Below are 259,649 nucleotides of genomic sequence, written 5' to 3' on the forward strand. Positions count from 1 at the left end.
GCAGAGGAGATGCTGACCCCGCCAGCAGACTCTGAATTTCAGTGTCTTAACCTCTGTGTCTGTCTAATCTCTCCTGGTCTACTAAGTTCCTTGCCCACAGATAAATTTGCAGAGAAAACACAGTTGTTTTCCTCTTTGCTGTGTTTATCATATGCACAGCCCTGTGGTTACTTATCCTCATCGTGTTAGAAATAATGAGGTTCTGGATTTGCATTGTCATTTCCAAGTACTTTCACAAACATCACCACGAAGGGGCATATAATGAAAAATAGAGATATCATGTATTAACTATCCAGATTTACCCCCAGTTACTGTCATTGCATAGACTCAATCTTCTCATTGAGAAATGGGATAGCAATAGAACCTACCTGTTCCAGCTACTGGGAGGATTGAATGAAATTCAGCATGGTGCCTGGCAGGTCATGGTGGGAGGGCAGAAACCTCACTCTCAGGGTGTCTGCAGGCTGGTTGGGGAGACACGTGGGGGAAAAAAATGTCTGCTTTTTTTGGGCTGCCTGGGCTTTTGTTAATAAATTTCCAGCAGGACGTTTCCGCCACTTGCCTTTTTTTAGAGACATGAAGAGAGGAGAATTGAAAACATTTCCTATGTTGAAATGAAAGGCACTATTTAATCTTGTCACCATCTGCCTGCGCTCCAGGCTGGGAGCCCACAGGCCCGGCTCCCTGTTTCCTAGCGACAGGCAGGCACACCTTCCCCATTAGAGAACGCCCACTGCAGGGAATGCTTCCACCCCAGGGAACTGGAAACGAGGTGCCCCAGACCAGAAGGGGGCCCAGCCTCCTGGATGTATGTCTTCGAACAGGCCACCTTGTTCTTCTCTCCCAGGGTCACACAGCAGTAGGGCCAACCCTTAATTTGCAAAGTCCTTGAGGTCGCCCTTGGTGCCCCGAGCCCCCTTCTCATCAGCAAAGCTCTCAGGCTGTTTGCATTTCTGAGGGATGCCATAACAAATTACCACAAGTTGGGGGGCTTATAACAGAAATTTCCTTCCTGGCAGTTCTAGGGGTCAGAAGTCCAGAATCTGGGTCTGCTTAGGGTGAGTCCCTTCCAGGGCCTCTGTGGGAGAACTGGCTCTGTGCCCACCTAGAGGTCCCAGTGGGGTCCCCAAGCCCTGATATTTCCTGGTTTGTAGATGTACCACTCTCTGCCTCCATGCTCACAGCTTTCCCCCTTTGTCTCTGTGTCCTCTGTTCTGTCTCTTACAAGGACACTCATAATTGGATTTAGGGCCCATCCTCATCCAGGATGATCACATCTTTCTATTTTCACCTAAATTACATTGCAAAGACCCTCTTTTAAAAAAAAAAATTTTACTTGGCTCTGCCGGGCCTTAGTCATGGCATATGGGCTCTAGTTCCCCAACCAGGGATCGAACTTGGGCCCCCTGCACTGGGTGTGAATAGTCCTACCCACCAGACCACCAGGGAAGTCCCACCCTCTTTGAAATAAGATCATTTCAGAAGATCTGAGGTCCCAGGTGGACAGATCTTTGAAGGGGCGGGGAGAGATGCAATTCAATCCACTGTAGAAACTAGCAAGTCACCTGGGCTCTTCCTGTCCAGGTGAAAAGTTTAACAAATGACTCTTAGGACAGTGTGTGGGGATGCCCCTGGATCCCACAGTCAAGTGATATGTATTTTGAAAATGGAGCTTGGGACAAGGCAACAGCTTAACCAAAGAAGACGTAGTCCCTGTGGTGATTTCTCTCAGGGAGGTGCTTTCCAACAAGGTGTCTTCCTGGTGATCCTGCTTGGCACAGGGCAGCAGCCATGTCTGTGCAAACAGCAGAGAGGCACCCCAGCCTGTCCTGAGTTTCCTAAACATCTCCCTCTGATAATGAAGCTGGAACCTGATCATCTGACATCCCTACCTTTTAGTTCTTGTCCTTAAAAAAAAAAAAACATAAGCAACAACAACAAAAAACTGTCACACGCACTTATCCTTTTTTGAATAGATAATATAATCTCATAGTTTCAGCTTCCAAAGGAACAAAAGGATAGTCTGTGAAGATTCTCCTTCCCACTACCGTCTCCCCACCACTCACCTTTCCAGAAGTCACTGATGTTTCAGTCTCATGTATTCTCCAGAGACGCATAAATAGTCAGATTTTCTTCTTCCATTTACTGCTTAAGTGATAGCTACTGTACCAGCTTTTGTAACTTGCTGTTACAAAAAACCTTGCAGTACATTCTGGGGATCTCTCAGTAGCAGTCATGAACAGAGCCTGCTCGTAATTCTTTAATTACGAGAAGTATGGCAGAAGTATCCACCATGAAGAGATACTGCAGGGCCCCACCCAGTGCCCAGTCGATGGTCCCAGGGGCTGTTCCCTATGTTTCCTGCTGCTACAAACAGCTGCTTGGAGTAACTCTCCATGGGCATCATGTCCTACATGGGTGGCGATAAGTCTCTAGGTTAAAGTGCTGGGAGTTGCTGGACTCCCCTCCCTCCATCACAAACCTTCTGGACTCGAAGGCCCTGGACTGAATGGCACAGCCTCAGAGAACCTGGCTTGGTTGAGACGGCAAGTGGAAATGCACCATGAACTAAAGCTTTGCCACCAGCTAAAGCTTTGCCACCAGGCACAACCTGTGTCAAGGTCCCTGGACTGAGGGTGGACTGGAGACTGCAGGCTTGGTCCCAACTCCAGTTCTGCTCAGTGTGACCTTGGCAAGTCACTCACCCTCTCGGGGTCAGTGGGTACCTTAATCCCCGTCACTCCCTCTTTCCCAGATTTTAGGATGAGATGGGCAGATGTGCTCCAGAGCTCACTGTAAGCCGGGTCCCAACAGCAATCACATCCTGTTTATTACTAATAATGGTGGCTATGAAATAGTGTGAACTTCATTTCACCCCTCCTGCTCCTGTGTCTTTCCAATCTTATGTCCTTGTTGTTGTTCAGTCACTAAGTCGTGTCTGACTCTTTGTGACCCCAAGGACTGCAGCACACCAGGCTTCCCTGTCCGTCACTATCTCCCAAAGTTTGCTCAAACTCAAGTCCATTGAGTCAATGATGCCATCCAACCATCTCATCCTCTGTCTCCCCCTTCTCCTCCTGTCCTCTGTCTTTTCCAGCATCAGGGTCTTTTACAATGAATAGGTCTTTTCCAAAGTATTAGAGCTTCAGCATCAGTCCTTCCAATGAATATCCAGGGTTGATTTCCTTTAGGATTGACTGGTTTGCTTTCCTTGCATTCCAAGGGACTCTCAAGGGTCTTGTTCAGCACTGACTCTCTGAAAAGAAAGATAAGGTTGAGGGAACATCTTCCTTTTTGGAATTACCTGGTCTGCTGGGGCAATGTGGGCTGCAGGCAAGCAGGTCTGGGAGGTCTGACCCAGCAGACCCCAAGAGGCAGGGAAGGTTGTATGGGAGATCCCAAGACCAAGTGACAGACAGGTGTCTGAGAGGACTTTCTGCCAGAAGGCCTCAAATACAGATAGCTAACATTTTCCTGGTTCTTTACAAAGTGCTTTCTCATACGCTTTCTCAGTTAATGTGTGATTCAGCCAGATTCTTAGTGGATTTAAGCAGAAAAAGAATCTAGTGAATATTCTAGGCAATTCTCAGAGAATTGCCTTCAATTTGAAGTATGCTGCTCAGAAGTCTGGAGAAGGCGATGGCACCCCACTCCAGTACTCTTGCCTGGAAAATCCCATGGACGGAGGAGCCTGGTGGGCTGCAGTCCATGGGGTCGCTGAGTCAGACATGACTGAGCGACTTCACTTTCACTTTTCACTTTCATGCATTGGAGAAGGAAATGGCAACCCACTCCAGTGTTCTTGCCTGGAGAATCCCAGGGACCGAGGAGTCTGGTGGTCTGCCGTCTATGGGGTCGCACAGAGTTAGACACGACTGCAGCGACTTAGCAGCAGCAGCAGCAGCTCAGAAATCAGATGGGAGCCAGGAAAGAGGCTGTGAAACCCCATGGCCTCAAACACTAGATTTCACCCAGGCTGGACACAGGCTACCAGAGGCTGAGGTGACCTCTTAGCACAAATTGTCATCCCCATGGCTGGGACAACCTCTGTGCTGCCCTTTCAAATCACTCCAGGATGAGCGCCCCCTTCTGGCCTGGATGCCTGATGAGTGGAGCTGGGGCAGAGCCTGCATCCGACCACCATGGAGGTAAAAGTGGGTGGACTTTTCACTTTCTCCAGTGAGAAGCCAGCTGCTCCAAAAAGTTACAGAGGGGAATCCTCAGTCCTAAGGAGGGTGGGTCAGATGTCGGGTAGCAGAAGGGCAAGTGTTCATGACTATTTGCACAGCAATCTTGGGGTCTAGTTTACTGTATGCATATCTTACTTCTTGAGGGGTACTGGGGGGTAGGACGTTTACCTGAACCAGGGCTACTGGGATCTTTGCATCAAAACCTCTGCATATCTGGCCTGACATTGCAGCTGATTGTTCACAACCAATATACCATTAGGGATGCGGTCCAGAGAGCCCTTGAAGAACCTTCCTCCCCTAGAGACTTCAGAGGGATCACAGCCCAATCATCACCTTGCTTTTGTACTTGCAACTTTCAGAACTGGGACACACTTTTCTGTTCTTTTAAGCCGTGTTTGTGGCAAATCGTTGACAGTCTTAGGAACTGAATACAGACAATTGTTTGGTTATTCTAAAAAGGATTTTGGGCCCACCATCTATCTGGACTCCAGCCTCATAGACCCCCTATCCCCCACCAACTTGTGATCTCCCCTTGGTTGCCTGGATCTTGCAGCCCCCTCCTGGTTGGAAGGCTCAGGCCCCCCCTCTTCCAGCAGAATCTCCTCACTAAGCTCCGTCCTTGGGTGGGAGCCCGCCTCCCTGGGTGCCCTTCCATTCCCTCTGGGCCCCTGGGTCCCTGGGCCCATGCTGAGGGCAACGTCCATGACTGGTGCCACCGGTGGAAAACACCGATCTCGGGGAAAAAGGCTCTTTGTGACTCTTGGGCATTGTTGTGGCTCCTATCAGCTGTGAAAAAATCAAAGCACCTGCATGCCTAGCCTAGAATTACCCAATTCCCCCTAATTGCCTAAAGAACTCACCTGGGCAGAAAGGGTACTGTCGCCATAGGTGACGAGGGTGTGAACTAGGTGTGAGATGGGGAAGAATGCAGCAAAGTGTGTTTGTTAGAATTCCTCTCTGTGTCCTATTGTCTCTGCAGGCCCAGCAAACATTTATTTACCAATAACTCGCTTTTCCTTGGTTGCCTTCCTCTCCTTGGAGGTTTCAAACCACTACCCCAAACATCCTCTCTTGTCTTTAGGTGAACATGATATTTAAGGTGAGGGTTTCAGCAAGTTACTCAGTTTTCCTTGATCTCTCCCATGAATACACATTATTAAAAATTTGCTTGATTTTCTCCTGTTAATCTAGCTCATATCAAGTTCATTCTTAGACCAGCCAGAACTTACAAGGGTAGAGGAAAATGTCTTCTTCCCCAACATTTACCTTGGGGTAAATGAAACATCAAACCTGCACGGAAGTGATGCAGTCTAGTGAGGAAAGACAGACAGATGCTCAGCAGCAAAAGACGTCCTTACCAGATGACAGTGAGGGGATCCTCTCCAGAATCAGGATCAGCATCCTAATTCCCCAGGCGAATCACCAGGAACCCTTGGAATAGAACGTGGGGTCCCAAAGTGCTACCAGGATGGAGCATCTCCTGGGGAGGGTGCTAGAGGGCAGAGGGCAGACCTCCCAGAGGGTGGGGAAATGGTATCTAAAGGAAGACAGACTTAGTGCCACCTCCCACCTAGGTCTCTGGGCTTTTGTGGTATAAATGGATGCAAAGAAGAAATGGACACTTTAAGAGTGGCTGGATTTGATTTATATTGAAAAGGACAGGAAGTGGGCTGGTTGAGAGTGTGAGGAGGAGGACTGAGCCATGGTGGACACAATCATCAAGCTGTCCTCTATGCTATCATATAATCCTCCTCTGGTATCTTATTGGATGACTATAGTAAAGCTTTCTCCTGTTTTTCAGTTACTTCTGGATGCCAGACTGAGGATTCCTTCAGTGCTGACACTGACGTCAAGGTGGGGACAAACCAGCTGCTCCTGGAGGTTACAGTTGAGTGGGACCTGCTTATATTGGAGATGTGGGGACCTCAGATGGGGAACTGGGGAGCAAAGGCAAAGAGATGGGCAAGCACTTTGTGTTCTGGGCTGAGAAAGAGCCATTTGGGCAAAGGTGCCAGTTTGGGGGGGGGTGAGGCGGGGAGGGCAGGGTGGGGCTGGCTTGCAGGCTACCTTTTGGCACCATTCAGTGCCAGGCTAGGGGTGTCTTCTTGGATTTTAAGCATGAGGAGACAGTGCATGTGGGGGCACATGATGTCATCAGTGTTGCAGAAGATTTTTCAGGTTTGTCTGCTCTTTCAATCCTTCTCCCTCCTTTCTTTTGCTTTTTTCCACTGAGAATGAAACCGCACTTCTCCTTGGCTGGAACTCAAACCCAGACACACCTCTGGCTGGGACTTGAGCCCAAGGGATGAGACTGGAACCCACTGTCTTTTAAATTAAAACTGACCACCTGATCTGAAATTGTAGAACTCATCTCAGGACTTAATGAAGCTCAAGTTCTTTGATTCTGGTGCAGAAAGAATTCAGGGAGAGGCAAAGTGACATATTCATATAGGACACTTGTGAGAGATACAAGAAAGGGAGTACCACCCTGAGAACTTAGTGGGCTCCAGTTTTATAATCAAAGGAAAATGTGAAAGGGGAGAAGATCACTTTCTTCCTCATTCTTTGAGTTTTTCATCGTTAACTCCTACATGTTGGGTGGGGGAGCTTTTGATCCTATATGGCTCTGTCATGATGCTATGGAAATGAATAAAAAGATAGTAATGTATACTAAAATATGATAAATAATCTCAGATTTCAGTATAATTTCATATTTTCCTTATATTTTTATTTTGAGTGCACGCAGAGAAGCATTTCCTAGGAATTGTTAACTTACTGACCTCACTGGGCAGGATGTGGGTCTCATTCCACCGTTGCTTTGAGGCATGTCTCATGCTTCTATTCCATGGTTTTGTTGCTAAGGAAGTCTGCTTTCTTGAGTGATCATTAACTTAAGGGGCGGGGAGGGTCTCCCATGCTTTTTTCTCTACTTATAATCCCTTAGTGGGATTAACTATTTAATCACCTACATTGTCACTTCATTCTGTTACTATCAAGAATACCTACTGGAAATCAGTCTTGTTGGAGGTTGCAGAAATTACAGTGAGATCCAGACCCAGCTTCTAGGAGCTCATCTCTGGCTGGAGAGACCGATAGATTAAGAAACACCATTCAGTGTAGTCTAACGGGCACATATAAGTTGCCTGGGAGCACATAGGAGGACCCCCAAACTCAGCCTGGCTTCTCAGAGCTAGAGTCACTTGAGCTGAGTCTTAAAGAATAAGTTATTATTCCAGGCAAAGAAAGGAATAGAAAATGTGTGTGATGTAGGGAATGGTCATTGTTGCGGTTAGGACTCTGAGGTATGTGTTTGTATGTTGGGAGAAAGGAGGGTAGAGGTAAGCCTAGAAATACAGAGCATGACCAGATGGAAAAGGCCTTGAGTGTCCTACAAAGGACTCTACCCTTATCTTAAAGCCCAGGTAAAGGTCACACATGGCTTCCCTGGTGGCTCAGTGGTAAGAATCCACCTGCCAATGCAGATGTGGGTTCGATCCCTGGGTTGGAAAGATCCCCTGAAGGAGGGCGTTTAAACCCACTCTGGTATTCTTGCCTGGAGAATCCTATGGACAGAGGAGTCTGGTGGGCTACAGTCCAAGGGGTCACAAAGAGTCAGACATGACCGAAGCGACTGAGCAAAGCACACAACCCGAAAGTCACACATAGACCTTTTCTCTTTTGCCTCTCGCCAGCTTCCAAGCTCTGTGTCTCAAAATGATTAGCTAAGAATGCTCAAACTACTGCACAATTGCACTCATCTCACACGCTAGTAAAGTAATGCTCAAAATTCTCCAAGCCAGGCTTCAGCAATATGTGAACTGTGAACTTCCTGATGTTCAAGCTGATTTTAGAAAAGGCAGAGGAACTAGAGATCAAATTGCCAACATCCCCTGGATCATGGAAAAAGCAAGAGAGTTCCAGAAAAACATCTATTTCTGCTTTATTGACTATGCCAAAGCCTTTGACTGTGTGGATCACAATAAACTGTGGAAAATTCTGAAAGAGATGGGAATGCCAGACCACCTGATCTGCCTCTTGAGAAATTTGTATGCAGGTCAGGAAGCAACAGTTAGAACTGGACATGGAACAACAGACGGGTTCCAAATCAGGAAATGAGTACGTCAAGACTGTATATTGTCACCCTGCTTATTTAACTTCTATGCAGAGTACATCATGAGAAACGCTGGACTGGAAGAAACACAAGCTGGAATCAAGATTGCCGGGAGAAATATCAATAACCTCAGATATGCAGATGACACCACCCTTATGGCAGAAAGGGAAGAGGAACTAAAAAGCCTCTTGATGAAAGTGAAAGAGGAGAGTGAAAAAGTTGGCTTAAAGCTCAACATTCAGAAAACGAAGATCATGGCATCCGGTCCCACCACTTCATGGGAAATAGATGGGGAAACAGTGGAAACAGTGTCAGACTTTATTTTTGGGGCTCCAAAATCACTGCAGATGGTGACTGTAGCCATGAAATTTAAAGACGCTTACTCCTTGGAAGGAAAGTTATGACCAACCTAGATAGCATATTCAAAAGCAGAGACATTACTTTGCCAACAAAGGTCCATCTAGTCAAGGCTATGGTGTTTCCTGTGGTCATGTATGCATGTGAGAGTTGGACTGTGAAGAAGGCTGAGCGCCGAAGAATTGATGCTTTTGAACTGTGGTGTTGGAGAAGACTCTTGAGAGTGCCTTGGACTGCAAGGAGATCCAACCAGTCCATTCTGAAGGAGATCAGCCCTGGGATTTCTTTGGAAGGAATGATGCTAAAGCTGAAACTCCAGTACTTTGGCCACCTCATGCGAAGAGTTGACTCATTGGAAAAGACTCTGATGCTGGGAGGGATTGGGGGCAGGAGGAGAAGGGGACAACAGAGGGTGAGATGGCTGGATGGCATCACTGACTCGATGGACGTGAGTCTGAGTGAACTCCGGGAGTTGGTGATGGACAGGGAGGCCTGGCGTGCTGCGATTCATGGGGTCGCAACGAGTCAGACACGACTGAGTGACTGAACTGAACTGAAGATTAGAACTGTTTGTCCCCCTGAAACTAGCTAGACACTGACAAGCATCACCTGTTCAGCTAAATGAATCTTCCCCTGGTTGCAAACACAAGCTAAGTATAAGTCACCTGGGCAATAGCTCACAGTTACAACTTGTAACACCTTACTTGTAACTCCTCCCTGTAAAAGTCTAAGGCAACCATTGAGACATTCTGATCTTTACATCTGGGGGGATTCTTATCTTATTGAAATATACTGGCTAAGTTAATCTCCTCAAATGTCCAGTTTCTGCCTTTGACACTATGATATGCTTGCTTTTTCCAACTTTCTGGAGGGCAGAGTGACAGGATACGGCTTTGCTAAATAATACTGTACCCAACATTTCTAAAGGACTCTACTGTCTCTGTGTACTTTCCCATGTATGATCTAATTTAATTGACACTGTTGTCCTGGAAGACAGGCAGAAATCAATGTCACCATTTAGAGATGGGGAGATTGAGATTCACAGAAACCGCATGGCATACGTGGGTCACACAATCTGTAAGTGTCAAAATTCTGCACTGGAAAATGGGATCTTTTTGTTTTTCTTTCTACCCCACTGTGCTCCTTCATCAAGTTAACAACTTTTAAAAAAACATTTGCTGATTTATTTGGGGGTGTTGGGTCTTAGTTGTGGTACTTGGGATCGTTAATCTTTGTTATGGTGTGTGAGATCCAGTTACCTGAGCAGGGATCAAACCTGGGCCCCTTGCATTGGGAGCTCAGAGTCTTAGCCACTGGACCACCAGGGAAGTTCCTAACAACTTTTAAAGACAGTACCAATACCCCTTCAAAAAAGAGCCTGCTCTCTACTTTTCTTTCCATTTTGAAAGCTCAGGCCTCATTTGCAGACAACCTTGAGCAGGAAATAACACAGTATCAGGATGATGCATCAAGATAATTTCCTTGGGCTTCAGGGCAGGGTTCCTGGGATTCAGGATTCACATTCACCAGTCATCTTGAGCTTGTCCTTCCTGAAAAGGACTCTGGTTCAGATAACTGTTGCACATGCATCCTGAAGGCCACTTTTATATAAACACAGAGCCCGAAGGCCCGGCTCTCATTATTAACACTGCTGCTTTCAAAGAAAGAAAAGCAGCCTTTGATTAGCTTCTGCCCCAACTGAGAGAGAGGCCAGTCGAATCAAAAACCGCTTCAGCTAAGGGAGAAATGGATGTAACAGGACTGCATTCTCTCAATCCTAATTGACTTTTCAATTTCTCTTTTAATAAGCTCTTCTGAAATGACTGATGTCACTGTTCTGTATCCAGAGACTTTCTCAACTAACGTATCCAAGGCTTGGAGTGAAGGGCAGCTGTCCATCTATCACAAGCCGTGCTGCCTCTTCCCACAAGAACTGAATTGAGCACTTCCTGGGTACCCACGGCATGCCTCAAGCCTATCTTGCTGCCAGGGAAAGCCAAGACCAGGTCCCTGCCCTTGAGGAGCTCACAGCCCTGGGGAGGAACGGGGAACTAACACACCGGAAGAAATGCAAGGAAAACCAATGTCTGGGGCTCCAAAGCAATCCAGGGAAATAGCAGTGAATGGACAGATGAAAATTCCTGCCAACCTGGAGGGAAGACAGAAGTAAACCATAGAGTCAACTAGAAAGCTATGAGCATCAGGGAGGAGGACGGGGAACCAAGCGGGGAGCAGGGTAAGGAAAAGACTGTAATTTTAAATGGGATGCTTGAGTCCAGGTCCAAAGGAGGGGAAGAACCAAGCCCTGAAAAACATCTGGAGAAGACAATCTGGGGAAAGGGAAGGGAGCAGTCAAAGGATCTGAACATGGGCAGGCCTGGAATTTCTGAGAAACAGCAAGGTTAGAGAGTAGGTGTTTTCTTGGCCAGGGGTTGTAAGAGGGGAAGGGTCCTTTTTAAAAGGACTTACTCTGGGCAGCAGTACAGGGAAGCATCTCTGAAACTCCATGTCAGTTCTCTGTGCAGTTCCAGTGTGGCTGGAAGCGTGGTATTGAGAAGGAAGTGGAGGTCACAGAGGTGAGGAGGGACAGATCACCTGGGTGTCAGCAGCTTTCTTCAGGGGACACCAGTGAAAGGTTGAGTACAGAGGAGAAATGTGATCAGATGTTGATTCTAAAGGGATTGTTCTGTTTTAAGAACAGTGTGGACAAAGGGGTAGAAGCTGGGGGAGAAGTTAGTGCAACAGAGTTGATAAGTACATGCTTGATGTTTCCAGCTTCCAAAGTATCTGTGCATTTTGAATTCCCACCAGCAATGTATGAGAGTTCACTTGTCAACACTTGGTGTTACCAGTCTTTAACTGTAGCCTTTTGAGTGGGTATATATTAGTATCTCATCGTGATTTTAATTTTTTCCCCTAGATGACTAATGATGTTGAGCTTCTTTCCATGTGTTTGCAGTAGAGAGCTGATGGTGGTTTGGAGCAGGGTGGTGGTAGCACAGATGATGAGAAGGGTCTGAGTCTGGATATTAGAAATCTCTAGAGTGGGCATCCTTCCTGAACCCTGTGGGAGAGGGAACCACAACCAGACAAATTGGATCTCTGTCAGAATTGTTGTTCCCAATGCTCCTCTTCCCCTTCTTCTAAGAGGCTAGAGCCCTGATTTTGGCCAGGCATATGGCTATCCAGATTGTACTTCTCGCTTCCCTTGCAGCTAGTAGAGGTCATGTGATTAAGTTTTGGTCAATACTATATGAGCAGAGGAGTTGAAGATAGGTCCCAACACCTTCTTTAAAGGGCAGCTGGCACATACTCACCTCTTCTTTTTCTGTTTAATACTTATTAATTAACTTACTTAGCCACACCTGGTCTTAGTTGTGGCATGTAGGGTCTAGTTCCCTGACCAGGAATCAAACCCAGTTCCCCAGCATTGAAAACTCAGAGTCTTAGCCACTGGACCACCAGGGAAGTCCCTCTTCACTCCTTAACATAGTCTCCCTCTAGCCCTTTCCTTTGAACATAAAAACCATGGCAGGCTCCACCTTCAAGATGATAGGTTCCAGAGCTAGAAGTCCCTGAGCCCCAGGCACCGTGGAGAACTCTGTCAGCCCTAGACTGCCACTTCCTGATGTCTCGAATGAGAGAAAGAAGATATACTTCTAATCGGTTTCAGCCATCATTATTTTGTTTTCCCTGGTGGCGCAGATGGTAAAGAATCTGACTGCAATGCAGGAGACCCAGGTTCAACCCTGGGGTTGGGAAGATCCTCTGGAGCAAATTGCATACTCCAGTATTCTTGCCTGGAGAATCCCATGCACAGAGGGGCCTGGCAGGCTACAGTCCACGGGGTCACAGAGTCAGACGTGACTGAATGACTAACACCACTACACTATCATTATTTTGTTGGTGGTAATGTTCTCAGTGAACTTAATCTAAACCCATTTGACAGGCAACCAACAGCATCTGCTGTCAAACAGCTTCTTGGAGGAAGGGATACATACAATTATTAACAGCTTCCAGATGAATAGGGCTTAGGGAATCAGAGACGAAAACCGTGAGCACTCTAGTCTGAGGCAGGATAGTGAGCCTGGCTTGAGGGTGAGACTACAGAGGGAGTGAGTGCAGAAGGCTCAGATCACCCCAGGGCTGGTGCTTTTAAGCCCAGAGAATCCACACTGTGTTTAATGGCCCCTGGAGAAAGGTTACCCCTTCTCCCAGGGCCCCCTGCCATGTTTAACTTAAATGTATCACGTTGCGGTTTAAACCCTCTTCCCTGATAGTGAAGCAGTTTGGGATGGACACTTACACAATGCTATATTTAAAATGGATAACCAACAAGGTCCGACTGTATAGCACAGGGAACTCTGCTCAGTGTTATGTGGCAGCCTGGATGAGAAGGGAACTTGGGGGAGAATGGATACATGTGTATGTATGGCTGAGTCCCTTCGCTATGCGCCTGGAACTATCACATTGTTAATCAGGCATACAAAATATAAAGTTTTTAAAATTAATTTTTAAAAAATGAGACAATGCAATGAAATAAAGCCTCTTCCCTTATTCACAGGGAATAATCCTGGTTTCAGCATTGGAAAGCTGAGCCTCTATGTACCCTTAGATGTGATTAAATGCCACTCTGTCTCTCCACACAGCCAGCCAGGCAAGCAGAGCTGAGTCCTAACCTTCCTCAGTCCCAACCATCTGTTTCTCTAAATATGTTACTTTCATCCCCAAAGACCAACTCTCAGACCAGACGGAGTGAGCTGGCCAGGGCAGGAAGCCCATCTCCTCCCTCAGCATCCGCCCAGGCCTGGCCTCCCGGGCTCTCACTCGTAGAATAGCTCCATCCTTCTCTGAGTCACCTCCCAGACACCCTTTTAGTCTGCGCCAAAGGAGCCAAGCCCCAAGCATGAGACCCCTGGCAGCTCAGCTGGGCTGGGTGTGTGGCAGAGCTGCCTGGAGGGGCCCTCTGGCTTCCAGAAGCCATCCTGATGTCAATCATCTGAGACGCAAGATGACACGCCATTGGAACACCCAGGCCCAGAGCCCAGAGAACATCTTTGATTACTGAGACGCCTAGGCTCCCGAGGCCAGCTGCTGAGGATTTTCTACACCCAGACGTTCAAAACAAAAAAGCATTCTTATTTTCACGTGGATTCCATCACGGCACTGTGCAGGTATGGCACTGGGAAAAGAGAGAGCTTTTTGGTCAGGGTCATTTGAGGTGCCTTGGACCCTGGCCAAGGGGCCCGAGTGCTGGTTCTGTTCACTGTGGAGACAGAGGGAGGCAGGCTGAGAGGGAAGGAGGAAGGGGAGACGAGGCACTGCCCTCCGCCCCGGGTCTGCGGGTTGCTGCGATGAACGCAGTGCCTTTCCTCCACCAAGGATGCCTCAAGAAGGCAAATTGGATTTTTTTCTAAAAATCAAATTTTGACTACCCATAAGTCAGCCTAGCCTCCTGTCCAAGCTTCTGGAGAGTATGAGATGAACAAGAGTGTCACACGGATGATGTAACTCCAGCTGAAAGTGAAGAAACCAGGACTTTAGTTAGCCTTACAGCCTCATCTCAGAGACTTTCAAGCTTTGGCTTTGGCTTTTTGTGCTATTGTCAACAGCCCAGTGAGACCCTCGGCCCCCGTTCTCACACTGACTCTTGCCTAGGGCCCAGCTTGAGAACTATCATCAAGTCCAAGAGATGCCTCTTGGACTGCAGCTCCTTGAGCAGGTGTTTCAGGCCCTCAGTCGGGGTGTCCTAAGGTCCCCCAACCATCTGCAGTGCTTCAGGGTGAGTCCTGACCTGGGGCATTGCATTGCTAGAAATTCCAGCCAAGTTCTTCATATGAAGAACATCATGGGAAATGTAGGTGTACATGCAGTGGAGGGTGAGAGGAGGAACCTGGGCTTCTTGAGGAAGCTAATTTTATGACTAATTAAATCTGAGAAGATGTGGAAAATCCTAGCACTAGTTTACAACACTCCTCACAATAGTCTTCACACCTTCAATCTCCCCAAAGGGTTGTTTTCTTAGGAAGAGGAGCAAAGCGGGCATCTCAAGGTTTCCTCCTTTGGTGAGAGGGACTAACGGTGCTTGGGTGTCCAGTCTCTGTCCCTCTCTCTTACTTTGTGACCTTGGGCATAATGCGTTAACCTCTCGGAGCCTCGTTTCCTTACCTGAAAAATAGCACTGTTATGAAAATCACACAGAAAATTCACACCGAGCATTTAATGTCTCTGACATATAGTAAGCACTCAGGCTAGGGTAGTAGCCATTACTGCATTGTTCATTGTATGCGATGTTCTTTGCCTTTTGAACCCCACCCCCACCCCCCACCCCCGCCACCTCCATCTTCTCCTAAAAAGAGGCTGACCTGTGATTCCTGGGTCTGGCCAGGACCTTTATCAGTGTGGAGACAGCATCTTTCCCACTGAAGTGCGGGCTCCTGGATGGCTGCGGGGTACCCTCATCTTCCTCTGGGCCACCCATCCCCATTCCTACCATGCCAGGCGCCATGCCAGTCTCAGCTTGATCATGAAAGATCCTGAAGATGCCACTGTTGGAGAAGAAAGAAAAATGTTCCCTCTACCCATCTGAGTTCTTGGTTGAGACTCTTGAAAGAAAAGACAGATTAACCAGAGAGAAACAAACAGAAGTGTATGAACATGTATACCTCATGAATACATGGAGATACCCAGGCCCCCCAAGGTGGCTTTGAATTCAATATTAAATACCATCTTAATAGGGAAATCAGGGCTTCCCTGATAGCTCAGTCGGTAAAGAATCCATCTGCAATGCAGGAGACCCCGATTTGATTCCTGGGTTGGGAAGATCTGCTGGAGAAGGGATGGGGTACCCACTCCAGTATTCTTGGGCTTCCCTTGTGGCTCAGCTGGTAAAGAACTGCCTGCAATGCAGGAGACCTGGGTTCATTCCCTGGGTTGGGAAGACCCCCTGCAGAAGGGAAATTCTGCCCACTCCAGTATTCTGGCCTAGAGAATTCCATGGACTATATAGTCCATGGGGTTGAAAAGAGTCGGAAATGACTGAGCAACTTTCACTTTCACTTTTTAATAGGGAAAGGGAAGAGGCATTGTACCTCTACTTATTAGGGTAGAATCAATTTTAGAAAAAATGAATGGGCCCTCAGAAGAATAAATGGGAGGTATGATAGTTTGTGGAGAAGGCAATGGCACCCCACTCCAGTATTCTTGCCTGGAAAATCCCATGGACGGAGGAGCCTGGTAGGCTGCGGTCCATGCTAAGGGTCAGACCCGACTGAGCGACTTCACTTTCACTTTTCACTTTCCTGCATTGGAGAAGGAAATGGCAACCCACTCCAGTGTTCTTGCCTGGAGAATCCCAGGGACGGGGGAGCCTGCTGGGCTGCCGTCTATGGGGTCGCACAGAGTCGGACAGGACTGCAGCGACTTAGCAGCAGCAGCATGATAGTTTGCGAGGGCTTCCCAGGTGGCTCAGTAGGTAAAGAATCCACCTGCAATGCAGAAAATTGCCTGCAATGCAGAAGACCTGAGTTTGATCCCTGGGTCAGGAAGATGCCCTGGAGAAGGAAATGGCTGCCTGGGAAATCCCACGGACGGAGAAGCCTGGCAGATACAGTCCATGGGGTCGCAAAAAGACGGGCATGACTGAGTGACTAAATCACTACCGCCACATGATAGTTTGTGATGAAGTTCGTCTGTGTGTGCTGTTAACGTCTAGTTTCCTCTCCTATGATGCTTGATGAAATTCCTTGGGAGGGGATTTGTAACAATTGAGTTCCTTCTGGAGGATCTATATTTATGTAGATAAGGGGAGTTCAGAGAAAGCTTCTCCCTGCCTTTTCTGGTTTTCAAGTGCCTATAGTTCGCAATAATCATTGTAACAACTTCATTGCAGGAGCCTCTTGGGAAGCAAAGAATCAAGAATCTGACCCCTTTCACTTTAAGAATGAATTTCCTTTAACAAGATCTGTGGCCTGGGGCACCCTGCCTGAGATGAGAAGATGACCCAGGAGACCCCAGGGAACTCCCTGGAAGGGAACCGGGAGGCTGGGCCACAAACGCAGGCACAACATCAGCATGGAGGGGACCAGTTCTGGGCATTATGTGACCCAGAGGCTGCAAACGCCTCCCAGCACACCAGCCCCACTGGCTCTGTGTGCTAGTGTGACCACGCTGCACGCTTCCATCCATTCATTCAGGCATGTTTACTGCACTGTTCTGTTACTGCTAGGCTCTCATCTAGCTGTGGGAAACAGCGATGAAAAATAAATAAGTACCCAATCTTATGGGAGCTTGTTCATTAGGGGTCCCTGTGTGATCCTCTGTCTTAGCAATAAGCTGCTCTTTCCTCTGGTACAGGGAGGGCAACTCACATGAGGGTCTTATGAGCTGCTTGGAGAGAAGGGTGGGGGAAGGTCAGAGTGGACGTCCTGCTTCTGCCATTTTTTCAGATTCCTTCAGCTTAACATATTCCATGTACCAACATGCTGTATTTGGGGGTAGCCTGTTCTGAACCCTGCCAGTACTTAGGAGAAATTTGAGTACAACAATCACATAATCTAACTTTCGTTTTATTTAAAATTTTAATTAAAAATTGTATTTAGATTTCAAAGTACTTCAAAAGTAGGGAAAATAGTCAAATGAACTCTCATAGATATTAGTACTTGTTACAGCAGCACCCCACTTCTCTGGACCAAAGCTTGGGCTGCCGTTACAATATACCACAGACTGGGCAGCTCAAATGACAGAAATGCATTTTCTTACAGTTCTGGAGGCTGCAAGTCCCAAATCCAAGTGCCAGCCAATTCTGTTTCTGGCGTGAGCTCTCTTCCTTGCTTACAGACAGCTGCCTTCTTGCTTAGCCTCACATAGCCTTCCCATAGTATGTGTCTGAGGAGAGATCTCTTCTTCCTCTTCTTATAAAACCATCAGTTATATCAGATTAGGGCCCAACCCTCATTTAATTACCTTCTAAAGATCCTTTCTCCAAGTAAAGATCCTAACTCCAAGGGGGTTAGGGCTTCAGGGTATAAATTTTAGGGAGGCTGTAATTCAGTCTATAGCATAGGGAATCTGGAATAAACTTTTCAGGGGCTGTTGGAGGTGACACGGGTACCAGGAACCTAGAAAGGCCCCTTTCTGGTTCTCCTCCCACAACCCTTCATTCCCATTCATTAACTTAGTATTTGTAGAGTAGATTCCAGGCAATTGCCTTGTTTGCATTGCTCTGTTTGGCTCAGGAAATTGCCTAGAAACATACACACAAGGACCTAGAAGTCTTGAGAAATGAGGTGGTCTCATTCTGCAGAATCTGGACTGTGAGGCTCAGGGCTCTGGGAGGTCCCATTCCACCAGCCTTAGCCCTGGGTGGGTCAACCCCAAAAGTACTAGAGGCACTCACAGGCACATCATTTGCTACCAGAGATGCTGCCTGTGTTGGGAGAGAAGAGCAAGTGCTGGAGTAACAGCTTTTATTTCTTGAACAAAGAGTTAAGTGACGGAGTCCAGAGAGTGGGAGGGACTTCCAGCTCAGTGATGAAACACTAGGATTTTGGAGACAGGTTTTTAATTCAAAATGTGTCATGGGATTCAATATCAAAGTAAAACCATAGAACTTGGATCTAGGGCCAAAGAGTTCTTAGACATAATACTAAAAGCATGATCCATAAAGGAAAAATTGATAAATTGGACCTCATTAAAATTTAAAAGTTCTTCTCTGTGAAAAACTTGTTTAGCAGAAAAACCTGTTAAAAAGCCAAGTTACAAAGAGGAAATATGTCGCATGTCCAACAAAGGGCTAGTATCTAGAATATATTAAAATAACTCCTGAAACTCAGTTATAAAAAAAGAAAAACACACAATCCGACTAGAAAATGAGCCATGGGACTTCCCTGGGGGTCCAGCAGCTAAGACTCTGAGCTGCCAGGGCACTGGTTCAATCCCTGGTCAGGGAACTACATCTCACATGCTGCAGTGAAGATTCAGAGCAGCCAAAATAAATAAATAAAAATTTAAATTAAAAAAGAAAATGAGCAAAAATATAGAGACATTTCACCAAATAGAACAGACAGATGGTAAATAAGTACATGAAAAGAAGTTCAACAGGATTAGTTCTTAGGGAAATGCAAACTAAGACCACAATGAAACAGCACTGCTCACCCCGCTGAATGGCTAGAATAAAAAATAGTGATAACACCAAATGCTAGCAAGAAAGAGGCAAAAGCAAAGAACTGATACAACATCGCTGCTGGGAATGCAAGATGGCGCCAGCACTCTGGGAAAACAGTTTGGCAGTTTCTTACAGAATTAAATATGCAACTACCATTCAAGACAGTGTTTGTATTTTTATTTCAAAGAAATGAAAACTTATATTCATGCTGCTGCTGCTGCTGCTGCTAAGTCGCTTCAGTCGTGTCCGACTCTGTGCGACCCCATAGACGGCAGGCCACCAGGCTCGGCCATCCCTGGGATTCTCCAGGCAAGAACACTGGAGTGGGTTGCCATTTCCTCCTCCAATGCATGAAAGTGAAAAGTGAAGTGAAGTCGCTCAGTTGTGTCTGACTCTTCGAGACCCCATGGACTGCAGCCTACCAGGCTCCTCCGTCAGTGGGATTTTCCAGGCAAGAGTACTGGAGTTGAGTGCCATTGCCTTCTCCGATATTCATGCTAAAACATGTACAAACTTTTAGAGCAACTTTATTTGTAGTAGCCAAAAGCAACTCAGATAACCTTTAAGATGTGAATGGTTAAACAAACTGGTATATCCATCAGTTCAATTCAGTTGTCGCTCACTCGTGTCTCTTTGCGACCCCATGAACCGCAGCACGCCAGGCCTCCCTGTCCATCACCAACTCCTGGCTGCTGCTGCTGCTGCTAAGTTGCTTCAGTCGTGTCCAACTCTGTGCGACCCCAGAGACGGCAGCGCAGCAGGCTCCCCCGTTCCTGGGATTATCCAGGCAAGAACACTGGACTGGGTTGCCATTTCCTTCTCCAATGCATGAAAGTAAAAAGTGAAAGTGAAGTTGCTCAGTCATGTCCGACTCCTAGTGACCCCATGGACTGCAGCCTACCAGGCTCCTCGGTCAGTGGGATTTTCCAGGCAAGAGTACTGGAGTTGGGTGCCATTGCCTTCTCCGACCAACTCCTGGAGTTCACCCAAACTCATGTCTAGTGAGTCGTCATGCCATCCAACCATTTCATCCTCTGTCATCCCCTTCTCCTCCCACCCTCAATCTTTCTCAGCATCAGGGTCTTTCCAACAAGTCAGTTCTTCACATCAGGTGGCCAAAGTATTGGAGTTTCAGCTTCAACATCAGTCCTTCCAATGAACACCCAGGACTGATCTCCTTTAGGACCATGGACTAATACTCTGTGATAAAAGGAAGAGGCTATAAAGACACCCAACAACTTGGACAAATCTCCAGGGAATGATGCTCACTGAAAAATGCCTATCCCTAAATGCTATACACTATAATACTTCAGATGACATTCAAAATGACAAAGTAATATAGACAGAGATTATTGGTTACAGGGAGACAAGGGTGTGGATGGGTATGGGTGTGGCTATGGAAGGACCACAAGTAAGATATTTGTAGTGATGGATAGAAATATTCTGCATCTTTTTCAGGCACGTGGGCTCTCTAGTTGTGGCGAGCAGGCTAGGTTGCTCCGTGGCATGTGGAATCTTAATTCCCTGACCAGGAATTGAACCAGCATCCCCTGCATTACAAGGTGGATTTTAAACCACTGGGCCACCAGGGAAGTCCCTATTCTGCTTCTTGACTGTATCAGTATCCTGGTTGTGATATTGTACAATAGCTTGGCAAAATTTTACCACTGGTGGAAACTGGATAAAGTACACATGGATATCCCATGGGATCGCTCTGTATTATTTATGACCAGGCATAAAACTATTTAATAATAAGAAATTTTTTTAATTTTGCAAAAAATTATTTTAGAAAAAAAAAAATTTTTTTTTTTTTTTACTATACCACCTGGCATGCGGGATCTTAGTTCCCTGACTAGAGATCGAACCTGCACCCCCCCGCAGTGGAAATGCAGACTCTTAACCACTGGACTGCCTGGGAAGCCCCTAAAAAATTATTTTTAGAAAATTACAGCCTCTCCTTTGTGTAGGGTCATCAAAGCCACTTAGGAACTGTTCTGGGAAGTTGCTTCACTGACTTCCTTTGTTATGCACATATGAAGCTTCTGGGCCTCTCTGGAACTCTTTTTTTTTTTTTTTTCTGGTGCTCTTGATTGGCTCTTCTCAACTTTTATACGCAGAGAAATGGGAGATTACGTGCATAAGGAGTTCCAAGGCAGTTTTGGTAGGGAAGGTGGTAGTAACCTAAGCCCTACTGTCTGTTGTGACGGTAGACCAAAGTCTACAGACTGCAGAGATCTCCATGGCCTCTGAGGTTCACCAGGACCCAGAGAGACTGAGGCTGGAAGGCCCTCTGGACCCAGTCACGCCAGTGAAGTGATCCATGCTGGGAACCATGAAGAGATTCGTTACAGGCATTCTATAGTGGAGACAGTCTGACCTGGGAGGCCAGACGGGCTGCCCTGAGAAGGCTGGCAGAAGTGTGGGCCTGAGGCGGTGGACAAGCTTAGTTCTCTGTCGGTCTTGGCAGGCCTGCCTTCAACAGCAACACCAACTCACATTTGTAATAACTTGAGATGGAGAAGCCTCTAGAGGAAGATAATGGACTTTCCAGTAATCAAGGCAAATGAAAGCTGGAAAAACTAATTTGAAAAATCAAAGAGATATAATTGTATTTGCACCTCACACTCATAGAAAAGATCCTGTTTGTTTCAAAAGAGGCTGAAATTGGACCTATGAGGGACAGTCTCCATTTAGCACAGTCCTGAGTTCAACATCTCTTGAAATTGCAAGACAATTTTAAACAGTCTCAACACAGAAGCCTCCCTTTTGTCTTCGGGTGTTGCCTCTATCTGTTACTCTTTCTCTCTCTCCGCCTTGTTCAGAATTCCAGGTGGAGTCGATTCAGAAGCAGTCAAGGCTCCAGTCTTGGAGTGATCAAAATCTATTATGGACCAAAATCTGGCATGCCTGCCACCCCAACCAGTTACCTTAGGTCTGTGAGTTTGGAGCAGTTAGAGAAGCTCTCATAGACACCAGGTAGCTGTGTTCTAGACGAACGAAGCATATAAGATGTGTTTGATCTTTAGGAGACAGAAACCCTCTCTGAACGGTAAGAGCATGGTGGTTCCCTGTAAGGTGAAAGCTGTCAATCTCTCAAGTATCGTGAGACTAGAATAAACATACAGCCAGGAACGTCCATGGGGCCCAGATCAGGAAAGTTAGGAACCATCAGAGAGGAGGAGTTCCTTTGGCTGGGCTAATAGTAAAATCAGCACAAGACAGATTAACAGGAGAAAAACATTTTAATTCATCTGCATGCAGGTCTCATGGTCCTGGAACCAGTCTACCACCGATACAGATGGATGACTGTATATACACACACACACACACTTGGATTCCCTGTAATTCCAGCCTCCAGCACTACCTACTTCCTCTCACACTGCCTAGTTATTATAGAGCTACCCCTGGCCCCCAAGATGCCCACCACTCCCCTCCCACCTCCATTCACCCAGCCCCTGGGCTCTCACCCCATTATCTTTACTCACAGGTCACCCTCCTCATTTGGGGTATATCCAGAGTTTAGGCTGGGTACCAGTAGTCCTTCTCACCAAACACACCTTGTGTGCTTGAGAAACTGCAACACTTTCCTCTTCACTTAATCTCTCAAAAGGAAGGTAATGCCAAGCCAGCAAGATATCAGGCATTGCTCAGTTTCCATGGAGAAGATCATCCACCCACGAGTCACTCCTTCATTTTGTCCCCTCCCCCCACCTTCCCTCGCCCATCATTTTCAGGAAAGCCCAGTGGGCTCTCTGTCTTGCCCTGCGAGACCCTGGCATCCTCCTGACTCCTTCCCAGACTTGCCCCCTGAACAGCTGGCTCTACCAAACATTTATGTCCATGCCGGCCCCTTGGCCTCTGGGGCAGAGCAGCCAAGGCTCAGTCTTGAAATCAAAGAGAATCTGTTAGGGATATTAATGTGTGCAATAACCACCGCTTCTATTTTCGTTAGAACACACTCGCTCAAGAGTGAAGAAGCTGTCCCTGTGGATAGCTTTCCCCGACAAGCATACTGTCTCCATCTTGTTTCTGAGATTAAAACGGCCTTTTTATTGGAAAAGGAATGATTCCAGGAGAGGCTTTCTGCCTCCAGCACCACTGATATCCAAAAGGTCCCTGTTACCCCACATCTGACCCTCTTAGACTGGAAGGAGGAGAGAGGTCAAGGGCTGGCCACCTGCTGGTGAAGTCCTGAGCCATAGGGCTGTATTCTGGGCACCCAGGGCCACACAACCTCCCTAGATTTTGCTCAGAGCCTGGTAAACAGTAGACACTCGCTAAAGAATGAGTATTTAGATTTATCTGACTTGTGTCCAGTCCATTCCTGCATCGTCTTCCCCACTCAGGTCCCTCAGCATCTGCCTTCTAAGTGGGTCCCCCCCAAATAAATGACTACTGTCTTGTGGAGGGTCTATTATTGATACCAGGAAAGTTGTTTATTGCCTTGATCATGAGGGTGGCCTGGGGGAGGAAAAAGTTATGCTCAACCCTCTCAGGGTTCCCAGACAGGGTCTAAAAATGTTAACTGACAGAAAAGAAAAGCATACAAATTTATGTAATACACGTTTTAAGTGATATGGAAGCCTTCATAAGGAAATGAAGACCCGAAGAAACAGTTCTAGCTGAGTATTGTTATGCTAGGTTTGTTGAAGAGTGGACACTCATGGAGGCATATGATCGGTCCCGCATAGTATACGGACTAAGTATAACAACTGGGGAAACTCAGCAGGCCCTGCGTGTCAGGATTCTTCTCAGCACCCTGCTGTCCTCGGAGATAAGGATGCTCCTTTCCTGTAGGACAGGGAGCACACCCCTTACCCGAGGGTTTAAGATCTGTTTCAGGGCAGAAAGGTGCCCATGCTGTTTTCCCTAACTCCTTCAGCTTCAAATGTCTAGCATGCCAAGGCGCCACATTTTAACATAGTGCGTCTCCTGTTTTTTTGTCCTCTCGTTAAACTCTGTTTTGATGGGTCACAAAATTGCACGGCAAATGTTTTGTCAAGTTGTTTCCATTAAAAAGTTCCAATATTAAAACTAATAAGTTAAAACTGCCCCCCACACACCCTGAAAAACCGCCCGCAAAGCGTTCTCCTGTCCTTCTGAAGGTCTGACGAAGCACTGTTAGCATTAACCAGTCTTTTACTGTGAAGCTGTAACAGCAATTGAGGCAAACACTTTTGAGACCTTTCCTCCACCACTGATCAAACCTGGGATTGACAGCTTGGGAGATAAGACCCATTTAGCCTTCTGAGCTTTCTGGGAAGGCTTGATGAGAGCTTCAGATGGCGATACATAGGACGTTTATCAATTTGAACACTTTAAATAGATGTAGATTATTGCATATCAGTTTTACCCCAGGAAGGCTGTTAATAAAAAAAAGAAAGTTTTTTTTTTTTTTTAAAGAAGTGTTTTTTAGGGAGAATTTCCTGGCAGTCCAGTGGTTAGGATTCCTCACTTCCAAGGGAACTAAAATCCCACATGCTGTGCAGCATGGTCAAAAAAAGGTGGGGGTGGTTTGCATTCGTTAGCCCCCCTCAAAGGAGCCAAGCACCGTGATTATACCCATTTAAATATTGTTCCTCAACCCCCATTATAGTTTTCCTACCTTTTGGTATTAAATATTTTTACTTTTATGAACGTAGTAAACGGTATACATTTTCTCTTTACATTTTACTTGACTTGATGAAATTTGCCAACTTTACTGAGGAGGTATGATTTTCAAAAAGTAATGAGTCTCGTGCAAACAAAAAAAAATGAGCTTGTGTCAAACTTTAACTCCTTATGAGGTAACCAGCAAGATAGTAATGCTAGTTCCCAGAGTGTTGGGGAGGGTGATGTCTCTGTAGGGGCAAAAAAGAAAGAGTATTTACAGAAGTTTGCTAACTTAGATACAAAACTGACATATCCTACATTAGCCCAACATTACCCTAAAAGGAAGGATAGCAATAATCCCTATTTCCAAGTTTCAGAACATTTTTCCTAACAGAGCTTTGGTCCCCTAAGGGTTATCTATTTCCTTTTTTGTTTATTTTAAAATTGTGTTGGTCCACCTCCAAACTTTGGAACTGCTGGCTCTGGATAATCTTTTTTTTTTTTTTTTAACATAAGTGGTAATTCAAGAAAAATTGTTTACAAGAGGCATTTTCCACTCATTCAATATGAAAATAGCTATAACTATGAAAACAATGTACCTTCTCATAATTTTAATAACCACCTTCTTGGGATAGAGAGTGAGTAATGATAAAATGAGTTCTGCTTTTAACAGCTGAGTCTTTTCAAGAAGCAGCTTTCTAATCTTCATCTTGAATTGAGAGCTCCAAACCCAGCTTATCCTTCTCAGGCAGCTCCTACTGGCTTGGACTGTTGCCCCGGAATTGTGTGGGAAGGGATTTACTGGCAAAATCCTAGAGGAATGGGATCCCAGGGGCCGGAGATGGGGTAAGATTTGGGGTCTTACCCAAAGAGGGGGAAAAGGGTCCAGAAAGGAAGGTGGGATTTGCGGTATTGTAATTCTGCAGAAGTCCAGGCTGAAAGTCCAAGACTGCCTCACTGAGGTCCTTAGGAGGGCAGAAGAAACTTTTTTTACTGAACCTTAGAAGCATGGAGCTTTCAAAGCAGTCAATTAGGCTTATGGAATTTAAAAGTAAAGCGTTTCATGTAAGGCTCTTGTCCTTCTTAGATAACCGAGGCTAGGGAGTAAAAAGTCTTAGCCGCGCTTCCTTTGTCTTCAACACATTATGTGTCCAAGTGGGTGGTGGTAATGATGTAGTCTCCCAGATCAATGTTTTATCCCTCCCGGAGGGCACATGTGCAGGTGTCTGGAGCCTTCTGAAGATAATGCTTCTGTCCGTAAGAGTGGCTCGTGGTAGAATTCCAGACACTACGTCAGGCCAGTCATGCTGATATTACTAAATATGGCAGTGAATAGCCTACCACTATTTCTACACGGTCTAATATGGTAGCCACTCACCACGTACTGAGCACTTGAAATATGGCTAGTCCAAAATCAGTTGTGCTCTACATGTAAAATATACATTAAACTTGAAAGACTTACTGAGGGAAAAAAAAAAAAGCATGTGAAATATCTCCAAAATATTTTTTATATTGATCACACGTTGAAATATTTTAGATACACTGAGTTTAAAATGTTATTAAAAATAAATTCCCATGCTTCCTTTTACTTTTTAAAAAGTGTCCACCAGAAAAATTTAAAATCTACCTGTGGCTTCGATCACATTTCTACTGGACAGAGCTGACCTATGCTCTGCCTTCCCACCCCATTCCAGAGAGACAGCAGCTCCCAGCTGTCGTCCCTCCCACCTCTCTTGACAGGAGTTTGCTTTTAAATTGCAGCTCCTTTCTTCTGGGGCTCATTCATGGGATAGATGGCTCTTGTCCCCAGGTGGTAGTTACTCTATTCATGGTCCCTGGAAGAAACGGTGCAGGAGTACTGTGCAGGAGTACTGTGCAGGAGTACTGTGCAGGACTGGGGAATCGGGAGACTTGTGGTTTAGTCCCAGTGTTGCTGCTGATGGGTAGCAGAGTATGCCACCCCGAAATATGCTACTTTGGCATAAAGATTGTTTGAACTCATGGCATTTAAGAAGAACCAGATACAAGAAAAGCTCTGCCCTCCCCCTATTTGCCTAAAAGCAGGACGTGAAGTTGTAGAGATGTACCCCTCCCATCTCTACTAGGAAGAACAGAAGTTAGCCATGGTTGGTAACTCTAGACCTTTATCATCCCAGAGGTGGCACCGGAGGAACCGACGGAATAAACTTTACTAACAAGCCCTTGTCTTCTATTAGTTGCCTCACATATTTACCTTCCTCAAATTTTACATGCCTAAGGCAATGGCACCCCACTCCAGTACTCTTGCCTGGAAAATCCCATGGACAGAGGAGCCTGGTAGGCTGCAGTCCATGGGGTCTCGAAGAGTCAGACACGACTGAGTGACTTCACTTTCACTTTTCACTTTCATGCATTGGAGAAGGAAATGGCAACCCACTCCAGTGTTCTTGCCTGGAGAATCCCAGGGACGGCGGAGCCTGGTAGGCTGCCGTCTATGGGGTCGCACAGAGTCCGACATGACTGAAGTGACTTAGCAGCAGCAGCAGCAGACACTCAAAATGTCTTTTTTCTCTGTCTGTCACTTCTCTATAAATTTATTATTCCTTGGTTATGATGCATCATAAGCCCGGTTCTAACCACGCTTTGAGTTACTCATCATTGTGGTTTCTCTCAAGTGATGTGTTAATAAACTGCTCATTTCCTCTTGTGAATCTATCTTTTGTCAGTCTAATTTGCAAGACCACAAACAATGAACCCAAGCTGGGTAGAAGAAAAAGAGAATATTTCCTCCCTGACATCACTGACTTCCTGTGGGACCAGGGCAAATCCCTAAACCCCTCAGGGCCTCCCTTCCACACTTCCTGAATGACCCAGCCTGAGTGAGATCAACATGAAGGCCCCTTCCAGCTCTATTTGCTTGAGGATATAAGAAGAGAAAGGGGCTTTTATTACACTGTTACTGTTCGGTGCATTGCGTGCTCTGTCATTCAGTGGGGTCCAACTCTCTGCGGCCCTATGGACTGTAGCCTACCAGGCTCCTTTGTCCATGGGATTGTCCTGGCAAGAATACTGGAGTGGGCAGGCATTTCCTCCTCCAGGGGATCTTCCCAACCCAGGGATCGAACCCTTGTCTCCTGTGTCTCCTGCATCGGCAGGTGGATTCTTTACTACTGAGCCACCGGGTTTGGTGACCTTGTGGCTTTTGTTTAGAAGAGCAACCACAGCAGGTGCACCAGACCTGACCCTCTCACCCTGGTCCAGAGTTGTGACTTCTTCTGACCCTGCTCCATTTCATCTGGGAAAGCAGTTGCTGCCACCGAGTTTTTGTCTGTATCTTTCCTTCTCTGTCCATCAGTGCTAATGCACCCAGCTTATATTTAGTGCCTAATATGTGCCAGGCACTGGGATACAAAGATAAGAACACTTAGGGCTGCTTGAGCACTCATCTATCCATAGGTATGACCACTGACAGACAACTGTAATCCAAGGTGGGCAATTTAGCGAGTGATCTGTGCTTGGGTAATACTGCGGAGAGACAAAAGATGGGCTTGGGACAGGAAGATTTCCTGGAAGAAGGACCACCTGTGCTGTGTCTTGTGGAGTAGGTGGGAGTCAGCTGGCTAAAGAGATGTGGGAAAAGGAAGGCATTCCAGGGGGTGGCAACTGTGTGAGCAAAACAAGGAAACAAGGCTCATCTTGGTGTGGGACAGGATTATAAATCATTTAGTCGTTAGACCTTAAAATTCAGTAGTGAGAGAGGAAGCAGGAAAGGCAGGCAGGCGACTCCACCCCAGGGCAGTATCAAGAACTCCTTAGGGTATTAGGTCTCTTTCCTGGTTCATTTTCCTGCCTTCCTCCCTTCCATTTTCCTGGCTTAGTAAAAATTCTAATTCCTGTTTGCAGCCTCTTTGGGACTCCAGCTTCTGTCCTCTTGCCGAATACCACTCCCACCCCGTCGTGTCATCAGGGGTGATTCACCTGTAGGCTCCTGCATGCTGAAAGCCTCCACAGTGAGCCAGGAAATGAGCTCTGAGTGTCTGGGAACAGTCCCCTAGTTTGAGACTGGGAGCAGGGAACATCCATTCTGTGTCGGTGTCTCCATTTGTTCCTTGCTTCCTCTGGACTTGTAGGTTGTTGCAGCAAATCCCAGCTGCTCTGTAGTGAAATCGAAATAATTAGAATTTTTACAGGAATTACAAAATTCCTGTAAATATATGTGCCTTTAGAAGATTGGTTATCGTGAAGATGTTTTTGACTGCCTTTTGTAGCCCATTTTCTTCCCCAGCAGGGCCCAGGTATAATTTTAGGTAAAAGTAGAAAGGAAATTATGATGCTCTAGTCATCATCTAGTTTTAGTAATATACCTACTTCAGAGAATCTCAGTCTCTCTGAAGCACTCCCTGAGTACAAAGAGCAGTCATTGAATTCTGGAGTGTCTGGGCAGGATCCTAATAGGATCTGGCCCGGGAGTTTCTCAGGCCTGGGACATGTTCCACTGCTTTGAGAAGTGGAGCTGTTGAAAGTGTAAGACATATGGATACAGAAGGCAATGGCACCCCACTCCAGTACTCTTGCCTGGAAAATCCCATGGACAGAGGAGCCTGGTAGGCTGCAATCCATGGCGTCCTGAAGAGTCAGACACGACTGAGCGACTTCACTTTCACTTTTCACTTTCCTGCTTTGGAGAAGGAAATGGCAGCCCACTCCAGTGTTCTTGTCTGGAGAATCCCAGGGACAGAGGAGCCTGGTGGGCTGCTGTCTATGGGGTTGCACAGAGTCAGACACGACTGAAGTGACTTAGCAGCAGCAGCATGATCACTTAGGCATAATCATTCCATTTTCTGTAGCAATTCCCTTCTGTCTCCTCTTACCTGAGAAACTGTTGTGGCCACTGCCTAGGCCTCCGTATGTCCAGAAACCATAAAACCATCAAAATTCCCAGAAACAGACGGGTGTTTTTCCCCTTTGGTGGTTTCCTGTAGCAGCAAAGGAAAGGACGCAACAGCCATTCTCAGTGCCCATTCATGGACCTGCAGTTTTCTTGCTATATTATCATTATTACTTCTTTTGCTCAGGAGAAAAGAAAGGGGCCTATTACATACAGTTGGCCTTCTGTATTTGTGGGTTCCACATCCACGGATTCAACCAACTGGAAGCAAAAATATTCGAGGAAAAATAATTTCAGAAATTTCTAAAAAGCAAAACTCGAATTTGCTGCATGCCAGCAACTATTCACATAACACTTGTATTAGCTATTATAAGTAATCAAGAGATGATTTAAAGGATAAGGGAGGATCTGGGTTAAGTCCTGTAGGAGAGGAAAACAAGTTTTTCTCTACCCGCCTAGGTTCTGTAGCTAGAGCCCTGGAAATCAAACTGACAAAAGAAAATTTAACAAGAGAAAAACAGAGTTGATTAAGACATGCAGTATGCATATACATGGGAGAAACTCAATGATGACTAATTCAAAGGGATGGTTAGAACTTTGAGCTTGGGAATTCCCTGGTGATCCAGTGGTTAGGATTCAGCACATTCACTGCAGGGCCCAGGTTAAGATCCTGTAAGCCAAGAAGGGCAGCCAGAAAAAAGAAAAAAGAACTTGGGGCTTATATAGCATCTTTTTTTTTAAGATTCATTTGTTTATTCTTGTCTGTGCTGGGTCATCGTTGCTGGGCACAGGCTTTCTCTAGTTGCTGCAAGTGGGGGCTACTCTTGATTGCAGTGCACGGGCTTCTCATTTCAGTGGCTTCTCTTGTTGCGGAACATGGGCTCTAGGGCCCTTGGGCTCCATACTTACAATGCACAGGCTTAGTTGCTCCATGACATGTGGGATCTTCCTGGACCAGAGATTGAACCCGGGTCCCCTGCACTGGCTGGCAGATTCTTAACCACTGGACCGCAAGAGAAGGCCCTTATATAGCATCTTAATAAAGAACAATAAATTTGTGGAGAAGGGATTAGACAAAAGAAAAGGAGTTTAGGCTTTTCAGGGTGGCAAACTGTGGGAAGGTAAATATATGGGAGGAAGCTAATAGCAGATGATGGTAAGGTTTAGTGAGGTTTGTTTCAGAGATTCCTCTTAATGCCATCCCTGTCCTGTTAAGAGTCTAGAGTTGTCCTTGGTGATTAAGAGTCCAAAAGTTATCTTTCTCTTTCCTGGCATTGGGGAGGGAGACACCTTTACAAACGAAAATTAATAACTTTTTCTCAGCCAGGTGGGGAAGGGCAAATGGCTTTTTTTTTTTTTGCATTTGCTGTTTTGTAATTGTCTTCAGCACAAAGTGATCCTTATGTGAAAGTGGTGTGTTTTCAACGGCATATTCCAGTCCCCCTCATTACTAACTCCATCAGCTGAGTGAGCTTCATCAGTTTACCCAGCTTCTCAAAGCCTCAGAAAGGTTTACAAAATAGGTTCAATAAGAGTAAGTTCTGTATATTACCATACGTGAAATAGATCCCCAGTCCAGGTCGATGCATGAGACAGGGTACTCAGGGCTGGTGTACTGGGATGACCCTGAGGGATGGGGTGGGGAGGGAGGTGGGAGGGAGGGTCAGGATGGAGAACACATGGACACCCATGGCTGATTCATGTCAATGTATGGCAAAAACCACCAAAATATTGTAACGTAATTAGCCTCCAATTAAAATAAAAATTTAAAAAAAGCATATGTTCTTCATAGAGCTATGATGAGGATTAAATGAAATATTGCACATAAATCTTTTTTTTTAATATGCAAGTATTTGTTTTAATTACTCCTAATTGAAGGTTCCTATTTTTGGAGAATAGCAAGGCATTTTATTATTCACTGTTTCCATTCCTTTTTTTTTTTTTTTAATACTGAAGTATAGTTGATTTACAATGTTGTGTTAGTTACAGCAAAGTATCCAGCTGTATGTATGTATATGTATGTATTTCAGATTCTTTTCAACTATAGGTTATCACAAGAATACTCTTTCCATTCTTTAAACATTTCCGCTGGTTTTGGCAAATTCACCTTCTTTTTTTTTCCCCACACTGTGCCACTTGCAGGATCTTAGTTCCTTGACCAGCGATTGAACTTGGGCCCTCAGCAGTGAAAGCACAGAGTCCTAAGCACTGAACAGTCAGGGAATTCCCAGCGAATTCACATTATCCTCATGACTGTATTTCAGGGTAATTCCAGGTATGTTGGTGGATTCATCATCAGTCCACTGTGTATCTTTCTGTAATATTGAAGAGCAGCACTCTGCAGCTTGCATAAACAGGGCAAAGGTGGAGGGGTCTCTGGTCAGCTTCTTCCAAGTGTCTGGAGCCTTGCATTAGGCAGGTTGAAGTCTAAATATGTGTCCAATCTCATGGGTTAAAGTCTTACAGGATTGTAGCAGGAAAACATCATCCAGGAGGGTAATAGTTATCAAAAACCAAAAAGCCCCTTGGAAAGTATTTTCTGGAGCTTCTTCACTTTGCCTTCACAGAGATATAAAATCACTGTCATACCTGGCAAAGCTTGCCCATCCAGCTGTCAAAGAGGCCTGTCCAAAGACAAAATGCTAAGATCCTCTTGGATAAAGATCGACCATTGTTACTGTCACAACACAGAAGGCATCTTCAGGTTCCTTCTCTTTTAAGAACTTCAGAATGTGTCCTGCATGAATTGTGGGCTTTATGTGTTCTCATTGCACTAAAGGAACACTCTGTTACAGAGATAAGAACTAGTTCTAGGAGTTTTACTATCTAGCCATAGCAAAATGCTTCAAAGTAGCCCTTGAGTCATTTAATATATTTTTCACTGATAACTCTGGTGTTCCCCAAGAGATCCATTGCACTGTGTAACCATGCTGCATTTCTCAGAAGATGTCTTTCTGTAAGGGTTACTGAAAAAGTGTTCAAAGTCTTGGGGAGCCCCGAGATGGGAGGTGACCCAATCTGATGCAAATGCAAAGTAATGGATCCAAAAAGACCATTGTCTGCCTGGAAGTCTTCCATCAAAAGCCATTACGTCTCATACTGTGACACAAGCACTGGGCGCTTTGAGTTGAGAGCTGTTTTTAGTGTCTGTTCAGAGTGCTGTCCTGCGTGCCTCTTTGGGGAGGAAGATTCCCATTGACGTTTTCACCGTTCTAGGACAGGCATGTCTGGGCCTAAGAAAATACTGTCTGGGCTGTCTTCACCCAACAATAGTTTGTTATTCTGAGAGGAAAGGATGATCCAGAAGTTAAAAACATGGCTTTTGGAGCCACATTGCCTGGCTTTGAATCTCATCTCTGTCACTGTGTGACCTTGGACAGATTACTTAACCTCTCTGGTCCTCAGTTTCTTCATCTATAAAATAGAAAATATATTTCATAGGGTGCTTTCAATTTTTTTTTTGTTTTTCAAATTTTTTTTTGATGTTCATTTTATTTTTATTACTTATTTGGCTGCTGTGGGTCTTGTGGCACACAGGATCTTCCATCTTCATTGTGGCATGAAAAAAATCTTTAGTTGTGGCATGTGGGGTCTAGTCCCCCCAACCAGAGATTTAACCCAGGCTCCCTGCATTGGGAATGCAGAGCCTTAGCCACTGGACCACCAAGGAAGTCCCAGTGCTGAGTTAATTTTTTAAAATGAATGTATGCACACCACTTCAAATGAAACCCGGAGTACAGGAAGGTTTATGTGTTAGCCAGTCACATCATCCGGGACCCAGGGAAGGGCCCTCGGCATAAGCCCTCAGCAGTGGCAAGACCATTTCTTTCTGGCTGAGATCAGTGGATGGGACAAAGCCCCCTGTTACGAGTCAGGATTCCTAAGTGTGTTCCCACCAGACCTGCAGGCTGTGACCTTGAGCTGTGATCCTTTTCTCCTTGGTCCTATTTCCCCTTTTGTAAATTGTGGGGGTTGGACATGGCAGGGGGGTGGTCTCAGAGGTGGGGTCCTCATAGTGAATGACTGGGACAGAAGCAGAGACATCAACTAAAATGACAAAGCAGAAATCCAGGATGATCTTTTAGGGCACCCGAAGGTAGACCAGTGAGCAGGAATACTGCTGGCCTGGGGGGGAACGGTGGCATGCTCAGGTGAGAGACCTAATTTCTGCTTGGGTTGGAAGGGATGAGAAACCCCATCCTCTCCCACCACCTCCCACCCTGAACTCCTTGGCAGCATGCAGCAGCGTGGCACTGACAACTCCTTTGCCTTACTCTAGCAGTCTAGTTTACTGCAGAAGTGTAAAGTGTTCATGCTGAGAAAAGCCTGGAAAGTTTCAGTAAATGCTTCCCAGGGGTTTATCTGTGCCAGGGACTGGAATTCAGGGAGAAAATGAACTGCCTTCTCCTGGGAAGTGATGCTGGCGGGAGCAGGACACGATGCTGAGAGGATACGATGCCTGAGAGGACTGTGCATAATTCCTAGGGAGGCTCCTTATGGGAGAGACTTGGGGAAGAGCCAACTGAGGGCCATACATCGCAGCTGTGGCCCCTGGGAGACCTCATTTCCATGCTGACTTGGAGGATGCAGGAGATAAGAGGGAGGTCTTGGCTGCCTCTGGAGAGGTTAACCTGCCAGTTACACCAGGAAGAGGCGAAGATTAAAGGTCAGGGAGAGCCTTCTTTGCTGGTGACCCTCTTGGGGAAGGGTCTTTGGCCTGGTCCTCCTAGGAGTCACCCTATGGAATGAAATCCAGTTCACTACTTTTACAGATGCCAAGGACAGGGCCAGGTGCTGGAAATAAAACCCAAACCAAAATGCAGCTCCTTAGGGACTTCCTTTGCAGTCCAGTGGTTAAGACATACAACAAGAGCAAACGAACAAGAACAGGAGCGCTGGAACCAGGATAGAACTTTCTCCTGCAAAGTACCCCCAGCTTCCTCTACTGGCAAAAATTAACACTGTAATTGCAACAATAGGGATTAAAGGGTCTGATCCATTAGCAAGAGCAGATCATGAAAGGTTGATTTAGCTCTGAGAGGCAATAAATTGATAACTAGCACAACAGTCAAGAACTTTAAAACAGCCATTATGAATATATTCAAGGATGGAATGGAAGAGACAGACACAATAAATTAACAAATGGATAATCTTAGCAGAGAAATGGAAACTATAAAAACGAACCAAGTAGAATTAGACATCAAGATGGAGAGTAGCTAATTAGTTTTTTGACGAAGGATCCAGAGAAATTCAATAGGGAAAGGAAACTTTTTCAACAAACTGTACTGAAAAAACTGGGTAAACATATGAGATTGTTTATGATCCTAAACAGAAAAGGTTAAGAGACAAAGCTTCTAGAAGAAAGCATTGAAGAAAATCTTCATGATCTTGAGCTAAGCAAATATTTTTAGACTGGACTCAGAAAGCAGTAACCATAAAGACTGAGAAATCAAAATGTAAAACTTCTGTTCATCAAAAGACACTTAAGAAAATGAACAGGCAAGTCATGGGCTAGGATATGTCTAGATCCCAGTCTATATTTGTAACTCATATTCTGCAAAGAGTTTGTATATATATTATATAAAAATTCACACATCAATTTCAAAACACAATTAAATTCATACACCAATTAAAAAGCACAATAAAAAAAATAGTGAAAAGACTTGAACAGACACTTCACCAAGAAAGATATACAAATGGCCAATAAGCATATGAAAAGGTAAATTGCATCATTAGTCATTAAAGAAATGCAAATTGAAACCAAATGACATATACCATTCGCTAGAATGACTAAAACTTAAAAGACTGACAGTAATTGTTAGCAAAGACATAAAGCAATTAGAATTCTCATAACTGTTCATGGGAATGTAAAATGATAAAACCACTTTGGTAAACAGTTTGGAGGTTTCTTTTAAAGTTGAACATATACCTACTCTATGATCTAATATTTCTACTCCTAGAGATTTACCCAAGATAAATGAAACTTTTTATCCAGACCTGTGTCCAGTTGTTCATGGCTACCTTGTTCCCACTAGCCAAAATCTGGAAACAACCAGTTAGCCTCCAACAAGTAAATAGATTTAAAAGATTGTAGTATATCCATAAAATGGAATACTACTCAACATTAAAAAGGAACAAAATGTTAATTCAAGGAACAACATGGATAAGTCTAGAAACATTATGCTAAGTAAAAGAAGAGACAAAAGAGTACAGATATCATGATTCCATTTCTATGAAATTCCAGAAGAAGCAAAACTAAGCCAGATGATTGGAATCAAATGGGTGATTACCTAGAAGAGGGGGTCACAGGTTGATCACAAAGGGGCAGGGAATAACTTTCTAGGTTGATGGGAAATGTCTATACCTTGATTAAGGGGTGATGGCATGGGATTATGCATTTGACAAAACTCAAGAACCGTATATCTTATCTTTTACATGTATTTATTTGGCTGCACCAGATCTTAGTTGCAGCACGTGGACTCTTTGATCTTCCTTGTGGCATGCAAGATCTTTAGTTGTGGCATACAGAAACTTTAGTTGCAACATGTGGGATCTAGTTCCCTGGCCAGGGATCAAACCCAGGCCCCCTGCACTGGGAGTCTTAGCCACTGAACCAACCAGGGAGATTCCCTCAATGAGCTATATACTTAAAATGTCCATTTTATTTGTAAATTATACTTGAATAAATTTGGTTTTATAAAGGGATTTATTGAGCATGTACTAGATGCCTGGTTTGTGAACTGTGAAGAAAGAATGAACATAAAATAAGTTTTATAGAAAGAGAGGAACAAAGAGGAAGTAGTCGAAGATATACAAGACAAGGAATAACAAACAAGGTATTTAAGAAGATGAGAAAGGAAGGACACTTAGAGCCTGGTTGGCTGTGGTCAAGGAGAAGGAAATGGCAACCCACTCCAGTATTTTTGCCTAGAGAATCCCATGGATGGAGGAGCTTTGTGGGCTACAGTCCATGGGTCGCAAAGAGTCAGACACAACTGAGCGTTTCACTTTCACTTTCACTTTGGCTGTGGTCAGCGTGGTAGACACTGAGACAAGAAAAGGAGGACAGTGGAAGGAAGAGCTGCTGAGAAACAGGCAGAGGGCTGTCAGACCATGCCGTGGTCCCAGCTGAGCCTGATAGACTTGAATCTCTGATTGCCCCAAGGATAGAATTTCTGCCGGAGTCCAGCTCCAGAAGCCAGGGATTCAACCTGGAGAGATGAATGGTGTCGGCGATGAGGCAGCCTCTCAGTTTTCTATGGACTGCCTGTTTATTTCAAATTTAAGATTCTCTTTAATACTTTTACAAAAACATTAGGCCAGAGGTTTGACATTTTCAGTTCCCCCTCTCCCAGATTTATTATCTCCATAAATCACTGTTGCTCTTCAAACAGAGTTCCTGCTTCAATGATTCTCTCAGAATCAGCCTTATCATCTATTATCTACCTCCTCTAATGTGTCCTATAGTTAACTTGTGATTACATTGTAACTCATGCTACATTCCTCAGTTTACTACTTATCTTCCTAAATCCTGTTTGCCCCTAACATCCTGAGCTCACTATCTCTTAAAAGGGCTTCTAGCTATAGTGTCTCTAAAAATTCCTAACTTCTATGCTGCTGCTAAGTCACTTTAGTCGTGTCCGACTCTGTGCGACCCCACAGACGGCAGCCCACCAGGCTCCCCTGTCCCTGGGATTCTCCAGGCAAGAACACTGGAGTGGGTTGCCATTTCCTTCTCCAATACATGAAAGTGAAAAGTGAAAGTGAACTCGCTCAGTCGTGTCTGACTCTTAGCAACCCCAAGGACTGCAGCCTACCAGGCTCCTCCGTCCATGGGATTTTCCAGGCAAGAGTACTGGAGTGGGGTGCCATTGCCTTCTCCACCTAACTTCTATAAGCTATAGTAAAATATGCTAACTTTACAACATTCCTTAAATCTTTAACTTCTAACTGTTTTAATTATTTCTAAGCCCTAAATTCAGTAAACTCCTTTGCCATAAACATTCTCCTCACAAATAGGCTTCAGATAGCAATCCCTCCCATGGCCTCAAGCTACGGCCTACGTGCTCATCCTTGGAACACTCTTTTGTAAAAGTCCTTGAACAAATGTCAATGATTAACTTTATGAATTATTTTCTGAGCACAGCTGCAGAAGGCTTTGTGCCTTCTCATGCTTCTCTCAAGAACAATAAGCACCTTAATATTCCTTTTCAGTCAACTCAGCCAAGGAGAGGAAAAGACAAGTCAAAATTACAAGGCCTAACTCCTTTATCCCGGGACTGTGCCTGCGGAATGAGGAGAGGGGTCTGGGGCTGTGCCTCCATTTTGTCAGTAACGCCTAGCGCAGCTCCCGACAAATTTCTCCAGCACTGCTTGTTGAACTAGTGGAGAGGCAGGGAGTGGGTACAAATTGTGGGGTGTTTAAAAACATGTGTCACGGATGGGAAAAATAATAAGAGTTGGAGGCACTGACAACTACCGATACACAGGAGTTAGGCTGGGAGGGAAAGGAAGTGAAGCCAGGAGGGGAGCAGAGGGAGGAAGTGGAAGGCCTGTGGGACAGGCGGAACAGGTAAGAGCGCTAGAAGCAGCAGGTCTCGATCCCGCTGGGTCTGGAATTGATGATTTGGGGTCTGGTCTATTCCTCTCTCTCCTGGGCTTCTCCAGCGGCCCGGTGGTAAAGAATCTGCCGGCAGTGCAGGAGACACGGGTTCAATCCCTGGGTCAGGAAGATCTCCTGAAGGAGGAAATGGCAGTATTTTTGCCTGGAAAATCTCATGGACAGTGGAGCCTGGCAGACTATAGTCTATAGGGTCGCACAGAGTCGGACATAACTGAGTGACTAGGCACACCTACACCTCTTTCTCCTACAGACACAAGACCTAGGATTTCTTTGGTGCTCTTTTTTTCAGTGAATTCCTCACATTTATTGAAAGCCTATTGTATAGTAATGCAAATTGGCATGAAGTGAAAGGTTTGTGCAGATTTTCTCCACCTAATAGATACATTCTCCTGAGGCTGTGTTCATACAGAGCTCTGTGTGCCCACCTCAGCAGCATACTTCACACTGCAATTAAAAAAAAAAAAAAGTGTTTTATTTACTTATGTATTTATTTGTCTGCATCGGGCGATAGTTGCAGCCTGTGGGATCTTCAGTTGCAGCATGTGGGATCTAGTTCCCTGACCAGGGATCAAACTTTGGACCCCTGCATTGGGAGAGCAGAGTCTTAGCTACCTGACCACCAGGGAGGTCCACCTCACACTGCCCTTTTAAACCGAGAACACAGCTACCTAATCTTAACATTTTCACACCCTTTAGCCAGCAATTTCACATCTAAGAATTTATTCTTACTGCTGCACCTGGACATGCGCAGGCTATTTGTTTTAATGCCATTTACAATCATAAGAGGAATAACACACCAGGAGGCTCGTTAAATGAACAATAGTACTTCCATGCAAAGAAATACCATTGTATCCATTACAAGAAAAAGAAAGTTCTTTCCGTATCAATATGAACTGGTTTCAAGGTGTTTAAAGTGAAAATGAAAATAAGATACCGAACAGTATTTTGTTTCATTATTTGTGTAAAAACAAAAGCACATGGACACCTAGAAAGTGGACACTAGTCACCCCCGGGGCAGTCTGCAGCTTAGGGACATGAGAAGGACCGATTCTGTACTCCACACCCTTTGCACCTTTATAATTTTGTGTTAGTTTACCTGTAGAATTTTGAGAGGGTAAGAGAGTTTGAGAAATGGAAAGAGAGGCGGGGGAGTGGGGGCAGCAGTGAGAGAGAGTATAAATGAATTACTTATTAGTGTCTGGAGGACAGAGGGAAACCTCAACCTAAGAATGAAGCCCTAAGAAGCACCTTCAGGACTTTACCCCCAGGGTCCCTCAGTTGTCACTGGACATTTCAAGCACCTATCCAGCTCCAAACAGCTGCATCTCAGAGGGCCGCTCTCGCTGTCTGGAATTGGGATCCACCACTTATCTCTGTCCAGACACCTCTCCTTTACTCAGCTTCCTGGCGACCTCACTTGCCCAGAGCTCAGCTAAGAAGCAAAACATGTTTTAAACTGACTCTGAAGTGTCATCATACATGTCACTAAAGCTCATGCATTTGTTTGATCCTAACTCAGAGCCCACTTCCCTTTGTGAGCATCTTTCAGGTCCCTGGAGTTGGTATGAGTATTATTTCTTTATTAATTAATCAGGCTGTGTCAGGTTTTAGTTACGGCATGTGGGATCTAGTTCCCTGATCAGGGAATTGAACCGGGTCCCCTGCATTGGGAGCTCGAAGTCTTAGCCCCTGAACCACCAGGGAAATCCTGAGGGTTATTTTATTTTATTATTTTTTTTTTTTTCTGAGGGTTATTTTAAACTGAAGACATTTTAGGGGCTTCCCTGGTGGTGCAGTGGATGAGCCAATGCAGGGGACACCGGTTCGATCCCTGGCTTGGGAAGATTCCACTTGCCTCAGAGCAACTAAGCCCACATGCCGAAACTACTGAAGCCCCTGCACCTGGAGTCTGCGCTCGGCAACAAGAGAGGCCCTGCAGTGAGAAGCCCATGCACCACAGTGAAGACTAGCCTCCACTAGAGAATGTCTGCACACAGCAATGAAGACCCAGCACAGCTGGGTCTAAATAACTAATAAAAAAAATAAACTGAAGACATTTGAGACACAGCAGGTATAGAGAGAAGCCTTTTGGAGCTTCCCTTATCTGACTACAAGGTAAAACCTTTGAAAGCGAAGGTGCCGTAAATTCCTTCTTCCAGGAATCTTCGCTCCCTAGAGAAAACCAATCACTGGATGAGAAATTATATAAACTAACATTATCACTAAACGTTCATACCTTCCATTTGTTTCCCTGTAAGTCACTTTGTCTTCCCTAAAAAAGGCTCATTTGTCCTTCCCATACAAGCCCTTTCACCCCTTCCCTTTCCCCTGTTAGGCTGGTATGGAAACTCCTATTTCTAGATGTTCAGTGAGCCATTTCATCTGAATGCTCCCACATGCATATGAATCAAATTTGTGCATTTTTCCTCCAGTGATCTGTCTATCATCAGTTAGCCCCTGATCACTGGACCTAAACTAGTAGAGGAAAAGTTTTCTCTCCTTGCTGAGTTGTTTTTTTTTAATACTTATTTTTATTTACTTGGCTGCACCAGATCTTGGCTGTTTCACACAGGATCTTTGGTCCTCACTGCAGGATCTCTTAGTTGCAGCATGTGAACTCTTAGTTGTGACATAAGGGATCTAGCTCCCTGACCAGCAATCGGACCCAGGCTCCCTGCATTGAGAGCACGGAGGCTTAGGCACTGGACCACCAAGGAAGTCCTTACTTTGCTGAGTTTTAACTGAGCTTGGTTAACAGACCCATTGGAAAAAAGAGACAGCAAATTATAAGAAGAGAGGAATGTTATTTCACACAGAAACCTTCCTTCAATTTCACTAAGTGATAGATGACAACCTAACTGTTGCAGGGAAGACAGAAACATCTATTTCAAACAAACAAACAATAATAAACTCAAAGAAGTGCAGGTTATTTGCCACTTTGCATGTCCTGATGTCATGAGGGCATCTGGAATTAGCCCACAGCCCAGCCACTGCTATCTGTAATCATGGCCCATGTTTTAACACAAAGAGCTAAATTCTGTTCGGGGCTTTCTGATGGAGAAAAGAGAGCAGAGAGTGTCAGGGAGATTTCTATGTAAACCTTTTAAAACTGTCTGAGGGTTAAAGGCATAAACCCCATCACTTCGAGATCTTGACTTTTACAGAACAACTCATTCCCCTAAGGTTTCACGTCAGTGCAGCGGGAGGGAGAAGGGGAAGGTTTGTTCAGTGCTTAGACGATTACAAAATCACAGAGTTCAAATAGACAAAGGAAAATCAACAGCAGCTTGCCTCCATGGGCTCTTTTTTTTTTTTTTTTTTTCTCCATGGGCTCTTGAATGAGCCCAGCAAGGGAGGAGTCTGTCTGCCCAAAAGGCAGCAGGGCTCAAAACCAGGGTCCAGATTCTTGCTCTGCAAAAACCTCTAGATGAACACAGTCACTCGATTCTCTAAGCCTGTGCTTTGTCTTCTGTGCAATGGGAATAACAACCTCTAAGCTCTTGGTGTTACCAAATCGTTGTGATTATTTAATTCAGTTCAACTTACTCTAACAAATATTTACTGAGAATCTACTGTGTGCCCTGCCTGGCACCAGGTAATCCCTGTAGGGAGAACGGAAAAATGAATAAAACATAGTTTTTTACTTCAAAGAGCTTGTCATCTGGCAGGACCAAATTAACTACCAGATGGTGTGAGATAATAGAAAATATCTGTTGGTCTCTGTTCCTGGTTCTTGACACAGAGCTCCTGAAACCCTTGTAATTTCCTGGAGGATAGCAGTGAATTGTATTCTAAAGAGGAGACTCTGGGTGGACTCCTACATGTCTCCTGGCTGGAAGGACCAAACCATAATTAGAAACTTGGAATTTTCAGCCCTGCCCCCGCTTCCTCTTGAAAAGGGAAAAAGACTGAAAATGGAGTTATTGATGGATCATTCTGATGTGATGAAACCTCCATAAAAATCCCAACTGTATGGGATTTGGAGGACTTCCAGGCTGGTGAGCAGGTGGAGATTTGGGGAAAGAGGGCACGGAGGCTCTACAACTTCTCCCTGTGTCTTGCCCTGTACATCTTCCATCTGTCTTTTCCTGAGCTATAGTCTTTCATTATATACCAGTAATCTAGGAGGTAAAACGTTTCTCTGAGTTCTGTAAGTCTGAGTTAGCAAATTAATGAAAATCAAGGAGAGGGTCATGGGAACCTCTGATTTATAAGCCAGTCAGAAGTACAGGTAACAACCTGAGCTAGTGACTGACGTTGAAGTCCAAGGAGGGGTCATTGGGCCCTCCAGCCTATAGCCCATCAGTCAGAAGCACAGGTGGTAATCTGGGGGCTGGGGGTGAAGAGTCGAGGGAGCGGTCTTGCGGCACTGAGCCTCAGCCTATGGGATCTGATGCCATCTCCAGGTAGATAATATCAGGATTGAGTTGAATTGTAGGACACACAGCTGGTGCCCCAAGAATTGCTTGTTGGTGTGGGAAGACCCCCCTGTCCCATACACACACATCGAAAATCGGGTCTTGGAACGTACTTTAGATGGGAAAGTGCCTTAGAAAGGAAACCCTCCTCTACAAAAGTTAAGTGTCAGTACTTTTTCTGGAAGTTTGGAGTTTGTGGTGACACTCTTACTAAAGGAGCAGCATAGCTTAAAACCAGGTTTAGCAAATTAAGTCCTGGGAGAAGCACCCTGTCCAAGCCCTACCACCCAAGAATCCATTTTTCTTATAAACCTTTCCAAGAAAAAGATGCAATTCCACCCTCCAAACCAAGAGACCCCTTGATCCTGCTGATCTAGCCTCTTAAGGCCTCCGGAATCAGCCCCCTGGCACAACTGGAGTCCTGCTCACAAGTTGCCCTTATGGATAAGGTGGTAGCAGAACACAGCCGTGCCCATTCATAATATCCATGGTTGATTCATGCTTTAACAGCAGGACCGAGTAGTTGGTAAGAGACTGAATGGCCCACAGAGCCAAAAAATATTTTCTATCTGGCCCTTTATAGTGTGGTGATAAACAGGAATTAGCCACTATTACTAGTGGTTGGCAGAGACACTAAGGCAGGCAGAGGAGTGGGAAAGCTTTAGAAAAGTGCAGGCTTCAAATGTGCCCCAACTGGAGGCTGCCGGCCTGGGGAAGCTGAAGATGAGAGGCCAGATGCCGGGCGACCTGTGTGACTGGTTAGCGGCCCATACTGGCTTCCTCTGGTTGGTCCCAGGTTGGAAGCAGGGACAAAAACTAGGGGCATTGTCAGTTATTAATCAAATCCTAGCTACTTGAGACCAGCTCTTACCAGGGTTATTTTTTGGCTTCCTGAGCTGGTGGCTCTGACAGATGGTGGTCTGACATCCTGCAAGTCTGACTTATAGATAACAAGCTGGCTTCCTGAGCTGGGTACTGTAGAGGATGGATTGGTTTCCTGGACAGAGTGCTGTAGATTATGGGAAAGGGTCCTATTTTTATAGAGGATCTGTCTATTTTCCATTTGCATGTTCAGTCTCTCAACAGAAGTTACCTTATTCCAGTGGTGATCATTTTGTAATGTATCAAGATATCAAATCACTATGTCATGTACCTGAAACTAAATTTGTAAGTCAATTATGCTTCAGTAAAAATATATATACATATAGATGTATGTATGTGAAGTTTGCCTATTCCAGGATTAGGTTAAATGTTTTCAGTGAGTGGGTCCTAGATACCTGGGTAAGTTACTTCAGATCTCTGTGCTTCTGTTTCCTCATTCATAAATTGAGGATTATGATAGTTCTTGCCTTGTAGGGTTTTAGAAAAATTAAGCCCATGTACAATGCACCCAGCAGAGTGCCTGATACATAGTGTGTCTCGGTGAATATTACCCACTGTATTGCAATCTTCCCACAGAGTTCCTTCAAGGCAAGGTCTGTGGCTTTTGTCTCAGTTGTCCCAGCTTCTGTCAGAGGGTTTGACGCATAGCAGCTATTCAATAAATATGTGATGAGTAAGTGAGTGACTTGTAAGAAACCAGAGATAGAGGGAACCTGGGCCGCCCATCTCAGATAGAGGATAATCTCTGTATTGTGTTGCGTGTGTGCTCAGTCGCTCAGTTATTACTATATAGTGGAAAAGGCCTAAACTTGAGGACCCCCATTCCCACCTGGGTATTCCGGCCATAACCCTGTCTTAAAGCTAAGGGAATCCTGTTCCCCACCGACTAGACCCAGGGGAGGCCCAGTGACGGGGGAGTCTCTGACTCTCAATGATACTTTGACTTTACTAAATAATTCCTGTGTTTTCTTTAAATTGCCTCTCTATCTTTTGGGGAGCCTTCCCACTCCTGTAATTGGTGCTGTGGAAGTTGGTGTCAATATTTACAATCTGATTCAGTAGTTTCCAAGGCTGCTCTGATCCTTCAATTTAAGAAGAAACAACAGCCAAGCAAGATATTCCTTCCCCCTGCACCTTTGACCTTGACAGAGCTGGCCTCGCAAGGAAGTGGGGCCTTGGATTCCAGCAGCTGCTGCCGGATCCTCTCCCAACCTCCAGTCCCTCTGCCTGGGTGCAGCACCCAGTCTGAGCCCCACCACCCAGGAATCCATCTTTCCTGTAAACCTTTCCAAGAAAGAGACACAACTTCACACTCCAAAACCAGAGACCACTTGGTCCTGCTGATCTCTACTCTTCAAGCCTCAGGAATCAGCTCCCTCGCCACCAGCCCTTCTGCATTTGTCTTGTCTTGGACCCTCATGACTCCTCCCTTGAGCTCCAGCAGTGCCCTTCTGACTCCAGTCTTCCTCTGCTCCATCCCAGCCCCTGGTCCAAAGAGATGACCTGGTCACTTTTCGGTGTGCAACCCTCCAAAAACTTCCCATCACCTATAAGTTAAAGTCCAGCACCCTTCAAATGGCATCTGTGGCTCTTCCCTGAGCTCTCCCAGCCTGCTCTGTGCCTACCACTTCTGCCCTGCACTTCACCAGAGCTGCCGAGCTGTCCAAGATGGTAGTCAGTGGTTGCCTGCAGCTCTATTAAATTTTGATTAAGATGAAATCAAATTAAAAATTTAGCCTCTTAGTTGCACTATCCTCATTTCAAGTGCTTAATTGCTAAAGGCTACATAATGGACAACATAGAGATAAAACATTTCCATCAACACAAAGTTTTACTGAACTCTTCTAGAAAAAGGTTTTGTGTTTCTCTGCACACATCATGGTACTTCACCCTGCCAGATTTTTACTCATGTCTCTGTCCGAATACTCACCCTCCCCTCTTTCCACTGAGTGATTCTTCAAGACTCAGCTCAGGAGTCACTTCCAAGAAGCCTTGTTTGAAGTCCTAGGCTAGGGTGAGTGCTGGGTTTCTGGGTTCTTAATAGCACCTCACATTAGCTAATGTTTATCTGACCACTTACCATTTGCTGACATATCTGTCTCCTCTGGGAAATTGTGAGTTCCTCCAGGGTAAAAACCGTGTCTTTACAGGCCCAGCGTCCCCAGTACCCAGCATGAAGCAGGTGTCCATTACTGTTGGCTGAACTCATACTAACAGAACACTCAGCAGTGCGTGACCACAGGACAGGATTTAGCTGTGTGTCAGTGAAGACCCTCAAGTAGAGAGAAACCAATCAAGAGGAAAGGGGACTGGATGGTTCAGTAACTGGGAGGTTTAGGGGCAGTTCTTGCTCCATGCATGATGGGATCCAGAGGCTCAGAGCATGTTATCTGGTCCCCTCCCCAGTTCTTGGCTCTACTGATTACTGTAGCTTTTTGCCTTTTCCCACATGTCATACAAATGAAAACATATAGTATGTAGTCTTGAGTCTGGCTTCTTCCACTTAACGTAAAGCAATTGATATTCATACATGCCGTTCTGCACACCAATAGTTCATTCTTTTTTATTGTTAAATTTTGTTGTATGAATGCGCCGTATTTTATTTATCTATTCTCTACTTGAGGGCTTTTTGGGTTGTTTCCAGTTTGGGGAAATTATGAATAAAGCTGCTATAAACCGATTTCAATTGTCTTGAGTAAATACCCACAAGTGGGCTTTCTGGTTGAATGGTAAGTGTTTAACTTTGTACAAAACCGCCAAACTGTTTTCAGACAGACTGTATTTTTTGCATTCCTGCTAGCAGTGTATGAGCACTGCAGTTGCTTCGCATTCTCACCAGAACTTGAGTTTGCTGGGTTTTTTATTTTAACCATTCTAACACATGTGTAGTGGATCTCACTGTGGTTTAAGTTTGCATTTCCCTAATGACTAATTCATTTGAATATTTTTCTATGTGCTTTTTTTTTTGCGATCTATATATCATCTTGGGGGAAGTGTCTGTTCAAATGTTTTACCCGTTTAGTTGACTATTTTTTATTGAGTTTTATGAGTTCTTTATATATTCTGGATTCAAAGCCTTTATCAGACATACATTTTGTAAATATTCTCTCCCAGTCTGTGGCTTGTCTTTTCACTTTTTAATGTGTCTTTTGAATAGAGGAATTTTTAAATTTGAAGAAACTCATTATTTTTTATTTTATAGGTTATGCTTTTAGTGTCATATCTAAGAAATCTCAGCCTAACCCGAAGCCATAATGCTTTCTCCTAAAAGTTTTGCAATTTTAAGTTTTACATTTATGCCTAAGTCCTTTTCGAGTTCATTTTTTTTAAGGTGTGAAGTATGGATTGAAGTTCTTTTTTTTGCATATGGATATTTAATTATGCTAACATCATTTCTTGAAAAACCTTTCTCCATTGAATTCTCTCTTTATCTTTGCCACAGATTGACCGATCAAATATACGTGGATCTGTTTCTGGACTCTGTTCTTTTCCGCTGATTCACCTTCCTCCCCTTACCATGCTGTCTTGACCTCTGTAGCTTATGGTAAATATGGAAATCAGGTAGTGTGAGTTTTCCAACAGTGTTCTTCTCTTCTTTAAAATTGTTTTGGTTATTCTAGTTCTTTTGCCTGTTTATATAAATTTTAGAATCAACTTGCAGACTCCGCGTTTCTCTGGGGAATCCACTGGGGGCAGGGGCTGCCTGGTCAGGATCCACACCTCTGTTGGTGATTTATTATGAGGTGGTTCCAGGACAGAATGGTGACTAGTACAAGACTCTGAGACTGGACTGCGCGGACTCAAATCCTAGCTCCAGTTCATCCCACAACTTGGGAAAGATACTTGACACCTCAGTACTCCATTTCCTCTCCTGTAAAATGAAGGAAGTGGCCGCACCTGTTTTATGGGATTTTTGTAGGATGGCAATAACACGTGGAAAGCAGAACAGTACCTGGCACACAGTAAACCCCTGATAAGTGTTGGCTATTATTTGTATTTGGAGCAGGCAATGGCACCCCACTCCATTACTCTTGCCTGGAAAATCCCATGGATGGAGGAGCCTGGTAGGCTGCAGTCCATGGGGTCACTAAGAGTCGGACATGACTGAGCAACTTCACTTTCACTTTTCACTTTCATTCATTGGAGAAGGAAATGTATTATCTTTACTGATCTCAGTCTTTCCCCTTCTCTCTGCACTCCCACTAACATTCCACAACTGCTAAACTACTGATTTTTCTCTCAAGGACATTTCTCAGGCTTTTAAGTCACTTAATAGTCAGCTTATGACATTGCCATGGCCCTCCTGGAAGTTCAATATGCAGATATTTGCTGTTTCACCTTATCTGTTTCTTCTCATTTTGACATTTATGGAAAATCTGTTCTGTGAGCAGTACGATTTGGCTTGGTAGTGAAAGGCCAGGCTGAGGGTTGCCTCCTGTGTCCCGAGACTGAAGGCCAAGTACAGTGATTGCCGTACACCTGCCGGCAAGCAAGGGCTGAGCCTGTCCTCTGACTGGGTCCATTCTTCCTCCATCAGCCTGGCATATGCCAGGGGCAAGGATTTGATCTGTCTGGATCCAGCAGATTCTCCTCAACAGGGGAATCTACTTCCCCCACAGGGTCAGGAGTTGTGGGAGAGTGAAGTCTCAGGGTCTCTGATTTATCAGCGATCTCAGAGGTGTTCTTACCTTTCCCAGTGGAAAGGGGACTGTGTCTACTCTGATGCTGAGTACTTTTTTCTACATAGTTTAATAATTTTCACAGTCATAGTTTGAAAATGGATTGCTTTTTTGCTGCCTTCTTTCAAGGAAGTCACTGAGTATCATTTAATATTTCCTTGATAATTCAAAGCCATAATCATGTACATCAATGATTACATTAGGATTGTAGCTGAAATTCAGCCCCTGAACACTGGTACCAAATTGAATCTCAGAGACAGAGTTTTGGGTGAAGTAGGCTTCCCTAGTGGCTCAGACAGTAAAGAATCTGCTTGCAATGCAGGCGAACTGAGTTCGATCCCTGGGTCGGGAAGATGCCCTGGAGAAGGGAATGGCTACCCACTCCAATATTCTTGCCTGGAGAATTCCATGGACAGTGGATCCTGGTGGGCTACAGTCCATGGGGTCCCAAAGAGTCGGACACGACTGAGTGACTAACACTTTCACTTTCATAGACGAATAACTTTACTGTTTTGCCAGACAAAGGGGGCCACAGCAGGTTAATGCCCTCAAAGGTGTGTGTCCTGACATGAAGGGGCTAGTGAGGAGTTTTCTGGTAATGGTTCAAAGAGGAGGGCATGATCAGTTCATGGACATTCTTCTGATGGGTTGGTGGTGAGGTAACTGAGTGTCAGCACCATCGAGCTTCTAACTGGTTCTGACTGGTCTGGGGTCTACATCCTTGTTAACTTCTTCCACCTGGTGGTGTGCTCAGTATCTGCTGCAGCTGCTGCTGCTGCTAAGTCGCTTCAGTTGTGTCCGACTCTGTGCATCCCCTAAGATGGCAGCCCACCGGGCTCCTCTGTCCCTGGGATTCTCCAGGCAAGAATACTGGAGTGGGTTGCCATTTCCTTCTCCATCAGTATGTGCAAGGCAGCTCAAAAATATTGTGTATATCCTTTGTGGGGGGGGGGGGGTAATTTTTATTAGTATATATTTGGCTGCACCAGGTCTTAGTTGGGGCATGCGGATCTTTTCGTTGCAACATGCAAGTTGGGGATCGAACCCTGGCTCCCGGCTGAACCTGGGCCCCTGGCACTGGGAGTGTGGAGTCTTGGCCACTGGACTACCAGGGAAGACCCTGCCTTGTATATCCTTTGAGTGGAGAGCCAGGACCCTGCCCTAAGGCTGTACTATTGTTTCTAGGCTGCTCCTCCGTAGTCTCTGCATCCCCTCCCTTCCCCATTAGCAACTGTGTGAACCTGCCCTTTGGAACTCAGGGAAGATCATGGAGGCTGAAAGAAAACTATTTCCTACAAATGAGAAAGCAGGGACACACGAAGGCTTTTGTGTCCAGGAGCCCCACAGGGTCCTGCATGGTTTCAGGATGTCATGACTGGGGCCTTTTGAGGTACACAGGCTATTTCCATCCTGCCCTAGTTCTGTCAGACCTTCCTGTGGATTAAGTGCATGGGCTTCCTCCTCTGTCAGCACTTACCTATTTCAGGGCCCATCCCTTTGGTGTCTAAACTGAGACATGGACCTGAACACTAGCAATGTTCCGTTACTCATGGCAAAAACAGTGAGCAAGAGAAAAGCAGCTCATGGGAGCCAGAAGTTGGCGGGACACCCGGAGCTGGGCTGCCCCCACTGAGCATCAACCTTCAACAAGACCACTATTAGAGCCAAGCCAGAGGATGACAATCCTGGGGCCCAGAGAAGGCCACCCCAACATGTGCCTCAATGGCATACTGATTATGTTACCTAAAGAAAAAAGTGAAAGTATTAGTCATTCTGTTGTGTCCAACACTTTGAGACCCCATGGACTGTACCAAGGCTCTTCTGTCCATGGGATTCTCCAGGCCAGAATACTGGAGTGGGTAGCCATTCCCTTCTGCAGGGGATCTTCCCAACCCAGGGATAGAACCCGGGTCTCCTGCATTGCAGGCAGATTCTTTACTGCTGAGCCAAAAAAAGCCAATGCAAGAGGGACACCCTGACCCTCCTCTCTATCTCTCTGAAAGCAGGAAATAAACCTCTCCTGTGACAGGTACCCTCCTGACGTCTGCAGGTGGAAGGACACACTTATCACCAGAGAGAGAGATTTTGAGATGAAAAGCGTTACCTAAATAAAACTTATTGCTTCTTTAACTCACTACCCCCAGTCCAAACTCTGCTTAGATTTTTCACTAATTAAGCATCCAAAACCCAACTTTCTTTGTCCTGTCAATTCCTCACTATTTTGTCTAAAAAGTGTAAAAATTGCCTGCTTTGATCACTTCTTAGGTCCCATTTCTATGAAACTTCCAGTCCATGAATGTGTCTCTTTTTCTCCTGTTAATCTGCCTTGCGTCAGTTTTATTATTTATCCAGTCACAAGAACTCAAGATGGGGAGAAGGGGGAAACCTTTCCTTCCCTGACAACATCATGGACTACTCCCTCATCATCATGCCTGAACATAGGCCAAACAGAACATTGTCCAAACCACAAAAACGACCAAACATCTCTCCTATTTGTCTAATACGAGTGACGGCTACTTTAAAAAAAAAAAAAAACACAGTTATAACTTTCGCCTCGTTTCATTCCCATGTCTTCTAGATAAGAAATATTAAGATTCCTGGTGATAGAATTACCTCCACTTTCTGATACTGTTCAGTTCAGAACAACATCCTGCTTCTTTGAATACTCCTCAGAATCACCTGCCGAGGGACTTCCCTGGTAGTCCGGTGGTTAAGACTCCGGGTTTCCGCTGCAAGGGGAGTGGGATCAGTCCCTGGTCAGGGAACTCAAGATCCCACATGCTGCATGGTGCGGCCAAAACAAAACAAAACAAAAAATCATCTGCCATGAGCCCCAGTACTTAATAGGTCCTTAAATCAAAGAAGAGGTTCTCAGTGGAATTAAGGAAGGATAGTAGGGCTGTTGAGAAGTTTTCTGTGTCGTTCAGATGCCAAAGCTTTGTAGAAACCAACCTACTATGCTTAAAATGTGAGTGAAGAATCATTTGTATATCTGTTATACATTTCGGATCAGCACAAAATCCAATTAGAAATGTGATACCCGCCTCTGGCACATCCACCTCCACCCCACTCCTGACTATCCTGAGAGGGATGTGCTCAGTTGTATTGCGTTAAAGAGAAGAAAATTTTAACTGCTCAAAAAATTATTGGTAGAACAATGTCTGCCAACAGAGATTGCTTCAATAATGGAGCCCAAAATAGAACAAATAAAGCTGTCGAGACGTCTGTGGGTTTAGTGTCGGTGAGCATCCCCCGCTATTCAGAAAACATAAAAATGATCTTTGCCATGAGCAAGTAGCATTTTATTTCCATAGGGGAAGAATTTCTCATTTAACTCATTTCATTTCCTTTATGAAACAGGAAACATACTGCTCACTCTTTTTGGAAGGCGGTAGCTAGGAGTCGGACACAACTGAGCGACTTCACTTTCACTTTTCGCTCTCGTGCATTGGAGAAGGAAATGGCAACCCACTCCAGTGTTCTTGCCTGGAGAATCCCAGGGACGGGGGAGCCTGGTGGGCTGCAGTCCATGGGGTCGCACAGAGTTGGACACTACTGAAGCGACTTAGCAGCAGCAGCAGCAGCGTGTTAAAAATGCATCTGAGTATTAATGTGAGACTATTCAGTCCATCGCAGTTAAGTTTGAAATCCAGACTAAAGTTTTAAATGTGAGAAAGAGAACGCGTGGTCCAGAGGATGTATTTCATTTCAGTCTTCTCTTCCCAGGGTTGTTCAAGAAAGATTCTAGGGCCCTTTTGGAAAAGACCCTGATGCTGTGAAAGATTGAGGGTAGGAGGAAAAGGGGGCTACAGAGAAAGATGGTTACATGGTATCACCGACTCAATGTACATTAGTTTGAGCAAACTCTGGGAGATAGTGAAGGACAGGAAGTCTGACATGCTGCAGTCCATGGGTCCCAAGGAGTGAGACACGACTTAGCTACTGAACAACAACAAAAATTTAAGCAGAAGGGAAGTTGGCATTTCATCTCAAGTGGGAAACTGGAGCAAGTGAGGACCTCACTGCAGGGGGTGCTGCCCCCTCCTCCTTCTCTTCAGTTCAGTTCAGTCGCTCAGTTGTGTCTGACTCTCTGCGACTCCATGGACTGCAGTGCACCAGGCTTCCCTGTCCATCACCAACTCCCGGAGTTTACTCAAACTCATGTCCATTGAGTAGGTGATGCCATCCAACAATCTCATCCTCTGTTGTCCCCTTCTCCTCCTACCTTCAATCATTCCCAGCATCAGGGTCTTTTCTAGTGAGTCAGTTCTTTGCATCAGGTGGCCATAGTATTGGAGTTTCAGCTTCAGCATCAGTCCTTCCAATGAATATTCAGGACTTATTTCTTTAGGATGAACTGGTTTGATCTCCTTGCAGTCCAAGGGACCCTCAAGAGTCTTCTCCAACACCACAGTTCAAAAGCATCACTTCTTCGGTGCTCAGCTTTCTTTATAGTCCAACTCTTACATCCATACATGACCACTGGAAAAACTGTAGCATTGCCTAGATGGACCTTTGTTGGCAAAGTAATGTCTCTGCGTTTTAATATGCTGTCTAGGTTGGTCATAACTTTTCTTCCAAGGAGTAAGTGTCTTTAATTTCATGGCTGCAGTCACCTTTTGCAGTGATTTTGGAGTTCCCAAAAACAAAGTCTGTCACTGTTTCCACTGTTTCCCCATCTATTTGCCATGAAGTGATGGAACTGGAGGCCATGATCTCAGTTTTTTGAATATTGAGCTTTAAACCAACTTTTTCATTCTCTTCTTTCACTTTCATCAAGAAGCTCTTTAGTTCTTCTTAGCTTTCGGCAATCTTGATTCCAGCTTGTGCTTCATCCGGATCAGCATTTCTAGATTGCCAGGAGAAATATCAATAACCTCAGATATGCAGATGACATCACCCTTATGACAGAAAGCTAAGAAGAACTAAAGAGCCTTTTGATGAAAGTGAAAGAGGAGAGTGAAAAAGCTGGCTTAAAACTCAACATTCAGAAAACTAGGATCATGGCATCTGGGCCCATCACTTCATAGCAAATAGATGGGGAAACAATGAAAATGGTGACAGACTAATTTGGGGGACTCCAAAATCTCTGCAGATGGTGACTGCAGCCATGAAATTAAGAGACACTTGCTCCTTGGAAAAAAAGTTATGATCAACCTAGTTCAGTTCAGTTCAGTTCAGTCACTCAGTCGTGTCTGACTCTTTGCGACCCCATGAATTGCAGCATGCAAGGCCTCCCTGTCCATCACTAACTCCCGGAGTTCACCCAGACTTACATCCATCGAGTCAGTGATGCCATTCAGCCATCTCATCCTCTGTCCTAGATAGCATATTAAAAAGCAGAGACACTACTTTGCCAACAAAGGTCTGTCTAGTCAAAGCTATGGTTTTTCCAGTAGTCATGTATGGATGTGAAAGTTGGACTATAAAGGAAGCTGAGTGCCAAAGAATTGATGGTTTTGAACTGTGGTGTTGGAGAAGACTCTTGAGAGTCCCTTGGACTGCAAGGAGATCCAACCAGTCCATTCTGAAGGAGATCAGCCCTGGGATTTCTTTGGAAGGAATGATGCTAAAGCTGAAACTCCAGTACTTTGGCCACCTCATGAGAAGAGTTGACTCATTGGAAAAAACGCTGATGCTGGGAGGGATTGTGGGCAGGAGGAGAAGGGGACGACAGAGGATGAGATGGCTGGATGGCATCACCGATTCGATGGACGTGGGTTTGGGTGGACTCTGGGAGTTGGTGATGACAGGGAGGCCTGGCATGCTGTGCTGTGTATCAGTTAGATAAGCGGGCAACAGTGTACAGCCTGGACTCCTTCCCTGATTGGAACAAGTCCTTCTCTTATGTTCTCAAGAACTCAGTGGATGAGGAAGAAGCCCCAGCCTTGAAGTCCAGGGTAATTTTCCATTCTCCTGCAGACTGTATTCCTAGCTGCTCTGCCTCTACAGTGCCCTGTATCTGCCTACAAGCAGGAGGAAATAATTATTTTTCCCAACATGGCAGTGTTTTCTCTTTCATTCCTTATTGAGCTGTCATTAAGTCATGGGATTCTCTGGGGAAATCACTTTAATCTCTTTGGGGGTGGCTTACAAGCCCCTGAAGGTGATTCAAGTACATCCAGGCAATATATCACAACTGAATCAGAGAATGAGCAGTTAGAAAAACTCATTTGCTATTATTTCACTGGATTGTCTCTCTGCAGAGGTGCCCCTCCCCGCCACCCATGGCATCCTGCCACTGCCTGCTCCCCTCTGGCGCCTTCTCAGCAGCTGCATCCCCTACTTTTGCTCTCCACTCGCTGACTCCTAGCCCTGGCTACTGTCCCAGCTGACTGCCTAAGGCCCTGAAAGACCCCATTGGGAGCATGAGACCCCTTTCAGGGGGTTCTGCAGTTAAAGACACAAGAAGAACCTTCAAGGATCCAAGTTACTGTGTTGGGACCATAGGGGAGGAAAAATGCCTTTTACCTTCTGCCTTTCTAGGTTCTCTTCTGGAGCTCTGTAATAAGAGACAGAAAGCACGAGAAAGATATACACATTTATTTAATGTAAATTTTACTTGATACAGGGGCCCTGAAGTCCTCATAAGGGAATGAATGATCCAAAGAAGCAGTCAAACCAAAGCACCTTGATGCTAAGTTTCATGAGGCATGGGAGGTGGTGGAAATCTGTGATAGAATATGAGCTAATAGCTGGAGGGAACTTAGCGAAGTGTTCAGATTCCTCTCAGTCATTCCCCACCCCCACCCCCATCTTGGCGATAAGGTTGCTCCTTTCCTCCCAGTATATGGAGCGCACCTCTTCACGTGAGGTTTTGTGACCTGCTTCAGGGACAAAAGGTTCGCAGGTAACACTACTGGTAAAGAATCCGCCTGCCAATGCAGGAGATGCAAGCGACATGGGTTCAGTCCCTGGGTCAGGAAAATCCCCTGAGTAGGGAATGGCAATCCACTCCAGGATTCTTGCCTGGAAAATTCCACGGACAGAGGAGCCTGGCAGGCTACAATCCGTGGAGCCGCAAAGAGTTAGACACAATTGAGCATGCATACATCAGGGGAAGGTCAAAGAATCCTTCCCACAATTGCTGTTTCTCAGATTCCTTCAATTTAATATGCTAAAGTGCCATCTTTTCAAGTAGGTTGTCCTCAACCCTATCAGGATTACCGGCAGTGGGCCTGGTGCTCTGCAGCAGGGAGCACAACTCCAGGCACTGGGGCAGGCTCAGTCACGCTCCCTGTCTCTGTCCCTGTCTCTCTCTCTGTGTTTCTCCCTCTGCTTTCCTTTGTCTGCTTCCAATCCCAATGAGCCCAGCATTAACTTTCTCAATACACAAGCTGCCAAATACTCCTTTTAAACTTGCATATTTCCCAACCATCCCCATCTTCCAGAAATCTCTTCTACACAGAAGACATTTACTGAACAGAATTGTTAAGACACTAGCCTGTCTACTACAGATTCTGCTGATAGTCAGATGCTTAACTGTCTTCAGGATTTTAACTACTCTCATCTGTGAAATGGAAATAAAGCATGGATTAGTCCATAGTCCTTTTCAGTTCAGTTCAGTCGCTCAGTCATGTCCGACTCTTTGCGACCCCATGAATTGCAGCACGCCAGGCCTCCATGTCCATCACCAACTCTCGGAGTTCACTCAAACTCATGTCCATCGAGTCGGTGATGCCATCCAGCCATCTCATCCTCTGTCATCCCCTTTTCCTCCTGCCCCCAATCCCTCCCAGCATCCGAGTCTTTTCCAATGAGTCAACTCTTCGCATGAGGTGGCCAAAGTACTGGAGCTTCAGCTTCAGCATCAGTCCTTCCAATGAACACCCAGGACTAACCTCCTTTAGGATGGACTTGGATCTCCTTGCAGTCCAAGGGAGTCTCAAGAGTCTTCTCCAACACCACAGTTCAAAACCATCAATTCTTTGGCACTCAGCTTTCTTCACAGTCCAACTCTCACATCCATACATGACCACAGGAAAAACCATAGCCTTGACTAGACGGACCTTTGTTGGCAAAGTAATATTTCTGCTTTTCAATATGCTATCTAGGTTGGTCATAACTTTCCTTCCAAGGAGTAAGTGTCTTTTAATTTCATGGCTGCAATCACCATCTGCAGTGATTTTGGAGCCCCCAAAAATAAAGTCTGACACTGTTACCACTGTTTCCCCATCTATTTGCCATAAAGTGATGGGACCAGATGCCATGATCTTAGTTTTCTGAATGTTGAGCTTTAAGCCAACTTTTTCACCCTCCTCTTTACTTTCATCAAAAGGCTTTTGAGTTCCTCTTCACTTTCTGCCATAAGGGTGGTGTCATCTGCATATCTGAGGTTATTGATATTTCTCCCAGCAATCTTGATTCCAGCTTGTGCTTCTTCCAGCCCAGCGTTTCTCATGATGTACTCTACATAAAGTTAAATAAGCAGGGTGACAATATACAGTCTTGACGTACTCCTTTTCCTATTTAGAACCAGTGTGTTGTTCCATGTCCAGTTCTAACTGTTGCTTCCTAACCTGCATATAGGTTTCTCAAGAGGCAGGTCAGGTGGTTTGGTTTTCCCATCTCTTTCAGAATTTTCCACAGTTTATTGTGATCCACACAGTCAAAGACTTTGGCATAGTCAATAAAGCAGAAATAGATGTTTTATTGGAACTCTCTTGCTTTTTCCATGATCCAGCAGATGTTGGCAATTTGATTTCTGGTTCCTCTGCCTTTTCTAAAACCAGCTTGAACATCAGGAAGTTCACGGTTCACATATTGCTGAAGCCTGGCTTGGAGAATTTTGAGCATTACTTTACTAGAGTGTGAGATGAGTTCAATTGTGCAGTAGTTTGAGCATTCTTTGACATTGCCTTTCTTTGGAATTGGAATGAAAACTGACCTTTTCCAGTCCTGTGGCCACTGCTGAGTTTTCCAGATTTGCTGGCATATTGAGTGCAGCACTTTCACAGCATCATCTTTCAGGATTTGAAATAGCTCAACTGGAATTCCATCACCTCCACTAGCTTTGTTCATAGTGATGCTTCCTAAGGCCCACTTGACTTCACATTCCAGGATGTCTGGCTCTAGGTGAGTGATCACACCATTGTGATTATCTTGGTCGTGAAGATCTTCTTTGTACAGTTCTTCTGTGTATTCTTGCCACCTCTTCTTAATATGTTTTGCTTCTGTTAGGTCCATACCATTTCTGTCCTTTATTGTGCCTGTCTTTACATGAAATGTTCCCTTGGTATCTCTAATTTTCTTGAAGAGATCTCTAGTCTTTCCCATTCTATTGTTTTCCTCTATTTCTTTGCATTGATCTCTGAGGAAGGCTTTCTTATCCCTCCTTGCTATTCTTTGGAACTCTGCATTCAGATGCTTATATCTTTCCTTTTCTCCTTTGCTTTTTGCTTCTCTTCTTTTCACAGCTATTTGTAAGGCCTCCCCAGACAGCCATTTTGCTTTTTTGCATTTCTTTTCCATGGGGATGGTCTTGATCCCTGTCTCCTGTACAATGTCACGAACCTCATTCCATAGTTCATCAGGCACTCTATGTATCAGATCTAGTCCCTTAAATCTATTTCTCACTTCCATCGTATAATCATAAGGGATTTGATTTAGGTCATACCTGAATGGTCTAGTGGTTTTCCCTACTGTCTTCAATTTAAGGCTGAATTTGGCAATAAGGAGTTCATGATCTGAGCTACAGTCAGCTCCTGGTCTTGTTTTTGCTGACTGTATAGCGCTTCTCCATCTTTGGCTGCAAAGAATATAATCAATCTGACTTCAGTGTTGACCATCTGGTGACGTCCATGTGTAGAGTCTTCTCTTGTGTTATTGGAAGAGGGTGTTTGCTATGACCAGTGCATTCTCTTGGCAAAACTCTTAGCCTTTGCCCTGCTTTATTTCGTATTCCAAGGCCAAATTTGCCTGTTACCCCAGGTGTTTCTTGACTTTCTACTTTTGCATTCCAGTCCCCTATAATGAAAAGGACATCTTTTTTGGGTGTTAGATCTAAAAGGTCTTGTAGGTCTTCATAGAACCGTTCAACTTCAGCTTCTTCAGCATTACTGGTTGGGACATAGACTTGGATTACTGTGATATTGAATGATTTGCCTTGGAAACGAACAGAGATCATTCTGTTGTTTTTGAGATTGCATCCAAGTACTGCATTTTGGACTTTTTTGTTGACCATGATGGCTACTCCATTTCTTCTAAGGGATTCCTGCCCACAGTAGTAGATACAATGGTCATCTGAGTTAAATTTACCCATTCCAGTCCATTTGAGTTCACTGATTCCTAGAGTGTCCACATTCACTCTTGTCTTCTCCTGTTTGACTACTTTCAATTTGCCTTGATTCATGGACCTAACATTCCAGGTTCCTATGCAGTATTGCTCTTTACAGCATAGGACTTTGCTTCTGTCACTAGTCACATCCACAGCTGGGTGGTGTTTTTGCTTTGGCTCCATCCCTTCATTCTTTCTGGAGTTATTTCTCCACTGATCTCCTCCAGTAGCATATTGGGCACCTACCGACCTGGGGAGTTCCTCTTTCAGTATCCTATCATTTTGCCTTTTCATACTGTTCATGGGGCTCTCAAGGCAAGAATAGTGAAGTGGTTTGCCATTCTTTTCTCCAGTGGACCACATTCTGTCAGACCTCTCCATTGTGACCCACCCGTCTTGGGTGGCTCCGCAGGGCATGACTTAGTTTTATTGAGTTAGACAAGGCTGTGGTCCTAGTGTGATCAAATTAGCTAGTTTTGTGATTATGGTTTCAGTGTGTCTGCCTTCTGATGCCTCTTGCAACACCTACCATCTTACTTGGGTTTCTCTTACCTTGGACATGGGGTATCTCTTCATGGCTGCTCCAGCAAAGCACAGCTGCCTCTCCTTACATTGGATGAGGGGTATCTCCTCACCGCCACCCCTCCTGACCTTGAACGTGGAGTAGCTCCTCTCAGCCCTCCTGCGCCTGTGCAGCCACCGCTCCTTGGACATGGGGTTGCTCCTCTCAGCCGCCGCCCCTGACCTCAGGCATGGGGTAGCTCCACTCGGCCTCTCCTGTGCCGTCACAGCCTTTTAGGACTATTAATTGGAGGGGGTAATGGGAGCCAGGATATTTCCAGAAGGTGGAGAAAGACCCTTTATAATTTTTTTTCCTTTGAGACCCAGGAGTTTAACTGAATACTCCTGGAAATAATTACTATATACTCTGTTTTCCCAGAGCAATATAATAACATCTCTACTTCATTTACTTGACCCAGTCAAAGCTCACAGATCATCAGAATTGGAAGGGACCTGAAGGACTCTTTAATTCAGGGGTTCTCAACTTGTATATGGGGTCGCACAGAGTCGGACACAACTGAAGCGACTTAGCAGCAGCAGCAGCAGCAACTTATATATCACTGAAGTTTTTAAAAAGTACTGAGCCTGGGCCCCACCCTCAGACCAATTAAATCAGATCTCTGAAGGCAGGGCAAGCCTTCTTTTCTTAAAGCTTCCCAGGGGACCTCAGCATCTAGCCAGAATTGAACATCAGCTATTTGGTCCAACAGTCTCTGCCCAAGGAAAAGACAATGAGAGGAGGTGATGTGAGTCAAACCAAAGTCTCACAGGGATGGCATCATATGACTTGTAGGTGCTAAGGAGAATGGAGAATTACAGGAGAGCCTAGACATTATCAGCCAGTCAGTCACTAAGTTAAATAAACACTAGGTTATATTTACCTGGAGCAATAGTTTGATGCCTTTAAGCTCCATTTTCCAAGGAAATTTTAATATCACAAGGAAGTGTCCTCATTATGAGTGGAAAAAATAACCTTATATCTTAACTTCATGCATGGGCTATATACATATGATCATAGATTATATGCATAAGCGAAGCACACCAGAAGTTAACAGGTGCTGAGAACAGGACGCTTCCTCTTTTTTACAGCTTCCTTTGTTTTCTCTGTTTTTCAATTATTTTTAAAGAAGCTGGGCCAGAGAATTGGAACTCACTTGGTGAATGTGTTGCAGAAACCAGTAATCAAGAAATCAAGCACCAGACTCAGAGAGTTGGGGAACTCATGTTTATTAAGCTGGCGGGCCCAGAGGAGTTAACACTTCAAGCTCTGAGCGCCAAACAAAGGGGTTACAGAGTTTTTATAGACAGACTATAGTGAGCAACACTAGCTGCTAATAGGCTGGTTTAAATTAAGCGGTTTTGCACGCATGGGATCAGCAGTCAAGATGGGGAGGGGGATGACTGATCTTTACATGAACAGGCATGATTAAGCAAGTTTACAGGGACTGGGCAATTGCAGAGAGCAGGACAAGGGTGAGTAAGATAAGCTCCAGTTCCTAGTATTGTAAGTTCCCATTTTCTGAGACTATGTGACAAATGTGATCCAGATTTTGCAAGGAGCAAGCTGAGTTACAGAGGCAGCAGGAGCAGGAGGTTATGTAAAATTTTAACTTTTCCTCTTCAAATGGTGGGGGATACTTCTTGCCTCTGTAATCTTCAGAATACCCTGCTGTTTGTATCTCCTCACCCGTGCAGGGGTCCTCCTCTGGGGACATGGGCTCAGAGAGATCTACCAGGGATCTCCCGACAGGCTAGCTGGAAAGTCAGAAATACACCCCAAGTCTCCTGTTTTATAGTCTGAATCTTGATGGGGCTGCAGTCTGAACACGTGGGCAGGCCCAATGGATAGGAAAGAGGCTGTTACAAAGGATGTGCTCATTCTGAGGGGCCAGCCTGTTCCCAGAAACCTGGGGCTAGCTCCCCATCCAGGAATCACTCTCTCACCCAGGAATGAAGAGAAGACCTGTGGACAGCAGATCCTACAGCCAAGAGATGTGGGAAAGACACCTGTGGGACCTTGGAATAATCACCAAAACGATCTTTAAGACTGTTTCCTGTTATCACCATAGTGAGAACTCCAGGTGTTTTAGGGACTTAAGGATCTGCTTTTTGCAGATCTGCCACCTGGGGGCAACAGAGTGGCTGACCCAGCGTAGGAATGAACCTCTGCTGCGGCTGCTGCTAAGTCTCACCAGTTGTGTTCAACTCCGTGCGACACCATAGACGGCAGCCCACCAGGCTCCTCCACCCCTGGGATTCTCCAGGCAAGAACACTGGAGTGGGTTGCCAGTTCCCTCTCCAATGCATGAAAGTGAAAAGTGAAAGTGAAGTCGCTCAGTCATGTCTGACTCTTCTCGACCCCATGGACTGCAGCCTACCAGGCTCCTCCGTCCATGGGATTTTCCAGGCAAGAGTACTGGAGTGGGTCGCCCGTGCCGTCTCCGGAATGAACCTCTAGTCCAGATGAATGGCTTGAAAAAATTCTGGGTGGCTCTGAGCCTGGTCTAATTTGTTTAACACTATTGAAGAGTTGAACAGTTTGATGTTCATTTAAGTCAGAGATTCTCAACTTTGGCACTTTTGACATCTGGGGCTGAATAATTCTTTGTGGTCGTCCAGTTCATTGTAGAATTGCCGCCTCTACCCACTAACTAGATGCTGGTAGCCTTCCCTGCACCATCATGAAAACCAAAACTCTCAGGGCATAACCTAAGGCCTCTCTGGGGCATTTAAATGTAAACAAGTCTTTCAGGAAGTTCCTGGATTGAACAATGAAGTTATTTGTAACTTGTATCTCTTTGGCAAGTTTCCTATGGTGCTGAGTTCTGGTTGATAAAGACAGTGGAAGAGCCAGTGATTGAGTTCCCATTTCAGGGGAACTAAGATCCTGCTTGCCATGGGGTGTGGCCATAAAAAGACTGGAAGAGCATCACCATGTACTGTAGACTCTAAGTGGTGGGTTGGGGACAAGGTGGTGGTAGATGGTTTCTATTCTCTCTCTCAACTTACAGCCTTGCCTCTCCTGCCTCTCGCAGTCTCCTATTTATGGTCAATTTTTAGCTTGAAGATACAATATCTCTGAAGTCAAGGATCAGTAGCTTCTAAGGAATGAAAAGAAGGCAGGCTAAGGTTTACTGAGCTCTTAACCTGAACACGATAGTCTTCATATAACCCCATGAAGTGTCATTAGCCATTTTATAGATAAGGAAATTGAGGCTCAGAAAAATGAAGAGAATTGCTTCTATCACTCAGTGAACAGTGAGGTTGGAATCTGAATGCAAGGGTCTGACTCCATGCTAAGTTACCAGATTTAACAATGCTATCGTATAGAACATATTTATACTCAAAAATTATTTGTTGTTTGAAATTCAAATTCAATTACACATCCTATATTTTATCTGAGTACTCTACTTCAGTACGCCTTCTCTGACCCCACGGGACCATTGCAATGGGTGTGTGGTGCTGGCTGATGAACAGAGGATGGGGGACCTGGGAGCCCTGGGATCTTTGAGGAGAGAGGAGGTGGGGGTGTAAAGCCGGGCCAGCTGTCTCTGCTTTGAGAGCCTGGTGAGGAGTGACCCCTCGTGGCCATGCAGCATCCTGCAGCTGCAGGCAGTCCAGCTCCACTGAGCACAGGGCTTCAAGGGAGGACATCTGTTCTTGGTTCTGACCTCCCTGGAGAGCTGACATCCTCCCAGGGACTATAGGGAAGGAAGCCCGGACCAGAGCCACCCAAGAGTTTTTCAAGCCATTCAGCAGGACCGGAGGTTCATTCTCGCGCTGGGTCAGCTACTCTGTTGCCCCCAGGTGGCTGATCTGCAAAAAGCAAATCCTTCAGGTCAGTTTAGTTCAATCGCTCAGTCTGACTCTTTGCAACCCCACGGACTGCAACATGCCAAGCTTCCCTGTCCATCACCAACTCCCAGAGCTTGCTCAAACTCACGTCCATCAAATCGGTGATGCCATCTAACCATCTCATCCTCTGTCGTCCCCTTCTCCTCCTGCCTTCAATCTTTCCCAGCATCAGAGTCTTTTCCAGTGAGTCATTTCTTCGCATCAGGTGGCCAAAGTATTGGAGTTTCAGCTTCAGTATCAGTCCTTCCAATGAATATTCAGGACTGATTTCCTCTAGGATTGACTGGTTGGATCTCCTTGCAGTCCAAGGGACTCTCAGGTGTCTTCCCCAACACCACAGTTCAGAAGTGTCAATTCTTTGGTGGTCAGCTTTCTTTATAGTCCAGCTCTCACATCTATACATGACTACTGGAAAAACCATAGCTTTGACTAGACGGACCTTTGTCGGAAAATTAATGGCAAAGAATCTATAGTATGAAACAGCAGATCCATAAGTCTCTAAAACTTCAAGGACCAAACGTCTGCTCCCCCATGTGCAGTAAAGTCAATCTACTGTGCAGGGTTGTGGTGAAGGAAAGTGCAGTGCTTACTGCAAAGCTGTACAACTAGTCCAGGACAGCTAGCACTCAGAAAAGCCTGAACTCCAGGACCTCCCTGGTGGGCCAGTGCTTAAGAATCTGTCTGCCAATGTAGAGGACATGGGTTCAATAATTAATTAATTCTTTTTAATCTAAAAAAGAAAGCCTGAACTCTCTGAAGGGTTTCGGGAAAGCATTTTCAAAGGGCCAGGTGAGGGAGGGGGGCTTGCAGGGCACGTGATCAGCTCTGGCACAATTCTCTGATTGGTTGATGATGAGGTGACCGGGTGGTATTGCAGGGTGAACATTAGTAATCCTTAGGCTCTAGTAGTCCTGGAGGCTATGTGCTGGGGACCAGCCTCAGCAGAGTCCAGGGATACCCTCAAGACGAACGGCGTCGGTGAATGAATGACACGGGGAGGCCAAGCTTCGGTGAGCAAGGTCCGTAACTTTATTTTCAAAAGGAGCTTTTATACCCTGACTTGTACATAGAGGGAAATGAAAGATGCAAGGTCATGCAGAGTCAGCCCAAACACTCCAGCAGTTTTGCCCTTATTGAAACCAGGATTTTTTTCTGTATGCCTTTCCATAAACAAGGGTCTTATGCTATATACATTATCTTCTGGCCTGGAGGCCTGTTGACATTTAATGACCCTTTTTTGATAAAGGTTGATCAACCAGAAAATTTGTTTCCCCTTGAAGTGTTTTTTCTTTATATTTCTAATCTGTGTCAGCCTCAGAAAGTACTAAACAGAGTTACATTCTCAAGGAGCAAAGGTGCAGTGGGTCACAACAAAGAAAGAACTTATTAGCTCAAAGGTCTGATGTGGTTAATACCAAGGCTACTACTTGTTTTTCTTACATTCCACCTACATTAACTAATGCACTCCCAGGTGACAATGGATAAGGGATATGGGAACTTGGCAGCAAGCATTGGCCCAATAGTGAAGCCCTTTGCCAGTACTATTCTAGTAATTTTTCACCCCTTAAAGGGCTCTATGCCCATTAGGACTTTTAGAATGCTTAGGCTTCCCGTGCCTTTCATGGTTGGGAAGTTGTGAACAATCATGTGAGTTAGTTGTGAGAGTAAGGAAAAACCTGTCAAGCAAGCTAGAATGCCAACAGAGGGGTTAGAATAGAAATATTCCTTTCATGCCCAGGAGACTTATCAACTTAGAGCCCTAAGTCAATTTTCTCCAGAGAAAGGTGGTCGGGGATAGCCCCCTGCTAATATCAGAAGAGTGGTTGAAAGGCATAGTATAGTAAACAGTAGACAGACAGATTTTGGTTCTGGGGTAGGTGCTCGAGCAGGTCCAGGGAATCCCTGGGGTCCTGATCCGCCTTTGCCCGTCAGGTCTTCTCCACATGACCTTTGTCATGGGTGGGATCTCCCCTAGTGGCTCCTGGCAGCTATGTGTTCAAGATCACCAAATAGTTACTTTCTTCCATTTGATGAGGGTTTTCACATTATAAAACAATGTGCATCAGATACAATTAACTAGGGACTTCTGAGAGGAGCTACAGAAGAGGGTATGGTGGGGGTGGGGGGGGGGGAGGGGGGAGGCTGTGGGATGTGTCCCAGGAAGGTACCTAGGGTCCTGCTCTGTTACAAGTGAAAGTAAAAGTGTTAGTCACTCAGACACATCTGACTCTGCGACCCCATGGACTATAGCCCTCCAGGCTCCTCTGTCCAGGGAATTCTCCAGACAAGAAAATTGCAGTGGATTACCATTTCCTGCATTGCAGGTAGATTCTTTTCCATCTGAGCCACCGGGGAGGACTGCTGAAACCCCGGCCTCCCTACCCCCTGCCACGTCCAAGGCCCCTGTGCCACTCCAGCGTGTGAAGAGTCACATCTATCTGAGGGCAGCACTGAAGGGAGGGCATCATTGAAACTAATGTCCAGAGTCCATGTCTACCCTGGAGGCCATGTCTAGCCTGGAGGCCGCATCTACCCTGGGGTCCCATGAATCACCTTTGTGTAAATCTGCTCTTTAGTGGAAGCCTTTAGTGCTTTTTTAAGTTGGACTTAAATTGAAGAAAGTAGGGAAAACCACTAGACCGTTCAGGTAAAAGTTCAATTCAGTTCAGTCGCTCAGTCGTGTCCGACTCTGCGACCTCATGGACTGCAGCACACTAGGCCTTCCTGTCCATCATCAACTCCCGGAGATTACACAAACTCATGTCCATTGAGTCGGTGATGCCATCCAAACATCTCATCCTCTGTTGTCCCCTTCTCCTCCTGCCTTCAATCATTCCCAGCATCAGGGTCTTTTCCAGTGAGTCAGTTCTTCACATCAGATGGCTAAAGTATTGGAGTTTCAGCTTCAACATCAGTCCTTCCAATGAATATTCAGGACTGATTTCCTTTAGGATGGACTGGTCATTCAGGTAAGGCCTTAATCAAATCCTTATGATTATACAGTGGAAGTGACAAATAGATTCAAGGGATTAGATCTGTTAGATAGAGTGCCGGAAGAACTATGGACGGAAGTTCATGACATTGTACAGGAGACAAGGATCAAGACCATGCCCAAGAAAAAGAAATTCAAAAAGGCAAAACGGTTGTCTGAGGAGGCCTTACAAATAGCTGTGAAAAGAAGAGAAGCTAAAGGCAAAGGAGAAAAGGGAAAATATACCCATTTGAATGCAGAGGTCCAAAGAACAGCAAGGAGAGATAAGAAAGCCTTCTTCAGTGATCAATGCAAAGAAATAGAGGAAAAAAACAGAATGGGAAATACTAGAGATCTCTTCAAGAAAATTAGAGATACCAAGGGAACATTTCATACAAAGATGGGCTCGATAAAGGACAGAAATGGTATGGACCTAACAGAAGCAGAAGATATTAAGAAGAGGTGGCAAGAATACACAGAAGAACTATACAAAAAAGATCTTCATGACCCAGATAATCATGATGATATGATCAGTCACCTAGAGCCAGACATCCTGGATGTGAAGTCAAGTGGGCCTTAGGAAGCATCACTATGAACAAAGCTAGTGGAGGTGATGGAATTCCAGTTGAGCTGTTTCAAATCCTGAAAGATGATGCTGTGAAAGTGCTGCACTCAATATGCCAGCAAATCTGGAAAACTCAGCCATGGCCACAGGACTGGAAAAGGTCAGTTTTCATTCCAATCCCAAAGAAAGGTAATGCCAAAGAATGCTCAAACTACCGCACAATTGTACTCATCTCACATGCTAGCAAAATAATGCTCAAAATTCTCCAAGTCAGGCTTCAACAGTTCATGAACCATGAAGTTCCAGATATTCAAGCTGGTTTTAGAAAAGGCAGAGGAACCAGAGATCATATTGCCAACATCTGTTGGATCATCGAAAAAGCAAGAGAGTTCCAGAAAAACCTCTACTTCTGCTTTATTGAGTATGTCAAAGCCTTTGACTATGTGGATCACAACATACTGTGGAAAATTCTGAAAGAGATGGGAATAGCAGACGACCTGACCTGCCTCCTGAGAAATCTGTATGCAGGTCAGGAAGCAACAGTTAGAACTGGACATGGACCAACAGACTGGTTCCAAATAGGAAAAGGAGTACGTCAAGGCTGTATATCGTCACCCTGCTTATTTAACTTCATGCAGAGTACATCATGAAAAATGATGGACTAAATGAAGCACAAGCTGGAATGAAGATTGCCGGGAGAAATATCAATAATCTCAGATATGCAGATTACACCACCCTTATAGCAGAAAGTGAAGAAAAACTAAAGAGCCTTTTGATGAAGGTGAAAGAGGAGAGTGAAAAAGCTGGCTTAAAGCTCAACATTCAGAAAACTAAGATCATGGCATCCAGTCCCATCACTTCATGGGAAATAGATGGGGAAACAATGGAAACAGTGACAGACTTTATTTTGGGGGGCTCCAAAATCACTGCAGATGGTGACTGCAGCCATGAAATTAAATGATAACTTTCCTTGGAAGAAAAGTTATGACCAACCAAGACAGCATATTAAAACAGAGACATTACTTTGCCAACAAAGGTCCATCTAGTTAAAGCTATGGTTTGTCCAATAGTCATGTATGGATGTGAGAGTAGGACTATGAAGAAAGCTGAGTGCCAAAGAATTAATGGTTTTGAACTGTGGTGTTGGAGAAGACTCTTGAGAGTCCCTTGGACTGCAAGGAGATCCAACCAGTCAATCCTAAAGGAAATCAGTCCTGAATATTCATTGGAAGGACTCATGTTGAAGCTGAAACTCCAATACTTTGGCCACCTGATGTGAAGAACTGACTTGTTGGAAAAGACCCTGATGCTGGGAAAGATTGAAGGCAGGAGGAGAAGGGGGTGACAGAGGATGAGATGGTCAGATGGCATCACCGACTCAATGGACATGAGTTTGAGTAAACTCCGGAAGTTGGTGATGGACAGGGAAGCCTGGCATGCTGCAGTCCATGGGGTCACAAAGAGTCAGACACGACTGAGCAACTGACCTTGAATTTGGTGCTTTGCAGGCTCCACATGGCCCCCTGGGGACTCATTCCTTACCCAGACATTCCCTGTGCCCTAACTTGTACCGTGATATATCAAGTGATGAAGGTCAAAAACATGATCCATGTGGGCCCTGCTTTCTCAGGCCATTGAGGTAACAGGCCTGAACACAGCCACACAGCTCAGACAGTGCCCCCCACCCCAGCCCCTAAGGAAAACCGTCTGTGGCCGTTTCCTCTGAAAACCCTTGAGGAAGTGATGGGGGTGTCTCTCCAGGGCCCCTCCTCCACCTGGACCCAGATGACCTTTCACTGTGTGTTTGACCCCTAATATTATGGAATGAATCTGATGATTCTAATCCCACTGCTCACCGCTGACAAGATCAATTACATATTCACAAACTGAAACAGGAGGGAAGCAGGCAGGGCACAACTTTGAAAGAATAACATAGCCCGAGGGCACAACATAAATTGATTAGAACCAAATGGGTCCAAGATGGCAGACAAGTCAACTTAACTAGACTTCTATCCTCAGTATAAGCTATTGTAACACATCAGCAAGCTAAATGACACTCCCAGAGGTGCCATGACTGTTTCAAGATCAACCATCAAAGACCAAACACAGGGCAATGGCCCAACCCCTGGAATTCCCCGCCCCTTCCCCAAAAGAGTTGGAATAATCCTCCTACTCATTAGCCTATGACATTACCCAGCCCAAAAAGCTAACTACACCACATTTCAAGGCTGCTGCACTTGCCCTCTGTGATGGCCCACACTCATTTCAAGGCTGCTGCACTTGCCCTCTGTGATGGCCCACACTCTATCTGTGGAGTATGCGCCTCTCTGAATAAATCCACTTCTTACCTATCACTTTATCTCTCACTGAATTCTTTCTGTGATGAGGCATCAAGAACCTGAGCTTCACTAGGTCCTGCCACCAGGTCAGTGAGCTCAGCTGGAAGACCGTGCATTTTAGCTGGGTTCCAGTCCTATCCACATAGGTTAGAGGCCCAAGCAGGGTTTGGGCTGGGTTCAAGTCCCAGTCTGAAGTAGATGGTTTCAAAAAGGTAAAAGAAAAAAGTTCCTTTGATCAGAATGCTGGCAATCTGGGAAGACAGTGAACTCGATGTCCCCAGAAAACCATCTCTAAATATTCTGCTCGGCCATGTAAATTCTAAAGGGAAACAGAGAAGCCATCGCATTTAATCACTGAGATGGGGGTCAGAGTCATTGCCATCCCCCACTGTGGCTTGTTGACCCCTCTCAATGTTATCTGGTTCACACAGTTTGTTGGGGAGATCACTAAAGCAGAAGCTAGGGAAGAGATCTGGTCATCTGTCAATTATCCTTCATTTCTACTTCTGTGATTTACAGAAAGAATCGACAAGTTAGGCAAGGAATTGTGTGATAAAGAGATTTGAAAGATGCGCTTGGGTCGGGGTGAGTAGAGCTGGGGACACCTGATTTAAAAGTTAGTTACAATGTATTATTAGCTTTGCTAAAGTGACAGGAAGAAAAGGGGCTTCCTGCTGAGGCCCAGTTTCCTGTAAAGAGTTCCTTGCCCTGAGGCCTCACTGAGGCTTGAAGAGGACTCAAGGTCCCAGGTGAGGTCACAGCCCTAGCAGACACGGTGATTCCAGATGGTGAGATCCTGCCCAAAGGACACAGGTACTCTGTGCCCAGACTCCTCTCAATACATTGGTATTGAGACAATACACCGGTATTGTTTTAAACTGCTCAGTGTATGGTAATTTCTTATGCAGCAACAGAAAACTAATATAAGCCTCACTCTAGCCCTAGGTACCTCCATTCTGGAACATTCCCACCAAACCCTGGCTTCCTACATAACCAGAAAGAGCAGTAGAGCTAACTGAACCCACAGAAAGCTCCCTATAGGGGATGTGCTGTAGGGAGGCCCCTTTGAAACTGTACTTCTCTTTGGATGGGACTTGAACCCATGGGACAGGATTCAAGCCCATTGTCTTTTTAATTAGGTGGTGTTAGTGGTAAAGAACCCACCTGCCAATGGAGGAGACGTAAGAGACGTGGGTTCGATCCCTGAATGGGGAAGATCCCCTGGAGGAAGGCATGGCAACCCACTTTAGTATTCTTGCCTAGAGAATCCCATGGACAGAGGAGCCTGGCGGCTACAGTCCATGGGGCGACAAAGAGTCAGACACCACTGAAGTGACTTAGCAAGCATGCACCTGAGTTCTGAAACAATAGAACTCATCTCAGGACTTAACAATGTTCAGGTTCTTTGTCTCAGTGCAGAAATAATTCAACAACAGCGAGAGGCAAAGTGACAGGCAAGAAGAGATTTATTTGTATAGGATGCTTGTGGGAGACACAAATAGGCAGGCAAGGAAGTGCAGCCCCCAAAGCTGGGTGGGCCTTATTTTTATAATCAAAGGAAAAGTGGGAAGGGGAAGAAAACCACCTTCTTCCTCATTCTCGAATAGATATCAAACTTCCATCATTGGTTCCTCCTCCACATTGAGCAGGAGAGTTTTCCTGTCCCTGTATGGTCAAACTGGACTTTCATAGTCCAGTCTGTCATGTTCAAAATCGGCAAATGGGCATAATGTGGTAACATACACTAAAATATGGTAAATCATCTCAGGTTTCAGCATGATGTCACCTTTTCCTCTATTTTTGTTTTTAGTGTGCACAGAACAGCATGTTCTAGGAATGATTTTGGCCTTACTGGGCAGGATAGAGGTCTCATTCCACCGTTATTCTATTGTTTGGGGGCAGGTCTCATGCCTCTGCTGCATGGTTTTGTTGGAAAACAAGCCTGCTTTCTTGAGTCATTATTATCTTGCAGGTGTCACCCATACCTTTTTTTTCTATTTATGATCCCCTAAAGGGATTAACCACTTAATCGTCTACTTTGTCCCTTCTGTCTATCCCTATCATTTTAAGCCCAAAGAAATCTGCTGTATTTCCTGCCCTGTTCTAGCATCTAAAATTCACTAATAGTCACCTAGCCAACGAATATTTGAATGCTAGATCAGTTATGTTGTCACAATGATGCTGTATTATTCAAAAACATAGTAATTATTCAAAAACAAAGTAATTATTGTTGTTCATGAGTCTATAGGTTGGTTTTTTGGCCTCAGGTGGCTTGCTGCTGCTGCTGCTAAGTCGCTTCAGTCATGTCCGACTCTGTGTGACCCCATGGACTGCAGCCCACCAGGCTCCCCCATCCCTGGGATTCTCCAGGCAAGAACACTGGAGTGGGTTGCCATTTCCTTCTCCAATGCATGAAAGTGAAAAGTGAAAGTGAAGTCGCTCAGTCGTGTCTGACTCTTAGCGACCCCATGGACTGTAGCCCACCAGGCTCCTCCATCCATGGGATTTTCCAGGCAAGAGTACTGGAGTGGGGTGCCATTGCCTTCTCCGTCAGGTGGCTTAAGAGTCTGCAATCAGCTGCGGGTCAGGTGGCTTTGCTGATCTTGACTGGCTCCATGGCACATCTGAGGTTCAGCTAGCTATGAATGGCCTCAGCTAGGCTGGACTCAGATCTCTTCTACTTCTCACATCTCTTCAGCAGTATATCAAGGAATATTCTCATGGCAATGGCAGGACCCAAAGAATCTACCTGCAATGCAAGAGACCTGGGTTTTATCCCTGGGTTGGGAAGATCCCCTAGAGAAGGGAATGGCTACCCACTCCAGTATTCTTGCCTGGAGAAGTCCATGGACAGAGGAGCCTGGTGGGTTACAGTCCCTGGGGTTGCAAAGAGTCAGACATGACAGAGTGACTAACACTTTCACTTGAATAAAATGGCAACTGACTCCAGTATTCTTTCCTGTGTAATCCTATGGACACAGGAGGCTGGTGGGCTATACTGCATGGGGTCATAAGAGTCGGACACGACTTATCAACTAAAAAACCACCAAACCAATTGTGCAGAAAGGCAAGTGGAACTGTGCATATACTTTTCAAGCCTCTACTTACAGTCATGTTTGCTAACATCTCATTGGCCAAAGCCACACAGTGAGCCCAGAGCCAAAGTGGGAGGAACCTACAAAACTGCAGGAAGAAAGAGGGGCATTAATGCAATCAACTTGCCACAAAGGCCAAAGATACACAGGCATTGTTCTGGGTGTTCGCTGTACAGTGGTGAATAAGCTTTTAGAGCTTGGAGTATGGTGGGGAAGAAGAGCAATATACAAACAAATAAATAGAACTAGAAAGTGTGATTGGTGCTTTGGATTAGAATAGTCAGTAGGACATGTTTTAAATTACCAAAGACCTGGAGGATGAGAAGGAGCCAGTGGTAGAAAGGCCAGCCCATGTAGAGGCTCCACATGGCTGAAGTATAGGAACGTGTTGGTATAAAACAAGACTGGGGAAACGGCAGGACCAGTGATATGATTTCGGATTGTAATCCAAAGGTGATGGGAATTCACTGCCAAGTTCTACTGAGAGGAGGTGACATGATATGATTTGTGCTTTTAAAAGGTCACTCTGGCTATTACATGGAGAATGAATGTTAGGGAGATAAGAGCAAAAGCAGGGAGTCAAGTTAGGAGGAGGTGTAGGGATTCAGAGCAAACCTCCCCAACACGTATCACTTTTGCATGAGGATTGTTTTGAACTAAAGGCAACTGAGACCCTGCAGGTTGAAGAGAAATGACTGCCCCTCCCTTAACTACCTAGAAGCATTTAAATTGGGGATTTTTCCCAGAAAAAAAAAAATCAGTTATTCTCAGAGATAAATTTTATCTCTGAGTGGCTCCATCTATATGGTAAGACAAACATCTAATTAGCAAACCCTTATTGTTCTTATCATCCATGACTCTTATGTCTTTGGAAGCCCCACGCCCCTATAACATTCCTTAGCTCAGGATGGAATACAGACCTCGTTTTACCTTTGTCTCTGAACCTTTCATGTATGTGGGGTTGCCATACATACAAAATTAAGTTTGGTTTTCTCCTGTTAATCAGTCTCATGTCAATTTAATTCTTAGACCAACCAGAAGAACCTAGAAGGGTAGAGGAAAGTTTTCTTCTCGACAGAGGATAGATACTAAGAGTGGTAGAGAGATGGGAGGGGGACAGTTTGTGTTATGTGAGGTTTTGGATATGGACAGGGGGAGATACCAGGGCGTCTGGCTTAAGCAACTGGGTGAGCAGAGAGCTGTCACTACGATGGAGTAGAGGCAGAGAACAGGATGGAAGGAGGGATCTAGAGTTCAGCTTTTGGGAATTCCCTGGTGGGCCTGTTGTTGGGACTGTGCACTTGCCCTGACAAGGGCCCAGTTTCGGTCCCTGGTTGTGATTTTGATGCACGCAGCAGTGAGCAGCAGCCCACAGTAAGCAGCAGTAAGAAGTAGCTGGAAGCGGTTAGTTCCCTTACTGGGAACCCTAACTACTAGACTACAGAGGCAAGTGGCTAGGGCCTAAATCTTCAGTTCTTGCCTGCCTTGTCAGGAAAGAATTCAGCCAAGGAGGCAGGAGGTAAAGAGAAAAGGAAAAAGGAAAAGCAAAGTACATGTGGAAAGATGCTCAAGGGGACTCAGAGAGGGAGTCTGTGCCTTTGGGAACTTTAAATAGTTTATAAGGGGGCGATTTTCTGAGTCTTTGTCTTCCTTCTGGCCAATCATCTTGTTTCCTCTCTCTCCTCCTGGCTAATTTGTCTCAGCACCATCACTCTCGGTGTGCATGCATCTCTCAGTCAAGATGGGTCTCGACGCAAAGGCGTCTGGGAGAAGCAAGACTCATGATGGCCTGGTGTTGGCCTGTCACGTGACCCTCAAGGAACCTTTCTGCACATGTGTAATGTCTCGCTTGTTCTAAGAAAGTGTGGTGAGCAGTGATCTCTGGATCATTTACTCAAACAAGGTTTTGCCCCTCTTTGTCCTTGTCATGACTATTATTCTAAGGCATCCACAAGAGACAAATTTGGCTATTTACCCCGTCTCTGTTGTTAATTTTATTCGGGAGAGTAAACAAGAGGTTAATTTTAAGTCTAACCAGGAAACCTACCTATCTCATGTCTCAGGAAATACAAATAAGAGATGAGTTGTAAGCATCCTGCCTGAAGCCCACTATTTCCTGCCCCATGAAATGTAAACAGGAGGCCAGTTTTAAGTGTATAACCAGGAGCCCATCTATCTCCTGCCTCAGTTGGGGAACCAAGATCCCAAGCCACTTGGTGTAACCAAAAAAAATAAAAAAGAGTTTAGCTTTCAATATGTTAATTCTGATCTGCCCATGAGACAACCAGGTAATTGGATATATGGGGCTAGAACTCCAGAAAGAGGTCTTTTGAGGGTGGGTCTTACAAAGGAGGAAACTGGTTGGGTGGGTGCAATTTATGACTTAACAGATGGGTGGGTCATGGAGGCAAGGGTCTTGAAAGAGTCTTGATGAGCCAGCTGTTGGTCTTGATAAATTGTCTGCTTGGTTAGTTTGTAATCTTATCTTTTAGGAGCAGATATTTCCTGGAGCAAGCAGCTAGATTATTTTTGCTTGGTCCTAGTATTGTTCAACAGGGACAGGAAAGTATGTTCATTTCAGTTCTAATCAGAAGGCCCTCAGGCAAGTGCCTTAAAAATAGTAATAATAACAAGAGCAACAACAACAGCTACGATATAGAAATTTTGCTGCTGGACAGTGCTGAGCCCTTTATGGATGATGTTTTTTTTTTTAATTTACTTGTTTGTACCAGGTCTTAGTTCCAGCATGCAGGATCTTGATCTTTGTTGCCACGTGTGGGATCTTTAGTTGCAGCAGTTGAACCCTTCCTGTGTATCTAGTTTCCTGACTAGGGATCCAAGCAGGCCCCCTGCATTGGGAGCATGGCATCTTAGCCACTGGACCACCAGGGAAGTCCCACTTCATGGGTATTAACTTGTTTAAGTCTTACAACAACCCAGTAAGAGTACTGTTATTTGCCTCATGTTACAGATGTGGCTCTTTTAAACACCTAAGGTCACATGGCTGATAAGTGATAAATCTGGGTCCCAGAATCCAGACTCTTAATCCCCAAATAACTGGTTTGCCACCTAAAAGACAACAAATTTTGATTTGCCCAACTACATTTTCTTTAATTTGCTCTTTTATATCACTGAGAATGTTTCCAAATAAACTGAAAATTAAGAGTTCTATGTTCCTGGGACTTTCTGGTGGTCCAGTTGTTAAGACTGGACTGCTCTTCCACTACAGGGCACACGGGTTTGATTCTTCGTCAGGGAACTAAGATCCTGCTTGCCACATAGCACAACCAAAAAACAGAGTTCTGTGTTCTAGAACTTCAGAGTTCGATTTATCATGCCTTCAACATTTGCACAAGGCATTCAACAAAGACCTTCCTTCTGAGTGTACAAGTCAAACCTAGACCAATCCACCCTAGGGGCAGAGGAAACCCTCCATTATTGCTTTTATTAGCCTCTGAATATTAGCCCCCAGTTTTTATTTCATATTGTGCGGGCTCAGGTAACCTTGTTGGTTTCTTTTAATATGGTTAATTAATATTGCCTTAGCTTCCCTGGTAGCTCAGACGGTAAAGCGTCTGCCTACAGTGTGGGAGACCTGGGTTCGATCCCTGGGTTGGGAAGATCCCCTGGAGAAGGAAATGGCAACCCACTCCAGTATTCATGCCTGGAAAATCCCATGGACCAAGGAGCCTGGTGGGCTACAGTCCATGGGGTCGCAAAGGGTCGGACACGACTGAGTGACTTCGCTTCACTTCTTCAATATTGCCCTAGGGGCAGATTTATATGCCATATTTATAACACCAGGCAGGGGAACCATTCCCCAATAAGACATAATGTCTATTCTACAATATAACCAGGCAAAAGAGATGTAACCATCTTACATAAAGTCCATTCAAATGTACTAATTGTTTTTTCTTTTTTACTTAGATTTTATGTGAAATATTTACTGTATGTTCCATTTTTGACACATAAACTTTAACATAAGAAATGACACATTATCTTTTATTTTTTACGATTGTGAAGTAGATACACAAATTTTTGAAATGGTAGACTTAAGATTTTGACATGTTCTTATATTTAACATGTGGTGGTTTAGTTGCTAAGTCATGTCCAACTCTTGTGGCCTTGTGGACTGTAGCCTACCAGGGTCCTCTGTCCATGTGATTCTCCAGGCAAGAATACCGGGGTGGGTTTCCATTTCCTTCTCCATCAAATATACTAATTTTTAAAAGTGAACTTTTACCTCAATTCTATCAACTATCATACCAGGCTTCCCTGGTGGCTCAGTGGAAAAGAGTCACCTGCAATGCAGGAGACGCAGGTTGACCCCTGGGTCAGGAGGATCCCCTGGAGGAGGAAATGGCAACACATTCCAGTATTCTTGCCTGGAGAATTCCTTGACTCTGTTTGGAGCCTGCTGTTGTTGTTTTTCTGTTTTTTTCCAAACAATATCTAACTTAGAGGGGACGCAAATATACCGCCCCAAGATGTGCCTCTTCGGTATATTATTTTAGACTTTTAGATTTTTTTATACTTTTAAGAAACAGCAGACAGAGAAAAATCTCTAAAAACTAAGTAGAAGTTATCCTTTTGCAAGAAATATTTACATTTAAAAGAGAAATCTCCCTCCTTTCATAAGGGTATCTCCCTCTCTCTACCAGGAAGAGGAGGATGACCAAATCTCTGGAAACCATTAACAATGAAGACGGTATATACTTAATTCTTCATAACAACCTTACCCTTGTTCACTGTGCTTTGCATGATTACCTTTCATCACTGATTTCCCTGCCTGCCACCACCTTCTATCTTCTTTTGTCTTTAGCGGGAGATGTATTTAAGGTGATGGCTTTGGCCATTTCAGACACTTTCTCAGTTTTCCTGGGTTCTCCTATGTGTAAAGGGTGTATGTGTGCATGTGTGTGCTGTCACTTCAGTCATCATTTCTGACTCTTTGACCCAAAGGGTGTATACACATTATTAAACTTTTGTTTTTCTCCTGTTAATCTATCTTATGTCAATTTAATTACTAGACCAGCCAAAGAACCTAGAAGAGAAGGGAAGCTTTCCCCACCCCCACATAGGGAAAAGGGAGGGCTAGGAAAGTTTCCTATGAGAAGAATGGACAGATTTCCTTTGGAAAGACAAATGGGTTTTTAGGGGAGCAAAAGGCCAACATGAAAGCCTGTGACAGCATTTGTTTATGTAGGTGCCAGTGGTCTTTCTGTCTTCAGAGCCATAAAACTTCCCAGGAGAGGGGATTTATGATATAATTTTTCTTGGTCTTTCTCCTGGGAGCAGACTCACCCCAAAGAGGGAATTTATGGTAGTTCTCATTTCTCAGAAGTTTTTGCTTTTAGTAGATGAGAGATGCTTTGAGATGACTTTTGTCTGCAGCTATTGAATTTCAAATGTCTTCAGTTTAAAATCATCTTCACACCAATTTTCAGGTTCTGGGTGGGTCCCAACGTTAACACAAGTTTGTGTGCTCAACTTACAGTGAAGCCAAACAAACTTAAATGTCAGAATTTGGATCAGAGAAAGATTTATTGCAGGAGATGAGGTGACTCATGCCCTGAAAAGCCTCAAGCTCCCCAGCAGTGAAGCGAAGTGAAGGTTGCTAGCCATGTCTGACTCTTAGCGACCCTATGGACCCCATGGACTACAGTCCATGGAATTCTCCAGGCCTGAATACTGAAGTGGGTTGCCTTTCCCTTCTCCAGGAGATCTTCCCAACCCGGGGATCGAACCCAGGTCTTCCACATTGTGGGTGGATTCTTTACCAGCTGAGCCACCATGGGGTTTCAGCAAAGCTCTTTTAAAGGGCAGTTGGTGGGGGAGAGGTGTTGCGAGGTGTGTAATCAGTGCGCACACAATTCTCTCATTGGCTGATAGTGAGGCAGGGTGGTGTCACAGGGGTTAACCTTATCAGGCCTTAGGTTCCGGAAGGCCTGAGGCTATGTGCTCTGGGTCTTCAAATAGATCTTCCTTTTGGTGGGGGAATTTTCACTTCTGCAAAACAACTCAGGAAATTTGCATCAAATACTTTTATCTAGGTACTTTTAAGGGAGGAAGCTCCCTGGTGACTCAGAGGTCAAAGCGTCTGCCTGCAATATGGGAGACCTGGGTTCGATCCCTGGGTCGGGAAGATCCCCTGGAGAAGGAAATGGCAACCCACTGCAGTATTCTTGCCTGGAGAATCCCATGGACGGAGGAGCCTGGTGGGCTACAGTCCATGGTGTATCAAAAGAGTCGGACACGACTGAGCGAGCAACTTAACTTAAGGGAGGAGCTAAAGCAGAGGATACGGGAAGGCCTGGCCAGGAAAGGCCCCAAAAGGTATTGCTGCGTCTTATCCAGTTCAATTATTCTCCCACTGACCATGAGATGGCAAATCATAACCTGAGATTTGTATCACAGGATACATGCCACAGCTTTCAAATCACAGCTCCGTATCTGGGGACCCAGGAGGCCATTCTTTGAAACTGAAGCTACTTGATTGAGGGATGATGTGTTCAGAGGAGGGACTTCTACTGAGCTGGTGAATGCTTTTTGTATTACCAAACTCAGGTCCAGCTGCTTGCCACCTGTAAATCAATGCTCAAGAGGCAAATGTTGGTAGAAATGGAAAGCATTGCTTTTAATCAGCTGACATTCTGGGGGGAAAGATGGATCCTAAAATCCAAAGATTTTGCATCCCAAATCCAAGGTTCTGCTCAGCCCTGAAAGTTTTTAAAGGGAAAGGGGGAAGCAATCTCAGTTAATTATGGAAATACAGGATCAGACTCATTGCCATCTTCCACTGATGCAGGCTTGTTGACTCCTCGAGATCTTACTTTAGATGTTATCTTGTTTATACAGTTTGTGAGATTACTGAAGGGGAATTTAAGAAATCAGGTCATTGGTTAATTACTTATTCTTCATTTCTGCTTCTTTGATCTATGGAAAGAACCAGTGTGTTTAGGCAAGGGATTGTGTGATCAAAGATTTGCAATGTTTGCTTGGGCCAGAGATGAGTAGAGGGTGGGAGTGCCTGGTTGAAGGTTAGTTACATCATAGTTTTGCTAAAGTGACAAGACAAAAGGGGCCCCCTGCAGAGAACTCTTTCCGCAAAGAGCTCTCCGCTGCCAAAAGCTGCTTACAAATCCCCACTTGTCAGAGCATTATTCCATTTCTACGGGACTAGGGGTGAAGATCTATCTTCTTTAAGTTCTTCATGCTGATACAGAGCGAAAGATGTCAACATGCGACAGTAGTGTCTCTTTGCTGACAATTTTAGTTGCCTGCTTACATACACAGACAGAGCAAGCTATAATTTCTTTGATGCCCACAAGATATAGAGTATTGTGAGCAATTGTGTTAATTCCATTCTCTTAAGGGTTCTTGGAATTGGTTCATAGATTCAGTAGTAGCCATAGGTTCAGTACTGCTCAAGATGGAGCAGCTAATGCTATGGCTGCAGTCTGGTCATCATGCAGTTAACTTTTCCCTCTGGTGGGCAGTTACAGTATCTGTAAAATGACTCAGGAACATGCATCAGACACTGAAGGCTTCTGTGACTCTACTGTCTAATCATTAGCTGCTTGAGCCTGCTCTTTTTGTGATGGGGTGGAAGGGTTGGGGTGGGGTGGAGGGGGGTCTGGGAGACTTCAGCTTCTGTACAAACAAGAGGCAGGCAGCATGGAGGGGCCTTTGCACTTGGGCGAGGGGGCAGGGCTCTGCTTGGTTCCATTTGGATTGGGAACAGTGAAGGAAAAGTGAGCAAGAGCCTTGCAGGGGGCAGAAACAGCACGTGAAAGTGAAGTGACTTATATTTATAGGGCACAAATTATATATTTGGTAACTGTCTTCATCTCATTCCATTCTCCCAATAACCCTATGAGGTAGGTATTTGTTGGCCCCATTTATCAGATTGGGAGATCAGGGCTCCAGGGCAAATAATTTATCCAGGCCTCCGCCATTTGTATATGAGATTACATGGGATTCCCTGGTGGCTCAGACGGTAAAGCGTCTGCCCGCAATGCGGGAGACCTGGGTTTGATCCCTGGGCCAGGGAGATCCCCTGGAGAACGAAATGGCAACCCACTCCAGTACTCTTGCCTAGAAAATTCAATGGATGGAGGAGCCTGGTGGGCTACAGTCCATGGGGTCGCAAAGAGTCACTATCTTTCTTTTCACTGGGATTGAAACCAGGTGTGTGTGGCTTCAGGGGAGAGGATGACACCAAGACAGTGAAGGCAGAGGGTAGGAATGGCAGTCAGCTGGGAAGGGAGACTGGGGCCAGACTGTGGAGATCAGAAGCTGAGACCACATTCAACCTAAAAGGATTGTACTAGTAATTAGAAAAACATCTGGCGATTCTACCCAGGATGGCTCTGGGAACCAGAGAAATGACTGTGTTAGCCCTCCCCTCCCCCCAATGTCCCCTGATTCTTGAGATAACAGGGCAGATTTTCCAAGAGAGAGGAATGCTGGGGTGGGGCAGGGGAGTGCCCCAGGCTGTGCAAGGCCTCCCGCCAGCCTCCCCTCTCTCCAGCTTGTCGAGGGCCCCAGCCTCCCTGCCCCAGGCTGTGCAAGGCCTCCCGCCAGCCTCCCCTCTCTCCAGTTAGTCAAGGGCCCCAGCCTCCCCCAGCCAGTCACTCAGCCTCTGCCACCTGTCAGGGTGTTGGTGGGAATACACAGGCACATTTGGTTTTTGTCCCCTTGCTGCCGGAAAGAAAGATGCTGCTGTTGTCTTCTCCTACCTGGCTGCCATGAAGTTCCACTCCTCCTCATTCTCAAGATTGAGAAAGCAAAAATTAGCAGTGAGAAAGCAGGAGAAGTTAAAAATGTGCCCTGCCATTCTTTTGGTTGGGATAATAAAGATAAAGCCAGTTACAGAGCTGAACAGGAAAGACTTATTTCTCCCAAGGACAAGTTACAGCAGTAGAATGGCCTGAGGACTCCTGCTTTCTTACTCACTGAGACATCTTGGCCTCTAAAATCAGACACCATCAGAAACTTTGCTTTTGAAAGTTGTGTCATCAGTAATGAATGAAGAATGGATGCTTTGAAACTGTGGTGTTGGAGAAGACTCTTGAGAGTCCCTTGGACTGCAAGGAGATCAAAGCAGTCAATCCTAAAGGAAATCAACCCTGAATATTCACTGGAAGTATTGATGCTGCAGCTGAAGTTCCAATACTTTGGCTACCTGATGCAGAGAACTGACTCATTGGAAAAGACCCTGATGCTGGGAAAGACTGAGGGCAGAGGATGAGATGGCTGGATGGCATCACCGACTCAATGGACATGAGTTTGAGTAAACTCTGGGAGATAGTGGAGGACAGGGAACCTTGCTGCAGTCCATGGGGTATCAAAGAGTCGGTCATGACTTAGTGACTGAACAACAACATCAGGAATGAAACACTGCTCCCCACCCCCTTACCTGGACCTTCTAATTCACTTTGATGTAGAGAAGCAGCTTCAGTTAACAATCCAGGTGCACTACATTACATCAGGGGTTTTTTGACACACCGTGTCACATCTTTATGTGTGTAATAAAAGGTGGAGACTTTGTAGTTTGCTTTGCTTTGCTTTGTGTGTTCAGTTGCTTAGTCATGTCCGACTCTTTTGTGACCCCATGGACTGTGGCCTGTCAGGCTCCTCTGTCCACAGGATTTCCAGGCAAAAATACTGGACTGGGTTGCCATTTCCTTCTCCAGGGGGATCTTCCTGACCAAGCAATGGAACCAACTGTCTCCTGCGTCTAAAGCTTTGAAGGCGGATGGATTCTTTACCCACGGAGCCACCCAAACATGGCTTCAGGTAAATTTTTTCTAAACTTCAGCCTCCCAGCAAGCACAGGACTGTAGGTTTTCTTTTGTTCCCTCTGTTTGGTCCCTGGTTCCTCCTGTACTTTAGAGTCTCCTTCTGTGCAACTCGCCAAGAAAACCTGGCACTGGCAGGCTGATTGGGCTAGGATGAGGACCTCATAAAACCCTCCCTTCTTTTTCCAGACTTGACTTTATCTCCCAAGGCCTAAGACAAAGGGGAGGATTGTTCAGTCAGCCTGATCCTGGGATGGGTGGAGTGGGAACACAGAACACTGCATTCTTCGGGAAACCTTCAGAGCTTTCTTTATGTAACTCTACCCCATTAACTGGTGTGCCAGGTGGGGGTGGGGGGCAGGCACTGGACTGAGGGCTTCACAATGCCATCCCACTCAATCCTTACCACAGCCCTGAGAGTTAGCTCCTATTATCATCATTCTCAGTTTACAGATGAAGAAACTGAGGCACGGAGATGATAAATATTATAACTTGTCCAAGAAAAGCACGTAGTCAGCAAGCAACTCAGCTGGGATTTGAACACATGACGTTTGCAAACAGAACCTTCAACCACTAAACAGGGGTTCATCAAAACTAAACCCTGGTGCTTCTACTTTCTGCACCAAGTCTCCTAGGCCAAAAGACATACTCAACAGTCCCATATATTTTTATGTTCATACAACTAAGCATTTATGGGGCGTCCCTGGTGGCTCAGTGGTAAAGAATCTGCCTTCCAGTGCAGGAGACACAGGTTCTATCCCTGATCCAGGAAGATCCCACATGCTGTGGAAGAGCTAAGATGGTGCCATTAACCATTAAGCCTGTGCTTTAGAGACCGGGCGCTGAAACGACTGAAGCCCTGATGCTCTACAGCCTGTGCTCTACAGTGACAGAAGCCACCACAGTGAGAAGCCTGAGTACCACAACTAGAGAGGGGCCCCCGCTTGTTGCAACTGGAGAAAGCCTGCACACCAGTGAAGACCCAGCATAGCCAAAAAAAATGTTTTTTAATTATTTTTAAAAAAAGAAAAAAGGATTTATGTTCTAACAATTTAGGAGTTGTTTGCGGGGGGGGGGGGGGCGGGTGGAAATACACATACATTAAAAGGAAAGATAATATTTTAATTTCATTCTTAAATAACCTATACATAGTATTGAGATGTGTGTGCTGGCTGAGCACTGCACACCTTCTCAAACTTTAAAATCAGACTTGGGCACCATCACACGCATCCTAGGGGCATCCCCCATGGCTCAGCAGTAAAGAACCTGATGGCAATGCAGGAGAAGACCCCCTGGAGGAGGAAATGCTAACCCACTCCACTATTCTTGCCTGGAAAATCCCACGGACAGAGGAACCTGGCAGGCTACACTCCATGGGGTTGCAAAGAGTCAGGCACAACTGAGCACCGAGCACAAACACTCATTCTACATAGTACTTGCTTTTTATTACAGAAAACACCAAAAACAGTTTCACAGAGGTATGAGTCAGGAGACCTACTCAGAATACCATGCTTGTGTGTATGTGCTAAGTCGCTACTTTTTTGTCTCCTATTTGCCCTCCTAACAACCCATTTGTCTTTGCTAAAGAAACCTATTTGTCCTCACTGTAGAAGTCTTTTCTTTTCCCACTGAGCACTTCTGCGTGTATTCGCATTGTTTCCAAAAGTAAACTTTTCCTTTTGCTAATCTCTTTTGTCAGTTTAATTTGCAGATAACCCAAACTGAACCTAAGACGGTAGAGGAAGTGTTGTTTTTCTTCCCCAGTGATATCATTAAAAGCAACGCAGCATGATTTCATGTTGAAACTGTGAACCACCTGAAGTTAGTAGTCCTGTACAGTGTTTGACAGGTGCTGCTGAATTTCCCTTGAAATTTAAAAATACCCATGGTGACTCTGTGGAATTGCTCTTGTTCCCTGGGATGCTGTGTTTCCCAGTTTGGGAACCATGGTACCAGACTAAATCCCTATCAAAATGATCTAACATAATCTATGAGGCTTGTCAACTACAAATTTGTGCTTGCCAAGGTCATTTGCCATCTGCCGCTGTGGGGACAGAATCCTGTTCTGCTGCAGCTGTTGCCCTTCGACTTACCCTGAAGGGAGCTCAGGGTGGAGAATGGGGCACTTTGTGCTCGAGGGAAACTGGTGGAACAGGTCTTTCTGTTCAATTCAGTTGCTCAGTCGTGTCCGACTCTTTGACACCCCATGGACTGGCAGGCCAGGCTTCCCTGTCCATCACCAACTCCTGGAGCTTACTCAGACTCATGTCCATTGAGTTGGTGATGCCATCCAACAATCTCATCCTCTGTTGTCCCCTTTTCCTCTCGCCTTCAATTTTTCCCAGCATCAGGGTCTTTTCAATGAGTCAGTTCTTTGCATCAGGTGGCCGAAGTATTGGAGTTTCAGCTTCAGCATCAGTCCTTCCAATGAATATTCAGGACTGATATCCTTTAGGATTGATTGGTTTGATCTTCTTGCAGTCCAAAAGACTCTTAAGAGTGTTCTCCAACACCACAGTTCAAAACCATCAGTTCTTTGGTGCTCAGCTTTCTTTATAGTCCAACTCTCACATCCATACATGACTACTGGAAAAACCATAGCTTTGACCAGACAAACCTTTGTTGGCAAAGTAATGTCTCTATGTTTTAATATGCTGTCTAGGTTGGTCATAGCTTTTCTTCCAAGGAGCAAGCATCTTTTAATTTCATGGCTGCAGTCACCATCTGCAGTGATTCTGGAGCCCAAAAATATAAAGTCTGTCACTGTTTCTGTTGTCTCCCCATCTATTTGCCATGAAGTGATGAGACCAGATGCCATGATCTTAGTTTTCTAAATGTTGAGCTTTAAGCCAGCTTTTTCACTCTCCTCTTTCACTTTCATCAAGAGGTTCTTTAGTTCTTCTTCACTTTCTGCCATAAGGGTGGTGTCATCTATATATCTGAGGTTATTTATATTTCTCCTGGCAACCTTGATTCCAGCTTGTGCTTCATCCAGCCTGACATTTCCCATGATGTACTCTTGCATATAAGTTAAATAAGCAGGGTGACGATATACAGCCTTGATGCACTTCTTTACCAATTTGGAACCAGTCCGTTGTTCCATGTCTGGTTCTAACTGTTGCTTCTTGACCAGCATACAGATTTCTCAGGAGGCAGGTAAGGTGGTCTGGTATTCCCATCTCTTTAAGAATTTTCCAGTTTGTTGTGATCTACACAGTCAAAGGCTTTGGCATAGTCAATAAAGCAGAAGTAGATGTTTTTCTGGAACTCTCTTGCTTTTTGATGATCCAACGGATGTTGGCAGTTTGATCTCTAGTTTCTCTACCTTTTCTAAATCCAGTTTGAACATGTGAAAGTTCATGGTTCATGTACTGTTGAAGCCTGGCTTGGAGACTTTTGAGCATTAGGAACTGATTTCATGGTCCCATCATTACATCTCCTCATATCTAGAAAAGCACTAAATCCCTCCCTTAGTGCTGACTTCAGCTCCTAGTGAAGCAGAAAACCTTTTGTAAAATAATTGCTCGATTGCATTGAACTCCCCTTTCACCAAAGTCACACATATTGAACTTCATCCACTACTTCTTTGGAGGGGTTTCTCAGAGCTGTCTGAGGTGCAGTCTCCCGGGCTGCAGTCCTCATTTTGCTGAAATAAAACTTACTTTGCAACTCTTATGTTGGGCTTCTTTTAGTTGACAGCCCACTGGGAATGGCATGTTATAACTGCTTTTTTTTTTCCCGGCAGTGTCACGAAGGTATTTTCCTCTGCCTTTCTAAGTGCTGACTGGTCTAAGAATTAAATTGATGTGAGTAAGATTAACGGGACATAATCAAAAGTTTGATAACATGTACACATGGGAGAGAGGCAGAAAACTGAGTAACTCACCAAAATGGCAGAAATTTTCACCTTAAATACCATGTTCAGTTAAAAACAAAAGCGGTTGTTAGGGGTAGTGTTTGGGGACTTCAAATGGGAGGAGGGCAATGCAAGTGGAGATGGAAAAGCAAATATTTGGTAAATATTGACTGGGCCCAGCAGAGAGTGGGACTCAGAGTGGACTCTAATCTCTATGCTCTGCTGAGTTTCCCCCCACTACACCTAAAACCATTTACCTCAGACAAGGACTTGAACCATTTCTGTCCTTTATGGAGCCCATCTTTACATAAAATGTTTCCTTGGTATCTCTAATTTTCTTGAAGAGATCTCTAGTATTTCCCATTCTATTCTTTTCCTCTATTTCTTTGCATTGACCACTGAGGAAGGCTTTCTTATCTCTCCTTGCTGTTCTTTGGAACTCTGTATTCAAATGGGTATATCTTTCCTTTTCTCCTTTGCCTTTAACTTCTCTCCTTTTCTCAGCTATTTGTAAGGTCTCCTCAGACAACCATTTTGCCTTTTTGCATTTCTTTCTCTTGGGGATGGTCTTGATCACCACCTCCTGTACATTGTCACAAACCTCCATCCATAGTTCTTCAGGCACTCTATCAGATCTAATCCCATGAATCCACTGTATAATCATAAGGGATTTGATTTAGCTCATACATGAATGGTCTAGTGGTTTTCCCTACTTTCTTCAAAGGAATGTAGAAATAGTATCATCCTAACAGAAGCAGAAGATATTAAGAAGTAGTGGCAAGAATACACAGAAAAACTACACAAAAAAAATCTTCATAAAAAAACAAACAAAAACAAAAAAGATCTTCATAACCCAGATAACCACAACAGTGTGATCACTTACCCAGAGCCAGAAATCCTGGAATGTGAAGTCAAGTGGGCCTTTAGGGAAGCATCACTACGAACAAAGCTAGTAGAGATGATGGAATTCCAGTTGAGCTACTTCAAATCCTAAAAGATGTTGCTGTGAAAGTGCTGCACTCAATATGCCAGCAAATCTGGGAAACTCAGCAGTGGCCACAGGACTGGAAAAGGTCATTTTTCAGTCTAATCCCAAAGAAGGGCAATACCAAAGAATGCACAAACTACCACACAATTGCACTCACCTCAGACGCTAGCAAAGTAATGTTCAAAATTCTCTAAGCCAGGCTTCAACAGTACATGAACTGTGAACTTCCAGATGTTCAAACTGGATTTAGAAAAGGTAGAGGAACCAGAGATCAAATTGTCAACATCCACTGGATCATCAAAAAGCAAGAGAGTTCCAGAAAAACATCTACTTCTGCCTTATTGATTATGCCAAAGCTTTTGATTGTGTGGATCACAATAAACTGTGGAAAATTCCTAAAGAGATGGGAATACCAGACCACCTTACCTGCCTCCTGAGAAATCTGTATGCTGGTCAAGAAGCAACAGTTAGAACCAGACATGGAACAACGGATTGGTTCCAAATTGGTAAAGAAGTGCATCAAGGCTGTATATCGTCACCCTGCTTATTTAACTTATATGCAAGAGTACATCATGGGAAATGTCAGGCTGGATGAAGCACAAGCTGGAATCAAGGTTGCCAGGAGAAATATAAATAACCTCAGATATACAGATGACACCACCCTTATGGCAGAAAGTGAAGAGGAACTAAAGAACCTCTTGATGAAAGTGAAAGAGGAGAGTGAAAAAGCTGGCTTAAAGCTCAACATTTAGAAAACTAAGATCATGGCATCTGGTCTCATCACTTCATGGCAAATAGATGGGGAGACAACAGAAACAGTGACAGACTTTATTTTTGGGGGCTTCAAAATCACTGCAGATGGTGACTGCAGCCATTAAATTAAAAGATGCTTGCTCCTTGGAAGAAAAGCTATGACCAACCTAGACAGCATATTAAAACGCAGAGACATTACTTTGCCAACAAAGGTTTGTCTGGTCAAAGCTATGGTTTTTCCAGTAGTCATGTATGGATGTGAGAGTTGGACTATAAAGAAAGCTGAGCACCAAAGAACTGATGGTTTTGAACTGTGGTGTTGGAGAAGACTCTTGAGAGTCCCTTGGACAGCAAGGAGATAAAACCAGTCCATCCTAAAGGAAATCAGTCCTGAATATTCATTGGAAGGACTGATGCTGAAACTGAAACTCCAATACTTTGGCCACCTGATGCAAAGAAGTGACTCATTGAAAAGACCCTGATGTTGGGAAAGATTGAAGACAGCAGGAGGAAGGGATGACAGAGGGTGAGATTGTTGGATGGCATCACCAACTCAATGGACATGAATCTGAGCGAGCTCAGGGAGTTGTTGATGGACAGGGAAGCCTGGTGTGCTGCAGTCCATGGGGTCACAAGGAGTCAGACACGACTGAGTGACTGAACTGAACTGAGGACGTGAACCTACATGGCTAGGACTTGAACTCAGTGCAAACCTACAGTAATGAAGCTCAGGTTCTTGATGTCTCATTGTAGAAAGAATTCAGTGATAGATAAAGTGATAGGCTAAGAAGTGGATTTATTCAGAGAGAAACACACTCCACAGACAGAGTGTGGGCCAACACAGAGGGCGAGTGCAGTGGCCTCCAAATGTGGGGTGGTTAGTTTTTATAGGCTGGGTAACTTCATAAGCTAATGAGTGGGAGATTATTCCAGCTGTTTTGGGGAAGGGGTGGAGATTTCCTGGAATTGGGCCCCCCGCCCACCTTTCGGTCTTTGATGGTGCCTTGGAACTGTCTTGTCTGCCATCTTGGACCCATTTAATTGGTCTATGTTGTGTCCTTGGGCTATGTCATTCTTTCAAAATTGTGTCCTGCCCCCTTCTCTCCTGTTTCACACCTAGCCTATATTCTTTGCTGACGTTTCTCATAATAGCCCTATTCCAGGAATAGGCCTTTTATCTAAATTCTTTTAGGCAGTTAAGGGGGAGGTAACAAGAAGATCTTCTGTTTCTTAAAAATAATCAGCCTAAATTAATCCTCATGTGAAAGAGGTATATTTTGGAGTAAAAAATTTTGCTCCCCTACAGCAATCTCATCTCCTCTGGATGTGTCTGTCTGGTTCATGGCTGTATCTGCTGTGCCATCATCAGTGCCCAGTACAAAGGAAGAACTTAGATGAAGGAGGTGGCATGTGAGTGGGGAGAACAGGTGCAGAGCACACATGATTAACTCTTAAGGGCTATTTCACCCTCCCCTATTCATGAGTCATCTTAGAGGAAATGTGTCCAGAATTTTGGATATAAACACCCCTGATTCCTGCTCTTCTGGCTCTTTCTTCCACTAGACTTTATGTTTCCTATTTCCAGTCTTTCTTCTGTAGAGAACAATATAGCTCAATTAGATTACTGTTTATTAAATACAGTCTTTTCTGAATCTAGCAGTTTGTGTCTGATCAGGTCATTCTTCTACTCAAAACCCACAATGGCTTCCCAGCTCACTCAGAGTCAAAGCCACAAGTCTTATAAGGGCAGGGATAATCTGCCCTTGTCTTTCTTCTCTGACCTCATGTCCTACTGCTCCTCCCAATTTATCCTCCTCCAACCATTTGGGCCACCTTGCTATTCCCGAACTCACTGTGTTTGCTTTTCACTTAGAGGCTGTTGACTTCTGCTGGAAGGCTGTGCTGTCAGACATGTGGAAATAGTTAAGACCACTGAAATGAGAACAAGCAAAAGCTATTTACTCAGAGCTTGCAAGGAGTCAGCCACCATTATTTGCACTTGGCAGCAACTCAAAGGCATTGCTACAGGGGTTGTTGTTTAGCTCCCCATTGCAGCTACGCTTGACTTCCTGAGTTGCTTGCTACAGATGGAAGCCAAATCCCAATTTTTGCAGCAACCAGTCCAGAAAACAAAGAATTCTGCAGTAATTGCCTCGGAATTCTGAGGACCTGGTCAGCTGCTGTATATTTTTTATCCCCACTTCCAACTCAGGATCAATCAGTTCAGTTCAGTTCAGTTGCTCAGTCGTGTCCAACTCTTTGTGACCCCATGGACTGAAGCATGCCAGACCTCCCTGTCCATCACCAACTCCCAGAGTTTACTCAAACTCAAGTCCACTGATTCAGTGATGCCATCCAGCCATCTCATCCTCTGTCGTCCCCTTCTCCTCCCGCCCCCAATCCCTCCCAGCATCAGGGTCTTTCCAATGAGTCAACTCGTCGCATGAGGTGGCCAAAGTACTGGAGTTTCAGCTTTACCATCATTCCTTCCAAAGAAATCCCAGGGCTGATCTCCTTCAGAATGGACTGGTTGGATCTCCTAGCTGTCCAAGGGACTCTCAAGAATCTTCTCCAACACCACAGTTCAAAACCATCAATTCTTCAGCGTTTAGCTTTCTCTGTAGTCCAACTCTCACAATCCATACACATGACCACTAGAAAAACCATAGCTTTGACTAGACAGACCTTTGTTGGCAAAGTAATGTCTGGTTGGTCATAGCTTTTCTTCCAAGGAGCAAGCATCTTTCAATTTCATGCAGTCACCATCTGCAGTGATTTTGGAGCCCTCCAAAATAAAAGTCTGTCACTGTTTCCATTGTTTCCCCATCTATTTGCCATGAAGTGATGAGACCAGATGCCATGATCTTAGTTTTCTGAATGTTGAGTTTTAAGCCAACTTTTTCACTCTCCAATCAAAGAAAGCTAAACACGCTCCCCAAGCCAGTTGAAGAGGATGCTCTACTTCTGGCTAGCCCACCTCCAGCTATCCCACGGCTGCTCCCTCCTATCACAGCACACCATACCTTCTCTTTTTCACTATGAAGCTTGCCTATTCCTCTGCCTGCCTGTGAGTCTTGCCCAGATGCAAGTGGTGGTAGCAAGTTCTAAATTAGTAGCTGGTTCTGTTTGTTCTTATTTGGGCGTTCTTCATTTGTTTCTACACACAGTGTGCATTTTCTGTGTGGAGAAGGCTGAGTGACTTCACCTACCAAGGGACTGTGTGTTTGGTGATGTGTGACTTCTTGTTTACCTCTTGTGGGAGGCATCTAACTGCCTCCAAATTTTGACCCATAGTTATTATTGTTCTTATTAGTGATGAGGAAACAAGTTCAGAGAAGTAAAATCACTGTTACCTGGCTGGTGGGTGAGGGTCAGAGGCCAGGTCTTGATTTAACCCAAGCACTGGCTCTTAATTTCTGTCCTATAACTAACTGGCTCATTCTTCTGAGCCTACATTTCCTTTTTATAAAACAAGAATAATATTAAGTTGAAGAATTTTTATACTTTGAAAAAAGTTGCATATGGAATCCCCTGATGGTCCAGTAGTTAGGATTTCATGATCTCACTGCTGAGGGCCTGGGGTTCAATTCTTGGTGGGGTAACTAAGATTCCACAAACAGTGCATGATACAGCCAAAAAAGAAAAAAAAGGTTGAATATTAACAATTTTATATAGTTCAATCTAATATAAGGTTGTTGTGAGGATGAAATAAAATAGAAAATGATGTTAAACTGAAGGCAATACAACATCTCTATTAATAACCAAGCCAATTGTGATCAGTCGTGTCTGACCCTTTGCAACACTTTGGACTGTAACCTGTCAGACTCCTCTGTCTATGAGATTTTTCAGGCAAGAATACTGGAGTGGATTGCCATTTCCTCCTCCAGGGGACCTTCCTGACTTAAGGATAGAACCTGTGTCTCCTGCATCTTCTGCATTGCAGGCAGATTCTTTACCCACTGAGTCATTGGGGAAGCCCCTATTAATAAAACAGGACTCCAGAAACTCTTTCTAGAATTTAAATTCCTACTCTACCCTTTTCTGGCTATTTGGTCTTGGGCCATCTAATCCATCTGTCCCTAAGTTTCTTCAGCCATAAAATGGAGACATAATACAAGTTCACAATCCCTACTACGCTAAAGCGTTTGACTGTGGGGGTCACAACAAACTGTGGAAAATTCTTAAAGAGATAGGAATACAAGATCACTTTTCCTGTCTCCTGAGAAAACCGTATGTAGGACAAGAAGCAACAGTTCGAAACTTACATTGAACAACTGATTGCTTCAAAATTGGGAAAGGAGTATATGTCAAGGCTATATACTGTCAACCTGCTTATTTAACTTATATGCAGAGTATATCATGCAAAATGTTGGGCTGGATGACTCATAAGCCAGCATCAAGATTGATAGGAGAAATATAAATGACCTCAGATATGCAGATGACACCACTTTAATGGCAGAAAGCAAAGAAGACTCTTGATGAGAGTGAAAGAGAGCGAAAAAGCTGGCTTAAAACTCAACACTGAAAAAACTAAGATCAGGGCACCGAGTCCCATCACTTCATGGCAAACAGATGGGGAAACAATGGAAACAGTGAGAGACTTTATTTTCTTGGGCTCCAAAATCACTGCAGATGGTGACTGCAGCCATGAAATTAAAAGACGCTTGCTCCTTGGAAGAAAAGCTATGACCAACTTAGCATATTAAAAAGCAGAGACATCCCTTTGCTGACAAAGGTCCATATAGTGAAAAACTATGTTTTTCTACAGTAGTCATATATAGATGAGAGTTGGACCATAAAGAAGGCTGAGCACTGAAGAATTGATGCTTTTGAACTGTGGTCCTGGAGAAGACTCTTGAGAGTCCCTTGGACTTCAAGGAGATCAAACTTGTCAATCCTGAAGGAAATTAAGCTTTAATATTGATTGGAAGGATGGATCCTGAAGCTCCAATACTTTGGCCACCTGATGTGAAGAGCTGACTCACTGGAAAAGACTGATGCTGGGAAAGATTGAAGGGAGGAAGAGAAGGGATGAGGATGAGGTGGTGGTGCTGTATCACCAACTCAATAGACATGAGTTTAAGCAAACTCCCGGAGACAGTGAAGTGCGGCATGTAGCAGTTCATGGGGTTGGAAAGTCACACATGACTTAGGGAGTAAACAACAATTCCCAACTTGCGATTCTAAAATCCAAAAAGTTCTGAAAAATGTTTTGTGGCAAACTCATTTGGTAGCAGATTTTGACCTGAGCTAAACTGAGGCTATTTTTAGTCTGTATTTATCCCACTTAGTGTGAATATGCATATGTTCTCCTGAAGGAATATGTATATATTAATATTTACTTATTTTGGCTGCACCAGATCTTAGCTGTGACATGTGGGATCTTTTAGGTGCAGAGCATGAACTCTTAGGTGCAGCAGGTGGGATCTAGTTCCCTAACCGGGGATTGAACCCATTCCCCTGCCTTACAAGCGCAGAGTCTTAGCCCCTGGATCACCAGGGAAGTCCTTCAGCTGAAGGAATATTGTATTTGACTTCAGGGTATTGCCTCAAGATTCTCTGAGGGTGTCCTGTATTATCCTTATGGAGGGATAAGGATTATTCCAAATACTACTTCTGAAACAAAACTGACTTTATTATATGCCTAGAAAGGAGTACTGCAGGGCAGAACAGATTCCTGAACAAAGCAACGAGGGGATCTTCATGTGTTTGTACCAAAGCACAGCTGTTGCTGGTTGGGGCTGGTTTCTGGGATTCTGGATTCCATAGTTACTTATTCAGGGCCTGGGATTAGGGCCAAAGACCTGTCAGTCTTCCAATTTCTTTCTTTAATTTGGAGAATAGGAATTTACTCACACCTTGTGACTTTTCTAAAATAGGAAAAATCCTGCATTTTCAGACACCTGGCCCAAGAGTTCAGATAAGGAACACTGGACCAGAAGTATTTAACTCACAGGTTACAGAGAGGATTTAATTAATCTATATAAAATGATTGGATTTGATTGCTGCCCGTCAGAGGAAAGCTGTGTATGTGGTAATACACCATAAACTCTTACAGGACCTGCCACTTAGCATTCAATTGTAAAATTCAAGTACCTACTATATACAATGCTTTGCGAATAGAAAGTGAACAGAAGACTTGATCTGCTGATTTAAGTCTGGAAGTCTGGATCTTTTTTTTTTTTCCCCCCGGTTCTTTGGGTATGGAATCTAACCGCAGGATTTTCACGCAGGCGCTGGCAGGCGTTTCTCCGCAGGGGGTCTCTTTCCGTGACCGTTGGGCTTACCCTCCTTGTACTGTCTAGGCGGTGCACGCACTCTGCACACACCGGCCCCTACGTGATCGCAGCTCCGGTGACTCTAGATTCCCTTTCAAAGACGAACGTCTTTCCGAGGTGAGGAGCCCCGCAGCCGCGCCAGGTTCTATGTGGGTCGAGGTTTCCAGTCCTATCCAGCCCCGAGCCGTACCCGCCTAGTCGCGAGCTGCTGGCAGCACCACGGGCTACTGCCCCGCGCAGCGGCGGAGTGACCCCGCCCCTCCCCACGTCTCTTGGCGCCCGAGGGGGCGGGGTCGGACGCGCGCCGCCAGTGGCGCCGCCAGTGACGCCGCCCGCGCAGGCCCAGGCGCCTGCCGATTGGCCGCTGGGGCCAGAGTTCCTCCCGCGGAGCGCACCTCCCCCCAGATTTCCCGCCAGTAGGCCCCGCGCGGTAGCTGCCTTGCCTCTAGTGGCTCTGTCCGACAGAGCGGTTGAGCCTCGGCCTCTGTGGCTATGTCGCGACAGAGCACGCTGTTTAGCTTCTTCCCTAAGTCTCCAGCCGTGAATAATGCCAACAAAGCCCCCGTCAGAGCCTCAAGTGGAAGCAGCGCCGCCGCCGCTGCCACCGGGGCCTCCCCTTCCCCAGGCGGGGATGCGGCCTGGAACGAGGCCGGGCCTGAGCCCCTAGCGGGTACCACGTCGCGGGCCGAGGCCAGGAACCTCAACGGAGGGCTGCGGAAGTCGGCATCCCCTGCGGTCCCCGCCAGGTAGCGGCGTAGGGGGGGTGCAGGGAGGTGGCCTCGCTGGGTTAGGGTTGCGCGTCCAAGCCCTGGGCTCGGAGGAGGTGGGGCTGCAGGGAGAATTGGGGGTGTAGCTTGTAAACAGGGTGTGAGGAAATCGGCCGTGCAAGGAGAGGGGGTTGGCAGGGAGGGGAGGACGCACTTAGTTCAGAGGTGGAGGAGGAGAAGTCCGCCAGGTGCGGGAGGAGGAGTGGAAGGTGCTTGGAGTAGGAAGGAGAAAGGGGAGAAGGGAGTACTGGGGGGTGGGGCGGGAAAAGAAAAGAGCTGGCCTGCGCTGCGCGCGGTGCGCCCTCTGGGCGAGGGAGGGGTGGCGCCTGCCCCGGGCGGGGGAGGGGTGGCAGGAAGGAGGAATGCCCGCGGCAGGGATGGACGCCGGGAACCAGCAGGTTGTCGGGTCGCGGCGTGCTTCGAGTGGGATATCCGGAGGATGTTCCCCCATCAGAGCCGGGATGGTCCATTTCGAGCCCGCTAGTTGCTCGAGGAACACCCTCGGTGTTTGGATTAGAGCCTCGGATGCGAAGCCTCTGGCGGGGTGGCTGTGTAGGCTCTTGGGGTGGGTGAGTGTTACTTTCTGTAGGAATCTTGGGGCCTCCCTGGCGGCTCAGACGGTGAAGAATCTGCCGGCAATGCGGGAGACCCCGGGTCGATCCTTGAATCGGGAAGATCCCCTGGAGAAGCGAATGGATACCCACTCCATTATTCTTGCCTGGAGAATTCCATGGACAGAGGAGCCTGGTGGGCTACAGTCCTTGGAGTTGCAAAAAGTCTAGACTCTACTGACCGACTAACACTGGGGAGTGGACAGCAAGTTTAGAGCGCGGGGGTGTGTCAGCTGGTAAACCAAGGGGCCTGATTGGTCCGAGTTAGGATTGCAGGGGCGGGGAGCAGAAAGTGCAGGGACCAAGCTGGGTCAACGTGTAGATAGATTGCATATGCATCAAAACAGATGGAAAGCTGAATGTTAATTTTGACACCTGGAAGTATTATGCGAGTTGAAAATAATATTAGTTTAAGAAATAGTGCATCTTTTTTTTTTTTTTTGCCTCACCAGGAAAGCGCTCGGGATCTAAGTTCGGGGACTAGGGATTGAACTTGGGCCATGGCAGTGACAGCGCGGAATCCTAACCACTAGACCGAAAGCACTCCCCTTAATAGTGCATCTTTTGTTGGGGATTTCAGGGGAGGATGTGGGACTGTAATTTTTTCCTGAATTGAGAGCCCCCAAAGGCCTTGATAGGGCTCTGGGAGAGGGATACGAACGTGATAAAGGGGAAGCTTGCCCGGCGGTGGCTTCCTCTCCTAGGCAGTTTGGTGGTGTTTCACGGTTTGGCTGGCCTTTGTTGAAGTAGCGGGCGACATTTTGAAAAGCTCGCACTTACTGTATCCCATGTATTGCATTAGGCATAAAGTGTAATGGCAGCCGTCTGAAAGGGTGAAATAGTGGTACAAAAAAAAAAAAAAAAAGCACACATTCAAGATCAGAGAGCTGAGTAGTTGATTTCGAATGCCTTGCGTTTTAGGCGTCCCACAGATTTTTCAAAGTGCGGCTGTAATTACAGTGTTACCTTCCTCCAAGCGATCCTCTCAGGAAGTTTATGTAGTTGCCCGACAAGTGGCAGGATTTGCCACCCCAGAATGTGTCTTTGGCATAGAGGTTATTTTGAGCTGAGTATTTTTTGAGAAGGGGAAGATATGGGAGAAGCTTTGAGAACAGTAGAAGTTATTCTTCTGTAAGGGAAATTTACATTTAAAAGGGAAATCTCCATTTGTAAGGATGCCTGCCTCTCTGTACGAAGAAGAAAAGGGAGATTCCATAGGCACTGAACTGAAATCTTAATAACAAACATAGCCTTGTTTTTTATTCTTTTCTTGGTAACCTCCCTGGTCTCCCTCCCCGGCCCCCTATCTTTCCTTTGTCTATAGCTGAAGACAGAGGTTTAAGGTGGTAACGTGGGCCATCTCCAGGAGTGTTACTCAGGTTCTCTTTCTCAGCCAAGAACTCAGATGGGTAGACGGAAAAATACTTTCCCTGGGGGTGGGATGAATTGCGAGATTGGGATTGATGTGTATGTACACTATTGATACTATGCATAAAATACATAACTAATGAGAACCTCCTGTATAACTCAGGGAACTCTACTCAGTGCTCTGTGGTGACCTAAATGGGAAGGAAATCTAAAAAAGGGTTGTATGTATAAGTATAGCTGATTGACTTAGCTGTACACCACAAACTAACACAACATTGTAAATCAATTATACTCCAGTGAAAATTAAATATTTTTCCGAAATAATTTTTTTCCTTCCCTACATGGGCATCCTCTGTAATGGATGCATGGTAAGAGATGGACAAAGCGTTAACGTTCATCTAAACTTGAATTGATTCTTCCTGCATCCATTCTAAATGAATGGAATTATTTGTTGTATGGTTGTGCTTTATATTTTGAATAGCATATGCAGGTTTTTTTTTTTTTTAGGTCTGAATTTTGGAAACTCATAAAAGACTTATAAAAGAATAATATTGTTTACACTTGACCACCTACTAGGTCTATAGGACTGCTTTCAGGGTATTCAGGAAAAATTGGCATTTGATTCTAGGTTTCTAAAGAGCTCTCCATTCATTAGATAGATTTGGCCTTCACTTAATAAATGTTAACATAACCTCCTCTGGCAGGCACAGTATTGGGTGTTGTGGAACCCCTATACAAGAGTGAATAGGACAAGCAAAAAGGCAGTTTTAGAGCAGGAGCAGAGCCGGTGAGCTCTGTTCACTTTGAGGGGAGGATGGGGTATGTATGGGTCTGGGTAGGCTTTCAGCTCTAAGGCTGAGACCAGAGGATAGGTAAGTAGAGGTTAGCTCAGCTGCTGTAGAGGTGAGGGGGTTTTAGGAAGCTGGTGCAGGAAGAGGAGGGTCCTGCCAATTGAGAATGAAGACAGGAGGCTGGAGCCTTAGGTATGAGGAGATCCAGTCTCTGCTATGGGCTACAAAAACGTTTGGACTTTTCCTAGGGGTCAGTTGGAAGAAGTTGAGCATCTTTCAGTGGTTATTTGTCATTCAGTTTCCTCTTGTGCACCAGTGTTAACGTGTTTTGTCTTTTTTTCTTTCCTTCCCCTAGTGTCTTTGTCAGGTGTGATGCAAAAGTCTTTTTTTCACCTGGGTTGAGAAAGAGGAAGCAGTTGAGGTGACATCAGTTTGAGTAAATGGCTGCAGGATGTATGTCTATGCACTCTGGGCCTGCTTCTCAGTACTTCATTTCTTCTGTAGCCTTTAAAAAAAAAATTTAAGTTGTTATTGAATTTGTTGCAATATTGCTTCTGTTTTGTTTTGGTATTTTGGCCAGGAGGCCTGTGGGATCTTAGCTCCCAGACCAGGGATGGAAACCACACCCCCTGCATCAGAAGGTGAAATTTCAACCACTGGACCACTAGGGAAGTCCCCTCTAGCTTATTAAGACAATTGAAAGAGCTGTGAGGAAGGCTTCTGACTACCTAAATCTGGATTTTTTTTTTAATCTGGATTTTTAAAGCAAATCTTAGCTGGTTTATTTTTTGCAATCTCATTTCAATAATTATCTGTTGATTATGAGAAATGAGGACAGTAAAAAATTTTAAATGTGTGCCTTGTATTCATTTATAGGAGTGGTGTGTCAGACCGTGACAAGGTTTTTTTTTTTTCCCCTAAGAGCCTTTAGTTAAAGGTAACAATCTGCCCTAGTTGTAGATGCCTTTCCTTCTACTTTTCATACAGTTAAATCTATTTATAGTAATATATTCTAAATAATATCACACTTAATGTAATGATATTAGTTTTTGTAAGAAAAGAATTCAGGCTTTTAAAAAAGTATCATGGTGGACTTGGTTTCACAGACTTAATTTTATTTAATCGATATAACTAAAAAGGTGCTGAACTTGTTACACTAATTTGGCCAGCAGGAGCCTCTTTTAAGCTGGCGTTTATAACTTATAACATTATCTCAGAACTTTCATTCTGATGACGATTATCAGTTGTCCCTGCTCCTTGAGCTGCTTTCCAAAGAGCCCTGGTTTTAGTTTTTTTATAGGCTTCTTTTCTAATAATATTTAGGAAATAGTTTTAGAGGCCAGTTTGGATGATAATTTATATGGTTGTCCTAGACCTCACGCATAAGTGATAGATGGCCATAGTTATCCAAGCCGAAGGAAGGAAAGCCAGGTGAAGGGCAGAGAGGTGCAGGTAGATGGGTAGGTGGGTAGGTGTGATGGGAGCCCTTGGTAATAATTTCTCTGGTTACTTCTGTTTTCTCATTAGCTATTTGAGGGTAGGGGAATTCTACTCTAATATTCTACGTTGAGAAGTAGATACAAACACTGATAGTTGGCTTGAGAGTATGTTCACCTTTGTGAAACTTGTGTTTATATACACACATTTTTTTTACACATAGCCAGTCTAAGTTTATTGTTTATAGGAGCAAATTCTAGCATTGCTTTTGTATCTACTGATTCTGTTTTAAAAAGTAGACAGAAATGTTGCTTATAAATTTGGGGCACAAGTAATAATCGACACCAAGGTAATGGGCTGAAGAGGGAGCAAAAATAATGGCATTTTTTAAAGCAAAAGTGTAAGATTGTTCATATATATTTAGCTTTATTAAGTCATTTCTTATTTTTAGTGGTGTGAAGTTGTGTTTTAGTTGTATGTTTTACACTTGTTTTTCTGAGCTGTCACCTTTCCTCTTACCTTTTTAAAGCTGTCTTTAAAAATCCCAAGAATATCAAACATTTGAGATACATTTTCATTTTAAAAACAAGGGAATCCCCAGGTGGTCCAGTGGTCAGGACTCCACACTCTCACTGCCAAGGGCCCAGTTTGGTCCTTTCTCGGGTGACTAAAATCCCACAAAGGTGTGTGGCACAGCCAGAAAACAAAAACCGCTTGTAAAATCATAGTCGAATCATATTTATAAAGTAGGCTGCCAGAGTCCAGCTCCAGCAGCCAGGGAATCAGCCTGAAGGAGTGTCTGCGAGTATTGATGGAGCCTCTCATTCATATTTCTTGGTCTGCATATTTATTTCAAGCTTAAGATTCTCTTTTATACTTTTATAAAAGCATTAGGTCAGAGGTTTGACATTTTCAGTTCCCACTGACCCAGATTTGTTGTCTCCATAAATCATTGTTGCCCCTCAGAAGGAGTTCCTGCCTCATAGATTCTCTTATCTACTTCTCATGTGTCCTTGTGAATACACTGTAACTCATGCTAATGTCTGGGCTGCATACCACATTCCTCAGTTTATTTCTTATCTTTCTAAATCCTGTTTGCCCCTAGTATCCTGAGCTCACTTTCTCTAAAAAGGCTTCTAACCACTAATATCTCCAAAATGCCTTATTTCTATCAGCTGTAGTAAAATATGCTAACATTACAACATTCCTTAAATCTTTAGCTTCTAACTATCTTAATTATTCCTAAGCCCTAAATTCAGTAAATTCCTTTGCCATAAACATTTCCCTCACAAATAGGTTTCAGATAGCAGTTCCTCCCATGGCCTCAAGCTGCAGCCTATGTGCTCATCCTGGAACCTTGAATGTCAATGATTAACTTTATGAATTATTCTCTGAGCACAGCTGCAGAAGGCTTTGTGCCTTCTTATGCTCCTCTCAAGAACAGTAAGCACCTTAATGTTCTTTTCAGTCAACTCAGCCGAGGAGAGGAAAAAACAAGTCAGAATCACAAGGCCTAACTCCTTCATCCCGGGTCCGTGCTTTCGGGACAAGGAGAAGGAGTTGGGGCCGTGCCTCCATTTTGTCAGTAATGCCTAACACAGCTCCCGACAGTAGGCTAATTTATAGGCTAATTCCTGTATTTATTTTGGGATTTCACATTGGGCTCCAAGAAGAACCATTCTACATTGTAAAGTGACTTTTTGGCCTAGATATTTTCAAATTGGATTTGCATTGCATGGGGTTTGATGATCCTTGTTAATATTTAACACAGCCCTAGTTATCTGAAAAGAGAAAGGTATTAAGATTGTCAGGAAACGGAGCCAAATGTTAAAATACAGTGAAGTCTGAATACGACTGTTAAATAAAGTTTCAAGTAGAGCCATCTCTGGCTTTGTATCCATCTCTGATTTTATAAAGTCCTCTGGCTCTTTAAGGATCAATGTATGAAAAATAGATATTCAAATTATAGTACATTCCACTGTGATCCCATGCTTAAGTTATAGTTAGATACTTTAAAATAGGTATTAGTATTGGTAAAAGTCTGAATATTTGCATGGATTAAAATTTATGTTCCTTTTATTTTGATATTTTGTGGAGACTGCACAACTACTAGAGATCAGAATTTTAAATTAACTTTAAAGAATTCATTTGCACATAGAAAGTCAGTAGATTAAAAAGAATTTTTTTCTGAAAAGCCTTTTAACATTGGGGAAACTATCCATTTTTTTTTAACTGTATTTTTAGTCTTAGCATTTAGAGTGTACTTCTGCTTTCTTTTTTTGGTTGCTCCAGGTAGTGAAGGCTTTGTGTCCTAACCACTGGACCACCAGGGAATGCATTCCGCCCGTGCCTCCCCCACCCGGCCCAATTCTTAACAGCAGAGTTAAGTTATACATAAGATTCTGAAAGTATAAGTTTATGTTTAGGGTGAGGTGATGTTAAAAAAACAATTTTGTTTTTAAACAATTCAGTTTATGATGGCATTTTAGCTTTACAGATCTGATGATTGTAATTAGCTTTTTATGTGTTTCTTCCTCTAGTGAGGATGCACATTTATTTGCTTTTCAAATACATTTAAAGACATTAAAATTTAAAAATTCTTTGTTTATTTACTTCTGGCTGTGCTACCATTGCTGTGAAGGCTTTGCTTTAGTTGTGGCAAGCACGGGCCCCTCCGGTTGCACTGTGTGCCGGCTTCTCATTGCTGTGGCTTCTCCTGTGCAGAGCATGGGCTCAGGGCACTCGGGTTTCAGCAGTTGCAGCTCCCAGGCAGGTTCTAGTGTACAGGCTCAGCAGTTGTGCACGGGTTTGGTTGCTCCACCCCATGTGGGATCTTCCCAGATCAGGGCTTGAACCCATGTCCGCTGCATTGGTAGGTGAATTCTTTACCACTGAGCCACCAGAGAAGCCCTAAAGACATTACATTTTCAAGTTGGTTGCTTGGAAAGGAATCTATGTCAATTTGAAACCTTTGAACATCGTTTTACAATTTGTTGTACAGTTTGTTCGCTTTTATACAAATGACAGTTTTAAGGTAACAGTCTTAGAAAGCTCAGATTTCCTTTGGGATAAAAACTATATTAACTTAGTACTGTTAAAGGTATAGAACTCAAAGTTTTTTCTCCCATGTCTTGGGTCTCAGCTGGAAACTTGAGTTACTCTTAATTGAGGACAGACAGGAACTTTCAGGAGGCAAGTGTGGCCATCTCATATTTTTTGCTTAAGAATTTTGATCTACATATTTAGTTTCTAAGACATCTGAGATACTTGCAAGTGCTTTGTTGCTTCACAGAGATAAAACAGAATTGTTAGTTTTGGGGCATCCTGATCCCTTGAACTGCAAATGTACCACCAAGATGTTCATTCTTGTCAAAGTCCCTGATGTGCTAACTCTTTTCTAAAGAATGTGTAACTCTTATAGACATGTATGTAATGAAATAGCTACCTTTGAATTAGCCATACCTTAGTCCTTACCCTCACATGGGCAAGGAAAACAGTCTTCACTTTTAAAAGCACTAACACTTTGTATGAAAGTGAAAGAGGAGAGTGAAAAAGTTGGCTTAAAACTCAACATTCAGAAAACTAAGATCATGGCATCCGGTCCCATCACTTCATGGCAAATAGATGGGGAAACAATGGAAACAGTGACAGACTTTATTTTTTGGGGCTCCCAAATCACTGCAGATGGTGACTGTAGCCATGAAATTAGAAGATGCTTGCTCCTTGGAAGAAAAGCTACGACCAAGCTAGACAGCATATTAAAAAGCAGAGACATTACTTTGCCAACAAAGGTCCATCTAGTCAAAGCCATGATTTTTCCAGTAGTCATGTATGCATGTGAGAGTTGGATTATAAAGAAAGCTGAGTGCGGAAGAATTTATGCTTTTGAACTATGGTATTGGAGAAGATTCTTGAGAGTCCCTTGGACAGCTAGGAGATCCAACCAGTCCATCCTAAAGGAAATCAGTCCTGAATTGGAAGGACTGATGCTGGAGCTAAAACTCCAGTACCTTGGCCACCTGATGCGAAGAACTGACTCATTTGAAAAGACCCTGATGCTGGGAAAGATTGAAGGCAGGAGGAGAAGGTGACGACAGAGGATGAGATGGGTGGATGGCATCACTGACTCAATGGACATGAGTTTGAGCAAGCTCCGGGAGTTGGTGATGGACAAGGAGGCCTGCAGTGCTGCAGTCCATGGAGTTGCAAAGAGTTGGACATGACTGAGCAACTGAACACTTCGTGAACTTGACTCCATTCTGGCAACCTGACTCCATTTTGGCCAGCCTGAGCTCACCTAGGGGAGGAACTGCTTCAGACTAGCCAGTGATGAGTTCAGGCTTCTTGATGTACACATCAAATTTCATCTCTTAAGGGATGAAGGGCAGCCAGGCCGGACTGATGAGTATCCTTACTGGTTCCTGTCAGAAAAATCGACTTTGGCCAACACTTTGTAGTCTGATGTCTGAAGACTTTACAGCCAGACATATGCTTCCTATGAGGAGACGTGTTCATTGGCATAACATGTATTTGCTCTCTGGTCAGTCTTCTAGAAGTTACTGTCATAGAGTTCAGACTCCATTCTGATAGTGTATTTATATATGGACAAAGGTTATTTTCCTCTTTTAGCAACAGAAAAGGGTACAAATTTAGGGTACTCTCAGAACCTAACATACAAGGAAAGCTTGTGGTTTCCTGATCCCAGTGTGATAGACTTTGTGGTTAAGTGGTTGCCCGGCTAAGTTAAGGGAAAGCCTGCTTGACAGTTCCACACAGAGATAAGGATCTTTGTCTCCTGTTAACAAATGGATATGTTAGTAATGAGAGACCTGAATTGTGCAGACATAGCTCCCTGTTTGAAGATGACCCCTGTGGTGTTTGACAGCAATAATTATAAACTCATGCTGGTCACTACAGTTTTCTAAGTTGAAAGAAGAATGTACTTTAAAGGCCCTGGATGTAAGTACCAGCTGAAGCCATGCTCCTGTTCTGGTTTCTTTTCTGTCTAGCATAGGGATTTCCACATCCACATTTTTTGAAGAAAGAAATACTTCAGTTTTATGATTGAGCCTGAATAAGGTGGCCTTAACTGATTGTTCTAAAATATCTGAAATATTCTCTTTTGTAATGTACTTATTTTATATTTGTCATTATTCAGTGAAAACCTTTAAGCAGGCTTAGAAAATCATGGTTATATACTACTGGAGCAGGGTTTATAGTTGTTGCGGCCTCTCTATCACTGAGGGACTCTTGTATAATTCTCCTCCTCCTCTCCCTTTCTCAGGAAATCTTCAGGGCTAAGTCAGTTTTTGTGAAGATTAGATCTCCTGTTGATTCTGTAGGTTTATTTATACAACTAGTTGTGTACACAACTATTTTGGGCACAGTACATACTTACCTCTTAAGTTTTCCCACAAAACTAGATTTTTAGGGATGGGCTAGGGGTATTAGTCTGCTGGCTTTTGGGGTATTTGGAATACATTGGAGCAAAGTTTTAATGAAATAATTTTTAATGTAAGTATAGCAAATTTGCCTAGGCATTATGCTTGATATTTTATTAATACTTTGGGTCAGATCCTGTTCCTAATGTATACATGTGGTAGTACAGATGTAATAATTTGAATCACATGTACAATGAGTTTGTCTTTTTCCTGCTATTACCAGTCTGTCAGAATTCTGCCAGTTTTTAAACCTTGAATAATTGTGAGATAATTTCTAACTTTAATACCATTATATTTGTGTTGTCTTGTGATATTTGCTTATGATTTTTAAAAATGACTTGAAAATTTGATTTTAAAAAATCATTAGTTTTAGAATTTCTGTGCCTGAATATTAATGCCAGAAAATTTCAAAGGTGTCTTAAGATACCTTCCTTAGAACTGCTTGTTTGTCGTAATTGCCTTTAATGTAACTTAACAAAGTATTAACCAAATTATGTATTTTCTCTTGGCAGCAGTTCTTGTGACTTCTCACCAGGTGATTTGGTTTGGGCCAAGATGGAGGGTTACCCTTGGTGGCCTTGCCTGGTTTACAACCACCCTTTTGATGGAACATTCATCCGTGAGAAAGGAAAGTCTGCCCGAGTTCATGTACAGTTTTTTGATGACAGCCCAACACGGGGCTGGGTTAGCAGAAGGCTATTAAAGCCATATACAGGTAAGAGATTTACTTTGCAGGTTGGGTATGTTTGTAAGATAGAACCCACGCACATGTGAGTCTGAATGTTCGTGTCTCCTACACAGTGGATTTAAGCATATTTTACTCCAATAAATTTTAAGAGTGGGTGTGGTAAAAGCTTCTAGCATGGGAAAAGGATAAGATGTAGCTGATCTTTGGCCAGTTTGTAGCGTGGAGTTGAATTTTTATTTCTGTCCTTCTGAGCGACTTATAGCAATATCAAAATGGCAACCCACTCCAGTACTCTTGACTGGAAAATTCCATGGACAGAGCAGCCTTGTAGGCTACAGTCCATGAGGTCGCAAAGAGTCGGACACGACTGAGCGACTTCACTTCAAACCCTTAAAGGAAAAAGGACTTCATGATTGGATCTCCTGATGGATGACAATGCCAGATTCAGACATGAAAAAAAGTGTTCCTATCTTGCTGCTACTGCTGCTAAGTTGCTTCAGTCGTGTCCGACTCTGTGCTACCCCATAGACGGCAGCCCACCAGGCTCCCCCATCCCTGGGATTCTCCAGGCAAGAATACTGGAGTGGGTTGCCATTTCCTTCTCCAATTCATGAAAGTGAAAAGTGAAAGTCAAATCGCTCAGTCGTGTCCGACTCTTAGTGACCCCATGGACTGCAGCCTACCAGGCTCCTCCATCCATGGGATTTTCCAGGCAAGAGTACTGGAGTGGGGTGCCATTGCCTTCTCCGGTTCCTATCTTAAAAGGTTCCAAAAGAAAGACAGTGTAGCCAAGATACAGAACATATAGATCAGTGACATACTCTAGGACAGGTGGAGAAGCATGCGACCTTGGCTTCAAAATGCTCACCTTATGAGCACATCTGAGTTGAGTTTCACATCAGAACTAGACTTCCGGAACCTTGACTCACTCTTCCCAGGCCCAGCCGTATTTATCACAGACATCAGCAGTCCTGCGCGTATGGTTTCACCTAGGCTGGCTGCACCCTGTCAGTCTCCTGCAGTGCATGTGCAGGGTGACTGCAGGATGCATGTCATCCTGGGCATGCACAGGTTTTTTCCATTATCTTCAGACTCCTGGCTAGGACATTGCTGAATTCAGTATCTTGGAATCAGAACAGTGGTCAGTTTCCCAGAAGCCTGGGAATCATGCCCTTTTGGTCGTATCACTCCTCATCCTGCAGGGCAGATAGGCCTGTGTAGAAACCTGATGTGCAGGGCGAGAACAGAGTAAGAGAATTTACTTTAGTCTTCTCCATTAATTTGCTGTATAATCTTGGCCAAAGTAACTTCTGTTTGCTTATATGCAAGTTGGACCAGATGATAAATGAGGTCTTTTTCCAGGACTAATTTTGAGATGCTAAACCAAGCCTTGGCAAAAGATGACTAAAAAGAGATCAAAAGTTTATGTTGTAATTATTTTATAAAGATGTGCATATTGCTCTTTGCCCTTTAAATTTCCGAATTGTTGCAAAACGTTTATGTGAATAAATCCACAAAGAGGTGTGCATGAAAACAGTAGGCTTTTGGTCGGGGGGATGGTCTTAGGGTTGTAGTTTGCATTAGAGGTTTTGGGGAATGGTGGTGATTGATACTAGATCGGCAGGGTGAGCACAGCTGTAACAGGCACTTTGGGAAAGTTCACAGCCACTCTTAATGATTTTGACTGCTGCAGTTTGTAGTTTTGGTGCAGCTCTTTAGAGAAATAAGAAATTGCAGCTTTGTTTTAGACAGCTCATAAAAGTTGCTAATTCCATGGAACTTTAGGATGTCCCATCAGTTTTAGTATACTGAAAGGAGGGAGTAATGTAATGTTTGGATCTGTTAGACAAATTCAGGTTTGATTTGCAGCTGTTACATTCAGGTAGAAGAAAACAGACATTCCTAGTTAGGCCTCTTGGAAAAGAATTAAAACAATTCTGTACCATTATAATTGTCTATATCTAACCTTTTGCTCAGTGGATAGACATGTCATTTAATACTATAGCTCTTTGAAATGAAATGAATAAAGGAAAAGTTTTACTTTAAAACAGAGCAAGACATTTTTGATGCAACTGTTTTGAAAAAACTTTAAAGTCTGTCCTGGGTTATTATCCTCCCAAAATTTAGGGCTCCTTAGAGTAGAATTTTTTAAAAAATCTGTCTTATCTAACTACCTACCTTGGGAACTTATTGTTTTAATTATTGAATTTAATTATTGAATTATTGAATTAACTTATTGTTAATGTCATTGCTTCATTTAAGTTACAGTGTAGTTTTTGCCTTCCTTAAGCAATGTCTTTTAAAAAGGGTCTCAAATCTCCTTTACATCTTATGCCTCACCCGAAGAGGTATGGTTTTAGGGTCCACAGTCTGAGGTCTTTCTGGAAGAGAGAGTGGTCCTGGGTGAACCAACAATTAAGGTAACTTACAGGAGGTAAAATAGGTAATTCCAGTTTCACTGATAGTTTTACCCTGAAAATTCTTTCTGTGAAGGCTTTATTGATCTTATCTATATCAATCAAAAATAATGGGACATTAAAAATTATACCTGAAGGACTTCCCTGGCAGCCTAATGATTAAAACTGCACTTCCATTGCAGGGGTACAGGTTCCATCCCTGGTCGGGAAACTAAGATCCCGTGCGCCTTTGGCAAAACAAAACACCTTGATGGTTATCATTCTTGTTCGTTAGGGCAAGTGTTATACATTGAGCCAAATGTCCAGCGAACTGTTCTTATTTATAAATAAATACATGTTTGTTTTTTAGGTTCACATTCAAAGGAAGCCCAGAAAGGAGGTCATTTTTATAGTGCAAAGCCTGAAATACTCAGAGCAATGCAACGTGCAGATGAAGCCTTGAATAAAGACAAGATTAAGAGGCTTGAGTTGGCAGTATGTGATGAGCCCTCAGAGCCAGAGGAGGAAGAAGAGACGGAGGTGGGACACTGCTAACAGGCAGTTGTTACTATTGTTTGGAAAATGTTGAAAAGTAGGGAGGGACATGTTAGAGTGGTAATTTCCTATTTATTTCAGTTCAGTTGCTCAGTTATGTCCAACTCTTTGCAACCCCATGGACTGCAGCACGCCAGGCATCCCTGTCCATCACCGACTCCCGGAGCTTGTGTTTGGTACTCATACACACATTTTCTTACACCTCTGATCATATTCAATTACTTAGAGTCCTCAGCAGTCTAGCACCCTTTTTTACTTAAGTTCTCAAGTCTGCTGGAAACACACATGCTTATAGGAGGGAATACCCTTTTGGTAACCAGTATAGAGAGCTAGGGACAGTGGGACATGGTGATAAAATTGATTGTGGTGTCTGATAGTAACTTTCTGTATGAGGGTGTGGAAATTATCCAGTTTTATGTTCTAGTGCTTTTTTGTTGTATTTTAGATTGGTAAGAAAAAGTTGAAAGACAACCTTGGTTTCAAATATTAATTGTCACTTTCAGTGAATTAAATCTTAAATGAACAAATAATGGGTATACTTAAACATTATTTTCTAATTTAGTAAATTAATGAGATGTGCTTAAACAGAGTCGTCTATAAGCTGCTTGATTTTGTTTTATTCTATTCTATATGAGATAGGCATATAAAATACATATTTTAAGAGAAACTGGCACTTCAGTGGTGGTCCCAGAGCTGGGGGCCTGGGTTCGATCCTCATCAGGAACTAAGAGCCCACATACAACGAGTAAGGCCGATTAGTGCAACTAAGAACAAGCGCAGCCAAAACAAAAAGAGAGAAAGAAATGTTTTTAATCTTATTTTTGAGGTTGAGACCAGGGATCATAACATTAATCAGATGTTTAGATCTGGGTAGTAATGACAAATCATTTAACCGTGTAACTACTTTACATATGAGGGAGGTCTATGAGAACTGAACGTGGCTTGCTGAAAAAAAATAGAGCTGGTTTGTGGAGGAGCAAGGACTAGAACTAGAATGATTACTGTTTTTTTTTTTTTTTTTTTTTAATTGTAAGTAATTTATAGAATGGTAAACTTTATATGTTCAACTGTAAGAGGAGAGATGACCCTGGAAGAAAGACAAGTTTTTTCTACAGCTGTGACTGTTAATGAGGACATCACCTATGGGTATTGTCATGTATGGTCATCCTAAGGACTTAATTAGTATTGAATAGGAAAGAACTCTCATGACAGAATCACTTAATCCTGTATTGTGATATTTGTATTAATTTTAGGTGAAACTGAAATTGCTATCCATTGAGAAAGAAAATAGTTTATTTCTGAAGGTGGGTTCTTCTCTTGATATATGAAGCTGTAGCATATTGAGAGAGATTCCCTAGCAATATTGTCATTTTTCCAAATTTTACTCTTATATTTTAAAATATTCTGTGTCTCTCAGGTAGGTGCCACTTACACATCAGATAAGAGTGAAGAGGAAAATGACATTGAGAGTGAAGAGGAAGTGAGGCCAAAGGTGCAAGGATCCAGACGAAGTAGCCGACAAATAAAAAAACGAAGGGTCATATCAGACTCTGAGAGTGACGTTGGTGGCTCTGATGTGGAATTCAAGCCAGACACTAAGGAGGAAGCAAGCAGTGATGAAATAAGCAGTGGCGTGGGGGACAGTGATAGTGAAGGCCTGGACACCCCCGTCAAAGTTGCTCCAAAGCGGAAGAGAATGGTAACTGGGAATGGTTCCCTCAAGAGGAAGAGTTCAAGGAAGGAAATGCCTTCAGCCACCAAACGAGCAACTGGCATTTCATCAGAAACCAAGAATACTTTGAGTGCTTTCTCTGTCCCTCAAAATTCTGAACCCCAAGCCCACATTAGTGGGGGATGTGATGACAGTAATCGCCCCACTGTCTGGTATCATGAAACTTTAGAGTGGCTTAAGGAGGAAAAGAGAAGAGATGTGCACAGGAGGCGGCCTGATCACCCTGATTTTGATGCATCCACACTCTATGTGCCCGAGGATTTCCTTAATTCCTGTACTCCTGGGATGAGGAAGTGGTGGCAAATTAAGTCTCAGAACTTTGATCTGGTCATATTTTATAAAGTGGGGAAGTTTTATGAGATGTACCACATGGATGCTCTTATTGGGGTCAGTGAACTAGGGCTGGTATTCATGAAAGGCAACTGGGCCCATTCTGGTTTCCCTGAAATTGCATTTGGCCGATACTCAGATTCCCTGGTCCAGAAGGGCTATAAAGTAGCACGAGTAGAACAGACTGAGACCCCAGAAATGATGGAGGCACGATGCCGAAAAATGGCACACATATCTAAGTATGACAGAGTGGTGCGGAGGGAGATCTGTAGGATCATTACGAAGGGTACACAGACCTACAGTGTGCTGGAAGGTGACCCCTCGGAGAACTACAGTAAATACCTTCTTAGCCTCAAAGAGAAAGAAGAGGAGTCTTCTGGCCACACTCGCGTGTATGGAGTATGCTTTGTTGATACCTCTCTAGGGAGGTTCTTCATAGGTCAGTTTTCAGATGATCGCCATTGTTCCAGGTTTAGGACTTTAGTGGCACACTATCCTCCAGTACAAGTCTTATTTGAGAAGGGAAATCTCTCAATGGATACTAAGATGATTCTCAAGAGTTCATTATCCTCTTCTCTTCAGGAAGGTCTGATACCGGGCTCCCAGTTTTGGGATGCAGCCAAAACTTTGAGAACTCTCCTTGAAGAAGGATATTTTACAGACAAGTTAAATGAGGACGGTGGGGTGATGCTACCCCAGGTGCTTAAAGGTATGACCTCGGAGTCAGATTCTATTGGATTGACACCAGGAGAGAAGAGTGAATTAGCCCTCTCTGCTCTTGGTGGTTGTGTCTTCTACCTCAAAAAATGCCTTATTGATCAGGAGCTTTTATCAATGGCTAATTTTGAAGAATATGTTCCCTTGGATTCTGACATGGTCCATGCTACAAGACCTGGTGCTGTCTTTGCTAAAGCCAATCAACGAATGGTGCTAGATGCTGTGACATTAAACAACTTGGAGATTTTTCTGAATGGAACAAACGGTTCTACTGAAGGGACCTTGTTAGAGAAGATTGACACCTGCCATACTCCCTTTGGTAAACGGCTCTTAAAGCAGTGGCTCTGTGCCCCACTCTGTAACCCTCATGCGATCAATGATCGCCTGGATGCCATAGAAGACCTAATGGTTGTGCCTGACAAAATCTCTGAGGTTGTAGACCTTCTTAAGAAGCTTCCAGACCTTGAGAGACTCCTGAGTAAAATTCATAATGTTGGGTCTCCCCTCAAGAGCCAGAACCACCCAGATAGCAGGGCTATAATGTATGAAGAAACCACATACAGCAAAAAAAAGATTATTGATTTTCTTTCTGCTCTGGAAGGATTCAAAGTAATATGTAAAATTATAGGGATTATGGAAGAAGTCATTGATGACTTTAAGTCTAAAATCCTCAAGCAGGTCCTTACTCTGCAGACAAAAAGTCCTGAAGGGCGCTTTCCTGATTTGACTTCAGAACTGAACCGATGGGATACAGCCTTTGACCATGAAAAGGCTCGAAAGACTGGACTGATTACTCCCAAAGCAGGATTTGACTCTGATTATGACCAAGCTCTTGCTGACATAAGAGAAAATGAACAGAGCCTCCTGGAATACTTGGAGAAACAGCGCAGTCGAATTGGCTGTAGAACCATAGTTTACTGGGGAATTGGTAGGAATCGTTACCAGTTGGAAATTCCAGAGAATTTCATCACCCGTAATTTGCCAGAAGAATATGAGTTGAAATCCACCAAAAAGGGTTGTAAACGATACTGGACCAAAACAATTGAGAAGAAGTTGGGTAATCTGATAAACGCCGAAGAACGGAGAGACGCATCATTAAAGGACTGCATGAGGCGACTGTTCTATAACTTTGATAAAAATTACAAGGACTGGCAGGCTGCTGTGGAGTGCATCGCAGTGTTGGGTAAGGCTTTCAACAGGTTTGTTCCTAAAGCTTTAGTTAGTGATGCCCTGGGTGCCAGTTTTATATTGAAATTATAGCCCACTGGAAAGTCCCCATTGACTCATAACCCTAAACTCAAGTAATGGGTATATATTTTGATCAAATTTCAGTTGAATTTATAGTATTTGAGAAATGTTGCTTTTCAGCTGTTTTTGAAAGGTGCATAGGACATTATGTTCTAAGACCTGCTGCAGGTCTTAGTTGTGGCACTTGTGATTGCTGCAGCAGCAGGCAGGCTCTAGCTCCCAACCAAGGATGGAACTTGTGCCCCGTACTGGGAGCACGGAGCCTTCACCACTGAACCACCAGGGAAGTCCCAAGCTACTATGTTATGTTAATTTAAAACTATCCCTTGACCTTTGTTTTACACTCTACACACATATTTGAAAAGATTTTAATCTTTACTTGTTCTCTTAGCCCAAGTTATCACACCTACTTTTCTGAGTTTATTTCTGAGAGCCCAGGTTTATGTATTTGTAATTACGTAACCTCTTCAGCTTCCTAAATAATTTCCTTTTTCTTTAAACTTCATGGCCAACTTATTTTGAAGCCTTTGCTTATTTTAGAGTTTTGAAGTGTTTTTTTAGTTCTGAGGGTTTTTTCCTGTGTTTTGACAATTTCTACTTTGAGGGGATAGATTTCTTAAGCTGAAACTAGATGTTATTTCTCATTTTAATAATGAAGTAATGAAGTACTGTAACAAAGACATGTAAAACATTTAGGCTGATGACTCATTTCCAGCTAATGAATCCATTAACAAAGCAGTTTGTATACTGTGCAGTTAGAACAATGTCACTGCAGTGTCTACTTACAGAAAAAAATCTGCCTTTTCTAAAGTGGAACATGCTACCTCCACTAAAAAAGCATTTCTGAAAGACTTTTTATAGAAGTTGGGCCTTTGTTGGTTATCTCAAAAATAATGAAGCCTCACTTTTGTCCTCTCTTTACCAGATGTGTTATTGTGCCTGACCAACTACAGTCGAGGGGGTGATGGTCCTATGTGTCGTCCAATAATTCTGTTGCCAGAAGAAGATACTCCTCCCTTTCTAGACCTTAAAGGATCACGCCATCCCTGCATTACGAAGACTTTTTTTGGTGATGACTTTATTCCTAATGACATTCTAATAGGCTGTGAGGAAGAGGAGGAGGAAAATGGCAAAGCTTATTGTGTGCTTGTTACTGGACCAAATATGGGAGGCAAGTCTACACTTATGAGACAGGTAAAGTGTTACAAACGGTGTTACAAAACTTTGAGTGAATTTATTACACATTTAAGCCATTGTTTCCCAAAAAGCTCATGATAGTCACTGACTTACTGGTAAGCAGAGGAAAACTCCTTGAGTCATGAACTGTGTTCATTTCATTGGTCAAATATTTGCCTGATGTTAAAGGAAGTACTTCAGTTAAGAAGGTGAAGTTGGTTCAGGCCATGACTTTTATGAGCCCTGACTTTGCATCCATTTCCTTTGAAGGTTAGATGTATTCATAATGAAAGAAAATTATACAAATGTACATTTGTTCTTAAATTAGGTTCATTTCTAGGAAACCTTAGAACCATTGCACTTGTTCATACAGGAAAACAAATATAATTCATGACCTTTAGTTAACTGTTGGGAACTGCTTTTAGGGAAGACAGTAAATGTATTTTCCTAACCTGTCAGGGGTTGGCTAGTTACTGAGCTAAACATGATTTAGATTTAGGCTTAGAAAAAATGTAACAGAGACACTGGGCCCTTGACAAAAAATTTTTGCTGACCCTCTTATTCTACTGTACTGTATTATATACTTTATACAAATTTGCTGACTGGAGAGGAGCAGTAAAGGTTTTTAACCTTTTCATTTTAAATCAAAATTATCTAGAGAGCACAACAAAAAAAGTACCTGGGAGTTGGGGTGTATTCATCCTCTGAAATTGTTTGGTTTGCAGTGGGTTCTAGGCATCAGCAGTTTTAATCCTACTGTTCAGCCAGAGTTGAGAATCAATCACTAGTGTAGTGGGTTAGTGTGTATGTTCTGAGGTTTTAAAGCCAGTTAGGCCCTTGGCCTCACTTTTCCTACATGATTGTGAAGATTGTTTTTTTAAGAGTGCCTGACTTCTAATTAATGTTTATTAGCTTGGCTTATTATCTGTCTTCTGGATATACATAGATATCTCTATCTCTTAATATCAGTCATAAAATACTTTTTCCTTCTTCATTCACAGGCTGGCCTATTAGCTATAATGGCCCAGATGGGCTGTTACGTACCAGCTGAAGTGTGTAGGCTCACACCAATTGATAGAGTGTTTACTAGACTTGGTGCCTCAGACAGAATAATGTCAGGTGAGTTATTTTTCTACCTAAGGCTCTGTTATTTGACAATTCATTTATGCAAGTTTTAACATACTAAAAGTAATCTTTTTGTAAAATTTAATCTTTAGTACCGCTGGGTAGTTGATAAGATTCGAATGATACACCTAAAAGATGTTTCTGCTGTTAAAAGAGGATTCTCATTTTGATCACTTTTTTTTTTTTTTTAAGGTGAAAGTACATTTTTTGTTGAATTGAGTGAAACTGCCAGTATACTTACACATGCAACAGCACATTCTCTGGTGCTTGTGGATGAATTAGGTAAGACATTAAAATTTCTAAAACATTAGTACAAAGACTTATTTTTCTGGAAAATGGTCTGAGGGACACATTTCTTAAAGAATATGAATATACCCACCTTTGTCCATAGACCCCCCACAGTTGGCACTAAGGTGGCAATTTCTAAATCCTTTTAAAATTTAAATTATAATACAGGGATAATTGGATAATAAGGCTATTTAAAGTGAACTAAAAGGAAGTTTCTGAAGCATAGTGGCACTTGAATAGTATTCCTGAACTCCAAGGGCTGATAAGGCCTACTTTAGCTAGAGAGGGCCTGTTACAGAGTGCTTTTGGATGTACTAAGCCGATACTCAGTACATTTTAAAACAATTCTGAGGCCTGTCCTTTTTGGAATGTAATATGGCAGACTGTATAATGTACAGTTACGTATATTTTCATAGGAAGAGGTACCGCAACATTCGATGGGACAGCAATAGCAAATGCAGTTGTGAAAGAACTTGCTGAGAACATAAAGTGTCGTACGTTGTTTTCCACCCACTACCATTCATTAGTTGAAGATTATTCTCAAAATGTTGCAGTGCGCCTAGGACACATGGTATGTATGAATTGTTTATTCAAAAATTGTGTCAGTTTTTGAATGGGTCCTTCCATTGCCAGCATGTAATTTTTCTTTTTTAGGCATGCATGGTAGAAAATGAATGTGAAGATCCCAGCCAGGAGACAATTACCTTCCTCTATAAATTCATTAAAGGAGCCTGTCCGAAAAGCTATGGTTTTAATGCAGCAAGGCTTGCTAATCTTCCAGAGGAGGTTATTCAAAAGGGACATAGAAAAGCAAGAGAATTTGAGAAGATGACTCAGTCACTGCGGTTATTTCGGTAACTATAATTGGATATAACTTTACCACGCGGTTTCAAAAACAGTAAAGGGGTGGATGGTGCACTGTGAAAAATGCAAACTAACTTTATTTTTTTTAATTTTAAGGGAGGTTTGTTTGGCTAGTGAAAGGTCTACTGTGGATGCTGATGCTGTCCATAAGTTGCTGACTTTGATTGAGGAATTATAGACTACATTGCAAGCTTTGAGTTCACTTTTGACAAAGGTGGTAAATTCAGACAACATTATGATCTAATAAACTTTATTTTTTAAAAATGACCATTTTTCCATTTTCTTTCTAGGAAATTAAACCCTTTTAATTCTTATCTACCTTCTACATAATGGTTATTGAATACTCCACAATATATTAAGTCTAGATGTTATGGTACATGCATACACTTTCAGGCTGTTTATACCCACTGTCACCAATACACATAAATGGAGGGGGGGGGGGGCTATGAAACTGTATAGGGCTGTATATATACTTGTCTCAGCTTAATGCGGGAAATTGTTTTAATTTCCAGCAATTTGTCTAAACTGTTCAAAAAAAAACTATGAACAGAGTTCAAATACAGGACTGTTTTGAAGAGACTTTCTAAAGTGTACTTTTAAAACATAGTAGTTTTTACCTTTCACAAAACTGAGTTACAAGAATACTTTTGTTTTACAGTGCATCCCTTCCTAGGAAGTCTCATTAAAACACTCACTCTTTCTAGGGGTGATTTTGAATGCTGCACAGGGAAGGGAAGGAAATAATAGTCTTAACTTTTCTTAAAGGATACCAGAAACATTGCTGGATATAATTTAAGATTAGTGTTTTCTCTTTCATAGAAAGAACGTACATACTGGGACATGAGTACAGTTACAGCAAGTCTAGGTGTGCTAACAAAACAGGGCACATTCAAGTACAATAAGATTTTGCTTGAAATTAAAAACAAACTACATGAGATTAAAGCATTAAAATCATATTTCTCAATCTGAATACATGTTAAAAAAAAAATCAAAATAAACGCAGAAGTGCTAGCTCACATTTTTACCATATTACAAAAGCAATTGGTACCCACGTCCATAAAAGCAGCAACAAAGCTGCTTGTCTATTGAAGAGTAGTACTACTGCAAGTTGGACTGCATTCAATGCTAGTTGTAAAAACACCAGCTTTTTTTTTCAGAAGTTGGTATCTGTACAAAATTGAAGCTTATTTTCTTCACTTCTGTCCCTTCAAAAGTCTTTACACAGTAATGCTAAAACACCCAGCTTTGAGATCCTGAGTCAATATATTGCCACTTTCTTTTTGGTAGCTTGAGCTTCATAGTGTCAACTGACCTTGTGTATCCATTTTTAATACAGTCTCTTCCTGTAGCATGGGCAAATATTTTAAATCTTCAAAAAAAAAAAAAAAAAAAACCAAAACGTTTTAAGTTATGATGTTAGAATGGCAGGACTTTTTCTTTAGGGAAGGTATTCAGTTGTGCTGCAATGTATTAGATTCTATAGGTGGAGCAGAGTCATATAGTGTATCTGTATCATGTGTAGGCTCACCAGCTAACGTACAAGGATTAGACAGTGTTCCAGCACCACAGTCACAGAAAAACCTAAAACAAAATATGAAAACCCAAAGATTAGGAAAGTGAGGAGAGGAAAACAATTGAGTAATACAGCAAGTGTGCTACATACATACCTATCATGTCTAATAAATTCTACGTCATGTCCCTGATGGCACTTCTTAATGCAGTTCACACATATGGCGTTTCGATCTGTGGTGTTACAAGTGTGACATCTACAAAACAAAAGCTTACATTATTTTCCTCGATCATCTTATTTATTCAGAATACTGCAATCTGTTATATATTACCCTATGACCTTTGGCTTTTAAGAGGACCAAATTTTTTTTTGTGGTTCTAGTCTAGTTCTGAAAAGAGACTTCAATGGAATATAGCATTTTCCTATTTTGTGTCTCCCAAGGAAAACAAGTAGCTACCTTTATTGAATCAATATGGGGGAGAGAGGAATTAAAACCACTCATGTTAGCTAGGATATAAGGAATACTTAATGACAGTCTAGGAAAACAATATAAATGTTTTACATTTTCAGTGGTATCTATAGTTAGTACAGTACCTCATTTTCCCACATTTTATGGTCTCAAACACAGGATCCTCCAAGAAGACCGATCACAACTTAATGTGGACAGCTAATAATTTTCAGTTACATTCTATTAGCAAATACCCAGTTTACTTTCTTTTAGCTCATATACTTAAGGGAAAGCTAAAAATGTTGAGTTCTTGTCAGTTAAGGAGAGAAAACCTTGGTACCTCTCCTTTTTTAAGACAAATAACTGAGAAATATACCTGTAGAAATCATGCATGGGATAGCTGGTATAACTTGATATTTTATATAAACACTGGCCTCTACTAACAGCCTTTTCTATGGCGTCTTGATTGTTCATTATTTTGTTATCTGTAATAAAAGAAAAAAGTAATATTGTATAGTATGAAGACGTAAGATAGAGTTTAAGAGCTTTAAAAGAGGCTAATCAATGAAGTAAAAAAAAAAAACTGGCTAGGGATAGAAATGAGTTTTCCTTGTATAAGGTACTCCCAACTATTGAGAATAAGTTGAAACAAAACTCTTTCAGAATACATCTCTTGAGTTGCTGGTTAACTACTGTACAGTGACAGAAGGAATTAAATTATTGGATAGCAATGACTTCTGATTATCTTCTCATGGCATATTTAGTGTACTTATAGGCAGAACACAAGATTCCAACATACCTTTCATTGTCACATTAACACCAGATGCTAAAAATAAGCCTCCAAATCGGTTGTTAAAAATTTGATTGCCTTCTAGTGTTGCAGTTGCATGATTTGTGATTTCAATACCTGAAGCAAAATTTACAAACAGCAGATGCATCACTTTATATAGTTTCTTAAAAGAAACCTGAAATATAGCAAATGTAGTAAAATAGTTCTTTTATATAAAAAGTATGTTAAATGTAGTAAACTGTGTATCAGTTCCTAACATCTAAAAAAGAGAAGCTTATTTGAATCACTTAGTTCTCTACCCCTGCTAAGGAAGGAATAATACAGATGGTTCATACTCTACTTTATTGATAATGACATTATTTTAAAATTTCTCTCCAACTAAGAAGATAGGACCCAGAAATATGTGTAGGAAGGAGCTAGATGGTTATTTGGAATTAAAGAGAAATTGTCTTTACTGGCAAAACGTTGAAATATATGCATAATACTTGAATTTTACTTACCAATATCTTTAAAAAAACATTATTTGTGAGGCCAGAGGGCTTGCATTTTATCTTTATTCCTAATGGTAGCCAGTAGTTACTCTATCCAATTAATGATTCTTAATTACTACTGAACTACAAGAACAATATTGTAAGTTTGGCTTAGAGTAGAAGAATCCAAAACTTGGGACTGTGTGAGCTCAGTCACTAAGTCATGTCCAACTCTGCAACCTCATGGACTGAATCCAAAACTTGGATTAGGTGCTCTTAAAAGCAATTGTAAACAAGCATTCGGCCAACTTCCACAGCACACTGCACACCTTTAGTTATTAAGCAATGATATACCAAGAATCAATTTAATGTACAGCAAACAAGCTACAGGTAACAAAATACAAACCTGCAGCAAATCCATCAAATATTCTGTTTTTCCTCAAGACTGGATGACTATTAGTGCTGATTAGAACACCTGCTTGAGCATTCCTGAAAATATCATTTTCTTCAAGGAGACCTATAATGAAATATTTCCCCAGGTTAGGGCTAATCCACATAGCAAATTTTACTGTCTTTTTGGTGGTATTTAGGTTTTCTTTTAGTTTCTTATTAACTGGACTATAAAATTCATAGGACTAGTTTTTCAACTGAAAGTTTGTTTAGTAATTCACAAATACTTAAAGTAGAATTTAAACAATAATTTTAAAATTAGCAGATAACCATTCTAACCAATAAACTGGAAGTCCCATGGTTGCAAGGATCATGTATAGCTTACCACTGCATCACCAGTGCCCAGGCACAAGGCATAAAGCTGATTCTTACTCAACACTGCTGAATTAATTCCTTTGAAGTATTTTAGGATCTTTGCATTCTCCATGCTTTAGATTCAAGCCCCAATTCTTTCTAGCCACTATCAGCATTCCTTGATCAGTTTTCTTTACTTTGGTCTCTATTCTGCTATTGTTTTCCCAAGTTTCCTACAACTCTATCATATCCCTTTATCAATATAAAAAACTTACAGAATAAAGTTTAAAATTTAACTTGCTGTTTACAGTCTTTCAAAATATTCCCCCAACCTACCCCTCTTGTTTCACTACATTACTTACACTTTGTAATGTGTAAGTAATAAAAAATGTAAAAGTAATAAAAGTAAAAAAGTAAAGTAATAAAAATGCTATACATTTTTATCTCTTGCCTTTGATTTATATTATTTCCTCTTTCTGCAGTGTCATAGTCTTTCTTCTTAATGTCACTTCCTCTGGGAGGTTTTTGGTTTTCCTCTATCAAATTAATTATTCTCTCTTCTGGGATGATAACAGTGATTAAGAGTAGACTGAGGAATCAGACTTCATGCCTTCAAATACTGACTTAGCCACTTCCAAACTCTGGGCAAATTACTTCTCTTTATTTCAATTTCCTTATCAGTAAAATAGGCATAATAGTACCTACCACAATAGGGTTATTACGAGGATTAGTTAATACATGTAAAAGTACACAGTACTAAATAAGTATTAACATGACTCCTATAAAACCTACTTATGTACACTGAATCATATTTAGTTATGTACTAGTGTTCCTCTGCTCCCTAAAGACATGAAATGCTTTTATTTCTGTACACATCTGATCTATCTGTAATTGTTAAGTATTAACCTGTAAATTCCTTTTCTCCTAGAAAAGACTACTCCAAGTGCCTGAGTGCATGCATGCTAAGTCACTTCAGTTGTGTCCAACTCTTTGTGACCCCACGGACTGTAGCCCACCAGGCCCCTCTGTCCATGGGATTCTCCAGGCAAGAATACTGGAGTGGGTTGCCATGCCCTCCTCCAGGGGATCTTCTCGACCCATGTATCAAACACGTGTCTCCTTGACTCGTGCACTGCAGGTAGATTCTTTATACCACTAAGCCACAGGAGAAGCCTGACTATTCCAAGATCCTACCTCTAATCTTGCAGATGTCCACTATAGGCTCCTCAAGTACTATTGCTAAGGTCTAGTCCAAACTACTGCGTACATACAAAGCCTTTTCATTATACTGCATATATAAAAATAAAACCTTTAACGATTTGGGCCCTGGCCCTGTTCCAGCCTCAACTTTCAGATCTCTTGCCTTACTAAACCACTGTTTCCTTTTAGACTGTAGCTTACCATGTGCCACTCCATTAGACCATAAACTTTCTGGATGTAGTACTGTTTTATATTCACCATTTTATCTTCAGTATCTGTATCACAGTGTTAGGCACAGGTATGTTCAATTAATAAGTATGCTACTGGTAAGTCGCTTTAGTTGTGTCCGACTCTGTGCGACCCCAGAGACGGCAGCCCATCAGGCTCCCCCGTCCCTGGGATTCTCCAGGCAAGAATACTGGAGTGGGTTCCCATTTCCTTCTCCAATGCATGAGAGTGAAAAGTAAAAGTGAAGTCACTCAGTCGTGTCCGACTCCTGACCCCATGGACTGCAGCCCACCAGGCTCCTCCGTCCATGGGATTTGCCAGGCAAGAGTACTGAGTGGGGTGCCATTGCCCTCTCCAAATTAGTAAGTATATACTAGAACAAATGAAAGAGTGAAATAATTACTTTCTATACCAGAATGGGCTTCAAACCCCTACCCCTCATCTTACCAGTAAATACTCATTTTTTCAAGACACAGTTCAAGAGTGCTTTTACTCCAGAACCTTTTCCAACACCTTACAAATAAAACCAACAATTCTGTACTGTGTTTCCTCATTGTATCTAATAAAGAATCCTATCAGAGGATTACATCATTTACTGAACTACTAGATTATAAGCTTCTTGAGAGTCTTTATCATTGATGGAATCATGCTGCTTGGTGGTAGCAGTAAATTTTGTTGATTAAGTCTTGTTATGTTAGAGTAATTACTAGCTAATCTTCTATACAAGGTATGTATGATGTTGGGTTACTGATATTTCAGGAATGGTGATAATCTGCATTCGATAGTCTCTGAACAAAATGAACTGGCAAGAGGCAGGGACTGTAAGCTTTTGCCTCAATGCAAAGTTGATTTGACATTTATGGATACCAAACTGAGCACATCTTGGCTTCAATAATTCAATTCTCCAACAAAGATGGTTGTGAACAGGTACAAATAAGCAATACTTACTGACTACAGACATTTTTATATATTTACAGATCAATTAATTTTTCACATCTAGTTCTATAACTTGACTTTAAAATTTATTATAATCATATCACTATTCTGGATAATAAAAAGCCCAGAGAGGGGGTGTAAACAAATTCTGCTACCTTAAAAAAGCCTTACAAAAAAAGCCTTAAAAAAGCGGCACAAAGTAGCTATAACAGGAGAAGGAAAATTCTGCAAACATGTCTCCTTTAACTCTAGGCACTAACCTCCTAAGCCATCTCAAGATTTAATAAGAACGACCGTGATTCCTTCACAATGACATTAACTGGCAATGTCACTGATCATTAAAGATATGGAAGAATAATGGAAAACTGGGTTTTTAACTAATGCAAACTTAACAACAATACCTCGACCCCCATTAAATATACAGATGCCACCATCTCTTCCATCATGGATTTTATTTCTTCTTAGTGTAGGATTACTATCTGTCTTAATCCAGACTCCAGCCATTGCATTGTCAAATATTTCATTGTCTTCTATACAGCCTAGACCTATAAATGGAAAATTTTAGGTTATGTTATTTAGAAAGTATATTTCTAAAGACAATATCACTGAAAAAAAAAAAAAAAAGGTAAAAGATTAAACATACCAGAATTATAAACTAGAATTCCACCATTCTGTCCTCCCCAGATTTTGTTGCGCCTAATTTTGGGGTTGCTTCCAGTCCTATGGATAGAATAGAAAGTAATGCCATCTCATTGCTTCTGCTCCCACATCCCATGTTAACAGTAAGAAAACCCACAATAATCACTTTAAGAATTAACAACATAATTAAACATCACCTTCAAGATACTCTGAGAAGTCTGTCAGTGAGGAAACGGGCTTAATTTTGCGTAATTCTATCTTCCCACAGAACAGACTTAGCTATAGATTATTACTACCGAGTCTCCTAATACGTAAACTAAACTGAGGATGTTAGATTAAGTAACATTTATTATTATATGCTCCCCTCATATGTAAAATAAAATATGATCAGGACTACTGCAATTCCAAAAACTGGTAAAATACAAGAAAGAAGGATTTAAAGCCTAATAATTTTGCAGAATGAGCATAAAAACAGAAGCTCCCATTTAATAAGTACCTATGACATGTAGGTACCTTACAAGTATTTTTACATAGCTTTCCACTCTCCAATATGATAGAGTACACTGATAGCTGATAAGGACTGTCACACCAGATGACACAACAGTGGAAATGAGCTCTTACGGCATATGTGCCATTCAGCCAAAACTTACACACAATTTAAGCCAAGAGTATGAACACACATACAAAAGGAGGAATAAAAATTGAGCATTTAATAACTAGGTAATTTTTTCTATTTACCCTACACACTCACAATTCCCTCCCCGAAGAAAGCCAAATGTGAAAACATTTACCTTATCTGAACCCCTGAATACATATGATTATAAATATCATTGTCCTCTAGTACTCCATGTCCATTGTCATAAAAATAAACACCAACCTAAAATTAATAAAGATTTTTTTCAAATTAAAAAATGTGTTTATAAAACAATAATTTCCCATACTAAGTCAAACATAACCTTACCTGCTTGCCACTATGTATCCTGTTTCTTCTCAGTACTGGAGTGCTGCCAGTTGTCACCCAGACTCCGGCCAGAGTATTACTATAGACTTCATTCTCTTCTATTACGCCTTGTCCTTTCTCATGCTAAATAAAAGTTATTGACTATAATAGGTATCTTGTATAAGCCAAGTAATTTACAGTATAGTCTACCTTTTGAGACAAATTATGACCAAAAAAAAAAAAAGAGCTAACTGGTAACATTCTCTTACCTAGTCTTTACCTGAGTTTAAGCTCAAAGGTTTTATACTGTCCTTTGTGTATTTTTGTATTTTTAAATCTATTATGGTAAGAATAGTAGCACTGGATTTTCTTATCTCATTCTAAGATATAAAACAAACCAAAGTTCTCTCACTTAGGAAGTTAATAATTATTTCAACCTATCACTGGTTCAAAACAAGGTTCAAGTTACTAACATTTTTATTTTTAGTAGAAGATTTAAGACATGAACATTTCTAGAACTAGGAATAAAAATTAGACTCACACCTGGCATCACACAAGGACCTTTCTGAAATTCTCTACATTTTCTTACTCTAATAACAGTGTCAGATACTATGATGACAGAAGACACAGGACGAATACACTAATACATAGGTTTTTAAATTTTGTAAGATGCTTAATTATGTTTCAACATCATGTCAAATGTCTGGCTTTTTCAGAAGATAAAAATATTCAAGTCTAGTATTACTAATACTCAGTGATATTATGATTTTAATTAATAGTTTTGGAAAATCTCAGAGACTCATACAGTAATCACACTGGCCAAATTCTAGTGTAACAAATATAACTCAGACTACCAACCATTTGTTGTATGCATTCAGCCCATACTGCCATTATAATTAGATATTTCAATAAAAAGGTGTATCTCCTATGCTTAAATTTAGTCAGTTGACAAAATTATAGAGCACTACACACAAAATATTACATCATTCATACACTGGGAGAGAGAAAAAGTTGAATATGGCCTACTTACAGGTAGACATAATTTTGTACTTTCTTTCTTTTCTACCCCGACTTTAATTCATGAAGTTCTAGAACTGTATTTATTAACTTACCACATAAATTCCACCATGCTGGCCATCATGAATTTTGTTATGTCGAACAATTGGACAACTGTTTGTCCTAATCTGAATTCCTGCTAATGCATTGCCTATTTAAAAATAAAAGTTACAATATCAACATATGGAGCCTAATGGAACATAGTAAGAGCGCAATTCTGTGAAATATGTCATATTCAGAAAGACACTTATGATCCATGAACATTTCAGAACAAAACTAAGGGAACTAGGAGTGTAAGAAGATGCAGAAGGATTGCAGGCAGTCTAAGAATAGTGGTTACGACCAGAGATGCTGGAGCCAGGCTGTTAAGTTTTGACTCCCAGGAATTTGAGGCTGTTAAGTTTTGACTCCCAGGAATTTGACTTATTTCCTATGTGACTTTGATTAAGCTGCTTAAACCTCTTTGTACCTTTGTTTCCTGACCAGTAAGTGGGGGATATTTAATAGTGCCTACTTCACAGGGTTGATGTAAATATTATATGACTTAATTCAAGTAAGGTACTCAAAAAAGTACCTAGCAATCAGTAAAATTATGTGTATTATCCAGTAAGTATTAGCAAAAGAGGACACCCAGGAACATATCAGTGTCTAGCACACAGATACCTAATAATTGTTTGCTGAATTAATACCTCAAAAGTTTTAATGAGGAGTATTTTCCCTTTCTAATTAGTACCAAAGTGTATTAAACTACCACAGAAATTGCTAAACAATGGAGTGAATTGAGGGAACTGCAGATACTCTGTGAGAATAGGGTCTTAGTTTTATTTTCATCCCTAGTATGTAGAACAGTGCCTAATACATCGTAGATACTCAGTAAATGTTTGTTAAGTGAATAAATGTCACAGAATAATCTTTATTGAGAATTTAAAGAACCTAGATCAGTTCTCCTATTCAGAAGGTTTCAAAATGGTCCATTTACTAATGACAGGAACACAGGCCAGGTTCTAAAATTTTATAGAACAAAATACATTTACCATAAATGTCATTTCCTTCAATAAGGCCTCGTCCATCACCGAAGATGTAAACTCCACCTTGATTTCCATTAAATATAGAATTCCCCCTGTAATCATGTGGGGAAATAAAAAACACACAAAAGAATCTATTCAGAAAAGCTTGCTTGTTTTATTAAAAGCCCAGCCATGTTCACGTGACCTTAGAAAATTATTTAACTTCTACGAGCCTCAGCTTCCTAATTTATGAAATGAGAAACTAGATGATTTCCTTTTAATTCTAAGACTTAAAGCTTTGGAAAAGCCATCTAGTATTTGAGATGCTGGCACCCCACTCCAGCTTTCTTGTCTGGAGAATCCCATGGACGGAGGAGCCTGGTGGGTTACAGTCCATGGGGTCGCTCAGAGTCAGACATGACTGAGCGACTTCACTTTCACGCACTGGAGAAGGAAATGGCAACCCACTCCAGTGTTCTTGCCTGGAGAATCCCAGGGACAGGGGAGCCTGGTGGGCTGCCGTCTGTGGGGTCCACAGAGTTGGGCACGACTGAAGTGACTTAGCAGCAGCAGTAGCAGCATTCTTAGAAATTCCCCTCAAAAGTGCTAATTCAGGGAACTCCCAGACAGTCCAGTGGTTAGGACACTACACTTCCACTTCAGAGGGCCCAGGTCTGATCTCTGGTCAGAGAACTAGGATCCCACAAGAAGCGAGGTCAAAGGAAACAATAACACAACTTATTAAAATTTACAAAAGAGGAGCTAATCCATTTAAAAGAACTTTTCTTAGCTCATCTACAAGCATTTGTTGAATAGTAATTAAGATGGAAATCACACAATCAACTTTCATAAAGCCAGTGGAAAACAATTTTACAGAAATAATTCATGGTCATTGATTTCATTATCATAGCTCTGTTTTACAAGTCTTAGCCAATGCCTGTAAGACTGGATCTGTGGATTCCCCTGGTGGTCCAGTGGTTAAAAATCCACCTCCCAATGCAGGGGACATTGTAAGATTCCACAAGCAGTGGGGCAACTAAGCCCCTGTGCCACAAGTACTGAGCCCACGCTCTAGAGCTTGTGCTCTGAAACAAGAGGAGCCACTGTAACGAGAAGCCCACACACTGCAACTAGAGAGGAGACTCCACTCTCTGCTACTAGAGAAAGTCCACGTACACCAACAAAGACCCAGCAGAGCCAAAAATAAAATACATAATAATAAAAAAGACTGGATCTGTTTGTTTCCTTGCTGTGGCCAGAGGGAGTGTCAGGAACTGACAGCTTAAAGTTTTGACTCTTTTGTTATTCTTGGTCTCTTTGTCCAAATATCTTAAGAGATAATTAATAACCTAACTATCTGATCTCAGAAAGAAAAAGGACAAGACAGATCATTCAGATTCCAAGAGAAGATCACAGCCCTATTTACTCATCTATAATGAAGTTTGATGAATTTAAAATGAAAACCACAGCATTTGCAATTTTTCATAAAAAATAGAGGTTACATGGATGAGATCACTAATAAAAAACAAAACACCGCAAAATAAATGCAATAGCTATGTTCATTCAGATGCACAGACTTTTATTAGGTAAATCTATCTTATAGTAATCAGGTGTCTAGGAAAAATAGAGTTAAAGCTAAGTATCTTAACTCTTTTTATAACATAAAACATAAAGTGAAAATATAATTCTCTTCCATAATTATATAGAAATACCTTATTGTTGGGTCACTATTTGAGGTAATCCATACACCTGCAAAGTTGTTTGCATAGATTTTATTCTCTATGAATTGTCCTCTTCCTTTTTCATGAACATATATTCCCCCAGTCTGCCCATGATGAATTTCACATCGAACCACTGTGGGGTTAGCATAAGCCTTTACTTCAAAGCCTGCTATCCGGTTTCTGTGTATGTTGCAGCTTTCAAAGTAACCCTGGAAAATACAGAAATTAAGCCTGAAGGTAAGGCTACTTTCCAAAAAGAAATGACATTAAAAAACCTTTTAAATGTATACCTCCAAATTAAGTATTAGAAACATTCAAGAGTTAAGAATGAAACAGAGACAGATATATACTAAATTTAAAATTATAAACATTTAAATGTTTTAAGCATTTCAGTTTAATTAATTTGAATTAATTAAATCCTCTAATTAATGTGAGTATATTCAAAGCCAGGAAAGAAAAACAGGGAAAGATTTATTCAATAAACGCAAATAAATACCATTACCGAGTAAGAATACATATTCAACAAAAGGTTTAAGTATTAAAGAAAACCTTAAAAATGTCCCCAAAAAATCAACTATTAAAAAGCTGACCAAAGGACATAATCAGAGACTACAGTAAAAGACATAATAATGTTCATCTCAGCACAGTAAGAGAGAACTGACTCAAAATGTTGTGAAGATCTAGGCTCATGTTATACATGCTATCATGTTTAGTGAAAAGAACAGTATACACTGTACTTTAAGATAATATACATTCAATATGACTCAATTTTATTTGAAAAAACAAAACAACAACAACAACAAAAAACAAACCTGAAGGATAAAACAAGAATATGAGAGTGTGATTAAATGAATAGTGGTATTATGCATGCTTATTGTATCCTTTATGCTTCTCTAAATTTCTTAAACTTTCTACAATGGATATATGTTACTTATTTTCTAAAGATAATAAACATTACTGTAATACTGATATCTTAAATTCTAAGACCCAGTCAGACTGAATGTTAGAGGAAAAAATGAGAGAGTTAAATGACAGCACTCCTAGGAGTATGAAAGCCATTTCATACTCCTTGTCTACCTCCCTTCAAAAACTGAATGTGTTCCCCTCTCATTAAATTCCCTTTCACACTAAGTATTTTCTTATGCTACTTCCATGTACTATCTTGTGCTTAACTTGTTATATCCATTTTTACCAATTATAAGCTTCTGAAGAGAAAGGGTGCCTCTTTTACTAACTTCTGGAGCATCTATTTAAGATTTTACACATGGTAAGCACTCAAACATGACTTGATAAACTTTTTGCCAAATCTAGTAGAGGTTAAAACAGGATGTAATTCTGAGTATTCTAATATACTACATATTTAACTCTTTAAGAAAATGTCTGAGAATAACATTTAGAAGTAGTTTTCAAGTTTCATTTCCCACAAATAAAGTACAAATCACTTACAACTTATACCTGTTAACATATAGGTTATAAACTTACTCTTTTTAAAAAAATTGGGGGATTGCATCAAAAATAGTTCCTTAATACATGAAAAAATTTTTTCTTCTTTGATTTATATAAAAAAAAATTGGATCAACACCAGGTGTATACAGACTATTATGGCAAAACTGAGCATCAAAGAAACAACAATTGTGAAAGAGATTAAACTGAAAGAGATTAATGTCAGTTTGGAACAATTCAACATTTTGATGTTTTCATCATTGAGAAGGGAGCTCAACTTGTTTCTGTCAGGAGTTGAATGATATACCCTGAATGGTAAACTTGGGAAAGAATAAACTGAGTATGCTCAATTCAGCTTCACTCTTTTTCTCCCTCAAGTGAGCTGCCCTTAGGGGAATATACCTTCTTTACCATACCATGAACATTGCCTGTGACTAAGTAGATTAAGTGCATTTTATTCCAGGGTTCAGTTAAACAGACCCATTTAGTTCTCATTCTAAGTTATATCCTCCAATTTAACCTTTAAGGGAAATGAAGTTGATATTTTAACCTCCTTATGCTACTTCATAGCTTTGATTTCTTAATTTGCTCACAATGCAGCAGGAAAAGGTATGCTATTTACTGGGCTTCTATGAAGATTCCAGTGACAGGACACTGTCATGTTCCAGCTGTGCTAGTACAACATACAGTACTGCAAGTATACTTTGCTACAGTGTATCTACTAGAAAATTTTCAACTGCACGGTTGCTTTTTTGGCAACACCATACATACATCTTGCTGGATCTTAGTTCCCTGAACAAGGACTGAACCCAAGCCCTCAGCTGTGAAAGTGCATAATTCTATCCACTAGACCACCAGTGAATTACTTGTTTTCTTTAGGTTTTGATTTTGCACACTTAGGAGAGTCAACTAGGACCCACAAGTTTACTAAGGCAAACAGCAGTCCCTTTCTTTATTTTCCCTTGTCCAGAGGTCCCTATTTTCAATTCTTTTGACCGACTTTCATATTTTTAAGTGAAAATGCGTACTATCTTGAGTTTGCAGTTTTAGGTATTATGTGCTGATCTCCTATTACGAAAGATGAGATTTTGCTCTTCTACAATTATCTTGTTCTCTTTTGCTTAGACGTCCAGTGATAATTCTATCCTAAACTTGCTACTAGTTGTTTAAATCACTTTTTTTTTTTTTTTGGTGGCTGCGAGGCCCAGCTTGCAGGGACTCCCTGTCGGAAGACCAGGGATAGATCCCATGCACTTGTCAGTGAAAGCCTGGAGTACTAACCAGTTGACTGCCAGGGAATTTCTAATCATTTCTTTTTTTTTTTTTTTTTTAATTTTTGGCTGTGCTGGGTCTTTGTTGCTGCGTGTGGGCTTTCTCAAGTTATGGTGAGCAGGGGCTACTCTCTACTTGCAGCACGTGGGCTTTCTTACTGCAGTGGCTTTTCCTGTTACAGAGCACAGGCTCTAGAGTGTGTGGGCTTCTGTAGTTGCAGCTCGCAGGCTCTAGAGTGTGGGCTCAGTAGTTGTGGCGCATGGGCTTCGTTGCCCCAAGGCATGTGGGATCTTCCTGGATTACGGATGGAAATGGTGTCCCCTGCATTGGCAGGTGGTTTCCTAACTACTGGACCACCAGGGAGGCCCCTCAATCACTTCTTAATATATTTGTATTCACATTAGGTTCTTCCTGAATATAAGCAATTTTAGAACCTGCTCTAATCTGAACTGGTTACCATGATCATAGGCACATGCTTATTTTACCACACTGTAATTTAAAGGTTAAAAATGTCTCCTAGTTCTATCAAAGATGGGAGTTATAATCTGTATCTTTTGTTTTAAGATAACTTTCAAGAAAAGAAAGTAGCAAAAAGTTTTTGAAAGAAAATTTTTTCTTCTTCATGCTCTTAGAATCTTTTACATTGCTACAACTGTGATTTTATTACAGTCAGGGCAACATTTGATTGACACACATAGTTTTATAATATCATAAGAAAACTAACCTACTGTTATGAATTGAAGGATTCAGTTAGTGTAATTTTGCTTTAAAATACATTTTAATGAAATGCATCTATTTTGTTAAGAAATGCCTTTAGTGCAAAATGGTGTAATGGACTCTAAGTAGTAAACGTAATTCTACTTTGCCTTTTAAGACGCAAACCATGAAAGCTCTAATATATATACAAAACTCCAAGGGCACAGACATTTTCCCAGACTATTCCTTATTATAAAAGGATTTATTTCCCTACCAGAAGATACCAGATTGCTAACAGCTTCTTCTATATTCTAAAATAAAAGCTTGTTAACTTTTCAGCACAAGCATTTCTAAATCTTTGATATATGTCCTTAAAAATGATCATTCTACCAAGCTAAAAAAATTAACATTGATTAATAGAAGGTGAGATTAAATATTTTTTCATTAAAATTTTTTGAATTGAAAGTCTTTATTAAAGATGGCAGAATGAAAGGCATTCAAGAGTTCCTCTTAAACTCTCCAGATAAAAGGAATGAATAAAAAGAAAAATATGTTATCTTCATTGAAATAAATGTCTACAATCCCAAACTATACTCTATCAAACACTTGCCTAATACTGTGATATCTGGATAAGGAAGACAAAGGTGAGAGCTACCTTTAGCAAGGTATGTTTCCCCAAGTAACTGTTTTAATAAGCAAGCATAACCAATGATCTACTAAGTAGTGACATCTAGTGTCATGAACAGAACACAGGAGAGGAAGGAAATAATCCCACAGTAATATTTTCATAGAAATAATTTAGGCACAAGAAGAAAATCTGAAGACACACACTAATGTACAACTTCTATTATCTAAAACTTGCATTTTTTATCTAAAGAGGATTATCCAAAGTAAAAAGGAGCAGAGGAAAACCATACTTCAACATAGTTTTTGTCTCCTGTCAATCTATCATGAGTTAAATTCATAAACTTAGAATACGTATCTTGAAATTTTTATAACAATTTGCTACTGCTGTATTTTAATTTTACTTTATGAAAATAACACTCTGCAACAGACTGAATATTAAAACAAAAAACCACAAAGAATTGGGGAACTGTAGATGTTGACTGAAAAATTATTTTAGGAGTGAGAATGGCACTGTGGTTATGTAAAAGAAAAAGAAGGAATCCTACCTTTAAAAGAAAGATACATGCTGAAATGTTTACAGATGAGACGATGATATCTGAGATTTGCTTCAAAATAATTCAGAATAAAGAAGAGAATAAGCAATGTATGAGGAAGTACAGATGAAATAAAACTGACCATGAATTGAAAGTTTGAATACGGAGGGTGGATACATGGGAAATTCATTACAATATTGTCTCCAGTTTTATGTATGCAAGAAGGATTCCATAAAACAAAAACACATTAAAAAAATCAGATATAAAAACCATACTGGAAACAAAATAGAAAAAGAGACAAAGATATGTAGACATAGTAAAAGACACAGATTTGAGGAAATTACACAGAATCGCAGGTGGTGCTGGTGGTAAAGAACCCGCCTGCCAAAGCAGAAGATGTAGAGACGTGGGTTTGATCCCTGGGTCGGGAAGGTCCCCTGGAGGACGGCACTGCAACCCACTCCAGTATTCTTGCATGGAGAATCCCACAGACAGAGGAGCCTGGTAGGCTACAGTCCATAGGACTGCCAAGAGTCACACATGACTGAAGCATCTTAGCACAGCACAGAACAAAGGAAAAGAACGGAATAATATAGAACAACATAAGTAATAGAGAAGATAACTAAGTTTCTAAAGAAAGGAACATATGAAGCAGAAAAGTAGTAAAAAAACAAAACAAAACAAAACAAAAAACTATTAACATATAACAAAAAAATCACATGGATAACTTAAGTAGAAAAGCAAATCTCCATCAGAAAGGAAAAAACAAAAACAAAAACCCAGAATGATCTCCTCAGTCACCCTCAGTTCTAGAAATACAAAAATGACTACGCAATTCTGAGTGAACGAAAATAAAAAACTATATACTCAGCAAAGTTAAAAGGTTAATGGGTAGACATTTTCAAGTGGGAAGAATTCAAGCTACAATACCCATAAGCCTTTCTTTTAAAAATAAACAAAATCAAAATGGCTAGATGACAGAATAGCCATACCAAGAATGAATCAAAATAAAATCAGGAATGGAAAAACTGTGATAAAAGGACTGAAGGTTAATAAATATAAACACAGACCAATAACTGTAGGAATAGAAATGTTATAAAGCACTAAAGAAAAATAAGGATACAAATGATGGAGTACAGAGGTTTGAAATATAAAGTATTTTTTATAATTTTTCAAAAGTTTAAACATGCAGTTAATTATGACAAACTCTAGAACCATACCCTTTGAAATTCTAGGGATGTCTTTTATACAGGGCATGTAATATTTTAAAACATTAAGATTTAAAGAAATGTCAGAAATTCTTTCACCATTCATTCTTGCCAATATAGGAGTTTAAATTCTAAGCAGGTCATAGACAAGGAAGAGGAAAGACAATTTCAGAGAACAGTACAGAAACTAATTTAAATATTTACTCTGATGTTCTCTGAAGTTCTATTAAAAAACAAAGTCAAACTTTACCAATCATGGAAACCAACACAAAAAACACCTTAATAATAAAGAACATTCTACCAAAGGATTTTAAAGGATTGTATCACAATACTAAAATAGATGAGAGGCCCAAGATATGCTTTTATTCCCATCTTTTCCTTATAAGTCTATATAATTTATATATTTCCATTAAGGATTGATGAGATTTATATCTGTAGGATCGCCCAAGATTTGTTTTTTAAAAATTTATAAACTTGAATCTATATAATGTAAACTGTACTGGGACTGTGTGAAGAGTATACTATTTGATAAATTTTAGTAAGTGACCATCAACATTAGGTCTTTTAAAAATGAGGAAATTTACTCAGGTTAAAGTTATTTTGGTACCTCATATCATCTATGAATGAGACCAGAGGCATGCATAAATATGATACTTGAAACTGTATATGTAACTCTGGGGCAAAGTCTAAAGGCAATACAGGCAAATAAATACTAGCATAGTATAGTTTCATTACAAAAATATGAGTTCCATTTAGAATTCCATTTAAGAATTATTGCTAGGGCTTCCCTCATGATCCACGGGTTAAGACTTTGCTCTCCCAATGCAGTGGGCAGGGATCTAATCTCTGGTTGGGGAACTAAGATTCTGCAGGCCGCAGGTAGGGTGTGATTAAAAAAAAAAAAAAGAAAAAATTAGGGGGAAAAAAAATATTACCAACACAGGCCTCTAAGAGGGGGTAGATTCTTAAGACTTTTTTTTTTTTAAATAGCAGAAAGCATTTAATAGACAAGCACTTTTTATGTATTCTATTATTTAATCATCAAAGGTCTTTCAACATAGGCACTATTATCCTCTTACATAACTTTGTAGTCAGTGCTTGTAGAAATGGCTAGCATGTAATGGTAGCTGCACTGACTCAATAATTCTGCACAACAAAAGCCCCAAAGCTCAGCTTATGCCAAAAAAAGGATTTTGTTCTCAGACATCTAGGGGTAAACTAGTTGACCAGAGAGTTGGCTAAGTGACTGCTGATTTTTGCTGGGGACCAGCCGGACAAAGGCTGATCTAGGCTGGCTTCCGTAATGTGAATCTGCTTCACACATCTTTCATCTTCCAACGGGCTACCCTGGGCATGTTCTCACGGTGACGACAGAGGTACATACCCAATTCAAGGCTCTGGACTGCATCTTGTTTGCTAACATCCAATTGACCAAAGCAAGTTGCATGGCTGAGCCCAGGGTCAAGGGCAAAGTGAGAGGACACTGCAAAATTATGTAGCAAAGAGTGTGCCCACAGGAAGGAGTGAAAAATTAGGACCATCATTGCCATCAACCACAGAACCCAATCCATGTGTGTTGTATAAATGAGCTAGTGCATGTCCAAGGCTCCGAGAAGTTAAGAGCTGAAGGTTACACAAAGCTATGCTTTGAACCCAGGCAGGATGAATTCTCTGAAGAGCCTTATGTTTTGATAGCCTCCATACTCCTGCTGCTGCTGCTAAGTCGCTTCAGTCGTGTCCGACTCTGTGCGACCCCATAGACGGCAGCCCACCAGGCTCCCCCGTCCCTGGGATTCTCCAGGCAAGAACACTGGAGTGGGGTGCATTTCCTTCTCCAATGCATGAAAGTGAAAAGTGAAAGTGAAGTCACTCAGTCGTATCCGACTCTTAGCGACCCCATGGACTGCGGCTGAGAGCCTCCAATTTCCAAACTCCCCTCTTTCCTACTCCTTGGGAAAAAAGAACTACAATTTGCAAAAAAAAAAAAAAAAGTCAACTTTTAAATTCTAGCTGGAGGACAAGTGGTCATCTCCACTCTGCTTTCTTATTTACAGGCCCAAACTATACAGCATGAGTTTTAAGTGAACTGTTTTTCTCAGGTTATAGTTATCCCAGGAATACAATGAACTGGGGGGGTCTATTAATAAAACTATTTACATCTAACCAGAATGTAACAAAAGGGTACTCCTTCCTGGTCTACTTCAGTTTTAACAGAGTTTAGCAGACTTCTTTGAGGTCCAGTGGTTAAGACTCCGTACTTCCACTGAGGGAGTATGGGTTTGATACCTGGTAGGGGAATTAAGATGTTACATGCCACAAGTGGTGGGCAAAAAAAGGGTTCTGTGTTAGGGTTTTAGGCACAAACAGTTGAAAATAAACTTCCTTTGTTAATAGACAATTTTTCTACGTCCCAGTTCCATGTTCCAAAATTGTTTGATTATTACCACATAATTGCAATAAAACTTCATCATGCCCTTGTTACCACATTACAACCTCCTCTCCCATCCTGGACTCCCATCCTGGACATCCAACAACAAAAAATGTTGCCAATGCTGTCCTAGGATTTTAAAAAATTACTTCAACAAAAACTAGGTGTTAGGAATCCCCTAGCAGTCCAGTGGTTACGTTAGGACACCATGCTCTCACTGCTGAGGGCCCAGGTTCAGTCCCTGTTGGAGAACTAAGATTCTATAAGCTGTGCAGCATGGCACAAAACAAACAAAAAGCAACCTGCATTAAACTAACTTATGGTGCTTACTAAAAATGCATATACTGGGTGCCATCCTGAAAAATTCTGATTTATTGTATCTGGGTGATTTTTATTCATACTTACATTTGAGAACTACTGGATTAGACCTTACTCTCCCCAAAGATCGTATCAATTCTCTAAGGACTCCATCTTCTCTACATGTATGTAATGTTAGATTCAAGAATTTACAGAATTGATATTGCATACTCATTTCAATTTTTAATCTTCTTTTAGACTTATACTCTTCAATTCAGCAATTTGGAATTTAACTGATAAATTAGGATTTTTTTTAATTAAGAATAAGTGTTCTTACCATGCCATGATCAAATGTGAACACACCAACGTCACGTCCATGATGAATATGATTCCGTCTAATAATTGGGTTTCCATGATTTTTAACCCAAATCCCAGCTAAAGCATTATTGGAAATTTCATTATCCTCATATATTCCCTACAACAATTAACCAGAAATAAACATTAGTACAGTTTAAAAAAAAAAACAGAAAAAGAAAAACCCCACAAAATTAAAAAATACCTGTGCATGATCTGTTATATAAAGTCCAACATTTTCACAGTCACTGATGTTACAGTGCTTGATAGTGGGACATGCTCCTTGACCACTAACACATACTGCAGAGCCAACTGTAAGAAAAACAATTTATTTAAAATTCTATTGGGCAACACAATGACTAGCTTATAATAAAACATAATGGGAACACTAACCTGTGCATGTACTTCGGATAATACAGTGATCAATAATAGGGCTACAATTTACTGTAATCTCTAAGCAGTGATGTGCATTGTGGTGTTGAGCAGATTTGTCATCAGGGTTAAACTGAAAAGTAGAAATTTTGTTTGAAATAAATAGCCACAGCGTTAAATATTTCCATATAGGTACTTAAAAATTTATAATTTCTTACCCTTATTGTCATGTATCCAACATAAGCATCTTCAGAACCTTCCATAAAAACAAAGGTTGAATCTCTAGTGTTTTCAATTATAACTTTGTCTGCTACTTTTCCAGGTGCTATGAAGAAAATATTTTAAAGCATATTACTTTCATGAGACAGATCAAAAAATTACTTTCTTAGTCAGTAAAAATACTCTGCCATAAAACTAATAATTCAATAGAACCCTTTCACAGTTTTAAATTGGGTAGTTCTTTTGGAGAGGGAACTTTAAAGGAACATTAGAATTGGGTAGACAGGACTAATACTCATTTTATCAAATAGATAACTTGTCATACTTAACACGGACATTATTTGAGCATCACTGTAACTCAAATTCATGTATAATAATACTTTTAATAGACTCAGCTACAAATAGTATTCAATACCAAATGCAATGGCATTAAAATGTGGGTTTCTTGTGGAAACCAAATCACTACCAGTAGCACCAGAAAACAACGTTCAGAGAGAAGAAAGAAGGGGATGGTGAGCGAGGAGAGAAAGAAAGAATCTTTATTTAAACTTATTTTCAGTACTGGTCTTGATTTGGAAAATAATGAAAATCAGTAGGCAAAATTTTTCTATACTCTCTCTCACTCTTCTTTGACGTGGAAATAGGGGAGGGAAGAAGAAAGGGCAGTAAACGCAAATCTCACTAACTAGTTAACAACTACTCGCTATTTTAAAATGGTCTTATACTACTGTATCCTTAAAAAAATCAAACAGCCCATAAATTTTCAAATAACTGATCAGTGCTCAACAAACATTCCATTTATTTTTAGAACTGTGACCATAAAAACAACTTTGAAACAGCATGGAAAGTATTTTAAAAGCACATTTCGTTTCATTAAAAACACAGCAATAAAAACATTAGCCTCTGTATTTTCAAATACAAGATAAAACAGATATTTTTTTCTCCTTATTAATTAAAGCAGTTGGACAAACTATTGGCATCAAGAATTATACACATTCCCCCAAGGGAAACATTTATAATTTCTGAACTCTAAAGTTTTCATTTCCATCATATAAAATATACATGACATTTCTAATTTTTTCCTACAATTAAGATATTATCAAGGTTCATCTGGATTTTAAGTAACCAGCATTTTTTAAAAATCCACCACATAAATAAAGTATTAAAATTCTAATGACAACACATTTCAAAATACCTGCACCAATCATGGTGATTGGAGATTCAATATATATCCATTCATCAGTATATATTCCAGAATGAACAAAGATAAGTCCATCAAAATGAGCTTCTTGTACCCCACCAAGGGCATCTTCAATTGTATCGTAGTACTAAAACAAACAAACAACCCCCCCGCAAAAACATGTCAGTAAAGAACTGTAAGATCATCATTTTAAATCTTAGAAAAAGACAAATCAAACATACCAACATGTTTTCTCTTCCTTTGTATCTTGCAGGGTTACTATAGAAATGTTCAGCAAATCCTGGCTTTACATGTGCGCCTTTATACTAAAACATCAAAAACACAAAAACAAAAAACTGACTACTAGTATAAACACTATAGTTTAGTTTAGTACTACATGAATTTTTAAATTTAATTTTTAAAAATAATTATTAGTCCAATTAATTTTCTGATGCATACTGCAATGTAAAATCTGGAACAGTTTATGACTCAGTAATATCAAGTAAGGACATGGTTTTTCAACCTCAGCACTACTGATAGTTTGTAACAGATTCTTTCTTGTAGGGGCTTATTCTGTGCATTGTAGGATGTTTAGTAGCATCTGCTTCCCTTGTGGCTCAGCTGGTAAAGAATCTGCCTGCAATGCAGGAGACCCGGGTTCGATTCCTAGGTCGGGGAGATCTGCTGGAGAAGGGATAGGCTACCGACTCCAGTATTCTTGGGCTTCCGTTGTGGCTCAACTGGTAAAGAATCTGCCTGCAATGCAGGAGACCTGGGTTTGATCCCTAGGTTGGGAAGATCCCCTGGAGAAGGGAAAGGCTACCCACTCCAGTATTCTGGCCTGGAGAATTCCATGGGCTACATAGTCCATGGAGTTGCAAAGAGCCAGACACGATTGAGTGACTTTCACTTTTCACTGGACTCTGACCACCAGGTATCAGAAGCAGTCTCTTCTCCAGTTGTGAAAACCAAAAATGTCTCCAGACACTGCCAAATATCCCCTGTGGAGCAAAATCACCCCTAGTTGAGTAGTTCACTATTCATAAAGGACCATATGAAAATGAAGCTAAATGTGACTACTGGACTACCAAGGGAATTTCGTGAAACTCTAAATAACTACTCAACAGTAATAATTTAAATATAAGTTGAAAGAGATCCACAGAAAGTATAACTGCTCTCAGGCTACTGATACTTACGACTACTGTTTAAATTTACGGCTACTGTTTAAATTATTAATAAATATGCCAGCAGTGAAAAGAACTGCTGATTCCTTTGCTGGCTGATAAATGTGTACTGACTTGAGAAACCTATTCTTTTTTTTTTGGCCATGCTGCGTGGCTTCTGGGACCTTAGTTTCCTGACCAGGAATTGAACCCCGGCCCTCAGTAGTGAAAGTGTGAAGTCGTAACTGCTGGACCACCAGGAAATTCCCGTGAAACCTATACTTGAATTTAAATTGTAAAAAAGAAACTTTTATAAAAATATATTTATAAATATATAAATATAATAAAACATTATATACTTAAACTTTTATTTAAAATATATATAAGATCAGTATTTTCCATTTATACTTCATACCAACTGCTGGAAACTCTCTTTCCATGGATTTGGGTGTTCATATTCTTCTGGATTAATCTGGTAGAATTTGCCAGGTTCAGGGTGCATCATAGGGCGGGTATACTCAAATACTTCCATGTATAATCGTTTCCTGGAGGGGGAAAGGGGTTTAAGATTTCTTCATAAAATATTTTTTAAACAACTACAAAAATTATTTGAGGCCTCAAAAACTTATAAGAATATGACAGAGCAGCATTGTAAATGTAAAAATAAAATTTTTGGCTAAAATAATATAACTGCATATAAAAAGTAAAGTAGTCCACCTAAAACAATGCATCAATTCTTTAAAATCTGATTGTTTAGTTAAAGGAAAATAAAAGCCACACACAATTATAATTTAAAAGGATTATTTTAAATAATGATGTTTCATGTATGTCTGATCGCAAATCATCAAATCTTAGGAGTGGAGTGATAGTTGACTATTATATAATTTCTTGTACAAAACAAATGTTTCTTCTTCTGCCCTTTTAACATTCCCTTTTTGCTTTCCAACACAAATATAATTTTCTTTCTTAAATTTAAAGTGTACCTTATTTTTAGTATCATAGAAGTAATACATATAGCTGCTGTAAAATACATAAAAGTATGAAAGAGATAACCTACTTTTAATATATTAACTATTAACAATTTACTGTATTTCTTTTCAGTCTTTTTAACTACAGAGTTTCATTTATTACAATTGTGATAACATAAAATTTTTGTATTCTGCTTTCGTTTTTTATAACATGGCATATTCCCATGTTATTAAAAACTGTAAAGTTCACTGTTAATGACTATATCACAACCCTTAAAGTACCTATAACACTGTTTACTTTTAGTCCAATCCCTTATTGCTAGACTTTGATTATTTCTAGCTTTCTTCCACTATTAACTATGTTATTACGAAAAATTTGTACATAACGTAAATAAATTTTCAGAAGTGGAATTCCTGGGTCAAAGGGCACACATATTTCATGGTTCAAAAATACAACTGTCCAAACTCTTTTCTAAAAGTGATATAAAAAATCTACATTCTTACTGAACTATTAGCTATTTTAAATTAGACTTAGTTCTGTTTCTAAAAAGCAATGGAATGAAAAGCATTCTCCATAATCACTCAGTAGCTTTTAACTGACAAATAGAAGAAAAAGTACTTCCTTTATTGTTTTAAATAAAGAAAGTACTCAGATGGTGGCTCAGATGGTAAAGCATCTGCCTACAATGTGAACCTGGGAACCCAGAGACCTGGGTTCAATACCTGGGTTGGGAAGATCTCCTGGAGAAGGAAGTGGCAACTCACTCCAGTATTCTTGCCTGGAAAAACCCATGGACGGAGGAGCCTGATAGGCTACAGTCCATGGGGTCACAAAGAGTTGGACACGACTGAGCGACTTCACTTTCTTTCTTATAGTTTTAAAAACACTGCCTGGACTGATAACCAACATTTGTGATAAATAGGTAACTGGGAAAGGAGCAAAGGAAAGATATATCCATTTGAATGCAGAGTTCCAAAAAATAGCAAGGAGAGATAAGAAAGCCTTCCTCAGTGATCAGTGCAAAGAAATACAGGAAAACAACAGAATGGGAAAGACTAGAGATCTGTTCAAGAAAATTAAAGATACCAATGGAACATTTCATGCAAAGATGGACACAACAAAGGACAGAAATGGTATGGACCTAACAGAAGCAGAAGATATTATTAAGAGGTGGCAAGAATACACAGAAGAACTATACAAAAAAGATCTTCATGACCCAGATAACCATGATGGTGTGATCACTCATCTACAGCCAGACATCCTGGAAAGCAAAGTCAAGTGGGCCTTAGGAAGCATCACTACGAACAAAACTAGTGGAGGTGATGGAATTCCAGTTGAGCTATTTTAAATCCTAAAAGATGACGTTGTGAAAGTGCTGCACTCAATATGCCAGCATATCTGGAAAACTCAGCAGTGGCCACAGGACTGGAAAAGGTCATTTTCATTCCAATCCCAAAGAAAGGCTATGCCAAAGAATGTTCAAACTATTGCACAATTGTACTCATCTCACATGCTAGCAAAGTAATGCTCAAAATTCTCCAAGCCAGGCTTCAAAAGTACAAGAACCGTGAATTTCCAGATGTTCAAGCTGGATTTAGAAAAAGCAGAGGAACAAAGGCAGAGATCAAATTGCCAACATCAGCTGGATCATCGAAAAATCAAGAGTTCCATAAAAACATCTACTGCCTTATTGACTACACCAAAGCCTTTGACTCTGTGGATCACAACAAATTGGAAAATTCTTAAAGAGATGGGAATACCAGACCACCTGGCCTACCTCCTGAGAAATCTGTATGCAGGTCAAGAAGCATCAGTTAGAAGTGGACATGGAACAACAGACTGGTTCCAAATAGGAAAAGGAGTACGTCAAGGCAGTATACTGCCACCCTGCTTATTTAACTTATATACAGAGTTCATCATGCAAAATGCTGGGCTGGATAAAGCACAAGCGGGAATCAAGACTGATGGGAGAAATATCAATAACCTCAGATATGCCATTGATACCACTTTAATGGCAGAAAGCAAAGAGGACTCTTGATGAAGGTGAAAGAGAGCGAAAAACCTGGCTTAAAACTCAACACTGAAAAAATTAAGATCATGGAACCCAGTCCCATCACCTCATGGCAAACAGATGGGGAAACAATGGAAACAGTGAGAGACTTTATTTTGGGGAGCTTCAGATTGCAGCCATGAAATTAAAAGACGCTTACTCCTTGGAAGGAAAGTTATGACCAACCTAGACAGCATATTAAAAAGCAGAGACATTACTTTGCCAACAAAGGTCCATCTAGTCAAAGCTATGGTTTTTCCAGTAGTCATGTATGAATGTGAGAGTTGGACTATAAAGAAAGCTGAGTGCCGAAGAATTGATGGTTTTGAACTGTGGTGTTGGAGAAGCCTCTTGGGAGTCCCTTGAACTGCAAGGAGATCCAACCAGTTCATCTTAAAGGAGATCAGTCCTGGGTGTTCATTGGAAGGACTGATGTACTTTGGCCACCTGATGCGAAGAGCTGACTCATTTGAAAAGACCCCGATGCTGGGAAAGATTGAGGGCAGGAGGAGAAGGGGACGACAGAGGATGAGATGGTTGGATGGCATCACCGACTCAATGGACATGAGTTTGGGTAGGCTCTGGGAGTTGGTGTTGGACAGGGAGGCCTGGCATGCTGCGGTTCATGGGGTCGCAAAGAGTCGGACACGACTGAGCAACTAAACTGAACTGAAAATCACTGCTGATGGTGACTGCGGCCATGAAATTAAAAGATGCTTGCTGCTTGGAAAAAAAGCTATGACCAATCTAGACAGCATATTAAAAAGCAGAGACATTACTTTACCAACAAAGGTCCATCTAGTCAAAGCTATGGTTTTTCCAGTAGTCATGTATGAATGTGAGAGTTGGACTATAAAGAAAGCTGAGTGCCGAAGAATTGATGGTTTTGAACTGTGGTGTTGGAGAAGCCTCTTGGGAGTCCCTTGAACTGCAAGGAGATTCAACCAGTCAATCCTAAAGGAAATCAGTCCTAAATATTCATTGGAAGGACTGATGCTGAAGCTGAAACTCCAATACTTTGGCTACCTGATGGGAAGAACAGATTTACTGGAAAAGACCCTGATGCTGGAAAAGACTGAAGGCGAGAGAAGAAGGGGACGACAGAGGATGAGATGGTTGGATGGCAACACCGACGCAATGGACATGAATGAGTAGGCTCCAGGAGTTGGTGATGGACAGGGAAGCCTGGAGTGCTGCAATCCATAGGGTCGCAGGGTTGGACTCGACTGAGTGACTGAACTGAACTGGAATTTATAAGTATTCTAATTTTCTTCTATTTAACTGTAACCATCAACTCACACTCCAACCTTCCTACCATCCTTTAGCATTTGGGGCAGTAGGTAATATATCTCAAGATACTAAGAAATAAATTTTCACTTACCATAAAATTGGATCATTAGCAAGTTCACTGAAGCGTTTACACACACAAGCTGCTCTACAAAGATCCTGTTCCAGCAAATACGAGAAGATTTTTAGAACCACTTCATCTGGCAGTTTCTCCTGAAGATACTGTTCAGCAGGTGCTGCTATAAAAAGATTAACAAACAGAACATAATCTATCATGCTAGCAAAGACTTTCTCATTATTTAAAGAGCACAATTTTCATTTTGTTAAATGAAGAGCTTTTATTTTTTTATGACTATCATTTTATAAGCATGTGCTTTCAGAGATGACACGCATTTATTTTCTTTTCTCTTAACAGTATTCTTTTAGCTAGTATGTACCATTTCAGTAACTGGTTACAATAAATATACAAAAAAGATTTTTATACAACAATTACAGTCAAAGATGGAGAAGGTCAGGGTTCTCAGGTTTATTCTGTAATAACTGCTTTCTAAATCTCAAATGTGTAAATAAACATTTAATTTTAATTTTTTATCAAACAAAATTTAAAAGAACTATTTAATCCTATTCCTTAACTTTCTCAAAGGAAATACCTGATAGATCTTGTGATTTTCCAGAAACTCTTGCACGTTTTGCACGATGACCAAAAAAGTTTTCTGTAGTTGAAGTTGAAGCACCCTTGAAAAACAAAATGAAAACTAGTTAAGCAAATATTTTTACCCATAATCATTACTTCTAAAAAATGATGACAGTCCCGTCTGTTTCCTAACAATTCTTTCATTATACACAGAACAACAGACATTTAACCTACCTCCATACTGCTCTTGGTAGGACACGCTGTTCTTTTTGGCAAAAGAGTTTTCCTACGAAGTTGGTATGGACTATTTTGTGCACCAGGACCGGATTCTTCTGCAACCATATCTGCAGGTACATCATCATCTGTTATAAACAAAAATAATATGAAAATGACACCCATTTTTAAAGAAAAAGCCCTATGGATTCAGTAAATTTATAAAAAACTTTGTAATATATATTTTTTTGGGGGGGAGATAGTTTTTATACAAAATTCTAGTCATCTGGATAACCATTTGAGAAGTCTTGGATTTCTATTTCATTTCTTACTTCAAAATAAATTTCACAATGCTTACCTACAATAAAAATAAATAAATAAAATCATGAAAAGAAAAGAAAACTATTTTTTATAATGTGAAAGTGGGAAAGTCCTTTAAAGGTATGACACAGAACTTGGAAGGCATTTTTAAAAACGGTGAGGAGGATGTTCACTTGCTGAGTGAGTACGAGTGAGTACTGCATGTTTAAGAGTACAAGCAGGGTGAGAAGTGTGTCAATGGAGACAGACAGTTCAGTATAGATTATGAATACCAAGTAGGACAGTGTAGATTCAGTATAGACACCAAGTGGGATAAAAAGGGCATCCATGCAGAGGCTGGTCTGGCATACAGTGTTGGCACTCAAGAGGGGTAAGAAGGAGGAGGTCTGTGTGTGGAAAGGGTGACAGAAAAGGCTATCGCACACGAGAGGGAAAAGATGGAACTGGAAGCTTGGTAACATCAAGGGACTGATCAAATAATTAAGTAGAATGGAAGCCAGGGTTCTGAGAAGAGTTAAAATATAAATAGAGTGTATCTTACACTGTTGGACTGGAATTTTCAATGTGAACTCATTGTTTTTAAAAGATAGATACAGAAATAGGTAAGCACGTTCAAATAAATGTATAAATGTTTGGAAATGTGTGGATTATACACGTGTGTAACAAAGCCTGGAAGCAGTGCTACTCCAATAGCAATGAGCATGACCAGTATTTGGATATTTGCTTCTGAATACTTTCTTACTTCTTTATAAAAGGGATAAGGGCTCCTTGGAGAAATGGCTGATTCTAGGTTGAGAGAAATGCAAGGTGAACCTGAAATATCTTGTGGCAGAAACAAGAAACTGCGGAATGATGAGGACATGTCAAAAGAACACTGAATGGACTTCCCTGGTGGTCCAGTGGTTGCGAAGCCACTTTTCAGTGCAAGGGACACAGATTCCCCTGGTCAGAGAACTAAGATCCCACATGCCTTGGGGGGTAACTAAGCCCATGTACTGAAACTAGAGAGGCCTGCATGCCGCAACTAGAAAAAGCCCGCATGACAGCCAAAAAAGAAAAAAACGAATACTGAGATCAGCCCGAATGATCACCCACTAGCTAGCAAAATTATGCTGAAGTATCAAAACTCATGATAGTAAAGGGATTATAACCTACTGAATGGACAACCTGTAAATTCATTCTACTATAAATAAAGGAATAAATGGAATTTGATAGGAATGAGATGTTTAAAGTACCACCCCCCCCCCCGCCACAAATACTGATTAAGTAGAAAGCGAAAAATCATAACTCTATAGTAGAAATGCCAATCAAACACTGTCTTAATCAAGTGACCAAAGTAAACATCATTCATAAGACATACTGAAGCTGTGTGTCACCTCAGAGTATGAAAGAACACAGCATCACTTCTATGATATTCCTGACAAAGATACGTAACCTAAATCTATTGGGAATATCAGAATTATGAGGAATCATTAGGGAAAATCCGAATTTATTCTAATTGGTTTTTAATAACCTTCAAATTATCAAAGTTGAAAGTCAAGGAAAAGCCTAAGGAACTGTTCCAGATGGAAGGACATTGAAAAGATATGTAAACTCATTGCAACCTATGGTTCTGAACTAGATCCTTTTGTTTAAAGGTTTGTTTTTAGGACAAGAGTGAAATACTTCATTCAATTAGTGAAACCTGAATGGAGATCTAAAGACAGTAATGCGTCAGTACTAACTTTCTGATTTTAATAGGTATAGCATGATTATATAGGTGAATATCCTTGTTATTAGGAAATACACACTAAAGTATTAGGAGGTGACAGGACAAAGCTGGAAACTTATTCTTGAAGGGTTCAGGGTGGGGGGAGGGGAACTTCTTTGTACTGTTCTAAACTCTTTCCTAAGTTTAGATTGTTTAAAAATGAACTAATAAATTTGAGTAACATGTTTACATTTAAAAATTCTGTTTAGGAAATGAAAACCATAGAGATAGTTAAAAGAAACAACACAATTAGGAAAAATAACCCACTCCAGTATTCTTGCCTCAATAATTCCAGGGATAGGAAAGCCTGATGGGCTAGTTTATGGGATAGCAAAGAGTTGGACATGACTGAGACACTCACACACACATTTGTTAACATGTGTCACAAAAGGGTAATTGAAAAAGCAAGAGAGTTCCAGAAAAACATCTATTTCTGTTTTATTGACTATGCCAAAGCCTTTGACTGTGTGGATCACAATAAACTGTGGAAAATTCTGAAAGAGATGGGAATACCAGAACACCTGATCTGCCTTTTGAGAAATCTGTATGCAGGTCAGGAAGCAACAGTTAGAACTGGACATGGAACAACAGAGTGGTTCCAAATAGGAAAAGGAGTTCGTCAAGGCTGTATATTGTCACCCTGTTTATTTAACTTCTATGCAGAGTACATCATGAGAAACGCTGGACTGGAAGAAACACAAGCTGGAATCAAGATTGCCGGGAGAAATATCAATAACCTCAGATATGCAGATGACACCACCCTTATGGCAGAAAGTGAAGAGGAATTCAAAAGCCTCTTGATGAAAGTGAAAGTGGAGAGTGAAAAAACTGGCTTAAAGCTCAACATTCAGAAAACGAAGATCACGGCATCTGGTCCCACCACTTCATGGGAAATAGATGGGGAAACAGTGGAAACAGTGTCAGACTTTATTTTTCTGGGCTCCAAAATCACTACAGATGGTGACTGCAGCCATGAAATTAAAAGACACTTACTCCTTGGAAGGAAAGTTATGACCAACCTAGATAGCATATTCAAAAGCAGAGACATTACTTTGCCAACAAAGGTTCGTCTAGTCAAGGCTATGGTTTTTCCAGTGGTTATGTATGGATGCGAGAGTTGGACCGTGAAGAAGGCTGAGCGCCGAAGAATTGATGCTTTTGAACTGTGGTGTTGGAGAAGACTCTCGAGAGTCCCTTGGACTGCAAGGAGATAAAACCAGTCCATTCTGAAAGAGATCAGCCCTGGGTGTTCTTTGGAAGGAATGATGCTAAAGCTGAAACTCCAGTACTTTGGCCACCTCATGCGAAGAGTTGACCCATTGGAAAAGACTCTGATGCTGGGAGGGACTGGGGGCAGGAGGAGAAGGGGACGACAGAGGATGAGATGGCTGGATGGCATCACTGACTCGATGCACGTGAATCTGAGTGAACTCCGGGAGTTGGTGATGGACGGGAGGCCTGGCGTGCTGCGATTCATGGGGTCGTAAAGAGTCGGACACGACTGAGCGACTGATCTGATCTGAGTACTACAAATCAGCATGGAAAAGACTAACAATTCAACAGAAAATTGGACCAAGGATACAGCCAATTCAGAATTTAGGAAATACAAATGAAATACTAATAGAAACTACAATGAGTTTTTTTAATGTAGCAGATTATCAAAAGTTTGATTGTATACTAGTACTATATATCAAAAGATAACATGAGACAAAAAAATTCTTAATTGCTTTGAGGAGAGCAATTTGGCAGTAGCTATTATTACTTAACAATTCCACTCTGGGAATCGATTCTGCACACATGGGCAAAGTAGTTAAGAATCAAGATATTCATTGCAGTACTTTTTATAATACTGCTGGGTAACAATCAAAATGTTCATCAAGAGTAAAACCCAAAATATACAGAACAATGTGTTTAGTATATGTTTGTGTTTTAAGGCAATACATATACATTGGGGCTTCCCAGGTGATGCAGTGGTCAAGAATCTGCCTGCCAATGCAAGAGACATGGTTCAATCCCTGGGTTGGGAGGATCTCCTGGAGGAGGAAATGGCAACTCGCTCCAGTATTCTTGCCTGGAAAATTCTACAGACGGAGGAGCCTGATGGGCTATAGTCCATAGAGTCAGAAAGAGTTGGACACGACTGAGCAACAGAGCATGCACACATACATATGCTTATATATACATACATTTACTACAATATAAACTCCCCGATGGAAGAGAACCAACTTGAAGATGCTCCCACTGGCCGAAGATGGGACAATTTGAGCATCAGTAAGAATAACTGAAATGAACTAAAAGAAACATATTTAAATCTTGTGAATTTATGACACACAAAAAGGGCAAAACCACAATCTTGTCATTAGCCTCCAAATAAAATAAATAAATAAACTTAAAAAAGGGGGGAGTGGGGTTGCTTTGAAAGATGCCAGTGAAAAGCAACTTCTTATTTTAAAAACTGGTATACAACAGGAAATAACACTAGCTCTTCCTCTTTTATATAAACTGAACCACCAGGTAACCAGCTGTTAGGTGAAGGGAAACTTCTTTACAGAAACATTCCAGCAATAAATGAAGAAATAATCATATCAGGAAAATAAAATCTGGAATCTCTAAAGAGTTAAAAGAATTAATCACTGAGTATCAATAGTTCTAATATCACAAAAAGAAATATTACCAGACATTTATATATCTCCTGATGAAAGAACACACCACCATCATCTACAATATCTGCCCAAACCATCAAATCTCAACTTGAACAAACCTCTCAGAAACTCTACAAGATCAAACTATACCAGTTTTTTCAACAAATAAACTCCATGGGGGGAAAAATGAGGGAAAATAAGCAAAACTAAAGCATACTGTTTAAGAAAGTATATTCCAGTACTTATAAAGAAAAGAAGCTAGAAAATGATTATTACAAAAATGCTTTCTATGGGGAAGGAAAGAGGTTATGGTCAGAATGGGGCACATAAAAGGCTTCTGTAGTGGCTGGTAAAGTTCTACTTCTTGATCTACTGGTATTACAATACCAACCTTAACAATAATTCAATATACTATGTAGTTGTTTAATGTGAACTTCTCTATCTGGCTGTATTTTACAATCAAAAAGATATTTTTAAAAGGTGGGAAGGCTGTGCAGTGTATTTAAAAATAGAGGTTTTTTCTTCCCACCTGCAGACCTTGGGCAGATAATCAACTTTTAAAATTAATTAATTTCTTGGCTCCACCCACACAGCATGTGGGATCTTAGTTCCCTGACTAGGGATCAAACCCACAGCCCCTGCAGGGGAAGCTCAAGACCTATAAACATTTTTAAACCTAAATATTCCCACTACTAAGGATGGTAACAGTATCTTTTAATTCATAGGGCTGCAGAAAAGTATTTAAATAACATATGCAAAACATTCAGTAATATGCCTAGCTTACATTAAGTGTTCAATAAATGTTTTAGCTATTATTTTATTTAAATATTATTCTATTAAACACCTTCAAATAAAATTTGGAAAACCTAATAAGGTTTCCATGTACTTACATGGAAAGTAAGAAAGTATTTTCTGTAGTCAGAAAATACAGCCAGTGTAACATGCCTGGGTATTTGTGAAGTCATTCCATTGTAGTTAATTTCCATGTTTCAAGTGTGGTTGAAAGGAACATCTACATTCTATTTTTTTTGAGACTAAGGGTTAAACACACCTAAAACACCAAGCTTGTTGACTGCAGTGGCCATATATTCTATGTCCTTACTTTGCTGGGGAGGAGGTGGTGTAGCAGTGGTGTGATCTATCCACCTGCTTCTGAGGAAATGTGCTAAGATTCCCCACTATCTACAGACAGTCCATTTTCAGTATGTAAAATTTTGCTTTGTACACCTTGAGATAATATTATTTAGACATAAAGCTTCAAGATTATTATTTCTTCCTAGTGAATTATTCCTTCCCACCATTATGCAATGGCTCTCTCTATCCTTAATAGCACTTTTGCCTTTAAAATCTGTTCTTGCCTGATAGTACTTTCCTAGGAGCTTTCTGTTTTATTCTATATCAGTCTAGCATTTTGCCAATCCCGATTTTCAGCTTTTTACTTTTGCATCATTACATTTAGATTTAGTTCTTAACCACTTATTGCTATATACTTCTTTCCCTTTTCAGCCAAGCAAGAATATGTTTAATATTCTATATAACCCAACTAAAGCCAAATTCCAAGATTATATTTTTAATTTCTGAACACTGATTTTTAATTTTCTTTTTCAAGACTTACTGCTTGTTTTTCATATTGGCTGTTACTTCATACTTCACTTCCTTGTTTTAATCCTTTTAATTATTTCCATACACATTTATTTCTTGTTTAGACTGTTCCATCACTGAGCACTTAAATGCCACCCACCCGCTTGCCAAAGACCCCCAGCAACACTGCAGTTAGGGAAACCCTTTCCAATTCCAGGGGCTTCCCACGTGGCTCAGTGGTAAAGAATCCACCCGCCAATGCAGGAGACAATGGTTTCTATCCATGGGTCAGAAGATTCCTTGGGAGTAGGAAACGGAAACCCACTTCAGTATTCTTGCCTGGATATCTCCATGGACAGTGGAGATGGAAGGGCTACAGTCCATGAGGCCGCAGGGTGTCAGACACAACTGAACACACACACGTAATTCAGGTTCAAGGCTGCATGCCTGTCTATCAGACCTAGTTCTATTTTAAATAGGCCCAAACTCCATTCTCTATATGTGCACTAAAATTTCACCCCAGACCTACGTGTGTGTTCAGCTGCTCAGTCATGTCCGACTCCATGGACTGTAGCCTGCCAGGCCCCTCTGTTCATGGCAAGAACAATGGAGTGGGTTGTCATTTCCTCCTTCAGGGGATCTTCCCATCCCAGGAATCAAACCTATGTCTCTTGCAGCCCCTGCACTGGCAGGTGGAGCCACTGAGCCATCTGGGAAGCCCCTTATACCCAGGACCAAAAGGCCCTTGTACTATTTTATATAGCAGCACTAGTTACCACTTAAGGTTTTTTGTTTGTTTGTTTTTCCACTGAAGGTTTTGATTTGATTTCTCTCATACCTGGCACCTGGGAATTTCCTTCTTTCCTTCCTCAGAGTTTAGCTACACATTTAGAGTTTTGTTAGTGTTCCGTGTTACATTTCCACTATGTTTGCAGTGTATGCACGTGCAGGGGATCCCTCTATCATCTTGGTTTATGATGCAGCTATAGTCAGGTTCTACAACACTCACAAAGACATGCTCACACTTCTCATCCTATACTACCATCTCTCTAAATCCCACTCCTGTTTATTTTTTTTTTAATTTTATTTTTAAACTTTATAATATTGTATTAGTTTTGCCAAATATCAAAATGAATCCGCCAGATATACCTGTGTTCCCCATCCTGAACCCTCCTCCCTCCTCCCTCCCCATACCCTCCCCTCTGGGTCGTCCCAGTGCACCAGCCCCAAGCATCCAGTATCGTGCATCGAAACTGGACTGGCGACTCGTTTTATACATGATATTATACATGTTTCAATGCCATTCTCCCAAATCTCCCCACTCTCTCCCTCTCCCACAGAGTCCATAAGACTGATCTACCAGTGTCTCTTTTGCTATCTCGTACACAGGGTTATTGTTACCATCTTTCTAAATTCCATATATATGCGTTAGTATACTGTATTGGTGTTTTTCCTTCTGGCTTACTTCACTCTGTATAATAGGTTCCAGTTTCATCCATCTCATTAGAACTGATTCAAATGTATTCTTTTTAATGGCTGAGTAATACTCCATTGTGTATATGTACCACAGCTTTCTTATCCATTCATCTGCTGATGGGCATCTAGGTTGCTTCCATGTGCTGGCTATTATAAACAGTGCTGCGATGAACATTGGGGTACACGTGTCTCTTTCCCTTCTGGTTTCCTCAGTGTGTATGCCCAGCAGTAGGATTGCTGGATCATAAGGCAGTTCTATTTCCAGTTTTTTAAGGAATCTCCACACTGTTCTCCATAGTGGCTGTACTAGTTTGCATTCCCACCAACAGTGTAAGAGAGTTCCCTTTTCTCCACACCCTCTCCAGCATTTATTGCTTGTAGACTTTTGGATCGCAGCCATTCTGACTGGTGTGAAATGGTACCTCATAGCCCACTCCTGTTTAAAATCTTCTCAGTTCAGTTCAGTTGCTCAGTCATGTCCAACTCTTTGAGACCCCATGGAATGTAGCACACCAGGCTTCCCTGTCTATCACCAACTTCCAGAGCTTACTCAAACTCATGTCTATCAAGTCTATAGATCTTATTATTACAGATACCCACCCAGACACCAGCCTGGAATCATCTTTCCTTCTCATCATTAACACAGCAAATATTAAGGACTGATAGTAAGGAGAACAGGAAAGATACACCCATTTGAATGCAGAGTTCCCAAAAAATAGCAAGGAGAGATAAGAAAACCTTCCTCAGTGATCAGTGCAAAGAAATACAAGAAAACAACAGAATGGGAAAGACTAGAGATCTGTTCAAGAAAATTAAAGATACCAAAGAAACATTTCATGCAAAGATGGACACAACAAAGGACAGAAAATGGTATGGACCTAACAGAAGCAGAAGATATTATTAAGAAGAAGTGGCAAGAATACACAGAAGAACTATACAAAAAAAGATCTTCATGACCCAGATAACCATGATGGTGTGATCGCTCACCTACAGCCAGACATCCTGGAAAGCAAAGTCAAGTGGGCCTTAGGAAGCATCACTACAAACAAAGCTAGTGGAAGTGATGGAGTTCCAGTTGAGCTATTTCAAATCCTAAAAGATGACACTGTGAAAGTGCTGCACTCAATATTCCAGCCAATCTGGAAAACTCAGCAGTGGCCACAGGACTGGAAAAGGTCAATTTTCATTCCAATCCCAAAGAAAGGCAATGCCAAAGAATGTTCAAACTATTGCACAATTGTACTCATCTCACACGCTAGTAAAGTAATGCTCAAAATTCTCCAAGTCAGGCTTCAACAGTATACGAACCGTGAACTTCCAGATGTTCAAGCTGGATTTAGAAAAGGCAGAGGACCAAAGGCAGAGATCATATTGCCAGCATCTGTTGGATCAAAAGCAAGAGAGTTACAGAAAAACACCTACTTCTGCTTTATTGACTACACCAAAGCCTTTGACTGTGTGGATCACAAGAAGCTGGAAAATTCTTAAAGAGATGGGAATACCAGACCACCTGGCCTACCTCCTGAGAAATCTGTATGCAGGTCAAGAAGCATCAGTTAGAACTGGACATGGAACAATAGACTGGTTCCAAACAGGTAAAGGAGTACATCAAGGCTGTATACTGTCACCCTGCTTATTTAATTTATATGCAGAGTACATCATGAGAAATGCTGGACTGGATGAAGCACAAGTTGGAACCAAGATTGTTGGCAGAAATATCAATAACCTCAGATATGCAGACCACCACATATGACAGACACTTAATGACACCACACTTACAGCAGAAAGCAAAGAACTAATGAGCCTCTTGATGAAAGTGAAAGAGAAGAGTGAAAAAGTTGGCTTAAAACTCAACATTCAGAAAACTAAGATCATGGCATCTGGTCCCATCACTTCATGGCAAACAGATGGGGAAACAGTGGGAACAATGACAGACTTTATTTTTTGGGGCTCCAAAATCACTGCAGATGGGTGACTGCGGCCATGAAATTAAAAGACGCTTGCTCCTTGGAAGAAAAGCTATGATCAACCTAGACAGTGCATTACAAAGCAGAGACAAAGCCAACAAAGGTCCATCTAGTCAAAACTATGGTTTTTCCAGGAGCCATGTATGGATGTGAGAGTTGGACTATGAAGAAACTTGAGTGCTGAAGAATTGATGGTTTTGAACTGTGGTGTTGGAGAAGACTCTTGAGAGTCCCCTGGACAGCAAGGAGATCCAACTAGTCCATCCAAAAGGAAATCAGTCCTGAATATCCTTTGGAAGGACTAATGCTGAAGCTGAAACTCCAAAACTTTGGTTACCTGATGTGAAGAACTGACTCATTGGAAAAGACCCTGATGCTGGGAAAGATTGAAGGTGAGAGGAGAAGAGGACAACAGAGGATGAGATGGTTGGATGGCATCACCAACTCGATGGACATGATTTTGAGTAAGCTCCAGGAGTTGGTGGTGGACAGGGAAGCCTGGTGTGCTGCAGTCCATGGGGTCTCAAAGAGTTGAACATGACTAAGCGACTGAACTGAACTGAAGTAAGGAATGCAGAAGTAATTAACGGGGAAGAGACAGTGCTGGTTAATTCCATGCAGTTTGAGGTTCACACCAAATAAACACATAAAGCTACATGATTTGAAATCTCATAATGCCATAATAAGCTCAACTTCCTATTCAAAACACCGTCCTGTTCTAAAGCACTCAAAGCTCAGCTCTAAAATAATCGTATTAAACTTTTACTTGTGCTGAGATCAAGAATCTGTGCTATTTTCTGTACTGCTCTCCAAGTAAATTACCACTGTTTACTAATATAAATAAGAAACAAAAGGAGAAAACTTAAAAGACACAAAACCCAAAACATACACACATGAAATAATCTTTAGTGATTAGTGTTCTCTTCATCTTTTGAACTGCTGTAGTACTGTATATTGGAGAAGGAAATGGCAACCCACTCCAGTGTTCTTGCCTGGAGAATCCCAGGGACGGGGGAGCCTGGTGGGCTGCCGTCTATGGGGTCGCACAGAGTCGGACACAACTGAAGCGACTTAGCAGCAGCAGCAGCAGCACTGTATATACACCATATACTCTAGCGTATCACAGCTGCCTTATTTGTTATTTGCTTTCTTGGTATACTTAAGTTTCTTAACAAAATTTAAGCTCTGAGGACATGGCTATTTTATATATAATATATTATTACATTAAATTATTTAATGATAATAAATTATATTGTTATAAATTATATTATAAATGTATTATAATAATATAAACATATATATATTTTATATTTCCTCCACGTTCAGCTTAGTGCCCAATAACTACTCAAGAAATGCTGATTCTCATCCATTGAGAACTCAATTCAATTTATTCAAGAGTTTTTCCAAGAACCCACCACCAGTGGTGTACTAAGATGACCTTACATACTACTTGACAGAAAATAAAAACCCAGATAAGAATTGCTTCTCTTCTTCCTACCTCCAACTCTGTGAACTAATTACAAGCATATACATTTATTTTTTGTTCCCTCCTGAAATTACAGTAGATTTGGCACATATGAAGCAAACAATAAATTATACAGTACTAAAGTGATCCATGGTAGCTGCTAAACTGTCCAATTCAAGAACTAAGAAATCATGAAGGACTGGTTATGATATTGTTCTAACAACAAAATCCAAAAACAAGACTTCAAAATAATATTTTGTTAAATTTTTTTAACTTTATAGCTTTCACTTTTATATCTAATATTGGAATACCAATATTCAGATGTCAAATTATAATCTAAGACTAATAAAAAATAACTCAATATCAAAATGTTTAATTTCAACCATAACTTACAGAAAATGTAATTTTCAGTTAGAAAAAAATGTTCTTGACCAGAAGATACCCAACAGAAACACCAGCTCTTTTTTCATACTAAAGGTTTATATTTTTAATACTCAGAGTATGCCTCAAATTCAGATAAGCCATACTTCAAGTGCTCAATAGCTACAACATGGCTAGTAGTTATCCTAATTGGATAGTATTCACACATACATACACCCTTTTATTAAATTCTTACCAGTCCTCTTACACACATACATGTAATATAAAAATTTACAATTTTTAGATTTTTACTACAAATTATATACAAAAATACTAGAGTCTTCACTATTAATAGGATCCATAGGGATAAAGGCTTCTGTAGAGTAAGTATGATTCTTTAAATAAAAAAAATCTTTTGAAATCTTTGCTATTAAATAGGACTGAAAAAAAAAATAGCATTGAAAATTTATACTGATTCACTTCCACAAAAGAAGAGACTTAAGTCTATACACCTGAAGCAAAAGATCTTAATTTTTACATACCTTTTAACTATCTCAAAGATGTACAGAAAATTACACTATTGACTGGCTCTAGGTTAAAGTCTATACACCTTAGGTTTAAAGATTAACCTAAAGTTAAAAGATAGTTTATGTGGAATTTAATTTCCAAAAGTTTTTTCCTTTTTTCTCCACAATTATCATCTAAGTTCCATGTTACTTACCCATAGCCACAGATCATATATTGGAAACTTGTGCTAGTAACTCTGTGTTTAGAAACAGCTCCCAGTCTCACAGTATAAAGAACCACACTTGACAACTGTTTCTAACACAGTTGGGAACTACCACAGCTTTTTTCCAACTACTAAAAAAAAATACACGAAAAAACTAAAATCAAGACAGAAATTTATCTTAAGTGCATTTTAACTTAAATATTTTACTTGAAAAATTTACTTAACTATTTTAAGGGAGAGAGTCCAGAAGCAAAGTTACAAAAACTGCTTTTTAAAAGTTTGACTTGCAATAATCAGATATTTTTAATTGTATCTTATATATAGTTACAAACTCTAAAAAATCTAGTATTAAGAATACTGTTCAATGCTTTCATTAATACATTCAGGTATTACTTATGCACATACATGCATATAATTCTGCTGAATTTTCACAATATGAACTACAGGGATTATCTAAGACTGGTCAAAGAAAATATGTTTGACCATATCTTTGATATTATAAAGAGAACTACTGAAAATCTGAACAAGCCTTCATTTCATCGGGCTTCCCTGGTGGCTCAGATGGTAAAGTGTCTGACTGCAATGCGGGAGACCAGGGTTCAATCCCTGGGTCGGGAATATCCCCTGGAGGAAGAAATGGCAACCCACTCCAATACTCTTGCCTGGAGAATTCTATGGACAGAGGAGCCTGGTGGGCTACAGTCCATGGGGTCACAAAGAGTCGGACACAACTGAGCGACTACACTTCACTTCACTTCTTCATTTCATCAGAAGAAATTTAAACCACTTTATTGTATGCCATCTTACATAAAGTGTGTTCAACAAGTATTTGGAGAATGAATGAATGAATGTGCCATGCACTGTGTGAGGTACTGGTAAAACAGAGCAACCAAATAGAATCTTGTACTTGCCCTCCAACAGCTTAGAAGAGACATAAATAACCAAGCAGGCAATAATAGTACAGTATGTCACATGCTGTAATAGGAATAAGCAGAAGGCACTATGAGAATACGGAGAAGGAAATGGCAACCTACTCCAGTATTCTTGCCTAGAATCCCATGGACAGAGGCTGACCCTTGTGGGCTACAGTCTGGGGTCACAAAGAGTCAGACATGACTTAAAGAGTCTGAGTACAAACATACTATGGAACACACAAGAGCATCTAATTCAATCTTAGATGATGTTAAGAGTATGTTGTTGGGATATTAGTTGAAGGTTTCTTGAAGAAAGTCTAAGGTGAGATGGTATCTACTGGGAGTTAGTTAATCAGAAAGAAGTGTGTGTGAAGACTGAAGGTGCTCACCTCCAGCCATCTCAAGGAACTGCAAGTTGCTCCATATTGCGGTATCCATATTAGGTGCCAGATTATGAAGGGTGCCACAAACACTTTATTTAGATTTTATCTGGAAGGCCAAGGATAGCTACTAAACAGGTTTTAAATAGAACAGTGAGATGTTCTGATTTGTGTTTTAGGGAAATTACCTGAATGTATAGACACTTGGAAATGGATAGCACTAGTGGTAAGTGGTCAATTAGGAAGCTACAATGGAGTAATACAATGGAGAGATGAACATAGCTTGAACTATGGTAATAAATATCAAAGAACTGAATACATTTGGGATATAGTCACAAAATCATAAACTTTGGTGACTGAATGGATATAGGTGGGACGGAGAAGAGGTTGGCACCATGAATCATACTGATTTGGGCAATCCAATGGATGGTGGTGCTATGTACTAATAAGGAAGAAACCTTTGTAGGTGAGACACGGATCAAGGTGGGAGATGACTTCAGGTTTGGGTTTTGAAGTACTCGTAAGACAATCAAGTGGAGACTCTCAACAAAGCTAAATATATTGATTTCAGGCTCCAGTGAGTGATTTGGGTTGGAGATAAAGAATCAGGGAATTCTGTCACTCTGAAAATACACTACAGTAGGAGTTCAGAGTCAAAAGTGTAGATTAGCTGTCATTATTTATATATGGTACAATACTAATTTTCATGGCAGATATGTCATCCAACTCTTTGAGCATTAGCCATATAAGTGGACAGTTATCTACGTCAAAATTATCGTTCAGTTCAGTTCGGTTGCTCAGTCGTGTCCGACTCTTTGAGACCCCATGGACTGCAGCACGCCAGGCTTCCCTGTCCATCACCAACTCCTGGAGCTTACTCAAACTCATGTCCATTGAGTCGGTAATTCCATCCAACCATCTCATCCTCTGTTGTCCCCTTCTCCTCCTGCCTTCAATCTTTCCAGCATCAGGGTCTTTCCAAATGAGTCAGTTCTTTGCATCAGGTGGCCAAAGTATTGGAGTTTCTCAGCTTCACCATCAGTCCTTCCAAAGAATACTCAGGACTGATTTCCTTTAAATGGACTGGTTCGATCTCCTTGCTGTCCAGGGGACTCTCCAGAGTCTTCTACAACACCATGGTTCAAAAGCATCAACTCTTCGGCACTCAGCTTTCTTTATAGTCCAACTCTCAAATCCATACATGACCACTCGAAAAACCAAAGCTTTGAGACGGACCTTTGTTGGCAAAGTAATGTCTCTGCTTTTTAATATGCTGTCTAGGTTGGTCATAACTTTTCTTTCATTACTGTATATATTAAAAAAAAAATCTGTGGGTCCAGAATTGACAAGAATTCATAACTCTAGCTTGATAAAAAAATAAAAGAAAGTCAACTGACAACTAATTCAAGGATTAATATCCTTTGGGAATAGCTTAGCTTTCTTTTCATTCTTTTCTGTTACAAATCACATTTTGTTCTCCTAAGGCATTTTCTCCCTTCGCTTGCAGGAAAGTAGTAGTATAGAACAGCCTCACCCACAATTGGAACATTTGAAATTCCTTCTATTCTCATATTTTACCTCCAGTTTTGCATTTTCAGTATTTCCTAAAGTGACAAAATTCACAAAACACAATCATTCTTTTCTATTTTATCAAACAAGAAAAACTATTTTTAACATTCATAAATTTTAAGTATTTTTAAAATTCAAGGAAAACTGTAGCATTACATCCAAAGTAGGAGCTGATATGTCTGGAGTATCAAGTGCATCATTAATTCAAGATCAGAATGATCATGGTTCCAAATCAGTAAGACAAACCTAATTCTAGGCTAACTTAGGATTCATCAGATCAGATCAGATCAGTCGCTCAGTTGTGTCCGACTCTTTGCGACCCCGTGAATCGCAGCACGCCAGGCCTCCCTTCCATCACCAACTCCTGAAGTTCACTGAGACTCACATCCATCGAGTCAGTGATGCCATCCAGCCATCTCATCCTCTGTCGTCCCCTTCTCCTCCTGCCCACAATCCCTCCCAGCATCAGTCTTTTCCAATGAGTCAACTCTTCACATGAGGTGGCCAAAGTACTGGAGTTTCAGCTTTAGCATCATTCCTTCCAAAGAAATCCCAGGGCTGATCTCCTTCAGAATGGACTGGTTGGATCTCCTTGCAGTCCAAGGGACTCTCAAGAGTCTTCTCCAACACCACAGTTCAAAAGCATCAATTCTTCGGCGCTCAGCCTTCTTCACAGTCCAACTCTCACATCCATACATGACCACAGGAAAAACCATAGCCTTGACTAGACGAACCTTTGTTGGCAAAGTAATGTCTCTGCTTTTGAATATGCTATCTAGGTTGGTCATAATTTTCCTTCCAAGGAGTAAGCGTCTTTTAATTTCATGGCTGTAGTCACCATCTGTAGTGATTTTGGAGCCCAGAAAAATAAAGTCTGACACTGTTTCCACTGTTTCCCCATCTATTTCCCATGAAGTGGTGGGACCGGATGCCATGATCTTTGTTTTCTGAATGTTGAGCTTTAAGCCAATTTTTTCACTCTCCACTTTCACTTTCATCAAGAGGCTTTTGAGTTCCTCTTCACTTTCTGCCATAAGGGTGGTGTCATCTGCATATCTGAGGTTACTGATATTTCTCCCAGCAATCTTGATTCCAGCTTGTGTTTCCTCCAGTCCAGCGTTTCTCATGATGTACTCTGCATATAAATTAAATAAACAGGCTGACAATATACAGCCTTGACGAATTCCTTTTCCTATTTGGAACCAGTCTGTTGTTCCATGTCCAGTTCTAACTGTTGCTTCCTGACCTGCATACAAATTTCTCAAGAGGCAGATCAGGTGTTCTGGTATTCCCATCTCTTTCAGAATTTTCCACAGTTTATTGTGATCCACACAGTCAAAGGCTTTGGCATAGTCAATAAAGCAGAAATAGATGAGTATAAGTCACTAATTAAAAATTGCTCATTTTCATCTACTTGCCAGTCACGATGAATATAAAAATCTTCCATTAAGGGAACTGATATAGTAGGAAGGCTAGACATGTAAACAAATAACTGAAGCACTACAGTAAGAGCCATACTAAAAGTATACATGAGGTATTAGAAAAGTATAAATAGGACACACCATACACACCCAGCTTAAAAGCAAACAATTTATCCTGTCCCTAGTTTTACTTTTACAGGAAATGTGACAATTTTAGAAATGCCTTTTATTAGTTTTATAGAAGAGGACTAGTGTGAAGACCAGGAAGAGTAAAGTATGAAGATCAAAATGAGAATAAGGCTATTAAATTCTTATCTGTTGTTGTTCAGTCGTGTCCAACTCTGCAACTCCATGGACTACAGCATGCCAGGCTCCCCTGTCCTTTAACTATCTCCCAGAATTTGTTCAGATTCATGTCCATTGAGTCGGTGATGCCACCCAATTGTCTCATTCTCTGTTGCCCCCTTCTCCTTTTGTCTTTAATCTTTCCCAGCATCAAGTCTTTTTTCCAGTGAGTTGGCTCTTTGCATCAGTTGGCCAAAGTATTAGAGCTTCAGCATCAGTACTTCTAATGATGACTCAGGGTTGATTTCCTTTAGGGTTGACTGGTTTGATCTCTCTGCTGTCCAAGGGACTCTCAAGTGTTTTCTCCAGCACCACAATTCCAACGCATCAATTCTTTGGCACTCAGGTTTCGTTATGGTCCAACTCTCACATCTGTACATGACTACTGGAAAAACCATAGCCTTGACTATATGGACCTTGTCGGCAAAGGTATGGCTCTGGTTTTTAATATGCTAAGTTTGTCACAGCTTTCCTTCCAAGGGGCAAATGTTTTTTAATTTCATGGCTGCAGTCACCCTCTGCAGTGATTTTAGAGCCCAAGAAAACAAAATCTGTCAACTGTTTCCACCCCCGCCCGTTGCCATGATGTGATGGGACCAAGATGCCATAATTATAGTTTTTTGAATGTTGAGTTTAAGCCAGCTTTTTCACTCTCCTCTTTCACCTTCATCAAGAGGCTCTTTAGTTCCTCTTCACTTTCTGCCATTAGAGTGATCCCCTTCATGGATCACAACCTTGTCATTCACGGAGGAGGAGCTTGTGTAACTCAATGAAACTATGAGCCATGATGTATAGGGCCACCCAAGATGGATGGGTCATAGACAAGAGTTCAGAAAAAACACGGTCCACTGGAGGAGAGAATGGCAAACCACTCCAGTATTCTTGCTGCGAGAACCCCATAAACCGTATGAAAAGGAAAAAAGATATGACACCAGAAGATTATATTCTTATAAGCACTAAATGCTTAATCTTTGCTGTAAATTCACACAGCAAACTAAATTGAAAGAAAGAAAATGGATGAGAGACTGAGCATCATCAGTTCTCTTTCAGTTCTATAGTTAGACCACAATCCTGAGACTGCGTGATTTTAAGCAAATGTTTTACAGATCAAAGATCAGCTAATAGGAAAGGTATCACTAGTGGGCATCTGAGGCCCAATAAGGGTTCTGTGAAGTGTTTGAGATAAGTAGTAGCAAAATAATTTTTAGCTTAGTGGACTCCAAGTACAATGTTCTTTATTGTCACAAAAAGTAATGTGGATTTCTCAAAAAAGGTTATCATATAATCTATACAGATGATAATGATAATAATGATGATAGTAAATGGAATAATAATAGTACTACTATAAACTGGTATATCCAGCACTGAAAACTTCCATGTGCAGACACTATTTCAATTGTTTTATATATGAATTAACTCACTGAATCCTTTATCAACTCCATGAAGAACATATTCCTATTTTACAAATGAGAAAACTAGGCACACAGTGGTTAAACATCTTGACCAAGGCCACAAAGTATTAAGTAGCAGAGGCAGAATGTGAACTCAGTCTAGCTCCAGAGCCCAATGCTATTAACCACTGTGCTATCTAAATACAAGTTATCACTGGGAGTATATTACTATATAAGAGTACCATGAAATGGAACATATATACTCCTGGAAATGTAAAGAATTAAAAAATAATAATAGTTTTTCATGTCTTACTTTATTCAAAGAATCAAGTTACCACTTTATAAAATCACAACATATACATCAGACCTCTTTATTTTCATAATCAGCAACTCAGATCTTTCTGTATTATGTCAATAACATTTTGATATTTCACATATTTGATGATATAGTACAATATTTAAGGAACAGGCTCTGGAAAGATTGTCTAGCTTCTTTGTTAGAATACTGCCTTAGTAGCTGTGCAATCTTGGACAAGTTCCTTAACCTGCCTGATTTTCAGTGCATCTATAAAACGGAGATGATAATGGTGACTACCTCGTGGAGATTAATTCTCAACAGTCCTTGGGAGAGAGAACATTTCAACATTAGTTATTATTGTAATTGAAATGAGATGCTAAAAGCTAGCAAGGTGTGCTCAAAATGCATTTCAAATTCTAGCTAAAGGCCTTTATTATATTATCTGATTCAATGTTCAAAAAGCCCTCTGAAATGTAGAAATAATTCTTATCACAAAATAATTCTCATGGTAAGTGTTTAGAATAGTTCATGACCAGCAGAAAATACAAGGTGAAATCCACAAACACCAAGGACTGACCACTGACAAAAATGAATAATGCCATTTCATTTTAGGAGTGTATATTATTCTAATGATCCTGTCATAAATTTAAAGTATGTGTAACATTCATTTTTTTCCCAATTATAAAAATGTTTACAATTGCCAAGATATGGAAGCAACTTAAGTGTCAATCAACATATAAATGGATACAGAAGATATGGTAGGGACTTCTCTGGTGGTCTGATGGTTAAGAATCCACCTGCCAATGCAGAGGACATGGTTTGATCCCTGGTCCAGAAAGATCCCACATGCTATGGAGCAACTAAGCTTGCAAACTGCAACTACTGAGCCCCATAAACCTAGTGCTCCTGCTCTGCAATGAGAAGGTCGCACACCACAGCTAAGAGCAGCCCCCACTTGCTGCATCAAGAGAAAGCCCATGCACAGCAACAAAGACATGGTGTATTCATCAATCAATCAATCAATCTTAAAAAAGCAAAGAGAATATATGGTACACACACACAGAATGAACTTTTGCCCTGTAACAACATGGATGGACTTGGAGGATATTATGCTAAGTGAAATGAGTCAGAAAGAAAAATACTATGTGATATCACATGTGTGGAAGCTAAAGATTAAACTACTGAATATAATAAAAAGAAAAACAGGGATATAGAGAATAAACTAGTAGTTACTAGTGGAGAGGCAAGTAAGGCTAGGGGTTTAAGAGGTACAAATTACTATGTACAAAATAAGCTATAAGAATACACAGTACAACACAGGGAATATAGCCAATATTTTATAATAACTATAAATGGAATATAACCTTTAAAAATTGTGCAACACTATGTTGTACACCTGAAACTTACATAGCATTGTATATCAACTATATCTTAATTTTAAAAAAGTTCACTTAGAAAATGTGAATACAGAAAAACACAAAAGAAGAAGTTACAAAATTTCTTTCTAAAACATGCTTTCTAGTGCCTACAGAATAAAAATGGTCCATAATTTATGTAATCAGCCCCTTGTTAAATTTATTTAACCAGTTTCCTTTTTCTCTTGGTCATATTTGTAAACTGCTTCAGTCATGACAAAAATTTACCTTTTCATGAAAAATATTATTTGTGACATAGTTTTGTCATTTAGAGTCAAATAAGATGACTTACCAAACTAGGAAGTAATAATAGTTATCAGTTAAATAATTAGGCTGGATGAAGCACAGGCTGGAATCAAGACTGCCGGGAGAAATATCAATAACCTCAGATACACCAATGACACACCCCTTATGGCAGAAAGTGCAGAGGAATTCAAAAGCCTCTTGATGAAAGTGAAAGTGGAGAGTGAAAAAACTGGCTTAAAGCTCAACATTCAGAAAACTAAGATCATGGCATCTGGTCCCATCACTTCATGGGAAATAGATGGGGAAACAGTGGAAACAGTGTCAAGACTTTATTTTTTGGGCTCCAAAATCACTGCAGATGGTGACTGTAGCCATGAAATTAAAAGATGCTTTGCTCCTTGGAAGAAAAGCTATGATCAACCTAGACAGCATATTAAAAAGCAGAGACATTACTTTGCCAACAAAGTTCCATCTAGTCAAAGCTCTAGTTTTTCCAGGAGTCATGTATGGATGAGAGTTGGACTATAAAGAAAGCTGAGCACCGAAGAAGTGATGCTTTTGAACTGTGATGTTGGTGAAGATTCTTTAGAGAGTCCCTTGGACTGCAAGGAGCTCAAAACAGTCCATCCTAAAGGAAATCAGTCCTGAATATTCATTGGAAGGACTGATGCTGAAGCTGAAACTCCAATACTTTGGCCACCTGATGTGAAGAACTGACTCATTTGAAAAGACCCTGATGCTGGAAAGATTGAAGGCAGGAGGAGAAGGGGACAACAGAGGATGAGATGGTTGGATGGAATTACCGACTCAATGGACATGAGTTTGAGTAAGCTCCAGGAGTTGGTGATGGACAGGGAAGCCTGGCGTGCTGCAGTCCATGGGGTCTCAAAGAGTCAAACACGACTGAGCGACTGAACTGAACTCATTACGAAGCAGGCCTGTAATCAAGAAACATTATCTCACTGCATCATTATTACCACCCTATAAGGTTGATAGTATTATTCTCATTTTAGAAATGTAGAAACTGAGTTTTAGAGAGTAACTTTCTAGAAGTCAAACAGCCAGTAAGTGCATGGCTGGGATTTGATTCAGTCACCCAGTCTTATCTTCTGTTCCATGCTGCCTTCCAAAAACAAAATCAACAATACAACCAACATTAGCCGAACAACAAGAAGATGAAGCTAACGCTTTATCAATATGCCAGGCACTGTGATCATTATTTTACATTAGGTATTCTCTATATTCATGTAAAGGAGGCCTATTACTTATTAGTCCAACTTGCCGACTGTTCTCAGAATGACCCTGAGATGTTCCAGTTGACCCTGAACATATGGGATTAGGGGCACTGATCTTCCTTGCATTTGAAAACCCACCTATAACTTACAGTTGGCCCTCCACATTGGCAGTTCCTGATCCATAGATTCAACCAACTGCAGATTGTGTAGAACTGCAGCATTTACTATCGGGAAAAAAAAACAACCCATGGATAAGTGGACACATGCAGTTCAAACCTGTTTAAGGGTCAAAAGTATGTTTATATCTTTGCGCCTTTATTCACTGTGGTCTTCTTGCTTATAATATTATCTCTTTTCTACTTACATAAGGTTATACTACAAGGTTCTGTCAAGTCTCACATTCTATATAAAGCTTTCCCATCATGGATGGATTGCTTTCTGATTGCAACTCATAAAAAGTCAAATCACGTATACAGTACTAGTTGTATGAGTTCAGACAAGCCAATTTACCTTTCTCTTTACCTCAGTTTTCTGCCTGCAAATGAAAGGGATGGACTAGACCAGCCCGAATCTTGTGGTGGTGGTGGTGTTAAAGCACCTTGCTGAGCTCTACCCCCAGTGTTTCCGAATCAGACAAAGGGGAGAGGGAGCGAGGATTTAAATTGCTAACAAATTCCGAGGGATGCTGCTGCTGCTGGGCAAGGGATGACACTGAGAATTACTGGGACCAAACAAAACCCATTGAATTCCAAGGTAAAGAGTTTGGTCTTTTTTCTGTTAAGAAATCATGGAAAGTTTTCAATTAGTGTTGTAGCATTTATTACACCTTTTGTTAAGAGGTGGTTTAGGCAGCAATAGGGCACAATAAAAAGGCTCCGTCAATGCCAACAAATCAGAAAGCCCTGGATTCGAGAGGTGGTAGTTAGAACAGAAAGGAACAAAAAAGCCTCAAAACATATGGCTCAGTCACTCTTCTCTACTAATGTTTTTGCCATTATCCACTGGAAAGTTACATGTATACATACTAGTATTAGCTATAAAACACAACACAAAATCAGGAATCACTTTCTGATATAGCAAAATGACTATAATGTAATTGTTAGGAATCTAACATTGCTTTATAATAATAAGAATTCAAGTTACAGTATAACATTATATTCTAAGAATATATTACTATTTCAATTCCAAACTTTAACAAAAACAGAGGGGAAAATGACAGTATAGGTTGATTAATTTTATCTCTAAACTCCTTAGTATTAATAGTAAGGAAATAAAAAGATACAAATCCTTATAATAAAGAGAACCGATAAATCCATCAATACACGAGATTTCAATGGGTTTCTTGAAGACAAAAATATAAAGGAATATTAAGTAGTGAAGCAAAGTAGAGGAAGCTGCCCAGTAAAGCACGTTAGAGGCTACAACAGAAGAGGGAGCTGTCAACTTCTTTCAAAATCTCAGAGAAGTTTTGAATTCTGAAAATGCAAGTACAAAACAAAGGCCAACAGTGATATGTAGATCTGAAAACAATGGCATTCACTGCAGATCAATAAAAGGAAGTCTCATCAAAATACTAAATAAGGATGAAGGCAGAGTAAAGAAATTTTCATATATACAGACTTACAAATTTTCTCCTATAATAGAAAATTACTTGAGGACATATTTCAACAAAAGTAGTGAGTAAACCCCAAAGGGGTAAGATTTAAGATGCAGTAGTTAATGAAATCATCACAGAAAAGCAACAATGGGAAGATATTCTAAGGTAAAAGGGGTGAAGGAGGCCCAAAGAAACTTGGTATAGATTGAACCAGGGCTCCAAAGAGCTGCAGGTAAGAAATTTCCTGGAAATTAATAGGTTAGATAGTAGGGAGCTTAGAAAAACTTGAGGACATGATAAAGCCAACAGGTGAAATACAAAAAAGAATCCATCAGAAGTTGGGAATGATTTCTTCTGAGCAGAGTAAAAATATATCAGGTAGTAGAAAAAGAAAACAGAATCTATCATGTACTTGGCTAAACAGAGAAGATATTCCTATAAGAAGATGAACACTATTGTTATTTTTCAACTTCTAGAATCAACCTACATACACATCAATAATGCTCTATTAACAATGTGGTAAATGTTACCAACCTTGATAATGAAAATGGAGAGCCATCAACATTCTCATCTTACAAGAGTCTACGGACTCATAGTAAGGAAAATAAAATTAAGCTTTAGCCATGAGTGCTCAGTCAAGTTTGACTCTTTGCGACCCCATGGACTGTAGCCCACCAGGTTCTCTGTCCATGGGATTTTACAGGCAAGAATACTAGAGCAGGTTTCCATTTCCTTCTCCAAGGGATCTTCTGGACCCAGAGATGGAACCTGCATCTCTTGCATCTCCTGAATTGGCAGGCACAGAGTCTCTACCACTGTGCCACCTGGGGAGCTCCAAAATTAAGTCTTAAGTATGTTGTTTAAAGTTATACTGGGATGAGGTGGGTAGAGGGAATGCTGTAAGTAAACTACCATAGCAGAAATCAACAGGCAATGTTTAATTTGATAAAGATGAAGTAGGATAAGCTTTAGGCAGCCAAAATAAACCTCATGCTATTTATGCACAGAAATTTATCCACTTGACTTAAAGTTCACTGCTCAGGATACATCGATCTTTATTCAGCACACAATTCTCTTAATTATATTTCCTAGTCTTCATACCTAATTTGCAGGTAGAATTTACCTGAAGATTACAAAATTAGTACACAAATCATCCCAGTCAACAAAGAACATGCCATTTGTTTGGAGAGAAAAGACAAAAGTGGCAATTAATGAGCAAAACAGTGTGTGTATATCTCGATGTACCAGAGTACAACCATATCACATGACACAATTAGAGAATATAAATATAAAATAAGATGCTATTTCTGGGGAATTCCCTGGTGGTCCAGTAGTTAGGACTCCGATCTTCCACTACAGGGTGCCGGGTTTAATCCCTGGTTGGGGAACTAAGATCCTGCAAGCTGCACAGCACAGCAAAGTGGGGCAGGGCGGGGATAAGATGTTATCTCTGCAGGCAAATAATTTACCTAAAGGAAAAGCAATAAAAATAGAAATAAATGTAGTTCAGAATCATAGGGGAAGATTTAATAGCGTAAACAGAGGTTAGGCTTGAGAATAAGATATGGGCAAGCAATGAAACAAAAAACAGTATTCAGAAAGAAAAAGGGATACTAAAAACACAAACAACGCTAAAGTAAATAGTCTAGTGAAACTGTATTACTCAGGAGCTTTCATGGGAAGACACGGAACTGAGAGAAGGAAATCTTCAGGAAGTCAGAGGCATGGAATGAAAATGCAAGTGGCAGAGTTAAGAGTATGGAAATGTGTTTAAGACAAGCCTACTTCTTAACACCAAAATTACAAGATAACTTTGGCAGCTGGAAATATAGTAACTGTAAGGCAGCTCCAGCAGATTAAAAAACAAAACAAAACAAAACAAACTCTCCTTTATTTTTGTGCTGTATTTGGGTGAAAGAAAAAACAAATTCAAATTACAAGTTTTACTGAAGTATCAATAGATGAAATATCACACTAAAGAACAGCAGATGGCGCCAAAACATTATTTTTTCCACAATTTCCTTCCTTCAGTCAGTCACATAAATGATTAACTGAAATAAAAAACTCTTCATACTAGAACTGAAGAGTTAAAAAGAAATTTACAAATTATCCAAGTTTTCATGTGGTATACTCACATACTGATTATTAGTAACGATGTCCTAGAGAAAAACACAAGGCTGGATCAAATACAAAAACCTGAATCAACTGTAAATACTTTCACCTTTATGAAAAATTAAATTATACTTCTTACAAATGAGTTTCTAGTCCAGAAAAAGTACTGATACCTACAAAACTGAAAGGATTCATAGTAACATTTTCATAATAAACTCTTAATTGTAGTAACCGAACTGACCAGCAATATGGGTAATTTAAAGCTACCCTTCACAGAAATGGATCTCTTTTCTAAGATGTTTAAGACGGAGCACTACCACAATAAAATACACTCACTGATCTCAAGATTACCTGGAGTTCAAAATATTAAAATGTAAAAACACAAAATAAGCGGGGGATTTGGGAAACAACTGTGTCAATACCAATGCTTCACTTTTATGATGCATGAATTACATTTAAGATTAAACTAGTTTGCACTGACTAGCGTGGGGAGAGAGGGAGGCAATATCTGCTGGATGAGTTACACAGAAAAAAATGGTACATTTTCACAAATTCATAAATGGATGAGACTTTACCCTTGCATACAAACAGCTAAAGCTTTACTTTACTGCGTCCTTCTTATCCGGAGCTACTTTTTCAGGATATCTGAAGATGTATTTACAAATCCTTCAAACACCAAAATTAAAAAAAAATTTTTTAATCACTTCGATTGAAAATATTTCTAAAGTATATTACCTTATTTTGCTTTTAAGAGAGTATCTTAAAATAATGTAACACTTTCTTGGTTTTTATAAGATAACCATTAGGATCATGAAGTAACTCCACTGCTTTGTAATACAACAAGACCCTGGTCACTCACTTATCAGTACAAAGCAATTTTTTTTCTTCTAGTTTTACTGGGTTATAATTAATATACAGCACTATATACATTTAAGGTATAGAGCATAATGATCTGACTTAAATACATCATGAAATGGCTACCCTAGTAAGTTTAGTAAACATCCAACATCTCATAGACGCAAAATAAAAGAAAAAAATTTTTTTCCTTGTCATCAGAATGCTCAGGATTTACTCTTAATAACTTTCATAAATAATGTACAGAAGTGTTAACAAATAAATCATGTTATACATTAAATCTCTAGTACTTACTTATCTAAAAGTGGAAGTTTATACCTTTTGACCACCTTCATCCTATCCTCCTATTCTTAATCCTTGCTTCTGATAATCACAAATCTGGTATCTTTTTCTGTGAGTGTTTTTTAATGTATAGTTGACCTATAAAACTATGTTACTGAGCAACATGCATACACACACACACACAATGTTAGTTCCTGGTGTACAACTAATGATTCAGTATTTCTATGTATTACCAAATGACCACCACAACCCTATTTTTATATTATCCTAAACTGCTGGGTTTCTTGTGTTATTCCTGCAGTTTATAAATTTTTTCTTCTTTTCTTGCTGTAAGGTTGTTAGATGTCATTTCTTTTGGCTGTTTCTAAGACTACAGACTCCTCTTTCCTCTGATAAAACAAAGAAATAGCTTGCTAAACGTATTTGTTTTAAATGTAAGGGTGTGTGCTTAGCCACTCAGTCATTTGCTCGTGTGAGACTCTTTTGAGACCCCATGGGACTGTGGCCCTCCAGGCTCCTCTGTCCATGGAATTCTCCAGGCAAAAATACTGGAGTGGGTTGTCATTTCCTTCTCCAGGGGATCTTCCCAACCCAGAGATTGAACCTGTGTCTCCTGTGTTTTCCACACTGCAGGTGCATTCTTCACCTGCTGAGCCACTGTGACCCCAAAAGTGAGGGTAAACAGTCACTATTATAGGAACTGAGAAGACTTTTCCACGAATAAAGTGCATGGGCTTTATAACCATGTCATGCTGCTCCTAAGTCATCGTTGCTTCTGTTCCTTAGTGCTGTTTAAGATAAATGAGATCGCTGGACACCTTTTTTCCAAATAGTTAAAACACTTCTTTTTATCACTGTGTTCTGATTGGTTAACTCCTTTGCCAGACAGCACACAGCCAAAATATCTCTGACAACAGCCACTGTATTAAAAATTGGCTCTATTTCACATGATTGATAGATTTAAATGACAAATATGAATATGGTTTTCAATTCTTATCCTTAACAATTATTTTACCCTGGAGTCTTAACCAAGACTAATCAGAACATTAGCCTCTTCAGCAGAAATCAAGAAGGTAAGTTAAATCAAACTGTTCTTTGTTCCACTAGAAAATGGAGAAAAAGAATTAGTATCTTTTTTTCCTTCTCTATTATTTTTTGAACTGGCAAGTATAGCAATATTTGGATTTAGTTGTGCACTAAATCATCTGCAGACCTTGTAAAAACACATATCCACACTTTACTTATGAAGTGGACACTGTAATTAACTTTGTAATATCCTTTCTACCACATATGAATATGGTTATTTATAGTAATTTTATACTCATCAAGGGTGAGGAGGCCTGAGCTAATATGAGAAAGAAGCAGCAGCTTGCTTTTTTGACTTCTGGGTAAAAGAGGTCCATTTCCCTTTTCTCCTAATAGATACTAACAAGGATAAATGTTACACTATTATCATAGGCAGCCATTCTATGTCCTTGAGGGGAACTAGACATGACAAGACCAAACATCTTGTCATGTAATATAAGTTTTCTTATTGTTTAAGCCAGTTTGAGTCAGATTTAAGTTCTTCACATTTAAAAGCATCTTGAATTTTGAAGATATTCACTGTTCCAGAAAGCCACTGGACTTGAAAAGTAATAATTTGAAATTCAAAAGGAATTTAACAAACCAGAATGATCTTTAGAATTGGGAAAAACAGGGAAAAATGAGAATCAAAACCCAGTCTATGGAGCAATCTCCTCATTATAAAAATGTATGTACAAATTTCAAAAGATGCACATACGTATAATTCTTACTTTGGATCCTCCTTTAACAGTAGCATAAGCATACTGATGTTATTTAATAACTATAACAAATATAAAATAATTAGTTTGAGACTTACATTAGCTTTGTTATTCCCTTTGCCTTCAAACATATTTCAATATAGGAAATAAAATCAAAATACTGTTGTTAAATTAGCTCAGTAAGAAACTGTCTCAACTTTAAAATACGGTAAATCTGCTGACACCAGAGGAAAGCTAATGAGTTAATTATTAAATATTTTTATTTACACATTTGTGTCAAGACTAATCACTACATAGCTGATTTTATAGACAATGTTCTGCTGTTAAGACTAATACAGAACCGAATTAAATGAAAATCTAATTTCCATAAATGTTCTTAAATAGCTCATTTACATGGCTCTGAAATAATACAGCTACAGAAAACTTAAGTAAAACCTATAATCAAATCATATGGGCATTCGTTTAATAAACTGTTCAAAACTAAGGATCTATAAACAGCTACTAATTTATGAAGTACTTAAGTAAAAGCTAAATTTTATTTCACAAGTTTTACACAATTTTCTGTATACCTATTATCTGGAGGTTATGGTACAAAAATACTTGAAGGTATTGGCTGACTTTGAAGAAATACAGCATCTTCTACTAGAGCATAGAGAGAAACCTAAAGCTGGACTTATGATTTTACTAGGTGTTTTGAACAAATGAGAACCAATTTACATAAACATATTTGTTGAAATTTTTCATTTAAGAATGAAAAGTTGATAATTAGGTCATGCTTACAAAGGCATGTGACTGTGCTGATCTTCAGTTTATAAGACCACTACCACAACTAAGATGGCTAAACAGAATCCATCTTAAATAAATGTTCCTATTCATTAAATTAAAAAAAAAAATTCTTAAGTACTGATACTACTTCATGAGAAATGACATAAAGATAGTGAGAGAGAGAAACTACCTTCGAAAAATTCATAAAGACTGTGACTGCATAAATATTTAAATAAGTACCCAGAATTAGTAAATCATTTATGTTATATATAAGCAATAGGGTCTTCTGTCAAGACGAGTAAAAGTTCTTATAAGAGGTTGGGTGAAACACTCATCTTCACTAGGGGAATGACATGCGTATCAATTAAGTGTTTTGACCCACTAGCAGTGGAAGTAAAAGAAGCAAAGCCTTAAAATATAATTCTACTTTTTAGATTCACAATTGAATCTACATATATTATTAATCACATTCTATTTGCAAATGAGACAAGAACGCATTTTTCTCATTTATTTTGTCAGTAATATTTTAAAGTAAAATATTAAGTTAACACTTTCAGACTTTTCTATGTACAAACAAAACACCTGGGTATTCTTTATTTAGAGCAATATTTTTCTAACCTGTAAATGGACACAAAAATCAATACAGTTTTCTGTTGTAGAAAATAATAGCACAGTGTGTGGTACATAATAATTGTTTGTTAAATACCTATGAATAAACAATTTGAAACAACTGATTACAACTGTGACAGTAATGTCCAACACTTCAAATCCATTCACCTCTTCTATGACAGACCCTAGATTTTTAGCCGAGCAGATGACCATCTAGAATACAGCCCGCATTTCTTACTGTCGAGCTGACCATCTGACTAAGTTTTGGCCGTTATGATATAAACAGAAGTGGCTTACATGACTTCTGGGATAGGTTCTAAAGGAAAGAAAAGAGGGTCCTTTTTTACTTTTCTGGTTCCTACTAGGTAGAATGTTGGAACAAGAGCAGATATTTTGAACCATAAAGTCACGTGTTTATGGACAGTGGAGTAATAAAACAGGAGCCCAGGTCCCTAATATGTTATGGTGGAGCCTTCACACTGACCTTAGAGGCTTACCTCTAGACTGTCACCACATCACAAAAAAATTACCTTCTATCTTTTAAACAACTATTACTGAATGACAGGGCTTCCTGTCATTCAGACAGGAATTATTTTAATAATAACACAAAGTAAAAACATTCTATACTTTTGAACAAGAATCTTAAATACATTTAAGACACATGTTCAAATTCCAGGCTCTGCAACAACATAATTTTGGGCAGATTACTTCACCTCACCAAGCCTGTCTCCACAACTGTAAAGTGGCAGAAAAATACCTACTTCTTACAATTATTGTGAGGATTATATAAAATGAAGAAGGGGAAAATGAAGGAGCAAGAGGAAAACAAACGTCGGCAAAGAGTGCTAAGCACAATATAAGATGGGAAAAGGAAATCAAAATGGTATTTTAAAACCTAAAAATAATGTACAAAGTTAATCAAACACATTATTTCATCTTTTATAACATACAACATCTACAAAATAAGGGTATTGTATTACATGATATTTAAGGGTTCTTCTAGCTCTAAAACCATATCACAAAATTACGTTATGTCACAAATATCTGTAATCTATCTAGCAAGGCTGTTTAAAACCTTTCAGCTCCATGCTACTCAAGAAAACACACACACACACACACACACCATACTAATGGTATGCAGGATTCTCTATGATAAATCTTGATAATCTTCTGATTATTTTTATATACTTAAAACTGTGCTGACTCTGAAAAATGTTCCATGCTCCCTGACGTATCTTTCATGTGCACTCAATTTCTAAGAATTATGTCCTCTGATGACACAACTTACAAATAAAAATTACTCGAAAGACTTAAAACTATCTTCTAACAGTTTGCAGGGTACAGATTTTAACACAGACACCTTTAATTAATTACTGATTGTTAATTACATCACTTTCTTCAGTTTATTGGTACAGTGTAGAATCAGTCAGATAGGCCTGTTCATAAGCTGCAGTAATGAACTCCAAAAATCTTTAGCTTAAAACAACAAAGATTTATTTCTCATTCATTTTACCTGTCTATCTGGTTGCTGAAGACCTCTGCTCTATATAACTGTTCTCCTCTGGAACTCAAACTTATGGAACAGCCATTCCCTGAAACAATACTAGAAGCAGCAGTACAAGGAAAAGAGCTCTGGAAGACCTCATACTGGCAATTAAATGATTGGCTTGGAAGTGACACGCTCATGTCCATTCACAACTCTTTGGCCAGAACTGTTCACATGGCCCAATGATAGAGGAGTCAGAAAGTGCCAGATGGTGCAGAGCCAAAAATATTTAGTAAGCAGTATAAATGATTACCCCAAGTACCCGCCTGATGACACAGAAAAACATTAAAGACTTTCTAGTGATATGAACTTGAAAAATTATTAATTTTAATAGTCATATAATAGCTCAACAAAATCAGGACCTTATCAAACATCACTGAATTCACCAACATTCTTCCTGTATAAACTACCAGACTCCAGGGGAATCAACATCAAATGCTTTGAGTAGGTCAGTAAAGAAAGAATACATTAATCCATATCTATATTTCTGTACCTGCATATTCTCCTAAAGATGGTACAGTTCTGGGAAAGAGAGATGGCAATGTTTACCCAAATTCAAGGCTTTTAGAAAAGCCATTTAATTTATCCCAATTAGTATTAGTTTCTCATGCCACAATTTAAAGACTTTTTGTGTAAGTCAGTAAGTTATTTACCACGGGTCATATATTTAATGCCTATAAAGGTTGCAAGTAAAGAAGCAAGTGAAGTGAAACATTAAGAAATGGTGGGCAATGAAGAGAACTGGAGAGTTTATGGCTCATGCAATTCTTACCCAGTGTTAAAACCTTGGCCAATGGCTGCCATATTGGAATTCAAGTCAGTGATATCAGATGATCTGAATGGTTAAAGGAACCTGAGAATCAAGTTTATGTGGAATCTCACATTTAAAATGTTGGAAACCAACTGAGTTTATTTTTTAGGAACACTGTACAGAATAAGGCATTCTATTCACCAAATCAGTTTGCTGGCTGCAAATCTGAAGCCTCTGGGTGAGACGAAAGTGAAAGACTTCTGTGCACACATCTTTTTGGAAGCTGTCCAATTCTTGACCCTAGTTGTTTTAAGCATCTTAAAAACAAACAAAACCCCCTCATTTTATGGGAGTGAGGAATCTTGAGGTAAACTAGCAGGCTGACAGAACAGACCTAAAATAAACTGTGCTGTGCTTAGTCGCTCAGTCATGTCCAACTCTTTGTGACCCCATGGACTGTAGCCTGCCAGGCTCCTCTGTCCATGGAATTCTCCAGGCAAGAATACTGGAGCGGACGGCTACGCCCTCCTCCAGGGGATCTTCCCAACCCAGGGATTGAACCCAGGTCTCCTGCATCGCAGGCGGATTCTTTACCATCTGAGCCACCAAGGAAGCCCGAAAATATATTATATCTTATGCCTAAAAGTCTGCTTTTTAAGTTATTCAAAATATATAAACATAAAAATTACCTTAGGAAGCAATTTCAGCATAAGCTCCTAGTTAAGCAGTATTTTAATGAAGTCAAAGCAGAAGTTTAGTTCTTTCGTAGGGATTAAACAAAGGGAACCAAAAGATATATCCAAGAAGACCTCCCCAAATCCAACTATATAGGTCAGATTTTTCTGAAGTAACTGTTGTCCTTCAAATACAGTGCTATACTATGGAACCCTAATAAGCCTTAGGCTGTTTTGGGAGTATATACAAATTTTTAATAAAGTTACAGTTATTCACCTATTAATGACTTACAGGGATGCATGTGTGAGACTGCTTATCTGGGATTAAAATAGGTCTTTCTGTGAAACTAATTTAAATAACTTTTGCTTCATTTATCACTATGTTCAAATTAAATCCCAGATGCATACCTATCATGACTTTAAAACTATGCTAAAAAACACCATGCTACAATATTTAATAAGTTAGGAAAACAGCTTACCTTTTTTTTTTCCTTTAATTCTTCCTGTGAGAAATAAAAGTTAAATTGTTCTATGTAAAGAAATTATATATATGGGCAGTCTTTGAATGTCAAGTTTTCCATACATTTATCATCATTTCCTAGACAGTAATTTCAAACTCTGAAGCTTCAATTGATAAAGACAGAATTATTATAAGACAGACTTTGATGGCCAAAATATCATGGCAGCTATCACCATATCTTCTGTATAGGAGTATTTATTTAATTGTCTGATTATTTTTTACAGTAGAAGTCTTCAAACTGTGCTTAGGAAAATGTAAATACCAAAGAGATTAAAGCAGAACAGAGATGGAGAGATTGGGGGCTTGTATTTAATGTATAAATGAATATTAGCAAGAATTATCACTCTCCATCCCCTTTATCTGGTATTTTGTTTCTTCACAGCATTTATCATATCTAACATCATTTGTCTTAACACTAGACTGTAAGTTCCACAAAAACAAGACTTGGTTTGTACATTACTACACAATTAATAATGCCTAATTTCTGGTAGATGCTCAATATCTGCTCAATGAATAAATTTTTTTTTCTCCTTTGTTAGAAGTGACAGGTTACATTAAGAGGTTTTCTATAAATAAACCAACTTTGCATTTCTGGGATTAGCCTCACTTGACTGTGATGTATTCTTATTAATGTAAATTGAGTTTAACTTACTGATGTCTTAAGATTTTTGCATCCCTGTTCATAAGATTAAGTTATATTTTTCCTTATACTGTCATAAGTTGCTTTTGGTATCAAATACTTTTATATTATTAATAAATATAGTAGATAGATGTTCTAGAAATTTGTTGAAAGATTATTTTTGTAAAATGGACAACTCTTCTCTATAACTATAAAATCTGAGAGTTTGTGTTTTCTATTTAGCATTATTGATGATTAATTTATTAGTGTTCTTTATTTCTAAGGAAATTTTGTCAAATTACATTTTTCTTAAAAAAAAAAAAAAAAGGCATCTAAGATTCAAATTTACTGACAAAGATTCATGAAATTACAATTTCTTCCAGTGTTAGTGAGATGTAATTGATATACAGCAATGTATAGGTTTAAGGTGTACAGTATAATGATAAGACTTACACATCAATACATCAGGAAATGACTGTCCTAATAAGTTTACTAAACATCTATCATCTCATGTAAATACAAAATACAAGAAAAAAATATTTTTTCCTTGAGTGAAGAAGGAAAATTCTTAGGATTTACTCTCTTAACAATTTTCATATATAACATATAGCCGTGTTCATCAAGTTAATCATGTTGTACATTACATCCCTAATACTTAACTTGCCTTATACTGGAAGTTTGTATCTTCCGATCACCTTCATCCAACTCCCCATTCCTCCAAACCCTGCCTCTCATAACCATAAACCTGATCTCTTTTTTCGTTAGTTTGCTTGTTGTAAGGATAACTGACCGACAACACTACATTTCTGATGCACAACATAGTGACTTGCTATTTCGGTACATAATGAAAAGATTATGATGATAAGTCTAGTTACTATCTGTCACCATACAAAGATATTACCTTATAACTGACTGTTGTTCAGTTGCCCAGTCGTGTCCAACTCTTTGCAACCCCAAGGACTGCAAGATGCCAGGCCTCCCTGTCCCTCACCATCTCATGAAGCTTGTCCAAGTTCATGTCCACTGCATTGGTGATGCCAGCATGTCATCTCATCCTCTGACGCCCTCAATCCTTCCCAGCATCAGGGACTTTTCCAATGAGTCGGCTGTTTGCATCAGGTGACCAAAATACTGGAGCTTCAGCTTTAGCATCAGTCCTTCCAATGAGCATTCAGGGAAGACTGACTAGTTTGTTCTCCTTGCTGTCCAAGGGACTCTCAGGAGTCTTCTCCAGCACCAGAGTTCAAAGGCATCAATTTTTTGGAGCTCTGCCTTGTTTAAGGTCCAGCTCTCACGACCATACGTGACCACTAGGAAGACCATAGCCTTGACTATACGGACCTTTGTCGGCAGAGTAATGTCACTGCTTTTCAACACACTGTCTAGGTTTGTCATAGCTTTCCTGCCAAGAAGCAATCGCCTTCTGATTTCATGGCAACAGTCACCATCCTCAGTGATTTTAGAGCCCAAGAAGAGGAAATTTCTCACTACATCCACCTTTCCCCCTTCTATTTGCCATGAAGTAATGGGACCGGATGCCATGATCTTAGTTTCTTTAATATTCAGTTAATATTACTGACCAAGAACCCTTAAAATTTTTACTGTATCTATAATCTTATATTCCTTTTTGTCTTAAATACTGCTCATTTGTATCTTTTCCCCCTTAATCCCTCTTGTTAGAAATTTGTCTATTGGTCCATATATTGATTTCACTATTTGTCTTTTCATTAATTTCTACTCTATACTCAGTCTTTTAAAAATTAGTATTTTTGGATTTTCCTGGTGATACCGTGGATAAGAATCTGCCTGCCAGTGCAGGGGACATGGATTTGATCTCTGGTCCGGGAAGACACCACATACCATGGAGCAACTAAGTCCATGTGCCATAAATACTGAACCTGTGCACTGCAACCACTGAAGCCCACGTACCTATAGCCTGTACTCCATAACAAGAGAACCCGCTGCAATGAGAAACCTGTGTACTGCAATGAAGAACAGTCCCGCTCAATACAACTATAGCAAGCCTGTGTGCAGCAACAAAAACCCAGCACAACCAAAAATAAATGTAATAAATAAGTAATTAAAAAAAAATAAGCTATTTTTAGGCCAAAAAATGTCCATTCACATGACGTGCAACATTAATTTCTGATGTGTAGTGTTGTGTGTCAGAGTTTTAAATATTTTGTAATTTCATATGGGATATTTTCTTGTCTCTTATGCCATGGATACTTACTTTTCAAATGTAATTTTTAAAAGCTCATTATTGTTATTGTTCAGAAGATGTTTAAAAATAATTTTTAAACTCATTGCTAATTTCTCAATGAAACTGAGGTCCAAGAATATGCCCAATAACACTAATTTCATGAAATCAGATAAAATTTCCACTGTGACAAATTTTACTTTTGTAACTTGAAATCTGCATGCTTAAAAATAATTTATATATGTTCTACTTGTGTGTTTATGCTCATATATGTACAGAGTGTTCTTTTAAAATCAAACTTATCATTGTATTGTTTAATCTTCTATATCCTTACTAAGTTTGTGAGGGATTGCTATAAATGTAGACCTGTCCACTTTCCAGTTTTATATTTTTCTTCATAAATTTCAAGTGTATTCTTTATTCCACTCCATATTTGAGAGCATGCCTAAGTAATGAGTTCTTAAAAGCTATTCTTCCTCATAAATGTGAAGACATCATGCTCCGGGTCTTTCAGGTTTGTTTTCAAGAAGCTCAGTGATATTCTGACTCAAGATCATTGGTATGTGACACTATCCCCTCCTCTCTAACAGCTTTTAGGTTTTTCTCTTTATTTCTGGATATACTGTAATTTCACTGTGATATACCACAATGTGGGTCTTTTATTACTCACTGTCACAAATGCATGGTGAGCTCTAGCATCTGCAAATCCATGTTCTTTATTTTTGAGAAATATTCTCAAATTATGTTTGAATTACTTTCTCTCAAGTTTCTTTTTCTGAAACTCCTAGTATTTGAGAGTTGGGCCTCACACACTGTTAATTCTCTTCTTTTCTTACCCATATCGTTGATCTTTTCATTCTGGTTTCTGGGAGACTTCTTTAACAATTTTATTTATGTATATTTTAAGTTCCATTTGAATTCATTTTACCCTCATTTTACATTTTCATTCCTCTCCTTATACAAAGGCAACTATTCTAAAATGTTTAATATGACTCTTTGCCAAACAAGGATCAGTTTGTATACACAGTGTGATGAGTGGTCATTTTTCCTTGTTTTAATTTAAAAATTTTGAAAAAAATTTATTATAAAACAAAAACACCTCTCCTAGCTGAAGCACAGCTGATTTGCAGTGTTGAGTTAGTTTCTGGGGTACAGCAGTTATTCGGTTATGTATCTGTTGTAGTTCAGCTGATAAGTTGTGTCCAACTCTGTGCCCCCACTGACTGCAGCACACTAGGCTTCCCTGTCCTTCACTATCTCCTGGAATTCGACCCAATTCATGTCCATTGAGTCAGTGATGCTATCTAACCATTTCATCCTCTTCTCCTTTTGCTTTCAGTCTTTTCCAGCATCGGGGTCTTTTCCAATGAGTTGGCTCTCTGCATCAGGTGGTCAAAGTACTGAAGCCTCAGCATCAGTCCTTCTAATGAATATTTAGGGTTGATTTCCTTTAGGATTGACTGATTTGATCTCCCTGCAGTTCTATGGACCCTTAAGAGTCTTCTCTTGCACCACCATTTAAAAGCATCAATCCTTTGGTGTGGTTCAACTCTCACATCTGTACCTGACTATTGGCCAAACCATAGCTTTGACTATATGGAACTTTGCTGGCAAAGTGCCATCTCCACTTTTTAACACACTGTGTAGGTCTGTCATAGGTTTTCTTCCAAGGAGCAAGAGTCTTTTAATTTTGTGGCCTCTGTCACTATCCGCAGTGATTTTGGAACCCAAGAAAATAAAATCTGTCCCTGTTTCCACCTTTTCCCCATCTATCTGCCACAAAGTGATGGGACCAGACGCCATGATCTTAGTTTTTTGAATGCTGAGTTTTAAACCAGTTTTTCACTCTCATCTTGGCCCTTCATCAAGAGGCTCTTTAGTTCCTCTTTGCTTTCTGCCATTAGAGTGGTATCATCTATATATCCAAGGGTCTTGATATTTCTCCCAATAATCTTGATTCCAGCTTGTGGTTCATCCAGTACAGCATTTTGCATGATGTACTTTGCACAGAAGTTAAACAAAAAGGGTGACAATACACAGCCTTGTTGTACTCCTTTCCCAATTTTGAACCAGTTTGTTGTTCTGTGTAAGGTTCTAGCTGTTGCTTCTTGACTTGCATACAGGTTTCTCATAAGACAAGTAAGATGGTCTGGTATTTCCATCTCTTTAAGAATGTTCCACAGTTTGTTGTGATCCACACAAAGATTTTTAGCAAAGTCATGAAGCAGAAGTAAATGTTTTTCTGGAATTTCCTTGCTTTCTGTATGATCCAACAAATGTTGACAATAAGATCTCTGGTTCCTCTGGCTTTTCTAAATCCAGGCTGTACCCCTGGAAGGTTTTGGTTCACATACTGCTGAAGGTTATATTCTTTTCCATTAGGGTTTATTACAAGATACTGAATATAGTTCCCTGTGTTATACAGTAGGACTTTATCTACTTTATATATTTTAGATTGTATCTGCTAATTTCAAACTTCTAATTTTTACTCCCCCATTTCCCCTCCCCTTTGGGAAACCATAGATTTGTTTTCTATGTCTGTGAATCAGTTTTATAAATAAGTTCATTTATGTCACAGATTCCACATAAGTGATAACATGTAGTTTGTCTTTCTCTGACTTAGTATAATCTCTAGAATCATCGATGTTTCTCCAAATAACATTATTTCATTTTTTTTTAATGGCTGAGTAGTGTTCCGTTATGTATACGCCCTATCTTCTTTCCCCATTCATCTGTTGATGAACGTTTAGGTTATTTCCAAGTCTTGACAGACTGTAAACAGTACTGCTATGAACATTGGGGGTTACATGTATTTTTTTGAATTAGAGTGTTCTCTAGAAATAGGCCCAGAGTAGACTGCAGGATCATACAGCAGCTCTATTTTTAGTTTTTTAAGGAACCTCCATGTTTTCCAAAGTGGCTGCACCAATTTACATTCCCAGGAACTGTGTAGGAGGGTTCCCTTTTCTCCATACGCTGTCCAGCTTTTGCTATTTGTAGATTTTTTAAACCATGGCCATTTTGACTGGTGTAAGAACAGTATCTTATTGTTGTTTTGATCTGCATCATTTCTCTAATAAATAGCAATGCTGAGCATCTTTTCATGTGCCTGTTGGTCATCTATACATGTCCTTTGGAGATATGCCTGTTTAGGTCTTCTGTCCATTTTTTGATTGGGTTTCTTTTTTTGTTATTGAGTTGTGTGGACCGTTGAGGGATTAGGAAATTAATCCCTCACCTGGTCCCATCATTTGAAAACATTTTTTCTCAATCTGTAGGTTTTCTTTTCATTTTGTTGATGGTTTCCTCTGCTGCGCAAAAGCTTCTAAGTTTGATTAGTTTTCATTTCTTTATTTTTGCTTTTATTTCTATTGCCTTATGAGACTGACCTAAGAAAATACTGGTATGACTTAGGTCAAAGAATGTTTTGCCTATGATCTCTTCTAGGAGTTTTACAGCATCATGTCTTTTACATTTAAGTCTTTACTCCATTATGAGTTTATTTCTGTGTATGATGCAAGAGTGTTTTAACTTCACTGATTTATATGTAGCTGTTCAGCTTTCCCAACACCACTTGCTGAAGGTGATGAGGGATACTAACCACTTTTCCCTTTCACAAGATATCACACTGGGGACATTATACTCACCTAGTGAGTAAGAAGTAGCAAACTACTCTATAGACTTATTGTTAAGACATTTATGTACCAGAAAGTGGGAACTAAATCCAGCCAAAATTTAGGGAAGGGGCTTTCCTGGTGGCTCAATGGTAAAGAATCCGCCTGCCAATGCAGGAGGCACAGGTTTGATCCCTGGTCCAGGAAAATCCCACATGCCAGGGAACAACTAAGCCCATGAGCTACAACTATTGAGTCTGTGCTCTAGAGTCTGGGAACCACAACTACTAAGCCCAAATGCCTTAGAGTCTGTGCTCTACAACAAGAGCAGCCACGGCAATGAGAAGCCCTGGTACCACAACCAAAGAATAGCCTCTACTTGCTGCAATTAGAGAAAAGCCTGCACAGCCTAGATAAAATTAATTAAAAAAAAAAAAAAATCAAGGAATTTTAACTATAGGTTCAGTGATGTGGGCCATCTTGAGATATGTCCGAAATCAAAGTAAGTTGTTGCATCTGGCTCATCTCACAATTTAAAAAACCAAAAACCCAAACATGCCTAGAGATACAATAAACTTTGGATTGTGGAGGTAATACATTACTCATTCAGGTGTTACTCTGGCTCATTTACTGAGTGACCCCAAACCTGCTAATTTTGTGTGGTGCCCAGAAAAGAGATGGCTCTGCAATAGAATCAAGCTGCTGTCCAAGCTGCTCTGAAATGAGTCATATGAACCAGCAAATCCAATGGTGCCTGAAATGCCAGTGCAGACAGGGATGCTGTTTGGAACTTTTGGCTGGCCCCTACGGAAGAACTGAAGCATAAGCCCTTAGGCATATGCAGTGAAGCCCCGCCATCCCCTGCACCTAACCATTCTCCTTGAAGAAACAGCTGCTGGCCTGCTACTGGGCCTTAGTAGAGGTTAAATGTTTAACCATGGGCCATTAAAGTTACCATGTGACCTGAGCCACTGCTCACCATGAACTGGGCATTATCTGACCCACCAGGCCATAAAGTTGGGCATGCACGGCAGTACTCCATGTTCAATGGACGTTGTACATAGGAGATAGTTTCAAGCAGGTTGTGAAGGCATAGTAAGTAAGCATCCACTATATGGTACAATTTCTTCCATAACCAGAACTCACAGATCCAGGAATCAAGGGGTAGAAATGGAAGCAACATTTCCCTTAGTGACCCACTGGGAAAATTTTTGTTTCCTGTCCCCATGACCTTATGCTCTTACTGGCCTAGAGGTCTCAGTTCCAAAGGAAGGAATGCTTCCATAGGGAGACATGACAATGATTCCACTGAAGTAAATTTGCTCAATCGTGTGCGACTCTTTGCAATCCCATGGACTTGCAGCCTACCAGGCTCCTCCATCCGAGGAATTTTCCAGGCAAGAGTACTTGAGTGGGTTGCCATTTCCTTCTCCAGGGGATCTTCCCGACCTGGGGATCAAATTCAGGCCTCCCACATTGCAGGCAGATGCTTTACCCTCTGACCCACCAGGGAAGCCACTGAACTGAAAGTTAAAACTGCCTCCTGGACATTCTGGACACTCTCTTCACATTTCTGAACCAACAAACTCCCAAGAAGGGAGTTACTAGGCTGCTGGGATGACCGGATCAAAGAAAAACTGGACTCCTTCTCCACAATGGAGGTAAAGAAGAGTCTATATGGAATACAACAGATTCCCAGGGGCATCTCTTAATATTACTATGCCCTGATTAAAATCAATAGAAATCTACTACAACACAATTCAAGCAGGACTACAAGTAGCCTAGACCCTTCAGGAATGAAGCTAAACCTTCACAACACACAAGGTATAGAATGATGACCAGCTGAGTTTTGCTGAAGGGCAAATATAAAGCTGAAGGGGGAGTGCACAAAAGTAGTTAAGAATACCAGCTATGACCATATGACCAGAGGACCATAACCATGAGTATTTATTTTGATATGAATATGCTTGTGTGTATATAAAGTAAACATCTTTGTTTTTCTTCCCTCTCTTATCTCTTCATCATTCAACATAAAATATACTGACTTTATATTACAGTATATAAAGTATACATACAAATAACATCACAGTATTTAAGTTATGGAACATCAAGGAGAAGAGTAAACACCCGGGGTTTGCATCCTCCTCTGGGGAAAGGATTAGTGTGTTTTTGGTTGTACATAGGATAGTTGTATCATATTAAGTGGTAGTATGACCTTGTTATTGTCTTTATTTGGAAACTCAGTATGGTTTAAGGAGATGTCTGTAAGTGTCAGTTTGACAAGAGGGGGACTTGTAATGGTTAATTCTACCTGTCGTCTTGGACAAGATTAATATTAATCAGCTAACTTTGTTTAAGCAGACTGCCCTGAATAATGTCGGTGGGACTCATCCAATCAATTGCAAGATTTGCTCACAACAAAAAGAACAGCCTCACCAAACAAAAGAGAATACTCCAGCATACTGTCTTCAGACTTCATCTACACCATCTGCTCTCCTGAGTCTGGCTGCTGGTCTTCAGACTGGAACTGTACCATCAGCTCTCTTTGATCTCCACCCTGCCAGACACTGCAGATTTTGACTTCCCAGATTCCATAATTATCTAAGCCAATTCCCTAAAAGCTCAGAATCTCTCTCCATATATGTGTGTGTGTGCCTCCACCTAATAGGTTTGTTACTCTGCAGAACCCTGATGAATACAGATTTTCCATTTATATAAATGTTATTGTTACTAGTCCTTGGTGGCTCAGACGGTAAAGCATTTGCCCACAACGTCGGCGACCCAGGTTTGATCCCTGGGTCAGGAATATCCTCTGGAGAAGGAAATGTCAACCCACTCCAGGACTCTTGCCTGGAAAATCCCATGGACTGAGGAGCGTGGTAGGCTACAGTCCATGGGGCTGCAAAGGGTCGGACACGACTGAGAGACTTCACTTCCTTTTCTTTATTGTTACTACCTCCTCATTCTATTTCTTACATTTTCCACTATGTATTATGTGCATGTATATACCTGACCAATTGCTTCTAATTGCTGTGTAAAAGTCTGTGTATGTATGGATTGAACTGTGTCCCTTAAAGGTATGCTGAAGTTCAAACCTCCGTACCTATGAATGAGAATTTGGAAAGAGAATCTTTGAAATGTAATCAAGATGAGGTGAACAGGGTGTGCCCAACACCAATATTCTTAGTTGCTCAGTCATGTCCAACTCTTTGAGACCCTGCTAGGCTCCTCTGTCCATGGAATTCTCCAGGCAAGAATACTGGAGCGGGTAGCCGTTCCTTTCTCCAGGGGATCTTCCTGACTCAGGGATCAAACCCTGGTCTCCTACACTACAGGCATATTTCTGAGCCACCAGGGAAGTCCCTTATATAACTCCAATATGACTGGTGTCCGTTTAAGAAGAGGAAAACACCATGTAAAGACATACAGCAAGATACACAAAAATAAACTCAAACGGATCAAAGACCTAATGTAAGGCCAGACATTATAAACCTCTTAGAAGTAAACTGGCAGAACACTCCGACATAAATCAGAGCAAGATCTTTTTTGACCCACCACCTCCTAGAGTAATGAAAATAAAAACAAAAATAAGTAAATGGGACATAAACTTAAAATTTTTTGCATAGCAAAAGAAACCATAAACAAAATTAACAGACAACCCACAGAATGGGAGAAAATATTTGCAGAAGTCCCACAAGGGATCAATCTCCGAATTATACCAAGAGCTCATCCAGCCCTATACCAAAAGAACAAACCACCCAATGAAGAAATGGGCAGAAGATCTATAGACATTCCTCCAAAGAAGACATACAGATGGCCAAAAAACATGTAAAAAGATGCTCACTGTCACTAAATTATAAGAAATACAAATCAAAACTATTATGAGGTATCACCTCACAGTGGTCAGAATGGCAATCATCAAAAAGTCTACAAGTAATAAATGCTGGATGGGGTGAACCCTCCTACCCTTTGGTGGGAATGTAAATTGGTACAACCACTATGGCGAACCGTAAGGAGGTTCCTTAAAAAACTAAAAATAGAACTGCCATATGATCCAGTACTTTGCTGTATACCTGAAACTAACACAACACTGTAAATCAACTATATTCCCATAAAATTTTAAAAAAAGAGAGAAAAAGCCATGTGACAAGGGAGGCAAAAGTTGGAGTGATACAGCTGCAAGACAAGGAGTGCCATGGATAAACAGCTACCACCATAATTTAGCAATGGATAAGGAAAGATTCTACCCTCAGAGTTTCGGAGGGATCACACCTTGATTTGGGACTTCTAATCTCCGGAACTGTGAGAGAATAAATTTGTTGTTTTAAGTCCCCTAGTTTGTAGTAGTTGGTTATAGCAGTCCTAGGAAACTAAAATCGGAGAAGGCAATGGCACCCCACTCCAGTACTCTTGCCTGGAAAATCCCATGGATGGAGGAGCCCGGTAGGCTGCAGTCCATGGGGTCGCTAGGAGTCGGACAGGACTGAGTGACTTCACTTTCACTTTTCACTTTCACGCACTGGAGAAGGAAATGGCAAACCACTCCAGTGTTCTTGCCTGGAGAATCCCAGGGACGGGGGAGCCTGGTGGGCCGCCGTCTCAGGGGTCGCACAGAGTTGGACACGACTGAAGCAACTTAGCAGCAGCAGCAGGAAACTAAAATAATGTCCATTCACAAATTTCACCTATCTGCATTCAGATGGTATACAGAATAGCTAGACTGCCTCCAAATTCCTGCTGCTGCAAATAATACTGCAATGAACATTCAAATACACATCCCTTATGAAACTTTTACAAATACCCTGAGGTATATGCTTAGAAGTGAAATTACAGATCATAAGGCATCTGTATTCCTAACCTAAAGACAACTCTAAGCTCCAGAATGGCTGCAGAGTCTACATTCCTATTAACACACTTGGCATTATCCAGTGTAAACTGTAGAAAGTCCACAAATTTCTCTTCCTAACCTAAAGACAACTCTAAGCTCCAGAATGGCTGCAGAGTCTACACTCCTATTAACACACTTGGCATTATCCAGTGTAAACTGTAGAAAGTCCACAAATTTCTCCCTTCAAGAGCGAAGCCTTATTTTTCTAACCCTAAGTATTGGCTGGACTTAGTGACTTGCCTCTAATGAACAGGAAAGTGATGGTATGCAATTTGGAAGAAGAGATCATAAAAGGCATAGTGGCTTCCCGTCTGCTCCCTTTTGGATCACCTGCTCTGGGGGAAGCCAGATGCCATGTATCTTAGCACAGGCTGCTATAACAAAACACTATAAACTGAGTGGCTTATCAACAAAAGAACTTTATTTCGTACAGGCTGGAAGTCCAAGATCATAATGCCAGCGTAGCTGCATTCTGGTGAGAACATTCTGGGTTGCAGATGGCTGGCTTCTTTGTATTTTTATATGGGGGAAGAAAACAGTAAGTCAATTCTCTAGTCTCTTCTTATAAGGGTGCTAATCCCAATAACGAGGGCTTCACTCTTGTGAGCTAATCATTTCCTAAAGACCCCACTGCTAAGTACTATCACATCAAGGATTAAATATCAACCAATAAAGTTTTTTTTTGGCAGGAGGAGACACACACACCTAGTCCGTAGCACCATGTCATTAGGAGCAATCAGTCTTACAGATCCACTCAAACAGCCCTGTGAACAGGCCCATGCAGAGGAAAATGAAGACCTTCTGCCAACAGCCAGCAAGAAACTGAGCCTTTCTGCCAACAGCTGTGTGAATCAACCATCCTGGAAGCAGGTAGCTCAGCCCCAGTCAAACCTTCAAACGACAGCTCGACTTCAACCTCATGAGAGATGCTGAGCTACAACCTACAACGCTACTGGATTCCTGATCCATAGCATCTGTGAGATAATGTTTGTTGTCTGAAGATGATAAACTTTGGGGATAACCTGTTACAAGGAAAACACATTCAGTTTTCTAGTTTTGTCCAAATTATAAAGTGGTATCTCATTTGTTTTAATTTACACTTTCTGACAAGTAATGACTGAGCATCTCTTTTAGTCTTATTAGCTTTGGGGTTCCTCCTATAAATATTGACTCTTTAGAAACTGTATGCATTTTTACATTAAGATGGCTGTTTTTTCCCTTTTGATTTTTAGGAGTTCCTTACATTTCCTAGATCCTTTGTTAGTTTTACATTTTACAAACATCTCCCATCCTATCATGATGTCCTTTCAATACACAGAACTCTTTAATCCTGATGGAAACAAATTTATTCCTTTTTATTCATGCAATATGCTTTTAAAGTTTTGTACATGGGGACTTCCCTTGGGATCCAGTGGTTAACAGTCCACCTTGCATCAGAGGGTACATAGCGTTGGTTGATCCCTGGTCAGGGAACTAAGATCCCACATGCCACAGAGCAACTAAGTCTGCATGCAGCAAGCAGAGAGTCTGTGCACCGCAACTAGAGTCTGTGCACTGCAACAAATACCTGATGTAGCCAAATAAACACACATTTTTTTAAAGCTTTGTATACAAAAGTCCTTCCCTATTCCTATGTTACAAACAAAATCTGTCAGCATCTCCTTCTACTAGAGTTGTATCCTTTACATTTCATACCTGTTCATATTTTAAATTTAGAGCTCACTTTGGCTCTATGATACTCCTTATTAATATAACCTCTATTTCAGGTTCCACAAATAGAATAGCTTCTTTCAGCCTTCTGAAGGTATAATTGTCTTTGAACTTTTCTTTCTCCCCATACCACTCTGCTGCTTCTTCCAGAAAACTTGTTTCCATTTTTCTGCTTTGGCTTTCATCTTTCATGTTACAGGTTTTCCTCGACTGTAAATCTCCAGCTGTCCACGCATATATTTGAATAAGGATTAAACGTTGTTTACAAGTTTTGCGTGGGGTCATGACTGGTGAGTTTAGTGTAAAGCAGCTGTTCTCAAAGTGTGGTCCAGGAATTCTTGGGAGTCATCAAACAATAACTTTCAGGGAGTCTTAAGGTCAAAACTATCTTCATTATTAATACTGAGACATTATATGGCTTTTCCACTCTCATTTTCTCACAAGTACACAGTGTTCTGCAAAAGCTATGTACAGGACAAGGCATAGTACATCTGACTAAAAGAGAAGCAGATATTAAAATCCAGCTAATTATTTATTAAGTTTGGACATCAGATTTTAAAATGTGAAAATGTTACAATATTATTTTTGTTTTGGAAAATAGTTTTTTTTTTCAAAGAAGTGTATTACATTAACATATAATGGCTTTATCATTTTTAAAGGAATACCCAAAAATTTTGCTTTAATTTATAGTACAGTAAATAGCTATAACTCACATTTTAAAAAGCTCTCAGGGAGTCCTCAAATATTTGAGAGCCACTGCTGCAGAGTAACAGAACAGGAACAGACATTTCAGTGTCAGTGCTATTCAAGTCTGGAGTTTTAGACAAGTTTGTTTTCCAAGAGTACCCTTCTACCTCTTCCTTAAAGTGCACATACCTCTGCAAATCAAGGACTCAGAGAGTGATTAAGCATTGAGATCTTCAACCTTTCAAATGCAGACTTGCCATTTAATCACCATTTGAGGTTTGAAGGCCCAACCTTCACCTGTATCTGGTATATGTTCTCCCATTAACAGCTTTTCACCTTGACGATAAAGAGGCAAACATCTAGCTATACAGGAGGCAAGGGAGCTGGAGTCTAACTGCATTTCTTAAAGCCTTAAAACCAGTACTCTGGGATTTAGCCTTGTCCTACACTCAGCCTTCACAGGTACCGTGCTACTAATTCCTGAGTTGTGGGAGGGGGAGGGGTGTGTGTGGCGTGGACTGGCCTGATTTGGCTTGTTCCTTGTAGCTTTCATTCCTGCAGACTTACTTTCAACTACTGTTGGTATGCTAAATTGGTTACATATCCATTCATTTGTTTTTCAGTTTCTAAAACATAATTTATAGAAGAATTAATGGATAATGAAAAGCAACTTCAAGAACTTCACTGGTGATTCAGTGGTTGAGAATCCACCTGCCAATGCAGGGGACATTACTGAACCAGGGGGTTCAACCCCTGGTCCAGGAAGATTCCACATGCTGCGAGGCTTTGCCCATGCACCACAACTAGTGAACCAGCGTTGAAAGCCCACAGGCCAAAATTACTGAGCCCATGCGCCCTAGAGCCTGTGCTCCACAACAAGAGAAGCCACCGCAATGAGAAGCCTGCACACAGCAACTAGACAGTAGTTCCTGCTCTCTGCAATTAGAAACAGCCTGCATGCAGCAACAGAGATACAGCACAGCCAAATATATATATATATAAATAAATAAACGTTAAAAAAAAAGCAACGTCACAAGTAATTTGTTTTACACAAAAACATATGAGATGAAAGAACACTATCACAGGATGTTTTTTAGCAAATGATGACAGTCCACGTTTGTGTTGCAAAATATTCCTGCTGAATGACTACCTGGTATAAAATACCGTTTCTTTTTGTCCTTAGAAATATACCACGCGTTCATCAAAAACATACTCCATGTCAGGCGTTCCCTGGTGGGCTTGTGGATAGGATTACAGGCTTTCACCATCATGGCCTGGGTTCAATCCTTGGTAAGGGAACTGAGATCCTACAAGCTGTATGGCATGATCAAAAAAACAGAAAGAAAGAAAACCAAATATACTGTGTGCTCATCTATTCTTGATTTTGAAATAATTTAAAATATATTTTCATACAGGATATGATCATCTGAAATCTCATAATCTGAGCTGATGCATATGATCAATTTCACTATCATATTAATAAAAGTCTAGAGAAGTGATATCTAGTAAAACTTTCTGCAATGATGAAAGTGTTAGACATGAGGTTAACAGTTACATTCTCTCTACATAACCACTTCGTGCTTAATGTGACTGGGGAAACTGAATTTTCAATTCTATTAATTAATTTTAGTACAAGTCACATGGGACAAGTGGCTACCATACCGGACAACTCAGTCTACAGTGTTACTTTTCTCTCTGCACTTACCTTTTGTTGTTGCTGTTGTTGAGGCCATGCCTCACTGCTTGTGGGATCTTAGCTTGCTGACCAGGCATTAAACCCAGGCCCTCAGCAGTGAGAGCGTGGTGTCCTAACCACTGGACAACCAGGAATTCTGTGCATTTATCTTTTGATCTATATGTCTCCCATCCTACTTTATACCTTTTTGAAGAAGGATGTAATTCTTGAGTAGTGTAATAAAGAAAAAAACTGAGAACCGACTATTTTACTACTGCATCTTCTATTCAGAAGACTCCATCATCCTTGCTTTCTTATTGTAAAGAGCGTCCCGGTGGCTCAGATGGTTACCTCCTGCAATGCAGGAGACCCAGGTTCAATCCCTGGGTCAGGCAAGTCTCCTGGAGAAGGAAACGGCAACCCACAAGTAACATTTCTCTGTTTTTCGGAAGATCTTGAATAAAGAATAAAAGTCACAAAACAGCAACCCTAGTAAGTAGTTCAGTTCAGGTCAGTTGCTCAGTCGTGTCCGACTCTTTGCAACCCCATGAATCACAGCACGCCAGGCCTCCCTGTCCATCACCAACTCCCAGAGTTCACTCAAACTCATGTCCACTGAGTCAGTGATGCCATCCAGCCATCTTATCCTCTGTTGTCCCCTTCTCCTCCTGCCCCCAATCTCTCCCAGCATCAGGGTCTTTTCTAATGAGTCAACTCTTTGCATGAGGTGGCCAAAGTATTGGAGTTTCAGCTTTAGCATCAGTCCTTCCAATGAACACCCAGGACTGATCTCCTTTAGGTGGACTGGTTGGATCTCCTTGCAGTCCAAGGGACTCTCAAGAGTCTTATCCAATACCACAGTTCAAAAGCATCAATTCTTCGGTGCTCAGCTTTCTTCAGTCCAACTCTCACATCCATACATGACTACTGGAAAAACCATAGCCTTGACTAGACGGACCTTAGTTGGCAAAGTAATGTCTCTGCTTTTTAATATGCTGTCTGCTGCTGCTGCTAAGTTGCTTCAGTCGTGTCCGACCCTGTGCGACCCCACAGACGGCAGCCCTCCAGGCTTCACCGTCCCTGGGATTCTCCAGGCAAGAACACTGGAGTGGGCTGCCATTTCCTTCTCCAAATACGCTGTCTAGGTTGGTCATAACTTTCCAAGGAGTAAGCGTCTTTTAATTTCATGGCTGCAATCACCATCTACAGTGATTTTGGAGCCCCGCAAAATACAGTCAGCCAGTGTTTCCATGTTTCCACATCTATTTCCCATGAAGTGATGGGACTAGATGCCATGATCTTAGTTTTCTGAATGTTCAGCTTTAAGACTGCTCAAAAAAAGAAAATAAACAACTAAAATTAGTCCACCTAATTCTGATGGTATACTGAAAGTTAAGCTTTCTTCACTTTTTAGTTCTGCTGGACTGGAAGCCATAGGTTTTACCTCTCTTTTTCAGAGGTACTCCTAAAAGTTAAAAAAGAAATAAAAGGAGCAACAGCAAATGTATTGAGTGCTTATACGTACTAAGTAGTGTTCTATTGTGAAGTGAAAGTTGCTCAGTCGTGTCTGACTCTTTGCGACCCACGGACTATACAGTCCATGGAATTCTCCAGGCCATGGAGTGGGTAGGCCATTCCCTTCTCCAGGAAATCTTCCCAACCCAGGGATTGAACCCAGGTCTCCCGCATTGCAGGCGGATTCTTAACCAGCTGAGCTACCAAGGAAAGCCCAGTGTACCAAAAGTTTTATATATATTTCACTTAACTGTCTCCACAACATTATGAGGAAATACTGGGTTGCCCAAAAAGTTTGTTTGGATATCAGAAAAACCCAAGCAAGCTTTTTGGTCAACCCAATATAACTTATTGTCATCTTTACAGATAAGAAAATTTAGGCAAAGGAAGGTGAAGTAATCTTAATATCACACAGCCAGTCAAAGATCCTATAGTCAGAGGAGCCTGATGTGCTACAGTCCATGGGGTCACAAAGAGTTGGACACGACTGAGCGACTAAGCACATACACAGTGAAAGATAAGCTAGAATTTCATCCAAGTTGTCTGCAGAGCCATAAGAACAGCTATTCATTTGTTAAGGTGCCCTAAAGTTTTTCAGTAACTCTGTACTCACTTCTTGTGAACAAGATTAAGTATAGTAGCATTCTAGGCTCAATGTAATCCTCTTTCTTCCAACTTTCTATTTTCTAGTATTGATATTTTGTTGGTTTTACCTTAAAAAAAATTAAAAAATTAACAATCAATAGTCAACCTAATTAACACACTTCACAGATTCTTTGCTCACAATGTATTCTGTTATCCAATTCCTCCCTCTAGTTTACTATTCTTTCTGTCGAAGAACATCACTTTGGTTTTTGCATCAAGGTTTTTTATTTATTTTTTAGTTAAAGGATACTGCATCAAGTTTTTTAAGTGATAAACTCAGTTTCTGTGTAAATACTCATGTTGGGTCTCATTATTGATGATATTTTAAATAGGCATAGAAGTCAAGATTTAACAGTTATATTCCCTGTACGTTTTGAGGAAAATGTGCCCCATTTTCTTCTGGAAATTACTGTTCTGATAAATATACTATTCAGTTCAGTTCAGTCGCTCAGTCGTGTCTGACTCTTTGCGACCCCATGAATCACAGCACGCCAGGCCTCCCTGTCCATCACCAACTCCCGGAGTTCACTGAGACTCACGTCCATCGAGTCAGTGATGCCATACAGCCATCTCATCCTCTGTTGTCCCCTTTTCCTCCTGCCCCCAATCCCTCCCAGCATCAGGGTCTTTTCCAGTGAGTCAACTCTTCACATGAGGTGGCCAAAGACTTTCAGCTTTAGCATCATTCCTTCCAAAGAAATCACAGGGCTGATCTCCTTCAGAATGGACTGGTTGGATCTCCTTGCAGTCCAAGGGACTCTCAAGAGTCTTCTCCAACACCACACTTCAAAAGCATCAATTCTTCGGCGCTCAGCTTTCTTCACAGTCCAACTCTCACATCCATACATGACCACTGGAAAAACCATAACCTTGACTAGACAGACCTTAGTTGGCAAAGTAATGTCTCTGCTTTTGAATATGCTATCTAGGTTGGTCATAACTTTTCTTCCAAGGAGTAAGGTCTTTTAATTTCATGGCTGCAGTCACCATCTTAGTATGACTGATATTTTGGTGCAGGTACTTTTTTTTTCATCCTTTTTATTAAAAACTATTTTTTTTTGTTGTTCTGCAATTTCACTATTGAGCATTTAGAAGCTGACTTTTTTGAGTACTTATCCTGCTAAGTAACTGTTAATTAATATACAAGTTCAGTGTGAAAACTTAGATTTTACTTCAATTCTAGTAACTAATCACCTCATTAAATATTATTTCTCTACTATTTTAACTAATCTCTTCTAAAACTTCTTTTGGACAGATGTTTAAATCTTTTGACCAATCCTCTAATTTTTTCCCTTCATTATTGCTAACTTTTTGGGGTGAATTCCTCAATATTATGCTTCAAAATCACTAATTATTTTATTGTGTTCAATATAATACATCTCATCTACTAAGTTAAATCATTTCCAGTGCTCAGTTTTTACATCTATTTGTTAATCTGTTGTCGTTGTTTACTGGTTAAGTCGTGTCTGGCTATTTGCGACTCCATTTGCTTGGTGGGAAAAAAGGAGATCACAGTACAGTGTTTATAGTCTATTTCCTTTTGTGCTGGAGTAGAGGAATAATTGATATTCTCATTCAAGTAAATCTTTAGTCTGTGAAGAACAATCTTCAGATAACTAAATATATTTAAGATTCTCAGGGAGATAAAGGAATAAATAATATCCTGTAGCCTGCCAGGCTCCTCTGTCCATGGAATTTTCCAGGCAAGAACACTGGAGTAGGCTGTCATTTCCTTCTCCAGGGGATCTTCTCAACCCAGGGATTGAACTTGTGTCTCCTGCACCAGCAGGATTCTTTACCACTGAGACACCAGGGAAGGCCAAATTGGCATGTACTTATTTTTGGTTTTCTTTTATGGATATTACTTATTCCTTTATCTCCCTGAGAATCTTAAATATATTTAGTTATCTGACAATAGTCTGTGAAGAACAATTTACTTGACAGAATATCAACTATTCCCTTACTCCAGACAAAAGTGTTTATAAACACTGTACTGTGATCTTCTTTTCTCCCACCAAAGAAATCTTGAAGATATTTCTCTATCAATATACAGAGTGTCTTCTCCCCCCCAACCTTTTTTTTAGTAAAGGTGTTGACCTGTCTTTTTTTAGGGTTACTTTTTCCTGTGTGTTTTTGAATTTTTGTTCGAAGGTTCATCACAAGTTAAAGTTGCATGTGTATATACAGCAGAGGAAAACAGGGGTGCTGGTGGGTATGTTTACACGTGTGTACCTCACCTTAACAGTTTTTGATTTGCTGGCACCTCTCACTCAAGTCTCCCACTCCAATGAAGTTTGTTAATTGCTGCAGATGGGCTCTTCCTGAATATCCAGTCACTACATCATGAGCAGGTTGGCTCAGATCTTATCTAGGAGGCTTTCACTGCTTCCTTCCACTACTATGGATGTATAATTTATATAAGCCTATAAGCTCCTTCTTGACTCAGCCCCGTAGTTTCTTGAATAGTAAGCAAACAAGTAGTGTACCTCCTTTATCCAACCTGCACACCAATATAGCTTTGGTCTCCATCCTGAAAGAAAAGAACTTTCAGAGCATCTGCCAGCGCTTCTAAACCAGATTTAGGTAGACTCATGTATTTAGTCCCTACTTAACACACTGTTTTTTATTCTTTTAAGTCCAAAGATGTTTCTATTTTATCAAAAGTAAATGTACTTTTATTCTGAGAGACAGTGCCCAACTGAATTCCAGAGGATATCTTAATTTTATCCTCAGTAGTCATTTATGACAAAGCACCATGAGGATGTTATCTAACTTTTAGGTTTTTACCTAATAGGTGTTTTGGTTTGAAATTCTCTTACTTTGAATGAAGTTATATTAGCAGCTTCTCAGATGCGCATAAGCTATTTGCATTTAATTTTCTGTGAATTATCTATTCACATCTTTGCCCCCATTTTTTATTAGACTGCAGGGCTTTTTAAACTGAGTTTACAGGATTTATACACAAGAACACCCTTTGTGATATGAACTGCAGATAAGTTTTGCTAGTCATTAATCTGTATTCTGACTGTTGTATTATGACAGATTTTGGCATTCTGAGGGCAGTTTTAAAAAATTGTGGTAAACAAAACACATAATATAAAACATCATCTAAGACACTTTTAAGTGCACAGTGTAATAGTGTTAACCATATGCACAATGTTGTGCAATGGATCTCTAGAACTTTTTCATCATGCAAAAAGGAAACTCTATACCCAATGATATCAAGAAAATTAGAGATACCAAGGGAACTTTTCATGCAAAGATGGGCACAATAAAGGACAGAAATGGTATGGACCTAACAGAAGCAGAAGATATTAAGAAGAGGTGGCAAGAATATACCAAAGAACTATACAAAAAAGATCTTCATGACCCAGATAACCACAATGGTGTCACTCACCTAGAGCCAGACATCCTGGAATGTGAAGTCAAGCGGGCCTTAGGAATCATCACTATGAACAAAACTAGTGGAGGTGATGGAATTACAGTTGAGCTATTTCAAATCCTGAAAGATGATGCTGTGAAAGTGCTGCACTCAATATGCCAGCAAATTTGGAAAATTCAGCAGTGGCCACAGGACTGGAAAAGGTCAGTTTTCATTCCAATCCCAAAGAAAGGCAATGCCAAAGAATGTTCAAACTACTGCACAACTGCATTCATCTCACATGTTAGCAAAGAAATGCTCAAAATTCTCCAGGCCAGGCTTCAATAGTACATGAACCGTGAACTTCCAGATGTTCAAGCTGGTTTTAGAAAAAGCAGAGGAACCAGAGATCAAATTGCCAACATCCACTGGATCATCGCAAAAGCAAGAGAGTTTCAGAAAAACATCTACTTCTGCTTTAATGACCATGCCAAAGTCTTTGACTGTGTGGATCACAACAAACTGGAAACTTCTTAAAGAGATGGGAATACCAGACCACCTGACCTGCCTCCTGAGAAATCTGTATGCAGGTCAAGAAGCAACAGTTAGAACCAGACATGGAACAGACTGATTCCAAATCAGGAAAGGTTGTATACAATCACCCTGCTTATTTAACTTCTATGCAGAGTACATCATGTGAAATGCCAGGCTGGATGAAGTACAAGCTGAAATCAAGATTGCTGGGAGAAATATCAGTAACCTCAGATATGCAGCTGACACCACACTTATGGCAGAAAGGGAAGAACTAAAGAGCCTCTTGATGAAAGTGAAAGTGGAGAGTGAAAAAGTTGTCTTAAAACTCAACATTCAGAAAACTAAGATCATGGCATCCGGTCCCATCACTTTATGGCAAATAAGATGGGGAAACAGTGGAAAGAATGGCTGACTTTTTTAGGTTCCAAAATCAGTGCAGATGGTGACCACAGCCATGAAATTAAAAGATGTTTGCTCCTTGGAAGAAAAGTTATGACCAACCTAGACAGCCTATTATAAAGCACAGACGTTACTTTGCCAACAAAGGTCTGTCTAGTCAAAGCTATGATTTTTCCAGTCGTAACGTATGGATGTGAGAGGTGGACTATAAAGAAAGCTGAGTGCCAAAGAATTGATGCTTTTGAACTGTGGTGCTGGAGAAGACTCTTGAGAGTCCCTCGGACAACAAGGAGATCCAACCAGTCTATCCTAAATGAAATCAGTCCTGAATATTCATTGGAAGGACTGATGCTGAAGCTGAAAATCCAATCCTTTGGCTACCTGATGTGAAGAACTGACTCATTTGAAAAGACCCTGATGCTGGGAAAGATGGAAGGCAGGAGGAGAAGGGGATGACAGAAGATGAGATGGTTAGATGGCAAAACTGACTCAGTGGATATGAGTTTAAGTAAACTCTGGGAGTTGGTGATGGACAGGACGGCCTGGAATGCTGCACTCCATGGGGTCGCAAAGAGTTGGACACGACTGAGCGACTGAACTGAACTGATACCCAGTGAAAAACAATTTCCCTTTTTCCTCTCCACTTAGTTCCTGGCAACCACTATTGTACTTTCTGTTTCTAAGAGTTTGACTAGTTTAAGATACCTCATTTAAGTAGAATTATGTAGTATTTGTGACTGGTTTATTCCACCCAGCATAATCTCCTCAAGGTTTATCCATGCTTACCATGTGATAGGATTTTTTTTTAAGGCTGAACATAATTTCAATGCTGGGAAGGATTGGGGGCAGGAGGAGAAGGGGACAACAGAGGATGAGATGGCTGGATGGCATCACTGACTCAATGGACATGGGTTTGGGTAGACTCCAGGAGTTGGTGATGGACAGGGAGGCCTGGCGTGCTGCAATTCATGGGGTCGCAAAGAGTCAGACACGACTTAGCGACTGAACTGAACTGATAATTTCATTGTAAATATACATATCACGTTTTTATCCATTCAGAGACTGCTTTTTTAATGCAGTAAAAATTACCCATTATTTTATGAATTCTGGATTTAATTTAAATAGCCTTCCGCACATCAAAAGTGTAAAGACTTTTTTAATGCTTTCTTCTATTACTTTCATGGCTTTATTTTTCATTGATCCATTTGGTATATGGGTGAAATTTACAGATTGAAGTTCTTTCAAACAGCTAACCAGCTGTCCCTAGTTAACTGTTTATTTTTTTCCACATATTTGAGATGTCACTTTTACATTCTCACATGTATTTCAAAGTATTTCTGGACTTACTATTCTGCTGCACTGACCCATGTATGTTTGTTCATTGGTACCATGCCTGTTTTGTGCATTTTACCTTTATACCTTAATTTCTGGAAAAACAAGTTCTCCCTCAGTTCTCTTAAGTTTTTCAGCTCTCCCGGCTACTCTTGCATATTTTCCCTTATTAACTTTGGAATCACCATGTCTTAAAAACTAGTTGACAAACTACTTCAGAGGGAACTGTGACAATGTTATCCTTTCTATCCAGAAAAGATGATATGTCTTTTTATTTAAGGTTTGTTTTGTGTCTTTCAATTACGTATTTCCGACTACTGACATGTTTCCACTTTTCCTTATATTTTCTATAATTTCGGCTTAACCTAGGCTGCTATTTTAGTTGATATACAGATAGTCACGTCTATTAAACTTTCACTCCACTGTCTGAGAAATTGTATTCTTCACCTATTTCTTTTTACTATGAACTCCACCTTGTATGTTACAATCATGACATCCCTAAATTTCTTTCACTTTGCCATCTTAAGCTTTCACAATCATTTTCTTGCAGACAAACCACAGAATTCATTTTGCTCTGAATCTAACTGGAAGCTTTTTCCTTCAGAGGTGGGATAAAGCCTACTTGTATTCTTTTATATAAAAGGTGTCTGGTCTTAGTACTGCTATGTTGTGTTACGTGTGTGGCTGTTTATGAATATTCTTTCAACAGATGATGTTTTCTTTTAGATAGGTTTCCAGTTCTTTCAAATTTTAGTAAGGTTTTTTTGTTGTTGTTGTTCTAGTGATTAACTCATATTATTGACTTAGAATTCCACTAGATTATTTTTTAAGATACCTGTTAATTCCTTAATATGAACAATGTTAAAATGAACATGTTTCCTCTTCCTCTCCTTACTTAATTCAATCAGTAGCATTACCTTTATGGTTTCCTTTGAAGTGTTAAACATGTTTATACTTCCATTACTTGTGATCTTGAATACAGTTTTTGACTACCAGTAATTACAATGAGGTAATCTATACACTTTCTTCTCTCAAATTTTATTAGTTTTCATCATTTCTACATCATCAAGGTATATAACATTATGTTCCATCATAATCTCTACATTTGTTTTAGTCTTTAGGGTTATAAACCTCTCTCTCTCTCTCTACACACACACACACACACACACACACACACACACACACATATATATTCAATGGTTACAACAAATTCTTTTCTCAGATAGCTCTTGGCTGGCTGAAGTTTATCCTTTAACAGTTTCCTCAAGAAGGGCTCATATATATACAGCATTCTCTGAGTTCTGTTTATACCTTTCATACTTGAAGAATGGCATAACTGGATATGAAATCTTTGGCTCTTGATTTACTTCCTTACTTTGTAAACACTGCTTTAACATCTTCTGGTATGGAATGTTATACAGAGATCTGAGGCCAGCCCAACTATCAACCCCTTGGAAAGAACTTTGTAGGGAGAAAGATGAGGGTGGTTGGCTGCCCAAAGTAATCTTTATGACCATTCTGGTCAGTTTACCCTGGCACAAGTACCCCTTTCAAGAGAAAAATTACAGTTTCAGTTAAGTTTTAATTGTACTTAAAACAATTTGTTCTGATGCACCGTTCTGGTTTCCTTACCAAAGAGTAAGAGTCGAAAGACTCCTTCTTTGATGCTAGACAGAAAAGCTGATTCGGGTGCATACTGCTCCATGTAAATGTAGCTCTACCTTTTCTTCTGTTCTGAATCAAACTAGGTATTTCTGGCACCAACCCTGTTACTACAACAAGAGATTTAGCCTTTGAACTTCAAGGTGAACCCTTAAACTTCAGTAAATATTTTTAAGTTCACAACTTCTGCTCCTTCTCAAGATGCTTTTGACAGCCTTTAAATATAATTTGGAGTCTACATGCTGTCTTTCAGTTCACTGAAAATGGAAGTTCAGTTATTTTCCTTATTTTAAAATTTTATGACTTCTATGGGAGAAAAGATGTAGAATTATGTAGTTATTATCATGCCAAAACTCTGACTATTAACTATGTGTGCACGTTTAATCTGTCATTATTATCTTCTTCCTTTGGAGAAGGAAACGGCAACCCACTCCAGTACTCCTGTCTGGAGAATTCCATAGACAGAGGAGCCAGGCAGGCTACAGTCCATGACATCCCAAAGAGTCGGACACATCTGTGTGACTTTCACAACTGTCTTTGGAAAGGTGAGGCATCTCAATGTTGGAACTCATAGGGCCCATCCTGATAAGATTTCTCCTTATGGTGTTAACTTACAATAGAGAAAAACTGGAAGTGTGTGGATCACAACAAACTGTGGAAAATTCTTAAAAATATGGGAATACCAGACCACCTGATCTGCCTCCTGAGAAATCTGTGTGCAGGTCAAGAAGCAAGTTAGAACTGGACATGGAACAACAGACCGGTTCCAAATTGGTAAAGGTTGTATACTGTCACCCTGCTTATTTAATTTCTATGTAGAGTACATCATGCGAAATGCCAGGCTGGAAGAAAACACAAGCTGGAATCAAGATTACTGGGAGAAATATCAATAACCTCAGATATACAGACGACACCACCCTTATGGCAGAAAGCAAAGAACTAAAGAGTCTCTTGATGAAGGGCAAAAAGGAGAGTGAAAAAGCTGGATTAAAACTCAAGATTCAAAAAACTAAGATCCCATCACTTCATGGCAAATAGATAGGGAAACAATGGAAAAAGTGACAGACTTATTTTCTTGGGTTCCAAAAATCACTGCAGATGGTGACTGCAGCCATGAAATTAAAAGATGCTTGTTCCTTGGAAGAAAAGCTATGACAAACCTAGACAGCGTATTAAAAAGCAGAGACATTACTTCAGTGACAAAGGTCCATATAGTCAAAGCTATGGTTTTTCCAGTAGTCGTGTATGGATGTAAGAGTTGGACAATAAAGAAGGCTGAGTGTCAAAGAACTGATGCTTTTGAACTGTTGTGCTGGAGAAGGTTCTTAAGAGTCCCTCGGAGAGCAAGTAGATCAAACCAGTCAATCTTAAAGGAAATCAACCCTGAATATTCACTGGAAGGACTGGTGCTGAAGCTGCAATACTCTGGCCACCTGATGCAAAGAACTGACTCATTAGAAAAGACCCTGATGCTAGGAAAGACTGAAGGCAGGAGGAGACGGGGAAAAAAGAGGACGAGATACTTGGATGGCATCACCAACTCAATGGACAGGAGTTTGACCAAAGAGAGATGGTGAAGGACAGGGAAGCCTGGCGTGCTACAGTCCATGGGGTCACAGAGTCAGATGCTACTGAGCGACTGAACAACAAAAAAGTAACCTAACAATAAAGGAATGATAAAATAAATTCCAGGATACATAAAACATATCATGCAGGACTTCTTATTGGTCCAGTGGTTAAGAATCCACTTTCCAATGCAGGGGACACGGGCTTGATCCCTGGTCGAGGATTCCACATGCCATGGGGCAACTAAGCCCATATGCCACAACTACTGAGCCCGTGTTCTAGAAATCACAAGCCACAAAATCTGAAGCCCGAGTACGCTAGAACCTGTGCTCTGCAACAAGAGCTCAGTTCAGTTGCTCAGTTGTGATCAACTCTTTGCAACCCCATGAACCGTAACACGCCAGGCCTCCCTGTCTATCACCAACTGCCAGAGCCTACCCAAACCCATGTCCATTGAGTCGGTGATGCTATCCAACCATCTCATCCTCTGTCGTCCCCTTCTCCTCCTGCCCTGAATCTTTCCCAGCATCAGTTCAGTTCAGTTGCTCAGCTGTGTCTGACTCTTTGCAACCCCATGAACCACAGCACACCAGGCCTCCTTGTCCATCACCAACTTCCGGAGTTCACCCAAACTCATGTTCATTGAGTCAGTGATGCCATCTAACCATCTCATCCTCTGTCGTCCCCTTCTCCTCCTGCCTTCAATCTTTCCTAACATCAGGATCTTTTCAAATGAGTCAGCTCTTCGCATCAGGCAACCAAAATATTGGAGTTCCAGTTTCAACATCAGTCCTTCCAATGAATACCCAGGACTGATCTCCTTTAGGATGGACTGATTGGATCTCCTTGCAGTCCAAGGGACTCACAAGAGTCTTCTCCAACACCACTATTCAAAAGCACCAATTCTTCTGTGCTCAGCTTTTTTTATAGTCCAACTCTCACATCCATACGTGACTACTGGAAAAACCAGAGCCTTGAGTAGATGGACCTTTGTTGGCAAAGTAATGTTTCTGCTTTTTAATATGCTGTCTAGGCTGGTCATAACTTTTCTTCCAAGGAGTAAGCGTCTTTTAATTTCATGGCTGCAATCGCCATCTGCAGTGATTTTGGAGCCCCCCAAAATAAGGTAAGCCACTGTTTCCACTGTTTCCCCATCTATCTGCCACGAAATGAAGGGGCCGGATGCCATGATCTTAGTTTTCTTAATGTTGAGCTTTAAGCCAACTTTTTCTCTCTCTTCTTTCACTTTCATCAAGAGGCTCTTCAGTTTTTCTTCACTTTCTGCCATAAGGGTGGTGTCATCTGCATATGTGAAGTTATTGTTATTTCTCCCAGCAATCTTGATTTCAGCTTGTGCTTCATCCAGCCCAGCGTTTCTCATGATGTACTCTGCATATAAGTTAATTAAGCAGGGTGACAATACACAGCCTTGACGTACTCCTTTTCCTATTTGGATCCAGTCTGTTGTTCCATGTCCAGTGCTAACTGTTGCTTCCTGACCTGCATACAGGTTTCTCAAGAGGCAGGTCAGGTGGTCTGGTATTCCCATCTCTTTCAGAATTTTCCACAGTTTATTGTGATCCATACAGTCAAAGACTTTTTGGCATAGTCAATAAAGCAGAAATAGGTGTTTTTCTGGAACTCTCTTGCTTTTTCAATGATCCAGCAAATATCGGATCAAGTCAAATTGGAAGTGGTCAAACAGGAGATGCCAAGAGTGAACGTCCACATTCTAGGAATCAGCGAACTAAGATGGACTGGAATGGGTGAATTTAACTCAGATGACCCTTATATCTACTACTGTGAGCAAGAATCTCTTAGGAAAATACAGTAGCCATCACAGTCAACAAAAGGGTTCGAAATGCAGTACTTGGATGCAATCTCAAAAACGACAGAATGATCTCTGTTTGTTTCCAAGGCAAACCATTCAATATTATGGTAATCGAAGTCTATGCCCCAACCAGTAACGCTGAAGAAGCTGAAGTTGAACGGTTCTATGAAGACCTACAAGACCTTTTAGAACTAACACCCCCAAAAGATATCCTTTTTATTATAGGGGACTGGAATACAAAAGTACGAAGTCAAGAAACACCTGGAGTAACAGGCAAATTTGGCCTTGGAGTACAGAATGTAGCAAAGCAAAGGCTAATATAGAGTTTTGCCAAGAGAACGCACTGGTCATAGTAAACACCATCTTCCAACAACACAGAGAAGACTCTACACATGGACATCACCAGATGGTCAACCCCGAAATCAGACTGATTATATTCTTTGCAGCCAAAGATGGAGAAGCTCTATACAGTAAGCAAAAACAAGACTAGGAGCTGACTGTGGCTCAGATCATGAAGTCCTTATTGCCAAATTCAGACTTAAATTGAAGAAAGTGGGGAAAACCACTAGACCATTCAGGTATGACCTAAATCGAGAAAGGCAACCTCAGTGAGATGCCCACACATTGCAACTAGAGAATGGACTCTGCTCTTCGCAACTAGTGAAAGCCCTTGCACAGCAACAAAGACCCAGTATGGCCAAATATAAATAAAAAAGTTTTAAAAACGCTGCCACTGATATCCATTTTCAAAGAATACATACATACATGCATATATATTTATATTAGGAAAATAATGTTAATAATATTAAATAAGGGAGAATACAAAATTATATATAGAACGAGTCCAATGAAAATATTACATGATACTACATATATTTCTACATCTTATTATATTTATAGCAAATAAAAAGAAATGTTTAAGTTTTCTCTAGGTTTTTTTTCTTTTTAATTTAACATTTACTTGTTTACTTGACTGTGCTGGGTCTCAGTTGCAGCATGTGGGATCTTTAGTTGTGGCATGTGAACTCTTCGTTGTGGCATGCAGGACCTAGTTCCCTGACCAGGGATCAAACCTGGGCCCCCTGCATTGGGAGCAAACATTCTTAGCCACTGGATCACCAGGGAAGTTTCCTCTAGGGTGATTGTTGCTAATTTTCAATTTCTCTTTATGCTTTTCTGAATTTTCAAAGTTTTCTTGGGAAATGCCAATTATTCATTACTCCTTGCTTTCTAAAAGCAGGTAACTGCAATGCAATTAGTAATCATTTTTATGTAACAAATATTTCCTAGAAATGTGTTTTTGAAAAGTTATACATGGGAGATAAAGATTACTGATATAGTATAATATAGTAATTCAACCTTTATTCAGGCTGTTTAATCAGAAAGACATGGATTCTAACTCTATGGTTGCCATTTACTCGGTCCTGGGAGTTAAATTTGCTAAACTTCTGTTTTCTCAAATGTAAAACAGGTATATTGTCCATATGATGGAAACTGTTGTTAAGAATAAAACCAGCATTTAGTGTCTACTTGAAATAAAGTGATCAATAAATGATGCCTATTAACATTACAACTGTGAAAAGTGTGAAAATGTTAGTCGCTTAGATGTGTCTGACTCTGTGTGACCCCATGGACTGTAGCCAGTCAGACTCCTTTGTCCATGGGGATTCTCCAGACAGGAAAACTGGAGTGGGGTGCCATTCCCTCCTCCAGGGGACCTTCCTGACCCAGAAAATCAAACCCAGGTTTCCTGCATTGTAAGTAGATTCTTTACTGTCTGAGCTACCAGGGAAGCCCTATTATAATGAGAATTGTACACAGTTTCTATTGTGTATTACAAATCTGTTCACTGATAATAGACATTTATTTGTAAAGAAAATACATTCTGGTGATTTTTCAGAAACTTTGCCAAACAGTATTAGCAAAACATCCAGAGTGTAGAACAAGATAAGATAAGCTTACTACATAAAATATTATCAAATCTTTACTCATATTCCTTCACACATTAAGCATAAATGGACCTACCAACAATTGTAAATGACTCTGGGATATGAGAAGCTATCAAGAAGGCATGGAGGTAAAAACGAAGCGATCAAATTAAGTATTATAAGCAACAACTGAGTTCAAAATTGTATAGCTGTGTGTGTGTCTGTCTGTCTGTGAGATTAGTAATGCATATGAGTCTGTCAAGAGACAAATCATATGGAAGAAAAATAGGCAGCCAAAGTGTGAAATACTGGGATAAAGGATTTAGATTAATTCACAGGTGGTAGAGGAGAGCCTTAGAGAGACAAAAGAGTGACTAACCTCCTTACTGGAAAAGAAACACCAACATAAAGTAAACTGAGAGATGAACAGAGTATGCAGACCGAGTAAAAGTCTCTGCCCTGGTAACTCTTCTATGCTGTTTGTCCAGCCCATTTCCTCTTACTAAGAATGTTATTTTTTCCTTTTTTTCTGTGACATACTCAATCCTCAAGATCTTTTTCAAGTACCCACTTTCTCTGAGAAGTCTTTACAAACCATTTTAGCCCTCAGACTAGTTTCCTTAATAGTGGGATTATTTTTTTAAAACAAATTTGGTAACAGGAACTTAAAGTGTTGTGGATCTATGTACATCAAAAAACAAACTTGCAGAAGAGTAAGATCAGATTTGTGGTTATCAGAGGTGAGGCACTGGGAAGGAGGAACTAGATGAAAGCAGTCAAAAGATATAAATTTTCAATTATAAAATAGATACTAGGGATGTAATATAAACATGATAAGTATAATACTGATCTGTGTTATATATCCAAGTTAACAGTAAATCCCAAGAGATCTCATCACAAGGAAAAAACTTTTTCTATATCTTTAATTTTGTATCTTTATGAGATAATAGATATTCATAAAACTTATGATAATCATTTCATGGTATATGTAAGTCAAATCATTACGCTGTACATGTTAAACTTATATAGTGCTTCATGCCAACTTATCTCAATAAAACTGAAAGAAAAAAAAGCAAATATCCCTCTGACTCAATAACTCACTGATATGAACTGAAATTGTGACGTAAACATATAAAGACATTTCTACAAAGACGTTCACTGCAATTCTATCATAGCAAAAAAAAAAAAGTACCTAAATATTAATCAACAGAGATACATTTAATATAAATTGTGTATTCACATAACGGACTGTTCAACTAAAAAAGACTGAGACAACTGTTTATGTTGTTATTTAAAAAAAAAAAAAAAAAAAAAACACCCAGGATATATTCAAGCAAAAAGAAAAACTTAATTTATAAAGTATTACACAGTGTGGTTTCTTTTTAATGAAAAAAGTGTGTGTATTTATACATTCATGTGTTAAACAAATTTAAAAGTAAACACAGACATATACAAATACAATTAATAGTTATCTCTGGGGAACAGAAGTACAAAGGAAAAGAACTGACTTTTTAATTTTAAAGTTTCCTATAATTCTGTATTAATTAATTCATTTAGGAATCATTTGAAAATTTCTAGAGTGCCAGACACTCATGATTTATACCACTCACTTGGCCCTTACACATTAAATGTCTTTTGAGGTATGTCGTATTTGTTTATCCCACTGAGCCATAAACATGTTGAAGGCAAGCTTCCTTTCCCACAGCAACAACTATGAGCATACACGTTTCCAGATATACGTACATGTGTAAGTATTTTTTACAAGGAATGAATAGGCCCTTATCAAATTTATGACAGTGGTTGTTTCTGAGAAGGGTGAGAGTGAGGAGGGGAATGGGATGGAAGTTATTTTTTTTAAAGAGGATTCAGTTCAATAAACTGTACTTTATCTCAAAAAATTTTTTTAAATAAAGACTCGTATAGGGATATCCTAGGTGGTCCAGTGGATAAGTATTCGCCTACCACAAATTTGATCCCTGGTCCAGGAAGATTCCAGATGCATATGCCACAACTACTGAGCCGCACTCTAGAGCTGGAGGACTGCAACTTCTGAAGCCTGAGTGCCCAAGAGCCCGTACTCCACAAGAGAAGCCACCTCAATTAGAAGCTTGGGCACTGCAACCAGAGAAAGTCCGAGCACAGCAATGAAAAACCTAGTGCAGCCAAAAAAAAATGAATGAATAAAATTTTTCAAAAGACTCAAATACTGTATGTAAATAAGTATAAATTTTTTTTTCCAGTCTTTCATTTGTGTTAACTTTGTTTTTAGCACCTCTCTTGCATAGAACTTTCAACTTATTTTGTATAGTCAATCTCCTGATGTTTCTTTAATGACTTTTGGCCTTGCTTACAATGAAAAGTACTTTCTTCTTATTCTTCTATGGCTAAACAAAAACATTGAGCTCTTACTAGGAGGACATTATGCTAAGTGAAATAAGCTTGTTACAAAGGACAAATACTATTAAGTATCTAAAATAGTCAAACTCACAGAAGTAGAGAGTAGAAGGGCCAGGGGAAAGAGGAAACGGAGAGCTGCTACTCAGTGGGTATAAAGTTTCAATTATGAAAGATAAGTTCTCATCATCTGATATACAATATCTTGCCTATAGTTAACAACACTGTATTATATACTTAAAATTTTGTTTTAAAAGTAGATCTCATGTTATACCTAATTAAAAAATATTTGCACTCTTTAATCATTTGGAATGTATTTCTTGTTACTGAATGATTTTCAGTATGAAATGAGTTAACTGAATGTTTTTCCAAAGGAATAATCAAGTTTCAGTATCATTTAGTAAACAGTAAATCGCTTCCTTATTGATCTGAAATACCACCAGTATTATAAACGGACACTTGAATTCAGTGAAAAAAAACTCTACCTCTTCAAAAGCATTAACCAATTTTTATGCATCTGAAATTAATTACACTGGGAATCACCACAAGAACCTGTCATCAACATGGTTTACCTTACACTGCATAGTAAAATTGCTTTTTTTCCCCAACCAGTCACAGCCAAAACAGAATTAAAAAAAATTAAGTCAATCAGTAAGAAGTAAACCATAATTTTATTTGCATGTTCTTTTTAACTAAGACAAGTATTCAAAAACAAAAAATTGTTTAAACTAAGGAATTACAGAAAAGTTTATCAGATCAATAGATTCAACAAATCACTAAACTGAAAAATGAACAGAATGAAAATAAAATTCCAGAACAAGAGCAGATACCACCATCGGCACTGACTGGGAGTGAGGAAATCTGTGTTTTAATTCCAACCTGAACAAATGAATAAACCTCAAGAATTGGCTCTATGGTTCAATTTCCAACATTCTATAATTTCTAATTTGCCACCTCTAAGATTTAATTAAAACACCTAATACCATCAGCCAAAGAAGTACCTAATCTTTAGTGAGATGTTATTTACACCAGTATAGGTCATTAATCTAACTTAAAATTCATTTTCTCTAGCTATCTTCTGAGCACACAGAAAAATAGCTGAGCAACATTTTTAAGACTTCCAGTCACGTGAAAGTAATTTTTTTTTTAAGTGGAAGTATAGTTGATTTACAAGGTCCTAATGTGTAGTACAGGGAACTACATTCAACATCCTGTAGTAGACCATAATGGAAAAGAATATAAAAAAGAAGATATATGCACACCCACATATATATATAAACTGAATCACTTTGTTGTATACCAGAAACTAACACAACCTTGTAAATCAACTATACTTCCACTTAAAAAAAAATTACTTTCACGTGACTGAAAGTCTTAAAAATGTTGCTCAGCTATTCTTCTGTGTCCTCAGAAGATAGCTAGAGAAAATGAATTTAAGTTAGATTAATGACCTATACTGGTGTAAATAACATCTCACTAAAGATTAGGTACTTCTTTGGTGGAAAACTCAGCAGTGGCCACAGGACTGGAAAAGGTCCGTTTTCATTCCAATCCCAAAGAAAGGCAATGCCAAAGAATGCTCAAACTACCGCACAATTGCACTCATCTCACACGCTAGTAAAGTAATTCTCAAAATTCTCCAAGCCAGGCTTCAGCAATATGTGAACCGTGAACTTCCTGATGTTCAAGCTGGTTTTAGAAAAGGCAGAGGAACCAGAGATCAAATCGCCAAAATCCACTGGATCATGGAAAAAGCAAGAGAGTTCCAGAAAAACATCTATTTCTGCTTTCTTGACTATGCCAAAGCCTTTGACTGTGTGGATCACAATAAACTGTGGAAAATTCTTTAAGAGATGGGAATACCAGAACACCTGATCTGCCTCTTGAGAAAATAGTATGCAGGTCAGGAAGCAACAGTTAGAACTGGAAATGGAACAACAGACTGGTTCCAAATAGGAAAAGGAATTCGTCAAGGCTGTATATTGTCACCCTGTTTATTTAACCTATATGCAGAGTACATCATGAGAAACGCTGGACTGGAAAAACACGAGATGGAATCAAGATTGCTGGGAGAAATATCAATAACCTCAGATATGCAGATGACACCACCCTTATGGCAGAAAGTGAAGAGGAACTCAAAAGCCTCCTGATGAAAGTGAAAGAGGAGAGTGAAAAAGTTGGCTTACAGCTCAACATTCAGAAAACGAAGATCATGGCATCCGGTCCCACCACTTCATGGGAAATAGATGGGGAAACAGTGGAAACAGTGTCAGACTTTATTTTTCTGGGCTCCAAAATCACTGCAGATGTTGACTGCAGCCATGAAATTAAAAGACGCTTACTCCTTGGAAGGAAAGTTATGACCAACCTAGATAGCATATTCAAAAGCAGAGACATTACTTTGCCAACAAAGGTTCGTCTAGTCAAGGCTGTGGTTTTTCCTGTGGTCATGTATGGATGTGAGAGTTGGACTGTGAAGAAGGCTGAGCGCCGAAGAATTGATGCTTTTGAACTGTGGTGTTGGAGAAGACTCTTGAGAGTCCCTTGGACTCTTGCAAGGAGATCCAACCAGTCCATTCTGAAGGAGATCAGCCCTGGGATTTCTTTGGAAGGAATGATGCTAAAGCTGAAACTCCAGTACTTTGGCCACCTCATGTGAAGAGTTGACTCACTGGAAAAGATTCTGATGCTGGGAGGGATTGGGGGCAGGAGGAGAAGGGGATGACAGAGGATGAGATGGCTGGATGGCATCACTGACTCACATCACATGGACGTGAGTCTGAGTGAACTCTGGGAGTTGGTGATGGACAGGGAGGCCTGGCGTGCTGCGATTCATGGGGTCGCAAAGAGTCGGACACGACTGAGCGACTGATCTGATCTGAATCTAAAACTCCTAATTTATCCTTCCCCTTTGGTAACCATAAATTTGTTTTCTATATCTGTGAGTCTGTTTTGTTAGCAAGTTCATGTGTGTCATATTTTAGATTCCACATATAAGTGATAACATATGGTATTTGTCTTTCTCTTACTTCACCTAGTATGATAATCTCCAGGTCCATTCATGTTGCTGCAAATGACATTATTTCATTCTTTTTTTTTTTAATGTCTGAGTACTGTTCCATTGTGTATATATGCCACATCATCTTTACCCATTCATCTGCTGATGGTCATTTAGGGTGCTCCGAGTCTTGGCTATTGCAAACAGTGCTATGAACATTAGGGTGCAGGTGTCTTTCAAATTTTGTTTTCTCTGGATATATGCCCACAAGTGGGATTAGTGGATCATATAGCAACTCTATTTTTAGTTTTTTAAGGAACCCCCATACTGTTTTCCATAGTGGCTGCACCAATTTACATTCCTACCAAATGTGTAGGAGGGTTCCCTTTTCTCCACACCCTCTCCAGCTTTTGTTACATATAGATTTTTAAAATAATGACCATTTTGACTGGTGTGAGATGATATCTCATTGTTGTTTTGATTTGCATTTCTCTAATAAATACCAATACTGAGCATCATTTCATGTGCCTGTTGGCTACCTGTATATCTCCTTTGGAGAAATGTCTGTTTAGGTCTTCTGCTCATTTTTTGATTTGGGTTGTTATTGTTGTTGTTGTTATTGAGTTATATGAGCTGTTGGTATATTTTGTAAATTAAGCCGTTGCTGGTTGCATTGTTTGCAAGCATTTTCTCCCAGTCTGTAGGTTGCCTTTTAGTTTTGTTTATGGTTTCTTTCACTGTGTAAAAGCTTCTCAGTTTGATTAGGTCCCATTTGTTTACTTTTGCTTTTATTTCTATTGCCTTGGGAAACTGGCCTTAAGAAAACACTGGTACAATTTATGTCATAAAACGCTTTTTGCCCATGTCCTCTGTTTTATTGTGTCATGCCTCATATTTAAGTCTTTAACCCATTTTGAGTTTATTTTTGTGTATGATGCAAGAGTGTTTTGACTTCACTAATTTTCATGCAGCTGTCTAGTGTTCCCAACACCACTTACTAAAGAGCTTTTTCTCTCCATTGTATATTCTTGCCTCTTTTGTTGAAGGTTAACTGATTGGTAGGTATGTGGGTTTATTTCTGGACTCTCAATTTTGTTCCACCGATCCATATATTTGTTTTTGTGCCAATACCATGCTGTTTTGATTCCTGTAGCTTTGCAGTATTGTCTGATGGCTGGGAGAATTATGCCTTCAGCTTTGTTCTTTTTCTTCAGGACTGCTTTAGTAATTCTGGGTCAGTTTACGGTTCCATGTAAGTTTTAGAATTATTTGTTCTAGTTCTGTGAAAAAGGCCAAGGGTAATTTGATAGAGATCACATTAAATCTGCAGATTGCTTTGGGTAGTATGGCCATTTTAACAATACTGATTCTTCCAATCCAAAAGCATGGGATATCTTCATTTCTTTGAATTATCCTCAGTTTCCTTTATCAATGTTACATACTTCACAGCATCTAAGTCTTTCACCTCTCTTGATCAGGTTTAAAAGACAGTTTTTTTTACTTTCCCTGAAAGTAATTCTTAACTTACCATTTAGCTTGTTCCTCTTTAAGGTAACACTTACGTTTTCCTAATACATGTTTTTTTCCAACCATTCCAAAACTACGATGATATTATACCATGTGTTCACATGTGCACACATCCTTCAGGATGATTCATTCAACTATATACCAAATCACTTTCTGCTTAATTCTTCTGGCTCAATCCTTCTTAGTTACTACTCATTTTTTGGTTATTTCTACAAAGATTGAAGCCCATTTGTTTATTCCTTTTTTCTTAGACTACTCAAAATAATTTGACTTCTATTTTTGGTTTTTTAAGTACTCAACCTTATCACCTTTTAAGAACTCATCCATGAAGTTAATATGCTCAGTCACTTAAATCAGTGATTATGTGAACAAATTTGAGTCCAGGAGAGGGAAAGGAAATAGAAAGAACCATTTAGTAAGTATCTATTTGCAAATGTCTAGCACTATTTTAAAAAGTTGTAGATTCCAGACAATACAACTTTTAAAAAGTTCTCCCAACTACCACAAAATCAATATGACTCCTTCATAAAAGAATAAAATGTCTTATTTAAATCTGGCTCTGTTGTTCTTGTTCTCTCTTCACCTACCAAAAGTCACTAGTACAGAAAAATACTTTACATTTATCTGTAATCAGTTCTTCATAAAACCATGATTATTACCTAGAATCTACATTTAATGACTGATTTGCCTTAAACCGTATTAGTGTGTGTTCATGCTCAGCTGTGTGCAATTCTTTGCAGTCCTATGGGCTGTAGCCCACCAGGCTCCTCTGTCCATGGGATTCTCCCAGCAAGAATACTGGAGTGGGTTGCTATTTCCTACCTCAGGAGATGTTCCTGATCCAGGGATTGAACCCAAGTTTCCTGCGTCTCCTTGCACTGGCAATCAAATTCTTTACCATTGAGCCACCTGGGAAGCCATAAACCATATGGTTCCCTGGTGGCTCAGAGGTTAAAGCATCTGCCTGCAATGCGGGAGACCTGGGTTCAATCCCTGGGTCGGGAAGATCCCCTGGAGAAGGAAATGGCAACCCACTCCAGTATTCTTGCCTGGAGAATCCCATGGACAGAGGAGCCTGGTGGGCTACAGTATATGGGGTCGCAAAGAGTCAGACACAACTGAGCAACTTCACTTTCACTTTCAAGATCAGTCCTGGGTGTTCATTGGAGGGACTGATGTTGAAGCTGAAACTCCAATACTTTGGTCACCTGATGCGGACAGCTGACTCATTTGAAAAGACCCTGATGCTGGGAGGGATTGAGGGCAGGAGGAGAAGGGGACGACAGAGGATGAAATGGTTGAATGGCATCACCAACACAATGGACATGAGTTTGGGTGGACTCCAGGAGTTGGTGATGGACAGGGAGGCCTGGTGTGCTGTGGTTCATGGGGTTGCAACGAGTTGGACACGACTGAGCCACTGAACTGAACTATAAAAACAAAATTAAAAAGCCAAACAGTTCACCTCATTCAATGAAAGTTCTAGTGTATTTTGAGGAAAATGCTTGTTTTCTCCCGGTTTAGGTTTATAAAGACTCTGTAAGATAATCAGAAGACTAGTCAGGTGAATGATGAGATGAGTTAATTGTGAATTTAATTACTAAATTTAAACTTCAAAGGTCCATATTTTTTGAAAGACATTGCCAGGTTTTTATTTATTCCCAAACTCAGTAGATCCCACAATCTAAAACTGCTTCGAATATAATATCTTAAAAAGGAAAGGATGTGTTTTTTTTTTAAAAAACGGGCAATGATGAAACGATTTCCCATAGCAATTTCTGCTTGAACTTAATTAACTGATAGCCATTAATTTCTTCAGCACTAATACCAGTTTTATGAAAAGAAAATATTCTCCCATATAAAATTATCAAATAGTCATGAACCCTTACCACCAGGGTACAAAACAAGCATCCATCTGTTGTGAACAATAATAAATCTTTTATTCACCTAATTATTCAGTTCGTTTGTACACTAAATTTCCATCTTTCATCATTCAGTCAGGCATGCAATTAAAATTTTATTTTTATGTATTTATTACCATAATCTACTGTTACAGGCATCCTGGAAAGGCAGAATCATTGGCTCAAACTTCCAAATATCAAATTTTGTTTTAAATTCTGAATTTTGACTTTCTGATCATCAGTTATCCTCATTTCCTATACATGACACAGTTATGTAACTATCCTAAAGTTATAACGAATATAAAACCCCAAAATGTCCATAAATAAGCATTTAAAACACACTTAATAGCATTGAAAAATGTAGTTTTAAGCTTTTATTCACATTTAAAATGACCCACGTGGGGACTATGTCATCAAACCAAGTAGAAAGACTTCACATCACAATTAGAACTACTAAATTCTTAAACACACACACACACTCCTCCCCCTTCCAGATTCCATACAGTCTTTGAAAAACAAAAAATTGCAGGAAGAATTAAAATCATCTCACCCCCATCATCCTAAGACATTATTGTTAACATTTTACCAAACAATTTTAGACACTTCACAATATCGAGTACACATTCCCAGTTTCACCGTGTTTATGCATATGTTATCAAATTATGTCTATGATTGTTATGTGACATTTTTCTAGCCCTCTAAAACCAGACTTAACTTTACAGACTCAGATTAAATTCACTACCTCCAGATCTCCCAGCTCAGTTTTTCAGCATTAAAGACTTCAGCTAATAGGTTCTCAAACCAAATAATTCAGAAACAGAGAACAGGTTCCCTGTGAGAAACCGCAATAGAGATACTGAGACAGAATCAGAAAAATCCAATAAAGCATCCTTAGAGTTGTAACTACTAGGTATGTGGGATTACAGATGCTATGAAAAACCTGAAAATGTTGTTTATTTCTGCAATTGAGCTTAAATTCTAGCAACATGATCTAAATCTATTCTCAGTTTCTGGATGTAAGGGCAAAACAATGAATGTAATGAAGAAGGACAAATACCATGAAAACAAGATGAATGACTCCAACTCTGGGTAGTTTCCTTTACTTGGTACATGTTTCTTTCTCAGTTACATCAAAGCACCACAACTTGGCTTAATATTTAGGTTGCAGTAACTTTCTAAGTGTGGCACAAAGGTAATTCAATAAATAACTAAAGGGTAAAACATACAGTAATGAGTAAGGAGTTGTAACAAAACTTTATCTTAATAGCATTGAAATGAAAATTCCACTAAGAGACTTTGGTCTTGCAAACTGTCTAATGATAAAGTTACAAATGAAACGCCAGACACACACACACTCATTCTTTAAAAATACATATCAGATGACAATGAAAACAATATCAACCCACTTATTTACAAGACATCTTGATCTGAAATGCTATTTATATTCAGTCTCTAGAACACTACCACCACCCAAATTTAGATCTTGCTGGTTTATATTGGTAACACAAATGATACAGAAAGGGTTTCGGAGCATTTCAAAAATCAACTTATTTAAAATCTCCTAATTAAAAAACAACTACTGCAAAAAGAAGAAACCACTGCAGAGAAAAGTATAAGCAAGCCACTTTGAAAAGCTCCTATCCCTACCAAATTTAACAAGCAACAATCACTGAATGTGGCTATATGTTAAAATAATAATAATAAGATAAAATAGAAAGGAAGGTGACAATCTTCACACTGCTTGTTGCAGACAAGAAAGAACAACTGTTAGTACTAACACTGGACTGTTAAGTGCTGAAAGACCAGACATGAAATAACGAAATCTTACTCCTCTGGTATCTAAGGCTACTGTACCAGCAGTTTCAATCAAGTAGTTCCTTAAGAACAGAGCCCATCTGTCATTCTCAGGGGATACTTGTATCATAAAGTGTACAAGCTTATAAATCACTAGCACTTCAGCACAAGCTTTCACTTGATGAAGAACTTATCAATGATGCTGGCAGAGGCACTTTTACACCTTCTTCCCATGTGAAAGGAATGAAGAGATCTGGTCAAGGACTAAAAATACAATGCTGAAAGCAAAATGTGCCACAATTTTTCTGTGAAAGTTTTATAATTTAAAAATAAGTTGAATGTAAGATAACAAAAGATGAGACAAAATACGCAGAAAAACAATAAATAAAATGAAATAACTGACCGAACAATATCAAAATATTTTCACAGAAGTTAAAAGGGTAAGTTTAAAAAAGTAGAAACAGTGTGAACTACTAACAGCAGTTAGAAAAAGTAGTTAGAAACTGAAACGCAGAATCAAAAATATTTATGGCAGTAGTAAAGAGAAACAACAGTTTTTGGAATGAAGACTCAGAATCACATATTATGCTCCACATTAGTTTTAAAAATCCTTAAATATAAAAACAAGACTTCCTCTCTCCTCAAAATAACCTAACCTATGATCTTTGGCTGAAAAATTTATGCTTTTGAACTATGGTGCTGGAGAAGATTCTGGCGAGTCCCTTGGACAGCAAAGAGATCAAACCAGTCAATCCTAAAGGAATATTCACTAGAAGGAATGATGCTGAAGCGCCAATACGCTGGCCACCAGATGGAAGACCCAACTCATTGGAAAAGACCCTGCTGCTGGGAAAGAGTGAGGGAAGGGGCAGCGGGCAACAGAGGATGAGATGGTTGGATGGCATTACCAACTCAATGGACATGAATCTGATCAAACTTAAGGAGATAGTGAAGGGGTCTCAAAGAGACGGACATGACTTAGCGATGGAACAATAACAATGATCTGTGGGGAAAACTTCAGCATATTAAGTTGATGGGTAAGCTTCCTAACATTGAATTGTTAAAGGAAGTGTGTGTGTTAGTTGCTCAGCCATGTCCAACTCTTTGTGACTCCACGGACTGTAGCTCACCAGGCTCCTCTGTCCATGGGATTCTCCAGGCAAGAATACTGGAGTGGGTTGCCATTTCTTTCTCTATGTTAAAGGATACACAAGCGAAAATATCCAAAGATTTAAGAAAAACACTAGTATCTGAAATAAATTGTTGTTACAACATAAGGGGCCATATCCATATTTGTCTTAAAGCTGTTTTATCTTCCATTTCTTATAAAGTAAACAGAAGTTTTGCCCATCTAGGATGTTGTTAATATTTTATTTCTTGATCTAGGTATTACTGATTACACAGACATGTTCACTTTGCAAAAAGGCATCAAGCTGTGTCAGTGATTTGTGTGTACTTGTATACTTTCACCAAAACTTTAAAAAAAAGCTCATAAAAATTATTTCTACAACTTAAATTGTAGAATTTCTAATTGTATTTCTACAACTTAATTGTAATACTTAAACTGTATGTCTACAATTTAAATGTAGTTGTATTTATATATATAATAATACACATATAGATTATATAAAGTTATATATCCATATCCATATGCAAGTTGCTCAGCCATGTCCAACTCTTTGTGATCCCATGGACTGTAGCCCGCCAGGCTCCTCTGTTCATGTACAGACAGTTTCTAATCCAAATTACCACTGCTAATGTAAATGACTTACACATATTGTCATTTGTACCTGCTCAAATTCTTTCTCTTTTTTCCAATCAACTCAAAATTACTCTTTTGGGGGGAAAAAGTAAAACTTCAGAAAAATCTAAGGTTCAGAAGTACTTCATCAGGGAAAATAAACATGTAAGGTAAGCGATTCTTGGAAAAAAAAAAAATCTTTTAGTCTCCCTCTCCTCTGATGTGCTCATTTTGCCTGTGAGAGAGCACTCCATCCTAGAAAGTCTTCCTCCAAATTGCTTATTTCTCCTATCAATTTTACTGGGCTTAAAATATCAAAATTTGAGCAAATAATCAGTTTCTTCAAATTGCAAATCCATTTCAAAGGATTACAAAGATATCAGTCACTCACACACAACTGTGTCTACTTTTTTTGGGCTTCCCAAGTGACACAGTGGTAAAGAATCCACCCACCAATCCAAGACACGCAGGTTCGAACCCCGGGGTTGGGAGACCCCCTAAAAGAGGAAATGGCAACCCACTCCAATATTCTTGCTTGGAAAATTCCATGGACAGAGGAGCCTGGTGGGCTACAGTCCATGGAGTCACAAACAGTCAGACATGACTAAGGACACATATACACACAACTTTTTAAAAATTGAGGCACAGTGGATGCACAACTATTACTTAAGTTTCAGTGTATGACACAGTGATGCAAAGTTTTGTTTCCACTTCTAACAAACAACTGTAAGAAAGTTCTTCTATATAAAGAAGAAAAATGAGCAATTCTACACTTTCTTTTATCATACAGTTTGCCAAAAATACTAAATTCCAAAATATACCATCTTCACCCATTCTCGTTTACTTTAAACAAGTCTTCTTTGATCTTCTCTGCCATGATACAAACTTGAATGACTCCCACTTGCCATTGTTAAATTCTACTCAGTTCTTATTTTTTTTTTTTTCAAAAATGTAGATCAATTACTAGTAACTTAGCTGCCACCAGGGAAGCCCATACACATACACACACACACACACACCAATCCTCAAGCTACAACAGGTGACTATGTCTTTCCTTTCCCCCACTTGCTTACTCTTAAGTGTTAAGAGCCTCATAAGGCCATGTGTTCTTACACATACATACACATGTATACATACACACACAATTATATAGTATGGATGCAAGATACAAAATCAATACTTGAGTGCAAAAAGAGTTCTCTTATCTAAACCCAAGTAGAGTCAGCAAAGGCTAAACTGATTCAAGTCAGCCAGCAACACGTCGTACTAAAGAAACCAACACCAAAGGCTGAATTCACATAGTTCCTCACAAACTTTCAGCAGTCAAAGATTGATACAACCCAACTCAATCATCTGAGGGTTGAGTGTACACTACAAGAAAGCTATATTATCACCATTACCAGAAAAATAATTTTAAAGCAGTTTCTTACCCCATTTCTACCACTCAAATTATTTCTAAACTTTGGGAAAAGTTGCCTTTCCTCACAGAAAAGATGAATGGCACCTCATCTCTAATGAGACGTGAAAGTATACATTAAAAAAATTTTTTTTGGCCACACAGTGCATGCAGTATGCAGAACTTCCCTGACTGGGGACTGAACCTATGCCTCCTACATTGGAAGTACACAGTCTTAACCACTGGGCCACCAGGGAAGTCCCATTAATGTTTTAAGGTTCTCCAGTTGACAGTGTTTAATGTTTTCTCCTCTGTTGAACACGGTCATACCATTTTCCATTTGCTAGAAAAGCAGAACATTTGACAATTGGATTTTTAGAACCTGAGAGAATAAGCAACTAACTTACATGATATGATTTAAGTTTGCTTTTAACTATACTATCTTACTTTCATATCTTTTAAAATAAAAAATACACAACATATTCATTTTCAAAGTAAATACTTTCAATATTTGCCTTCAATTAAAATAAATTAAGTAAAGGAAGTTAGTTGGTTTCATTTCTCTATTTTCTAAGGATTAAGTTCAAGCACATGTATTAACCAAACTTATACAAAAACCTCAAGCTATGCATGTAAAGACATCAAGTTATGCATGTTAGGACACCAAATTATGGTGAGAAAAGAGTAAAGAGTACTTAGTCTACAAATCTGTCAAAATTCCCACTGAAGTCTAATTTAACTCGTATGTTTCTTTCCTGAAATAGTCCAATCTATAACTATGAGCTAAAAAATGACTTAACACCCTTTATTCACAACTTATGAGTAAGTCAAGGGAAATCTAACCTTCTTTGTACAATGACTGCTTAGTGATCTCATCAACAAACTGGAAAAACATGTGGGCCAATCACTGCAATCTCATCTGGAAACATGAAGTAAAATTATGATCAGAAAGCTACTTAGAAATGTGAAACCAAATGACTTAACTATCAATGGCATCGTACTACTATAACATCCATCAGATAGGTGGGATAGGATAGAAGAGTGACTTGCTGCAAGGGTTAGGAGATTCCTTTCTCTGGAGGTGATGAAGATACTCGGTCAAATGTATTTCAGTATCTCCTTTTGATGTAAGGACTAGGATATATAAATCATTTTTTAAATTCTCTGCTACTTACTAAGTACGATCACTGCTGTGTCACAGTCATCGTACAGAATTGCTAAGAGGGATAGTATATAAGAAAAGTATCTGGCACATACTCTAGTACGTAAGAAACAGTCATGTTTATTACTCCAAATACCCATTTCTTCTGTTATTCTTTTTTCAAAGAATATTTCAATTCATTAGATATAAGATTACTGATTTACAATTGCAAATCAGTTTCTCTGAGGTTATACCACATCACCTGGACTGCATTTTGGGATATGTCAGAAACTCTTCAGTGACTCATACATACTTTATTTCTTAGGTTTAGTTTTATAAATGGCTGCTTCTGTTCCATACTATTATTTTTAGTATTTAAAAGAGCTGCTATTTATCGAGCATCTACCATTCGATAGGTACTTCACTATCTCTTATCTTTAAATTACTGTCAGACAAGTGTTACCATCCCTATTTGAAAGATAATAGAGTAAGGCTCAGAGCAGTTACACTTCTTGCCCCACATCACACACACACAGGTCATTAGTGGTGTGGCTAAGTTTAGCACCTACCTCTAGTTAGTGCGAACTCTGAGCTCTTTCCAACATACTATCTCCAATCGTCTCATCCCTTATATTTTACGCCTTTATAAATTTGCTTTCAGAGGATAACAACTACAATTTGGGAGCACCCTGCTCACAACCTCACATAATAACCAGTTTTCTGGAAGACAAGAATGCACTTCCAATGACTGATAAACGAGAAATGGAAGGTCTAAAACAGAATAACCCTTCAGAGACCAATGGGACAAGATAGACACAAAATACGAGTAACTTGTTAGGAATAAAAAAGAGAACAGTTAAGACAGCAAGAGACCTCAAGGTGAAATAACTTATTATTATAAATTACTTCCAAAATTAAAACAGAGGAAAAGACAGAAAATACTCACTAGCTTTGAATTCTGCCAAATTTAAGTTCAGGGATTCTCACTAACAGATCAGGATCTACTGGTCATTCTTGCCTTACCTGATAGATCTCCAAGCTGGTTAGCCTTTCCTTGGGTTTGCCAGAATTTCCAGTTTAAAAAAAAAAAAAAGAGGCAAGCAGTATAGGGACAGGCCTTAGGCCTTATCAGCAGAACTCTAACATCAGTATTGTCACTATTGCATTTCTATTCCTCAAATAATTTTTAAGTGTTGAGAAAATAGCCCCCCCCCCCCAGCCCCAACACACACACACAGTTAAGTGGCATTCCTCTTACGGATGTAAATATTTCGAAGGGTTAGCCAGAAGATGGAAGAGCAGTGACTCATGGTACTTAATTCCTAAAAGAGGAAAAATCAGATTCCTTGTCCAGAATTCTTCTATCTGGAAAGATTGCAGAAATTCCTTACTCTGTAAGTAGTAGGGAGAACTTACAGGTAAAATATAATGGGCTAGGACAACTCCACAGAGAAGTGTAACTAGGACGCATGACTAGAACACTAAAGAGCTTCCTGACTGCTCCACAGAATATGCAGCCACTAAGGAATATTTTATGTAATACTATATATTCACCAAATTATTTTAAAAGCTCACTTAAAAAAAAAAAAGCAACAACTATAAATCCAGGATCATAGGTGAGATTTTAATCTCACAAATAGGAGATTACACAGACTGATTACATTTTTACTCTATATGATTATTTCAGACTAGAAATAGCAAAATCCATTAATATACTGTTATAATTCATTAAATTCTTGAACTATATATAATAACCCAGTTAAAATTTCAACATTTCAACTTTATGAATTTGCCAATAACTAGGCAATTACACTTATTTTCCAAAACTTTCATATCAAGATTTTCATAAGTCAAACTTCATCTTTTATTAAAACATAATGAGAAACTAGTAACAGACATAGTAATCAATAGGTTGATTCCAGGCAGGAAAATTTGGGAGCTGAAGGCAGTTGTAGGAAAAAGACTTTTGAATTTTAAATCATGTGCATTTAATACCTAATCAAAGTAATCAATTTCAACTAAATCCTAAAAATGCTCAGAATACGTAGCACTTCTGCAGATGTGTAAGCGTTCCTCAGACATATTTCTAAAACAAGACTGCCAAATAGATTTCATGATAAATTCAGCAGAACAAGTCGCAAAAACTCATTCGGGATTTTAAAAGAAAACAAATATATAAAATCCAACCCCACATACTTTCAGTTTCACTGAAGCTGGAATATATTATCAAAGTATTCCTATGTGGAACACAAATTATTTTCTACTAGCTAAAAGTAGTATGTGAAATCCTAAACCCAAGATTTAAAATAAAAGCCTAAAAATGCTAATGATTTGTATTCCATCTTTAGACAGCAGACCGCTTCAGATACCATGCGAGAAGACAGCATTCCATGGAACACCCAGGCTGATTATCTCCCATTTGGGGTGTAAGCAAATCTCCTGCCTTTAAAAAGTCCGCATAAGATTTCACTCCATATGGTTTGTTTCACTGGCCATTACAACACTCAAACATATATACATTTTAAAAGGAGGTATCAAGGAAATTTTTAAGACTAACCTGTGGGCACAGAAGCAACTAAAAACCAGTTCCGACAGAATTTTTGCTTGAAAATACTTTCCTATAACTTACTACCACTCAGAAGCCTAAAGTCCACCCTTTACATGAAATAAATGATTTTATATACAGATTGAGTTAACTTGTCTTAAAACAGTGAGTCTCACTTCAGTTCCCTACTCTGAAAGCTCTCTGATCCACTATTATGTAACTCTATCCAAGATTCTAATGCAAGGGTTACATATCCATTAAGAGTTAGTAAAAACTAAAACGGGCCTATGCATAAGCTTAGCTGTAGTTCCTTAATTACCTTGTCAAAATTATGAAACCCAGTATATTTTCAAACCAACAACAACCAAACCTTTCCTATTCAAACCAGAAATAGTGACACTTTGCATACTTCGTAAAATTGTTAAAAGAGTATTCTTCTTGGCTAACTTCTGATCATTATGAAAACTGTACATTTAAAATTAAAAAAAACGCCAGTTTTCAAAGAATTACTATTTTTTACATAACACTAGCAAACTTTTTCTAATTTTAGTCTTTTAATTCATCTTAAGGCCATTTATTTGCCCTCCAAAAAGACCCATAGCATTTTCCCTGAAGGCTAATCAGCAGTTCTTTTCCTCTCTGTGCCAACATGGAACAGTTTCTACTAGCAGCAGCAAAGCAACAACAATTCTACAGTGAATTTGATTTACCATTTGGTTGGGCACATACTGAAATTCTGATTCACGAACATCTTAGTCAGTTTATGGATATCAATGAAAAGAAAAATGACACTCTGGCATGTGACCAAGTAACTTTTACTTCAAAAGGAAATAGACTTTAGTAGCTAATAATTTTAAACAAATGAAGGAAAGTGATCAAATGTAAGTACCTCAACTAAGTTGAAAATACACACAAATGAAAAAATTCAGAATTAACATTTAAAAATACACAGACTGAGTTTGGCTGAAAGAGTCTGATTCACTGTTAATGTACTGATTCACTGTAACAAATCAGTATATCTTGAAAAAGCTTACTTCTAGCAATAGAATCCTTATTACCCTAGGATTTCAACCCAATGTCATTGCTTTAAAAAAAAAAAATTAGTCAACTCTATTACATATAGTGTCAATTCTGAGACTTGACTATTATTTGAATGAAACACAGGAGAACCTTGATATGCAAATACAAAAGGAAATGATGAAACTGTACTTTTAATTAACAAAAAAAACCCCTGTAAATGTATCAAAGAAGCATTAAAACACATTTACCAGTAATGTAGCACAAGACCTCTAACTGGCTTGAAAGATCACATTCTTTCAAGCAACGTATAGTAAACTGCTTTCACAAGGACTATCTGTAACAGTAACCAGTGAAAACCGTTTAAACTATTTTTCAATTATCATCTCCCTCTTTGATTTGTTCGGTATTTTGATCACGTACAACAAAGAAACAATTTTTAAGGAAAGACTGTATAATTTTTAAAAGGCATTTAATCTTAATTCCCTCAGCCAAAGAAGGTGTGACAACCAACGCACGTAAAATTAACCTTAATCCACCAACGAAAACACGCAAAATGTCTCCTAACAATTCCCCTCCTTCTTAAAACAACAACCGTACACATAAATATGGTACTGACCTCCACCCCCAGTGAGAGCAGCTAATTAATAAACAGAATAGTTACATTTGGAGATCAAGGTGCAACACCGCATCTCCGAAACCTACCCAAATAACATCATCTAAGTAGAACTGAACATTATTTTTGCTAAAGCAAGAATCCAACCCCCGGGAGCCTCAGCCCTTAGACAATGGTGGTTACCAGACAGAGCTGCACAGTTGGGTCCAAATGACACATTTCACTAGGCCCTGGACACAACATACACAGGCACAAACACACGCACTCTCTCCCACAAGAGGCCAGTTCTAAGGAAGGGGCGTTCAAATCCCACTGGGAGACGGAGGGGCACCATGGTGGCGTGGGGGTATGCTAGGGGAGAACAAGCGAGAGGGGAGTCGATACAGCGGAAGGGTAACTGCACCGCACGCGAGGGAGGGGGCTGGAAATGGCCGATGGATTCTATATTTATTTATTTAAAGGTCTTAATTTAACGGGTCCTTCCCAGGGGTTCTGTAACTAAAGCCAAACTGCGCAGCAAACATTACGAGGTTGGGAGAAGAGTCGCCGCTCCCCCTACCCCGTGACTGGGGGGGGGAGGGGGGGGCGGGGGAAACAAGTTCCCCGGCCAACACCACCGACCACTCCAACTCCCCCTCTCCCCTCCTCCACAGGAAGGGGGAGGCTAACAGAGAAAAGGGGGAAAAATAAGTTCCCCAGCCATCCCTAACCACCCGATCACTCCCAGTTGTCCCCCCCAATCTTCCATTAGAAACAGGAGACCAAACCGTGGAAGGCAGCCGAAATAGGAGAGATCCCACCCTTCGCCTTCCCCCCACCCACCAACAGACTGCTGCGGGGTCCGTAAGCAAGCTCAAAAACCAGAGGGATGCGTCGGGGGAAGAGGGTGCCGAGCCCCCGAAACCAAACAAAGCGCGGCCTGAGCTAAGAGCCCAGGCGAGTCGGGAAGCCGCGGCTTTTCCTGCCGGCCGGGGCCCGGGCTGAGCTGACACTGCGGCACCGGGGGACCCGCCTCCGCTCTGCCTCCCTTCTCCCACCCCCCAGTCGCACAAGCCGCCCCCGCCCGCCCGGCCTCCCTCCCCGCGGGTCCCGCCGGCCGGGCGCCCGAGCCGGCGGGCGGCGGGGAAAGAGCGCGGCCTTACCCCGCTCGCCGGCGTTGTTCCGCTCCTGGGGCAGCGGCGGAGGCGGCGGTGGCGGCGGCGGAGGCTGTTGCTGCTGCTGCGGCGGCGGCGGAGGCTGCTGCTGCGGCGGCTGCTGCTGGGGCGGCTGCGGCGGCGGCTGCTGCGGAGGCTGCTGCTGCTGTTGCTGCACCGGGCGCGGCCGCGACACTCGCCTGGGTCTCCGGTTGGCGGCTCGGACGGAGTTCATTTGCCGGGCTGAGGTGGCGGCGTTGGCGGAGGGACACACACACACACGCACACGCACCGCGAGCTCCGGGGCGGGAGAAGGGGGTGGGGAGAGGGGGGGAGGAAGGAAAGGGGGCGAGGGGAAGGGGAGATGGTAAGGGCGGAGGGGCGAGCGGGACCCCGAGTCAAGAGAAAGGCCCGCGGAGACAGAGACCGAGCGAGGCCAGGCGGGCGGGCCTGACGCACGGGGAAGGCCGAGGCCGCCGGGCGGGGCGGCCGCGAGGGACGGAGACAGAAAGACGGGCAGAGCGAGAGAAAGAAAGAAAGGGCGTCCGCCCGCCTGGGGATCCAGAGGCGAAGCGCGGCGTCGGCGGCTGAGGACACAGACCCTGGTCCCGCCGACTCCCGAGCGGCGTCTCCGGCGGCGGGGGGAGTGGGCGGGCGGGTGAGGAAGGGAGAAGGAGGAGAAGAGAGGGAGAGAAGGGAGGGAGGGAGCAGGGGGCGCCCGGCTCTTTTTTTTTTCCTCTTCCTCCCCCCCACACCCCCTGAAAGAGATTTCTGAGAGGAATTTTTTCTCTCTTTCTTCGGCCTCTTCTCTCTCCTCCCCCCCTTCTCTCCTCGGCGAAGGGGAAATGAGTGTGAAGGGAGGAGATAGGGGGAAAAAGAGGCGTCGTCGTTCCTCCTCCTTAAAGGAGCCTTTCCTCCTCCTCCTCCTCAGCCCCGTCGCCGCTGCTTCTGCTGCTGCTCCGTGGCAGGAGGAGCCATTGACACCGCCGGAGCCACCACTCGCCCAGTCGGTCCCTCCCCGCCGCGGGGCTGGCCGGGGGCGCGGGGGAGGGCCGTGGAGCGGCGGGGGGAGGGGCAAATGGGCGGGGAAGAAGAGGGGCGGGGATTCCTGCCAAGGAGCCAATGGGAGGCGCTCATACAACCTTCGGGCCAATGGGACCTGTGCTCTTATCGCCAAGTCCCTTCCTTCAACGCCCTGTTTCCTCTCTCGGGTTTCCTCCCTCCCCCGCTAAGGAGGTGGGGGAAGGAGGAGAGGGGGAGTGTGGTGGGGCGGGTGATAATGGGGAGGTATCAGGGCATATAATAGAGCGGGGGGTGGATGAAGAGAGCGCTAGTGCGTAGCGACGGTTCTAGGAGAGGAGGTGCTCGGAGGAAAGGGCGGGGGCTGCTGATGTAATGGGGAGAAGTGATTAAGCCTTCGGTTCGCCGTTTCAACCTCTCCCCGCCCCCCTCCCCATCCGATTTTTTAAGCGGAAAAGAAAAGTAGAGCGAGGTAGCCAATCTTTGATAACTGGGGTTTTTTTTGTGGTAGGTAGGTTCAAACTCTGAGCTGTAGGGAGCGCTAGAGATTCTGTACCCTGTAGTTCAGCTGAGGGTATTTGCTAAACCTTGAAGATCCACTTTACCGAGCTTTGAGCTCGGGAACCGAAGTTAGAAGTCGGTTCCTACTTGTAGTCTAAAAGGAGTCATCTAAATCTTGAAAAGATTGTGATCAATAGGGAATAGACCTTTGGTCAGTTTACTTACTGAAGACGCAGTATCTATAACGTTTGGAGAAATAATAGGTGAGAAAAGAGAAGTAAATGTGTTGAGGTGGTGATTGTTTTGTGATACACGTTTTAATTTTTTAATTTTTATTTTTTTAGATCTCACAAACTCAGAGGAAAAGAAAAGCCCCAAGGGGAATTATCTTTTGTGTCTGTATCTGGTCCCCTCGAGGTAATCTCTCTCCAGGGAAAACGTGTTTTTATTCCCTCGCTGCTGTTGTGATGACTGAAAACGTATCTTTTCTCGATTCTTTCTCTCTCTTTTGTTTATCACCTTGTGGAAATGGTAAAACTGGCAGTTTACCTGATTCTCTGATTTTCGATCTTCAGGTGATTTCTTTCTCATTTCAGTTTGACCAGGTGCTCTGTCTTAGGTTTGAGGTGGATGACTAAGTGGTTACAAAGTACAATAAGAGAAGTAGGGGTAAGAGCGGGGAAGTGTGTGTTTTAGGAGGGGAGAGAGAAACAGTGAGAACCACTGTGGTGTCCGGTGTTTGAGTCTCTGACTTGATGTATGCCTCTGGGCAAAATACTTTACGTTTCTAGCTTTCAGGGTTCCCTCCCTTTAAATAAGAATTTACTTTGGATTACATAATACTGTTTTTAATTTTAAAATATTCTCTAATTTTGGGATGAGCTCTCTTTGGTCCTGACAATGGAGAAACTTAGATCTAAGCTTCCTTCTCAAGAAAAAAATCGAGGAGGGAGGCTTACAATGAAGAACTGCAAATGTTTATGGTGGTTAGCAAGGTACAAATGGGTACAATTTTAGATTTGGTTCAAATAAATGTAGCAGGAAAAAAGGAAAATTACATGCCTTTGTACATATTATAAGTGGAGCATAACTCTTTATTTTTTCTAAAAATTTACTTTGTTTCCAGCATGCATTTATTGGTTCCTTCTGTGTATGTATTGCTATGTAAGGTGCTATGGGAGATAGCAAAAAATAAATTGCAAAATATGGGGCATAGTTTGTATTTTTTTATGGTAGTTGATTTAGTTAATTCAGATGTACAGAGAAAACATAGCTTATTCTCTGTAGCTTATCCTTCTTGAGTCCCCACATTATCCCTTTTCTTTTATAGGTAAGTGCTGAGTCTTACAGATTTCCCCACTTCCCTGTCATCCAAGATATACATGGGAGTTGAGGGATTCTGTGTAAACTGTACATAGACGGAATGTCACATCTTTGATATGCTAGATTTCCAAGTTGTAATAAACTTGGAATGATAGTTCTCCGGCATGTGGCAGTAAGATGCCTCATTTTAACAAAACCAGTATATTGTGATAATTTTCTGATAGGTGGAAGTAAAATGCCTTGATAGTGCCTTTTTCTCATTCACACAGTAACTAGTGGGCTGGTAGAAGCCTGTGGGATGGGAAGGTCAGCGGGGCATCAGGGAAAAGCCCTGAGCCACAAGTGCCAGTCCTTGTGTGGTCCTTTACTTGTGGAGTGTCTGGTATAGTCCGAAAGCAGAACTGCTAGCCTCAGTGATAAAACTGCTCCTTCTGTCCTTTCGAGAAGTTGTGCTGCTTCCACAGTGAACCATTTGCCTTATACACTGCAACCTCTGTCCTGACCCCAGGGCTCCTCAGGTCCACTGATTCCCACGATGCCATTCCATCTTCTCACTGAAACATGTTGGAACTTCTGGTTTCCCAGAATATCCCAAGTAGGTCTTGATGAACCAGGAACTTTGCTTCAAGCTCATCTACTGAGCCACCTCCTTCACCGATGTTGCATTTTTCTCCCTATGTCATGTGGAACATGCCATTAAGCTGAAAGCAGAGATCTTAGAGGACTCAGCCTCTCACAGGCATGCCCAGAGAAGCAAACAATTATCCCCATTTTTCTTGGATTTCCCCGTATCTCTGTGAATATTTCAACTATATACTTCCAACTCTAGTTTCCACACTGAGAAGGGACAGGAAGTAAGCACACTGAGTCTGATTACCTCATTCATTCCCCCTTTCTTCTTTCCATGATCTCTTAGGGCTATAAGAGATGGATTTTTCTAACACAACATTGTAAAATATGTATTTTAATAAAAAAGTTTTTAAAAGAGATTATTTTTATTCTTCTTGTGTGACAAGAGCTTTCCTTATGTACCACATTATCTTCATTTTTTGTGATGACTTCTACTGTGCTCCCTTTTTTGGAGCCATGATGGCGGATGGGACACAGGAGAGCTTTCCATTAACAATAATGGAATATCTACTGGGAGATGTTAAAAAATATTATCCTATCATATCACTGGTTCCTACGTATTTTTAGTTTATCTTACAAAAGCATTAAACGTTAGAGACTTCTTTGTGAAAAAGTGTTTAAAGCCATTTTAAGTTAAAACAGGCCTTGGAGATCATTTAATTCTCATTTTTGTATTTGCTATATAAGGAAACTAAAATTCAAAGAAATGAGGTGACAGAAGCAAATCCCATAACTACTTAGTGGCAAAGTTAATGCCTGACAGTCCAGTGCCCTTTCCGTTCACAGATATTATAGACTTTTAATTCTCCAGTGAAACCCAAAATATTCCAAATGGTTTTAGGCATCGCCAGGTCCACCTGTGTTAGCAGATAATCGTCAGTTAGCTGCCATAGGAGGAGAAGGCAATGGCACCCCACTCCAGTACTCTTGCCTGGAAAATCCCATGGGTGGAGGAGCCTGGAAGGCCGAAGTCCATGGGGTCGCTGAGGGTCGGACACGACTGAGCGACTTCCCTTTCACTTTTCACTTTCGTGCATTGGAGAAGGAAATGGCAACCCACTCCAGCGTTTTTGCCTGGAGAATCCCAGGGATGGGAGCCTAGTGGGCTGCCGTCTACGGGGTCGCACAGAGTCGGACACAACTGAGGTGACTTAGCAGCAGCAGCAGCCGCCATAGGAGGTATGTGTGAGAGAAAACAGCAGAAAAACATAAAGGAGATTTTTATTTGAGGGGGTGGGTAGCAGTCTTCCAAATGATTTCAATATACACTTAGCATAATTTCAGAGGACTGAGTTCCCTCAGGGTTTGCTCGCTCTTCAAGAATATTTGTGTTTGTTTTTCTCAACTAATTACTGGTGCTTAACAGGTTTGTGTACTTAAAATTATTTGTTTATAAAACTTATCACAATAGGAGTGTGGAAAAACTAAGCCCTTTAATCATTTTAATACCTGGCAGGTGATATTTACTGTGATTTTTAAATGATAATTTTTACCATTTCAAAGATTTAGCTTCCTCTTTCCCTGTCATTCCATCATCTAGTCCTAAGCCGTCAGTACTCAAGTCAGTTACATAAGACACCTGAAAGCTACTCATTCCTTTTATGTCATTTAGGAAATTAGTTTGATCTGAATATGGTTTTCCTGAAGGAATAACCAGCTCTGTTTAAAATATCCTTGTTAAAGTATGAATGACTTACCTCACTAAGCTGCAAAAATTCATTCTTTAGTACATGCTCAGATAATATTTTATCAATTAGTAAGTGAAAATTAACTTGGAACTAAGAATTTAAATTCAGTGTATATGTGGGAAAACCTGGTAAGCATGCAATCAAATGATCCTCATAACAGAGGTTATCTGTAAAAAAAATTATAGAATCTAACTTTAATACCTTTCCCTGTGGAATAATAGAGACATCAGATCAGATCAGATCATATCAGTCGCTCAGTTGTGTCCGACTCTTTGCGACCCCATGAATCGCAGCACGCCAGGCCTCCCTGACCATCACCAACTCCCAGAGTTCACTCAGACTCACGTCCATCGAGTCAGTGATACCATCCAGCCATCTCATCCTCTGTCGTCCCCTTCTCCTCCTGCCCCCAATCCCTCCCAGCATCAGTCTTTTCCAATGAGTCAACTCTTCACATGAGGTGGCCAAAGTACTGGAGTTTCAGCTTTAGCATCATTCCTTCCAAAGAACACCCAGGGCTGATCTCCTTCAGAATGGACTGGTTGGATCTCCTTGCAAGAGTCCAAGGGACTCTCAAGAGTCTTCTCCAACACCACAGTTCAAAAGCGTCAATTCTTCGGTGCTCAGCCTTCTTCACAGTCCAACTCTCACATCCATACATGACCACTGGAAAAACCATAGCCTTGACTAGACGAAACTTTGTTGGCAAAGTAACGTCTCTGCTTTTGAATATGCTATCTAGGTTGGTCATAACTTTCCTTCCAAGGAGTAAGCGTCTTTTAATTTCATGGCTGCAGTCACCATCTGTAGTGATTTTGGAGCCCAGAAAAATAAAGTCTGACACTGTTTCCACTGTTTCCCCATCTATTTCCCATGAAGTGGTGGGACCAGATGCCATGATCTTCATTTTCTGAATGTTGAGCTTTAAGCCAATTTTTTCACTCTTCACTTTCACTTTCATCAAGAGGCTTTTGAGTTCCTCTTCACTTTCTGCCATAAGGGTGGTGTCATCTGCATATCTGAGGTTATTGATATTTCTCCCGGCAATCTTGATTCCAGCTTGTGTTTCTTCCAGTCCAGCGTTTCTCATGATGTACTCTGCATAGAAGTTAAATAAACAGGGTGACAATATACAGCCTTGACAAACTCCTTTTCCTATTTGGAACCAGTCTGTTGTTCCATGTCCAGTTCTAACTGTTGCTTCCTGACCCGCATACAAATTTCTCAAGAGGCAGATCAGGTGTTCTGGTATTCCCATCTCTTGAAGAATTTTCCACAGTTTATTGTGATCCACACAGTCAAAGGCTTTGGCATAGTCAAGAAAGCAGAAATAGATGTTTTTCTGGAACTCTCTTGCTTTTTCGATGATCCAGCGGATGTTGGCAATTTGATCTCTGGTTCCTCTGCCTTTTCTAAAACCAGCTTGAACATCAGGAAGTTCACGGTTCACATATTGCTGAAGCCTGGCTTGGAGAATTTTGAGCATTACTTAACTAGCGTGTGAGATGAGTGCAATTGTGCGGTAGTTTGAGCATTCTCTGGCATTGCCTTTCTTTGGGATTGGAATGAAAACGGACCTTTTCCAGTCCTGTGGCCACTGCTGAGTTTTCCAAATTTGCTGGCATACTGAGTGCAGCACTTTCATAGCATCATCTTTCAGGATTTGGAATAGCTCAACTGGAATTCCATCACCTCCACTAGCTTTGTTCGTAGTGATGCTTTCTAAGGCCCACTTGACTTCACATTCCAGGATGTCTGGCTCTAGGTCAGTGATCACACCACTGTGATTATCTGGGTCGTGAAGATCTTTTTTGTACAGTTCTTCTGTGTATTCTTGCCACCTCTTCTTAATATCTTCTGCTTCTGTTAGGTCCATACAACTTCTGTCCTTTATCGAGCTCATCTTTTTATGAAATGCTCCTATAGCCCTATCAAAAGAAATTATGTTCAAGATTTAGGATGGGCTGTGATAGACCACTGTAAATCTTTTTATTTTTTTTGCTTTTAAAAGGAGAACCCAATTTTGAAGTATTGAGAAAAGACTAGGCCAAACAATATAAGGGTGTTATATTATGGAAGGACTGGTGGGTGACTGAACTGTGGGCAGATGTGAATCAAAGACGGTGAGAGAGCCCTGCTACCTACTGGCTCTCTGACGTTGGCCAAGTTATTTAACCTCTCTATGCTTCCGTTTCTATGTCAGTAATATTGGGGTGATAATAATCCTCATTTCATGGGATTGTTGTGACAATTATAAAATGCTGAGAAGAGTGCGTAGTATGCAGTAGGAGCTCAATAAACTATTAGCCATTATTGTCACTGCTGTTGATACTGATGTTATTTCATGCACTCCTTGATGGGTTTCAAGATTACACAGACATTATATATAGGGAAGCAGGTATGGCTTGGAGAAGGCAATGGCACCCAACTCCAGTACTCTTGCCTGGGAAATCCCATGGAGGGAGGAGCCTGGTAGGCTACAGTCCATGGGGTTGTGAAGAGTTGGACACGACTGAGCGACTTCACCTTCACTTTCATGCATTGGAGAAGGAAATGGCAACCCACTCCAGTGTTCTTGCCTGGAGAATCCCAGGGACAGAGGAGCCTGGTGGGCTTCCGTCTATGGGGTCACACAGAGTCGGACACGACTGATGCGACTTAGCAGCAGCAGCAGCAGGTATGGCTCTTGTTGTAAGGAAATATGACTAGAAAATGGTATTAGGAAAATATTTTAAAAGAACAAGACAACACCAAAAGGAAGGAGGCAGAGCAACAATCAGTAGAGGTCAGGCATGGGTTGAAACTGACGGCAGAAGACCTATGCAGGCTGTTTCCACTCAAGCAGTGTTTGGACTGAGGATCTTGTGGCAGATGCAGAATATTTTTTCACTATGGGAGTGTCTGAACAGGCAGTTTATGGAATATGTCAGGAAACAAATGCATGGACCTAGAAAAAGGAAGGAAGGCAGGTGGGAAGGGAAGAAAAAAAGACTGCAGCTGGAGTTTTATCTGTGTTACTGAAAAATTGGACTCATTTAATTGGTATGTTGGGCTTCCCTTGGGGCCCAGCTGGTTAAGAATCTGCTTGCAATGTGGGAGACCTGGGTTCGATCCCTGGGTTGGGAGGATTCCCCTGGAGAAGGGAAAGGCTACCCACTCCAGTATTCTGGCCTAGACAATTCCATAGACTCTATAGTCCATAGGGTTGCAGAGAGTTGGACACAAATGAGCGACTTTCACTTTCACTTAGTATGTTAAAATTTAAAAATTCACTTAGGCCTCCCTGAAAGGAGTAGGAATTATGGAAAGAAATGGAACATAGGTGGAAACAGAAATAGCAGTAAGTAATACATGAAGTGGTACAAGTTACTCAAGGACTAGAGGATTTGAAACATAAAGGAAGAGGGTTTTACAGGAGCATGTGTCAGAAGATACATGAAAGCCTCTATGATCCTGAGATTATGGCCTCTACAAGCATCCACAGAAGCTTCAGATTCAGGAATTTGTTGAGTGATCCAGCTAAGATACATTTCAGGAGAGAAGATCTTGGAAGCAAGGTTAATAGACCTAAGGAGTTCTAGAGCAGGGTGTAGTGGTAGTAGCTGTGTCATAAAGCTTAAAATCATTTGGGATCCTACTGCAGATGGACAAATAGCCAGAGAAGATCTGCTACAAGGCTATAAGCATGGATTATAGGGTTGTCTATTATTAAATGTGTCATGCTGCATTCACCACGGAAAGGGAAGCTATGTCACTCAACTAAGACCAGGCTCAATTTAACAGTGGGCTTCCAGGCCAGAAATACCAGACTCCAGGGGAAATGGAAATAGAAGTGTTCAGAACATGGGAAGGATCTCAAGATACATAAGGAAGATTTGGGTGTGATCTAGTAGACGTTGAAAATACCGCCACTGTAAACCTCCTCATGGATCTGTACCCAGTTGGGCCCTGTGCCCACTCTTGAGTTAATCTCTGGCAAGCATGAGAGGATTACTCTTAGGCCAACCAGAATTTCCCCTGAAGCTTCAGAGGTGGTCAGCTGGATGGAAGAGATGCGGGTACCTTTTTGGAAGCAGGAGAAAGACATTATGTAGAAAGTCAACTCTGACCTTAGTAAAAGCAGTTAGGTCCTCTGTCACAGGTAACCTCCTGATGGGAAATGTATCCCAGCTGAGTTTAAATTCACAAATGGTAGTTGGAAAACTGGCGTGTTCTAATAGGCATCTTGGCATGGCAAAACCCAAAATGATGTTCTCCATTTGTTGTTGTCGTTCCCTTTTACATTATTCCCCTTCTCCCAGATAATCCTTAGTCTGCTGCAGTCTCTGATAGGCAACAGCAACAAGGATCTGTATACTGGGTTCTAGGAATATCATTTTGTTTGCAAGATATTGTTACTGCCGGGGTCACATTTGCTTTTACATTAATGGGGTACAACAGTTTCAGGTGGATTATTTCAGTTTTGATGTTACTGAAGGTCCTACACCCACGTAATGGAAGAAGGCTCAGGGCGCAGTGGCTGCTGAAGGAACCCAAATCCCAAGGCATTTGAGGGAGAATCTTCTGACAGAGACTGAAAAGATCTGGAAACCAGCGAGAAGAGTAGTCAAACTTTATGGTCTTCTGAATTTAACTTACTATAGGAAGAGTAATTCATTTTGGACTTGAATTTCTGTAGTAATTTAATAATGGGGAGGGCTTCACATTATTCCATTTTCAACCATTTGTTGTTTTATTTGGACTTGTAAGAGTAATCTCTGTTGACCAGTTTTGGGCAATATTGTTAGTCATAGTTTCAGATGAGAAATAAACTAGGGAGTGAATATTTAGTCTACGGTGCACAACAGTCTTGAAGTTAAATTGATTAATGACCTGTTTTAACTCATTTTAGGAGGACTAATTTAACTGTGCATTTCATTGGCCCCAGGAAGTTACAGTGAGGAGAAGTGGTAATAACTGAGGGAGCTGCTGGTCTCTCCTAGTTGGACAATCCTGACTGAACAGAGGTTTGATTATTAAGGCCTGTTGTTAAATAGAGAATAGTTGGGTATGCGGGATGTTGGTCAGTGTCTCCCCTTGCATTTTTGCCAGAACTCATGAAGGAGGAATCTTCCATCTAAGCTTCTGTCTCAATCTACCCTCCTATTAGATGTTCTATATGGAAGAAGTGACTAGTCTGTTCAGAGACTAGGGACACTTCCTAGAGGAAGGGAAGGTGATGTTGAAAGAGGCTTTCCTTCTGTATAACTCTTAATGCCTGCTTTTTCATTTCCTACCACAGGAGCAGCAGGCTGTTTTACATATATTCTCTCCAGTGTGTTAGTCACTCAGTCACATCCTACTCTTTGTGACCCCATGGACTGTAGCCCACCAGGCTCCTCTGTCCATGGAATCCTCCAGGTAAGAATACTGGAGTGGATTGCCATTCTCTTTTCCAGGGGATCTTCCTGACCCAGGGATCAAACCCAGGACTTCTGAACCTAGGCAGATTCTGAGCTACTAGGGAAGCCATTGGAGAAGGAAATGGCAACCCACTCCAGTGTTCTTGCCTGGAGAATCCCAGGGACAGCGGAGCCTGGTAGGCTGCTGTCTTTGGGGACAGCTGTCTTTGGACACAGAATCCGACACAACTGAAGCGAGTTAGCAGCAGGGAAGCCATATAGTAAGCAAATCAAGAGGTAGGGTGGGAGTGGAGGAGTGAAGGAAGACTTCTATCCTCAGGAGACCTGATCCTCCTCCTTTCCCCACTTGATTCCCAAGTTCATGGGTCTGACAGTCCAATGTCATCCTGGCACCTGGTCAAATATGTGGACTTCCTTCAGCTCGGCTATTAATACCTAAGAACTTGAGTCTTTTTCTTACCCTCACTCTTATCTTCTCTCTTCTGGCACACTTGAGGAAGTCACAGAACTTAGATTTGGGATTGGAAAAGCAAGAGGCCTCACTTAGATCTCTTGGCCTCCACCCAACCTTGACTCAAGCTTTAAGTTGGACACTTCCTGCTTACTAATGAAATCGTTCTGGGGTTCTCATTGGGACATAGTATAAGTGTGCATACTCTCTCAGGTAAGCCAGCCAGAAGAAGAAGTGGGGGGAGGGTTTGAGTTCGGAATTCTACCCCAAGTTTCTAATACAGTTTATGGGGACAGATGATTATTTTCTACATTTTAAAACCATGGAGGGACTTTCCTGGTCTAGGGGCTAAGACTCTGTACTCCCAATGCGGAGGGCTCAGGTTCAATCCCTGGTCAGGGAACTAGATCCTGAATGCCACAACTATTAGTTCACATACCACAACTGAAGATCCTGCTTGCTGCAACTTACTTGCTGCAGCCAAATAAATAAATATTAAATAAATAAATAAAGCCATGGACATGTCTTACAGGAGGTTGTGGTTGTCGGGCTCAGAAATTCCCAAAGGAAAAATGAAGAAAGAATAAGAACTTCAGAAAATTTAGAACTGTTTTTGTGACATACAAACTATATATATATATATATAAAACTTGTAACTATATTTTGAGCAAGATTTTTGTGGCTGTAATTTAACTCTATGCTGCTGTTCAAGTTATAAGTGGTACAAAAAATGTAAAATGAAGATAATTCCAAATAAGTGGAAATATTGTTATATTCGGTGCATGTAATAAATTCTTTATTTTAACCATAAAGAGCTATACATTTTATATTAATAGAAAATGAATTTTTCTCTGTCCTCAGCTATGTAAAGAATATTGGCTTGAAGGAGTGCCAGATTACTCCTCTTCCCAGGGCTCCCATGTGACTTGAGCCAGTCCTTTCGCAGTCTTTCCCTCTATCATGTGTCTGATGTTGCTTAGCTTGTGCCACCTACTGCTCAACTCTCAAATTCCATGGCTCTTTTTGAAAAGATTAGCAATTGTAAGGAATGGTGGGGGTGGAGAGGTGGACAAGGGTAAAAACTGAAAAAATAAGGAAACCCAGCACACACCTATGAGAATGACCAAAATGCAGAACTCTCTCAGCACCAAATGCTGGGGAGGATGTGGAGCAACAGGAGCTCTTATTCATTGCTGATGGGAATGCAAATGGGTACAGCTTCCTTGAAAGACTGTATGGCAGTTGATCTTCGAAGGTGGCTCGGACGGTGAAGAATCTGCCTGCAATGCAGGGGACCCAGGTTTGATCCCTGGGTCAGGAAGATACCCTGGAGAAGGGAATGGCAACCTCCAGTATTCCTGCCTGGAGAATTTCACGGACAGAGGAGCCTGGTGGGCTATCGTCCATGGAGTCACAAGAGTCAACCCAAGTAAGTGACTAACACTTTCACTTTGGCAATTTCTTACAAAACTAACAATATTCTTACTATATAAGAGTGTGATCCAGCAATCACACTCTTTGGCATCTACCCAAGGGAACTGAAAACTTACCTCCACACAAAAACCTGCACACAGATGTTTATAGCAGCTTCACTCATAATTGATAACACTTGGAAACAATCAAGATATCTTTGAGTAGATGAGTGCATAAATAAACTGTGGTATATCCAGGTAATGTGTGTGGGTGTGTTCTCAGTTGTGCCTGACTCTTTGTGACCCCATGGACTGTAGCCCACCAGGCTCTTCTGTCCATGGAATTTTTCAGACAAGAATACTGGAGTGGGTTGCCATTTCCTTCTCCAGGTGATCTTCCTGACCCAGGGATTGAACCCACATCTCCTGTGTCTCCTGCATTGGTAGGTGAATTCTTCACCACTGTGCCACCTGGGAAGCCCAGTGGAATATTAGTCCACACTGAAAAGAAATGAGCTATTAAGTTGTGAAAAAACATAGAGGAACCTTCAGTTCAGTTCAGTTCACTCGCTCAGTTGTGTCCGACTCTTTGTGACCCCATGGACTGCAGCACACCAGGCTTCCCTGTCCATTACCAACTCCGGGAGTTTACTCACACTCATGTCCATTGAGTTGGTGATGACATCCAACCATCTCATCTTCTGTCGTCCCCTCTCCTCCTGCCTTCAATCTTTCCCAGCATTTCTGTCAGATGAGTCAGTTCTTCACATCAGATGGCCAAAGTATTGGAGTTTCAGCTTCAGCATTAGTCCTTCCAATGAATATTCAGGACTGATTTCCTTTAGGATGGACTGGTTGGATCTCCTTGCAGCCCGAGGGACTCTTAAGAGTCTTCTCCAACACCACAGTTCAAAAGCATCAGTTCTTCTGTGCTCAGGTTTCTTTATGGTCCAGCACTCACATCCATATGTGACTACTGGAAAAACCATAGCCTTGACTAGACGGACCATGGTTGGCACCTTAAATGTACCTTACTAAGTGAAAGAAGCCAATATGAAAAGGCTACACACTTGTATGATTCCAACGTTATGGCATTTCTGGAAAAGTTACAACTGTGGAGATGGTAAGAAGATTAGTGGTTGCCAGGAATTAGGGAGGAGGAGGGGATGAATAGGCAGAGCACAGGTGATTTTTAGGGCAGTGAAACTACTCAGTATGTATATGGATTCATGTTATACATTTGTCTGAACCCATAGGATGTACAACACCAAGAGTGAACCCTAATGTAAACTGTGGACTTTGGGTGATAATGATGTGTCAATGCGGAGAAGGCAATGGCACCCCACTCCAGTACTCTTGCCTGGAAAATCCCATGGATAGAGGAGCCTGGTGGGCTGCAGTCCATGGGGTCGCTAGAGTCGGACACAACTGAGCGACTTCCCTTTCACTTTTCACTTTCCTGCATTGGAGAAGGAAATGGCAACCCACTCCAGTGTTCTTGCCTGGAGAATCCCAGGGACGGCGGAGCCTGGTGGGCTGCCGTCTATGGGGTCGCACAGAGTCGGACACAACTGACGTGACTTAGCAGCAGCAGCAGCAGATGTGTCAATGTAGGTTCATCACTTGTGACAAATGTACCACTCTAATTCGGGGGGTGGGGAGCGGAGATATATGTGTGAAGATAGGGGTAATGAGAAATATCTATACTTCCTGCTCAATTTTACTATGAATCCAGCTTGCTCTAAAGAAATAAAGTGCACTAGAAAAAAAAAAATACAAAGCAAACTGTTTTTCTAAAGGAGAAAAAATTCAGTTTTCTGTTTTATTTTACAAAATAACTATATTGCCAAAAAGAATGTCCATTCGTATGATGGACATTCACTCTCCAAATGCTGCTCCAGAGGGAGAAGAGTGATAAGCCTCATGCACGTGTCAACTATGTCAAGTGATGTTAGCTCTGGGGGGTTCCTGCCACTATCGGTTCAAGTCAAGTGTGCAGTGAATCATTAAGATCGGCATTCAGATTTATTTATAATACAATTGTTGAGAAAATGTTAGTGTTTTTGTTTACTCACAGCTGGAGAAGGGGCCTTGGTGTGAAGGTCAAGTTCAGTTCAGTCGCTCAGTCGTGTCCGACTCTTTGCAACCCCATGGACTGCAGCACACCAGGCTTCCCTGTCCATCACCAACTCCTGGAGTTTACTCACACTCATGTCCATTGAGTCGGTGATGCCATCCAACCATCTCATCCTCTGTTGTCCCCTTCTCCTCTAGCCTTCAATCCTTCCCAGCATCAGGGTCTTTTCAAATGAGTCAAGTTTAGGGGTATGCAAACCTCAGGGAGTCTTAACCAGTCCATTCTCATAACTTCCCCTCCCCCATTTCAAGACAGCCTTGGAACTAGAAATTAACACAGAAGCAAAATTAGGGAACTGATTTTTTGGTATAAGTAAAACCGTCCAAGTTACTACTTACCTAGGATCATAAATGAAAGGAATCAGACTTTTGAAAACAAACAGATCAACAGATAAAAACACCTTTTAGAATTCTAATAGTCCTAGTTTAAAACCCTTGGTTAAAAAGTAAACAATTAAGAGGTACTCATCAAAGGTAGATAGTTTTTATAGCATAGAAGCTTGTAATTTTGGGGTGGGGGGTTGGGAACACTACTTGCAATCTATCTTGTTCTAACAAGAAGGTAATAGGGCTCTTCTGTCATTTCAGACCTCATTTAAAGGGCCAGGCCTCACCACAGGCAATGTCTCCTTTGTGATACAGATCAATTTTATTCTGTGACTTATTTTAATGAATGCTTAATATAAAATTTGGGGTATTTTTGTTTTAAAGCATAGTTCGATGGCTCAGCGGTATAGAATCTGCCTGCAACGCAGGAGATACATGAGACGCGGGTTTGATCCCTGGATTGGGAAGATCCCATGGAGGAGGAAATGGCAACCCACTGCAGTGTTCTTGCCTGAAAAATCCTACAGACAGAGGAGCCTGGCAGGCTACAGTCCAAAAGGTCACAAAGAGTTGGACATGACTGAGTGACTGAGCATGTCTTACTCGTCTTCAGGTCAAAATCCTTTTGGGAAGTAGGCAGGACAAGGGTTGCTGCTAAGTCACTTCAGTCGTGTCCGACTCTGTCCAACCCCATAGACGGCAGCCCACCAGGCTCCCCCATCCCTGGGATTCTCCAGGCAAGAACACTGGAGTGGGTTGCCATTTCCTCCTCCAATGCAGGAAAGTGAAAAGTGAAAGTGAATTTGTTCAGTTGTGTCCGACTCTTATCGACCCCATGGACTGCAGCCTACCAGGCTCCTCCACCCATGGGATTTTCCAGGCAAGAGTACTGGAGTGGGGTGCCATTTTGCGCACCTAAAAAATGAGGGTCTGGTAAACAAATAGACCAGATATTCTTTATCTGATAAGCCACCTTTCAAACCCTACTTCTTGAACCTAAATGTTTTCCCCTATTCCCCGTGACTGCAGCCTCTAGTATCCTACCTTTGATGACTTGGATTCTGATCACATTTTGTTCCTTATCTTGTTTTCTGTTTGCTGGATCTGCTCCTCTCTGTATTGTGGACCCTGTGCTGGTAATTTGACCAAAGTTTTGTGTTTTCTTGCTTGATTATTTATTTTGGCACTGTAATAAAGTAGAAAAAAAAATATGAGCTTTGCAATTGGCAGACTTGGGCTTAAATCCTGACTATACCACTGACTTGTGGTCAGCTTTGGGTGATGCACCTCTCTGAGGATCAGTTTCCTTTTTGGTAAAATGAGGATATTAATGCCCACCTCAAACTATGGTTGTGATTAGAAGTAGAGAGTGGAGATGGTTGCACAACACTGTGTCACTGAATTGTACAGTTAACAATTATTAAAGTGGAACATTTTATGTTATGTATATTTTACCGCAATTAAAAAAATATATGGTTGTGAGAATTAGTCTTTATGGAGCCCCTCATTATAATTCCTGGCACATAGTAGACCTTCAACAAATAGTAGCTGTACAGCATAGAATATTGTATGTTGCAAATAGCAAAAAACACAACTCAAACTGCCTTAAACAATAAAGGAATGTACTGATTCATGAAATTGGAAGTTGAGAGGTAAGGCTGGCTTTGGGGTTTGTCATTAAGGACCGTTTCTCTAGGTCTTCAGTCACTACAGGTTCAGCCATATCACTAAGGGTTCAGATTTTTTCCATCCGTCTTTCTCTGTCTTCTGCAACTACTGCTTTATCCTAAAGCCAGCAACTCTCATGATCACAATATGGCTGCCAACAGTCCTGTAAAGCACATGTTCCTCATCCACATCTAGAGAGAGTGATTTCCATCAGTCCAGCAAGTATCGTGATATTCACTTGTTTAAATCTGAAAGCTGTGCATGGGATGATGGAATGTGATGGTTGGCCTGAACTAAACCAGGGAGTGGGTCAGCTTCTCTGAAGGCACATGGGCTCCATGGGGAGGGGTGGAGTCCTCAGATGAAGATCAAGGTACTGTGGAGGAAAAAAGACAGAGCTGAGACACTGAGCAGGCAACCAACAAAAGCCCACGCTTGTAGCTATTATCATTATTATTGACTTCTTGGTCCTTAGCCCCTGGTGCTTGTCCATTTCTTTAAAAATCATTACAAAAGCAAAAACTAAGAGAGCTCTTATTTGGGGTAAGTGTATTCTTTCTAGCAATGGAAAATCAATACATATAAAACTAAGTTTAATTTAACTGGGTGTTAGGAATCTGGAACACTTGCCAAATAAGCAGCAAAATGCACAGAATGAAAGGGTTTAATAGGAATGAATGTCAGGGATGCAAAGCAGGAGGAAGCTAAAAAAGGTGGTGACCTGCCAAAATACCAAACCCAGAAGAGTGAGGTTAGTTATTGGAGCCAGATTAGAAGCCATGACTTGGGTCAGGACAAAGGGACCCATTAACAAGGGAAGGGGGCATTATCCAAAGCAAAGTTGGCAGAAAAGAAATCTGACTGAAACTTGATTTTGACTGCTGTGCCTAGACCTTTGCAGCTTCTACCTGACGATCTATGAGATTCTTCTTTCTCTTTTTGATCCAACCCCCAAATAATGACTCACCAGTTTCTGCCAGTTTTATTTCTGTGCCTTCTGCCAGAAGGTTCTTCCATATTCCTTTGCTGTACTTCATCCGGCTAATTCTTTCTCTTGGGTTGAGACTTTATTTATTCATTTTAACTAATTAGTTGATTTATTTTTGGCTGTGCTGAGTCTTTGGTGCTGTGTGCTGGCTTCTCTAGTTGTGGCCCGTGGGGGTTCCTCTAGTTGTGGAATGTGGGCTTCTCATTGCTATGGCTTCTCCGGTTGCAGAGCTCAGGCTCTGTAGCTGTGGTGCCTGGCCTTAGTTGCTCCCAGTTGTGTGGAATCTTCCCAGACGAGGAATCAAGCTCTTGTGTCCCCTGCATTGGCAGGCGGATTCTTAACCACTGGACCATCAGGGGAGTCCTGGTTGAGACTTTAAATTCCAGTACACCACTGATGTCCTATCCCCTACCCTCAAGACACACACTGCAGGCTGATTTAAATAATCGTGTTTGGTATGTACCTATAATCAATACCAGTAACCCAGTGATTTGTTTCCTTGTCTGGTCTCAAATCCGGACTGTTTTCCCCTCATCACGTGAAAGCTTCTGAAGAGCAGGAATGTTACCTTAGTTACCTTTGGTTCCAAGACACCCAGCATGGTGCCTGACACATAATAGCTCAGTGAATGAAGGAGGCAATTCCTTTGTTTACCATCTGACATCCTCTTACCCAGGGCTTAAGAAATAGAACAATACATATAGACCAAAAATGTTCTCTACTGAGACAGGAGCTAGAAATTAGGAAGATAGAGATAGTAAAGATTCTTGTAGCAGGCTGTCCCTCTTAGATTTTTGGAACCACTGAAGATAGAATCAAAACTGCCAAGAAGGTCCAGTACGCCTCTTTTCCTGTCTCCCTCTTCAAACACTATTCCTATTCCCAAACTGTTAAAGAATACTTATTTCTCCTATTTAGTCACATAGTGTTCATGATTTTTAGTCATTTTTTCCAGTTACAGAATCAGGATGAGATTAGTACATGAAAGTGACCATTATGATAGTTCAGACTTACAAACGCTAGTTATTGATATTTACAGAGTGAAGCAAGCCACCTGAACTAAATACGAGGTGCTCCGTAAGTGTACTGTAATACTTCACTCCTGGTTACAAAGAGCTCATAGGACCTTTATGTAGGGAATTTGTTTTCTGTTTAATTTATTTTTCCATTCTGAAACAGATTCATCTGTTATAGGAAAGGAACCAATTATTGGGTAAACACAGTAACACCTAATGACTATACCCTCTGGTATTTAGTCTCAAAACATTTTGTATTTCTTAATACATAGAATTAAAACATATTTTAACATTCCACTATATTTAGATTCCACATTTAGATTTATAAACATAAGATTAAATATAATTTTAAATGTTTCAGAACATAGACTGCTGCTGCTAAGTCATTTCAGTCGTGTCCGACTCTGTGCGACCCCATAGATGGCAGCCCACCAGGCTTCCCCGTCCCTGGGATTCTCCAGGCAAGAACACTGGAGTGGGTTGCCATTTCCTTCTCCAATGCAGGGAAGTGAAAAGTAAAAGTGAAGTCGCTCAGTGGTGTCCGACCCTCAGCGACCCCTTGGACTGCAGCCCACCAGGCTCCTCTGTCCATGGGATTTTCCAGGCAAGAGTACTGGAGTGGGGTGCCATCGCCTTCTCCGTCAGAACATAGACTACTCAGTCCTGTTTCTCAAGAAGGCTGACTGAAAGGCTCTGCATTGCCTGGTTTAGGTTTTGATAATAAACTAAGGTAAGGAAATACAGAAGTGAGGGCCACCTTAATCACTTTCTGTAGTTTCCTGGTTATTTAGGATTGTTTGGAAGCAAAACCAGCTGCAGGCAAATTTCCTGATATACTGTGTCTTTAAGGCCAATGCTTGCGTGACCCATGATGCCTTCTCTCAAGCCTCTTTGTCTCCATTCTGGGTGTCTTTCCTGTTAGGTCCTCATCCTCATCCTTATGTCTTTATGACCAGAGCTGAGGGCCACAATGCTGCTTCTACATAATGACCCACATGTACTTCTTTCTCTGACTCCTGTCGTTCCTCACAGCTTCCCATAAGAATTATAATAACTTTCTTAATTCTAAAGTGCACTTTAAGAAAACCCTAATTAAGTTTTTCCTCAATTCCAAGACATACTCCTTGCCCGTCTACCCCCATCTCAATGTTTCTGAAATTTGAGTTAATTTTACAGTCTTTCTTTCGTTTTTATTTTTTTTCCTCCTAAAAAAGTGCTTACTACATCTTTGGTCAATCCTAAGTCAAAAATGTCTTAGAATTGGAGAGATGTCATATGAATGTACCTTACTGGAAAGAAGCTCTTTCATGAGTCAGAAAATGTTGCTCCAAGTGGATATTTAAGCTATCATACAGTTAATTCAAAGGGCTTCCCAGGTGGCGCTAGTGGTAAAGAACCCGCCTGCCAGTGCAGGAGACACAAGAGACTTGGGTTCAATCACTGAACACATACACACGCACAGTTAATTCAAACAGAGGGCTCAGGGGTAGGAAAATATGAACAGGTTCGACAAAACAAACGAATTGTTAGTTGGTTTTGTGGACTAATAAGTGTTGACCAGATAATTATCCCCTCACCTAAAAAAGTCTGGGGATTGGATGTAAAGGAAATATGAAACTAAATTCCTTCATGATATAAAAGATAGGGAACCTTTGTTGATGTTTGACAGAAAACAACAAAATTCTGTAAGGCAATTTTCCTTCAATTAAAAAATAAATTAAGAAAAAAGATAGGGGATCTTAAACTGTCTTTCTACACAAGTTGTCCTAAAGCCTAATATTTTTATTAGACAAAAAAATTTAAGGTTATAGGCAGAACTTTCTACAGAATAACTTTGATATGGATGATCAGTTATCTCAAACCATCCCTAAGGTCTTCCCCCAAAAGACTGTAACTTGATCTTACCTATTCTTGCTAAAGAGATGATGGCTGCTTTGGTCACGGGTCTGTGGAGAGGGGCAGAGTGTCAATATAATCAGGAACACCGTGGTTCCTGCTTTGGGTAAAATATTTTGAGATATCCTAGTTCTGTTTGTGATGTTTAGCATAATCACACAATTGTTTTTCTAAAATGAACAGGGAAAGACAATTATAAGTTGAATAAAAGCAGTATTCCAGTTATCATCATCCAAACAGTCTCAGTTGTCAAAATTAAGAATAAAAGCGAAATTGTGACAATATGCTTGTCCCTAGCATTTCTAGCACCCAGGACAAGAGTACACAGGTAGAGGGCTCCAAACAACAGGTCTAAATCATTAAAAATTATAAATCAAGCTAAAAATAAATTAATTAAATACATATGTTCTACCCACCTTCCTTGACAAAAAAAAATATTTTTAATGTATAAAGCAATGTTTTTTTATATGACTGAAAGTCATAATTTAATCATATTTAGATTGTCAGCTAAAAAATGATTGCACTTAATATTATATATTTGCATCTTATGGATGGACTGGTGATGTTTGGATGAGGAATAAGATAAACATGTAATTATAAATTACCATATACTTATTCTGTGTATTTTATTTTTTCCAGGAAAGTCATTTATTGTAATGTTATATGAAATTTGTGTTCTGTTGACACTAACAGCAAAATAGGTAATTTTTCTTGTATCAATGTATTTAGTTTTTTTCTGTTTAACTTTTTACCAGGGGAAAAAACAAATGTTTACAAATGTAAATATAAAGAACCCATGTACCTATCATTCAGCTTCGACAAGTGTTAACTCTTGGTCAGTCTTGGTTTATCTATACTCCTCAACTCTATCCAATTATGTTGAAGCAAATCCTAGACATATCATTTCATTCATGAATGTATCAATATGAATCCTTAGAAAAGAGGACATCTTAAAAATTAACCTTAATAGTATTTTCACGTGAAGAATAGTCACTTAATATTAGATGTTTTTAAAATTTGGCTCAATAGAATTGGAGAAATTTTATTCTGCTGAGGCAATAGCAGCTGAAATTGTCAATAAAATTTCTAAATCAGAATCTATATTTGGAAATAAACCATGAATCTTACACATTGTGTTCAAACATATTAATGGGGTTGCAATGATAATCCTTATCACAGAAGATACTAGAAATTTTTTATTTTATCCTATACGTTCTATCACATGGTTTTTTTTTTTTAACCAGTCTTTAAGCAGTATCTTTATCCATAAAGTGTTAAATTCTTCTTTCAAATTTTTTAATGTTGGGATATCATTAAAAAAAAGAAAAATATGTGGTTCAGTTTGTTCATGTCTGTCTTCATAGGAGACTATATTTCATCATTTTGAAAGTAGTATATATGTATATATGTGTATACATATGCACGTGTTAACATAAACATATTTATATACTAATATGTGTGATTATTACATAGATATATATACTTAAATGTGAATGCTTCATAATCACGTAAGCATTTTCATTTCCTTGTTCCCATTTCCTTTTGTCTTATTAGAATGTCGCTTTTGTTGTATGTGTCACATTTAGAATCTATATAGGTAAATAATTTTCCCTAAAAATTTTAAAAGTATTTTAGATTATTTAAAAAGTGAAGTAGGCAAACTTAGATCTGTTTGTATCTTTTGTAAATGTTTGCTAACATCATTAATAGCAAGCAACAGTCTGTACCAAATAACTGTGGTTAGCACAAAATAAATAAATTTTTTTTACCACAGACCATAATTCCTTATTTATCTGAGAATCTTCTGTTGTTTCACTTAACTCTCCTAGTATACTCACTCTCCTGTCTAAATTAACTCTAACTGCTCTGACAGTATTTAAATGGCATCTCCATTTTTAACCCAGAGTAGCTGTGAGGTCAGATTCAATATGTTTAATCAAGATGATCCACTTTGGGTCAGATCCAGAAAATATTGTATATAATCTCTGAATCACTCCAAGGAATGTTGTTGCTGCTGTCAGAGATGGGGCCATATTTTCTAGGAACATGTTAATGGATATTTAATAAATTTGTATGCAGGGCCCTCTGAAGTACAGGGATCAGGGCGAGGGCTCCTCTTGCTTTAGTCTAATGTTGACATTGCAGACTAATAATAAATGTATGTATTAATAATACCTTATAATATGCATGTGTTACATTTTTTGAAGTGCTTTCACATTTATGATTTCTTTTGATCTGCACAATAACCTGTGGACTAGATAGAGCAATTAGAGATGAGAAACAGAGGTCTAGAGAGGTTAAGTGATTTATCTAAAATTACACATCTAATTGGGCTTTCCTGGTGGCTCAGCAGTAAAAAAAAAATCTACCTGCAATGCAGGAGAAGCAGGTTTGATCCCTGGATTGGGAAGATCCCCTGGAGAAGGAAATGGCAACCCCCTCCAGTATTCTTGCCTGGGAAATCTCATGGACAGAGGATCCTGGAGGGCTACAGTCCATGGGGTCACAAAAGAGTCAGACACAACTTAGTGACTAAACAACAGCAACACACCTCATTAGTGGTAGAGCTAAGGAGCAGCGCCCAGGTCTCCCTGCACAGGGCTTCCTGTTGTACTGTGTTTTACCACGCTGTCTCCATAAGGTTTCTAAAACAGAGAACTGGCAGTTAGGTTACATCACAACATTTTTCATTCCCTAAAACCCTTTGGATTTTAGAAGAGAAAACAAATATGGGATGATGAATGAAAAAAAACTGTATGCTCTTTCATGTCTGATAAGTTCCATGTGGGATCAATATATATTTATTGACCAGTGCTTCAAAAACTAGAGATTTATCTCCTTCCAGGCAAAGGTTCACTTGAGTAACACAGACTAAGGCTTTGGAAGGGTGAGGATCATATTCCTTAACTTAGTTAAGGCACTAAGGACAGCTCTGATAACGTAAGCTTTGGGAGCATTTTCTAAGGGCCAGGGATTTCTGGAATCCTACTTCTTAATGCAATGAACAGTAGAAGTTCAATATGTTAGTATAAAAATGAATGTAAACCTATTAATCATGAAAGCCAGAGTTCCTGCTGATTTTCCTGTACAATTTGTTCAGGACTGCCTTGGTTTTTCTGCCCTCTCTTCATATAGACCTAAGGCTTCAAGTGCTTACTGAAATTCTTTTTTTCTCTCTCCACTTTTTAGCACTTTTGAATTTAGGATGCATCTTACAGTCAATAATATCTTTGATGAAATAGAACATGGTGAACTGTCATGACGGTTACCTCTGGTGAGTTCTTATTGCTTGCATTCTCTACAATAAGAATGCATTATTTTTTTTATAATGAAAACAAATTAAAAAATTTAGACCCCACATCCTATGTGGTTTATATACCCTATCTCTGTTTCTTAAAGAATACCAAGGATATAATAACAGTAATGAACATTTCTAAAGTTTTATATTCCTAATGGGTTTTGTAAATCCTTACATATGAGCAGTAGGCTTGATACGTCTGAGATACTCCTCACAGCAGTTGACTGTGAATTATCCACGATGGAAACACTCCTTGGAGCACGCTGGTACTCATCATATTGTATTGTAATTGTCTGTTTCTTGGTCTTTCTTTTCTTCCCACTTGCATGAGAGCTCCGTGAGGGCAGGAATCGTGTCCTTTCATTTTCGGGTCTCCAGCACCTAACACAGAGCCAAGTCTAACAAACTCATGAAATAAATGATTAAATGAAAGATCTGTAAGCATTCAATATTTTTTTGAGTGTTATTTCTGTCTACACAGTTTAACCTGGACAGGGTAATTATTCTCTCCTAGGACATGGCTTGTTCGTTTTTCCTTTATAGCTGGTGAATGGCAAGGCACAAGCAATGTTATTTTTTTAAAGTGTCTCTATATTCTCCCCTCAAGTTTATACAGCGTTAGCTTTCTGTTGTCAGATTTGTTAATCTACTTAATTCTTGTATAAGCAGGAAAGAAAATTACTTTTCAACTTGCTACAAAAATATCCTCCTGAGACAGGTTGTGAGTAGGAGAAGTTTAAAATATTTTTTCTTATTTCTTAAATCAGAAGAAAAAATTTACCAATCAAAATTTTTCTTCTGGTCTCTAAATTATGGTATTATGTCTATATAGAGGAATTCTATTTGGGAGCGTATTATGAGTTCCTAAAGCTCATTGTTGAGGGATTGAGCATATTTTACAAATAAAATTTGGTACATGAATAAAAATAAAAATATTTGGCAACTCACGGAATGGGAGAAAACACGTGCAAATCATATCCTTGACAAGGGATTTATATCCGGAATACAAAAGAATACATACAACTCAAAATCAATAAAAACCCCAAACAACCCAATTGAAAAATGGGCAAAGGACTTGAATAGACATTTTTCCAAAGAGGGTATACAGATGGCCAATAGGCACATGAAAAGATGCTCAATATCACTAAACACAGGAAAATACAAATCAAAACCACAATGAGATACCACTTCACAATCATTAGAATGGTTCTTACATACGTAAAATATCAAGTGTTGGTAAAGATGTAAGAGAAATTAGAACTTTTTTGCACTGTTGGTAGAAATGTAAAATGGTGCCACCTCTATGGAAAAAAGTATGGAAATTGCTCAAAAAATTAAGAATGGAATTACCATATGAGCCAAGAATTCTACTACTTGGTGTGTATCCAGAAGAATTGAAGAGGGGAACTTGAACAGATATCTGTACACCAGTGTTCATAGCAGAATTATTTACAATAGCCAAAAGGGGGAGACAACCCAAATGTTTACTAACAGATGAGTGGATAAACAAAATACGGTTTATGTATATGATGAAATATTATTTAGTCTTAAAAGGGAAGGAGATTCTGTTACATGCTACAGCATGGTTGAACCTTGAAAATGTCATGCTAAGTGAAATAAGTCAGACTCAAAAGGACAAATTTTGTGTGATTCACTTGTATGACTATTTAGACTAGCCAAATCCGTAGAAACAGAAGATAGACTGGTGGTTGCCAGAAGTTGAGAAGGGGGAGGAATGGGGAGTTATTGTTTACATGGGCAGAGTTTAAATTTGGGGAATATGAAAAAAATTCTGGAGAAGGATCATGCTGATGGTTGCACAACACTATGAATGTTCTTAATGCCAAACACCTAAATTGGTTGAAATAGTAAATTATTAAATACTTTTATATATATTATATGCTTACATATATAACCACAGACATAAAAGGTTGACATTTACTTAGGATTTTGAAAAAGCACTTTCACTTGCAGTATTTTATTTGTTCCTCCCAACAATCCTGAGAGATAGGCAGGGCAGTTATTATTCTCATTTTACAGGTAAGGAACAAAACCTTAGTTGGTTTAAGTAGATAGCCAAGGGACACAAAACTAACAGGTATCAGGGTCAGAATTAGGACCTGGAACTCCAGTCCCTTGCTCTTTCTTCTATACTAAACTGCCTTTCACAGAACTGTTCTTGAACCCTAACAATTGACACTGACATTGAATTCACTGGCAAAGGCCCAACTTTCACTTGGAATGAACATGTAAAGCCTGATTCCAAAGAACAGTATTGAAAGGGCTTTCTGGAGAATGTGCAAAACAACAGGCGCAGAAATCATTAACAACATGTACCTTTTCCCCATCACAACAATAATACTGTGAAGGGGAAGACACAATTATGAGAACTGAAGCAAGAGTCAGGAAATGCTCAAGAGCCACATGTTACTTTATTATCATAGCTCTCGTTCCTTTCTAAACAATTCTTAAAGGCAATGCCTTGTTAAACGGGGATTTTTATTTTGTCAAATATTCCTTAAAGTTCATTTGTAAACTGTAAGATGATTCTTTTATTTTTTTAAGTTTAATTTAAAAAAAATTTTAAAACATTTTATTTGGTTTAGAGTGTAGCCGATGGTGGCTCAGATGGTAAAGAATCCTCCTGCAATGTGGTAGACCTGGGTTTGATCCCGGGGTTGGGAAGATTCCCCTGGAGGAGGGCTTGACAACCCACTCCAGTATTCTTGCCTGGGAAATCCCATGGACAGAGGAGCCTGGTGGGCTAAAGTCCACGGGGTCTCAAAGAGTCGGACATGACTGAGCGACTAAGCACAGCACAGCACATAGCCAATTAACGATGTTGTGGTAATTTCAGGTGGACGGCAAAGAAACTCACCATACATATGCATGTATCCATTCTCCTCCAAACTTCCCTCCCATCCAAGCTGCCGTATAACGCTGAGCAGAGTTCCCTATCAATACAGTAGGTCCTTGTTGGTTATCCACTTTAAATATAGCAGTGTATGCTGTCACTTGATTCTTGAGAGTGTTTTTACTGTGGTTAAATAGAATTTATAGTTGCCACATAATAGTATAATTTTATCTGTATCTGATAGTCTTTTTGAAAAATAGTTTTGATTAAAAATATAGACATGAAGAATAACAGACTTTTATCGTACAACTGCGTGTTTGCATTGTTAATTCAGCCCTGTTCAATCTTTCCAGTAAATTAATTACAGCTCAGAATCAGAAGGGACCATAAAGCAAAAACTGCAGAGGAGTCACAGCCAGCTGTTCTTAATAATGGAATGCTGATTTTATTTTTAAGTATTCAACAAACAGTGCTAAAGCATATCCTCAAAAATCTTAATCATATATTGTTGGTGGACTATGAAGTTTTATTTTGTGTACTGAAGAAGAAAAATGTCTCATAGCTGTATTAATGTATTCTAGGGTTTTCAGGTTATTCTTATGGCAGTCTAAGAGCTGAAATTTTGTGGTGGCAAAAAAGTTTGGAAATTTAAAATATAATAATGATTATATAGAGAAAAATATTCAAAATTCTGTGATTTTCTTAGAATACAGGGATGATTCTCCACTACCATGTGACTATACACTCCTTTTTAGTATTTTCTGTATTGTCTACTGTAAGAATGTCTTATATCTATGGTACAATAAAATAAAATTTATTTTAAAATAATGAAAAATAGAGACTCTTACAGGCCAGGTCATTGGGCAATTGTCTTTTTGATTAAAATTAACTGAAAGGAACCAAAATGTAAGCTATTTGTTCCCTAGCTTTCAAAGAGATAAATATTCTATTAGAAGAGAAGAGTAAGGCCCAGTAGAACTAAGGGCCTCTTAACCCAACTGACCAGGAGCAGAATAAGTAAACCCAACCTGTGCTGCAAGTAGGGAGGAGGTTTAATTGAAGAGGACTAAGTAGTTCACCTTACTACACAGCCTATATTCTGCTTGGTGATTCTGATATACTGATAAAGTGAAAGCGAAAGTCACTCAGTTGTATCCAACTCCTTGGGACCCCATGGACCATGCCGTCCGTGGAATTCTCCAGGTATACAGTCCATGGAATTCTCCAGGCCAGAATACTGGAGTGGGTAGCTCTTCCCTTCTCCAGGGGATCTTCCCAACCCAGAGATCGAACCCAGGTCTCCCTCATTGCAGGCAGATTCTTTACCAGCTGAGCCACAACGGAAGCCTAAGACATATTGATACATCATGTTTATCTTTGGTTTGATAAGCTTGCATATAATTAAAGAAGCTCCAATATCCCAGAAATATGGTTCATTCACTGAAGTGTCTTTTGCATTAATGATTTAAGATCTTAATTCATGGACTGCAAATGAATCATGCCTGCAGCCACAATGAGTTTCCACACACATTTTGTAAAATTAAAGTACCATTACATCTTATCATTCATGTGTGTATTTTTACAGTACCTATCACCAAAGATATCTCGCTTGGTACCTTTGGGACCCCTCAAGTTCATCACAAACTCATTTCAGTTAAGGCCTAGTTTAGCCTCTTACTTCTCTTGGTTTAGTTATTGCTAAAGCCTAGGATTGTAGGTCTTCAGTTCAGTTCATTTCAGTCGCTCAGTGGTGTCCGACTCTGCAACCCCATGAATCACAGCACACCAGGCCTCCCTGTCCATCACCAACTCCCGGAGTTCACTCAGACTCATGTCCATTGACTGTGATGCCATCCAGCCATCTCATCCTCTGTCGTCCCCTTCTCCTCCTGCCCCCAATCCCTCCCAGCATCAGGGTCTTTTCCAATGAGTCAAATCTTTGCATGAGGTGGCCAAAGTATTGGAGTTTCAGCTTTAGCATCAGTCCTTCCAATGAACACCCAGGACTGATCTCCTTTAGGATGGACTAGTTGGATCTCCTTGCAGTCCAAGGGACTCCCAAGGGTCTTCTCCAACACTACAGTTCAAAAGCATCAATTCTTCAGTGCTCAGCTTTCTTCACAGTCCAACTCTGACATCCATACATAACCACTGGAAAAACCATAGCCTTGACTAGATGGACCTTTGTTGGCAAAGTAATGTCTCTGCTTTTCAATATACTATCTAGGTTGGTCATAACTTTCCTTCTAAGGAGTAAGCGTCTTTTAATTTCATGGCTGCAGTCACCATCTGCAGTGATTTTGGAACCCCCCAAAATAAAGTCTGACACCATTTCCACTGTTTCCCCATCTATTTCCCATGAAGTGACGGGACCAGATGCCATGATCTTAGTTTTCTGAATGTTGAGCTTTAAGCCAACCTTTTCACTCTCTTTCACTTTCATCAAGAGGCTTTTTAGTTCCTCTTCACTTTCTGCCATAAGGGTGGTGTCATCTGCATATCTGAGGTTATTGATATTTCTCCCGGCAATCTTGATTCCAGCTTGTGCTTCTTCCAGTCCAGCGTTTCTCATGATGTACTCTGCATATAAGTTAAATAAGCAGGGTGACAATATATCCTTGATGTACTCCTTTTCCTATTTGGAACCAGTCTGTTGTTCCATGTCCAGTTCTAACTGTTGCTTCCTGACCTGCATACAGATTTCTCAAGAGGCAGGTCAGGTGTTCTGGTATTCCCATCTCTTTCAGAATTTTCTGCAGTTTATTGTGATCCACACAGTCAAAGGCTTTGGCATAGTCAAGAAAGCAGAAATAGATGTTTTTCTGGAACTCTCTTGCTTTTTCGATGATCCAGTAGATGTTGGCAATTTGGTCTCTGGTTCCTCTGCCTTTTCTAAAACCAGCTTGAACATCTGGAAGTTCATGGTTCACGTATAGCTGAAGCCTGGCTTGGAGAATTTTGAGCATTACTTTACTAGCGTGTGAGATGAGTGCAATTGTGCGACAGAGCATTTTTGGCATTTCCTTTCTTTGGGATTGGAATGAAAACTGACCTTTTCCAGTCCTATGGCCACTGCTGAGTTTTCCAGATTTGCTGGCATATTGAGTGCAGCACTTTCACAGCATCATCTTTCAGGATTTGGAATAGCTCAACTGGAATTCCATCACCTCCACTAGCTTTCTTCGTAGTGATGCTTTCTAAGGCTCACTTGAATTCACATTCCAGGATGTCTGGCTCTAGTTGAGTGATCACACCATCGTGTTATGTGGGTCGTGAAGATCTTTTTTGTACAGTTCTTCTGTGTATTCTTGCCACCTCTTCTTAATATCTTCTGCTTCTGTTAGGTCCATACCATTTCTGGAATGCAAAAGTAGGAAGTCAAGAAACACCTGGAGTAACAGGCAAATTTGTCCATGGAGTACGGAATGAAGCAGGGCAAAGGCTAATAGAGTTTTGCCAAGAGAATGCAGTGGTCATGACAAACACTCTCTTCCAACAACACAAGAGAAGACTCTACACACGGACATCACCAGATGGTCAACACCGAAATCAAATTTATTATATTCTTTGCAGCCAAAGATGGAGAAAGTCTATACAGTCAGCAAAAACAAGGCCAGAAGCTGACTGTTGCTCAGATCATGAACTCCTTATTACCAAATTCAGACTTAAATTGAATAAAGTAGGGAAAACTGCTAGACCATTCCGGTATGACCTAAATCAAATCCCTTATGATTATACAGTGGAAGTGAGAAATAGATTTAAGGGACTAGATCTGATAGACAGAATACCTGATGAACTATGGACGGAGGTTTGTGACATTGTACAGGAGACAGGGATCAAGACCATCCCCATGGAAAAGAAATGCAAAAAAGCAAAATGGCTGTCTGAGGAGGCCTTACAAATAGCTGTGAAAGAAGAGAAATGAAAAGCAAAGGAGAAAAGGAAAGATATAAGCATCTGAATTCAGAGTTCCAAAGAATAGCAAGGAGAGATAAGAAAGCCTTCCTCAGCAATCAGTTGTAGGTCTTAGTTTTGACTATAAATCTCACTTCCTTAAAGTTGGCTGCTAGTTCCCTTTATGCGACACCTCAGATCAATATGATATCTACCATTTATTGAGTACATACCATGTACCAGTCACTTTATATCTAATATTTCTCATCCATGACATAAATTCTGACTGCTTTTGCAATTTCATTTTCAACTGTTCCCTGATTGCACCCTATATTGTAGCTCAGAAGTTGGCAAACTCTAGCCAGAGGACTAAATCTGGCTTGCTGCCTGTTTCTGTACAGCCTATGAGCTAAGAATGATTTTTACATATTTAAATGGATGAAAAGAATGAAAAGATGAGTAATACTTTGTGACTTCATTAAATTCAACTTCCAGCACCCATAAATAAAATTTCAGTTGAACCCAACCACTCTCATTCATTTAGGTGCTGTCTATGACTGCTTTTGTGCTCTGATGACAGAGTTGATTAGTTGTGACATAGACGGTATGACCCACAAAATACTTATCTAAATACACATCTAAATATTTAACTGGCTCTTTACAGAAAAGTTTGTCAATTTCTGTCTAACTTAGCCAAACTAATTTCTGTCCTCACCTTCTTGTCCTCACATGTTTTCCCCTCTGTCAGAAACACTTTTCTTTTCTTTCTTCATTCCCTTTTATATCCTTATTCTCTCTAGGTGAGTGTACCCAAGCTCGTGGTGTTACATTTGATCTGTGTGCTGACAGTGCCCAAATTTATGTCTCTATACTCAAACTCTGTTCTGAACACTAGTCCCAGATATACAACTCTTTCATACCTCTAGATAGCATTAATGTTTCAAACAAAACATGTTCAAAGTTGACTTTTAGATTTATCCTCCTAAACCAAGTCCTTCCAGTCTGCCACATATCAGTTGATGGCAACTCCAACTTTGTAGTTGTTCAGGCCAAAAACTTTGGTGCTTTTCTGATTTCTTTGTCCCACATTTCACATCCAACCTATCAGCAAGTCATGTTGGGTCTACCTTCAAAATATACTCAGAAAATGACTATTTCTCACCTCCTCCCTTGCCACAATGCTGGTCCAAACTACCGTCTTTTATCTCAACTACTGCAATGACCTCCGGTCGGTCTTGTCTGCTCTTGCCCCGGGATCATTTTCATGCAGCCTTTTTCTCAGTTCCTTGCTCAGGACTTTCAACGACTTCCTTTCCAAAGTCTGCCCTCTTTCTTGTCAGTCGTTTCTCAAATCTCATTTCCCACTACTCTTTCCCACACTCACTCTAGACACACTGGCCTTGCTTTTCCTCAAAATATCCATGGACTTGTCTACTTCAGGGACTTGTCTACTTCAGGGCCTTGGTGCTTCCCGTTCCCTCTGCCTTATCATCCCATGGTATCCCTAGGGCTTGTTCTCACACTTTCTTTAGAGTTGCCTTCTCAGAGAGACCTTCCACAGCATTCTCATCTACAATTTCAAGTTTGCAATTGTGGTTTAATTTTTCTTCCTTAGCACTTTTTGCTAGTTAGATGAAGAAGCTTTGTATTTACTTGTCTTCATTATTGTCTACACAAGAATGTAAGTTCATGAGAGCAGAGATTTTGATCTGTTTTGTTCAGTACTGTATTCCCAGTACCTAGAACAATGCCTGATACACAGTGAGAGCAGTGAGTATTTGTGGTATGAGTGCATGAAAGAAAATAACCAGCTCAAGGGCCCCTTTGGTGAAATCTTACCTGAAGCACCTATCTTGTGTGCTCTGGGTCCTCCTTCCTCTTGGCCAGTGAATATTTATGATTTACTTTCTACAGTAGAATAATTTTTCCCCTACTAAACTGAGCTTGATTCTTTTTCTATCCCAGGACCTAGCACAGCTCCTGGTACATAATAAATACTCGTTTAATGTGTCCTAAGTGAATGAATAATTGTTCAACATTTAAAAATATTTCTTACTTTACAAGAAGATACTTCCCAGAGATCTGTTTCAATAGTGGAAAGGTACTTAAATTGGAATTGGATTTTTAAAGAAAGCAACAAAGAATTATTCAGGATCATGCCTGCTTTAGATTTAGAAACGCCTGGAGACAAAACTGGGGTTTTATTGAGGATCCAGAACCATATTCCACATACCAGAGAGCATGACACCAGATTCCTCCTGCTTAGGAATCCAAGTTTCAGTGCTTTGCCTGGTGAAGTCCTGGCTACACAGCTTACCTAGGCCATTGGTTAAGGCCATTAGTGTGTGGAGAAAATCCTTACTCTTACTTGTTTTCAGTCAAG

The 259,649-nt window shown here is 40.8% G+C and overlaps 2 protein-coding genes and 1 pseudogene across 3 annotated transcripts; 1 reads left to right on the plus strand and 2 right to left on the minus strand.

Annotated features, from left to right (window-relative positions):
• Window positions 1-31,164: 31,164 nt before the first annotated feature.
• LOC113900816 lies at window positions 31,165-35,297 on the minus strand (annotated as a pseudogene).
• A 58,323-nt stretch (window positions 35,298-93,620) lies between these two features.
• Window positions 93,621-115,025, plus strand: MSH6 (mutS homolog 6). The gene is made up of 10 exons (XM_027555200.1): window positions 93,621-93,970; window positions 104,152-104,354; window positions 107,094-107,263; window positions 108,696-111,240; window positions 112,231-112,499; window positions 113,483-113,600; window positions 113,799-113,888; window positions 114,311-114,465; window positions 114,549-114,748; window positions 114,855-115,025. The coding sequence occupies exons 1-10, from the start codon at window positions 93,717-93,719 to the stop codon at window positions 114,934-114,936; spliced, it is 4,086 nt and encodes a 1,361-aa protein (XP_027411001.1). The 5' UTR covers window positions 93,621-93,716; the 3' UTR covers window positions 114,937-115,025.
• Window positions 114,992-227,787, minus strand: FBXO11 (F-box protein 11). Of its 2 annotated transcripts, none has more exons than XM_027555202.1 (23): window positions 226,772-227,787; window positions 143,414-143,541; window positions 143,196-143,280; window positions 142,640-142,781; window positions 138,655-138,784; window positions 137,319-137,402; window positions 137,092-137,224; window positions 135,896-136,002; window positions 135,699-135,810; window positions 135,511-135,617; window positions 135,289-135,426; window positions 126,439-126,656; window positions 124,754-124,839; window positions 123,776-123,870; window positions 122,685-122,807; window positions 122,515-122,600; window positions 121,728-121,804; window positions 121,486-121,629; window positions 118,383-118,493; window positions 117,516-117,623; window positions 117,093-117,201; window positions 116,426-116,524; window positions 114,992-116,339 (listed from the first exon to the last, which is right to left on the minus strand). In XM_027555202.1, the coding sequence occupies exons 1-23, from the start codon at window positions 226,995-226,997 to the stop codon at window positions 116,210-116,212; spliced, it is 2,778 nt and encodes a 925-aa protein (XP_027411003.1). In that variant the 5' UTR covers window positions 226,998-227,787; the 3' UTR covers window positions 114,992-116,209. The 2 variants fall into 2 exon arrangements, with proteins under 2 accessions (XP_027411003.1, XP_027411002.1); XM_027555201.1 differs by having other exon boundaries at window positions 142,640-142,784.
• Between the last annotated feature and the right edge of the window lie 31,862 nt (window positions 227,788-259,649).

The sequence above is a fragment of the Bos indicus x Bos taurus genome, chromosome 11, assembly GCF_003369695.1.
Source record: "Bos indicus x Bos taurus breed Angus x Brahman F1 hybrid chromosome 11, Bos_hybrid_MaternalHap_v2.0, whole genome shotgun sequence".
In the NCBI taxonomy this organism is placed as follows: Eukaryota; Metazoa; Chordata; class Mammalia; order Artiodactyla; family Bovidae; genus Bos; species Bos indicus x Bos taurus.

Excerpts from the sequence above, each read along its gene's own strand:
- MSH6 (XM_027555200.1), top strand. The coding sequence starts at position 93,717 with ATGTCGCGACAGAGCACGCTGTTTAGCTTCTTCCCTAAGTCTCCAGCC. Across the intron at positions 112,500-113,482 it reads AGTCTACACTTATGAGACAG|GCTGGCCTATTAGCTATAAT; the intron begins GTAAAGTGTTAC and ends CTTCATTCACAG. Across the intron at positions 113,889-114,310 it reads GGTGCTTGTGGATGAATTAG|GAAGAGGTACCGCAACATTC; the intron begins GTAAGACATTAA and ends ATATTTTCATAG.
- FBXO11 (XM_027555201.1), bottom strand. The coding sequence starts at position 226,997 with ATGAACTCCGTCCGAGCCGCCAACCGGAGACCCAGGCGAGTGTCGCGG. Across the intron at positions 142,785-143,195 it reads AAAATCACAAGATCTATCAG|CAGCACCTGCTGAACAGTAT; the intron begins GTATTTCCTTTG and ends ATCTTTTTATAG. Across the intron at positions 116,525-117,092 it reads CCCATGCATGATTTCTACAG|ATGTCACACTTGTAACACCA; the intron begins GTATATTTCTCA and ends TTTGTTTTGTAG.